The sequence below is a fragment of the Protopterus annectens genome, chromosome 3.part1, assembly GCF_019279795.1.
Source record: "Protopterus annectens isolate FY-2018-M chromosome 3.part1, PAN1.0, whole genome shotgun sequence".
Taxonomy (NCBI): domain Eukaryota; kingdom Metazoa; phylum Chordata; order Ceratodontiformes; family Protopteridae; genus Protopterus; species Protopterus annectens.
Genome location: NC_056732.1, coordinates 220,847,582 through 221,105,924, shown reverse-complemented (window position 1 = coordinate 221,105,924; position 258,343 = coordinate 220,847,582). Strand labels below are relative to the sequence as shown.

The 258,343-nt window shown below is 39.8% G+C and overlaps 1 protein-coding gene across 1 annotated transcript; it reads left to right on the top strand.

The window, feature by feature from the left end:
- The first annotated feature begins 15,037 nt into the window (after nt 1–15,037).
- Nucleotides 15,038–205,583, top strand: LOC122797652 (prostatic acid phosphatase-like). Its single transcript, XM_044066193.1, has 8 exons — nt 15,038–15,061; nt 58,621–58,719; nt 102,086–102,181; nt 104,089–104,221; nt 117,044–117,129; nt 179,900–180,003; nt 182,457–182,635; nt 201,851–205,583. The coding sequence occupies exons 1-8, from the start codon at nt 15,038–15,040 to the stop codon at nt 201,964–201,966; spliced, it is 837 nt and encodes a 278-aa protein (XP_043922128.1). The 3' UTR covers nt 201,967–205,583.
- Nucleotides 205,584–258,343: the final 52,760 nt, after the last annotated feature.

Below are 258,343 nucleotides of genomic sequence, written 5' to 3'. Positions count from 1 at the left end.
AAAATAAAAATTTATTTATTGACATTTGTTTACCAGAAAAGTCCACTTGGCCAAGAGAACCCATTTTCAATCGAGGCCCGGGGAGAAAAGCTCCACAATATAATGATACAAAACATAGAAACATTAAGTACAATATAAGGCAACGTCCAGATAAAATCAAGTAAAACAATGCATACATAATAATATACAATAAATGTAAGGGTGACGCACACAAGATATGTACCTGTGAGTATAGGTGAGCATAACAACTAGCATAAGTTGCAGAACTAGAGAGTAATTGAGTTAATAAACATAACTAAGTGGTATATACAATTTTTAGCGAAAACGCTAGTTAGCAGAAGAAGGATGGGAAGGGGGACAGTGAGAGGTATGTAGAAAAGATGGATAGAAGAGTAAAAGTTTAGCAAGAGTTGTTTTGGTAGTTAGTTAGGTGAGTTTGGAGAGGGGAGGGATGTGGGATAGTGTGTGAGTGAACTTAGTGTGTGTGGGCAGTCACGTTACAGAAGGATAAGAATAGGGGCATGTGTATTGTCAGAGGAAAGAGAGATGTCATTGCAATTCTTTTTTGAAGGAAGTGATTTTACTAGAGGTTCTGATCTGTGCTGATAAGGAGTTCCAAAGCTTGGCAACAGAGAAGGAATAAATCATTTCGCCAGCAGGGAGTTTAGGTTTGTGTACTTGTAATAGTAGCTGGTTTTCAGCTCTAAGTGGCCTGTTAGGATGGTAGTGGGTGAGGATGGAGGAGAGGGCTGGGCAGTCTGAGGGTTTGTAAATAATTCTGTGAGCTGTGATTAGCTGTAGGTAGGTGAGATGATGGGGGAAGTTCAAGTCAGTTAACTGATTTTAAGGAAATACATTGATGGGAAGAATATTTTGCGTTGGTTGCAAATTTGGCAACCTTGTTATAACAAGTCTCAGGCTTGTTTTTAGGGTGCAGTGGATGTTGGTTAGAAGAGGAGCACCATAGAGTAGTGAGGGTAAGAGAAAAGTTTAGGCAAGAGTTCATTTGTTAGAGCAGTTGAGATAGTATTTTTGTCGGTAGAGGGAGCCTAGCTTATAGTTTGTTTTTTAATATTATTGTGGATATAGAGGTCAATTGACAGATTTTCATCTATGATAATCCCTAGTAATTTAGTGTGGAACCAACTTCTGTAAATTCTGTATTTGGATTGAGAATGAATGGTGAAGTCTGTTTTTTGACAGAGAGATTTTTCTTGGGAGTGAAAAGTAGCAGTTTTGTTTTATTTGGGTTTACAGCTAGATGATTATTAGCCATCCACAATTCAGTAGTGGTGAAGGCATATTAGCAGTCATGCAAAGTTCTGTTAATAGATTTAGCAGAGCAAATAATGGTTGAATTAAGTCACATATTATTTTAACAGATGCATTTGTAAAAGTGGGTAGGGAAGTAATTATAAAATATATTTGAATAATAGGGGACCTAATAGGAACCTTAGGGGACTCCTGTGGTAGGTTAAGGAGAATGGGGAGAAGAGGTTGTGCCATCTAGTGGATTGTTGTCTATCTTCTTCTTCTCCTTTTGGCTCTTAGATTGAAAATTAAGCCACAGCAGATCAACTGTTCCATTTCTTCCTGTCTCTGCATCTTGCTCTATCTTTTTTTTATAACCACCTGCATGTCCTCTCACCACATCCATAAACCATCTTAGGCCTCCCTCTTTTTCCTGTTACCTGGCAAAACTTCATCCTTAATCTTTTTTCCCAATATACTCTGCATCCCTCTCAGCACATCCAAACCAAGCGTAATCTTGCTCTCTGGCTTTGTCTCCAAACCTTCAACCTAGGCTGAGCCTCTAATATACTTATTCCTAATCCTGTCATCCTCGTCACCGCAGTGCAGAAATCTTAACATCTTCAACTCTGCGATCAAGCTCGGCTCCTGTCTTTGTCAGTGCCACTGTCTCAACCCTTATAACATAGCTGTTCACTACCCTCTTGTAGACCTTCCCTTTCCACTCTTACTAATTGCTAAGTCTGTCACAAATCATTCCTGACACTCTTCTCACCACTCCATCCTGCCTGTAATCTTCTTCTCTCTTCTACACTCACCATGTTGATCACGTACTTAAACTCATCACCTTCACCACCTCTGCTCCCTACATCCTCACCATTCCTCCATCCTCCCTCTCATTCACATATATTCTTATTCCTACTTGACCATGTTCCCTCTTTCTCTCTAGAACATCTTAACCCCACTCTCAGGGTCTCATACATTTCCCCACCTGCTCTCTACAGATGCAATGTCATCACTGCAAACATCACCAGTCCGCAGGGACTCCTGTCACAATCTAGATCTGTCAGCCTATCCATCCTGCAACTTAAATAGGAAAGGGCTCAGAGCTGATCCTTGATGTAATCCACCTCCACCTTAAGCGCATCCGTCCTCCCCGTGAACCCTCACGCTGTCACACTGCCTACGTACACGCCATCTGTACCACTCTTACATACTTCTCTGACACTCCCGACTTCCTCATACAATACACACAACTCCTCTAGAGCACCCTGTCCTTATACTTTTCTCTAAATCACAAAAGACACAATGCAACTCCTTCTGACCTTCTCTATCAACATTCTCAGGCGACACTCGCTTCTGTAGTACTCTTTCCTGGCATAAACCATACTGCTGATCCTCATTCATCCTCCCTTCTTAACCTTGCTTCCTACTCTCCCATAACTTCATGCTGCTTGTGACTGATCGGATTTAATCCCTCTGTAGTTACTACAGCTCTGCACATCACCCTTATTCTTAAAAATGGGTACAGAAACACTTTCTCCCATTCCCTCAGGCATCATCTCACTTTCCAAAGATTTCACTAAACAATCTGGTTAAAAACTCCCTGCCATTCACCTAAACACCTCCATGCTTCTACAGGTATGTAATCTGGACCAGCAACCTTTCGTTCTTCATCCTCTTCACGAATATCACTGCTTCCTCCTTGCTAATCCACTTTCCACTTCATGATTCACTATCTGCGCATCATCCAACCTTCTCTCCCTCTCATTCTCTTCATTTCATGAACCCCTCAAGTACTCTTTCATCTGCTCCAACACACTCTCCCCTCGCTTGTGGTATGTTTCCCTTATTTATCCTTATATTTGCCCTTACCTGCTGCACATCTTTACTAGCTCAGTCCCTCTGTCTAGCCAATTGGTAAAGTCCTTTTCTCCTCTGGTGTCCAACCTTTTTGTACAACTCTCCATCTTGTACTATCCTTGGCCTTCGCCACCTCTCACTGCCACGCCTCATCTCCTTATACTCTTGTCTACTTTCTTCACCTCTTTGACATCCCACTTTCTTCATAACCTCTTTCTCATATACTCTCCTGTACTTCTTCCATTCCACCTGGGTCTCCTTGTCCTCCTTCCTCTTTCCAGATGTCACAAGCACCTTTCTAGCCATCCTCTCTTACAATGCTATAACCAGTTACCCAGCTGTTGGTAACTCTTCACTGCCAGTGCCTGTCTTAACTCTTCCCTGAACATCACCTCCTGATACCCCTTTTCAATTTCCACCATTTGATCCTTGGTGCTGCCCTCTTGCTCCATCCTCCTCTTCTTGATCACCAATGTCATCCTGAAACCACCATCTATATATTTTCCCCTGCCACCACTTTACAGTCTTCAATCTCCTTCAGACTGGCCTTTAGATAAGATAAATCCACCTGTGTGCATCTTCCTCCACTCTTGTATGTCACCCTATATCCCTCCTCTTGTTAAAATATGTATTCATCACAAAGCATATCCACATCCTTTCTCAAAATCCACACCATCTGACCTTCTGCATTCCTTTGTAACTTTCCTTACCTACTTATCACTTCTTCGCATCCCTCTGTTCCCTTCGCAACATACTTACAAATCTGCTCCAATCACCAGTCTCTCACCATGCTTAGGTACAAGTCATCACCTTCATCCAACTCACTCCAAAATGTTTCTTTCTTGTCCGCCAGCACCTTAACTTATTGGGCATATACTAACAACATTCATCATTACACCATCAATTTCCAACTTCATAAACATCCACTCTACCAACCTCCACTCTTGGCATACTGTTCCTTCAGGATAATGCCTCATATTCTCCTTACCATCACACCATGATAAAACAATTTGAAACCACCTCCGATACACTAGCCTTGCTGCCTTCCATCTGGTCTCTTGCACACACAATACTACCAACCTTCATCCGGCTCCATCATATCAGCTAGCTCTGCCTATACCAGTCATACTGTCAACATTCAAAATTCCGACCTCACTATCACAGTCCCTAGCCGCGCCACGCCTTGGGCATGCCCCCCTCTTCTCTCCTCACTTTGGCAATAGTAGCTTTAATTTCCGCCAGCACCCTGTTGGCCAACAATGCAGGTAATAAATCGTTAACCAGGCCTTGAAGCCGATCAGGTATGTATTTTCTGTACTGTTGTCTGCTGTGATTTGGCAAAATTTTATGCGAATACCCTTCCTGATGCAACCTCCCATTGATCCGACTGGGACGGCACAAAAATACTGGCTTTGTGCATCCCAGGCAGCTGGATTGTTGTCTATCACTCAGGTAATTTGTGAACCAGTTTAGAGTTGTTGGAGAGATCCCTAAGGTGGAGAGTTTATTGGGAAGTAGGGGTGGGAGACCTTATCAAAGGCTTTTGATAGGTCGAGAAAGAGGGAGGATACAAATTTACCATTGTTTCTGGCTTGATTCCAGTGGTGTCCGTAAAGGAAATGGGGCAGTAGTGAATTGCTATGACCAGGTCTGAAGCCATGCTGAGTTTGGAGAGAGGAGATTGTTTAGTTATAGGTGGTTTAAAAGTTGATAATACATTTCTCGAGGATTTTAGAGAAAAGGGAAAGAATTGCAATGGGGCCAAAATTAGAGGTATCTATGTTGTTACCTCCTTTGTGGACTGGAAGAACATATGCCTTTTTCCATATTGTGGGAACGTAAAAATCTTGGAGAGATCTATTGAGAAATGTACTAATAGGATAGGCAATAGGTTTTGCTGCCATCTGGAGATATTCTGGCGGTAAATTGGGGGCACAGCAGCTAGGTTTCAGTTTAAGGAGAAGTTTTGCAATGGTGGTGATGGGGATGGGGGAGAAAGAAAAGGTAGAAAGGATTCCAGGGGGTGCTACCTGAAGAGAAGAGATGAAGGAAGATGGTTGATTTAGTATGTCAATGTGAGGAAAGTGGATTTGAGTTTAACTATTGTGTTGAGACATTGGTTTGCATATTGATGACCCGAATCATTATTGTGAATATCTCATGTCAGAACCTGACAACTGATGAATTAACTTATTGTGTAAAGGGACTTTCGTTCATACCATCACAAAAATTTCGAGGAGTAACGAACAATATAATTGACATTAAAATGTTTTCTAGAAATGTACAACTTAAATTGTTTTAGTAATGAATACACTGCTGTTAATACTAAAGGATTAAAGAAAAGCCAACACGTTTGTTTCCACCCCAATAGTGGATGTGTTCAATTGTGAGAGATTGGACGTAACTAAGGACACAAAAAATGGAATGGAACAATTTGAACAAAGGGGAATATAAAGCCTTACAAGCCCTACAAAAAGATGATTCTGTAGTAATTAAAGGGGCTGATTAGGGTGGTCCTATAGTAGTAATGGACAAAATATTTTATGACAAACAAATGAAAATACTGCTATGGGATGAAAATGTATAAAGGGTCATAGTGTTGCTGTTGATAATATGAAAGAAAAGTTGAATAAATTATTCTATGACTGTCTGATGGATGATTGGATAACAATTTTACAGTATAACTATTTCTTGGTACCCCATCCAATAATGCAGTTCAAGAATTCCAGTTCGCATAAGAATCCAGCAACCCACCTGGGACTATTGTCTCCAGGAGATGGTTGACTGAACCATATCTGTGTATATATAGAAAAGTTACTGAGACCCTAATTAACGGAATCCAGGTGAATTCTAAGTGACACTAAACAATTTTTAATAGATTTATTTAAACATGTACAAGATAATAACTACAATGAAGACTCTGTATTGATGGTATTTATAGATGTGAATTCTTTCCATACCCAACAATGTGGGTCTGGAGATGTTGAGAGAATATTTAGTGAAAGATGGAGTATACACTGGAGCTGTATAGAGCTGATATGTAATCATGAACAAGTCTTGACAAATAATATAGCAATGCTATTTGGCCGTGTCATGTACTGTCCAAAATGAGGAGGGGCCATGGTACATCTACTTGTACGAACAGTTACGCCAATATAATGCATGGCCAATTGGGAGTAAACATGTGATTGAGAGCAGAGTGGCAACAGATTACCTTTACAGATGTTTTGTGGATGACCTCTCTTCCTGCGCCGGAAGGGATCTCAACAGGAGTTATTTGGCTTTCCATGAAGGTTAAATAAAAGCACTTCATTTTTGTTTGAATTAAAGTTTCAAGAGAAACTATTGACTTCCTTGATTAGGGTGTATAGAGATTCAAAGATAGTTCATGAATGTTTAAAAGCGCCATAGGAACATTTGTGTAAACAGCATGCACCCTCAACACATATTCAAAATGTAGTGAAAGGTCAGACTTTAAGGGTCTCCAGACTAACAGCAGGGAAGATAGGTTCCATGAAATAAATGAACTCTATACAGGTTTAAAAATAGAGGTTATAAGGACAATGACATTAGGGTACAGTTGGCAGAGATGAACTCTTGAACAACTATAGGTAAACCTTACCTCTCAGATAGAGGAGAGGTGCAACCAACACTGAATGTATTCACAGAATAAATTGAAATTTTACTAACTATAGCAATGTGAATGTAATGAAGGATGTAGTAAGGAAAATGACCAGTAATAGACACACAACCCCCATATTAAGAATAGGGGACAGACCTAAATTCTTATTTAAAGCAAATTATTAAAAGATTGCTTTGCTGAGCTAGATGAATGAAACCATGAGGAATATCAAGGGAACTTCCATCCTGTAGAAACTGCAATCAATGTGAGTGGATAAATGTTACAAACAAATTTAAACACCCAGATACAGTAAGGGGATATAATTTAAGATTACTGCCACCTGTTGCATAAAAATGTTATATATTTAGCAGTCTGTGAACTTGTGTTCAAGGATAATACCTTGGAAAAACTAACAGAGAATTTTAAATATAGAATAAGGAACACCACAGGTATAAGAATAAAGACTAAAACTAATGCCTAACCAGACATATACTTGAGAAGGACCAACATTTATTTATTTAGGAATAATAATAAAGAGTTGAAATAATAACAAAACAGGCATACTAACGCTCCTTGTTCAACGAGAGGGACACAGCTTGGGTTCCATTAAGCCCTTCTTGAAACTATTCTCCTGTAATACTGACTTCATGTACACTGAATCTACCATATTTTCCCCTTCCTTCATTTAGACTCATGACTTTTATGGTAAAATATCCACTTTATAGGTCTTCATTATCCTTTATTACCCTTAACCCTGCTGCACATCTTTACTAGGCCCGGGTCCCTCTGTCTGGGGCCAGGTAATTGTACAGGTCCCTTTCTCCTTCCTTAGTGTCCAACCTTTTGTACAACTCTTCATATGCCTTATCCTTAGCCTTCGCCACCTCTCTCTTTGCCATGCACCTCATCTCCTTATACTCTTGTCTACTTTCTTCACCTCTTTGACAATCCCACTTTTTCTTCGCGAACCTCTTTCTCTGTATACTCTCCTGTACTTCTGTTTCCAATCCACCACCAGGTCTCCTTGTCCTCCTTCCTCTTTCCAGATGTCACACCAAGCACCTTTCTAGCCATCTCTCTTACAAGCGCTGCTGTAGTTACCCAGCTGTTCGGTAACTCTTCACTGCCACCCAGTGCCTGTCTTAACTCTTCCCTGAACATCACCTCACAATTACCCTTTTTCAATTTCCACCATTTGATCCTTGGTGCTGCCCTCACACTCATCCTCCTCTTCTTGATCACCAATGTCATCCTACAAACCACCATCCTATGCTGTTTTCCCTGCCACCACTTTACAGTCTTCAATCTCCTTCAGACTGGCCCTTCTACATAAGATATAATCCACCTGTGTGCATCTTCCTCCACTCTTGTATGTCACCCAATGCTCCTCCCTCTTGTTAAAATATGTATTCATCAAAGCCATGTCCATCCTTTTCTCAAAATCCACTACCATCTGACCTTCTGAATTCCTTTGCTTAACACCATACCTACCCATCACTTCTTCATCCCCTCTGTTCCCTTCACCAACATGCCCATTGAAATCTGCTCCAATCACCAGTCTCTCTCACCCTTAGATTACAGTCATCCCACCACTTCATCCAACTCACTCTAAAAATGCCTTTCTTTCTTATCCACAGCACACCCAACCAGCAAGGACATATGCACTAACAACATTCATCATTACACCATCAATTTCCAGCTTCATAAACATCACTCTATCCAACACTCCACTCTTGGCATACTGTTCCTTCAGGATAATGCCTACGCCATTTCTGATATATATATATATATATATATATATATATATATAAAATCTTATGAGTTGCAACCTTCTCTTAGATGACCCCATGGACAGTCACCACTATCCTCAGAGTTTATAAGGCAAAGGGGTATGAACAGAAGTAGGTTGGTAGGTCTTTTTTCTGTATCACATGTGCACACACACCTGTGGACAATTTAGAGTCCCTGATCCACTTACTGTATGTCTTTGGAAGGTGGAATTAAACCTGACCACCGAGAGAAAACCCACATGATCACAAGGAGGGCATGCAGACTTCTCCCAGAAGTCACACCAGCTGAGAAATGAACCAGAGAACATCTTGCTTTGAGGTGGAATTGCTATCTGTAATGCCTTAAAATGGTTGACTCTGGACTGTTTAAAACAATGGATTACAGAATGTCACCAAGAGCATTATCATTTTTCTTAAAGCTTTGATTGGTGGCAGTGGTGAGTATATTAGTACTCTTAGCAGTAGACCCAAGTTCATTTCTCGGCCATTTATCGTTTGACCAAGTCACTGTGACATGCATTAGTAAGAGGCCACTAATTTTAGAGGGATGGAGGGTGTAGCTGTTAGAGATGCTGCCTTACAGTGCTAGCTTTTCCAGTTTTATACCAAGTTGGAGTGCATTGTATGCAGTTTATGTATTCTCCCTTTGTCTATGTGGGCTTTTCCCAAGGCCTGTAATTTCCTCCTACATCCCAAAGACATGTTGGTATGTGGGCTGGAGGTGGTCTTCATTATACCTATGTGTGTGTGTGTGTGTGTGTGTGTGTGTGTGTGTGTGTGTGTGTGTGTGTGTCTGTCTGTCTTTGTATCTTACAAAGGGCTGGTGTTCTCTTCAGTATCAGCTTCCTGCTTTATACCAAAATGGAGAATGAAAATAAATGTGTGAATGATGTGTCTGGAGCCAATTCTTTTATAGTATTGCACCCTAGAATCTGGTTCTATATGGTGTGCAGATGTAATGCATGAAATAAGCCTATACATACCAGATCCATGAAGAAAGAACCAGCCTTGTAAAAATACAAGGCCATTCAATGTAGTCGCTATGCTGTTGGTGGACCTTTATGGATCAGAATGTTTTAATATGAGCACATGATATTGTAGAGGTCATACTTCATCTCATTTCAAGCAGATTAACTCTGAGCATATATAAAGCAGCTCCAAAAAGCAATTAGATTATTTAATATCTTACCATGCTTATTGCATCAGTTATATATTCCTGTACTCAGTTTTACTGATAAAATCATTCTGGAAACAAACCTGAATATGTACTACTGTAAGAAGCTGGATTAATTATACACTTGTCTGAACTCTGAATTTGTACTCTGTTTACAGCCAGGCTGAACCACATACAAATTATTTGCTAGTTTCAGTGTATGTGGTCTATCAGATGGTTCAATATTGTTTCATGCCCATCAAAACCAGATCTTCTGTCCTAGGGATGATCCTCAGGCATCTTACAACTGGGGCTAAACAGAGCAGCATAAGCATAGACTCTTACCCTATGCCATTATATTCCATTAGAAAAAAGAAGCAAGGCAAAATGAGAGGAGACCAAAAAGAAAGACTGCCAAGGTCTAGTGCACTGACCATGGTATCTTATGCCATTCACTTTAGGATTGACAGGTGGCGCACACTGGCTCTGTGGCACTGAAGGATGGCATGTTGTCTGTGATCCATGTGACCAGAGGTTAGTTTAGTGGACTTGAAACTGGAAGACACAGTCAGGGAGTGAGGGAAGGAGAGGAGTGAAGGAGAATGACCCACTCACCTCTCCTGCGGGAAGGTGGGGTTTGTGTGCACTCTGAAGCATATAGCAAGGTGCTGTCTCCCTGGTGAAGTCCAGAGAGACCACCACTCATGCTGCTGGAGGGAGGGACAGAGCTATTTGAAGGGAATGACCCTTGCAGAAGGGAGAGATGCCTCCTCCACCAATCCATTGGATATCTGCTCCCCCCATGCCTCACTGAGTGTGTTCATTGCTAGAAATGGATAAAAATGGAAAAAATCTCAAACCGCCTCTGATATAGGTTCATAGGTTAATACTATGCTATCGGCCCTAGGGCCTATACAAGCCTAGCTGTAACAATTCCCTGGATATTTCTTCCCACAATATTTACTTCCCTGGACCCCTGTCTAGCAGGGTGACTGATGTGATCCCCGGGGTGAATTTCCTATCTCCCATCCAATCGTTAAGGTTCGTTTTGAAGAGGGTGAAGGAGGCGCTCTGCTTGACATGTATGGGCAGTCTATTCCAGAGTATAGGGAGTCTCTGAGTCAGGAACCTATCCCTCCAGCATGTTTTGTTCATTGTGATGACAAGGGTTAAGGTCCCTGGAACATGTGGCTCTGATGGATTGGAATTTCTGGATTGGAATTTCTTTAAGTGTAACATGTCCAACAGCTCTGGGTTTGACATTGCCTTGTATGTTAAGCAGAGATCACCTCTGAGTAGACGATATGCCACAGAGTATAGCTGGAGTTTTTTTTTAGACGGTCAGCATAGGGCATCTGCTTTAGGCCTGTGATTCTTTTAGTGAGGTATTTCTGTGGCCTTTCCAGCTGTTGCAGACGTCTTGTGAGATACATACCAAACGGGGCGTTGTACTCTATAATGGGTCTAATGAGGTATGAGTACAGTGGGACAATGACCTCCTTTTCTCTGGATGAAAAGCCCTGGATGTTGACCCGTGTCAGTCAGCTCTCACCTGTTGAAGGGAACACATAGGCTGATAGACCAAGAGGGAATCTGATGTTTGGCAGACACAGGGGGAAAAATATAAACAAGTGGCTTTTACCATATTACGTTAGGGAAGTGGTCCCTATCTTATGTACAATGTCCTGAAGTATAACAACTTTTGAAGGGTCTGGATAAGTGCCAACCAATCACTGTAGTCTGAAATTTCTGAGGGGCTTGGACGGAGTGTGCCACCTACCTACCCACACACACACACACACACACACACACACACACACACACACACACACACACACACACACACATATGCTTACATTGGGTCTCAAAAATGACAAAGTATATGAAAAATGTGACTTTTTTTGTCACTGTACTGAAAATTTTAAGACTATCAACCACTTTATATGAATGACACGTACTGTAAGTGAACATAAGAGAGAGAAGATTGTGTCAGTAACTTTAGAAGAGAACTCACTGTATAAATAAACTGAGATATCATTTACAAAGACTGGCAGTGGTTGAGGGTTTGAGTCGTTCCACACAGGCACTTGTTTCACATATGGAGGTGAAGAGTACAAAGTTTTGAGTACAGTGAATGCACTGATAAAAAGTTATGTTGTAATTTGTAATGGTTGTTAGTCATTTGTGCCCTAAGTTTTGTACTGCCACTGCTAAAAAGTGAAAATGTACGTTTTCCTCATGCCACTATGTACAATCCAGTAAAATTAGTTGCTATAACATATTTCAACAATAACAATTACTTCAGTCCCAGTGTTGTACCAGAATAGGTAGCCTGTCTATTCAGAGGGTGAAAAGGTTAGTAGTATATTTAAATGTGGTGGTCTGTAATTGGGCTCATTGCTGAATGAGCCCAGGGAACAAATGCGCAGTAATTCAGTCAACAAAAGTTCAAAACATATCAATGTTTTGCAGTTTAATCCTCATAAAAATACACAGCTGTCATAGAAGTTAATTCTACATTAGGTTAGGAAGTACTGTACCTTTTAGCTGTATCAGTACTATCTTCCACATACAGATTTTAAGTAAATTAGCCCGGTATATTTGAAATAAGTATCAGTGTTTTCCTTGAGCACTGCTTCCCTCCCCCATTGTGGTTTTCTCTTGAGACATGCTCTTATTGTATTGACATTTATTGACATAAGTTTCTAAATGGTGATATGCAGAACAAATATTACTAAATAAATAGTCATGATGAGCTAAGCAAATTAAAAATGTCCTGTTATGTTTCTGCATTGAACTGTTTTCATTCCCAGGGTAGTGAAATGCAAAGCTAGTAATTATGATTTCCTTGAGCTTTGCAAAGGTAGGACGAGTTTGCTCTGAAGTGCTGTGAAGTGTGTTATTTACTATAAAACAGACTGAACTTTACTCCTACATGGTCATTTATTCATTGAATTGCTAGAACATGGCTGTCCCTGAAATCCAAACAGTTGTCAGCATTAAAACCCACTTATAGTATGTATATATATATATATATATATATATATGTATATATTTATTTCCAACAATCAAACTATTTTCCATGTGCATATATATATTTGTATAACCAGCAAATATGTAGCATATTTATTTATAAAAGAAACAAACTATTTCTAATATATTATAATCGTAGACCACCAGCAACACTGTTCAGATAACAATAAGGCTACGGTAAAATGATTAAGCTGTGAACCATCTGTCTAGTAGGAAGTGCCTACGGAAGAAAAAATTACATTTTTAATAGTCGGTATACCAAGATATAAGTGCAGTAACACAGAGGGATGAAGCCATTACTGTGGCACAGATGACCCAAGTTTGGCTTGCAGCTGAGGTACAGAAAGAGCTGGGAAGAGTGATAGTGAGTGGCTCATGCTGACTCACCCATGATGGGGTGGGGGGGGGGGGGTTGGCCCCAGTTTGCCAAATTGCAAGAAGAAGATTGCTCAACTAAAGGGCCGTAGGACTTGGGGTCATGGGCTTGGTATTCTAGGATTGTAGCCCAGTAAGCATGCGGGTGGAAACATCTACATGCCAGGTGAAGGCGTACAATTCTCCCATGGTGACATGGCTACTTATATCAGTCATCATGGAGTGGGATTAATGGCTTAACAAGAGAACTCCAGATAAGTGGCTCCCAAGGAAGAGAGAGATGATTATCAGAAGGAAAGGGGAGAAATAGCATTAAAAAATAAAATATAAATACAGTTATGATTATTTCAGCAATTGAAAACCATCTCAGACTTTTAAAACCTAGCTGCATAACTGCCAGTTGCAACATCATTGCTTGCTATGTCAAAAGAGTACTGCAGTAGTATATTCAAAGGTACTGATTTATATCAAATAAAGGACATTTGTTTTTCTTTATTTTTCTTTACTAAAAATCTTAAAAGAACTAAGATGTGTCAATATATATGTATTTTTATATGTATGCTGAATTTCTGAGTATTTATTTATAGACCCTCATCAGTTTACCGTTAGCTAGGTACATTGTACAGCAGGCAAGTAAGCTGAATCTTTATGATATGTCAAAAAGACTGCTCACCGCCTCTCCCTCTTTTGTATTTATTTTAGTTTATTTTCATGTTTTTCATTCCTGTCTCTCCCTATTAAGACAGTAATGGACCTAGAGGCGTTTCCTACTATGTGACACTGAATAAGGAAATTTCCATCACATTTCTGTACATATATCATGACTTAGATTTACCTATATTTTTACTGTATAACAATTCAATATAGATGTTTCATCTCCGTTGCTATTTTTGCCATTAATTTATTCATTCATTCATTTCTTCTTCTTCTCTCGGCTTTTCCCGGTTAGGGGTCACCACAGCGGATCACCTGTCCACTCATGATTGGCAGTGGAGTTTTACGGTGTCAAGTTGGCCAGCCCAGTGCCCAGCCTTCCACGGAAGGCACACACATGCACGCACTCATGCCTAGGGCCAGTTTAGAGTATCCAGTCCACCTACTGCAAGTCTTTGGGATGTGGGAGGAAACCGGAGCACCTGGAGAAAACCACGTGACCACAGGGAGGACATGCAGACTCTGCACAGAAGGCACCCCAGCCGAGGATCGAACCGAAGATCCTCTTGCTGTGAGGTGGCAATGCTAACCGCTGCACCACTGCGGCCACCCAAAGGCCTAGTCTGAGGGCCATTTTCAACCATGATGTGAACCAAAAGCAGGAAAATATGTAAATATTATCAAATAAACTGACCATGTATGATCAGAATCAAAATAAATCAGAATTAATAACAAAGACAAAAAGATACATAAAATAATTGCACAACTTAAAAAAAAAAATCAAAGTAAGGGTCTCATGGTGAATCAGAATGAAAAGATGTCTTCTCTAGTCATTCCTAGTAAAATTGGAAAATATTGTATATAGCATATATTTTACTTTCTTGAAAAATGAGAAGAAGTATATTAAGTAGTAATTAAATATCCTTCCTTGACAAGTGTGCTGTCTGCCAAAAAGTGGAAAACTGCATCAGGTAAATAATGAAAAGTCTGAAATTCCAGAAGTGCTAGCAGACAACATGGTACTGAAGGTGACTCATGGAAATGAAGTTGAGAAGTGTTAAGATACAGCTCCTTTTGGCACAACTCTATAGCCTTCACTGGATACAATTTACTCAGGGTTTCATAAAGTTATGGCTAAATTGTGTGTGCATTTTTTTTTTCTGTCAAACTTGATCACTAGGAAGGAGAATATGTCCATGCATTGTATGCATAGGCTGCCACCATTTTCCTTGTAGCAAAAGAAGGAAGTAGTGAGGAAGCCATTTCTGGAGTTCCTTGGCAACAGCTGGATATAAGATGGCTGAACTAGAAGAAAAGACTGTAAAAAAGAATATGTGAATGATAGGAATCCCAGAAAGAGGAGAAAGATTAAATTACATTAAATGCATGAAACATAAACCAGCATAGTGAATTTTCAATGAAAAAGCGTTTGTTTTTAGAAAACCTTTGCACTTCCTTGGCTAAAGGGAAGATTATAGTTTGTAAACTGGCTTTATTTTAGCTTCAGATGCCAGGCAAAGGTTATATGCAGATTGTAAAAAGGTAATTGTTTACCATGACATTTCAGGACAAAGAATCCAACAATGATCTCAGTTTTTGACATCTTGAGACAGAATGTCATCTGAAAAAGTTAAAATATAAAATGAGGCAGCTTGATCTTTTCAAGTTTTTTTTTCAGCTAGTGGATTGAGATTCTTTGTAGACCCATTACAATCCCTGGATAAAGTTCACAACTTTCAAGCTGAGAATGTAGTTGAAAAACATGCCCCAGGATTTACTAATCTTCCATGTAAGACTAGATTAGTCTTACACGGAAGCGCCAGTCTAAGAGTATGATGGCAGCGCACCATGCATATTAATGAGGGCACACTGCCTCAACTCTAAAGCTTACACGGAGCGTGGACAAGTGTAGGGGGCGTGTCAGACTGCCGAGCAGTCCAAAAATCCACGCCCCTGAATGACTAAACTCGAGAAATGTCGAGTTACATGAGCGAGTCTGCTCACATGTGTACATTGTAACACTACACTCCCCCATATGTTAAACCTTGTACAAATTTAAAAATTAAAAGAAATTTTTTTTGTTTTAGTTCCGATATAGCTGCCCGTATTTGCGCATTTCTGCAGGCTTGCCCATTGCATTGTTACAGTTAGCAGTTTAGACACTGAAGATAATAAGAAAAATATATGCAAATTAAACAAAATAGCGATAGAGTAGTGGTTAGAGCCTTCGCACAAAGAGGAGGCATTCCCGGTTTGAGTCCCACCACTGCACGTTTCATTTTCTGTTGGAAATCTGTATACAGAAATATTTCCTGACATTTATCATGTATAAGTTTTGTAAAAAGCATTCAAATGTTATATGCAGTAGTGAACAAATTTTATATGTATATATATATATATATATATATATATGTGAAATGGTTATGCAGTCTGAGGCAAAGTTGAGCAAAGTTGGCTAAACACGGCCACACCTCCTTTACTGTACCTTAACCATTCAGGTCTGGCCAGTAGGAAAATAAAAAGCAGTGACAGGGCTTGAACTCAGGATACTGTGCACTATAGTTACAATACCAGCAAGTCACAGCCGCTCCCGTAGTGCCAGTTCCAGCCCCAGCAAGGAGGTTGTCCATAGACCATCCTAGAAGACCACATGCACGTGGCTCTGGCCAGTTCCAGCAGGGACCTGGATCCAGTGGACATATGTCAACCTCTTTGGATAGTTCGCAGTCTGGATTAGTACCTGATACTGTCTGTAGCACACCTGCCAGGCACAGGATCCATATCCGTGGCCAGAGATGGTGATCTGTAAAGCCTGCCAGTTACAGTCTGTAGCTGTTTCACAAATCCCCATATATGGCAGCCACATGATGGAACTGTGTGCATGCAGACACACACACATAAACCAGAAACCTAGGGCAAACACATACCCCCACACATTACATCAACATTGGCCCATAACAGTACTCACGGCCCTCACATACACACACATGTTGATTGTATGGCTCAGTGTAGGCCTCTGGCAAACCAACAAGACACCCTGTGCATATGATGAAACCTGTGCCACCTCCTGTCATCATTGATGTAGGAACAAGCTAACGTGGTGTTGATGCACAGGGTGACTTTAATAAAGTATAGCAATGGTTGAATGTGTAGCATGTTGTCAGCAGTAAAGTGTAATGATATCCTTGAAGGTGTAGCTGAGCAGGCATGATGCATTAAAGCTGTAATTAGCAATGTTGTATTGTTTCCACCAGTGTTTATTCCAATTATGTTTTGTTTGCCCATGTGCCACTTGGCTGATGTGTGTAGTTGTGTCAGCATGTGTTATACAGTGGACAGTAAGTGTGGGGTGTGTGCAGCACAGGTTTGCAGGTGTACCTTTGTGAACATGGTGGAGGTGCACTGTCTGCATGTACGTGCATATTGGACACATGGGCAGGGTGACATGCCCTGTATTGGCCAGTGTTAACACTCCATAGTTTCTGTTGGTGGCCAGTATGCATTGTACTACACACATTTTGGAACTTGAGTACACGTGTGTGTATGACACAGGTTGACACTGTGCTGTGGGTGATGCTGTTGTCGTTATCTGTCATTGGTTTGCATTACTAAGGTTAACACTGTCCCAGCTGCATAATCCTTTATTAATGCACACTGTTCACCTACAGGGTTGCATGGAACGTGCTATCACAAACACAAGAAATTCTCACTTATACAGTAAACGTGCATTAGTCTCATGGACCCCTGCCATAAACTAAATATATAATAGAAGGTGTGAAGTTGTACCAAAAAAGAGTTACATACCAAGAAGGGATAACCTTTCTGGTCAGTATCATTGGGAAAATACAATCCCTCAATAAACATACAAGTCAAGCTTCAGAATACAAAATGGCAAGGATTCCAAAGACAACACTAAAGCTTTATTTAGTGTTGTTCATAATATACAGGGGAAATTTCAGATCAGGTCACAGTTAATGTAAATGGTCACAAAGTACACTTATCTGACTGACATTACCAATTCCTTGTCAGACAGTTTGAATGCGAATTTCACCGCCCTGTCATTACACAAGCGCCACATTTCCAGACCTGAAGAATGTAAAACCTGATGATTCACAGACACTCTAGTTAAAACATCTCTTTAACAAAGTACACACCACAGTGGCAATGGTACTGGACAGTGTCATACACAAGCTGACATATGAAGTCACCACTCACCTAAACGCTCTGTCCAGATGCAGCCTCTATACAGGTTACATACTTGTGGAATGACGCATGGTCATGGTGTTCACAGTCCACAAGGGTTGAGCTACAACATCTTCTTCTTCTTCTCCTTTCGGGTGCTCCCATTAGGGGTCGCCACAGTACATCATCTGTTTCCATTTCTTCCTGCCCTCTGCATCTTGCGCTGTCACACCATCCACCTGCATGTCCTCTCTCACCACAGCCATAAACCTCATCTTAGGCATTCCTCTTTTCCTGTTACCTGGCGGCTTCATCCTTAGCATCTATTTCACAATATACTCTGCATCCCTCCTCAGCACATGTACAAACCAACTTAATCCTGCCTATATGGCTTGGTCTACGAACCTTCAAACCTGGCCTGACCCTCTAATATACTTATTCTTAAACCTGTCCACCCTTGTCACACCCAGTGCAAATGTTAACATAAATTGATTAAGGGTAGAACTACAACAGGTCCTGGAAACTCTCACCCTATAAGCCAGACAAATGTTATCTGGAAGGCTATGGAGCACAGTATTATGGAACTCATTAACAGAGACATTATGAACCTGCAAACACTGCACCATACCCACTCAGGTCCTCTAAAGGCCAGATCATGGCTCCTACACTTAGTAGACTTCAAGCCAGTCAACAAGGCTATAGGTGAGGGAGGGGAGGTTAACACAGCCAAGCTGTAGCTCACCAGCAATTCATACCCATCCCACATACTGGTATTATACATAACCTCAACAGACTGACCATAAATGATTGTTAGATGATGGCTTGACAACTGATGCACAGATGTAGGACACACAGTAACATTTGCAGCCTCCATGTACTATTCTATGCCAGTAACAAGTGGTATTCACCTGCACTCAGTCCTGGGGCCATTCCTGTTTGGCATATAGCTTTCTTAGGTGCAAGCAAACACAGTAGGGCTATGTCTGCCCACGTTTGATTACAATGTATACTGTGGGCTATACTTTATTCTCCAGATGACACACACATCCTCCAAAAGGGTATCATACAGACAGATACCTGGTGTCAAACTCATGCTGTAAAGCTATAAGCCAAAGAAAGCATAGTTATCCACTTTTAGAAAACAAAGTATTCCCAGAGTACCACATAGGTAGCAGCCCCCAAAATGTGGAACAGGTACTAATGTATACATAGAGCCATGTATTAAGTCATCTCTCCTTTGATAATCACATTACCAAAGGGTTTTGGAAATCCCTCTGTGGAGCACATAAGCAATAAAGGGTTTGCATGCAGATCCACAGAGGTTGTTGCACACCTATAATGATTAGTCATCTTTGCCAGGCTTTGGAACAGGTTTCAAATATACCTCAAGCATAAACCCTCACTCACACTCTTCAGTAGAAACCATGATGAGTGGATGTGAAACGGAAGACGTAGCCCAGGGATCACTGCAGTGGCTAAGCTTGTCACAAGCATACAGAAGTGACCTAAGGTCTGGAAAGTGCCAGCACGCTCTGGCAAAGATAACAGATGCGTTCATGGAGAAAGCAGAGTACCCACCTATGAAATAATTGAGGTCACATGTATGTATATGGATTTGCCCCACAGCTACCTTACATGTGTAATGCACATACAGTTGTCATTGTGATGTGTCATACACTAGAAAAATCAAAACCCACTCCACATTGACCAACGGTGTCACACACCTGGAGCACACACACACACACACACACACACAGTCAGCAAGTGTGAGATTCAAACTCCTTCCTAACTACATTATGATAGTAGAGCAGTATGCATTTACACGACGCGCTATACATATTACTGGGATTTCACCTTTTGACAGGTATATTTGTAGGATGGTGACATCATCAGATTTGTCAAAGATGAGTATATCACTTTTAAGGTGTGTGATTAGTCTCCAAAAAGGTTGCTCCTCCCCAGGGAGAGACACACACTCACACATTTGGCAAATTCAGGATTCAAACCCCTACCTAACTACATTATGATACTACAGCAGTATGAATTTATACGACGCGCTATACACATTACTGGGATTTCACCTTTCCAAAGATATATTTGTAGGATGGTGACATCATGAGACTTGACAAAGATGAGTATACCACTTTTAAGGTATGTGAGTAGTCTCCATAAAGGTTGCTCCTTCCCAGGGAGACACACACACACACACACACACACACACACACACACACACACACAGTTGGCAAGTTCAGGATTCAAACACCTATCCAACTACATTATGATACTACAGCAGTACGCATTTACATGACGCGCTGCACACATTACTGGGATTTCTCCTTTCAACAGGTATATTTGTAGGATGGTGACATCATGAGACTTGACAAAGATGAGTATACCACTTTTCAGGGGTGTGAGTAGTCTCCAAAAAAGTTGCTATCTCCCCAGGGAGAGACAGACACACACACACACAGTTGGCAAGTGCGGTGTTCTTAATCCAAACTAACTACGTCTTTACACTTCAGCAAGCAATATGGAGTTACAGGGTGCAATACAGACATTACTTGCTGACAGTTTGCCCAAAGTTTTTTTCACATTTGCTAACCTCAGCAGGCTTATCATACTAGGTGTATTGTGAGTGTATTGCATGCATAGGCCATGACTATATCATATATGGGTTGATGCACCACATGTTGGCACACACAGAGTCAAACCTGTGGCTAAGCTCTGTCAACCCAATACTGGACAATACAGTCAGGAGGAGTAGGGTCATACAACCACAACACCAACTGTCTCACATAGACCTACAATATAAGCACCAGCAAAACACACACATAAATACACATTACCATACTCCAAGAATACAAGTATTAATCTGAAAAAGAGATAGTGTCCTCCTAAGCAGACAAGCAAGCAACATGCACCTCCAAGTACATGCCAGTAAACACATAATACACCAAAGTAGTGTGCCTCAAAACAGGCCCTAAGGCAAAACAACATACCCAACACACTAGTAATAGGTGACTCCATAGTCAGGCACACAGATGTGCCACTCACTCGGCTGGACAAGGGGAAGGTTACTGTAAGTTGTCTGTCAGGTGCTATGATCCGCCACATAACACAAGCGGTTACATCACTCCAGAACAGGTACATATATGACGTGTTCTTTGTACATGTCAGTGTGAATGATCTGAGACATGCCTCCCAGGACAACATGACAAGAGATATATATTAGCTCTATGATCATTTAGCCCAGGCACATCACTCCAGAACAGGTACATATATGATGTGTTCTTTGTACATGTCATGTGAATGATCTGAGACATACCTCCCAGGACAACATGACAGGACATATATATTAGCTCTATGATCATGTAGCCAAGGCTGGTATGACCCTGACCTTGAGTAGCATCTTACCTTCACCTACATGATACTGCAATATAACAGAAAGACGATAAACTTCAACAATTGACTGAGCTTCTGGTGTCATTCAAAGGGGATACAGTCTCTTTCTGCCTGTGATGACATGATAGACAAGCCTTGTTGCTTCGCTACAGATGGTTTGCACCTGTCGCCCCTATGCTTCTGAATACTGGCCAAGGCTCTTGCTGTCCCCATATTACCTTTTTAGGCAATGCTCAAAGGTTCATAGGTAGGTACTAGGCTGTCTGCCCAAGGGCATTTATAAGCCTAGCCATAATGTGTTGGCTTTTGCCTCCCTTTTAAATTAGTTTCCTGGGCCTCTGTCTAGCATCCACTCGTCAAGATTCCTCTTGAAGAGAGTCAGCGAGGGGCTCTGCCTAACATCAACTGTGATTCTATTCCAGAGCGAGGGAAGTCTCTGGGACAGGAATCTATCCCTCCAGTATGTCCTGTTTATTGCTGTGCTGAGGTTTAATTCACTGGAGCGTGTGGCTCTAAGAGATTTGGTTTTCTTGAGGTGGAGCATGTCCATTAATTCCAGGTTGGACATGGCCTTATACGTCAGGCATAGATCACCTCTGAGCAGGCAGTAAGCAACCAAGTAGAGCTGGAGTTTCTTTAGTCAAGCTGCATAGGGCATCTCTTTGAGGCCCATGATCCTCTTGGTGAGGTACTTCTGTGGTCTTAACAGCTGTTGCATGTGCCGATTAAGGTACATACCAAATGGGGCATTGTACTCTATTATGGGCCTAATGAGTGATGAGTAGAGGGGCACAATGACCTCTCTTGATCTAGAGGTGAACCCTTTTGTGATTAAGTGGGCTACATAGAAGGAATTTCTAAACACTTTAGCAATGTGATTATCAAAGGAGAGTCTATTGTCCACCTGTGCCCCAAGGTTTCTTATCACACTTTCAGTGTTAAGTATACTACCGTCTATGTTGTAGTTCATGGGTACAGAGTTTTTACCAAAGGGGATGGCAATGCACTTTTTGGCATTGAGCTTGAGGCCATGGCTTTGACTCCAGGCATCTGTCTCAGTGAGGCCCTTTTGTAGGATGTCCACATCATTAGTTTCAATTGTGGCTCGTAGTTTGCAGTCATCTGGGAACTTCATTAGCCAAAGACCTTCTGTGTTAGCCTATACTTCAGGGAAGTAGATACCAAACAGGACAGGACACAGGACTGAACCCTGTAGTATTCCACTTGTCTCTGGTCTGAAGTCGGACTTGGAGTCTGCTACTTTCACAGTGTGGGTTCTGTCAGTGAGCCAGTTGGCAACCCATCTTGTGACATAGGTTCATAGGTTCATACTAGGCTATCTGCCCAAGGGCATTTGTAAGCCTAGCCCATAGTTATGTGGCTTTCGCCACCCCTTTAGTTTGAAGAAAACTATGCCTATTATTTTGCTGTGCCTCTGTCAAGCAGTGACACTGAAGTAATCCCTGGGGTATATCTGCGATCTCCCATCCATTGGTCAAGATTCCTCTTGAACAAGGCCAGCGAGGTGCTCTGCCTCACATGTACCGGGATTTTGTTCCCCAGCATAGGGAGTCTCTGGGTGATGAATCTGTCCCTCCAGCACGTTCTATTAATAACCGTGTCAAGGTTTAAGTCTCCCGCCCTTGTGGTTCTGAGGGATCTAGATTTTTGAGGTGAAGCATATTCATCAAAACTGAGTTTGACATGGCCTTATATGTCAGGCACAGGTCACCTCTGAGCAAGCGGTATGAGACTGAATAGAGCTGGAGTTCTTTCAGTCGGGCAGCATAAGACATATTTTTGAGACCCTTTATCCTTTTGGTGAGGAACTTTTGGGGCCTTTCCAGCTGCTGCAGGTGTCAGGTCAGATACATTCCAAATGGGGCATTGTACTCAATCATAGGTCTAATGAGTGATGAGTACAGGGGGACGATGACCTCCCTAGATCTAGATGTGAATCCCTTCATGATCAGGTGGCAATGTAGAAGGTTTTCCTAACTACTTTGGCAACATGAGTGTCAAACGAAAGGTTACTGTCAACCTGGGTCCCCAGATCCCTGATGACTTCTTCTGTGCTCAGTGGATTGCCACCTATATGGTAGCTAGGGTAACCTTGTTTTTCCCGAAGGGTATGACTATGCATTTCTTGGCATTTAACTTTAGGCCATGGCTCTGGCACCAGTTATCCGTTTCTGTGAGGCCCTTCTGAAGGATATCTGTGTCAGATGTGTTTTCGACTATGGCCAGTTTGCAGTCATCTGCAAACTTTGTCAGCCATAACCCTCCTGTGTTTGCTTGTACTTCAGAAAAGTAGATGCGAACAAGAGTGGTCCCAGGACTGAGCCCTGTGGGACACCACTTGTGACAGGCTTTGAGTCTGACATGGCGCCAGCAACTCTGACCCTGTGGGTTCTGTCACTTAGCCAGTTTGCAACCCATCTTATGATGTATGGGTTTACATTCAAGCTGATGAGTTTTTCGATGATACCTGAGTGGGGTATTGTGTCGAAGGCCTTTGCCAGGTCGAGGTAGGCTGTATGGACTGCCTTGCCCTCATCAATGGCCTTGGTGACTGTTTCGAAAAAGTCAACCAAGTTTAAAAGGCATGATCTGCCTTTGACAAAGCCAAACTGGGATGGATCCAAAGTCTGCAAGTTCCCTATGTCTTTATTTGAGTTCCATTATGATCCTCTCCATGGCTTTGCAGATAAGGCTTGTCAAGCTAATGGGATGGTAATTTCCAGGGTCAGTGGAGGCACCGCCCTTGTGAAGTGGGACCACAGTCGCCGTGCGCCACTCCTTGGGTACGTATCCTGAGGTGAGGCTAAGATTAAACAGCTGTCCTAACTGCGGGTTTAATTCCTCATTGAGTTCGTAGAGCACACAACCAGGGACACCATCCGGTCCCATGGATGCTGTGTTTTTTGCCTTGGAGAGAGCAGTTCTCACCTGGGCGTTGGAGATGTTTGGGGGGCTACAATCCTCTGGTATAGATATCTCTCCTTTTGGGGGGGGGAGAAGTTTGAACTGAACCTGTCAGCCAGTATGTTGGCAATGTGTGTAGGTTCAGTAATCTTCACATCATTTTGAACTAATTCTGAGCATATCTGGGAGTTTCTTCTTAGGTTTCTAACATAGCTAAAGAAGGCCTTATGATTGTCTTTTGAGTCCTTGGCGATTTTTCTCTCAAAATTTGCCTTGGATGATTTTATGAGGGCTCTTAGTTTTTTACTTATAATGATCAAAAGTGTCTTACCCTTCAAGGATTTTGCTCTATCTTGTAATAGCTTCCTCCTTTTGTTGTAGAGCTTGTTTATGGCTGGGGTCCATCAGACTGGACGCTTGCCTTTGGTACAAAGAGTCTTAGTTTTGTTTGGGATTGCCTGATCCATGCAGTCCTGTAGGTGCTGGTAGAAGGCATTTGTAAGTGATTCAGCGGTTTGCGTAATGTTTACCACTAGCTCAGGGGCCTTAAAGGAGACCACACTAGTTTTTAGAAGTGTGAAGTCGGCTTTTGAGAAGTTTTTCACTGTGTTTTTTTTTATTTCAGGTGGGGGCGGGATGAGGACCTCCAGCAAGATTAGTTTATGATCTGATCTCACCAGTGAGGGGTATACTTCAGGTGTTGAACATTGTGATCCCATGTTCATGATGATGAGATCAAGTATGTTTTCTCCTCTTGTGGGGATGGTGACTAGTTGTTCCATGGCATTTGAGTTTATGAACTCCAGGAACCTTTGGGCTAGAGTGTTTGGGCTTGAGTAGTGTTCCCAGTCTATATTAGGGTAGTTGAAATCACCTAGTATGATGGTATTTGGAGATACATTTATCCCCTCCAGTGTTTTCAGGAAGGCCATGTGAGGTTCCTGAGTTTGAGAGGGTGGCCTGTAACATGCTACAAATTGCAGAGCAGTCTTGCCTATGGTTAATTGCACCTGGATGGTCTCCGATGCATCGTCGCGTTGCCACCAACCTTGAGGTGTGTGTGTCCTTTATGAATATGGACACCCCCTCCTTTCTTGGTGTTGTCCGGATTTTGGGGCGGAACGCATGATATGAGGTGAAACCTGATAGTGCTGGGGTGCTCTCAGGAGCCTTGAACCAGGTTTCTGTCACAGCACAGACATCGATGTTCTCCATACTGAGAAGGGCCTCGGTGCGTGCATCTTGAGATTGAGACTTCTGGCATTGAGCAGCATTACCCTTAGTTTTTCCTTTTGTGTTCTAGGGTGGTAGGTTTAGAATTTGAGCCTTGCCTAAAAAGGCACTATGGGGTGGCAAGAGCCTTTGCCAACATCCGGAAGCCCAGGGTGACAGGTGCAAGCCGTCCCTTGCGAAGCAGCGTGGCTTGTCCAGCATGTCATCCCAGGCAGATAGATATTGGATCCCTTTTGAATGACACCAAAATTTAAGCCAATTATTAAAGCTGATCATCTTATCACTGTATTGTGGCATCATTCTAGGTGAAGGTAGGATACTGCTCAAGGTCAGGGTCATACCTGCCTGGGCTACATAATCAGAGAGCTCCTCAATGTCTCTTTTCATGTAGTCCAAGGAGGTACGTCTCAGGTCGTTGACACCAGCATGGACAATGACTGAGTCGTACTTGTACTTGCTGTTGAGAGACCTGAGTGCTTGCATTATGTGGCGGATTCTAGCGCCCGACAGGCAGCTTACTGTGACCTTCTCCTTACTCAGTCTGGTGAGCGGGACGTCAGTGTGCCTGACTATGGAGTCACTAATGACAAGTGTGTCTGGCATTGTGTTTGGCCTTAAGGGCTGTGACTGTTTGACACTCTGACTGTGTGGTCTATGTGATGCATGTGTTGGGTCCTGAGGTGGTAGTTGTTTGGGTGTCTGCTTTGGAGGCCTCTGCTGTTTTGGTAGATTTTTGGTCAGAGCCTCCGAGTATGTCTTTGTGTGATTATGTGTATGATTTGAAGTTGTGATGGTACTATGTGTGACTGGGTATGTAGTGTGTGTGGTTACCTTCTCCTCCTGTCTGGTCTTGCCAGTCCTATGTTGAGAGAGCTCAGCCTCCAGTTTGGCCGTATAGTTGCATCTCTCGCATGTATTTGTGTTTTGTGGGAGAAGGAGAGGATTGTCTGTGTACATGAGGCAATTGTAACATTGCCTCAATATTCCCAGGTTCACCAGTTGAGCAGGAGAGGACACTAGCAACTGATCCCTCGACATGCTAGAGGTAATAGATAAAACTTACAAAAGACTCCGGGGGATGTGGGTTCTAGGCTGGTGGGGTACTATCTATAATAATAGTGCTTTATCGAGGTGCAAGTACTGCAGGAGCAAGTGCTAGGCTTTACAGATAGAGAATAGTCTACTTGGGAATCAAGTAGAGATGAAGTTTTTAGTTATAGGATACGCTGGTTAGATCGGCAGTACAGTTCGAGGAAGGTAGATTTAAGGAAAATTTGAAGAGTGGAATTTAGGTAGCCGAATAGTTTAACCTTGTTAAACCGCCACTGCTCTTGTGTGCAACAGTGGCAACTCAGCTAAATCAGCTAAAGCGGCATTCGCAGCTTTATAGCAGGGGCTGGAAAAACAGGAAATGACCCAAAATGGCCAACGAATTACTAGTTGCTGTCTCTAACCACTCCTCTGAGGACAAACAAGCAGCTCAGTACTCCCCACTCCCACTGGTGAGTAAAGAAACTACCTCTGGCCACACAGGAAAATGGAGGAACACAGGAACCAAATACAAAGCCCAGGGATCAGCAAAATCTGATCACTGGAACAACTAGCTAGGAAAGTTTAGGAAAGGAGTATTTTTTTGTTTTTTTTTAGTTTTTTTGCAAACAGACAGAAAAAATACAGTAAATGCTTTGGTATTCGACTAAATTGCTATCAAAGGCTGGTACACTTGAGTGTATTAGCCTGTTTGTTACTTTTAAGCAAAACTTTAGCCAACAAGTGCAATCAACAATTTAAGCACAGAAAAACAGGAAAATCAGGTAATAAAACAGTAATTTAGGCACAAACAGAAGTCGAAAAGCTCAAAAGATCGAAAAATGCAAAAAAAATGTTTAAAAAATACTTATAATCAAGAAAGTTGCTTTTTCTGCTCTCTGCTGGCTTAGGAACTCTGCAGCGGACCACGAGGAGCTATGCCAAGTTCTCTAATGCCTGAAAAAGCCCACCAAAGCTTTATAGCAGGGCTGGAACAAACAGGAAATGACCCAAAATGGCCAACGAATTACTAGTTGCTGTCTCTAACCACTCCTCTGAGGACAAACAAGCAGCTCAGTACTCCCCACTCCCACTGGTGAGTAAAGAAACTACCTCTGGCCACACAAGAAAATGGAGGAACACAGGAACCAAATACAAAGCCCAGGGATCAGCAAAATCTGATCACTGGAACAACTAGCTAGGAAAGTTTAGGAAAGGAGAAGTATTTTTTGTTTTTTAGTTTTTTGCAAACAGACAGAAAAAATACAGTAAATGCTTTGGTATTCGACTAAATTGCTATCAAAGGCTGGTACACTTGAGTGTATAGGGATTTATACCTAGTTTAGTGAGTTTATCTATAATTCCAGAGTGGGAGATGTTGTCGAAAGCCTTGGCAAGATCTAGATAGGCTGTGTGAACCACCTTACCATTGTCTACGGCTTTGGTGACTGCTTCAAAGAAGTCTGTCAGGTTTAGAAGACATGATCTGCCTTTTACAAACCCAAAATGGTTGTGGTCCAGAGTTTGGAGATTACCAATGTCTTTGTTTATAAGTTCCATGATACATTCCATGGCCTTGCAGACCAGGCTCATCAGGCTAATGGGGGCGCTAGTTCCCAAGGTCTGTGGTGGCTCCCCCCTTGTGTAGTGGGATAACCGTCGCTGTGCACCATTCAGCAGGCACAAAGCCTGAGGTGAGGCTATGATTAAACATGGTACGTAGGTGTGGTGTCAGTTCATTCTGTAGTTCGTGTAGAACGCAGCCTGGGATGTTATCTGGTCCCATGGATGCTGTGTTCCTGGCTTTGGAGAGTGGTTTTTACTTGTGCAGCCATGATGACAGCAACTTTGCATTCTTCCGGTATAGAGATGGGCACTTTCATGGGTGAGAGGGGAGTAAAGTTAGCACTGATCCTATCTGCCAGGATGTTGGCTATATCAGTTGGGTCTGTATATTTAGTGCCATTGGGCTGTAACTCAGAGCAGATCTGAGTGTTGCTGTTGAGATTCTTGACATAGCTATAGAATGCTTTGTGGTTGTCTTTAGAATCAGTGGCAATTTTGTTTTTGTAACTAGCTTTGGAGGATTTGATCAGGGATCGCCGCTTCTTACTGAGGCTGACCAGGGAGCTCCTCCACTCATGGGATTTTAACCTCTTTTGCAATAGTTTCTTCCTTCTGTTGTGCAGTTTGTTTATGACAGGGGACCACCAGATTGGCTTCCTTTGCTTGGAGGATAGTGTCTTGGTTCTGTTTGCTATAGCACGATGCATGCACTCACATAAGTGCTTATAAAGTGAAATTGTGAAGGATTCAGTAGCCGTAACTGTATTGTCCATCTGCATGGGTGTCCTGAAGTTCACCATTTCTGTATTATGAAGCATGAAGTTGGCTTTGGAGAAATATTTTAACATGGTTTCCTTAATGGGGGGGTGGGGCCAGAATGTGGATATGTAGGGTAATTAGCTTATGGTCAGATGGGACCAATGAGGCATTGACTTCAGGTGTGGAACACCGGTCACTCAAGACAAACCAAACCCCATAACCAACACAAATGACCACAAAGTGAGCTAAATGCTGCTCATTGCCAGAAGTTTCAGCCTCCAGATGCACACACTCGAGGCACTTCTCAGTATGGAGAATGTTGATATCTGTGCAGTAACAGAAACCTAGTTCAAGGCTCCAGAGAGCACACCAGCACTACCAGGATACTACTCATTCCATGCCTTCCAGCATCAGAACCTGGATCATAGCACATAGGGTGGGGATGTATCCATATTCATCAAGTATACCTACACCTCTCTCTACATCCTCTCTACAGAATATGTACCCATAGAATGTTGCACAGCAACGTTCTTCCCACTCCACAGTGGTGGGTCCACAAAAGACCCTTGGCATTCATGCTCTATGAGCCTGACTACTCTGATCTGCAAGGCAATGGAGCCAGTCATAATGGAAGTCAACAATAAAGACAATGGGAACCTTCACACAGTTGAGCACACCCACGTTGGCTTCGTCAAATGCAGATCACGCCTCCTGAACTGGGTGTATTTCTTTGAGACAGTTACCCAGGCTACAGATGATCGAAATGAGCCCCACACAGCCTACCTATACCTTGTTAAGGCCTTTGACACCATTCCCCAGTCAGGTATCATAGATGAACTCACCAACCTGGGTATGAATCCATACATCACAAGATGGATTGCAAACTGGCTCACAGATAGATCCCACAAATTAAGAGTTGCTGGCTACATGTCAGACTCTACACCGGTAACAACTGGTGTCTCCCAGGGTTCAGTCCTGGGGACCCTCCTGTTTGGTATAGACTTCTCAAAAGTACATGCCAACACAGGAGGGTTGTGTTTGACTAAGTTTACTGGGAACTGTAAAGTGTTTGCCATAATAGATTCCCCAGATGACACAAATATTGTCCAGAAGGGACTCTGTGAGACAGATGTGTGGTGTCAGAATCATGGCCTCAAGCTCAATGTGAAAGAATGCATAGTAATCCCCTTTGGTGAAAGCAAAGTACCCACAAACAACCACATAGGTGTTACCCCCTAAAAACTGACAAGGTAATAAGGGATCTGGGGACACAAGTAGATAGTCATCTTTCCTTTGATGACCATGTTGCCAAAGTGATTAGGAAATCCTATGTGGCCCACCTACTCAACAAAGGGTTTGCATCAGGATCAAAAGAGGTAGTGGTGGCCCTCTACTCTTAAGTCATCAGACCCATCATTGAGTACAATGCACCATTTTAGATGTACTCGACTAAGCATATCCAGCAGCTGTAGAGACCACATATGTACCTCACCAAGAGGATTACTGCCTCAAACAGTTGTGTTATGCATCACAACTGGTAAAACTAAATCTGTTCTCCATTGCATACCGCCTACTCAGAGGCACACTCTGCCTAACATACAGAGCCATGTCCAGCACATAACTGTTGAACATGCTCCATCTACAGATAACAAAATTGAGTCGCACTACACACTCCAGGGATATGAACCTCATCACAACAATGAATACAACATGCTGGTGGGATAGAGTACCATCCCAGACACTTGCCTTACTGTGGAACAGAGTCCCAATGTACATCAGACAGGGCCCCTCACTGACACTCTTCAATAGGAACCTTGATGAGTGGATGGGAAACAGACAATTCACGCCAGGCATCACATCAGCAGCCCCACTAGAAAGGGGCTTAGGGTACTAACTGTTAGAACTAGGGCTTAGGAGACTACCCAATGGGGTGGTGAAAGCTGCACAACTTGCCTAGGCTAATATATGCCTTCATGAAGATAGTCTACTACATACCTATGAACCTATGTGACAGGTACATGTCTACAGATAGTAGATGTATACTTCATTGTACAGTCATGTTGTACAGTAGGCACATGGACCACATACACTGTAATGCTTACAGATACTGGTGGCTATGTATAGTGGGTGAGATGTGCACCTCATGTCTTTTGTGCCATTGGGATGTGTGCTGGGTGGGACAGTCCTGGATGGCTCCCTGTCATGGTCACCCTCTTACACACATCTCTGCCCATCCATCTTTGGCTTATTATACTGTATTCCCCCTACGTATATATAGGTACATAGGTAGGTAATAGCCTGAAGGCATCTATTAGTATGGTCAGAGTGTGCAGCTATCACCACACATGAGGAACTATCCCTAGGCCTCTGTGTAGTAGAGCTGATGAAGTGATCCATGGTGTGACAGTTCAGTTTCACATACACTCATCAAGGCTCCTCTGGAAGAGTGTCAGTAAGGGACTCAACTTAATGTAGGTTGGGAGCCTGTTCCAAAGCAAGGGAAGTCTGTGAGTTAGTAATGTATCCCTCCAACATGTTCTATTTATTGTTGTGATGATTATATCCCTAGAGCATGTGGCACAGTGAGCTTGGGTTTACTTCAGATAGAGCATGTACATCAGTTCTGCATTGGACATGGACCTGTCTGTTGGGCAGAGATCGCCTGAGTAGACAGTATGCAACAGAGCACAGATTGAGTTAACTTGAGTCTTGTTGCATGGGACAACTGTTTGAGGCCAGTAATCCTCTTGTTGATGTACTTCAGTGGTCTTTCCAGCTGCTGAAGCTGCCTAGTCAGATTCATCGCAAGTGTGCTGTGATACTCTCTGATGGGTCTGATGACTAATGAGTAGAGGGAACCTCCTTTGACCAACATGCAAAGACCTTGGCAATTTGTGGGAACACATAGCATGATTTTCTAACCACTTTGTGAATGTGTTTCTGGAAGTAGAGATGACTATCCACATGTGTCAATAGATCCATTATTATTACCTCCATATTTAGGGTGTTAGCACCTATGTGGTATTTGTATGACTGTAGCTCGAAGCCATAATTTTGACACCATATCTGTCTGACTGAGACCCTTTGTAAGGATGTCTCTGTTGTCCCAAACATCAATTATGACAACCTTTTTGCAGTCATCCACAAACTTTGTTAACCATAGCCCTCATGTGTTTGATTGTATTTCTGAAAAGTATACACCAGACAGGAGGGGTCCCAGGACTGAGCCATAGGGGACAGCAGTTGTTACCAACTTACAGTCCAACAGGGAGACCACAATTCTTACCTTGTTGGATCTATCTGTGCCCCAGTTGGCAATCCATCAGATGACATATGTGTTTATGCACAGGTTGTTGATTTTGTTTTTATGACATGTGTGTGGGATGTTGGAAAAGGGCTTTTCAAGGTCTATGTAGGCCGTGTGTAACTCATTTCATTGATGTATGTCTTGGGTAACTGCCTTGAAAACTGTCTAGCAGGTTTAGGAACCATGATCTGCCCCTGACCAAACCAAAATGGGTAGGGTTGGGTGTTTGTAGGCTCCCAATAGCTCTGTTTATGAGTTCCATAATGATGGACTCCATGGCCTTGCAGATCAGGCTTATTAGGCTTATAAGACAATAGTTCCCATGGCCTGTTGTGCACCAACATTATGGAGTGTGCCAAACCTAGCTGAAACCCATTCAACAGTTTCATATCCTGTACAGAGGTTGAGTCTCAACAGACTGTTTAGGTGCAGGGTCTGTTTGTTCTGGAGTTCACATATGACACAGTCAGGGAATCCATGTCATCCTATAGACGTCATGTTTTAAGGTTTGGATAGAGCTGTTTAACCATTGTATATGTGATTTCTGGGTTTTCACAATCTCCAGGTATGGTAATGAGCCCTTTTGTCAGTGAGAGGGGGATAAGTATGTATGAACCTGTCTGACAAGATGTTGGCAATGTCAGTCATGTACATGTATTCATTTACACTTCGCACTGACTCAGAACATATATGAGTTTACATTGATATTTATGACACAGCGAAAGAAAGCTTCATGGTTCTCTATGGACTCTTTGGCAATAATTTTGCCAGAACATGGCTTGGATAATGTTAGGAGTGCTCATTGTTTCTTGATTATACTGATCGGAGATTTATTGATCTTCTTTGGATTTTCACTTTCTTTGAACAACTTAAGTACTTGTAGTGCATAGCTTGATTATGACAGGGGTCCATTATATTATATGGGTCTGTTTTCATATCACTGTGTGTGCAAGGCAGGATTGGTGAATAGTGACAAGTGTCTGGAGTAAGAACTGCAACTGCCAGATATGTGTGACCCACTGCTGTACTCAGACATGGCCTAAGTGTGTGAGCATGCCCAGTATGACCTTTCAGTATGTTGCTGACTGAAATTTGCTACATTTGTTTAAGTGTGTGAGCATGCCCACTATGGGCATATATACTATATGTGTGTGAAAAATCAAGTTGGTTTTTACTTCAGGGCTCACCTTTGTGTTGTACATCGACAGGAAGCACGCTGTGCCTGCAGGGCTTCCATGAGTCAATTTGCATAGACTTATCAACATTTCTACAGACAGGGGGGACAACTTTTATTTGTACATTTCTACCCCGGGGGGGCACACCTGATTGTTACTGTGGGTGTACATATGATGAGGGGTACACCTGACATGTATACACATTTGCTAGGCCTGCACTGCTATGTCAGGTACTCCATTTCAGTCTGTACTGTTGCCTATCGTACTGGCTTGAGGCATACCACTGTACTACAGACCTAAGGTTCCAATTATACGCATATTAGTTTGAGACTTCATAGCCTACCCAACCCACATCACACTGCCTGGCCTGGGGGGAGGTTACTCATATGCCTTTTCAGAGGGCATGATACAGCATTTGTTTGTGTTTGCGTTTGTCTACAATTGTCCTGCTGGCTGTGACTGTTGGGTATGTGACCCCCCCCCCCCCAACTGGTATGTGTGAGTGACTTAAGTTGTGTCTGTGCCAGTGAAATGCTGTCATGGCTTAGTGGTTCAGTACTGTGACTATAGTACACAGTATCCTGAGTTCAAGCCCTGCCACTGGTTTTTATTTTCCTGCTGAGCAGACCTGACTGGTTAAGGAACAGTAAAGCAGGTGTGAGCGTGTTTACCCAACTTTGCTCGACTTTGCCCAACATTGCCTGACATTGCCCTGGCTAGAGCGGTGCGCAGCTACGCACAATTGTATTTAAATATGCTCAATACTGGTAAAATGTGCTTAGCAGTGCTTCATATTGCTTAAAATAGGGACTCATGCCTCAGGTGGTGCTGCAGGGCTGCCTATGTCTGATGCACATATTACACTCCGTATGCATGTTTGAAAACAGGTAGTGTCAAGTTAGGCATCCCTTTTACTGTATGTGCAAGTCAGAGAGCGGTGTCATTTCCAGGGTTCCTACTGAGTCAGTGTATGTGCTATGCATTGCCTTTTTGCCAAGGCCAGGGCATGCTAGGCACACCTCCTTCTGCCTACTGGGGCAGGCTCAGGTTGTTCCTCCTCTGAGTCATGCTGTGCCTCTGCAGGCCTTGGCAATGGTGGGGGGCTGTTTGGTCCTGCCCCATGTTGTTCCTGCTGCAGCTGTTTCCACAGGATCATCTTGTGTAGCATGGCACATACCATGACAATTTGGGTACATGTAGTTGGTGAGTATTGCAAGGCTCCAGATGGTGTCCAGGCACCGGAACTGTGACTTGAGCATCCCAAACACATGCTCAATTATGTTTCTTGTTTGTGCGTATGCTTCATTATGGAATTCTTGTTCGGGTGTGTGTGCATTTCTGATGGGTATCATCAGCCATGGTTCCAGTGCGTATCCAGCAACCCCCACTAGGTGACCATCAGGGATGTCCCCCATTAGCAAATCTCTGGTACAGCTGCATTAGATGCCAGTTGTGGGAATCGTGATAGCTTCCAAGGCAGCCAGCACACACATTCATTATTATGCCCTGGGTATGCTACATGACCTGGCAGTTGATGGAGGGGAAGCCTTTGCGGTTGATGTAGACCCTACCCCGCTCACCGGGTGGTGCTTTGATGTGTATGTGCATGCAGTCTATTGCACCCATTACCTCAGGGTATTCTGCTATTTGGTGGAAAAGACGCATATTGCTGGCCAGTGTCTCACAGGTATTGGGGAAATATACGTGCTCACCGACATTTGCTGACATGGCATCCTGGAACTGGTGCAGTACCCTGGATGCTGATGCCTGTGAAATCCCCATCATATCACCAGTTGGTCTCTGGAAGGTACCTGTAGCTATTATTCTCAGGCCAACACATACCTTGGTATCCACTGGGATGGGTTCCCCTCTGTTGGTTCTCTGTGTGAGGCATGGCCAGCACAGCTCAACAATTTGCTGCAGGAGGTCTCTGTCCACCCTATAGCGCTCCACTATCTCCAGCTCATGTAGCCCCTGGTAGGTTACACTGAGTCTGTACACTCTTCTCCCTCTCCTCACTGTGGGTTGCTCAGCAGCATTCACAACATCACCACCCTCAGCACCTTGCACATGTTGGTTTATGATAGCAAGAGCAGCCCCTAACATTTTGTCTGACTTTAAAGTTTTTAAGCTTTCCCTCTTTGTATACTGCAGTGTTGCAGAATTCTTGGGAAAAAACAGGGAAGAATGCTGTTTGCAGAGTTTAAAGTGCTGGGCTGGGATGTGCTAGTCTGCTGCCTGTGTCATTGGCTGATTCTGATATATTTCACATGGCAGCTGTGCTAGTTCTCCTTGGTTAACTTCCTACTACTTTTCCTTCCTTTTCCTTTTTTGTTTCCGCCCGGGGCAGTGCCGCGCAAACACGTGCGCACACACTGTGTGCACATTTGCAAGAAATTTCAAATATGTGCACCTTTGGTTTCTGGTTTTCAAAAAGGACAACTGTAGACACGCCTCTTGCAATCCTGAACAACTCGGGGCACACGCAAGACACTGTGCTCCAATTAGCTTACAGCCTTTCTGGCACACCCCCTCATGATGTTACCTATATTCTACTCTACTACTCACCTACTCCTACACTTACACTCTTGGGACATGGCTCACATGCTGGGGAAAATTGGGATTCACTATCCTTATCCTCATTTGCATGGGATTGCCTACTAATGCATGGTTTCATCTCTCACACTGAGCTTTCCCCCCTTAGCAACCAGTACTCAGTGGCCATGTTGTCTTCAGCCTGCCATTCACCTGCATGGCAGGATAAGCTTTTTATTGAAAATTGCTATTTTTGGCTATTTTTAAATTATTTTCTGTTTTTTAAAGCGCCACATGTTTGCACGGTGCTGCACTACGTTTAAACATCGGAGATAAGGGGAAAAATGTTAGATTTTAATCATTTTAAACATTTATAAATGTCAGTGGCCTTATATTTGGCCATTGGCATGCTTCCTCAACTGTATGCATCCTTTATTTGGAGCTGTCATAGCTCCATTTAGCTATTTGCAGAATGGTACTCCGTTACCAACGGAGTACATTTCTGCAGATAACACTAATCTTCCGCAGACGGGTTAGTGTTTCCTGGATTGCAAATTTACCTCATTTGCATAACTTTCAGCAGCAAATGAGGTAATTTGCATACCATGACGCTGTCTGTACAAGAGTAGCTTTAGCAGCTCTCGTGCACGCCCCTGCCGGCTGTTCCTGGATCACACGTCAGACATATTGCCTGTTTGACGCCTTACTCTACTATACAAATCCATGCAAGCTTTCATAAATCCGACCCATGGAGTTAGACAACATTGTGTCTACTGTCTAAAGAGTGTAGGCTAATAGCTTTAGTATTGGTCCCCACCCTTCCTCCCTGTTGGTGTGTTGTTGTTATATTTGGTGTCTTTGCAGTTGCCCACCCCTACTGTAAATTTGATGTGGGACATTACTCCAAGTCTAGTGTCATCAGCACATTCTACCTAATACAGAGAGAACATCTGAGAAGACCTTCTGTTCCTCCTTTCTCCCTTTCAAAAAAAAAAATTGCCTGAATCTCCTTGTGTTCTGACTGTGCTTCTTAAACATTTTATATTTTAGAGCATTTTTTATAACTGTATTTGCATTAATATTGCTACAACTCAAGTGCTGTAGATTGCACTGCATATGAATTGTTTGTGTGTTTTAGCTGCTTTTCTGTGTATATAGACGTCTCTGTATATGTAGACTAGCTACTTATTCTGCTGTATTACTGCCTCTTATTTCGTTTTTCAGTTGTGCATTTGCCTTGCTTCATTTAAAAAGTTTTAAATTGCTAATTTTGTAGAGTTTTAATTGCATTTACTGTTTAGGACTACACACTTAAGTGTGTTAGCTTTTACTGTGTTTATTTACTGTATTATTGCATTGTTTAGCCTGTTTTAACAAAAAAAAAAATACTATCTTGTTTGCTCGTTTTCCACCTTTCCTAGCCAGTCCAGATCCCAGGCTTTGCTTGTCTCAGGACTTTATTTTCTGTGTTCAGAGCTATCCAGACCTTGCTGTGGTAGAGGGAAGTCCTACTGCTTATCAGTGGGAGTGGTGAGCATTGTACTGTCTCTCTAACACTACAGGAGTGGTTTTTATTAGCCTTTTGGGCTGATTTCTATCCCTTTCAACTTTCTGGCATAAAAACAAGTGTGTTTGCACATTTTTCGCATTGTGAAGCTACAGTTAAACTATTCCAGGTGCCAGAAAGTTTGCTCTTCAAATTTTTCCTTAGAACTAGCTGGTTTCTCAGTAGTAGCACTAAAATCTGAACCCGTGTGACTAGCACTTGCTCTAGAACCTGCTGAAAAGCACTAGGAAGCCTGAAACTGATACAAGGACTCAACTCTCCTTGTCAATAATGAGAAATTAATTGTAGGGATTAAACGGCCTATAATTGCAAAGTACCTTGCAAAGGTAAGAGAAAACAGCTCTTATACTTTACAAAAAAAGCACCTAAACAGGCATGTCCAAGGGTTAGCTTTTGGTGATTTCTCCTGTCCACCTGGTGAATCTGGGCATACTGGGGCAATGCGGCAACTGCCTCATGTACACAGACAACCCTCTCCTCCTACCACCCAACACTATAACCTGCGAGAGATGCACTTACATAGCCAAACTGGAAGCAAAGCTTTCTCTGGCCAAGATTGCACTAGACAGTCAAGAGGAGAAGGTTAACACCTGCACTACACCTCAAGCAACCCGTAGCCCTTCAAAACCCACACCATCAACACCCACACATAGCAACACTAAACCCACATATCACAAAACCGAAAACCGCTGACTGGCTGAAAAATTTTTTACTTCAGAAAATAAAATACAAACAAATAAAATACAAACGAAATATACAAAAGTAACATTCAAAATCAAGTAAGCGCTTTCATTTGGCGTTTGCCAAACTTTTTCAAACTAGTAAAACATCACTTCCTGTTGAATAAATAGTGTATATTAGTGATGTAATAAGCTAAAGCTTTGAATCCTTAAAGAAACAGCACATACTAAACCAACGTAGTATATAAAAGACTATGTATCAAACAAATAACTAAGTAAAATGAAACATAGTAGCGTGCAACGTTCAAACCTACAAAATCAACAAGCCATAAGAAATACATGTATAACTAAATAGTGTCGACCACTCCCTTTTGTGAAAGCAATACATTGCATAACTTTGACTTCTTTTACAACAAACGCAAATGTACATGCACGAAGGTGCTCAAATAAAGAAAAATATAGCAATGTACACTTTAAACCTATCATATAAAATACTTATTATTCATTACTAAATCAAGTACATATATGTATTTCATCCCCTATGTAAAGAACCAATATAAAGCACATTAAATCGCAAAACATAAACTTAAAACTAATGGTATGTACTATGATTAATAAATAGTCTATTAACCGACCAAATCCATATCAAATAAAACCTATTGAAACTTTAATATATAGAACAATATTGTATTATGTGTTTGTTGTGGCTTGTTGATTTTGTAGGTTTGAACGTTGCACGCTACTATGTTTCATTTTACTTAGTTATTTGTTTGATACATAGTCTTTTATATACTACGTTGATTTAGTACGTGCTGTTTCTTTAAGGATTCAAAGGTTTAACTTATTACATCACTAATATACACTATTTATTCAACAGGAAGTGATGTTTTACTAGTTTGAAAAAGTTTGGCAAACGCCAAACGAAAGCTCTTACTTGATTACTTGATTTTGAATGTTACTTCTGTATATTTCGTTTGTATTTTATTCGTTTGTATTTTATTTTCTGAAGTAAAACGTTTTTCAGCCAGTCCGCGGTTTTTGGTTTTCTGTCTTTTTAGTTTCGTTGGGGCTCTTATTGTCTTGACTAAACCCACATATGCGGAGGCCCTTAACATTAACCTGCCCAAGCAACAAGGACCTCCGAAGCTGGAAAGCAAACACCAGTCACAACCAAAGTGACACACAGCTCACAACACCAGTGTGCCACCCAACAACAGCCCCTAAGGCAAGACAATGTACCCAACACTTTAGTCATAGGTGACACTATAGTCAGGCACATTGATGTCCCACTCACCAGGCTGAACAAGGAGAAAATTACAGTCAGCTGCCTGTCGGGTGCCAGGATCCACCACATAACACATGCACTCAAGTCACTCCACAATAAGTACAAATACGACTCTGTCATTGTCCATGCTGGAGTGAAAAAAATTGAGACGTACCTCCCTGGATTACATGAAGAGACATGGAAGAGCTCTCAGATCATGTGGCCCAGGCAGGTATGACCCTAGCTATGAGTAGTATCCTGCCTTCACCCAGAATGATACCACAGTATGAGGACAAAATGATTGACTTCAACAATTGGCTAAGCTTCTGATGTCATTCAAAGGGGATCCAGTATCTGTCTGCCTGGGAAGACATGATCGACAAACCATGATGCTTTGCCAGAGATGGTCTACACCTGTCACCCCTGGGATTCAGGTTACTGGTTAAAGCTCTTGCCACCCCTATAGTGCCTTTTGTAGGCAAGGTTCAAAGGACAAAACCACCACCGTAACAGATATAAACATGCAAAATCTGAAGGTAATGCTACTCAATGCTAGAAGTCTAATCTCAAAATGCACTCTCTCGAGGCACTCCAAAAAATGGAGAACAGCGATATCTGTGCAGTAACTGAGACCTGGTTCAAGGCTCCAGAGAGCACCCCTGCAATACCAGGCTACAACTCTTACCACACTTTTCAGCCACAAAACCAAGACAGAAACACTAAAGGTGGAGGAGTGTCCATATTCACCAAGGATATTCACACCTCCAGGCTAGTTGCCCAACACAATGCATCTGAAATTCTCCAGGTGCAGCTAACACTAGGTAAGACTGCAATCCAAATTGTAGCTTGCTACAGATCCCCCACCATGCCCCAAGATTCTCACTACACCTTTCTAAACATACTGGAAAATATTAAGATACAACCAAACACCCTAATACTGGGTGATTTCAACTACCCTGCCATTAACTGGGAAAACTACTCAGGTACAAACTCCTTTTCCCAACGGTTCTTGGAATTCATAAATTCCAATGCTGTGGATCAACTAATCCATTGTCCCACCAGGGGCTCCAATATCCTAGACTTGGTCATTACTAACATGGAAGATAGATGCTCCACACCAGTGGTCACTCCCTCATTGGTCAGGTCTGACCATAAGCAAATCACCGTTGACATCCACATCCCACCTCCACCCCCCAGTAAGGAAATCTCCTTAAAAAACTTCTCCAAAACCAACTTCATGCTACTGAAGTCAGAAGTGACAAACTTCATGACACCCATGCAGACTGGATGAAAGTTCGACTGCAGAATCCTACACTAAGGCACTGCATGAGCACATCCATTCGTGCATGAGTCATGCCATCCCAAATAGAACCAAGATGCTCTCCTCCAAAAAAAGGAAGACAATCTGGTGGTCCCCTGCTATAAACAAACTATACAACAGAAGGAAGAAACTGTTGCAGAAAAGAGGAAAATCCCAGGATGCAAAAAACTCCCTCATCAGCCTCAGTAAGAACCTGAGATCCTTCATAAAATCCTCAAAAGCTAGTTGCAAAAATAAAATTGCCAAAGATTCCATAGACAACCACAAGGCATTCTATAGTTATGTCAAGAATCTAAATGGCAATGTTCAGATCTGCTCTGAGCTTCAACAGAATGGCATTAAATATACTGATCCCAAGGATATTGCCAATATCCTGGCAGATGCATTTAGTGCCAACTTCACCCCCCTCTCACCCCCTAAAAGGCCCATCTCAATACCAAAAGATTGCCAAATTCCGGTAATCATGGCCACACAGGTAGAAACCACACTCTCCAAAGCTAAGAATACAGCATGCATGGGACCAGATGACATCCCAGGCTGTGTACTACATGAACTACAAAATGAACTGGCACCTCACCTAAGTGTCATGTTTAATCATAGCCTCACCTCAGGCTTCGTGCCTACTGAGTGGCGCACAGCTACAGTTATCCCACTCCACAAGGGGGGATCCACCTTGGATCCCGGGAACTACCGTCCCATCAGTCTGATGAGCCTAATCTGCAAGGGCATGGAACGCATTATCATGGAACTTATAAACAAAGACATTGGCAACCTTCAAACTCTGGACCCCGCCCAGTTTGGGTTTGTGAAGGGCCGATCTTGTCTCCTGAACCTGATTTACTTCTTCAAATTAGTCTCCAGAGCTGTGGACGAGGGTAAGGCGGTCCACACAGCCTATCTGGACCTTGCCAAGGCCTTCAACACCATCCCCCACTCTGGAATCATAGATAAACTTACTAAGCTGGACATAAATCCCTATGTCACTCGATGGGTTGCCAACTGGCTTACTGACAGAACCCAGACTGTAAAAGTAGCCGACTCCAAATCCAGCTCCAGACAAGTGGAGTACCTCAGGGTTCAGTCCTGGGACCACTCATGTTTGGCATCTACTTCTCTGAAGTACAGGCCAACACTAAGGGACTCTGGCTAACAAAGTTCGCAGATGACTGCAAACTGGGAGCCATTATTGAATCCCCAAATTATGTGGATATTCTACAAAAGGGCTTTACAGAAACAGATGCCTGGTGCCAGAGCCATGGGCTCAAGCTTAATGCCAAAAAATGTATAGTTATCCCCTTTGGAAAAAACATGTACCCATGAATTACCACATAGGTGGCAGTACACTAAACATCGAAAGTGTGATGAGAGACTTAGGGACATAGGTGGACAGTGATCTCGCATTCGATAACCACATCACCACAACAGTCAGGAAAACCTTCTATGTGGCACACCTCATCACTAAGGGCTTTTCATCCAGAAAAAAGGAGGTCATTGTCCCAGTGTATTCATCCCTCATTAGACCCATTATAGAGTATAATGCCCCATTTGGTATGTACCTCACAAGACATCTGCAACAGCTGGAAAGGCCACGGAAATACCTCACTAAAAGAATCACAGGCCTAAAGCAGATGCCATATGTTGACCGTCTAAAAAAAACTCCAGCTATACTCTGTGGCATATCGTCTACTCAGAGATGATCTCTGCTTAACATACAAGGCCATGTCAGACCTGAGCTGTTGGACATGCTCCACTTAAAGAAATCCCAATCTCTCAGAGCCACACGCTCCAGAGATCTAAACCTTGTCATCACAATGAACAAATCCTGCTGGAGGGATAGGTTCCTGACCCAGAGACTCCCCATACTCTGGAATAGACTGCCCATACATGTCAAGCAGAGTGCCTCCTTGGCCCTCTTCAAAAGGAACCATGATGATTGGATGGGAGATAGGAAATTCACCCCGGGGATCATGTCAGTCGCCCTGCTAGACAGGGGTCCAGAGAAGTAAATATTGTGGGAAGAAATATCCAGGGAATTGTTATGGCTAGGCTTGTATAGGCCCTAGGGCCGATAGCCTAGTACCAACCTATGAACCTATGGAAGAGACTGAAACCCACTTAATATAACAATTATTAGACCTTAGTGGATTATGATCAGTAAACTGAATACTTGCAGCATACAGCGGATGCCCAAGAACATATTTTTATATTTGGATAGATGCAATGGCTGCGAATTGAGTAATTATACTTAGAGCTGGTCTCTGTGCTGTGACTGTTCAGTTTGTCCTGAATGTGTAATTATATTCTCATTTAACTCTCATTTTAAGTCAGCTAAATCTTTTATACATGACATGAGCAGCAGACCGACCATTCATAGTACAGGAAGGAGAGCAAGAACATATTTTTGTCACATATGAAATGAAAGTGCGGTATTAGATAATTGCTACAAGTTTGATAGCTGTTTTATTATAACATTTCCTGAATAAGCCACGTGAGAGTTACTATGCTGGGGCAGATAAACTATACGTACTTGATCATATAGACAGATATAGATAGATATATAGTATATTTCAGCATTATTTGCAGGCGTGACTGTTTCACTGCTTCCAAGATTATATCAAGAAAAGCACCACTTGCCAGCAGAGTGAGTTTATTTTTTGTTGGCAAGTGGAATTTTTCTTCTTTTTGTTGCCTTTTTACACCGGTTCTGGAATTGTGTTTTTGGTTATTACTTCCAACATTAGTACAATATCTCATGCAAGAAAATATTATACAGTGTCCTTTATTTTGGTATAATATTGTTATGTATGTATGTAAAATGAAGAGTGTTTCATTTTTCCATGATTGTTGTACACAGGTTGCTGAATAAACATATATATATATATATATATATATATATATATATATATATATATATATACACACACACAGTCAATTGGGACCTGAAAACCATGTTTGATTATTGGTTTTTCTGGGACTTTAGGAGGAATTACAGAACGGGATTACATTAGAATATTGTTTTATAACGTTTGAGCTTGATTACAAATATTGTATAAAGCATACTTTTTACATATCTCATTGATGGAATGGGAAGGAAGCTACTGCATTATGATAAGGTTTATGTGACAAAGTTCTAAACATCTAAACTGAAGCCTGAGGTTTTTTATTCATACTGGTATTTTGTTCTTTAAATCAATAAGAATGAAACAATGTAGTCTTTTCTCCCTTTCTAGAAACAGATGGGTATTAATATACTGTATCTAACACTAATAACTTATTAACTGCTGGCACTGGGCTCATGTTAGTCTTAAAGCTCAAGTAAATGTAACCGTATACTTAAGCCAGCAAGAATATCACATAACCGATGAGTGGGGAATTGGTGAAGTGCTTATAACAGAGCTAACTAATCAAGTGAAATTTTGAGTTGTGACTCCATTCTTCCTTTTTCAGAAGACACAGGGCTTCCAGGATTGTTTTAAACTATCTGGATACTAGTTACATCTAGTATATTTAAGTGGTATTGTTTCCCATTTTTGAAAGCTGTATCCTGTAAACAGCAGTGGAATGATATGGCACTTATCCTGAAAATTGAATTAATGCAGACATAAAGTCTAATGTAATGGCTAGTACACTGTGTGGATGTTTTGGAGATGAGATTTGAAGTGCAGTAAACTGGTTAGGGCAGTAAAAGAAGTAATCAGCCCTAGAGGTGGCACTATAGGCCAAATTAATGAAAGAAATAAAATGAAAGTTTAGTGCAATAGAAGGCTTCCAGTGCAGCCAGAAAGGGGCATGACTGAAATGATGATCAATTTTTGTTGATTTATTTTTCTCCCACTCTTGGTCATAGCCAAATATATCAGTAGTTTGGTATGTCAGGACCAGTTAAGGGCATATACTAATGTCTCTGTACAATCTATATGGGGACATCACCAAGATGCAATTGAGATGTATTATCTAGAAGGTTATATATTCAAAGAGCCTTAAGAGTTTGGTATTTTCCTTTAAGAGTAGGATCCATTGTAGAAGGTGGATCTCTAATCAGTTCACTTTGAGTTATTGAAGGGTAGCCCCAAGTGTACATAGGAGGAGAGGTGGATACAACAATGGAAAGGTTAATTAAAGTGGGTTTACAGGGCTCTGATTTCGACTGAGTAGCATCTCTGTTTTGCTGTTGATGCAGTAGTAGTAAGATATTCTCATTAAGAAGGGAGAATCTGTGTTTTTGTGGCAATGTTGAAAACGTATTGTAAATGTACTTTTTAGAGATGGTTTTATGATTTGGATGGAAGCATCACCATGTAGTATTTAAAGTTAGCAAATGCAGACCTGTGGGGCATTTGTGCTTCTGTTGAATAGTTAGTCTACATATGCAATATGGCTGGTAATATAACCCAAAAAAGAACAAGTAAATTATCAAGATTTTGCATTCTTAAAGTTCTACTTACTAAATGATCTTACAGTTAATTACCAAGAAGTGAGGTGCTGCGGTAGCGTTGTCGCCTCACAGCAAGACGTTGTCCCGTTCGATTCTCAGCTAGAGCATCTTCTGTGGAGACATGCGTGAATGGGTGTACCTTCGTTGAAGGTTGTGCGTTAGGGCCAGTAACTCAGCACGTAACAATCAACTGCCAATCATTAGTGGACTGGAGTTCTGCTGTGGTGACCCCTAACCGGGAAAAGCCGAAACAACAACCAAGAAGTGAGGTCAAAAACAAAGGATTGGCTAGGAAATTGAGATGGGTGTCCCGTATTTCTGATATCACTATATAACATTGCAGGCAAAATTATGTATATTAGATGGGCATCAGTGAATAGTATGAATTATAACTGCCATATTTTTTTTTCTTTTAAAGATAAGTATATATATTTTACATTGGTTTACACTGGTACCAGCATTCTGCAAATTTTAATTCTTGTGTGGTGATTTACATGTTGCCACCTTAACAAGTCTACATTAAGCTGTAATTTCAGTTGTGATGATGATGTAATATTTTTTCTGGAGTAACTGTCTGATGAAAATCTGAATAATAGTTTGGAAAATTGTTATGCTTTTATAAACTCTTTTTTCTATTATATAATAGCTGTACCATATATGTAAACTTAGGGCATGTTTACTAAAGCAACCTTGAATAAATGTAATTTTTTTGGTTTATGCTTTGTTGATTTAACAAGTAAAGGGGAAAGCAGTGCTGCAGTTGTCTTGAGGGTGTACTAGTAATAATTATGGTTGTTATCCTTATTGTTTTGTTTGCTCCTCTATATGAATATAAGACTGAATTTCTGGATTGCATGTCCATATTTTTTGCCTTATAATGGTGATCTGAATAAAGTGGTGAGTTTAAAATAAATTCACAATAGTGACATGAGGAATACGCAAACAAACTGTAATGCTAAGTGGGTAGCATTGTCAGCTCACAGCAAGATGCTGTCCAGTTTTGTTCTCAGCTGGGGTGCCTTTTGTGTGCAGCATAGATGGCTTCCCTATGCTTGCATGGGTTTTCGCTGGGTGTTCCAGCGTCCGTCCATTTCATTGTGAGGTAGTGACTAACTGAAGACTTCAGATGGATAGTGACACTGATGTGTGGTGGGAGAGGTTAAAGAAAAGGCTGCTGAAGATATTAGCAGTGATATGATGGTGATTACAGCTGACCCCGATTATGATCATATCAGTTGGGAGAAGGTATCTCAGGCACAGAGTATTTAGAATACTTTAAAGTTCAAGATTTATGATAGCTGATTTCAGCTAGTAAGCCATGCATGTTATTAAGACTATAACTCGGTATAATGTGATTTAGTATTGGATTCAAGAATTTATCTGATTAAAGGAGCAATGAGAGTCTTGAAATCTTAAAATAAGAGTAGAGGGTAACAGCAGCACCTTAGGAGCATCACACATTTCATGTATCTAGTAAGCAACTCTACTGTGAATGAGCATGTAGTCATTATTTAAGTGTTTGTAACAGATAAAATGGTTGATGAATGATGAAGCTACATAAATGTGTTGTGGAACAGTAAGTGAGTTGAAATTACATCTGGCAGGATATGGAATATTATTATTGTTGGGTTCCTAAATACAATGATCAAATCAAGTACAGGGGCAAGAGAAACACAGAGAAAGGTTCTGATAGTTTTGGTGGCTAGGTGAAATAGATGAAATTATTTGAGAAACGGATCATGGAATGAATTCTGAGGTCGTAAAGACTGAAGGTTTGATTACTCCTCAATATTTTATATAAGGAACATGACAGATGGTAACAAATTCAGAGATTATAAAAACAGTAAACGTTTTTTGGGGGGGGAATAGAGTAAGTGTAATGATTTTTAAGTCAGAGTATGTGGGGAATGATACACAAACTCCCTTTATCTTCCAAATGGCCTTCTACTCTTCATCTTCTTCAGTGATATCTCTGCTTACCTTCCTCCATGATCTTTCCTCACCTTCACTTCTCACAAGTCTCTTTCACTAGTATCAGTACCTGTGATATGTATGTTTTCTTGGAATGTCACAGTTTCCCATTTTGAATTTTTGATTTGTTAATGTGCATATCGCCCAAAGAAATCTATAGTGAAAAATTCCCAGTATGTGGTATATGTCAGCAATGAAGGATATAGATTGCTGGGTATGTAGGAATATGGGGCTATAGAGGACAATGAGTGCACAGTAATGACAGGCAAAACATAAGCAAAATCATTTTTTTAATTTCATTGGCAAGGCACTGATGGTATAAACATCTCCAGAGCCAATTCACTGTTAAATAACTATACTGCATCAAAGAAAGTTTACTGAAAATCCCTCGTCAAAACTTGTCATAGTAAATTGCCAAATGCCAACTTTCCCACCTCTTATAGACTACCTTAAAGGCAGTTAACACTGTTTCACATTTAATGGGGCTATGGACTCCTTTCTAGATGTAGAACAGTCTTTCAGTAAACTAGCTGATACCCCTAAGTATTCTGCTCTTATTTGTGTTATACATTTACAGTCAAAACAACTGTTATGTCTGACCCCCATAAATCAATTTTTAGTTAAATATAATTAAACCGGTGTATATCAGATAAACAAACTTTTGAAACTTCGACTCTCATATGGTCGACACCATATGATCGAACTTGCAAAAGTTTGAATATCTAATAAAAAAAAAATAAACAACACAAAACACCTACCTGAACATTTTAAGCAGGGGGGCAAGCCCCCCTGCACCCCCCACACCCACCAATCTTTAAATATGCCAACTCTGAGATCACACTACAGTGCAGTAAAGGGAAATCTTCCCATTCCACGCTGTACAGAGATCTCCGTTACAACGACCATATGACACTATGACACTTGGAATTTTGAATGTTCAAACATTCAATATAGACTCTAATTAAACAGATATTCACAATAAAAACTATCTTCTATGTAATTTAGGTGTAACATCCGTAATTTATATTCATAACGTCTGCTTTTTTGTTTCTATCATGGTTCTAGACAGCATGTTCTGTACACTTTCAATCCTGTTGAATAGATATCTCTTACACTGAATCCAGACTGATGTTTCATAATTTAAGGATTCTGTATATCTTGTTATACAATGCAGCATTATACTGGCAACCATGCTGTCCAACATACGGTCAGATTAAATAAATAAAAAGAGAACTTTTATTGATGCAATATGAGCACTTTTGTGACCGTCACTTCATCAGACCATTAAAATTACATCAGTGTATGAATTCAATACCGTGTTTGAAATAATTAACCAATCATTTATAATGTCACATAAACAAACCAATCACAATATGACTTAAAGTGCTCCATTGCAATAAATACGATAGGGTACAGAAACAGACCAATAACATGCAGAATTGAACATACATTCACCTATCAAAATTAAAATGTGTCAACCTATTAAAACATCACAGGAAGAAGGCTCATCCTATCTAAATACATATGTAGTACATCTCCCAAATCAGGATGACATTTTTTCTTTGAATCAATCCTGATGAAAACTACCTATCCTTACTTGAAAATCTACCCTATTAAATATGTATAAAAGCTGCCCTATCTGTGTATGTAAAAAAAAAATGTAAGAATCAGTCAAACGGCTGCAAATTAATGCTATCCAGCTAATATTAAAACAGGAAACTTGGATGCAAACTTTCATAACAGTAAAAATATCCAAATAAAAACTTTATCAAATAAAACCCCCTTTTAAAAAAAAACACATGTGAAGATCATAAAGATGCAAAAATGCTTTTTTTCTCATTTATGGATTTTGTCTCAGTTATGGAGTTTATATATTTCTATATCTTTTCATTTAATGTTTGTTCCCAGTGATTGCTATTATACCTCTTTCTTGTTCCCTGTATACATTTTTGCATCTCAGTTATGGATTTTATCTCAGTTATGCAGTTTATATATTTCTATATATTTTAATTTTATTTTTGTTCCCAGTAATTGCTATTGTCCCACTTTTTTGTTCCCTATGTACAGTAAATTTTTTTGTAGACAGGATGAGCCTTCTTCTTGGAATGTTTTAATAGGTTGACACGTTTTTAATTTTGATAGGTGAATGTATGTTCATTTCTGTATGTTATTAGCCTGTTTCTGTGCCCTATTATCATATTTATTTCAATGGAGTACTTTGTCATATTGTATTTTTTTTGTTTATTTGACATTATGAATGGTTAATTATTTCAAGCACTGTATTTAATTCATGAATTGATGTTTTTACTATTTTTATGGTCTGATGAAGCAACATCAGTCGTGGAAGTGCTCACCTTGCATCAATAAAAATTCTCTTTTTACTTATTTAACCTGGCCGTGTGTCAGACTACCTACTGTTTTATAGTATTGTTGATAGTTTATTTTATAGTAAGCTGTCCATTACTTTTAGCTATTGTTTTTTTTACTTTTGGTTTTGTTGTTCTTACTATTTTTATTGTGTTTTAAAAACATTAAGCAAAAAAATAAAATAAAGGGTACCACACCACATTATTGTTTTAAAACACCTCTTTAATAATACTTCCAGTGAGGGTAACCAACCAGTGAGCTCAGTTTTTTGCAGGTTGGTTACCCAAAGCAGTGTTTCTGTGGTGTACCCTTTATTTTTTTATTTTTGTGCCAGTGAGGTATTAAAGCAGTGTTTCAGCTTGCTTATCAGTGTAGTGTACCCTTTTTTTTTTATTTTTGTGCTTTGGTGTTTTATTGGTTGTCTTTACCCATTGTGTGGTGAAGTTCAGATTCTTTTTCAAATGCAAACCTGGTCCAAGTTGCTTTGAAAGATTCATGAGTCTGAGTAATTGCTGTTAATTTAATCTCAGCTGTTTATTTGGGGTCTATATTATATATTCGAAGTTTCAAAACTTCGAATCCCATATGTTCGACAACATATAGTCGAAGTTTGAAACTTCGAATATATAATATAACATCAAAATAAAAAATAAAAATTACCTTAATGCTCCAAGCAGGGGGGCAAGCCCCCCCTGCACCCCCCGCACACACCCCTACTTAAATATTCTAACTCCAAGATCGCACTTCATTGCAGAAAAGGGAAATTCTCCCATTCTGCACCATATGGTGCCATTACATTTAACCTTCGAACTTTTCAAAGTTCGATCATATGGTGTCAACCATATGACTTCGAACTTTGAAAAGTTCGTTCATGTAATAGGAACCCTTTATTTAAAATACAAAACATTTATATTGTTCTGTGTCTACTGGAAGTCAGCAGCAAAATCTTGTGTGTGCCTCCTAGTCTTAGGAAAAAATTAACTAAATGAGGGGTTTTTTTCTGGTTTTCAGGGACATTTATTTTTTGCAGTTAAGGACAAATGTGAACATGTGACGTGGAAACAATGAGCATCAGTGAGTTATGTCTAAGGGCATCATATATCAATGTATAGTCTTCATATTTTTCGTTAAAAGTCAGTTAGGAAAGCTTTGTTTATTTTATAGACCTATAGAACAGTACAGAAAGCCACCACTGGTATTACTATTACTTAACAGAGGGACTATTTTCCCCATGCCTCTCTTGTTTCCATGTTCACATCTTGTACCACTTCTTAAGCTGTCTCTCTCTTTCTAGTATTTTTAGCAGTCCATAACTTGCTTCCTATATGTATTCCCTTTCTTCTTATTTTCCTTTGCTGACTCAACTCTTCCAACAACCTTTCTGCATGAGTTTTACAACCATCTACACACACCATCCCCTTGTAAGAGCTATCATCATCATCATTTATCATTTCCTCCCCATAATTTATTTCTGTTCCACAGCTCAGTGTCTTGATCTAGCTTCCACTCCACCTCTAGCCTATCCATTCCTTCAAATCTCTTCTCCATTATTCTCCACAAATCTGTACTGGGGAATAATATACAAATTCTGAGTCTCTGCTCTGGAACTCATATCTTCCATACCAAATAGTGTCATGTTATGTTATTATATTTTCCCTTCTGGGTCCTCTTAGTACATTCTTACTATTGCCAATAAGGTTCCAGACTCCATCCATGCATAATAGCATCTTGTGAAAGAGTATTATGTCTCACAAAATTCTTCTAAGCTCCATAATAGTAGTTTTAGATGGACTATAATTTCTTCCTCACACACCAGTAATCACGTACTACTGCAAATCTACTATTATTGTTTTTCCCTCTTTTTCACATTTTGGTTCAATAAATATTATCTTCCTCTTTTATCCATTATACTTTACTGAATGTCCAACCTGAAATACGTTTGTGTCAAATTTACATGCCCATTTTTATCTAAATGCATTTCTATAACATTGCTGCTTACAAGCTGCACTTCTAAAGATAGTTCAACACTCCTTGCTTTTTGATTATACATGTAAGCCCATTTATATTCCATGTAAATATTGAAAAAGCAGTTATTTTGATAAAAAGCTAATATACCTACAATACACAATGTTATAGAAATGCATTTAGATAAAAATGGGCATGTAAATTTGACACAAACGTATTTCAGGTTGGACATTCAGTAAAGTATAATGGATAAAAGAGGAAGATAATATTTATTGGAATAGGACCTCCAAATGTGATAAAAGAGGGGAAAAAACAATAATAGTAGATTTGCAGTAGTAAGTGATTACTGGGGAGTGAGGAAGAGGAAGAAATATGGTGGCACACAATTATAGTCCATCTAAAACTACTATTATGGAGCTTAGAAGAATTTTGTGATGACCTATAAGCTATAATTGCTTTAGGTAATCTGCTCAATGATTATTTTATTTTTGTATATGTTTTTCATACTAGAACTGTCAAAATCCCTGCTAAAGTAGTTGTGTTTAGGCATTTTGAGAAAATATCCAAACTGTAGCATCTAAGGCATTTCAGAAAGTTAACTACATGTGCAAATTTGGCAATGCTGAACTATGTAACATATATTTTATGAGGATGAATAGGTATGTGCTATTTTTTATTAAAAAAAAGTTTTAGAAATCCTTGGCTGACCACTGATGTGTATATGGGATGAGGAAAGAAAATGGATAAAGCAGAAAAATGTGTTCCTTAGAAATGTAGCTGCATTTTAAAATAAAATGAGACATTTTATCTTTAATCATGAAGTAGAATTATTTAAAGTGGATTGGATTCTCTATGAATGCAGGCAATTTTAAGACATTTTGGAAACTGCAAAAAATCTGGGGATGATAGAATACATAAAAACCTGCATCTTTGAGTTGGAGTATGAGTACTAAGTCTAATTCCCATGTGGTTGCTTATCAATTTAATTAATAGTTTTATTTTTGTTACAGTCTAACAAACATAAGTGAATTTTTAAAAGCTCCTGAAATTTTTTTAATTTTCACTTTGTTCCAGTGAAACTCCTTACAAATGTTTTATTATTTAAGGCAGTCAAGTAGTCTTGATGGATTCTGTATTCAAATAGTAAGCTAAGGATTCTTTAATACATTTTTCAAATTATTTGCAGTAAATCTCATGTTATTTTCATGTTGGGGAAGCATTTGTTGTGGCATACGTAAGTTAAGGTAATAGGAATTACAGGGGATAGCCTATTTCCCCATCTCGGTCATTCCTTTAAAAAAATCTAAATTTTGGGGAACTAGGTCTTGTAATACTTGAAAGGATATTTTAAAAATATTGGATTATTAAATCAAAATCAGTACAGCTTTAGAGACACTCAAACAACAAATGTGTTCCTGGTTGGCTTAGGATGCTCATAACTGATTTCCTTTAGAACTGATACTAAGGGAAATCTTCCTGTGAGGGTATTGTTTAACCTCTTATTTTTTGTCTAGGCTTTAGAAGGTTAATAATGATGTTTTGTCTTTGCAGCATCATTTTAACTGTTATGCATATTTTGCAACGTATGCAGTCACTTGTTCTTGAATATTGTTTTACACTGGTAATTCTATTATTGCTCTGTGACTCAAAGTTACAGAGCATTTTAGGGATTGCATGGATCACAATTTTGAAAATAGTGTGACACATCATTTTATGAGGTTCATTAAGGAGATTTGTTTTCCTTTCAGATTTTTTTTGTAAGTGAGAACTATTAGTTTATCCAGTAAATTCATACAGGAAAAAGGTGTATACTTCTGAAGAAGCTGGTTGCTATATATGCAGTTAAGTTAGCATCCTTTGAATAAAACAGACACTTTCCTTGGCAAGCTTAGTCTTTGTATATATATTAAAAGATTTCCCTGTTAGAATACATGTTGCTTTGTTCCTTTTTTATTGCTATTTTTTGTTTCTTATTTTTTTTTATATCAAAGATTTTATTCCATCATGATCCTACTTGATCTGTAAGCTGTGTTTTGCAGTTTTAAACCATGGACTGTCCACCAAAGTACTTGACTACTTTTTCTTAATCTTTTGGTTCATCCCAGGGGATTACCTCTTGGTTTAATTCCCTAGGTAGTTCTCCACTGGAGTGTCAAGTACTATGTGGCTCCATTTGGCAGTGTTATTGTTCAGATTTTATACTGCCATATTACAAGACAAAGTGATCCATTATCACAAATATGCAGATAATTGTACCTGTCTGTTTCTCAGGATCACATACTTAGCTTCATTAGAGTGAAAGACTATGTGGATTCCATCCTTATCTGGTTGAGTATTAGCCATTTAAGCTCTCTCCTCTGAGAACAGATTGCGTCCACTTGTTTACCATTTTCTAGCCTTCACAAGCTCCTTGTCTACCTCCTCCCACATGTGTATATTGTCTTGGTGTAGTACTTGAAAATGTATAGACAGTTAAGAGCTAGATGTCAGTAGTTGTCAGGATGTTTGATTTCCATCTGTAGAGTATCACCAGGGTCAAACACCTTACTTCATCTACAGGATCAGAAACAGATGGTCATGCATTACTACTGTCTTAGTTTGCTACTGTAATAATCTATACCAGAGTTTCTTGGACATAGAACTTTCCCAGCTGCATTGTCCATACTTCTGCAACAATGGCTTGGCTGGAATTTCTAGGTATTGTTATATTATCCATCTGCTGCAGGATTAGAGCTGACTTCCATTGGTGATCTAATCTGAATATATATATATGTAGATAGATAGCTTTCACCTGTGAAGCCCTAAAATAACTTTTGGTATTGTATTTCTTACTCTGCTAGCTGTAAACATTGTGTTGGGGCAGCTAGCTGTTCTCAGAATCACTTTGGAAACTTTGGGCAGATACTGTTTTGCCTGTCTTGCCCCAGTTATGAGGAATCAATTACCTTCTCTGAGGCCTTTTTTAGGAGCTACCTTAAGAACCACCTTTTTCAAAGTGTGTTACTGAATCCCATGAAGAATCTAAAATGTTTTTCCCATTAATAATTTTGGAATTCTGTTTAATGTTGCAGCTGTTATCAAGTGGTCTTTCCTTGTTGCCACTTGTACGTCATATTTATTGCATATTGTTAGTTTGCTCTTAAGCTGTATAGTATTTAAGATTTAATCTGTTAAATTAAAATAAAGAGAAATTACAACAAGGAAATTAGCTGCACGAAGCATTCAGACCATACTGCTGAAAAAGTAAGGTTGCCAGATGTACATTTAACAAATTAAATGTTTACACAGCATTTTTTGCTTTATCCATGTCTGGCAAAATGCAGTCCCTGACTGACACAGTGTTTATGTTAATCCCAAGTAATTATAAACATTGATACTTAGAAATGCTTCCTGCTGTACTCCCCACACAATCAGTTATTGGTGTTTTTATTTACATGCTTATATCTAGGCACAATACAATACATAAATAAATAACTATAAAACATAACTCATACAGTTAAAAGTCCAGCAAAGGATCTACCAAACATCCAAAAATACTATACATTATAATACCCATAGTTACTTTAAAAAAAAAACTAAAAGGGATCCCAAGATGTATTGCAAAATAGGTGTGACATAAAACAACAACCACATTAGGCAATCAATTATAATACCCATATTTAAATTTAAAATCTAAAAGGGATCCAAAATGTGTTGTAAAACAAATCAGACTTAAAATACCTCCAAATTGAAATGTATTTAATATTTGAGCTTGTTTCCTGTATCCCCCCTCAGCACATCTAAGGTAATATCCTGACTATATTGTTAATCCTTATTGTTTAAAGATCTCTTAACATACAAGTAGAGGACACTTCTGGTGGAACATGTCATGGCATAGATACTGTTCCATATTAATGTTTAGAATGGTATTAAAATTGAAAATATCCTCAATATCCCCATGATGGCAACATGGGCATACACATTTGCAGGAGTATGCATGAAGACTGACTGTGAAGCATCCGTTAGGTTCATGTTATCAGCTAGAAACACAGTAAGCTGTACAGCTTAAAATGTAAAGCATTAGTAAAAAATGTTTTAGCCCTAGATAGGCTTAGATAGGAACATTGTATACGGGACTGCAGATCTCAGGTAAAATTTGCTTTGAAACATATTAAATTCAGCTAAATGTATGGTTTGTGAGTTAGTGTTGCCAGTATTTCGAGTAAACAATCCAGGGTAATTAGGAGAGGAAACATCTTACAAAAGAGTACTTTAGCTCATGTCGATAGCAAAGTATAGAGGCATCACTGTTTTATTTTTAAACCTGGAGACAAATTAATTATTTTTCAAACTGGGTTGTTACACATTCCTAAAAAACAATCATACATAAATCCATAGCCACTTTCAAGGGCTTTATTTGTTGTTAAGGTAGGTTTACATATGATAGATATGATATTTTATTTTGGGACATGAAGCAGGATCATGTTATTTTCCTTACCATCATTGGTTTGTGCCTTTGGGTGATGTTATGTGATACAAATTTTACATTTAAACAGTTTGTGTTTTAAAGTGACATATTGTGTTTTGCTAATATCTTTTTTATACTTTATCAAATCATCAAAAATTATTTACTGCTGTCTATATTTTGCAATTTTAATGAGCTTTTTTCAGGGTTATCCATTAGCCAGCGTAAGATTCAATTGCATTGTTTTGAATGTACCTTGGTGGATATTTTCTGTTTTCATTCTCTTGCCGAAGAGGTTGGAAACTACCAAATATCAGGATGATTATGTTAGTGAATCCTATGAGTGACTGCAACTAAAATCTAAAAAGCTCGGAATCAGAAGGTAAATAAGATGATAAACAATGATAAAATGCTTTATTATACAATGTCTGACTTGTAGCTGTTACAATTTTCCCACGTTTTCCAAACATTCCAAATTGTACCAGTCCTCCAGAATGTTTGCCTAGATAGAAAATCAAGTCAGTTATATTTTTATGGAGTCCATGAACACAGGATGCATTCTGTGGTGATATTCTACAAAAGGTGTCAAGGGCATTTCACCTTTCATTGCTTTCAGTCACATTTTCAAGTGGGTGCTATACTGGTTGTTATGGAATTAGTTTGCAGTTGTTATGATGCACCATGTAAATATTCTGAACTACTCATGCTGTTTCTGGAAAGGAAAAATAACTGTTTATAGTTTATTTTTGATTTACAGCAATGGCTAATAACCGATGACTTTGAGAATATTTATCTATATAGCTATCTGTCTATGTATCCATCTTTGGTTACTGGGAAAGTCCAACAGTGGTTAATCCCATTTTCAGCAGATGCCTGGGTAGAAAAACTCCACAGTTATTACAGATAATTTACAGTATTTACTCTTATTACAGATACAAATTACAGAGAACAGTAAATATACGTAAAAAAGTAAAACAGTAGTCATTTTAATTGGTATAAGGAGAAAAGCTGTTCTATTTTTACACATATAAAATATGGAAGATATTCATTTTTCATACATAAATTAAAACATTGTGGAATTTTATTCGTATTTAGTTACTGAAAACATCTGCTCTTGAAGGATGGCTGATTTTCCTGCTGTAAAAAAATACAATAATGCCAGATTTCCAAAACTGCCACTCAAAAGATGAATTCTAAAATTTGCACTAAGCCAGGACATTTTATTAGGGACAGTTATCTAACAAAAGTATAGTAAAAACATGAGTCATTTGAGGCTTTATTTAATTATTTATCCCAGCATTTTGCTTCTAGTATTTATAGTCTAGGCTACATGTATTTTCCAAATAACTACCAGTAGATATCCACCTGCTTTTTCTGTAATGGACATAGTGTGTTTAGTTTAAACATTTAAATTCCCCCTTGCTATCAACATGGGGAGATACTGAAATCATACTAAAGTGAAGTAACCCCTAGTACCAAAAATATGGTAACACTGTGAGTGAGTAGCATGTTGTTTTTGAGTCACTGAATACCTCATTCCAAAAGGACATGGACAACAGGAAAGGATTAATACCTACATTTACTAATTTTAAACAGGGCATGGCCCTGTATAACCGGGGGGTTTACTTCAGATTTTCATTGGAGTCACGAGGTCTTGTCTTTCATGGTTAAGAAATGAGATGGCCATTATTTATGGAGACTTATTTAAGGGCTGAAATATAGAGTATCATTTTATCATTCTCCTGTCTTCTTTTATGTGTTCTGCTCTGGACATCTCACCTTGCACAAGCAAGTGTAAGAACAGTGTTAATTTTTTGTGTGCTTGAATGTTCAGCCAAAAAAGGCTTCAATTTGCTGGTCATACTGAAGACCGTCTTTTACTCTTCATAACTAGATAATAAGCCTATGTGTTGCCTTACAGGTTTGTGTACATAACTGAATTGATGTTTATTCAGTAGGGCCATGTTTATGAAGCCCTTCTGTAATATACTATCATGTATGATAATATATATCCTGAGTCTTAAACTCAATGTGCATTTTTTATTATGGTTAAATTCTTATAATTCATGGTGTTGTAACTGTCTTCACTTATTGTGTATTGATGTTATCCCTGGTGCCTTTTTGTCCCCCTCCCTTTCCCACCTTATTTGCTTACTAATCATAATATGTGAATATTTCTTTTCAAAAACATTTAAAGCAATAGACAGTCCCTAGCTCCCTCCCCAGCTCAGCTCCTAAAGTAATTCATTTTTAGAGAGTAATAAAACTAATGTGATTTAGTAAATCTCACGTAACACAGAAAGTGATGCAGAGAAAGAGCTGCTGACATATAAAACATATAATGGTGCACCTTGCAGCACATTTTGGAACCATGACAAAATCATCAGTGCTCTGTTTTCAAAAAGAATGAAACAAAAGAAATTGCCAAATGTATTATTTGAGGAGATGCTGATTGTGTATTGTTATTTACATGTTTTTTAAGAGTCTGATATTTATTGGTGTTTGAATTGTACTTAAGATGTGATCAAATAATTTATAGGGTTAAATGTCCAACATGCTGTGACATGTAAATAATTAAATAAGCTGCTTTTCATGTATTTCCTGTAATGAAAAGACATATTGTCTTTAATAGCCATACATTATTTGAAAAAGGACATTTGAACTTTAGTTGCATTTGCTTATATTTTAGTGCGGTTAAAGCTGTTTTTAGTAAATATTTATAGAACTTTGAATACTATATGTTTATTTTTAGCTACTGAGGTTTCCACTTCCAAACTGTCCTGCTTATGAGAAACTCCTAAAAGAAACATGGGAATCTACAGAGTATAAGAAAAGGTTTGCTGCATATAAGGTAAGAAGAAAGTGATAATGCTATAGGCTTTACATTGTACTATTCTCTCCCAGTATAGCCTATACATGACCTCAGACGCCTGGAGGTATTTTGTTGAACACTATAATGGCACATGACAGTTTATCCAAAAAAGCTGAAAAAATGATTGTGATCTAAAAAGTCAGCCTGTGATGTAAAAATGGAATGGTACTTCAGTTGATAAAAGCCAAAAGTGTAATATAATCGCATTCATTTAAATATCACCATTAAATCAGTTCTAGTCTGCATACATCAGGAAAGCTTGCCCAGTTATAGGTACTGTATTACATAAACATTTATCAAGAAATTTCTAAGCTACATTAAAATGAAAAATAGTTGAAAAGGCCATTACAGTAATATTTGGTTAGACAATTTTGGATTTAGTCACTTTTAGTCATGGGGGGGGGTTTGAAAGACCGAACTCTCCAGCCTGATACTGTAACCTTCAATGTGGAGTAGTGTCTCTCGCTATCTTTTCTGGCAAAACATATTTAAGTAGACTATCCATGGTGGTGGTGCTGCGGTAGCGTTGTCGCCTCACAGTAAGACGCTGTCCGGTTCGATTCTCAGCTAGAGCGTCTTCTGCGTGGAGACATGCATGAATGGGCGTACCTTCATTGAAGGTTGTGCATCAGGGCTGGTAACTTGGCACGTAAAAATCAACTACCAATCAGCAGGGGACCGGAGTTCCGCTGTGGCGACCCCTAACCGGGAAAAGCCGAAAGACGGAAACATGTGATTCCAGGTTTTCCTACTAATGGATGGCTGTATAAGGTGAAATCTCAATAAACTAAAGGTGATGAATGTATTTTGAGTCTAATTTAGCAAAGTTGTGGTTTTATTATAGAGGTCTGGAGTGCATCTAAACTGAAATCCAAGGCTTTTACTTGAAAAAAAAAAAACAGAAAAATAAGTATATATTAAGCCAGCACTGGACTTTAACTGTATTTAATTGAATTGCTGCTTCATTTTTGCTGTTTGTGACTAAGTCCAGTTAGCCATTTCCCTCCCAAATATCACATTCAGAAAACTCCTGCCACAATGGATGGGCAGTTTCCCATCATTTCTCCTATCAGTTTGATTGATATGGGCAGCTTTATGCAATGTAGCAGTTGCTTTATGTATACTGACAAACATTTTTCCTAAAGCAAGCTAACACCCTATATGAGAGATGTAAATGCACTGTGGAATTGGCGTCAATTCTGTCACATAAAAACAAACTAAACATCAGACAGGTTGTCAGCACACATGCTTCACCTCTCACCAAACCTCACCTCTCAGATGAAATAAGGTCAGGACAGATAAACCCACATATGTGGAGGTACTCACTAAAAGCCTACCAAATGAAAAGAGACCTCCCAAACGCACACCACCCAGACTCACCACTGAGCATAAAGAAACCACCACAATTTCAACACACACATCACAAATGTGTTCGTCATAGGCGACTCCGTAGTGAGACACACAGATGTCCCTCTCACCAGACTGGAAAAGGAGAAGTTCATGGTTAGCTGGCTATCTGGTGCTAGGATCCGACAAATCATGCATGCACTCAAGTCACCCAACAACGAATACCATTATTACTCTGTCATAGTCCATGTTGGAGTGAATGACTTGAGACATACCTCTCTGGACTTTATGAAGACAGACATGATGGAACTCTCTGATTCTGTGTCTCAGACAGGTATGTCCCTAGCCCGAAGCAGTATCCTACCCTCACCCAGAATTATGTCACAATATAAACACAAAATGATTGACTTCAACAATTGGCTCAGCTTCTGGTATCAGGCCAGGGGGATTCAGTATCTGTTAGCCTGGGAGGATATGGTAGACATACCTCGCTGCTTTTCTAGAGATGGTCTACACCTGTCCCCCCTAGGCTTTCAGATACTGGCAAAGGCCCTTGCCTCCCCCATAGTGCCTTTTTTTAGATAAAACAAATTTTCCAACATAACAAAATCTAATCAAGACAAACTCAGGGCCATGCTGCTTAATGCTGGGAGTTTAAACACGGAACTGCACTCTCCGGAAGCACTCCTCACCTTGGATGATACTGACATCTGTGCAGTTACGAGACATGGTTCAAGGCTGCTGAGAGCACCCCGGTTGTGTAAGGCTACAATGCCTTCTGCATGTTCGGACCTCAAAGTGAGCATGAAGGAACCAAAGGTGGAGGTGTATCCATCTTGATTAAAACCAAATACACTTTGAAAATGGGCAAACAGTATGACTCTCTTGAACTACTCTGCGTCCAATTAACTACTGGGAAACTACCATACCACATCATTGCTAGCTATAGATCTCCCACCATGAACCAGGATAAGCACACCAACTACCTTGATTTACTGAAATCCCTCACCATACAGCCCAACACCTTAGTCATGGGAGATTTTAATTATCCTTCCTTAGACTGGGGGACATACACAAGTAAAAACAATCTTGCCCAGAGATTTCTGGACTTTGTTAACACAAATGCTCTGGAAGAGATAGTCTGCACCCCCTCTAGGGGCTGTAATGTTATTTATTTATTTATTTATTTGCAGTTGGTTTACCAGGATAGTCCATTAATGGAGTCCTGGGGAGAAAAAGCTCCAAAACAGACACACAAAATAAAGCAAACCAGAGGGCAGGAATAAACAATAGATAGCTTAGATACTTAAACAAATGTAAAATAGGATGTTCTCAACATAATATTCACCAACATGGGGGGGTCACTGTATTTCCCATGTGTGATCCCCTCCCTGGTTAGGTCAGACCACAAATAAGTCTCATTTGAAGTAACTACCAGAACTGACACCCTCACAGGAACAAAACCTATATAAAACGTCACCAAAGCTAACTACAGCATACTAAGTGATGGTGTAAAAAGCTTCATACCACCACAATCGCAGACACTAATGATCACTACCCAGAAATATATGCAGATGCTCTGTACAAACACTTAAGTGACTGCATAAACTTTACTTTGCCTGACCAGATCAAAACCAGATCTTCCCATAAAAACAAGTTACAGTGGCTGACTTCAAGTATAAACAGATTATATAACAAGAGGAAAAAACTGCTCAAATGCAAGAGGGATATCACTCTTCAGAGGAAGAGTTCCATCCTAAGCCTAAACAGGAAAATCAGAAATCTTGTAAAGTCTTCTAAAGCAAATTACGAAACTAAAATCGTATCCCTAGCCAAGGATAATCATAACGCATTCTTTAACTACATCTGACATCTAAAAGGGAATACCCAACTATATATCTAAGTGGTTGTAGATAGGGATCACTCATACTACACTAGAAGATATCGCCAATCTGCTAGCTGACAGATTGCAAACTTCACCCCCTATCCCCACCAACCATATCCCAAAGCATACCTGACACCAGTCCTCTGCCTAGTATCTCTAGAGAAGAAGTCATCTCTGCACTCCCCAAGGCCAAACAATGTGGCCTCAATGGGACCAGATAATATACCAAGTTGTTTACTAAACAATGCAAAACAAGACCTAGTGGGCCTACTTGGCATTCCCTTTAATCATAGCTTGAGAACTGGCTATGTTTCTGCAGAATGAAGAATAGCAACAGGAATCCCCCTGCACAAAGGGGGACCATCAACTGACCCTGGGAACTGCAGACCCATAAGTCTAACCAGCTTCATCTGCAAGTACATAGAAAGCATTATCATGGACCTTATCAACAAGGACATAGGCGACCTCCAAGCATGGGACCCAGCCGAGTTTGGCTTCATTAAGGGTAGCTCATGCTTATTAAACCTGGTAGACTTCTTTGAGAATGTCACCAAAACCATGGATGATGGTAAAACAGTGCACACAGCTTATCTCAAACTTGCCAAGGCTTTTGACACAATTGCTGACTCTGGCTCATTGAGAAACTCTCCTAGATAGGAGTTAACCCTTACGTTACTGGATGGTTAGCCAACTGGCTCACCGACAGAACACACACTGTCAAAATTGTTGACTCCACCTCCATTAATAGATCCATCACTAGTGAAGTACCACAGGAGTCTGTGCTGGGCCCCTTACTGTTTGGCATCTATTTCTCAGAAGTCCAGGCCAAAGTAGACGGCCTTTGGCTCACGAAGTTCACTGATGATCGCAAACTGGGAACATTCACTGAGTCCCCCAACGATATCAACATATTACAATAAGTGCTTACACAAACAAATGATTGATGCCAAAGCAATGGTCTAAAACTAAATGTAGAAAAATGCATTATTATTATTCCATTTGGCAAAATGGGATTCCCTACAAATTACAATATTGACAGCACCCCCCGGAGTTCCAACCCAGTGGTGTGAGACTTGGGAACACAGGTTGATAGCAATCTGAACTTTGACCACTAAGTTTCCAATTGTGCATCTCATAAGCAAGGGCATAGCACACAGGTCAAGGGATGTTATAACTCCACTGTACCCAACCCTCATCAAACCACTAGTAGAGTATAATGCACCCTCTTGCATGTACCTCACCAGACTCCTGCACCAGTTGGAGAGACCTCAGAGATTTCTCACTAGGAATATACAGGGACTCCAAACCATGACCTACCTGAACAGGCCGAAAGCCCTGTTACTTTCCTCTGTATCTTATAGACTGCTAAAAGGTGACTTGCGCCTGGCCTGTACGGCAATCTCCAACTCTGCCCTAATGGAAATCTTGCACATCCGCAAGTCAGATTCCTCAAGAGTCACTCACTTTAGGGATCTCAACCTAGCTTGTGACATTAACAGATAACGCCGGAGAGACAGATATGCCTCCCGGAGACTGCCACTTCTCTAGAATAGACTCCCTATTCATATAAAACAGAGCCCTCACTGACCCTATTCAAACATAACCTAGATAATTGGATGGGAGACCACAGATTCACCCCTGGGGTGGCACCCATGTCCATTATGGACAGGGGTAGCCGATGTTGATCACAGACCTGTTGTCTTCATAAATTCATTCTATGAACTACCCAAAAAGAACAAATGGGGATACTTGGGATTAACATGGCTAGGCCTGTGAAGGCTCTAGAGCCCCTAGCCTAGTAACCTCCTATGAACCTTTGAGTCTGTGACTGACGTGCACACGGAGTACATATTAAAACCATCTCCGCTGATTTGTAGCTGTGACAGAGCTGGATGAGGAATGAAATTTACCTTATATACTGGTGTTATTTTACAAAATGTAAAACATTTATTTTTAAAATAATGTTGTATTATAGCATTACACTTCAACAGGGTCATATATAATTCATATATTTACCTGCAGTGAATAGGTACTAGTTTGGTCATGAGGTCATAGCTGGACTGATCAAATAATACTTTGCATGATATAAACTGCCTTCTGCATGCCACAGCAATTAAACAGTAGTGTTTACTTAAACAGTGTCATCAAAAGTCTACAAAGACTTAAACATTTTAAGGTGAAGGACTGAATGCAGGCATCTACATAGGTTCATAGGTTGATATCTGTAAAAATGTAAGTAAATTGATCAATCCAATACTGAGATATTGTAAACCCAGTTAAGAATTTAGAAGTCATTCTGCTCATACTTATACCAGTAATTAGGCACCAATTAAAATGTGATGGTGACAACATCAGCCAATCTGAGTCAGCCTTAAATAAGGGTAACAGAAGACCACTTGGAAGTAACTTTAGAACTGATATGGTAAATACGTGGTGTAAGGTGAACTGTTTGGGTGGTGTCTTAGCTATAAGTGATGCAATGATTAGGAAAAAGTATTAGACCACTTGTTAGTATTGATAGAGAGAATGTGACAGTTTCTAGTTTAGGGGGGTATAAATGCCAAGATATTTACATGGCTTTGTCAAATTGATAGATAAAAGATCTACTTAAAACTCGGTAATTAAACAAGCAGGTGTAAATGCTCTATCAATGGTCTCTCGGTCTTTCACATGTATAGGATGGTTCAGAGTATTTCAGAGGTTTGTTTAGAAACCAAAAATCAATGTTTGCTTTTCAGAAATTTTATTCTCATTAGCCTTATCAGATTACCAATTCACAAAAGCAACACTGTTCAATAAATGGTTAAATAACTGGTGTATTAAAAAATACATTGATTTTATTAATTTCTGGGATGATTCTGTGAATAACAGAACTGTATTTGGGGATGGTAGGTATCATTTGAATTATTTAAGTGGTAAATTGTTAAATTCAAAATTGGTTGATATCATGAACCTTTTCTGGATTTTACCCAGGAATTAAAGGTAGTTAAAACCATGTTAGACACCTAGGTTACTAAAAGTGTATCATGTTAATGCTCAAAGCTTGACTAATAAAATAAACTGTATGTAGTCTTTTTAGTAAATAATTATGACTTGGTTGTAATTACTAAATCGTGGAATAGTGAAGGGATACAGCTTCTTGAATACCAATCATTTAGCTGCTTGAGAAATAATAGGAAAGAAGAAGGAGTGGTTATTTCTGCAGCAGGCTTAATGTTACGGTGTTAAAATTTGATTACAATACAGAATTGATTTTTGGGGAAGCATTAGTTGCTGATTCTGGTCTCCCACTACACTTGTTAGTTTGTTATAAAAGCACTGCGTTATCAATCACTAATCAACTCTGGTATATTGATTGCTTGGTCAAGTTTATAACTCATGATAACCTTACAGTATTTAATGACTTTAACTTTCAGGGATCAGTTGATCTGATGGCACAACATAGACAATGTTGGAGGATACATTTTATGATTTATGTATGCTACACAATTTAATTCAGCTGATTGATTTTCCTACCAGATCAAATAATATCTTCGCTCTCTTATTTACAAATATTCCATGTAAATTTCTGAGCTGAACCGTTTCCATTAGGCAAGTCAGATCACTTAGCTTTTGAATTTAATATAATAATTAAAGCTTTTCGTATGGATCAAAAAAAGAGAATTTTTGACAGGTCTAAGCTGTTTGACCTGAATATTACTAATCAAATAAATTCTATGGACTTGAATTCCTCCAAGGTAAATAATGTGAATAAATGGCAGGACTTTGAAAACATTTGTGAAGTTTTTTTATCTCGATGTAAGAAAACAATAACTAACAGTATACTCCAGACTACACCTCCGTCGTAGAATACTGATCATAGTAAACGTCTAAGAAAAAAAGAGAAAGAAATTTAGGTTCTGGAAGAGGTTCAAGAGAAATTATTTAAAATAAGCCTAAAACAGAAGGTTAAATGCCTCTTTGAGATTAGCAAAAAGTGCATTTGAAGATAATTTAGTTAGTAGCTCTGGTTCTAAGAAATGTTATTCTTATGTTAGACGCATCAGTTTGTTTGTTTGTATCTTTCGGCTTTTCCCGGTTAGGGGTCGCCACAGCAGAACTCCAGTCCGCTAATGATTGGTAGTGGATTTTTACGTACCGGGTTACCAGCCCCGATGCACAACCTTCAACGATGGCACACCCCATTCACGTATGCCTCCACACAGAAGACGCTCTAGCTGAGAATCAAACGGGACAACGTCTTGCTATGAGGCGACAACGCTACCGCAGCACCACCACCGCAGTATGTTAGATACATCAGTAATAAGGTTAAATCTTTCTGATGAGTTTCTGTTTGAGGGGGAAGTGCTGAACACTGAACAATTATTGGTGAACTTGTTCAATGACCACTTCTTGGCAGATGATGCTACACTGTTTGAAGATATTTCTGATGTTAGAATTTTAATATAAGATGATTATATGTGGCCAGTTTTCAATTTGACCTTTGTATGGGTATCTTTGAGCTATATTAAACAGGGTAGTGGTATGGGACCTGATAATATTCCAGGCATTTTATGGGTATATATTTTGGCTACTGTTACTTGATGTTTTAATAACTTGCGTATTCTGTCATTGTTCCTGCTAGTTAGAAACTTGTGGACATAATTCCAGTTCATAAGGGAGAGGCCCAATAGATAATATAAGTAATTATAGACCTAGCAGTCTTACTTTACTGGTGTGGAAGAGTTCTGAGAGGTGTCTACCTTGCTTTCTTATTCAAGACTTTCAGGGATGTTTAATGGACTAAACGCAACATGGTTTCACAAAACAAGTTCTATGTTCACTAATTTAATTGAATTTTATGACCCAGTGGCAAATGCTTTAAATATTGGCATGTCTGTAGTAGTGGTCTATTTGGATTTTCCTAAGGCTTTTGACGGTGTCCCTCATTGATGCCTTGCTCAAACACAAAGTTAATCCATACATTGTTTGCTGGGCAGCTAACGGGCTTCACTGTAGACTGCAGAAAGTAAGAATAGGAAATTTCACATCCATCTGGCTTGAAGTGAACAAAGGGATCTCCCAGTCCTCGTTCTAGGTCCAGTATCGTTCAACCTGGTGTTTTCATTTATTCCTAAGATATCTAATATTTGGATGCCCAAGTATGTGGACAATATTAAACTAAGTTATATTATTACATCAACAGCAGATATGGACCACTTCAATACTGACATGTGTTAGGTGGTTGAATGGTTAGATTTAACTGGGCTAAAAGTTAATAGGGATAAATGCACTACTTTGCATTTTGGAAAACCAGTGGTTGAATATCAGATAAACTTAGTTCCTCACAAGTTACAGAAGCAGACAGAATATAAGGATTTAAGTGTATGTATACACACACACATATATATATATATATATATATATATATATATATATATATATAATATGTATATATACACACATTTTATATATATATATATATATATAAATATATATATATATATATATATATATATATACATATATATATACACACATTATATATATATATATATATATATATATATATATATATATATATATGTATATATATATATATATATATATATATATATATATATATATATATATATATATATATATATATATATATATAGTAATATTAAGTATAGGACTAATGCCTTCTAGGTTAAAGCTAAGGCATTAAAAGTTATTGGCTTAATTTTTCAGAATTTTAAACTAAGATATAATGACTGTATTTTGAGGGTGTTCTTAACATGTTTGACCTATCACTGAGCACGGTCTGTAGTTTTCCTCCTACAGGAAAGATGGTGATCTGGTTTTACAAGGCATTTAATGAAAATTTATAAAATGTATCATTACATGTAGAGTTAAATCATACCCTTTTAGACTGGAAAGTCTAGGCTTCTTTTCAATAAGTTATAAATATCTGAGGGATAAACTTTGTTTAGCCTACAGGGGGCTCTGGGGTGAAGAATATTGATCTGGACTAAGTACTAAATTGTTGAATACAAGCATATTAACCAGAGGTGCAATATTTTCTTACAGAACTGAAGAGTCAAGGACAGTCTTAAGAGCAAACTGTTTAACTCAATCATTAGTTTAACTTTGGAGCAGGGTTCCTTTACATATTCAACAGTCTCCTTCTTGGCAGTTATTCAGTAAACATGGGTCCCAGTTTATATACATTCATTGAAGAGTCTGCATTCTGAATGACCTTTGGCCTTTACGCAGGAATTAACAAATACCTGGACAAGTGAACAATGTGACAGCATTCAAGTCACATTTTTCCATAAAAGGCTTTGGAAACTGCTATTAATTGTCTGATTCGGAACATAATAGCCAATTGATGGCAGAATAATTGAATCCCAATTGTGTGCATGTAGTTTGCTGAAAACTGCTTTCAGTGAACCAGAGGTTGCTCTTATTCATGTACACATGATATCCCCTAAATTTATTGAAACTGGATTTCAGCAAACTGCATTCATATTGTTGGGAGTCAGTGATATAGTATTTAAAGAGTTGTCATGAATCCTCTGAATTTAAGAATTTAATTTCAAATGTCAGTAGAAAAAAAACACAGAAACTAAGCTAATGTCTGTAAAGGAAGTTGGAGATTCAGTAGTGAGACACACGGATGTCCCACTCACCAGGTTGGACAAGGAGAAAGTCATGGTCAGCTGCCTGTCCGGTGCCAGGATTTGCCAAATCACACATGCACTCAGGTCTCTCAGCAACAAGTACCGTGATGATTCTGCCATAGCCCATGTTGGCATGAATGACCTGAGACGTACCTCAATGGACTATATGAAGAGAGACATGTTTGAGCTGTCTAAGTGTGTGTCCCAAGCTGGTATGTCTCCAGCCCTGAGCAGCATACTACCCTTACCTAGAATGATGCCACAATAGAAACAAAAATGATTGATTTCAACAACTGGCTTAGTTTTTGGTGTCATTTAAAGGGGATCCATTTCCTGTCTGCCTGGGAAACCATGGTCAACAAACCTTGCTGCTTTGCCAGAGATGGTTGAACCTGGCACCCCTAGGCTTTCGGCTGCTAGCAAAGGCCCTTGCCTCCCCTATAGAGTCTTTTTTTTAGGCAAGGTCTCAAAAACAACATTACTGATGTGAAATTAACTAATCAGAACAAAATAAGGGTCACGCTGCTAAATGCTAGGAGCTTAAACCAAAAACTGCACTTCATGGAAGCAGTTATATGAATGGAAGACACAGATGTCTGTGCAATCACAGAAACCTACTTTAAGGCCACAGAGAGTATCCCGGACCAACAAGGCTACAATGCCTTCCATACTTTTAGACTGAAATTAAAATCTGAAAACCAAAGGAGGAGGTGTTTCAATCTAAATTGGAGATAAGTTCACCTCATGTCTAGTTAGACTGGACAGCTCCATGGAGTTGCTCCACGTCCAGGTTGTGGTAGGGAAGACCCCCATTCAAGTCCTAGCCAGTTATAGATCCCCCTCCATGGGTCATGACACCCAAGAAGCCTACTTAGCCAAACTGAAGGCAATGCAAATTTTACTGAACACAGTGGTTATGAGGGATTTCATTTATCCCACCATCAACTGGAAAACCTATTCTTGACCAAACTTGCTAGCACAAAAGTTCCTTGACTTTGTGAATTCAAATGCTGTAGAACAAATTGTCCATACCCCAGAAGAGCAGGTCCTCAAAGCCTTGTTCAAGGCAAAGAACACGGCCTCTATGGGGCCAGATGACATCGCAGGCTGTCTTCTAAACAAGCTAAAACATGAACTAGCATCACCATTAAGTACCCTTTTCAATCATAGCATAACCACAGGCTTTGTTCCTGCAGAATGGAAAAGAGGTACAGTTATTCCCTTCCACAAAGGTGGCCTAGCAACAGACCCAGGGAATTACAGACCCATAAGCCTGACCAGCCTCATCTATAAAGCCATAGAATGTATCATTATGGACCTCAGAAATAAAAACATATATGACCTCCCAACTGTGGATCCTACCAATTTGGCTTTGTGAAAGGAAAATACTGCCTGTTAAATCCGGCAGATTTCTTTGAAAGTGTGACCAAGGCCATTGATGAGGGCAAATCTGTTCACACAGCATACCTCGACTTGGCAAAGTCTTTCAACACAATCCCACATTCAGGCATTACTGATAAACTTAGCAAACTGAATATAAACCCCGTTTTTGTTAAATGGGTTGCCAACTGGCTCACAAACCGGACACACACTATCAAAGTGCATGACTTAGGTTCATAGGTTTATACTAGGCTATATAAGGCATACTTCACATCAACCAGCAGATTGGTTACCACGGGGTACCACAGGGGTCAGTGATAGGCCCTCTACTGTTTCGTATATACTTCTCAGAAGTTCAGGTCATAACCATAGGGCTGTGGTTGACCAAGTTTGCAGACGACTGCAAACTAGGTGCAATCATTGAATCCCCAAATTATGTCAGTATACTCCAGGATGGTCTCACCAGACCAACGACTGGTGTATTAGTCACAGTCTCATACTAAATGCAAAGAAAGGCATCATCATTCTCTTTGGCACAAACAGTGTCCTTTCACACTTTCAAATAAATAACAATACCCTAAGTACCCATGAAGTGGTAAGGGACCTGGGATCACAGGTTGACCCGCGACCTTAACTTCAACCACCACTTGTCTACTATTGTAAGAAAAACTTTTCACATAGCTCACTTGATTAGTAAACCCCTCGTACTCAGCGCTTCTCCGGCCCATAATTGAGTATAATGCCCCATTCAGTATGTACCATACTAAGCACCTACAGCAAGTAGAGAGACCTCAGAGGTTTCTAACAAAGAAGATCAAGGCCCTCCAGCATGTGCCTTACACAGACTGACTAAAATCCCTGTAAGTATACTCCGTATCATGTAGACATCTTAGGGGAGACTTATGCCTGGCCTACAGAGCAATCCAAGACCCAAACCTAATGAACTTACTGTATACCCATAAATATAGGGTTACCCATTCTAGGGATTTAAATATGGCCTGGAACTTAAATAGGACATGCTGGAGGGACAGATCTATCTCCCAGTGACTGTCACATCTTTTGAACAGGCTACCCTACCAATTCATGTGAAACAGATCACCTCTATGACACTGTTCAAGAGGAACCTGGATGAGTGAATGGGGCACCATAAAGTCTTACCAGCGATAGTGCCCACAAGCCTCCTGGACATGGGCAGTCATCACTAAATGCAATCTTGGTTATTGACTAGTTGTAAGTTGAACACCCCCCACAGAACTGAAGAAAGGCCTCCAGGGATGCTCTGTAAGACTTCTTATTGCTCTAAAACAAGGAATGCAAAACCTACTGTAATATCTTTCCTGAAATGGAGGACGAACTGGCTGTCCGGGGGAGGAAAGCCAGTGACCATGAAAATCCATCCGGGTTACCCTGCTCTATCTGTAAACAGATGCAATTCTTGGGAAGAGCCCCAATCACTTTGCTAATAAGTAAATGGTTAGAATGAATGACTAGATATGGAGGTTATCTTTCACTCAGTGTGTGCCTCATAACCTGTGATACTTCAGCCTACTATGCTTAAGCATATTAGCCAATGTTCAGGTAAAGGACCTACCTGGGACTATTGCTCTATATGCAGAATTAAGCAGTCTCAGAAAATGCATGACTTGCTGGACCCTAACCTTCTTCACTCTCAAAACGTTGTCTATGTACTCCTGTAATCTGTCCACTTTAGTAGCTTACAATTTAAAAGTGGAAGTGGTAATGTCAACCTCAAGCCCCAGAAACACTAAAATTTTAATGGCCCCTTCTCCTGTCTTTTTGACGAAGAAACCCCTAACTCATGACATAATTGTGAAAGAAGTGACAATTCTTTATGACTGCCTTCAGTGCCATTACTCACAAAAAAGTTGTCCAAATAATGGACGTCTAACTGGAGTGGGGTGCACTGTTGCCATGCCCATTGAAGAGCTGAGCTAAACTTTTCAACAACAACCCATTGAATACCCCATGGACATTGCTGAATCAAAGTAAAATATCCCCTTGACACACACATACCCAGAAATAGCCAGTTTTCTACCTGAACAGGAAGTAACTGAAAGACCGACTGTATGTCAGGCTTACTAATAATGTCATTCACCAAAGATCCTGCTGGGAAAGGAAGATGATGAATGACCATGTATTGCCCTGATATCTTCTTGGTACCATCCCTAATGGGGACACCTGGAAAGGTATGAAGGGGAAAAAAGGGGATTGTCCTGATACCCTGCCAGCTGTAACTTCATTGTTAATTGTTCCTTAAGAACTTCTACTTTGTCACTGAACTAAAATCAGAACACTGTAGAAACTTTGGAATCAAATAGTATTTTATGGGAAAAAACAGTTATCAATTCCTGTCGAAACTGAGAGTTGGGGTAGTCTCTTAAGATGGTGTTGTGCACCTCCAGTTTTATTGGAAATGTCAATGACTTATCTGTAGTGTGGAGCTCAAAAAATGTGCCCCCATTGAGTGTGAAAGGAAACACCTCAGTCTGTCCAGCCCTCAGTTTATATCCAGATTCACTCAAAGGGAAGATCTTGCCTGATGAATATGCTTCCTTAGCCCAGCACTTCACAGTAAGTTGTGCCTTGCCAAAGTGAGAACACACACATGCATAAAACGTATGATGGTCATGTGTATACCCCATTGTTGTAGGTTCAACAAGCCTTAAATCTGTTACAACCTTCTTCTGTACTTATTCATCGTATTGACCTGGGCTTATTGACCATCACTCCTAGCCACATGTCCCTCATCCCACCTCAAAGAAATGTGTCTGTAGCTTTTAATTTTCTAAATTTCTGGTCATACCACAATCATAATTGGTCTCCTCTAAAACATTAAACTTCCTTAAAGGTACTTAAGTGAGTAATGGAAACATCTGGTACGGCTCTTTCTCTAGTATAATGGCCATAAACCTGAAATCCAGTTATCCCAGTTCCAAACATAAGCTTTGATAAAGTACTTCTTCCCAAAAATGGTTAATGCCAGCATGAGGTCCTGGTTACCCAAAGCCTTAGAATCCATTACTTATTGTTCACCTTCACTGTCCACTAAATTAAAAAATATACACATATTCCCCTCTAAGGACCCTGTCTTTAATTGTCAACACCATATCGGATGTGATGGCCATGCTAGGAGTGATGGGCCCTGAGCCCATATTCTTAGTCGCATTACTGATTTGGCTAATTTAGGGGAAATGAAAAAAAAATGTCTGGAAAGCCTGTGGGGTTAAAGTGTGGGATTCTGGAAATCCCCTGGGTAACTGATGCTGCACTAAATGAAAATATTTTTCCATGAACCAGTCAAACAACTTACATCAGCTTACCTCCAAAAAGTAATGTATATAGTTCTCTGGTGCCTACCGTGAAGCTTCATCTTCCCCTATTTATCGGTAGTCACTGACATTACCTGCAGAACCGGACAGTTTCTTCACCATAGCCAGTATCACATCACAGTACTTGGGTTGGTTCATCCACATTTCTATGTCCCTTATGTCTGGCTTGCCTTTTGGATGGAGGTACTTCTGAAATCTAGTTTTTAACTTGTTCTGAACTGGTTCTCTTGCCACAACCTGTCTAAGAGCATCCTCAGGGCTGCTGAGTGGCTGCTGCAAAGTTCTCAAAGCCTTGGTCTGAGATGCACTGGCTTCCAACCTGTCTTGAAAGTCCTCCATCACAAACTTAATAAAACTGCACATGCACACACAAAAAAAAAATATAAGGTTTATTACACAAGTGTCTGACAAACAATACCTAGCAAAACCCTTGCCCCAAATCTGAGGCATGGTCAAAATTAATATGTCTGCGGTATTACCCAGAATGACAGGTGGATTAACACAAGGAATACTACCTAGAATATTCCTAAGAAGATTTTGATATAATTACTATGTACATTTGCAGACTGAGAAAACTACTAAATTACTTTGAGAGGCGTAGCTATGTTCAAAACTCATTTCCTGTAATAATGCTTTAATAAGCTGTGATAAGTTAATCTATGTATTCTCAACAGTTATGATGCATGATAGAAAAATACCATATAATGAAGGAAGCTAAATGTATCCCTTACAGTACATACTGTTGTAAAGGTTTGAAGTATTCACATAGGACACTGCATTATAAAGCAGGAGCCCTAAAAATAGAAAAATATAAACTAAAAACTTACCAGTAGCCTAACTAGAATAAGTTTCATATTTGAGAACCTCACTAACATGCTCTGCTTAAATATCTTGTAATACCGGGAATTGAAACAAAACATAACAGACAGATACCTGGCTTTTGTGCATTATAAAACAAAACATATTAGATGGCACAGACACACTGATCTGTACTAAAACTTAAATCTGCAGTGACGAGACATTGTAAATAATAATAGGTCCACAAATACTGAAGCGACCAGATGGCTTAGTGGTTAAGGTCTTCGCCTCCAATGCACAAGGTACAAGGTTTGCATGTTCTCTCTGTGGGGTTTCTCCCATGTCCGAAAAACATGCTGAGTGTTTCCATCTCAAACTCACCAATGAATGGAGCTGTGGGCAGCAGCGCATACTCTACATGGTGCCCAATGGGGGGAAGAGTTGTAAAAAAAAAAAAAAAAAAAGACCAACCGCTTTGGGCATCTATTGTGGTGCGCAGTATCCTCAAGATAGGAGAACACGGATCACAAACTGTGCACCGTTCTGCTGTGGCGACCCCTAACCGGGAAAAGTCGAAAGACACAACACCATTACCCCAAGTCAAACTAGAACCCAGGATCTTTGCCTTCTCAAGCTGCTAATGCAACCACAACATCAGCAGGTGATGTCTTCTTATATTTCACACTGTCAGGTAAATGGCAGTTATCGCCGCCTTGATGATCTTGTAAGTCACTGAGTGTGAGTGGCTGATACCTCAAGAGTTGAGTATGAAGGGAAGAACAAGCCATTCTGCCAAATTCTGAACAACCAGTCTCAGCTGTGAATATTTAAAGCTGCAGTTTACAACCCTTCTCATCCTGCAATCTCAAAATACAACTCCCTCTGCAAGTAGAAAGGGTATTTAGGAATAGGGAAGTTCCAGACAGCGAAAAATATATGCAGTAATTTGAAAGGTGATAAAGTTTTTCTGTTTTTAGGTCAGCCCAACTAAACCTGTTTACAAGTCATTGCAGATGTGATTTTTGAAGAAAGGCCTAGTAGGTTCTGCCTTGCATGTTATCACATACCAAAGGATTTTTGCTACTAACATGTTTCGAAAGGGAAAGAGTAAAAGATAAAACTACAGACATAATGAGCAATGTGAATGACAGGACACAAATAATTTTAGTTCACACCATCACTTTGGCATTAGGAAAGATAAAACAGTTTAGTACAAGGATGATGCCACATGCCTGCAAATGTTTATTTTATTTAGTTATTTACTTATTTTTCTTTCTTAACTAGGGTAGAACTCTGATCCCCACAGCCTTCTCCTTGCACAGAGAGTTAAGACAAAAGTGGCCCAGAATGTGATGCTTGATATTCTACAGCCATATACACACTGTTAAATAACATATAATGAGAGAATTTTACAAGTTTTTCAGGTCTAAGTAAATTATATGGGAATTCTACTGTGCCAGACTGCAAAGTGCTATGTGTGTTATTGAACGTTGTCACACATCACATATACACATATGTATAAATCCATACACGTATGTATGTATGCAGACACACACATCTACTTATAGGTGTGTATGCAGGCACACACATGCACACACACATCTACTTTCTAACACATTTCTAATTAGATTGCAGACACACACATGCGCACATACATCTACTTTCTAACACATTTCTAATAGTTAGATTGCAAACACACATACACACACACACACACACACACACACACACACACACACACACACACACACACACACACACACACACCTTCCTACAGTTATCCTGCTGAAAATATTTTGAAGTATTGATGATGCATTTTGAGAAGAAAGTATGTCACGAGGCAGCAACAATCCATCTGTCTTACCCACCTCAAATCCCATCCTTTAATATGATGGGGGTTGTAAGCCCATACAGTATGCAAAGTTAATAGCCACAGCTGCAGTCACAAAGTATAACAGGAATTAAATCAATGTTGTTGAAATATTACAAACTATACAAGTAGTTAACTGGCAGTGACAACTGAACAGAAAAGATTTTTAAAAAATTCCTAATAGCAGTTTTTCTTTTTTTAAGCCTATTCCTGCAGTGAAAGTATACTTCCCGTTTTGATTCTCAGGCTGCCTCAGGTACCACGTACCCAATGCAGTCTGAGCAAGTGGAAAATAGTTTTTTTGCTTCATCTAGCAGCATAAGTAGCCCTCTTGAACCACCATTTAAACCCGCTAAAATGGCAGCAGGACCTCTAATAAGGCATAGTCACCTTAATGTCTATTGGGTTTTTGTTTAAATGTTGGGCTGTTTTGAAAAAAACCCAGCTAAGTAAGTAAGCCAACTTTTTAAACATAAAATGCAACTGTGCATACGTGCTAATGTACTTGTATAAAGCTTCAGATTGCAAAACAGTAAACTCAACTATTTTTTATTTGAAACTATAGCAAAATTAAAACAAAATAAAGGCACAGTTTAAACAGCTTTACTTTCTGCTGTGGCTGCAGGCCATGAGCCTAGTGCCATAAGCCACCCATGCCCAAAGTATTCCATTAGTCATTTTTCGTATTCCTGGCACTGTCATCACAACCCTTTATGGCCTATCATTCACACATACAATAATCAGACTCTTTGTGAATGTTACCTGTCATACATCAAGTATTCCTGGCTTTTGGATCAGTTTCTGCTTATAAAGTAAAAACATGTAAATTGACAAAAATTATAAACTTTCTGCTAACAACTAGTTTTTAAGAGTATGAACCCATTCCAATGGCGCCATCAGGCTCTTGGTATTGGAGTATCCCAAAGTGCATCATACAAAGAGATGAGCAAGTTAAATCATTCTGTCCTTAGATATGGAAGATGTGAACAAGTGATTAATGATGCCTGTTCCATATGAGCAAATGTTACCAATAATCAAGGTGGTGATGGTAGTACCCAAAGTCATATACCCCTCTGCACACTGTCTCAGTTTCTTCAGATCCACAGGTTCTTTCCAAATGAGACGAGTACCGAAGCAGTTTATTTAAATTGCCAAATCGTCAGCTGCCAAATCAATTGTAGGAAATGTTTAATAAAAAACCATTAAAAGCATCCACAGTTAAGCGCTTTCGTCTTTTTTTACCAAGACATCATCAGAACTCTGAATGCAACTGAAAATAGCTCCATTCAACTTATCAAATTGCTCCAGGCACTCTGTGTCTTCTGACATCAAACAGGAAGCCCTTATGTATTGACTCTTGACCACACCCTTCTTCTGATGGAGGGGGTGGCAGCTGGTAAAGAAAATAAATGTATTGCAATAAGTTGTCTTCCTGTAGATACTAGATGAAAACTCTTTGTTGGCACCTTTTCTGATGTTGACATCAAGATAATTCTGTCAAGCTTGCATAGATAGTTTACCATCAGAAAAGGTGCCAAAGAAGAGTGGTCAAGAGCCAATACATAAGGGTTTCCCGTTTGATGTCAGAAGACACAGAGTGCCTGGAGCAATTGAAGAAGTTGCGATCCATGTTTTTGGACCATGGATACCCCCCTCTCCTCTTAGATTCCATAAGAGATGAAATATGGGCTGAGAAGAAACACAAATATGCCCCAGTTATCAGGAGTGGGTTACGTCAAGTAGTAGAAAGGGCATTTTGATGGTGAGGGTCATTGCAACATGGTCCTGGCACTATACATCGGATGTCAAGGACATTGAGAAGATTTTATGTAAGAATTGGTCCTTGTTTCAGAGTGATGAAAGCACCAAAACATTTTCGCTACATTACCATCTCTTACATACAAAATAAACGGAACATAAAATCCCTTTTGTAGAAGCCAGTTGACCACCATGCTGGACCCACTAAAAAATGTAGGCATTGCCATCAATACCCCTACATTAATACACTCTGCAGTGACCCTTTACTATGGTAATTTGATATGGGTGGGCATGGTAGAAAGTTCAATTGTTCTCCCCATAGAGTTATTTACATGACTACAAGTGCTTCGTACCCCACATTACATGAGTAAAACTAAAAACAATTTAAACAAGTGCATTTACCATCATCTTTACAGTATTTAACATAAAGATGGTAAATGTGCCTTAGCCAGGCATGCAATGGTTTGTACTGGTTTCATGAAGTTTCTTGGTTTTAGCACAAGTAAACATTTATCCTTTTGTAGATGATTGGCAGAACAAGCTACTTCACCAGGAAATGTACTGGCAATTCAGGCTGGATGCTACAAGCTTTCCTAGTTTAAATGAGAGTATTTCAATCAGTAGTGCTCTTAAAAGAAGAGCAAGTAGATTATGTTGAGGTGCCTTAATTTTAGCACATTGTTGTTATTTCAGTGTCATTTATTCATAATGTATTGTAGATGTTTTTTTCAAAGAATTTTGTTAGCATTTTTCAGTGGGGCTAACATTAAGAAAACGTTTTTTCTTTGTGTGCATGGGATACTTACAACTCAACTGAGTCTCTGTTCACTTTAATAATTTTTTCTTTTTTTTTTAACTGATTACATCACTTATTTGTGATGATTGGTTTGTTTTAGAGGTGTGTCTATTTGCAACATTTTAAAATGGAGCTAGTTTGAGTTGCATTCAGAGTTCTGTTGATGGCTTGATGACAAAAAGATGAAAGCACTTAACTGTGGATGCTTTTAATGTTTTTCTGTTAAACATTTCCTATGATTGTTTTGGCGGCTGACAATTTGGTGGTTTTTGCTGTTCTTAGTTTTGTGTTCTTACCAACACCTGAATTCACCTTTGATGCCCTTCTGTTCTCATGTTGTAGTATTCTCACAGAGGGATCCTCTGCCTCAGATGACAACAATGCCTGGCTTCTGTGTAAAAGCTTAAGCCTGGTTGCTGTCAGGTGCATGGGATGTCACATGCAGAGCCATAAACTCTGGGCCTTAAATGTGAAGTCTGCATGCACAGACCTCAAAACTTCCCTGCCACAGTCAAACATCAGAGCGATCACTTCTCTCCGCGCTTCAGAAGACATCTTCAGAGAATTATCTCTTTGGGGAATTTATTTCTTTTGCTTGAGCTTTGGTTGCTGTTGCTGCCTTTTTAGATAGCAGATGTCAGCTAGAAAGGGGAAATTTAAGTGTAGCCGCCAGATTCTGCACAAGGACTCACATGAACTTTATTTGTTCTACTTAGGCCAATTCCACGACAGGTCTATATCACATCAGTGAATGCTAAAAATAGCAAATGCTGATATATCGAACTTCAAAGTCTGAAAGCTGAAAGCAGCGAAGGAATGGATCAGTGAATTTTTTCCCAGAGAAAAAAATTTTGGGGCCATTCTCCGGGATTTGCTGTTTTCTCCACTATGGTGCGATCTCGGAGTTGGTATATTGAAGTTGGGGGGGTGTGCCCCCCACATGGAGGGGATGTGGGTGGTGAAGCCCCCCACTTAATTTTGACTGTATACTTTTTTTTTTTTTTTTGGATCAGCAAATTTTTTTTCCCCTGGGAAAAATTCACTGATATGTTCCTTCGCATTTTTCAGCTTTCGGACTTTGAAGTTCAATATATCAGCATTCGCTATTTTTAGCATTTACTGATGTGATATAGACCCTCCCATGACCATACGACCTGCAGCATTTGCCATTCGTTCGTACCTAAAACTCTTTGCAGTCGTATGGCAGCCCTAAAACTTAAACTGTACCTCAAAAACCAACGCCTAAAGCATTTAGCCCTAGGCATGGAACCCGAGCCAGCCATTGTGGTGGAGCCACCTAAAAAGAAGGCCAAGGTTGTAAGGCCTACTGCTTCTGCCCCTCCCAACATCATACGTTCCACCAGCTACTGATCTAAGGGCTGAGGGCTGTCCGGAAGAACTGGTGATTTCAGTGGGTATCTTTGTGGAAGCTGCCTTAGAATCCCCAGTTGGCACGTCTTCAGAGGTCGCTCCGACGTTAGCTTCAGCTGATGTTGAGGGGGAACCAGGCTTCGACGGACACCTGCCCATGGTTCTGGAAACAGAATCTCCTCATACTAGGACTATCTCTCCTCAAACTACCAGTAAGACTACTCCTCTTAAGAGGAAGCAAAAAAACTGAACATTTGTCTACTCCTACTGAAGGCCAACCACACTGGCAAACATTTTCACAGTCCTAGGTTCAGGCTTTTATGGCTTTTTGGCCCACACCCTCTACTGCTGCTACTTTGCCTGCTCTCAGCCCTAGGCCATCCTCACCATATTCCACCCCCCCCCCCACCCAAACTCAGGAGGAAGACTTCTCTTCTTCTTCCTCAGATGAATCTCTGACTTACACATACCAGTTAGCTTCCCCTCTGGACTACTACTCCCCAGATGAGGAATCCTTGGAGGGAGGCATCCCCACTGAGATATTTATTTTGGGGAAACAATTTCCAAAACAATGGAGTTTTTTCAAGTGGGATGCCACACAGAAGACTGAGGTTCAAAAGAGGTACTTTGAATTACTTCAGTTAGAGTCTCCCTCCCCTCTGCTATTCCCCCTGTGAGTTCAGCTTACCTGGATGCATTTGCATCAGCCTCCAAGACCCCTGAATCACACCTCCCAGCTCCCAAAAGACCTGACTGGTTGTACAAGGTCCCTGATGAGTACAAGTACCTCATTAAGCCACCTATGGCAGATCCTGCAGTCATTGCAGTGGCCCCAGATAAACAATCCAGACAAATACCTTCCTCTTCCCTCCTGCTATCAGACAAGACAGCAAAGTCATGGACAGACTGGGGAAAAAGATGTACACATCTTTCACGCTGGCTTTCAGGGCAATCGGTTATCAAACCCACATGGTCTGAAGTTCCCTAGACTTGGTTTCTCAGGCAAATTCCTTGCTTTCCTCCATGCCTGACTCTTCTAACAAATCTTAGGTAGCATCTAAGCTGTCTTTAGCATCAGAGGTTGCCAGACACTCTATAAAATGCAGCTATGATGTGGCTGAGGCTTCTGCTAGGTCTGCAGCTTCAGCCTCTGTGCTGCGCAGGTACCCCTAGCTCAGGCTTCAGCCCCTCCCTGAGGATTTAAAAGCAAAATCTTGTATGCACCGCTGGACAACAAATTTCTGTTTGGCAAAAGGTCTGTTGAATTGTTTAAAAGGCTCAAGGAAAAAAGCAAAGAACTTCAGGACCTCAAACATTTATTGGTCTCACCCATCCCCAAGTTTGACAGAAACTACACTGCCAGTGCAACCTTTGTCAGGAGGGCTGCAGCCCCGTCCTCCTCCTCCTTCTCTAGGCACAGGAAAGTATCTAGAAAGGCACACCTTCCCCAAGGGAAGCCACTCCTCAAACTACCCCCAGGCAACCCTTTCCAGATAGAAACAACAATGTGTGACTGCCTAACTCACCATCCTCATTCCTCCTGCCTCTCTCACTGTCAACCCATCTGGAAAAAAGTCACCTTGGACCGCTGGTTATTAGCAGTAGTTGAAAAAGGGTACTTTATGACAGCTAGGAGAAGCCCCTACCACAAGGCATCCCCTTCCAGCCCAAACACCAGCTACATCAAATTCCCCAGAACATACAAGACCTACTCACACAAGGGACCAAAGAAAGGGTCCCCTCAGGCCAAGAAGGGCGGGGGTTCTACTCCAGACTCTTTCTAGTACCAAAAAAGATGGCCTTTGGAAGCCCATCCTGGATTTGTCCTCAATAAACTCCTTTCTGAAGGTCCCTTCATTCAAAATGTTATCCCTTCTTCCACCATTGCCAACCAGGGCATACATGGCCACTTTGGACTTGAAAAGGCATACCTCCACACACCCATTCATCAAAACTACAGAAGGTTTACTGCCTTGCCCTTTGCAAAGACACTTGGTGCAGTATATAAACCAAAGTGTCTAGCCCCAGCAGTAGCCTACTGCAGAACAAAAGGCATACAAATTTACCCCTACCTGGACAACCTCCTCATTCTAGCAGAAGAGGAAATTATTCTCAGGAACCGCTTACTATTCACTATGTCCCTACTTCGGAACTTGGGGTTCACCCTCAACCTGACAAAATCCTCCCTCGCCCCAGCCCAAGACAAAACTTTTCTGAGATGCAGGATAAGAACAGACTTGATGAAGGTTTTCCTTCCTCGGGACAAAGTCTACTCCCTAGTCAACTACCTCCACGAGCTACTGCTAATCATCCACATTTTGTCCAGGCAGTTCCTTTGTCTTCTAGGCCTCATGGCTTTTACACTCCCTATGCTACCCCTAGCCAGGCTGTGCATCAGGAAGTTCCAGTGGTACCTGAAAAAAGTCTGGTCACAACATAAACACCTCCTGGACTTTCAGGTACCTTTCCTACACTGCCTGAAGACAGAATTGAGGTGGTGTATCCAACAAGTAAACCAGAATCCAGGCCTACCTCTGCAACCCACCAAACCAATGCCATGCATGTATACAGATGATTCAGGTCTGGGGTGGGGAGCCACTATGAATGGCCTCAAGGTGCAGGCTCAATGGGAGTCCTCCCTCCAGAAAAAACATATCAGTGTAAGGGAGATGACTGCTCTCCTTTTAGCCCTACAGACCTTCCTTCCTCTAATGCAGGCAGGCCCCCTCCAAATCTTCACAGACAATACAACTGTGATGTGGTACATCAACAAACAGGGGGACCAGGCAGGTCCTACTTACTCTGCAGGCTATCAAGGCAGGCATGGGAGCTAGCCTCTGAACACATCTCACTGCAGGCAGTCTACATTCCATCCCAGGTCAACCATCAGGCAGATGCCCTCAGCAGATCATTCACTTCAGCATCATGAGTGGATGTTGCACAGGGATGTGTTCTTAGATATTGTCCAGCAGTGGGGAACACCACAGAAAGATCTGTTTACCTCCTCCCAGAACAGACAATTGCAGCTATTCTGCTCCAGGGACCCCTCCCCACTAGCCTGGAGAGTGGATGCCTTCTCGATTTCATGGAAGGGACTATTCTTTTATGCCTTCCCTCCCTTCCCACTCATTCATAAAATCCTTCTAGAAATCCAGAAGGACAAGCCGAAAATCTTGCTGGTGACTACCTGTTGGCCAAGGCAGCATGGGTTCCCCCTTCTTCTATCTCTTGCCAAGGACAATCACCACAAGTTGCCTCACAAGGTGGACCTGCTCACACAACAGAAGGAATCTGTCATTCACCCACACCTGGAAATGATCTGCTTAACCCATTGGGTGATAAGCTCCTGATCCCCTTCAGACACCGGTACTTAGAGGATGTGCAATCCATCCTGCAGGAGGACAGGAAACCCACTGCCAGGAGATCCTATGTTTCGAAATGGAAAAGGTTCTCCAGTTGGTGTCTCCAAAGGCAGGGGGACCCCTTCCAAGTGGATGTTCCACTAGTCCTAGCCTATGTGTGTGAGCTCCTAAAATTAGAACTTTCATACTCTTCAGTGAAAGTCTACTTATCTGCCATTTCAGCTTGCTTACCTCTGGATCCACCTCTTCCTTCCAGCCTGAAAGTCAAACTATTCCTGAAAGGAGTTCTCCACGTCAGATCACCAAGGAAACATATCCACCCCTTGGGACTTGAACTATGTACCGGAGAAACTCACCATTGCCCCCTATGAACCAGCAAGTTCAGCTTTTCTGCAGATGTGCATTTGGAAGACTGTCCTATTAGTAGCCCTTACTTAGCTAGAAGGGTGTCTGAACTACAAGTCCTCATGTCATTCCCATCCTACACAATCTTCCACAAAGATAGGATGACCATTCATACCAGTCCCTCCTTCATGCTCTAAGTGGTCAATGAGCTGTCCCTCAATTAGTCTGTTAACTTACCCACCTTCTTCTCCTCTCCCCAAAATGACAGAGAGTACTCCACTTCCTTGATGTCCACAGACAATTAAGATTCTACCTAGACAAGACCAAAGCCATTAGAAGGTCCAATCAGCTCATTGTGTCCTTCCACCCCAGGGCCCTGGGAAAGGCTGTATCCAAACAAACTATATCTTCCTGGATATGAAGAACTATTTCATTCTGCTACTCTTACCATGGCAAAGACTTACCCTACAATGTTGAGGCGCATTCTGCAAGAGTGGTGGGTCTCTTCATGAGCCTTCCTCAAAGGCCTGGATACAGCCACCATTCTAGAGGAAGCCACATGGTCCTCTATGCATACCTTTACCAAACATTACAAATTGGACCAGAGCCAGGGCAGGATTTGCAAGGGCAATCCTCCACAGTTTCCTGGAAACTGCAATTTCTTCCTTCACCCTTTCCTCATCTTGAGCTGTGGCACTCTCCCACAGTGAGAATACTGCAACATGAGAATAAAAGGACATAGATTAGTTGTGTAGTATCTTACCATAGCCATAGATGTCCTTTCTTCCATGTTGCAGTATTCCTTCCCCCCACCTAACCCCCTTTATCACATTTCCCCTGTCTAGATGACATCATTCTTGGATTCCTCAGGCTGTTGTCCAACTGGGCAGTTGGTTCTTAAATCTGTGTGTGCAGATGTCACATTTAAGGCGCAGGGTTTATGGCCCTGTGTGTGATGTCCCACACACCTGACAGCAACCAGGCTTAAGCTTTTGCATAGGATCCAGCCGTTTGGGTCACCTGAGGTGGAGGATTCCTCAGTGAGAATACTTCAACATGGTTATGGTAAGATTTTACACAGCTAAAATTTTTTGGTTGATCAGTTTATTTAAATGTTATATAGATGCCATGCATAAAATTGGATTAGATTACTCTGTGTACCTCAAATAATTTTAATATCTTTCATATTCAGGAACCAGAAAGTACTTTTAAACTACAGTGCAAGTCATCAAAAATCATATGTTTGGGTCTCTAGTAAAAGGGTCATCCTTTTGGGAATTGATATCATTGGTGAGTCACCAACTACCAGTGCAAATTCAGTTGCTGGTTTCAGTTAGGAGTGTGTGTCAAGCTACTCACAACTTGCAGCGGAGCTTTCTTAGGTTCATAGGTTGGTACTAGGCTATCAGCACTAGGGCCTATACAAGCCTAGCCATAACAATTCCCAGGCTATTTCTTCCCACACTATTTACTTCCCTGGACCCCTGTCTAGCAGGGCGACTGACGTGATCCCCGGGGTGAATTTCCTTTCTCCCATTCAATCGTCATGGTTCCTTTTGAAGAGGGCCAAAGAGGCACTCTGCTTGACATGTATGGGCAATCTATTCCAGAGTGTAGGGAGTCTCTGGGTCAGGAACCTATCCCTCCAGCATGTTTTGTTTATTGTGATGACAAGGTTTAGATCCCTGGAGCGTGTGGCTCTGAGGGATTGGGATTTCTTTAAGTGTAGCATGTCCAACAGCTCTGGGTTTGACATGGCCTTGTATGTTAACAAGAGATTGCCTCTGAGTAGACGATATGCGACAAAGTATAGCTGGAGTTTAAGGCGGTCAGCGTAGGGCATTTGCTTTAGGCCTGTGATTCTTTTAGTGAAGTATTTCTGCGGCCTTTCCAGTTGTTGCAGATGTCTTGAGAGGTACATACCAAACAGGGCGTTGTATTCTATAATGGGTCTAATGAGGGATGAGTACAGTGGGACAATGACCTCCTTTTTTCTGGATGAAAAGCCCTTAGTGATGAGGTGTGCCACATAGAAGGATTTCCTGACTGTTGTGGCGATGTGGTTATTGAAGGTGAGACCACTGTCCACCTGTGTCCCTAAGTCTCTTATCACACTTTCGGTGTTTAATGTACTGCCACCTATATGGTAATTCACGGGTACATGTTTTTTCCCAAAGGGGATAACTATACATTTCTTGGCATTGAGCTTGAGCCCATGGCTCTGGCACCAAGCATCTGTTTCTGTAAGGCCCTTTTGTAGAGTATCCAGATCATTTGGGGATTCAATAATGGCTCCCAGTTTGCAGTCATCTGCGAACTTTGTTATCCAGAGTCCCTTAGTGTTGGCCTGTACTTCAGAGAAGTAGATGCCAAACAAGAGCGGTCCCAGGACTGAACCCTGAGGTACTCCAGTTGTCACTTGTCTGGAGCTGGATTTGGAGTTGGCTACTTTTATAGTGTGGGTTCTATCAGTAAGCCAGTTAGCAACCCATTGGGTGACGTAGGGATTAATGCCCAGCTTAGTAAGTTTATCTATGATTCCAGAGTGGGGGGATGGTGTCAAAGGCCTTGGCAAGGTCTAGATAGGCTGTGTGGACCACCTTACCCTTGTCCATGGCTCTGGAGACTGATTCGAAGAAGTCAGTCAGGTTCAGGAGACAAGATCGACCCTTCACGAACCGAAACTGGGTGGGGTCCAGTTTTTGAAAGTTGCCAATGTCTTTGTTTATAAGTTCCATGATAATACGCTCCATGGCCTTGCAGATAAGGCTTGTCAGACTGATGGGACGGTAGTTTCCGGGATCCAAGGTGGATCCCCCCTTGTGGAGTGGGTTAACTGTAGCTCTGCGCCACTCAGTGGGCACGAAACCTGAGGTGAGGCTATGATTAAACATGACACTTAGGTGAGGTGCCAGTTCATATTGTAGTTCATGTAGTACACAGCCCGGGATGTCATCTAGTCCCATGGATGCTGTATTCTTAGCTTTGGAGAGTGCGTTTTTTTACCTGTTTGGCTGTTATTACCGGAATTTGGCAATCTTCCGGTATTGAGATGGGCCATTTAGGGGGTGAGAGGGGGGTGAAGTTGGCACTGAATCGATCTGCCAGGATATTGGCAATATTTTTGGGATCAGTATATTTAATGCCATTCTGTTTTAGCTCAGAGCAGATCTGAGCATTGCCATTTAGATTCTTGACATAGTTATAGAATGCCTTGTGGTTGTCTTTGGAATCTTTGGCAATTTTATTTTCGTAACTAGCTTTGGAGGATTTTATGAGGGATCTCACTTTCTTACTGAGGCTGGTAAGGAAGTTTTTTGCATCCTGAGATTTTCCTCTTTTCTGCAACAGTTTCTTCCTTTTGTTGTAAAGTTTGTTTATGGCAGGGGACCACCAGATTGGCTTCCTTTTTTTGGATGAGAGCATCTTGTTTCTATTTGGGATGGCACGATTCATGCATGAGTGGATGTGCTCGTACAGTGCCTTAGTGTAGGATTCAGCAGATGAACTTTCAGTTCCCGTCTGCATGGGTGTCATGAAGTTTGTCACTTCTGACTTGAGTAGCATGAAGTTGGCTTTGGAGAAGTTTTTTATGGAGGTTTCCTTACTGGGGGTGGGGGTGGGATGTGGATGTTAAGGGTGATTAGCTTATGGTCAGACCTGACTAACGAGGGGGTGACCATAGTTGTGGAGCATTTATTTCCCATGTTGGTAATGACCAGGTCTAGGATATTGGAGCCCCTGGTGGGACTATGGATTAGTTGATCCAGGGCATTGGAATTTATGAATTCCAAGAACCGTTGGGCAAAGGTGTTGGTACATGAGTTGTTTTCCCAGTTAATGGCAGGGTAGTTAAAATCACCCAGTATTAGGGTGTTTGGTTCTATCTTAATATTTTCCAGTATGTTTAGAAAGGTGTAGTGAGAATCTTGGGGTATGGTGGGGGATCTGTAGCAAGCTACAATTTGTATTGCAGTCTTACCTAGTGTTAGTTGCACCTGGAGAATTTCAGACGCATTGTGTTGGGCAACTAGCCTGGTGGTGTGAATATCCTTGGTGAATATTGGCACTCCTCCACCTTTAGTGTTTCGGTCGTGCTTTGGTGGCCGAAAAGTGTGGTAAGAGTTGTAGCCTGGTATTGCAGGGGTGCTCTCTGGAGCCTTGAACCAGGTCTCAGTTACTGCACAGATATCGATGTTCTCCATTTTTAGGAGTGCCTCGAGAGGTTGCATTTTGAGGTTTAGACTTCTAGTATTGAGTAGCATTACCTTCAGATTTTGCATGCTTGTACCTGTTACGGTGGTGGTTTTGTCCTTTGAACTTTGCCTAAAAAGGCACTATAGGGGTGGCAAGAGCCTTAGCCAGTAACCTGAATCCCAGGGCGACAGGTGCAGACCATTTCTGGCAAAGCATCATGGTCTGTCAATCATGTTGTCCCAGGCAGACAGATACTGGATCCCCTTTGAATGACACCAGAAGCTTAGCCAATTGTTGAAGTCAATCATTTTGTCCTTATATTGTGGTATCATTCTGGGCGAAGGCAGGATGCTACTCAGGGCTAGGGTCATACCTGCCTGGGCCACATGATCCGAGAGCTCTTCCATGTCTCTTTTCATGTAGTCCAGGGAGGTACGTCTCAAGTCATTCACTCCAACATGGACAATGACAGAGTCATATTTGTACTTGTTGTGGAGTGACTTGAGTGCATGTGTTATGTGGCGGATCCTGGCACCTGACAGGCAGCTGACTGTAATTTTCTCCTTGTTCAACCTGGTGAGAGGGACATCAGTGTGCCGGACTATAGAGTCACCTATGACTAAAGTGTTAGGTACATTGTCTTGTCTTAGGGGCTGTTGCTGGGTGGCACACTGGTGTTGTAAACTATGTGACACTATGGTTGTGATTGGTGTTTGTTTGCGTTTCAGCTTCAGAGGTCCTTGTTGCTTGGGCAGGTTACAGTTAAGGGCCTCTGCATATGTGGATTTAGTGTTGCTGTATGTCGGTGTTGGTGGTGTAGGTTTAGAAGGACTATGTGTTGCTTGAGGTGTAGTGTGGGTGTTAACCTTCTCCTCTTGACTGTCTAGCACAATCTTGGGTGGAGAGAGCTTTGCTTCCATTTTGGCTATGTAAGTGCATCTCTCACAGGTTGTAGTGTTGGGTGGTAGGAGGAGAGGGTTGTCTGTGTACATGAGGCAATTGCTGCATTGCCCCAGTATGCCCAGATTCACCAGGTGGACAGGAGAAATCACTGGAAGCTGACCCTTGGACATGCCTGGTTTAGTGTTTTTTTTTTTTTGTACAGGAGCTGTTTTCCCTTACCTTAGCAAGGTACTTTGCAATTATAGGCTGTTTAGTGCCTACTATTAATTTCTCCTTATTAACAAGGAGAGTTGAGTGCTTGTATCAGTTTAAGGCTTTCTAGTGCTTTCCAGCAGGTATTAGAGAAAGTGCTAGTCACAGGGATGCTTAAAGGTAAGATGAAAAAAAATGCACACTGCAGTGTGCACTAGAGAAGTTAGATGTGAAAGTAGGTAACTTAAGTTTTACCTGTTTAAAAAGTTAAGGTTTAGTGGAGAGTTACTATTTCTAAAACAGCAAGATGGGTTGAAAGGGGTGGTCACTTTTGTATTCTGGTACTATGGAATACAGTAGGATGGCCAATAAATTTAAATAGTTGAAGGGGAGGGATTTTTGATTTTGTGATCACTCCCACAAGCCAGTGAAAGTAGAGAGGAAATTAGATATATGGTCAGATTAACATAAGAGGCAGGCAACTAGAAAGACAGTGGTATTTAAAAAGACAACTGTAACTGGGTGGGTGAGCGGGAAACAAATTCTGAGACTCAGAAGAGAGAGAGACTCAGAAGAGAGAGAGAGCTGTGGTCTCTTTTGAAGTTTTAATATGCTGTTAAAGCAGAATGCAAGTAAAACACAAGGTAAAGAAAACAAACTACAGTATTTAAAATATACAAAATACAAAAAATAAAAGCAAACTAACCTTTCCTTCACAGCAAAGTGTAGCAGAGTTTGGATGAGCCTTTTCTGTTGGACCCCATCAGGTTAGTAATTAATTTCCCACTGGGTGAGACAGGTACACATTTATCAGGTAGCACAAGGTGAGACTGGTATGTTATTTTCAGCCAATGAGGTAGGGCTCAATTATCTCTTTTGTCAGAACTGAGTACATTATTCTATCTTATAATTGCATTTAGTCATTTTCTACCTGAAAAGACATTTTTTTGTTTTTCACCGGATCATGTGGAGGTATGAGCCGATTGTGAACACGAATATAATTGTAATGTGGCAGAAAGTATTAACTATGCCTTTTGTCTCTCTTGCACAAGTTCTTTTAAGGACAAATGGTTTGTAATATGCCCACTAGTTTGACGGAGACAATCTATGGAAAGTTGAGTTACAGGTATGAAACAGATGATCAAGAGATGATTTACAGTGTTATATCATATACATCTTCATCTGTAAGTTGATGTATCTAGGAGGGTGGCACATATGTTGTTTTATATTCTCAAGAGGATATAAGATGATCAGACAGCCTTCATTTTATGATGGCACTCTTCTACACGAAGGGTAGGACTTTGGGCTCATTTTCTGCACCATGCCCTGTTTTTCATCAGTTTTAGGGTCATGTCCAACAATTTTTGTAGCTGTTATGATGGAAATTTTCATACAGAAAGTTTCTTAAAATTAATTAAAGTCCAAGTTTCCAATGGTTGTAGAGTTACTTTGCCTATCCCTTGCAGTTGTGAAGAAATGGAAATCACCTACCCCTCCCTCTTTTAAAGATGGTTGCTAATCATGCAGAGGATCTAGCAGACCATAGCATCCTTAGCATTGACAAGAAACTAAGCTGATGTTTCAGCTAATAAATGGAGCTGTCTTCCTCGGTGGCTGGAAGTAATTGAAGCTGCACTGTAAGAATGAATGCCTGGAGTGTGAAAATGCAGTTGGTGATGAAATTATGATTCACAGACGTGTATGTAACTGTGTTCCTGTATGCTTGTGTGAAAGGATCCTGCTACAGTAATAGGAATAGATGTGATGTATCAGTTAAGCTATGTCCATATCACTTACTTTAGCACTGCTATGAAACAGCATCCTCTGTACGTGAATTCAACAGACTTTTTGTCAGTGCCCTGTGTTGGTGTTACTTCTTGTTGCTGTTGGTTAAATATTGTATTGTCTCCTGCTTCTGTGTGCCTATATATTACAGCAAAGATCATTACCCACTGAAAATTGTTAGTGATAGGTTTCTTATTATTACATAAAAAGATCACTTCTGCCATGGCACTAATAGACATATTAACAGTTTCTTCAAAGCATTGTAGTCATAAATATAAAGACAAGAGAAGAATGTTCTGTTATCTCAATCCACAAGCTGCATCACAGTTAGTGAGAAAGGCAACAAACCGACTGAAAAATTATAAAATATAAATGGAAAACATAAAAAATTCAGAATTCTGTGCTGGGGATTATTTATCAAAAATTCTTTTGTAATGTACCTTATTACCTTATAGGGAAATGAAACATAATAGATTCATTCTGCTTTCACGTTTTAGCAAACTCATAATGAAGGGTATGACGAAAACTGGCTGACAGCATATATCAGGTAGTAAAATGTGTGGTTCACTGCACAGTTAGTGCAAGGAGAAGGCAGCGAGACTACCCATTATGCAGTGGATACTGTAGATCAGTGTGTATATTGAACCTAGTCAGCCAGGAGCAGCCTTAGGTCAACTGACACCCTAGGCAAAAGGGCTCCACGGCGCCCTCCACCACACTACCCGGTGCCCCCATCCTGGTCTACCTACACCAAATATATACTGGAAAAGCGTCCCTGCTAGAGTGGCGCCCTAGGCGACCGCCTAGTTGGCCTATGCCTAAGTCCGGCTATGTAGTCAGCACATGCATATAAGTTACTGAGCATGTGCAAGATCAGTGCCATTTTGTGTAGTCAGTCAGTGTGAATGTAAGCTTGAAAAGAGATGCACATATGTTTGTGTGTTAGAAGCAACAGGTCAGTCATTAAGAATATGAAGTATGAAGTATATGTACAAGTTACAGCCCCTGATGTGTGTGTATGTATAATAAACAACTTGAACGTATATCCAGCCTCAGTGTCTCATTTGAATACACTAGACATGCACTATGCAGGGGTGACCTTTGCTCAACTGGTGCAATAGGCAAAACGGCTGCACAGTGCCCCCCCACTCCACCCAACGCTTCCCTTCCGGTCTACCTACACCATCCAGATTACTTTTTCCTTCCTTTTTCTCATGGTTTGTCTTACTGTGTAGTTTTTTCCTGAATTCATTCAACATATTTTAAAGAAACCATTTGTTTACTACAAAAAAATAAACAAATAAATACTGGAAAAGTGCCCCTGCCAGAGCGGTGCCCTAAGCACCCGCCTAGTTGACCTATACCTAAGGCCGGCTATGGTGACATGGTGTCAGAATGGGATCCGAAGTTGAAGTAGCTCACAAACCATGAGTCACATAGTAAGAAGTGGAGTAATATCCAGGGGTGAACTCGCAAACAGGTCAACGGTTATTCAAAGTTACGTAAATTTGTTTCAAATTATTTTCAGTCTTCAAACATGTCACATAGCATCCAAAGGATTCAAAATCATTTCTGAGATGTTCAAAATGTCCTAGACAGTGGCATAATGTCTAAAATGTTTGAAATAACCTCCAAAGTGCCTAAAATGTTTGAAAAGGCTAAAATGTCTGAATTTTTTCACAGTGCCCGACTTTTTCACAGTAACTAAGACTTTCCAAAGTGTCCAAAGTGTGTGGATTATTTGAGGTATTTGCAGTGTTAAAGTAAAGCATTTTTGGAGAGACTGTTGTGCACTTGAGCAAAATTACAAATACCAGGCGTATATTTATGTTTAAAAGAACTTTGTTGTTATGGCAGACGGATTTCGCTGACCTGAACCGCTGGTGTTTGATAACAATTTTGCTGAGAACTGGCGAGTGTTTGAGCAAGAATATGATATATTCATACAGGCTGCATTTGCTAATATAGAAACATGTTACAAGAGCATTAATACTTCTCCGGCTCAGATACCATTGAGTGGAAATGCTCATTTGTGTATGTACCTGCTGTGTTTGCAGGGGAGGGGGAGAACCATCATACTGTGATACAGGCTGAAACGCCAGAAGACCCTGACTTTTTAAAATGTAAATTTAGATAAATGTGTAACCTTCAAATGATTATTACAATGGAACGGAACAAATTTTACACAAGAAATCAAAAACCTGGTGAAACTGTTGCAGCATATATTGCCATCTTAAGAAGTAAAGCAAAAACATGCAGATTTGGTGATCTGTGAGATGAGTTGATAAAAGATCGTCTTGTGTCTGGTGTTAATAATGATGCAGTGAGAAAGATTTTGCTTGGAGATAGTGAATTAACTTTGAGCAAAGCTATTGAGATTTGTCAAGTACATGAGATTACAGAAAAGCATACAAATGTCCATGTTTGCAGTATCTGCTACTATGAATGTTGATAGTGTGCATCAGAAAGTTAAGATGAAAAAGAAATATAAACCAAGAGGCAGTGCCACACTCAACCTCATTGTTAACTGTCATAATTGTGAAGGCAGTTATGAACCTAAACAGAAAAAAGTGTTTTAGCTTTTGGTCAACCATGTCACAAATGTAAAAAGTGGAATAATTTCAAAAGGCTTTGCAAGTCTAAAGTGTCGCAACATTATATTAAAAATAAGTATCCGAAGAAGCAAGTGGATCATATAGAGACTGTAGCAAACTCCAAGAGCTGTGAACAAACTTTCTGTGTTGTTGGTGTTTCTGCGATCAATGAAACAGTTTAGACAGTAGATTATCAGTTGTTAGCAAAGAGTGAAATATTTTTTGCTATAGAAATTAATGGGAAACCTGTAGAGCTTAAAGTAGACACTGCTTCTAAGTGGAATGTGTTATATCAGCATAAATGTTTGCTAAAGTAAAAGATAGTAAGAAACTTGATTCAGCAATGTGTGCAAAACTAGTTGCTTATGGTGGTGCAGAGATTCAAATTGATGGCTTGTAGTTCTTTCATGCCATTCTGCCGGAAACAGCTATGACATGCAATTTTGCATAGTCAAAAGACTTGTGCAGTCACTGTTAGGCCCCAAAGACAGTCTGAGAATGGTACTGATTTCATTTAATAAAGAGGTTCACCATATAAGTGACATGTAAAGGACGATGCAGTGGTGCAGCAGTTACGTTGTCATCTCACAGCAAGAGGTTCTCCTGTTCGATTCTCGGCTGGGTGCTTTCTGTATAGAGTCTGCATGTCCTCCCTGCGATCGTGCGAGTTTCCTCCCACGTTAAAAAGACATGCACCTGGATCATTTCTCCCCAGGCCTCTGCTGAAAATTGTCTTCATTCCAAGTCAGACTTTCCTGGTAAACAAATGTTAAATAAATATAAGTCTGAATAATAATGATAGTTTTACACAGAATATTTTTAGTGAATATGCTGATATTTTCAAAGACGAGCTTGGTAAACTTCCAGTCACATATTCCATTAAGTTAAACCAAGAAGTAAGCCCAGTTGTCAGACCAGCATGGAAGATTCCAGTAGCAATGCAGAGTAAAGTAAAAGCAAAACTAGACAAAATAGGACCCACTGAATGGGTATCCTCCATGGTAGTAGCTCACAAAAAAAAGCTCAGATGTTATTTCAAGAGACTTAAAGTACTTAAGTGTCTCATCCAATGCAGGCAGTAGAAGAGGTAGTCACTCTCATGCCAAATGTCACTGTTTTTTTTTTAGTCTTAAATGCAAAAAGCTCCTTTTGACAAATTTTACTGGATCACAAATCTGCATTGTTTACCATATTCGGTATACCATTTGGTAGATACAGATTTTTAAGAATGAAATTTGGAATGAATTCTGCCAGTGAGGTATTTCAACGTGCTATGGAACTATTTTTTTTTGGTTATCCGTGTGCTATTTTAGTAGTTGGCATTACTATCGGAGGCAGTGGTGAAGACGAACACCATAGAAATCTCAGGAAAGTTCTAGACTGTGCACGTGAAGTAAATCTCAAACTGATTCCTCAGAAATGTAAATTCAAACTAAAATAAGTTATTTATGTGGGACATTTGTTTACAAGTTCTGGCTTACAACCAGATCCGTCTAAGCAAACAGCAATTGTTGAAATGCCAGTTCCAGAGAATGTCGCATTTTTACAACATTTTCTAGGTATGGTCAACTATTTAGGAAAGTTCAGCCAAGACTTGAGTGAGCTTTCTGCACCATTACATGAGTTGACATGCAAAAATGTAAACTGGTCCTGGCTGGAACAACAAAGTGCATTTGACATTCTGAAGAAGAAAATTCCCAGTCCACCCACACTGAGATATTATGATGTTCACAAACTTGTAACTGTTTCTTGTGATGCTTCAAGGTTTGGCCTTGGCACTGCTTGCCTTCAAGAAGGCATACCAGTAGCCTATGCGTCAAGAGCTTTAACTCAAACAGAGATGCATTATGCACAAATAGAAAAAGAACGTTTGGCAGTAGTGTTAGAATGTTCGAAGTTGATTTATTGTATTTATGGCAGACCTATTCAACTAGAGATTGATCACCAACCATTAGTGACAGTTTTGAAAAAGCCAAAACATACAGCCACACCTCGACTGGAATGCATGATGTTAAAATTGCAAAAGTACAATTTCAGTATTGTTTACAGAAAGGGCAAACACTTGTACCTTGTTGATGCTTTGTCTCACACACACCCAGACAAATGACACAGCAGCATGAAAATGAAACAGCAGACTTTGAAGTAATGGAAGTCAGAAATTTTTCATCATCATGGCTTGATAAACTAAGAAATTACATATCTTCAGACCCAATTTTCAAGAAGCTGAAAAACATTATCAGTCAAGGACAGCCAACACAACAAACCAGTTTACCACTTGACATTCAGCAGTATTTTCCTTACAGAGATGAGCTCATGATGGAAGATGGAATCATCATGAAAGGTCCAAAAGTGGTAATTCCTAAAGCATTGCAACAGGAATATATCAAACTTTGCATCGTGGTCACCCGGGTACTGATTCAACCAAAAGAAGGGCAAAAGGCTTTGTATTTTGGCCTTCTATGTCTAAATGTATAGAGAAGGAAACTCTAGCATGTTCAATTTACAACAGCACCAAACTGCATCAACAAAAGGAACTGCTTCAGCTACACCAAATTTCTGAATTACCATGGTTGACGGTTGCTGTAGATATTTTTGAATGGAATGGTCAACTTGGTGTTAGTAGACTCTTACTCAAATTGGTTTAAAATCAACCTACTTCCCAATTTCACATCCAGCACAGTCATTACAAAATTGAAGAGACATTTTTCTCTCCATGGTAGTCTGCACAAAGTTATGTCTGACAATGATGCACATTTTACTAGTCAGCAGTTCAAGAAATTTGCTGAGTCTTGGGACTTTGTTCATATCACCATTAGTCCTGAGTATCCACAAGCCAGTGGTTTAGCTGCACATGCAGTTCATAGTGCAAAGTATTAGAAATCCAAAAAAGATAGTACTGATGTTTTCCTCAACTTACTCAGCTCAGAAACACTCCTTGAGACAACTTGCTTGGTTCCCCTGCCAAAGGCTGATGTCCAGACAAACATGAACAACTCTTCCGATCAGCAAACAATTTAGCACCAAATGCAAAGAACAATAGAGTGGTCAAGGCTCAACTTTTGAGAAAAGATCAGTCACAAAAGTTGTACCAGTAATTCCCTTTGACCATTGTTACAAGGAGAAGTTGTGAGAATGCAAACATCCAAAGGTTATGATCGTGTCGGAATCGTGAAGGACATTCGTGAGGAACCAAGATCTTACATCATACAGTCTGAAGGAATGGATTACAGAAGGAATCGTAGGCATGTGGTGTTACCCGTCTCAGAACTAGTGCCACAGCAGATAGCCTGTTCTAGTAACTCTAATTTCCAGAGTGACTCATTAACTGTTCCAATTCAAAAGGACAGTGTGGGTTAATATGTAGCCACATTTTCTATACACAGTTTGGGTTAATATGTAGAAAGGTTTGAGATACTTCATAATTAATTAATTAACCAATAGAATTTTATAATTGTTGATTGCTAGTATTATTTAAATGTGTGAAATTTATGCTATGGTATTCTGATGAAGTTCCCTGTGCAGAATGAAAGTGCTTAATCTGGTGTATACAAAGTTGTATTTTATTTATTAAATTTTATTTCTGTTACCTTTGGTGTGACATTTAGCCTTTATTGAGACCAGTGTGCTGGACTGGGTGCTTCTTGCAGATTATTAGTGGTTTGGGTTACTGCACTTGGTTCTTTCCCACCTTTTCGGTTCAAAAGGACAGTGTGCTTTCTTCAAACAATTTTGATGAAAACCCAGATGTTCCAGTATTGAATGAATCCCCAGATACTGCCCCTTTTGCTAAACCCAGTCAGAATTTTTATGTAACTAGATCAGGTAGAATTTGCAAACCCAATCCTAAATACATGCAAATTGGATTTGAAATCAGTTATGTTTTGTTGAAATGTTGAAATAATGTCTAGCTCTTTTAATATGCCTTTTTTCTTGTATTTTGAGATATAGAACAAAGTTAAAGAGAGAGGATGTAGATCAGTGTGTATATTGAACCTATTCAGCCACTGTAGCTAGACAGCACATGCATATAAATTACTAAGCACAGTGCAATCAGTGCCATTTTGTGTAGTCAGTGTGAATTTAAGCTTGAATTTAGATGCACGTGTGTGTGTTAGAAGTAATAAGTCAGTCAGTAAGCATATGAAGTACATGTACAAGTTACAGCTCCTGATGTGTGTGTGTATAATAAATGACTTGAACTCATACCCAGCCTCAGTATCTCATTTGAATACACAAGACGTGACAGATACTGTTTCCAGATATGCATCAAAATATATCACTGTATCTAGGCAAGCATGTGCTAAAGGGAAATCATTTCTTTGCTGTTTTTCAGGTAAACAAAAACTACTCCTGTTAAAATTACTAATTAGGAAAGCTCCTAGACTAGGTACATTATATTGTATTGTTCTGATAATCACAGAAAAAGGACAAGCAGTATATATTACAAGTACAAAAACATTTTAAAGGTTGTCCAGTTGAAGGAGGCACACTAAATATGCCAGTATAATGCATGTAGTTCTATTTCCGTGAAGCAGACATTTGTTTGTCACCTCAAATTTCAAGGAAACTGTTCAACTGAAGAAATGCATTCTAGTGGCAGGATCTACAAAGGTATGGTTTAATTTACTAGAGAGAGAATGAGTCACTTAATAATACTGTGGCAAAATCTACTCTTATGCATTAAGGATGATACTCTTTTATCACACCATTGTTTAAGGATGCCAATTCCCTTATCCTGTCTGTAAGTGTAATAGCTTAACATGTCTGGTAGTTGAACACAAGAGTTAAAGCTATGAGTTGTTAATGAGCTTCATTCTGTAGTCCTGGGTTTGATTCTCTTAATTTCCACTTCCAAACTGTGAGACTCTGAGCAAGTCCTTTAACCAGACAGTATTCTTCTTTAAAAAGGGCTACTTTTCTCCATTAGGCTTATCGAGTCAACAAACAAAAAAAAATAAGTCCCACAGTAGGTTGCTGGTTGTTTTCAGATTGCCATTTTCAGTAAAGTTTTCAAGATACCTTTTTGAGTTCAAACAAAAGTTTGCACCTCGAGCAGAAGGTGACTACCAACACATGGACTTATCTAGCCAAACTGGAGGTAAAGCTCTCTCCAACCAAGACTGAACTTGACAGTCAAGAGGAGAAGGTAAACATTTGCACCACACCACACTCATCACATAGTCTCACTAAATCTACACCACCAAAATCCACACATAGTAACACAAAAACATTCACGGAGGCTCTCAATAGTAATCTGTCTAAGCAACAGAGACCTCCAAAGCAGAAACGCAAGCAACCTCCATCCCCTAACACAACCCAAATGACACATAGCCCACAGACTCAGTGTGCCACTCAACCACAGCCAATAAGGCAAAACAATGTACCCAACACACTAGTCATAGGTGACTCTATAGTCAGGCACACTGATGTCCCACTCACCAGACTAAACAAGGAGAAGGTTACTGTCAGCTGCCTGTCAGGTGCCAGGATCCACCACATAACCCACAAACTCAGGTCACTCCACAACAAGTACAAATATGAATCTGTCATTGTCCATGTTGGTGTGAATGACCTGAAACGTACCTCCCTGGACTACATGAAAAGAGACATGGAAGAGCTCTCCGATCTTGTAGCCCAGACAGTTATGACCCTAGCCCTGAGTGGCATTCTGCCATTGCCCAGATTGATGCCACAGTACAAGGACAAAATGATTGACTTCATAAACTTGCTAAGCTTCTGGTGTCATTCTAAGGGGATCCAGTGTCTCTCTGCTTGAGATGACATGGTCAACAGACCATGATACTTTGCCACAGATGGCCTGCACCTGTCACCCCTGGGATTCCGGATACTGGCTAAGGCTCTTGCCGCCCCTATAGTGCCTTTTTTAGGCAAGGTTCAAATGACAAATTCACCACCGTAACAGGAACAGGCATGCAAAAACTGAGGGTAATGCTACTCAATGCTAGAAGTCCAAATCTCACAATGCACTCACTCGAGGCAGTCCTTAAAATGGAGAACATCGATATCTGTGTAGTGACTGAGACCTGGTTCAAGGCTCCAGAGAGCACCCCTGCACTACCAGGTTATAACTCATACCACACTTTTCGGCCATGTAACCTGGACCGAAACACCAAAGGCGGAGGTGTGTCCATATTCATTAAGGATATCCACACCTCCTGGCTAGTTGCTCAGCATAATGCATCCAAGGTTTTCCAAGTGCAACTAACTGTGGGCAAAACTGCAATCCAAATTGTAGCTTGCTACCGATCCCCCACCATGCCCCAGGATTACCACTAAAATATTAGGGTTCAACCAAACACCCTAATAATGGGCGACTTCAACTACCCCATCATTAACTGGGAAAACTACTTGTGTACCAACTCCTTAGCTCAACGCTTTCTGGAATTCATATAGTCCAGTGCAGGACAGTCATTTACCAGCAAAATGTTAACAGCGTATTTAAAGAATCCTATGTATTAGTTTATGTGCTTATTTATCTATTTTAATGCTAAGATATCCATTGTTTCTGAGTATAAATTTCTTGGGTAAAAACAAATCTTGCTATCACTTCTGAGACTACTTCATAGTTATTTTTATTGCTATGAATAGCAGTATCACATTGCATTTTTAACAATACATATTTTATAGTTATTTTGTTCTGTAGTAGCATTTCTGAAATGAGGATGTGCCTTCTTTTAATAAGGGGGATTATGCTCTAACTATGGCCAAGACGACCTGAGTTTGATTAGCAGCTCAGGAGTTTAATGGAGCTGGCCAGGAAGGATGGGGGGAGTAGTTTTGACTCACCTTTTGGGTGACACTTAATGGGGATAATAGGTGTTGCACTCATGGAGCTCGTTTGTGAACATGTTGCCATTGTGTTCCCTATGGTAAGGCAACAGTAACAGAGCTCAAAAAAAGCTGCCACAATGGATGGAGGGGGTGTTCTGCAGGGAATCAAAGGTGGCTCCACATAATCAACAAGCTGGACCACTCTTACTGTGGGAAAACAAATGGGCCAGTTGGTCTACCCAGGCAGGTCCAAGCTAACCGTAGTACTCTCGTCTAACCCAGAGATGCTTGGTTCTTACACACAGACGCACACACACACACACACACAGAGAACAAATTGGTGAATTGCATGCAGTTAGAGGAGTTATCGAGCTGATCCTGAGTATTGTTAAAAAAAAAGAAAGAAAGAAATGGTGATTAATTAATCTGCAACATTTGTTTTCTAAACTGATTGTGGGTGGATTTCTTAAAACCTAATGTTTTTACATGTACTTAGTTTGGTACTAATTTGTGCATGTGTGTGTGTGTGTGTGTGTGTGTCTGTGTGTGTCTGTGTGTGTGTGTGTGTGTGTATGTATGTGTGTTTCCTTCAGTGGTTTGATGCTTTTCTTTAGAGTTTTTCTTACTATTCATATGTTTGTGATTAGTTTAGTTTGACAAAAGTAAAACATTCTAAATATTTTGTATGGAGGAAATGATCTATGATTGGTCTTTTTCATTTATGCTGAAAAAGTGCTATCACTGTTTGTTTTTTTGCATTGCACTGTTTTGTTTTGTAAGGTGTCCAATCAAATTTTTGGTTTTATATTTTTCATTTCACAAAATACCTTAAACTATAACCTGCCCAGTCCTTTGCATTAACACACATTCAGAAGAAGGCTAGTGGTTCAGTAGATCTTTTCGCCTGGCTTAGTAAAACAGTAAAGTTAGAATCCATTTCTTTCTGATAAAAGAAGTGTCCATCGTAGCTGCTTAGCTATATTTTAACCGTGGTTGACAAGTTTTTTTTTCTTTTGTTAATAATCATCAATTCATTCTAGTTAGAATGCAAATAGACTTTAATTATCTCAGGAAAGCGGTATTATAGATTATGCTGTCACCAACTATAGTAATTATTTCAGAGTTATTTTAATCATTTTAACATCACACAAGTCCTGTGCGTTGCATCATGTTCAGCAAAATACAGTGTTTCGGAAATTTCCACTTTCATTATAAGTATCCAATTGTCTGTAAAGAATTTCATTTTGTTTGCTAAAATGACCATGTTATCCGCAATAATCACCATATTGCCTTCCCGGCTTATATGCCTCCAAAGCACAACATATATGGCCCTGGCATCTCTGAGTGAGCCTCTGTATAGCGTTGTATGAAGAGGTAATGCCCCCATTCAGGCTAAAAGCATTTATCTCAACACAAAATTACAGGTTCCCATCTGCTCATGAAGCAGGGAGTAAGTGAAGTGTGAAAGTTAAAAAAAAAATAAATAAAAAAAACATTTGTGTCCTTTGTGTCTCATTGGTTGGGTCTACAAATCAGTGGAAATGTGACCTTTCAGTACTTAACTAGAGTTACCAAAGTGCTACTAGTTAATTGGTAGTTTACAACATGGCTGATAATCTTGCTTTTCTTGGAAGTTAGCAGCCTAATACTCAGCTGTGCTTCTTAACCAACCACCAGTAGCATCAACATGTCTTTGAACTAAGGTTACTGACATGAAAGCATTAAGAGGACACAACCTTAAAACATTTTGGAGATCATTCTAACCATAAGTACTTCTTTTGTGACCACTAATTCGTCATTCCAGGTGTTTGGGATCCTGCTATGTCATAAACTGCATTTTCAGGGGATGCTTGCCAAGCCCTTATCATAATGCCTAGTTTAGACAGAATACTTCAGTAGGGCTGTCTCACTACAGTTAGTTACAATGAGAAAGATTTTTAAAGGTTTATATTAAGTGAAAATTTTAACTTCCGTAGGACTTTATAGATCAGATTCAACCCAAAACTGGCTTCAAACCTGAAGAAATGACACTTCGACAACTTGCAAAACTACAGGATACCCTTTTCTGTGAGGTAAGAACAAAGAAGTGTTATGCATTGTTTCACAGTATAAGTTTACAATTTTCCTTAGGTGCTATATTCTTGCATGAAATCTGCTTGTATTTAGGCAATGAAGTCTTCACTCTGTGGTTAATGAATCGATCTGATTGTAGCTTAGTCTGAGAGTTTGTTTCTTTAATTTATGTTTGTATTTTTTTTCTATGAAGACAGCTGTAATGAAAAGTGAACAAGTTGTAGCTTATTATTCAGTGCCATGTAATACCTAAAATATCTAAGTTATGAATCCAAAATAAAAATGGTTGGCATGTGCTAAGCATGAAAAAAAAAATTGTAAAACAAATGGAACTGATAATCCATGCATCTCTACATGGATTCATTAAAGTTTGTTTCACGTACACATATTTCCCTCTCATCTATAGAAATCGAAAATGTTTATTTCTGAATCAAAGTAGTTTGTAATAGGTTCAGCCTGCAATAAATGGTAGAAGAAAGAAAGAGGGAAATATGTCACCTTAAATTCTTATGAATATTAAATAGTAGTGCAGCTTAAAAACAAACATCTAGCATCACTGGATGTCATTTGAGTAGAGATAGAAAAAAATAAGAGTGGAGAATCTTTGCTGTTTGCCATCCACAGTGACTTAAAAATAACAAAACAATATAAAATGCATTAAGGAAAACAATAAGGACTGTTGGAGTTCATTGACTTTCACAGAAAGAGGCAGAACCATACTCCTTTATACAGACAAGTTTATAAGACTGCTTTGACAAGGACATAGAACATATGCAGTTTATGGGTGCACAGTGGTGCAGCAGTTAGCATTGTTGACTCACAGCAAGAGGTTCTCCTGTTCGATTTTTGGCTGGGGTGCCTTCTGTGTGGAGTCTACATGTCCTCCCTGTGTTCGAGTGTGTTTCCTCTGGCTGCTCCGGTTTTCTCCCACATTCCCAAGGCATACTGCAGGTGGATTGGACATTCTAAATTGGCCCTATTGAGTGTTTGTGTGCCTCCTGAGGAAGGTTGGGCACCAGGCTGGCAACTCAACAATGTAAAACTCTAGTGCCACTCATTCTGCGGACTAATGATCCACTGTGGCAACCCTAACAGGAGCTGCTGAAATGAGAAGAAGATAGAGCAGAGGCAGTTTAGCAGAAAATGCATTAAGAGAGTAATGGGTTTACATCAGAAGCCATATAAAAAATACTAAAAGGAGATGTAACAGAAACTTTGAGTGTCTCAAGGAAATCATCAGAGGGTTAAAGGGAAGCATCTTAGAATGAAAAAGAAGATACAATCTTGAATTCAAACATGGCTACCTCGTGTTATGTGAGAAAGCATTTAGTTTTGTTCACTAAGAGGATGGTGCATGCAGATTATGACAGAATTTAAGAACACATTGGAGACGTGCAGGGAAGTTCTTATAAGAAATTTGAACCATTATATGTTTATTAAGAAGGAACTCACATTTAAGCAATGGGTAAGGGGAAGTGATAGGTTATAGGGGGTCAATAATCCTACTCTGCAGCCAGAGTTAATGTTTCTGTTATGGCAGTTGCATTCATTTATTTTCACACACTGGAGGAAATGAGAACTCTTCTTTTGCTGTAGTGTGCTTCTAAACAGTTACAGCCAGGAAGGTTTTGAGTCTTGGTGCAGGAGACTCCTTCTCCCTGTTTTAACCCAGAGATTGAAAACAGCAAGTTTACTGCAGTCTGAGCTGATCATAGTATAGACAGCACTGACACTCCCTCTGTCTTCTTTTTAAGCTTCACTGAGCACAGTAAGACTGTTTTGCACAGCATATCTATGCTTTAAAAGCTAAGTGAATGCAGAAAAAAGACAAGCCCTCGTTGTACAGATTCAAAAAGAGCAGATCATATAGATTAAAACAATCTCTGCTTTATATATTGTTGTTTAGGAAATTCACAAGTTTCCGTTGCCTGAATGGGTGAACACAGATGTCAAAAGTAAACTAGAAGAACTTTCACTGCTGAGTATGCAAGCACCTTTTAAGATCTACAAGCAAGAGGAAAAATCAAGACTTCAGGGAGGTCAGTTGTAGTAGGTAGTGTGTTTCAAGTGCTATGGATATACCTTTGTTTGCATAAAAATTAAATATTTTGGTCTGTGACTGAATGGAAACTGGCCACACAATACCACTAGACTGTCTGTTGACTGATCATAGAATGTGATGGAAATGAACATAGTATGATGCAGGCTCTTACATACAATGACACATTAAAACAAGGTTATTGCTTATAATTCAGTAGTAAGGTTATTCGGTAAGTCGGTCCAGGTAAGCTAGCAACTGCAAGCTAATAATAATGATCAAGCCAGAATTCTATAGTTGTCCTTCAATTACACGTCATCATAGTTCAAAGGTCATCAGAACCACAACATCATAAAAGGCACTGGTTCATATTTTCTGAATGAAGCATCTTCCTTTTCATTGGTGACAATGAATGTGGGATACTTGGGAAGAAATAGTTAGTTGATGTGCAGCTTATTGGTATTTGATGCACTAACATTCTGAGTGAAATTTGTAGAATTAGCACCTAAAGGGAAATAGGTCATGTGCTTACTTATATATTTTGTTTGTTTGTTATTTTTGTCGATTTATTTGTATTTTTGTCATATGGTCTGGTCATACTGGGCAGTGCCCTTTTTCACGTGGGTCATCTTCAAGTACAGGGAAAATAAAGCAAGATTTCAACTTGTGCATCTAACTCTATATGTTTTATCAACTGGAGTTAATTATTGGGTATTTCATTTTAACACAACTGCATACTTCCACAGCCTAACAGAGATGAAGAAAATATTTTAACTGCCCAAACTCTGGCAGTAAAGAAGGGAGGAGGTGCAGAAAAAAAATAGATGTAGACTGTGAAAAGGAAAGAGAAAATATATTTTTTCAAGTTATAACACATCTCTGGCACATGAAAGAATTTGAACTCAGACTTGAGAGATTTTTGGAGTCTTAACTGGCTGCGAATCTGCCTCATGTGTACGGTTATTCCATTGAGGTAAAACCCGTCATCACATTTGATTTTTTGTAGTTAGTAGGCTCTTTGTTGAAAGATTAATTTAATATAGCTGGTAGGCATTTTGCATTCTGAGGGAGAATGGCTGAGTGTGACTTGCTGATGAACTAACTGTTCTATTATTACATTCTTGCAACTTACTGTTGTCACTGCAAGGCAGTGCTAAATGCATGATTGAAGATGAGGAACAAAATGCAGTATTATATCATGTGGAGATTCATGTGTCTCTTACCTTACTCACCTTTCCATTCACCAGGGACTAAGGATTCATGTAATAGTTTTAGAAGCTAAATTGCAAGTTTGTGCGTGTGTGGAGTTCCTGGTGTTAGTTGTTACTTCACCTCTCTCACTGCGTCACATTTCTGACTCATGCTTTTCACTGCAATGTTGATATGCTCCTCAGATGTTCAGCTTCTTATTTATGACCATGCACATACACTTCCCAATAAACACCATACCATTTTAATATTCCCAGAAGAGACCATAATTCATTTTAAAGAGGGTGTGTTTTCTAATGCTTGTTACTAACAAAAACATATTATTTTATGCCACTTTCTTTTTGTAGGTGCATAGATTAGTATAAGACTAACTGTCCTTGTGGACCATTTTAAGCCTATTACCCCGTGTGAGAATCAGAACCTGTACCTTATGTCTCTAAGGTAAACACTTTAACCATTAAGCAAACCTCACAAATAAAGCACAATGAGATTTGAGCTCATTACTCTTAGTTTATGAGACCAGCACTCTAACCCCTGAGCTTCAAGGCCACAGAAGCAGAGTGAATACATTCATAGGTGATTACTAGGCTAATGATCCCAAGGTTCTTTTTAAGCCTAGGCATGCTTCCCAAAGGTGAGGATCAAACCCTGTACTTTGTCTTTAAGGTAAGCACTTTAACCATTGTATCAGACCTCAACCATAATTCATTTTAAAGAGGGTGTAGTTTCTTCTGCTTGTTGCTAACAAAGTCACATTACTCTTTTTTTTTTCTTTTCATGTAAGATTAACCGCCTGTGTTTTATCCACTAGGAGAAAGAATGAAAACCAGCTTGGAGGGAGTTAGTCAAGGAGTGACTGTTATGAAATGGAAGTAATTGTATGATACCATCTATATACTGCAGCAAATGAACAGTCCCCTGTATGCAGCTTCCTAGCTTTTGTAAATGGTGAAAAAATAGTAGCCCAGGGGTGGATCTTTGTGGTACACCTAGCTGAACTTGTATTTTACCAAGCAAAAGATTTAGTATGGCAGGTCAGGTAAATTTCCAGGTAGCCAATTCAAATGTCAGGACCCAGTCCTGAAACACAGAGACTGAATGGCCAAAAAAGGGACTTGCACATACCAAGTCCAAGATGGCCATTTCCCATAATATTCACTTTTTGAGGTATGGTGATCTCAGAGTTAGTATGCATAAGTTTGGGGGTGCAGGGAGCTTGCCTCCGTACAGAAAAGAAGCTTAAAGGAAAGGAGCAATCTTCAAGATTCACTCTTTTCTTGGGTTTTTGGTCTTTTTTTTGGTTTATCAACACTCAGCATTTCAAGTGCTGACATTGCAGTAGGGAGCCAAATTTCCACCCAACCCATGGCAATGCCACTGAAACCTAGTATACCAGATCTTTGTTTAAGCAGGATATGTTTAATGATATCAAAAGCTCTGCATACTTTAGAAAAAAGTACACCAACTTGTTGACCTTTAACCCTATGTGCTAATAATATCATCAACAAGTCTGAATATGGCAGTACTGATGCTCACGCCTTTCTCGAAGTCCATGTTGGTTCTGTGATAAAGTAATATTCAGTTAAAGAAATTAAGCAATAGTCAGTGCTGGGGAGAGGGCTGTTCAGTATTTAACCATGAGTGCTAAGGTTTGACTGTGCTTAACAATGTTGTAACAGAAGCGCAAGTAGGTAACAACTGTTCGACCAACACACTAAGCATTGATTGTTGGTATTATATCTTGGCATGTAACATCTAAACTAGTTATACTAAGTGTTAGCTGAGCATATTTTATGAAGTAGTACTGCTTTAAAAATAGTCCGACTGTTTAACATGAATTATGTATGTGCTTTTTATCATATATCCCAGGATTCACACACATAATGCACACCTGCATAAATGCAGCAAGCACTGCATATTTTATTTAATTTATTTATTTGACATTTGTTTACCGGGGTGGTCTGACTGGGTCTACAGAACTAATTTTCAGCAAAGGCCCGAGGAGAAAAGCTCCACATACAGTACAATAAAAACACAGTAAAATTCAATACAGTACAAATCACATCAGAAATACTATACAAAATAAGTTTAAAGAACAAACTATGTTAAAAGATGCTACAATATATACTACACATCTAGATGATTCTATAGAGTTAAAAACATTATAGACAATAGTCACTCTCACTATACATGATGTAGTGTTCAAAAAATAGTAAGTAGGAAGAGCAATGTGTGACATTGACTGCTATAGTACATGAAAGAAATAATAAATAAATAGAATGTTAGTTTCAGTCAGGAAAATAACACCCAGAAAGTTAGTGATGCAGAAAGATAGTGAGAGAGTTAAAAAGAACAGAAGCAATACAGCCTGAGCAGTAGCTTAAGGATATGGTATAGAAACAGAGAAGGAGTTAGAAGAGCCTTAGGATCTTGCAGACTGTGAAGGATTGAATGTGACAGGAGAGGAGGATGAGGCTAATGCGGAAGAAGAAGAAGTGCTGAGCATCAGGTAGGCTTAATGCAGGAGCAGAACCATGTCTTTTTGAGATGATTTTTTAAAGAGGCTTTGAAATAGGTTAGGCCAGGCATAGACCTGGTAGCTAGAGGTGGTGAATTCCTAAGTATAGAGTCAGAGTATGAACACAGAGAGTAACCTGGTTTTCTTGTGAGTTTTGCGATAGCTAAGAGATTTTTGGCTTCTGATCATAGGGATCGATTTGGTGTGCAAGGTGTGACTAGATTGGCTAGTGCAGGGCAGGCAGTAGGCTTGAAAATAAGGTTGAGCAAGATGAATAGCTGAATAAGGGCATGTTGGTTGAGGAGTTCAAGCCAGTTTAATTCTAGGAGTGGTTTACAGTGGTGTGTGTGATATTTAGAGTTTGTGGCAAACTTTGCAACTTTGTTGTAGCACTGTTCCATCTTGTTTATGGTAGAAGTTCATAAGTTAGGATAGGGCACTATAAAGAAGGGAGGGAAGTAAAAATGTTTTTGCAAGGGTAACTTTGGTTGCTGCAATAAAGAAATGTTTGTTTCTATATAAGAGTCCCATTTTTTGATGAGTTTTTTTTTATATTTTGCTGTATATGGGGGTCGAGTGAAAGTTTATTGTCAATGGTAACTTCTAGAAGTTTTGTTTCCTGCACTATTTCTATGACAGTGTTGTCAGATGCAAGGATATTAAAACGATCAGTGACAGGGGAGGTGTTCTTGGGATGAAAGAGTACTAGTTTTGTCTTCTTTGGATTACAAAAGAGTTGGGCATTTCTTAGTCAGGATTCAACTGCAGTAAAGGACTGTTGAGTTTTTGAAAGTAGTTCTGGTAGTGATTGAGCAGTACAGGCTATGGTTGTATCATCAGTGTACTGAATGAGAGTTCCTGGGTGAGAGGCAGTGTGAAGGATGGTTGTGAAAATGTTGAAGAGTAGGGGTCCTAGGATGGAGCCTTGAGGGACTCCAGTAGGGTTGTTGAAATAGGGTGAACCATTTCACTGCTTGTTTATGATCCTTGAGGTAGCTCTGAAACCATTTTACTGTGTTATGTGAGAAGCCTCAGTTAGACGGTGTGTTTAATAGTAAGGGGTGAGACACTGTGTCAAAGGCCTTGGCGAGATCACGGAATACTGAGGCTTCTCTAGCCTTGTTTATGGTGTCTGTAGAAGATAATAGGGCTGTAGCTGTGCTGTGGCTAGGTCGGAAGCCATGTTAGGTTTTGTTAAAAGATTGTTTTGCAATAGGTATTGCATTACCTGCTGGTGGATACCCCTCTTGAGAATTTTGGATATAGGTGACAAGATGGATATAGGATTGAAATTGGATAGATCAAAGCAGTTTCCTCCTTTTTGGGTGGGGGTGGTGTGAGATTGTTTCTATATGGTAGGTACTTCTGATTCAAATAAAGACCTATTTATAAGGATACTAATTGGGTAGGCAGTTGAATTAGCAGCACATATAATCCACCATGCTCTCATTATCGTGTACTATAAATATGGATCACAGAAACAGCAAGGAGACATATCATCACATCTATGAACTGTGCACTTGTGCACACAGTGTGCTGTGGCAGTAGGCCAGTGGCAGAGCACATCTGTTCCCTGTTCTGCAGTCATGGCAGGGAAGGATTTATAAAGCTCACTCATCATTGCCATGACTAGAAGGCAAGGCATGTTTTAGCATATGCTGATGTTGGAATCCAGTCAAGTGAGTGTTCCCACTAGATGGATCAATATTGGCTTACTGCTGGGGGTTGGGGACAATTGTGGTAGTGAGTCTGCCTGCGCCACAGAAACAACATTACTGGAAAAGTTTTTCTGACCAAAAATAGTGGTCTTTTGATATTTCTTTAAACATATACACTGCTGAATACATCAGCAGAGAAGAGGGATCCATCCAGTCATATGCATTACACCAAACACTGGTACATGGTTCAGGTCCTGTGATTTATATAGATGGGGTCAACCAGTATGCATGTGTTATAGTGTCTTTGAATCAGAGGCAAACCTGGGTGGGTCCTTTGCAAACAAAATCCACGCAAGGAGTACTGTGGCTAGATGGAGGATGGTTAAGTTGACATAAAGATACTGTATATAGCTGTGTGTACAAATGCAAATGGATGTGGAATGAGTGAGTAATGCATAACATACAGTTAGTAATAAGGCCTAAACAAATAGCTGCTGTGAATTACAGCAAACAATTCTGTAGGATTAGCTACCTTAATCTAACAAAGAGCATTGTCAAAATGTAGACTCACACCATGATGTATGTCACGGTAACTGAAAGACTTTCTTGCAGTCCCACATGAGGGTTAGTAATGTAGATTACCCAGTGATGGCATCATGTTAATGATTTACACTACAGTTTTTACTTACAAACAAATGCATATTCTGGCTAATGACACTACAGCTTCATGTCAGCTAGCAGAAGCTTTAGCAGAAATGCTGAGTAGGTCACATTCTTCCTTCTCAGGTGACCTGTCTCTTCTCTAGCAGAATTTATCTGTTTGAAAATTTTAGGATCCACTGTCTGCAATATCAATGTCACAAATATCTTGGTTCTGTGGCTACCTGTAAATAGATTCTAAGCAGTGAAATGTAACACTTGACATTTCCTCCTCTCTCCCTGACCCAATTGGTGTACCCCAAGGATGCAACTTGGGACCAATCCTGTTTAGCATCTTTATCAAAGACCTAAATAAGGCAAATAAAAGTGCCTTCCTAGTACAATACACTGGTGATTCCACCATTATCTGCTCAGCAAAAAAACAACAGCCTACAAAAACTAACCCAGGAATCATTCTCCTCAGTAGAAACATGATTGGGAACAGCCCATCTATTCATAAACCCAAATAAATCAGAATTAATCCCTTTGTACATGAAAACATCTTGCAACCAATAAAGTCTCATTCTACATTACCTCTCCCAACAATAGAAAAACTGAACTTGTCCCAGATTTCAGAGTACTAGGTATCCACATTGACATAAAATTTGATTTCCACAGCCAACTTACAGTGAAAAACACACCAAAAATTAAACTCTTCATATAAAGCTAAACATTGTCCGACACTGCAAGAAAATGCATTGCCTCCCCCATCTGCTCTTGTACACTGTGCACCCATCTTCAATAATATTCAAGTAACCATGCTAAATAAACTTGATCAGCGTTACAACAAAGTAGCACAATTTGTCACAAATCTTCCTCATAAGACCCATCTTTATATAGCTTTCAGGGAATTTAGTCTGGCAGATGGCTTAAAAGATGAAGTATCTGTTAACAAGATGTTTTCTGTAGTCCAGTGGCACAAGGTTTGATTCCCTTGGATTCCATTGCCTAATTGACTCTGGGTAGGTCACTTAATCAGACAGAGCTCCTGGGCTGAGTCTGAAAAACTCGCCACCACGAAAAATGGTACAAGGAACTTTAATACGATCCACTGACCAAGTTAAAAGCACATGAACGCCTTAATACATAAAGACACCCTGCGTTTTCGTCAACTTCCTTGACTTCATCAGAACGACCAGCACATCAATAAAACCACCTTTTATACATTCTCATTCATCAATTAATTATCCATTTAATTAAAAATTTAAAATTTAAAAATACATGTTGCATCGATGCCCTAAGACAGATATCACTGTATAATGCATCACTGAATCACGTAATGAAACTCAATAATTACCATTACTTTAAATATTTTAAAATCTGCCACTATCCTTTGTGTAATTACATATATGTTGCTTTAAAATGTATGTTTTTTTTAAAAAAATACTTAAGAAATAAATACTTAAAATTTTATTGAATGTTGCTTTACCTTTAAATTGATTGAAATGTGGAAATGTTGAAGTATCAATTAAATAACATAATAAGCCATCAAACATTTGAAATGTACATTAACATAATATAGGATCTTAAAGCACAAATACTATGAATTTCATAGATTTAAATTTCATTCTATACATATTGCCATAAACCTAAATCTAATAATCGTGGGGACCTCTAGTGGCCACAAAAGGGTGTGGCAAGTTCCTTCCTACAGCTTAGCTGCTCTTAATTTTAGCAAAGGCAATATAGATATATTATCATTAAGCCCCGGGTATTTTCCTGCATTTAGAGCCACTTGCTACCATAATTCCCTATACTCGATTCTGGTCTCCCATGGCCCCCCTCGAATATCTTGTTGAATATGTTCTATTACCAAAAACTTAAATTTGTATTCCCTACATATTTTGCTGTGCTTATACAGCGCATTACTTTCTTGGTGGATATATCGTAGGTATGCTCATAGATCCTTTTTCTTAAAGCTCTTTCTGACTTACCAACATAAAAGGAACCACACTTTTCACAAAAAATAAGGTATACTATCCCTTTAGTATTACAATTGAAATAATCCTGACTACTTATCATTTTATTCCTACTTACTATATAATATCCTTCCCCATTTATTACATAGCAACATTGACTACAGTGTCCACATTTGTAGGTACCCTTTCTATTTGTCTTTCGGTTACTTTGGACCTCCTTACTCTCCAGAATATTACCCATATTCCTGGAATGCCTATAAATCACTTTCTTAGGGATGCTGGATATACCTTCTATATCCGTGAAGGAACCTATCCCATTCTTTAAAAAATATTTTACTGATTCCACTATTTATTCCATTATACTCTAGAACTAATGCCTGGGAAAAGTCCTCAGAGCCATTATTGTTTCTATTTACCAAACCGGTCACGCTAGTATGATCTATGGATTCACTAACTTTGTGACCCTTGTAAATAGGTGCAAATCTGCCCTTCCTTCCTTCTTCCACTTCTTTCCTTATTTGTTGGACAAAATCACCAGGGTAGCCCCTCTCCTTGAACATTTTTTCCAGGAGTTCACACTCATTTTGAAAATCCTGGTCTAAACTCGTCATTCGGCTACCCCTAACAAATTGCCCCTTGACAATGTTCTTTTTACAATGCTTGGGGTGTGCACTTTGAAAATGTAAAAAGGAATTGCAGTACGTAGGCTTTCTATAAACTCTAGTTTCATACTGTCTTTCCCCTTTGTATAATTCCATATCCAGGTATACCAATTTGCACTCAGAAATATTGTGTGTGAATTTCAAAAAACTAGTAGTATGGTTTATATAAGATAAAAACTCACTCAATCTTTCTCTTCCAGCCGTCCAAAGAATCACTATATCATCCAGGAACCTCCTGTATAATATCCAGCAGTTTTTATATTGGGATTCTACAACATATTTTTCTTCCCAATATGCTAAGACAAGGTTAGCATAGGTGGGGGCACAAGTGGCCCCCATAGCTACTCCCTTAATCTGCTGGAAAAACTCTCCTTTAAAATGTATGTAATTATTTTTCAAAACCAAGTCAATAAGCCATAAACTGGCCAGTTTGTCATTCCCTCATATGCAAAGACTATGTCTTCCAAAATAACCTTGCCTTCTTCATAGGGAATGGAGGAAAACAAATCAATGACATCAATGGTTAGAAATAACACGTCATTCTGCCAGTTACAATGGTTGAGGTCATTCAATAAATCCCATGAGTCTTTCAAAATATTCGGTCTTCCTGTCCATCAAGGCTTTAATTTAAGATCTACATACTTAGCCAGAGTCTGGGTTTTGGAACCCTCGGCAGAGACTATAGGTCGAAGTGGGGGATCCTCCTTGTCCTTATGGATTTTCGGTATACCGAAAATCGTAGGGATCTTGGGTTGGTCCACTTTTAAAAATCTATAACTACTGTGACTTATTAGGCCTTCCTGTAACATGTCATACAGGGCTGTATCAATTTTGTGATAGGCTATATTGATCTCATTTTTTGAAACAATGCCGTATTTATCTTCATCCCATAATAATGTATACATCTTACTATCATAGAGAATATAGTCCATAAACACCTTTGTCAGGCTTCATTACTCTCACATCTTGATTATTCCTGATGTCATATAACAAATCTTTTTCTTTAGCAGTCATGTTGCCATGCCTTATGCTCGCACAAATGTGCTTCCTAATTTCACTCTCTAACACTTTCTCAAGATTCTTTATCTGGGGGTGTAAAGGAGGGTTGTATATACTTTTCTTCCTTAATACTTCTCCATCACCCCCCTTCCTGTTGGGCCAAATAACATTAAAATTCACTTTTCTCAAAAATAGTTTGATGTCCAACAAGCTCTTGGCAATATCACCCTTATGATCCGGTATAAATGTTAAACCTTTAGAGAAAAGGGCAAAATGTTCTTTCTCCACCTTTAAATTACTAAAATTATATATACTGAAATTATTCCAAGTATAACATTGTTTGTCCACTATAATACTATGATATTCCTCAGGGAGGTCCGGGCAGGAGTCTCTTAAATTCTCCCTCTCCCCCTTCTTCCTCCCCTCCACTGAAAATTTCCATTTTGCTGCCCTTGCTTATACACCTCATCATAATCCCTTTCACTTCCTCTGTAAGGTTCATTATCTGTTTCATGCCCAACTATTTCAGGCTCCTCATTAATTTCACCTAATCCATTGTAGACACTCCCATAATGATTATTTAGTCTCCGCGGCTTGGGATAACTAATATGCAAGTTATAGTCATGGATATCCCTTTCTAACTTTTTGATCTTCCTTCGAATAAGATCATTACATTTTTGATAAATATTCTTTCTTAAATCATAATACTTCAATTTCTCTTCCTGTATACCAAATATTAAATCATTTTTGATGTACTGGTCTAGAATCTCTATGTCTTTCTGAATACCTTCTTGGATTTTTATATTTTCTTTAATAATGAGTTTAAGAACTTCTAATCCACATTTATTAAAAATATCTACCAATTCCTTATAATAAATCGATTCATATGTAACATTATTAGGGAATTTAAAAACACGTAGGCCCTTGGGCACAATTTCCTTGCTTATACATTCCTTCAAATACTCATTTTCAATGGCTAAAGATCTATATTTAAACATCAAGTTATTTAAATTATGTAACTTATGCTTATATGTCCCATCAAACACATTTTGTGTATTGCTTCTATTGCCATTGAAATCCACATTAGGCTTGGAGCGTAACCAGTCTATAGTCTCTTGGACTGCAATAGGCGCCCCAGCATCAAAAACAGTATTTGATCAAAAACCAAATAACTGCCCATCTCTCACTGGCCTCATACAATATACAAGCCTTCCATGCTGTTATGCTCCTGTGATAGATTCTTACTCCATGTATCAAAACCCAATAACTCTGCTGGCAAGTCCCTTTTCTGTCACCACATCTCTAAAACTGGAATGTTATCCTTATCACACTAAAGCAACAGCACTCCTTAATACCTTTAAAATACAATTAAAGCCATCCTTACTCATCCCCTAGCTCAGTAAATGTGCTGCACCTAATAGTACTCCTTAATATCCTTTAGAATACAATTAAAGCCCTCCTTACTCATCCCCTGGCTCTGTAAATGTGCTGCACCTAACAGCACTCCTTAATATCCTTTAAAATACAGTTAAAGCAACTCATTCCCTGGCTCTGTAAATGTGCTGCACCTAACAGCACTCCTTAATATCCTTTAAAATACAATTAAAGTCATCCTTACTCATCCCCTGGCTCCGTAAATGTGCTGCACCTAACAGCACTCCTTAATATCCTTTAAAATACAGTTAAAGCAACTCATCCCCTGGCTCTGTAAATGTGCTGCACCTAACAGCACTCCTTAATATCCTTTAAAATACAGTTAAAGCAACTCATTCCCTGGCTCTGTAAATGTGCTGCACCTAACAGCACTCCTTAATGTCCTTTAAAATACAATTAAAGTCATCCTTACTCATCCCCTGGTTCTGTAAATGTACTGTACCTGCATAATGAGTAGCACATCTTCTCCAGACTCCTCCAAAACCGTCATCAAATCCTTACTTCTGTCTGTACTTCATTCAACCCCCATCCTATCCATGTTATGCCATCCTTTATCTTCTATTATTTTTCTCTCATAAATATGTGTACTTATTGATTGCTCCCACATGTAAATACATACCTAATTCATCAGAATTTGAACTTCATAATCTTCTCTGGTTACCTCCTATCGCTGTACTCTTTGCTTATAAAATTTGAAATGTCTTACTTCACTAAGGAAAGTTTTGATGCTAATATGCTGTATTGCTGTCAATGTGTTTTCTCTTTTTTGTATGCACACACATTTTGTATCTTTTAGTGTCTAAATAAACTTGTATAACAGAGCATTTGTCTCTTTTCATGTCTCCTCAGAAAATGGCACCTGTGCCCAGTCAGACTTTCCCAGTAATCAAAAGTAATAAATAAATGTATAAATATGGCCACAGAAAGATGTTAATTGATTCTATAAGTGATTTCAGCAATTTTCCTTAACTGTTCAGAAGTACGTTTGCTACAAAGTTCATTGCATCTCTACAGGGTTAGACATCTTGTCCCATCAGCATACCTCTCAATCTCTTTACACAAGAAATCTAGACAAGTCCAAAAATAGAGACAAATTTTAAATACCGCTTTTATAAATGTAGAAAGTTGCTAGAATAAAAGTTTTTGTTTAATTACCATTATTTTTTTTTAAATATATGAAATCTAAAACTCAAATTTATCCAGTTATTTAGTAAATTCAGTCCTCACTGCTTTTCCAGAAAAAAATGAAATTTTACAAGAAATAGACCAAAAATATGAGGGAAAAATCTGGACATTTGACAAAGGTCCAAAAATAGGGGCAAATTTTAAATATTGCTCTTATAAATGTAGAAAGTTGCTAGAATAAAAGTTTTTGTTTGATTACCATTAATTTTTTTTAAATGTATGAACTCTAAAACTCAAATGTATTCAGTCTTCCCTGCTTTGCCAGAAAAAAACAGAAATTTTAGAAGAAATAGACCAAAAATATGAGGCAAAAATCTGGACATTTGAAATGTGTGTCCATCAGTCAGTCCACAGTTGGCTGCAGAGTAGTAAAAAGTCCATTTCTGTCTGAGAAAACTGCTAAGTGGAAACCATTAATAAAATCATTATTTGTTTCATTTTAACCCTGGTAACATTACCAGTACCATATGAGATAATCTCCATTGCACAACAAATAAAAAATGTAACATACTATTGTTTTACTCTCACTTTCTGTTATAGGTGTTCTTGTAAACGCCATCTTGAAAAACATATCTCAAAATGCACAGCATATTTCTAAACAACAAAAAATGATCATATATTCCGCAGTAAGTAAATATCGTTTTCTTTGTTATTATTGAAAGAAATAAAGAATTGTATAGTAGCAGTCACTATAGAAGTTTAATTGATCTAATGTAAGTGCATAGTTTACTCACTTAAATACAGTGGAAGTCACTGTCTAACCTTTTCCACATTGCTTTCACACAAATAAACACATGAAGATGCCATCAGTAAGTATAACCATCTTACATGGAAGATGTATTTAACCCAGTACCATCCTGTTAAATGGTTGTAAATCATGAAAACTGTTGTGTAGCGTTATGAACTACAGAGTTCAGTATAGTCATAACTGGTTGTAGAGTGTACCTCACAAGGGAACTGCTGTTTTAACCTTCACATAGTAAGCAAATCCTCAATTAAGTTCAGCTACATCCATTTGCTTCAGCGAACACATTCTGATTGGTCTTAGGGTGGAGACGAAATGAGAAACACATTTATTCCTGTTTCACACACATAGGTCTTAGAAGTCATTGCTATTCAGCTTGTGCCCAATGCAGCCATTCATTACACAGGTATTACCCATTATCCCTGACTTTCTTCCTATCACGTTTTTTTTTGTGTTGTTGTTTTTGTTTTGTTTTTTCAGGTGGCTTCACTGTTTAGACTGTGCATTTTCACTCAGTAAGGAATACTGACTTTCATCTTCAGTGGTAAAGGTAGATGTCTGTAATGGGTTACAAACACTGGGTATGCATACTGAACTGTTATTAATTCTGCAGTGGGTTCCACATGAATTTTCTTTGAATTGCCTTTAGTTTATTAAATATCCTATCAAAAATATACCTTATAAATGTGTACCTCTCAACTGTACAGATTTTCACAGAATGTCCAGATTTTTACCTCATATTTTTGGTGTGTTTCCTCCTAAAATCTGTACCTTTTTTGGCAAATAGCTGAGGAATTAAGTCATTAAATAATGACAAATATTTGAGTTTAAGAAAATTCATACTAATGCAAAACCTATTATTCTATCAACTTTCTAAGTTTGTAAGTGCAATATTTAAACTCTGTCCCTATTTGCCCCCCCCCCCCCCCCCATCATTTTAGCTTTGTCCAGGTTTTTGCTCTAAGAGGTTGAAAGGTATGTTAACAGTGGAACCAAATGAATTATTTATTTGCACCTACATAGGTACCATGGCATCCTGCTGTTTTAGGTTACAGTCTCCTCCACACACTAAGCTTGAATCACAAAAATTCAGAAAAAAGTAGCTTATATTGCATGAACCTGAGTATTTGCAATCTTGTATTTCAGGTGCTTAGGCCATGAACAATAAATATAATCAAGTGCAACATTTATAAAACATAATTGCCCACACCCCCTTTACTTTGTTACTCTCACACCAAGGTCACTGGACATCAGAGAAAGAGCAATCACTGACAGGCACTGTAAAGATGTCTCAGTCCCTCTCTGACAGGTTGTGAGATTGTACCCAAACAAGCACATGTAAGTCATAGACAAACATGAGTAATTAAATGTTCCAGCTTGTATCCCTGGACAGTTATGATAGATGGTATTTTATTTTTCATTATTTATTTTTGTTTATTTAAACTTCTTTCAGTTTCCAGTCTAGTTTATTGTAATACTACTCCTTTAATAGACCGCCCAGCTTATGTTAAAGCCTCTTACTAGAAATATTCACCTCTTATTAACACCTTCCACCTACTACTGTCAGATACTTCATACACCTCTAGATTCCTCCAGTGAAGTCATGTCTTAGAAATAAAACACATCCATCAGGCTCAATGTGTACTTCATAGTTATTTCTGTGTCTAACAGAATAGTAAAATAACATCTAGCTCCAGCCAGGCATTCCTACATTTTGTTTTGTTTTGCATCTGTACTACATACTAAATGCCTATTCACTGTCAAGTATGTGACAAACTCTCAAAGCTGTCATTGTTTCACATGTGAAGATTCTCCTGCATTCATCCAAGAAAACAGTGCCTGGAATCCCTTATACTCATGGTTCTGGACAGATAGGTTGAAGAATGGATTTACCTCACCAAACAACCAGACACTGAGGAATAGACTGAATATTGTATAAGTTCTACAGCTACTTTCCAAACAAGTGTCTAGCCTCATGAGGTGAGAATCAGTCATAGTCTTTCAGATCTCCAACAACAATTGAAGGCACAGTTCCACCAGGCTACTTTGATCAATCAAGAACAGATTTGTTTTTGGTTGCCCATTTCCTGGAAGGAAAAGTACACAAAATGGCCACTGAGAAAAATGGTGGAACAACAATTAATCATATCCTGAGTTAATTGCCACCATGCAAATAACATGCTGCAGCAGATGGAGATTCTGGAGTTATGTGACAGCACTGATGTGAGGGCAGGTGCAGGGGTAAAATACATTTTTAAAAAATTGGAATGACTGGGGACTGCTGCAGGAGAAGAAAGCCCCCAGAGTTAATATTTTGTAGAATTACTTTGTCCATTCAGTTCTTACCTCTGTTAATTTTATCAAAATAAATCTCCTTTTTTCACACACTAATAGGTGTCCTTTTCATGACTCCATCCTTGCTCTGGACCATTATCAGAAGAACTGCAAAAATAATCACCCCTCTGTCAGTTCTTCTCCTCTAATCCCATGCCTGACCCCCAGACAGTGTGACTGTGGTTTCCTCTGCCCCACTCCACCTGTCTCTAACATTTAGTTGTTCATTCCTGTGCTTCTCCTTCTCCAGTATGCTGATTTCTATAATCTCTACATGACGGTGACTGAAATGTTATGCATCTGATGAATGTATTCTTTTACTGGATGGGATCTTCTTGTAATGTACACATTTTTAACATTTGGCAAAACCATGGCTTTAAATAGTGTTTTCCCTACCTACTAGCCAGCATAGAATTTTTAGTTGGCTAGTAGTAAGTTTTAATTTATACCCACTAAAACTATGTCCCATGTACTCTTGGGATCAGCATTGTCCCCCCCAAAGGAGTGCAAATCAATAACCATTTACCATATTCTCACGAAAAAAAGACATTGACCTTCTGGTAACCTTCCTTAAGAATGGTCTTCCTAACTTTTATAACAGCTGTTTTTTTATTCCCCTGAGTAATGCTGTCCTCTCTATGTTTTATTTCAAGTAGATATTTTAAAGGTTCTTTTATTCCACCACCATCCCTCTCCCAAAAAAGAGCTTTCTTCGTTTCCCATTGTCACTACTGTAGAGACTTTGCTATTTTACTTACCATGTTCTGAACAGCTTTGGTATGATATCTCATTCCTGTTAATAACTGCTTGATATCCCAAGACTCATTAGTGCAAGTCCCAAAGTAGCGGGACTGAATGAACATAAATGCAGTCTTACATGTACCATGTCCAAGACTGTCACCCCTTGAAGTATTCCCTTTTCTCCAGTCTTAGAGTTAGTATATATATGTTTCAGGATATGGGGGAGGCTTGCTCTCCACATCAGGGCTGCATGGGGGCTCTCTTTTCAAAAAACAACTTTAGATGATAACAGCATTTGCTGTTACAAACATACACACACTCACAAATATTTTAGGCATGAGTAATAATGCTATTGTAGTCTGTCACTATACCAAAACAGTCATCCTCATAATGGGCCCAAGTTCTTCTTAAACACATTTAAACAAGTGCTTATTTTAGTATAATTTGGTACTCTGTTCCCGGCATCAACTACTCTCCCTTAGAACCAACTAGTGTCTGTCATTCCTACATATTCTCCAACAAAGTTTGTCCAGTGATTCTCTGCTACTCTTTGATAACTTCAGACACCCCCCAAGGTAGTTGTCTCTAAATGCCCTATATACCTGAATGAGATCTCCATTTAAATATCTGTATAAGACACTGTACAAGTTCAGATATTTTAATCTTTCATAATAACTGCACATGGTATATGCCCTCTGTACTCTTTGCAATTTACTCATGTCTGGCACTTGGCATAGAGGGGTAAGGCTGTGAGCTGAAGCTCCTATGGTACAGGGTATGATTTTCTTAGCCCTCATTTGCCTAATAGGTAACTTTGAGCAAGTCACATAAACAGACAGTGCTTAGGGACAAATGGGAATTTGGACTAGGGTCCTCAATTTTCCCCTGGACTGCAAGCCTAGTAACTAAAATTAAACCTTAGAAGGTTTCCATATTATTATTATTCCATACTGTAGATTCAGAATAATGTAACTTACAAAGAATCTGATCTCTTACCCTTCAGATTTTTATACAGCCTATAGTTTTATAACTATCATTAACCAGTTGGTTGATGTTGTTGTTGTTTTGTCTTTCAGCTTTTCCTGGTTAGGGGTCGCCACAGTGGAACTCTGGTCCGCTAATGACTGGCAGTAGATTTTTATGTGCCAAGTTGCTGGCCCTGGCGCACAACCTTCAACGAAGGTACACCCATTCACGCATGTCTCCACACAGAAGACGCTCTAGCTGAGAATCGAACAGGACAACGTCTTACTGTGAGGCGACAACGTTACCACAGCACCACCACATATATGATCAGAAAAACTAAAACTGGATCTACCATATACCCAGGTCCTTAAATGAATCCACAGTTTCAATCACTGTATGCTGTAATAATATTCATCCTTCAATCTATGTTTCTCAGTCTGCAATACTTAGTTTTAATGTATTTATCAGCATATTATTCTCCTATGCCCAAATGGTCATTTATTGCACTGTTGTGATTATTTTGCTGCTTGTGTATCTCTGCTACCTTTAAACTACAACAAAAAGAAAAAAAAAAATCTTGCTTTTTTCCCACTTTCTGAAAGTTAAGAAAGTTCAGTTACAGATTTGCTGTTTTGAACTGTTTGGAAGTTTCTAGAAGGCCAGTGCGTGCTTGGGCTAAAGGGAAGTCTCTGTGTTCACCAGTGGCAGTGGTTAATACTGAACAGCCTGCCTGTCCCTGGAGGAGTGGTTACTGCCTAGAAGCTGTAGTTTTATTGGCCATTTTGGGTCAATTCTAAACTCCTTGATCTCTCTCTCTTAAAACCCTACAACTCTCTTTTTGCACGGTTTTGCACACTGAGCAGCGCCACCTAAACAGGTTTAAACTATTCCAGGCTCCACAAAGTCTGCTCTTCACTTTTTCCTTTAGAACTGTTCAAACTCTCAAAGTAATCACTCTATTCTCTTTCTAAATACCTGCACTTGCTCAGCTCTTATAAGGAAACACTAACTAACTAAAGCACTACACCCTCCTTGACTTCTCATAAGTATTAGACTCCCGATTGGTCCTTCCTGATCAAGTGAAAAATCAGTTCCCTTCCCTAATCTGATCAGTAAAAAAAAAAAAAACAGTTCCCTATACTAATCTGGTATGTCCAAGGGTCAGTTTCAAGGTTACTCTCCAGTCCAGCTGGTGAATCTGGGAATTTTGAGGCAATGTTACAATTGCCTTATGTACACAGACAACTCTCTCCTCCTTCCAACAAACTCTAATACATGTGAGAGATGCAGTTACACAGCCAAACTGGAGGCAGAGCTCTCTCAACCCAAGACTGGCACAGTCAGTCAGGAGGAAAAGGTAACCACCCACACCACAAATCCAGTCTCACACAGACCTATTGCATCTGCATACCCAACACATAAACACACAAAACATACTCGGAGGCTCTAAATAAAAATCTGCCTAAACAGCAAAGACCTCCTAAGCAGATATCCAAGCAACAGCCACCCCTCAACAATACCCACAAATCACATATCTCACAAAATCAGTGTGCCTCACAGTCACAGCCCATAAGGCCAAACAACACACCAAATACACTTGTTATAGGGGACTCTATTGTCCAGCACACTGACATCCCACTCACCAGACTGAACAAGGAGAAGGTCACTGTAAGCTGCCTGTCGGGTGCCAGGATCCGCCACATAACAAGCACTCAGGTCACTCCAAAGCAAGTACAAGTATGACTCCGTCATTGTCCATGCTGGTGTGAATGACCTGAGAAGTACCTCCCTGGACTACATGAAAAGAGACATAGAGGAGCTCTCTGACCATGTAGCCCAGGCTGGTATGTCCCTGACCTTGAGTAGCATCTTGCCTTCACCAAGAATGATGCCACAGTATAACGACAAAATGATCAGTTTCAACAATTGGCTAAAGTATTGGTGTCATTCAAAGAGGATCCAGTGTCTGTCAGCCTGGGATGACATGCTCGACAAGCCACGTTGCTTTGCTAGGGATGGCTTGCACCTGTCACCCTTAGGCTTTCGTATACTGGCCAAGGCTCTTGCCACCCCCATAGTGCCTTTTTTAGGCAAGGCTCAAAGGACAAACCCACCTCCATAGACTACCCAAAGATAAAAAAACTAAAGGTAATGCTACTCCAGAAGTCTAAACCTCAAGATGCACGCACTCGAGACTCTCCTCAGTATGGAGAAAAGCGATGTCTGTGCAGTAACAGAAACCTGGTTCAAGGCTCCTGAGAGCACCCCAGCACTAACAGGTTATAACTCATACCATGCGTTTCGGCCCCAAAACTCGGACCGAAGCACAAAAGGAGGGGGAGTATCTATATTCATCAAAGATACCTACACCTCCAGGTTAGTGGCACTGCACGAAGCATCGGAAACCATCCATGTGCAACTAACAGTGGGCAAAACTGCCTTTCAGTTTGTAGCCTGCTACAGAACACCCTCCCTATTACAGGAACCCCACTTGGCATTCCTGAAAACACTGGAGAATATGAAGGTCTCTCCAAACACTATGTTATTGGGTGACTTCAACTACCCAAACATTGACTGGGAAAACTGCTCAAGCCCAAACACCCTCGCCCAATGGTTCCTTGAATTTATAAACTCTAACGCAATGGAACAATTGGTCACCACTCCCACAAGAGGGAACAACATATTGGACCTGGTCATCACCAACATGGGGACTCTATGTTCCACACCAGAGGTAAACCCCTCATTGGTAAGATCAGACCATAAACAAATTTCCCTGGACATCCATATCCCGTCCCCCCCGCAGCCAAGGAAATCACTGTAAAGAATTTCTCAAAAGCCAACTTTGTACCTCTCAAGACTGAGGTGGAATCCTTCAAAGCCCCTGGGCCAGAGGATAATACAGCCCAATCCGCAGAATCCATTACAAGTGCATTCTATGAGCACCTGCAGGAATGCATGGATCGTGCTATCCCAAATAAAACCAAGACTCACTCCTCCAAAAACAGGAGACCGGTCTGGTGGACCCCCGGCCATAAATAAGCTATACAACAGAAGGAGGAAGCTACTACATGACAGAGCAAAATCCCAAAAAGGGAAGGCATCTCTGATCAGTATTAGCAAGAAACTTTGATCCCTCATAAAATTATCAAAGGCCAGTTTCGAAAGAAAAATTGCCCTAGACACTAAAGATAATCACAAGGCCTTCTTTAGTTATATCAGGAACATGGGCGGAAACTCCCAGATATGCTCTGAATTGTTGCATAACGGAACAAAATATACTGAACCTACAGACATAGCCAACATCCTGGCAGACAGATTCAGCGCAAACTTCTCCCCCCCTTCCCCCCCAAAGGAGCAAATGCCTATCCCAACTGAATGTAACCTCCCTGACATCACAGATGCACAGGTGAAAGCTGCCCTCTCCAAAGCAAAAAACACAGCATCTATGGGACCGGACGGTGTCCCAGGCTGTGTCTTACACGAGCTCCAAGAAGAACTGAACCCTCACATTAAGTCACTGTTCAAACTTAGCCTTACTACAGGATATGTACCCAAAGAATGGCATATAGCTACAGTGGTCCCACTATCGCCCCATAAGCCTGACTAGTCTGGTCTGTAAAGCTATGGAGCGTATTATCATGAAACTCATAAACAAAGACATTGGGAGCCTCGAGACACTGGACCCTACCCAATTCGGATTTGTTAAGGGCAGATCTTGCCTCTTAAACCTAGTTGATTTCTTTGAAACAGTTACCAAAGCCATAGATGAGGGCAAGGTAGTCCACACAGCCTACCTGGACCTCGCAAAGCCTTTGACACAATACCCCACTGGCATCATAAATAAGCTTACCAGCTTAAATATCAACCCCTATATCACAAGATGGGTTGCAAACTGGCTCAGAGATGGAACCCACATGGTCAGAATCGCAGGTGCCATGTCCGAATCCAAACCAGTTACAAGTGGCGTCCCACAGTGCTCAGTTCTGGGACCTCTCTTGTTCGGTATATACTTCTCTGAGGTTCAGGCTAACACGGGGATTATGGCTGACAAAGTTCGCAGATGACTGCAAACTGGGGGCCATAATCGAATCTCCAGCTGACACAAGCATCCTCCAAAAGGGTCTCACAGAGACGGATGCTTGGTGCCAGAGCCACGGCCTCAAGCTAAATGCTAAAAAGTGCATAGTCATTCCCTTTGGGAAAAACAAGGTGCCCACAAATTACCACATAGGTGGTAATCCATTAAGTACGGAAGAAGTAATTAGAGATTTGGGGACCAATGTAGATAGTAATCTCTCCTTTGATAATCACGTTGCCAAAGTGGTTAGAAAGACCTTCTATATAGCCCACCTCATCACGAAAGGGTTCGCATCTAGATCAAGAGAGGTCATTGTGCCCCTCTACTTGTCACTCATCAGGCCCATAATTGAATACAATGCCCCTTTTGGGATGTACTTTACCCGACACCTGCAGCAACTGGAGAGACCCCAAAAGTACCTCACCAAGAGGATCATGGGCTACAAACAGATGTCCTATGCAGCTCGACTAAAGAAACTCCAGCTCTACTCAGTTGCTTACCGCCTACTCAGAGGCGATCTATGCCTGACGTACAAAGCCATGTCAAACCCAGAATTAATGGACATGCTCCACCTCAAAAAATCCAAGTCCAAGCTACACGCTCCAGGGACCTAAACCTCAGCACAAAAATAAATAGGACATGCTGGAGGGACAGATTCATTTCCCAGAGGCTCCCCTCACTCTGGAATAGAATCCCAATTCATGTTAGACATAGCCCCTCGTTGACCCTCTTCAAGCGAAATTTGGACGCGTGGATGGGAAATCGCAAATTCACCCCTGGGATCTCTCTTGTGTCCCTGCTAGACAGAGGCACAGTAAACTAATCTTAAAAGGGTACCTTCTGTGACCTACTTTACAGAGGCACAGTAGGCTAATCTAATAGGGAGGCGGAAGCCAAATACACTCTGGCTAGGTTTATAAATGCCCTAGGGCAGATAGCCTAGTATCTGCCTATGAACCTATTTATTCAAATTCTTGTGCAGACATGTCCTGTCTGTAACAGATGTGGTCAGTGTTCTCATTTTCAGGTCCTCTTGATTACAGATTGTAGAACATCACAGATGAAAAAGATAGATCTGAAAGATACAACCTAAACAAGTATGGGCCTAGGAAGGAAACCTGTGACTAAAAGAGAGAATTTCATTTTTTTAGTTATTACATGATACTTGCCTTGATGTGTTTGTAAGTCATGCAGCTATCCGTCTTATCAAGATTGCATTACTATCTAGTAGTTCTAATTTCTTGATCAGTGTTTATGTGTGATCCTAGCAAAGACTAAAGATAGGTCTGTGTAAACTACATCCCAGTAGAAGCATAGCTAGGCTGGGATGAAGGGTCTTCCTTGGGCACAAGGTGACATGATCAGCAGAAGCAGATCAGTCAGTAGTGCGTTAATTTCCAAACGCCCATATGGAAATGCTATTTTTGCAATCAGAAATAAAGCAGAGCTCTTGCTTCAGTGCTTTGTGTGTGATGTGCAAGTGTAAGAAGCAGTTTGCTGCAATTTTAAAACAAAAGACCTTTTGTATTTATTATTATTATTTTTTTTTTGCTCCTCAACTTAGAAAGAGTCGAGGAACACCAGTTCTAAGACTGGCATTGGGCACTAGATAAGCCAGCTACAGCTGTGCATCACAGCACACTTTTCATTTGTAAATGTTTCTAAATTATTCTAGAATGTCATGTTATAGATCAGTTTTCAACATATGCATGCTGATATATGGTTTCAAGTCCCAACCATTGTAATTCTGACAACAACCATTAACCAGATATTTTCCACAACATAAAAGTAGACTTATGGGTGTAGATAAAAATCAGGCAGCAACTGAATGTGCAAAAAAACAAAAGAAAGAATATAAGGTGAAGGATCAGATGAGAAGGCAAGAAATGTGGAAAATGCATAAATATAGTTGCAAGTATAGAAAACTTCTGGAAAAACCTCATGTTAATCAGGAATGAACTCAGGAATGGTTAAGGAGAGGCGAATTCAAACCAAGAGATGAAAGGTTAATATTGGCGGCCAAAGATAGTGGGTTGCGTACACGTCTGTTTACAAAGTCCAATGAACATGTGGGAGAAACAGACAAATGTAGGTTTTGTAAACCGAATTGGAAACAGTTGCACACCTGGTTGCTGGCTGCAAAATGCTAACGGCAGAAGGACTGTATACTGGAAGGTATAATAATGTGGCAAAACTGTTACACTTGGGATTGTGCAAACATTATGGTATCAAAGTGGCTGAAAAACACTGGAAATATGAGTCGCAAAGTATCATAGAAAATGAAGAAGTCTACATCACATGGAATCATCCATTACCAACAGTTCAAAAGACAGATGCTAGAAAAACAGATATAGTAGTCCAGGAAAAGAAGACAAAAGTAGCATCGATCATTGAAATCGCCACACCCATTGACTACAGTGTCCTGCCTACAGAGACACACAAGTTCATAAAATATCAGGATTTGCAGGCAGAAACGAGAGCAATGTGGAAGAAAGATACCCAGACAGTTCCAGTAGTAGTAGGAGCAACAGGTCTTATAAAGAAGAATCTACAATCGTATTTAGATATGCTACCAATACATGTAACTCCATACGAATTGCAGGAGTCATTACTGGGCACATTGTGGGTGCTGCAAAGAGCACTACTGGCTGACATCAAAGAGTGAAACAATACTAATTTCATGAACTTTAATCATACTTTGACTTAGGAATGGGGTCCATTCCCATCATGGTATTAGAAACCCAAAAGACTTAGAGAAATTAAATGAGTGTATATGACTCTGGGTTTGTCCTATTCCCCTTTCCTTAATGGTGGATTTAACAAGTACATGAATCCAATCTAAAGGATTTTTTTCATTCTTAAGTGACCTACTGAATACGACATGTAATGTGCTGTTGTTTTGTATTTTTGTACTTTTTTACATAATTCCAGTTTGTGTTTACAAGTCTTAGAATCACATTAGGGAGCCATGCTATCGGTTTTACAGAGATGTGCATTTTATTACCTCCAAAGTGGAGTATTACCATAAAGCAGTAAAAAGAAAAGGAAGACAGTTTCATTTTCCTGCTATAAATGCCTTCTTTTTACTTTAATGCCTACTGTTATTACTTGCATATCTTTAGTTCAGCTGATGTTAGTACAAGGTTATTTTCTATGTGTTCGTTTGATGGTATCTTACCTCATGCCTCACCCCACACTTCACCACCACTCTACACTTTTCACTGAATTTACTTCACAGAATTACTCTATATATCCTTGCACTGACTTTATCTACAATTCAAGACCAGACTGTTGGCAACAAACTGTGGACACACTGTGAAGGCAGAAGGACCTGAACTTGAAAACATCATCCTCATATGTGGCCTCCTAACATTTAGAGCACAAAAAGGCTGTAAGAACAGTAAGACATACTTGGCTGCACAACATACCTACTCTCAAATAAATTCAGCCAGGTGATTTGATATGCTAGTGATACTAGACAAACGGGGTCCTCTTTATTAGTCCAAGATCCATAGTTGCAAAGTTGCAGTGTCGGGCTTAGTATATACAAGTTCCCATTTTCATATATTCAGTCTCATTATTTATGTACTGTTAATTACGAATCTTGGTATTTAACATTATTAACAACAAGTAAGATGCATTGTTATATGAGATGTCAGTCTGTCATGCAGAATAATGAACATTTGGTCTAAGCCTATACTCGAGTAGGCCCAGACTTTGCCAACAGTACTCCAGTTGACAACTAAGTGTATGCATTGCACTCAGCTCATGATTTAAACCATGGCACCCTGCAGACAGTAGACCTAGAGCATACACAAACTGGAGATAGTGTATCCAGAACACCAGCAACAGCCCTATTTTAGATAGGCAGACAACAGCTCTTTCTTTCTTTTATTCTTTCTTTCTATTTATCTCTTGAATTATCTCCAAGTAATGATTCCATAATTTCTTCACAAATTAGATCAACTATCAGATGCACTGACTTTTGGCCTTTGTCCACTTATCCCACTATATTTATTGATTTATTTATTTAATTACCAAAAATGTGTCACACTGTGTGACAGGTAGGCAAAATGTATACCACAGCTTAAAACTTGAAGAAGTAAGTGCAAAGTATAATGATGTTAACTGCACTAACAGCTACACTATTTATGGACTATACAGAAAACTCTAAAGTGCAGCAGACTTACAAAGTATCATGGCTGAAAAGCATAACAATATATTGTCACAAATGTAAAAGTGAGTAATCAGTGGTTTCACAGCTGCTCAGAATTTTATTAGAAGACTAAATTGAATACATTAAGTATTTTTCTGATTACTCCCACCTTAAGGAAACATAGTAGGACCTTATTTATTTGTTTATTCATTTTATAAACCAACACATCTCATGGAACCAGAACTGATACCAAAAGAAGAGTCCAAAGCAAAATTCTTCCGTTTATTCACAGCCACAATATAAGTCAAACGCTTTCGTCCGCCACACTACAGGATTATCAAAACAGTTAACATCCAGTCACAAAGTGCTTTTATCCTTGAATTAGTTAACATCAGTTAAGTACTTAAGTAATTCAGTTATCCAATAATAGTATTCATGAGCTTTTAAAACATTCAAGTAGTGATTCTAAAATCACAATGTATTAGTTATTACCATTTTAAATGAAAATAATTATTAATATGAATACAAAACAAACATATGTATTATTCAAAAACTTTCTATAAAAACTTTCACAGTTCATAGTTTAGTTGCTCTTTAAGTATGGGTACAAGGGAAACGTGGTCGTTCAGACCTGGAGGGTGGGTGGCATTTAACAAAATCTGCCATCTATACTCACTTCTATATATGTTATTTGACCAATCCCCCCCTAATATGTTTCTTAATAATTATTTATAAAGTTCTTGTTTCTCCTCGGAGAATGCTTTTTTTCCTGTGTATTTGTTTATTTATTTATTTTTGCTCCTCAACTTATTGGGGATTGGTGTAATGGTTAAGGTGTTTACCTTACAAACACAAGGTACAGGGTTTGATTCTCACCTTTAAAAGGGAAATTGACTAGGCTTAAAATCACCCACAAGGGCAGCTAATACTTGTATATGAGCAAACCTAGGAAAAGGTTGATTCTTTGAATTAAACCGTATTTCCTACCTATTCAAACCAGACACTGATCATGATACTTAGCTTTTCTCTTCTTTTACAGTACATTAATTCAGTACCGGTTCCTATATACCTCTATTATCTGTCCACCTTCCTCCTCTCTTCTTCCTATTCATCTGTTAAGCTTTACTTGATTAAGTTCCTACTAAATGCATTTGTGACTTCTTCACCTTACCTGTTCTTTTTTTTTCAGTTCAGAACCTAACAAAATGTGTCCAAAACACACATTTTCTGATATTTATGTAAAGGACTTCATGAAACATCAGTTATTTAGGCTCTAGTGCATGTAATAAGGTGATATTAAACTTATTTGGACCACCATACTGCACAAACTAAAGTGTGTTTGTTTTATGTATGTATGTATCTATCTATCTGTCTGGTAACTTCAACAAATGAGCCTATCAAAAATGACTTTCACAGACAAATCCTGGTACACTAAGTACAGCAAAAAAGGATAATAGGTAGGTAAAGCAATGTATAAAGTAGAAATGTAAGCATATGAGATGAATAGTAATGTGATAAAATGAGTTCTTAAGTCATAATCCATTGATGGATTATACATCTTAAGTAAAAATATACATAGTTTCAAAACTCAGTTAGGTAAACATTAACATCTAACAATAACTATGTGAAATGTATTTTCACCTCCAGCCCGTCAATCAAACTACTGCCACGCTCCAATTTAAACCCCTCCCCCTCATTCCACCTTGCACTGAATCATCCAACCACCTCTACTATTACTTCATCCCACCCAAAACAATCCCTCCCCTACCAAAAACTAATTTTCTCTCTAATATCTATTGTACTATACTCTCCAATCTCAAATATACTATTACCCTCTCCATGCATAATATTTTCCTAACCTGCTAATGGCTAGTAGCTATATATTTTGAAATGTTAAACCTACAATTGAGTTCATAACAAAAATATTCACTTTATATAAATGTTGAAATTTCTATACTGAATTATGTATTTTCATTTTTGTAGCATTGTGACAAGAAATTGCAAATATCATGGAGCTTATCTGTAAATGTTTAATTAGCTGTATGAACTATGTCCTTTTGTAACATGTGAAATGTAACTTGCAATTATTGTGGAGCTTTTCTCACCAGGCCTCCACTGAAAATTGGCTCTTCTTGGCCCAGTGGACTTCCCCAGTCATCAAACTTAAATTAACAAAACACTTAAACATGTTATTAATCAATAATACTAGACTTAAACTAGTACAAAACATAAAACTCTTGGGCATAATAATTCACCACAGATTCATTCACTAGATCCAGTGACTTATAAACCTATGTATTAACTGGTAATCATTCCAATAGAGAACTGCAATCATTGGACCAGCACTTAGTGTTTACTAAAAATCTAAAAATCATAATGGCAACTACCTATACTCTGTGTATGTTGCAAAATTGTATATATAAATAAAATGATACATCATCCCAGCAAAACATCAGAAATATGTCATTTCATGAACTATTTGAAACCTCATTGAAAACAACTGTCTGTAAAATGGTCCTGCACTTGTAACACCACCATTACTAAGCTCCCTTCTTAGTCTAATCATTTCCAATCTATATTTTAAAATCCCAATGAAATCATACCAATCATCAAAACAACCCTGCCCATGTACCAGCAAAACTGCTAAGTCCATTCCTTTTGCATCATAAAATCCTCATACTTTTCTCACCTGTTTACATATCTCAAGTGAATAACTGTTTGGATAAAATATGCATACATCCTATATTCTGTCTGTATACTAATATGTCTGTGGTTTTAACTGTAAAGCAGTGCTGCATGTTCTTTAGGTATGTGTAACTTTAGTATGCTGTAAATACTCTATATTGTGCTTAACATGGAGATCAACTATTAAGTTATATGAAGATCCTAGCCTGTGAAAAAGTATGTAATGTAAAGCTTTTCTTCCAGGGCTTCAAATACAAAAAGGCTTTATCCAGCCAAACATTCCTGATAATAAAAGGCAGATAAATAATAAAAAAAAAAAAACAGTAGCCTAAGTAGTCAAGTCTAGCAAGACACACAGTAAAAGCCCTCCTCAGTGTATGTCCCTGCCGTATACAGACAGATCCTTGGAATTTACAGCCATGTTTGATTTGGACTCTCCTGTTTGTGACTCTTGGCTCCTCTCATGAGGGTATTCTCCATATTATTGTATTTAATCCAAAAAAAGCATTCCAGTAAATTCTTCCTTAACCATCTGCAAAGTAGGAACTGCCACAAGGAATATGTGTGCAACTCAAAAAAAGTTTATTCATTGCTTAAAAGTAAAAACAGGTTAAGTGCTTTCATCCATTACACTCATGGGCTTCATCGGAACCTCCTTTTTGTCATTCATTACATCTATTTAAAAATTCAAAGTCATGTGTAAAAGTAATTTGAACATCCAGTCACTATTCATTAATTTTCGTGCATCTGCATAACAGTTACTTTAAAAAATAATACTTTTAATACAATGTTAATACAATAAAATATTGTTCCTACTTTCCAGTTGGTAGAGCATGAATTTACTGGAGTGTCTTGTTTGTTTTTTGTTGCTTTCATGTTAGGACATGAATAAACAAATCTTAGTGGGTTCTGTTCAAGCAGCTTTATTATATACAAACACATTACTGTTGTTGACTATAGACTATAACTTAAGTAACTTTTATGCAATTAATGACTATGATCATACATGCTCACTTCCTAGCTGCTCCTTCAAAATGGCACTAAGGTCGTGCATGTGTGTGGGTTATATACGTGCATGTACAGCCTCACATGCTTCTTAAAGATACAAGTACACACACTTTACACATCCTCCCCCTTTGAGAAGTAGACCATACAATTGTTATGAGACTGTTTGGCATGCAGAAATCACAGGTAATCTGTAGACATGCATTATACAATATAAAACATAAATATACAGTCAAGTCCATGTTGCTGCGTATTTCACACTTGGTTTAGACACTCCTCCATATTGTGTGGCAAAAAACTGGCAATTAGATTTAGCAACTGGGACAGTTTCTGCAAAATGGTTGACCTGTGGAATGTTTTAATCCTTTTCTGGAATAGAATCACAATTTTGAACACATTCTGGTCTTGGAACAGTGTCCGACTTACTCTTCGGTTTAGAATTTGCATCACAGATGCAATGTTGTGATTGCAATGATGATGATGGTTCTGGTACAGGAAGGAGATGTCTGCAATTCCTCCTATACTCGACTCCTTTGGAATTTACCAAGTTAGATCTCAACTTGGCACAGATGCCTGTAATCTGTCCTATTCGATCAACCTTTTGTTGTCTGGATTCGTACAGTCTGTCCTTCCCTCAAAGGACGAAGTAATCTGCTCGATCTGTCATAACTAGATTTCTGGTTATTGCACTTAAACAATTGATCCTTGATGGTTTTATTGTTTTTAGATTTAGGCTGCAACACACTTGAAGAAATAGGTAGTAGTTCTAGTTTGCCTGGAAAGTAGTCTTTGTGCAGGTGAGCCAAGCATATCATCACGGGGTATGTTTCTGAGATTAAGCAAATTCAAGAGTACATTGGTATTGTCATGCTTTGACTTTCCAAGTAACTGCTTCACAGTCTGTACTGCTCGTTCAGCTAGACCACTGGATTGAGGATATTCAGGACTACTTGTGACATGTACAAAGTCCCATTCTTTTGCAAATTTCTGAAACAACTGGCTAGTAAATTGAGTACCATTGTCAGAAAAAAGTTTGCGTGGACTACCATGATCTGAGAAATTACATTTCAACTTAGTAATAACTGCAGTTGAGGTTAAGTTTGGTAGATCAATCGATCTCAAACCAATTTGAATAAGAGTCTACCAAAACTAAGTAATGTTGATTGTTCCACTCAAAGATATCAGTTGCTACAGTAGACCAAGGTAGTTCAAGAATTGGACTTAGCTAAAGCAGTTCTCTTTCCAAATGCGGTCTAGTACTATTGCAAACTCAACAAGAAGAAAGAACTCTCAATGTCTTTTGATAATAAAGACCAAAATACCAATTATCTTGCTCTTCTCTTAGTGGATGAGTATCCTGAGTGAACATGATGCAAAATCTGAATATATTCTTGTTGTAAGAAAGCAGGAACAACACTTTTAGGACCTTTGAAAATAATGCCATCTTCCTTCAACAATTCATCTCTGTAAGGAAAATATGCTTTCCTCTCAGGTGATACACTAGATTGCTTTACTGGCCATCCAGCATTAATATAATGATTGAACTTCTGTGAAATTGGATCAGTCTGAGTGATCTCTTAACTCATCAAGTCTAGTGGTGGAAATGTTATGCACTGACATCACATTAAAGTCAAAAGTCTCTGTATCAGGCTGTTCTGTTGTATGTCTAGGAGATCTGGATAAAGTATCAGCCAGATAGAACAATTTGCCTTTGGTGTATACCATTTTGAAATTGTACTTTTGCAATTTGAGCATCATTCTTTGTAATCTCACTGGAGCAGAATGCATAGGCTTCTTTAGAATAGTAACTAGAGGTTGATGATCAGTTTCAATCTGAATAGCTCGACTATAAATATAATCATAAAACTTGGAGCATGCAAATACTATAACCAAAAGCTCTTTCTCAATTTGAGCATACTGCATCTCAGTTTGGGTTAGTGTTCTAGATGCGTAGGCTTATGGTCTGCCCTCTTGAAGTATAACTGCATCTAGGCCAAACTTTGAAGCATCACAGGAAGAATAACTGGTTTGTTCTCATCACAGTATCTTAATTTAAGTGGGGTGGCAATTTTCTGCTTAAGGTCTTCCAACCATGACCACGCAACATTTTTGTGTGTTAGCTCTCTTAAAGATGCTGTTAACTCACTGAAGACTGGTATAAACTTGCCTAAATAGTTGACAGTGCCCAGAAAATCCTGTAAACTTTGTACATTGTCTGGAGCTGACATTTCTAAAATAGCTTCTTGCTTGGTCTGGTCAGGTCTCCAGCCTGTACTTGTTAATAAATTACCTACGTACATAACTTCTGGAAGGTTGAATTTGCACTTCAGAGGATTGAGCTTTAAGTTTACTTCACGTGCTCTGTCTAGAATTTTCTTGAGGGTTCTGTCATCCTCTGCTTCACCATTGCCTCCAAACAATAGATCATCTGCTATTATGGCATAAGGATAACCTGAAAAAAATTGTTCCATTGCACACTGAAAAACTTCAGTTGCAGAATTTATTCCAAATGGTATCCTTAGGAATCTGTATCAGCCAAACAGAGTGTTAAGACTGGTAGAGAATGGTGAATGCTGCCAGCCTAGCCAGATAGAATTTTATAGATAATTCTGTCATTTATAAATATGAATGTTGAATTATAGACTTGTTTTCCTAATTGAAAGAAAGGAATGTGAATCACAGGCTTGTTGTCTTAAATGAAAAAAATGCTGTTACAAAAATGTGACAACAGTGCTCTCTACTGACCCAGTAAAAGCATGTTGTGGCTCTTTGATCTAAAGTCGGCTCCAGTCAGTCTAGATGAAGACATTCTTTCTGTTGTTTTAACCAAGAGTTAAATTGCGAGATTTAAACATGGAAATGTATTTTTATTGCTCTGTTTCCTGACCAGCTGCAAGATACAAAAGGGAGATGTTAAGAATGTAAATGCAGTTAATGTGTAGCTTGGGAACTCCAGGAAAGTGTAAAAGAATGATGTAATGTTTATCAAGAACTGCAATTTCAATTTAAACAGAGATAACCAGAGATTATTAAGCATTTTTGTCTTGATCATCCAACACAGCACTGTGCCTGTTATCTTATGTAAGTTATCTTATACTTGTGTTTTCTTTTAGGAATAGCTAGGAACTAGAAAGATTAAACTAAGTGTTTTTCTGTGATGTCAGAACTGTACTACTGAATTATTTTAAGTATTTCTGTATGATCTCTAAACTCTTTTGACTAGCACTGTGTAGTAGAAAGTATTGTATTGTGGTTTTAATTATTTATTATTAAATATTTTAAAACCTTTTAACTGTGGCTGTTTTGTATAGAGATAAGTTGAGCTCTAAGAGTACATTGCATGTATATAAGGATCCTGTACCAAGTCACTCTAATAAGCCTTGAGACTGTTTAGTCGTACTACCAATTGGATAATAATATTGCACAGTAATATTTGGACACCCATTTAAGGGCCTTTGAGTAGCTGATAAATATTAGCTGGGTGGTGGCAAGTGGTATTACCATATAGTCTGGGTAAAAGGGGCACAGCTGGAGAACCTGTGCCAGCCTTCCCCAGAAGTGTCTGTGTGGTTATATAAACTCTTATCTCAAAGTGTGTGTGTATGTGTGTGTCAGCTACTTGGGCAGGGACATGCACTGGTTGGACAGAGAGGGTGCTGGAGATTTTAGCTGGCTGAGATCTGGACCTATAGCTGTGCCAGTGGGGAATCTTACTGGGACCTGGAGAGCAAGGGAGCGACCAGCCCCGGACTGACTGTGATCTCTGTGTGCACTTAAGGGAAATTGCACTTTACTGTGTGTATTTGTTATCCTTTCCTTCATATATGAGATACCCTCTCTGGTGTTAGGGGTGCGGACTGAGGTTCCTTGATTGCTGGGCCAGGGCACGGGTGTCACACAGAGTACCAAAAGTAATTAGAAATGAGGATTTGCAATCCAGCATCATTTTCCAAAATGAACTCTCTCTCTCTCTCTCACTCTCTCTCTCTTTTGTATCCAAAACAGAAAATACAGTGGCATTCGATATTAGAGCTGCAATTTCTTTAACTGTGCACATTGCATGATACGGTCTTTTCAATGACTTTTTCAATTCTCTTGGGTCAATGCATATTCTGATTTCATCTGAGCTGCTCCTTCAAAATGGCAGTAAGGTTGTGCATGTGTGCAGGTTATATATGTGCATGTACAACCTCACATGCTTGTTAAAGATAAAAGCACACACACTTTACACTCTGAACTACAGGTTATATGGCTTAGTTTGTTGCACAGTGACACATTTCTGTACTTTTCATTTTTGAAACATATTAAAGCATTGCATGACTGAATCATACTTGCGAACTGATGTTTTTTTTCCAGGCACATGTCCTTTTCATAGCTCACTTCCCGTCACATTAAAAACAAAATTAAACTGAATGGCTTCTTGGTGACATATCAAGAAGTACATCATAATTAAACCATTGAAAGACTTTTACTAATCTTATACGTTTCTTTATTCTTTGATTTACTAAAACTGCTGGTTCTACATTATAACAAAGTACCCTATTTGCCTTAGTTGAATATAAAACAGTTCATGTTCTGTTTGAGTTACAGGAAAAGACAATGGGCCAGATTCAGTAAAGCCTACACTAAATGTACACAATATGTATTCAATAAAATTCTTATCAAATTTTTTGTGCTTTCTAGTCACTCAGAAAGATTACACTAAGTGTACATGTAGTCTACAGTTTTTGCTAAGCTTTATGAATCCTTGTCAATATTTAAAGCTGCAAAAATATCAGTAGGAAAACTAAAATTAGGAGGAAGAAGGTATGTGTTATGTCTGTGTTGTCTGATGTTCATCGTGTTACCCTGCTGCAGTCATCACACTTGGGTTATCCTGTCGTCAGGCGGTCCTGCAGTCGGCCGGAATTCCAAAGTCTTGGTCTGGCATCGGTTGCTGTCGCTTCTTCCCTGACGTCAGTGCTCCAGGGGTATATATAATGCATCCAACGCCATTTTCTTCAGTCTTTCTTGCCGCGCGGTGCCCAAAGCAGAAGCAGTTCGCAAGTGCCAGTCGGCCGACTCCTGAGGTTTTCGAAGTCGAATTTCAGATCCGAAGTCTTCAATAAAGCTAAGTACCCTGTTGGGGAAACTTTTCTTGCCTCAGACCGATGTCAGAAAAAGTTAACAGTTGTATTTCTTGTGGGAAGCAAATACCTCATAAGGATTTTCATTATTACTGCATACCTTGTCTAGGCCCAGACCACAACATCACTGGTTGTCGTTTTTATGCTAGGTTTAATAAGCATACTATAAAAAGACGCTTTGATTTCGCACGATACTACTTCGGTAGAAAACTTAACTACACAATGCCGTCGGAGCAACCGACTACCGGCGTGCACAAACAACGCAAGGATAAGGACAGGCAGCCTAGGCCCAAGCCAGACTCCGGGGCCTCGGCTGATCCAGTCTCCGGTTCACCGGTCTTCAGTGAGGCTCCGACGCAGCCCCTGACTACTGCAGATCTGGAACCCGAGACCGCTTCGGAGCTTTTGGCGGAGAGTACTAGGCCGACGCAGCCATTTTGTTTAACCCCTACCGACGACACTGCTGAAAGAGATGTCGGTGCTGCAGAAACACCTTCGGTTTCTGAAGGCGTCTTCAGACTGACGACGCTCACCATAAAAACGTATCCTATGCTTAAGACTCCTATTAAACCTAAAAAGACTGCACTTCAATCTCCAGTTCAAGACCCCATGCCTAAGAAACAGATGCTCAAAATGGCTGAAGATTTGATCTCTTTAATCAGGGGTTCCCAACCCCACCCGACAAAAGGCCTAGACAAGAGGAAGATTATGCCTCCTCTGATCAAGTGTCTATTTCCTCAGGCTCCTCTGAGGACCAAGATTACTCCTTCTCCCCTTATGAAGATTCTGATGCTGAGGAATCTATTCCCTCAGCTTCTCCTCCTGAAGACTACTCCTTTGGGGAAACTTTACACACTATGAGAGAACATTTTCACTGGGAAGGTCAGGACTACTCTGACTCAAAGAAAAGGCTCAGAGAGTTTCTTTTACTCCACCAGCACAGACCACTTGCCATCCCCCCAGTTTTAGACATTGTGGATGATGTTTACTTAGAATCCAGTTTGAACCCAGATTCTCTGCCTCCTGCTCCAGCCAAACCTGACAGATACTATAGAGTGCCTGATTCCCACAAATTCCTTTATAAAAGCCCTGTTGCTGATGTGGAGACCATCTCCCAGGGTCCCAAAGGGGCTAAGGCTTCTATGGCAAAAAATCCTGTACCTTCTGAGAGGGACTCCAGAGCACTAGACAGGTGGGGGGAAAAGGTTTACACCTCAGCCACTGTAGCTGTGAGGGCACTAAATTGCCAATTTCACATGCTAAAATATCAGCAATTTCTAATGTCTCAGTTAAAACAAAAAATGAGCACACTCCTTCAACAGTCTGAATTGAAAGAAATGCAGGATCTGTTGCATGCAACTGAGCAGGTGGGCAAACATACTTTACAATGTGCATTTGATTCTTTGGAGGCTTCCTGCAGAGCAGCTGTCACTGGGTCTATTATACGTAGGCATGCTTGGTTAAAAGAACAAACTCTGTCTGATCATGTTAAAGCAAAGTTTCTAGATGCTCCCTTACAGCAGGATGCTCTTTTTGGAGTTAAAGCAGAAGAAGTCTTAAAGAAAATGGAGGATAAGGCAAATTCTATGCAGACAGCCAAATATTTTCTACAGGTACAATCCCCTCGCTTCAGCAGAAATTGGCCAACAAAAAATTGGTCCTTTCCAGCTACTAACATACCACAGAGAGGTAAATACAGATGTCCAAGAGGCAGAGGACAACCACAAGCCCAGTACAAACCTCAACAATAGGGCACTGCAACACAGAAGGGAGGAGAAGACAGGTCCCAAACTACCAGAAGGCAAACTCAATGACTTGCACCTCATCTGGCCAAGCAATACTCTCTTGGCAGCCCCCTTGGGAGGAAAACTCGCACTTTTTTCAGACAACTGGCACATTGTCACAAAGGACAAATGGGTCCTAGACATAATTTCACGAGGATACAGATTCCATTTTCACACCTTGCCAATGAAAAGAGGAATGCCAAACCTGCCACAAAATCAATGGGCAGAGGCACAAAAACAAATTACAGCTCTCATGGACATGAGAGCCATTCAACTGGTACCTACTCAAGAGCAAGGTCAAGGATTTTACTCAAGACTCTTTCTAGTGCCCAGAAAGGACAATGCCTGGAGACCTATTCTGGACCTTTCAATTTTAAACACATTCTTACAAGTACCCAAATTCAAGATGCTAACACTACAGCAGCTTCTTCCCATGTTGGGCAAGGAAGCATGGCTAGTAATGTTGGACCTCAAGGATGCATACCTGCATGTCCCTATCAGACAAAGTTGCAGAAGATACCTCCATTTCATTGCAGGTTCAACCCATTACCAATTCTCTGCACTGCCCTTTGGCTTATCTACTGCACCCAGGGTCTTCACAAAATGCTTGGCACCAGTAATTGCATACTGCACACAAAGAGGAATTCAAATATACCCATACCTGGACGACTGCCTCATCCAAGCAGAAAGCAAGGACATTCTCTTACAACATCTGGCTTTTGTAAAACATCTTCTAAGTTGCCTGGGGTACACAGTAAACAAAAATTAATCAAAACTAGTACCCTCACAAAATATGACATTTTTGGGTGCCAGCATGAATACAATGGCCCAGAAGGCTTATCTGATGCCAGACAAACAACTACAACTGACTCAATATTTCAAAACAATGGCAACAAAGACCCAACTACCTGCAAGAAAAATTCTGCAGGCCTTGGGCTTCATGGCATCTTGCATACTACTAATACCATTTGCAAAGCTGCATATGAGGAAATTACAGTGATACCTAAAAAGCGTATGGTCTCAACACAGCCACAGCTTGGACACAATGATATGTCTCATTCACTGCCTACAACAGGAGTTTCTATGGTGGTCACAGGCATGTCACCTCAACAAGGGTCAGCCTTTCACCTTGCCCCCAGCCAGGCAAACTATGACAACAGATGCATCGGACTACGCCTGGGGGGCACACATGGCAGGACAGTGCGTTCAAGGCATATGGACTGCAGATCAAAGGAATCTGCACATCAATCAAAAAGAGATGCTAGCTGTACAGAATGCTCTGACAGCCTTCAAGAATCTATTACATCCAGGACAACTTACAATAAGGACGGACAACACCACAGTAATGTGGTACATAAACAAACAAGGGGTACACACTCCTACCCTTTATGCAGGCAAGCAATGACCTTGTGGAACACAGCTCTGGCTTACCAAGTTCAGTTACAAGCTCAATTCCTGCCAGGAAAAAAGAACACATTGGCAGACGACCTCAGCAGAAACATCATGGATCCCCATGAGTGGAAACTGGATCCACAAGTATTTGCAATGATAACTCAAAAATGGGGCCTTCCAGACATAGACCTGTTTGCCAGTCCTCAAAACTATCAGCTAACAAAATTTTGTACAAAGAAACTTCACCATCAAGCTTGGAAAGTGGACGCACTCTCATTCAGTTGGAAAAACCCGACAGTATATGCCTTCCCTCCATTGCCTCTCCTCACAATGGTGCTTCTGAAAGTCAGAAAGGAGAGACCACAACTGATACTCATAGCCCCAGACTGGCCATGCCAGCACTGGTACCCACTATTGAGGAATATGGCCCAGGGCCCACCTTGGATTTTACCACAAATTGCCATTTGCTCACACAGCAAAACAATCAGATTCTTCACAGCCAGCTCAAAACCTTAAATCTGGCTGCATGGCAAATCACCTAAGCATCCAGCCAGCTCCTCTTTCCCAAGCAGTTATGGATGTTATTCTGGAAGCTAGGAGGACCAGCACCATGAAGGCCTATTTGGACAAATGGAAAAGGTTTTGCGCTTGGAACCAAGCTAAAGGCCAAAACACACTTCAGCCTCACATGCCTCAGATTCTACAGTATTTAACTGAGATGTTGCACAAAGGACTTTCTTTTTCTTCCATTAAAATCCATGCATCAGCTATTTCAGCCCACTACAACACAGATCCACCCTTATTTTCACATCCACTTCTACGGCAGTTCCTCAGAGGGGCAAAAAACATTAGGCCCCCCAGGAGAGCACCTACACCAACATGGGACCTCAATTTTGTTCTGAAAAAACTTACGCTACCTCCCTTTGAACCAGCTTTCTCTGCATATCTACAGTTTCTATCATAGAAGACTGCCCTGCTGCTAGCAATAACTTCAGCTAGAAGAGTCTCAGAGCTGCAGGCACTAATGGCAGTGGAACCTTTCCTCATTTTCCATCAAGACAGAGTTTCTCTACGAACTAATCCTTCCTTCATGCCTAAGGTGGTTTCCAGTGTGGCTTTAAATCAAACCATCCACTTACCCACCTTCTTCCCAAATCCACAGAACAAAGGAGAAAGACTCCTGCATTCCTTGGACATTCACAGGCAACTTCATTACTACTTGGATAAAACTAAGGTTTTCAGAAAATCTGACCAGCTCTTTGTATCCTATGTTACAGCTTCACAAGGGAAGGCTATATCAAAACAAACCATTTCCAAATGGATAGGACATTGCATTCGTTGTTGCTATACCCATCATGGAAAAACAGTTCCTGCTACCATTAGGCCCCACCAGGGCAACAGCTACATCTACAGCCTTCCTCAGGGGGGTTCTAACCAAGGAGATTTTGGAAGCTGCAACTTGGAGTTCAGTACACACCTTTACCAAACACTATCACTTACCACTTTACTCTAAGACTAGAGCAGGCTTCGCCACTGCAGTTCTGCAGGGCCTTCTAGCCTCCTCTAACCCTCTATAACTCCTCCACCCATCCTTAGCTTTGGGATTTTACCCAAGTGTGATGACTGCAGCAGGGTAACACGATGAACATAGTACAGTTTTGTACCTACCATAAATGTAGATGTTAGAGTGTACACCCTGCTGCAGTCCAGGTTACCCTCCCTCCATCCCCTCTGATCTAACTGGCTAAATCTCTACAATACCTTCCTGATGTATTTGCTTATAGCTGGAGGGATTTTGTGTTTGTGCAAAAATTACTTAATTTGGTACTAATTACTGACCACCTTTTGGGGGGCATCTGACATCTGGGGCAAGAAAAACTGAAGAAAATGGTGTCGGATGCATTATATGTACCCCTGGTGCACTGACGTCAGGGAAGAAGTGACAGCAACCGACACAGGACCAAGACTTTGGAATTCCGGCTGACTGCGGGACCGCCTGATGACAGGATAACCCAAGTGTGATGACTGCAGCAGGGTGTACACTCGGACATCTACATTTATGGTAGGTACAAAACTGTACTTTCACTCAGAACAGTGTACACTTAGTGTAGGCATTATTGAATCCCGGGGAGTAACTGTGTCCCATTTTGGCTGATGGTTGCCTGTTTAAACACTTTACTAATTATACTGAAATTTTTCTTGTTAGAGCAGTGTTTATTATAAATGTTGTGTAAGAAATCAATATATATGTGTAACACTTATAAATTTGTTGCAGCAGTTTTAGGTGCTATTCTTTAGCACTCACTCTATTTTATATGATCTTATATATAAATGTAACATTTATATTGCTCCTTTTTGGCTCTATATAATATTACTTGCCTAAAGCACTAGGTTTTCTCATTTGTTATGGACAACATTCCTAACTACAGAACTAAATACCTACTAATATGTATTATTTGCTTTAGTTGCCAAATTGAACCAGATTTTAAACAGACTTGTTCACAATTAAATACTACAAACAACAGATACTTTATTTTATTTTCAGATTGTTCTTAATTGCCTAGTGGGGTGTCAAACCTTTTGGCTTGCTAGGGCCGCATTGAGTGAACAGAAATGGTCTTAGGGCCGCATATAAAATATATCATATAGTTAACTCTTTCGTTGCTCCGGAAGACCACAGTCGACCTCCTGGCTGTACTGTAGGTGCATTTGAACAATGAATAAATATAATAAATGCCTAATATTTGCCTTAAAATTCTAATTCTCATTCTAATTCTCTAATCTAACAGTTAACTCTAACATCTTAGTTAATATATCTATCTATATATATATATATATTTTTTTTTTTTTTTTTTTACAAATAAACATATATTCACTACAGCACTAGCATTTCTCACTGGGAAAACCATTTCAGCAGTCCAACTACGTAAAATGTCAACATCAGCAGTCCTACAATACTATAATTCACAAAAATAACCCAACAAATTTGCAATAAAGTAAAGAATTCATATTACTGACTTAATAAAACAATTCTGAATAAGCTACAAGAGGGTCTCACCCAAACAAATAATTGGTGCTGGAAATATGGCCTCAAGCTAAATACCAAAAAAATGCATCATCATCCCCTTTGAGGAGAGTGATGTCCCCATAAATTATCACATTAATAACAACGTTGTAAGCACGCAATAAGTCGTATGGTACTTTGGCACCCAGGCTGATAGAAACCTGACTTTTGACCACCATGTTGTCTCCGTTGTAAAGAAAGCATTTTACATGGCCCACTTCATTAGTAAGGGTATCTCATCCAGGGACAAGGAGGTCCTAACATCCCTGTATTCTTCCTTTACAAGAGCCATTATTGAGTGCAATGCCCCTTTTGGCATGTGCCTCAGCAAAACACCATGCCAAAAGAAAGACTACAACCATTTCTGACAAAAAATTCAAAGGACTAAGTTCACGTAGTTATCCAAATAGACTAAAAAGCTTCTTGCTTTCCTCTGTCTCTCACTGGCCCCTATAAATTTCATCATTGGCTTGCTTTCCAGGCTAAGAAAGATCCTGCCTTAAGAGACTTCCTCTACCTCAGAAATACTGGTTATACTTAAAACGGTCACTACAAAGACCACAGCCTTCACTGCAACATAAACAAGCCACTCTCTCTCTTACACACACACACACACACACACACACACACACACACACACACACACACACACACAAAAGCCCGTACTTGTAAAATAGGCAACCTCAGTAATCACATGACACCCACTCACTGAATGAAATTGTCTGGAAGTCAAAATATCTGAAAAAAAAAAATCATAATAGAGATGGATTCATCCATGTAATTTCCCACCACCAAAAAGACCATCAGTAAATCAACAAACAACTGCTCGGCAAAAAGTAAATCAATAAGAAAACCATAAACTATAATGCTACATACTGGTGTAAACATATAACATGTGTCAATCCCCAGGTTAGTCCATACCAAAAGATTGTTTCAGAGCTTCAGCTATGTACAAACAGCTTTCTCCTAAAAACTTAACTCATTGATATTTGCCTTTCTGTAATTATAACTGTAAAAAAAAATGTTTTTAAGTTTATTCTGTACCTCAATGATTCTTACTGTTACGAGATATAATCTCTGCCATATTGTATGAGTAATACATCCATAATTTGCTGTCTCTCTCTCTCTCTCTCTCATGTATTGTATTATAGTTTTGTGTTATTTTTGGAGCTTTTCTCCCCCAGGCCTCTGCTGAAAATGGACCTGTGTCCAGTCAGACTTTCCCGGTAAACAAATGTAAAATAAAATAAAATAAATAAAAATAAACTTCCCTCCAATCTAAAGCCATTTGACATTCAGACATTTTAATTTGTGCAGAAGTTACTCACAGACTGACAGTTTACTGAGCTGTAATGCTGATCTTCGCTTTTCAAAAAAAAACAAATTCCCAGACTTGGTCAATAGCTCAAAGTGTAGAGAGGATCATTTATATATTATATATTTATTTATTTTTGGAAAACATCTTTAAAACTGTTAAATTTATTACACACCCAGAAACACAAAAAGTTATTGTGATTATGTAAACCACAGACTCCTGCAAGAAATCAAACTCACATTAGCAATCTATGCTTATGTCGGAGCAGATGAATCATACCTGTCAATTCCAAAAGAAGTAAAGTAGCTTAATAAGAAGGTTATTTGCAAGGTTACATGTTAGTTTATATTGGAAATAAGCAGAGATATTAAAAAGGCTCTGTTTTTCATAATTATGCCGAAAAGTCTTCCAAGGTAAATATAACTTTTGATTTAGTATGGAACCATACCTCTCAACCTTAGAGCAAGAAATCTGGACAAAGCGAAAAATAAAAGTGGGACACAGGCCCAAAAATAGTTATGCATTACAGACACCATTGAAACAACTGTAGCTACAAACATTGTACATCACTTATAATCTTTCCATCCCATTATTGTCAGTTAAACATTATATGGCTCATTCAGTCCTGCCTTCTTTTGCATCAAAGAAAACCATGCTTTGAAATGACAAATGCATTAAAAATAATAAATAAAACACATTGCATCAACATCCTGCAACTTCCTACCTGCAAGCAACCACAGAGCTTTCACTGAAACTCTGTTTGTTTCCCTAGAATGACAGCTCTCCCTAATTAAGTCTAATGGTATACAATCTACCAGTATCTGGACTACCTGAAATAAATTAAATTATGGTCTGTAAATTGAAAGTACACTTTGTTTAATTAAACTATATTTCTAAGCCCACTTACTATATTTTTTCAGTAACATCCTAATATCCATTTCCAGGTCACTTTACAAGACATTGGCAGTGGTAGACTTGGCATCCTTCAGAACCCCACAGGCCCACGCTAATACATTGTCCATTAAATGTAAGTATCCATCCACTGTAAATGGCAAGAAGCTATGTCTTAAAAAATCTACTTCTGGCATGCGTACCCAAGTATTAGGTTTTGAAACAAAGAAACATATTCTCCACAGTCCGTATGTCTCTGTCTTTAATAATCATCCACTGTTGCAGCACTCCCAACACATAAGCACACACATACACACTAAAATCCCCAACATTTAAAAAATGACATTGTGCCCACTTGATTTGCCAGTATTGATGATCCGCCAAAGCTATGATTACTGTTGTCCAATCTACCACTGCTTAGTACCCACCAATGAAAAAACAGTACTAGGTGCTTTTTTGTTTGTCTGAAAAAACAATACAACTTTATATACTACAGTCCCACATAGTCAGTGCACTACTGACCCATTAACCCTAGGCTGCTGTCTCATTCTTACTCCATGGAACTGCATTACCCAGGATGGCTACTTTTATTTCCTAAGCAAAAGACACAAATTGGAAGATGAGTCAAAAATACAGACATTATTTGAAAATCCATACAGTTAAGAGGTATGAGTTCATGTTCAATACAACACTCTCCCTGTCAGGAAAGCCGCAATTTAATGAAAGTATACTCTTAATGTATGATATATTTGTGAGCTAACTTGTTTGTGTTCAGTAGGTAGACTGATCATTGTTAGCCTCTTTGTGCATGCGTCTCTCTCTGTCATGCACACATATATACACACACACACACACACACACACACACACACACACACTCTCTTCTTCTACTTTCACACACAGAATTCTGCTTTCATGCATGCACTCACTCACTCCATACTTACCTATTAACACAGGTAATTGCTGTCCCTTTCAAAGGCAACAGCGGCAAATCCATACATGAGTCCCTCTTCAGCGAGAAGACATACACCAATTGTTCAGTGCAAAATAATGGCGTAAACACACCGACCCTTTTTTGGCTCAGAAACAAAACTAGAAGGGTGCTTTGGCGCATGCGCACACCGACATTAGCGTTACAGGTCACGGGAGTGAAAAACACAAACCAAAAAAAGTGTTTTGGGGCATGCATACATCGATGTTGCAGTTAGAGGTTGAGGGCCCCATGGAAGAGCTCTGAGGGCCGCAGGTTGGACATGTCTAGTGCCAATCCACTCTAGTAACATTTTGTTTTATGAAACCCCCAACTAAACTATAGTTTCATAACAATACTTCTAAAGTACCTGTATTATACAGTTGTGTTACTTAGCTTTACAATTTGTTATTCTTCTTTAACCAGCTACTTAACATCTCACCTACTTAAAATTTTACTAACACACTAGTCTCTATCTTTCAACTTTTATCTTGCACCTTACTCTCTGCAATAATTATAAATGTATCAGTTCATTGTTAATACTATTAGCTAATTCATTTTCATGTATGGTATATTATTATAAGAAACTAAACAATTCTTTCCCAGAAAAATTCAATTTAGGAGTAGTGTTGACACATAGAATGATGTCTGCCATAGTTTACCATACCATGTACATACATAGTGCCATATAGATTATTAATATTTTTTTTGGAATTTAACCATCATGTGATCCCTTTACCTTTACTATAGGATTGCTTTTAGTTCATCTCACTATCCACTTACATATTATAAAGCGTCCCTCTCACTTTTAATTAAGGTTATGGGATTAGGCATATATGGTTTCTATGAAAAGTATTTTGCTATGTGCCTATATTTGCTAAGTATACTTTTTTTTAATATCATCATAGAAAACACTCATACATACACCTCCCCACTTTTCTTTTCCCAGCCTCACTGTCATTTTCTATCCATCAGTTAAATATCTGTACCAGGGTCTACTTGATATGGCTGACATTTCAGAATGTCGAAAACCATATGGCCGAGACCATGTAATTGACATTCGAAATGTCAACCATACAAAAATAAAAAAAAATAAAAAAACTTACCTTCATGCTGCAAGCAGGGGACTATGCCCCCTGCCCCCCGGGGCTCCACCCCCCGGAACTTAAATATACCAACTCCGAGATCGCACTACAGTGCGGAAGATGGAAATCTTTCCATTCCGCACTGTTTGCAGATTCCAGTTCCCCATGGTCAACATTTCGAATGTTTATCATATGGTCTCTGACTTTCTGAAATGTCGACCATGTGAAGGGGACCCCTGTACCATCAACTCAGAAGACCATTATATAACCCATATTTTCCCTTTCAAGATTAATCAGTGATTAACACCAATATCCTTCTTACTGTTGTGCGCTATTGCATCATCAAGCATTAATGATTTTCGGCAATTAAGAAAAAAGAAACTTTTCTTACATTTACTTTATCAGTCCAAAACTACAATTAATTGTATACAAGAATCACATGTGTGTAACTAACAGTGGAATCAAATTAACAAAAACAATTACAATTTATTATAGCTGCTGGTGAGAACAATAGAAATTAGAGGGGTGGCTATACCAGTTAAATTATCATTTTGGGATACTGTCCTAGATAGCAATTTGGACCCCAATGGTCGATGGTGCTACTTTACAACAAAAAAATCTAAATACAAATACCCAGTACTATTTCTAAATATTTATGTTTCCTGTTTTAACCAACATGAATTCATATTGGAAATTTACAATTTATTAAACAAATAAAAAAATCTGTATATTATTGGAGGTGACTGGCTCACTGTAATTAATCTTTAACCAGATGTGACTTCTCGCTCTAAATCTTATAACTTAAACACTTTTTTAGCCATTATGGATTTAATCCCTGATTTTGACCTATTTGACCCCTCATAAACTAGGAGTAATATCATCCCCAACCCTAAAGGTACTTATCATTCGAAATGCCATAAAAAGCATTCCAGGACTGACTTCTTTTTCATCACTAATCTTTTTCTTAAAAATTATAATTTTTTTAAGACTGAGCCTAGAATCTTTTCTGACCACTCCAAGATAATACTAGACATTAACATCTCACAAGTTCCTAATAATAAATCACTTACCTACAACCAACTGGACCTTAAATCCTACTGCTTCAAAAACAAGTTATTAAAGATTAAATAAATTCCTTATCAAAATAGTTTGATAACTTTAACACATATTTGGATATCCCTACTGATATTCAAAGGGCAACATTAAAAGTCCACCTAAAAGGACTTCTTATAAATAAGGTATTCTTTTGTAAGAAGTCTTACAAAGAAAAGGAAACTACCGTAGTAAAAAAAAACCTTTCAAACTGGAAATGAAATGGTCTATGCAGCCTAAACACTGACTTAGGAAGGGAAACCTCTCATATAAAAAAGAACTTAACCTACTTTTTACTACCCAGATCTCAAGGTATGTGACAAAATGCTTAGCTGAATATGCTGAATGGGTCCAATACCCATCTAGATCCTTAGTAGAATAATTAAAATCAACAAGTCTCCTACATACATAACAACCTTAGGGATAAAGACTGAGTAATAAATAATACCCTAGATATAATTCAGGTTTTTACAGCCATTTATTCTCAGCTATATTGACATCATGTTAATTCCAGCATGGAAAAACTTTACTCCTAGGTTCATAGGTTCATAGGTTCATACTAGGCTATCTGCCCGAGGGCATTTATAAGCCTAGCCCATTGTTTTGTGGCTTATACCCCCCCTTAGTATCTATACCCATTATTTTGCTGTGCCTCTGTCGAGCAGTGACACTGAGGTAATTCCTGGGGTATATCTGCGATCTCCCATCCATTGGTCAAGATTTCTCTTGAACAAGGCCAGCGAGGTGCTCTGCCTCACATGTTAAACTATTTCCATGAGTGAGAACCAAACCTTGCACCTTGTGGTTGAAAGGCATATGCCTTAACCACTGTACCACTCAGTCTTTCACTAATTAAACTGCAGTTTCATAAACTTAGTACTACTCAAACTGACTTTTTATTAGCCTATTTCACTCTACAAGAAGAAAATAACAGCATTAATACCCCTAAACAAGACAAAGCCCCAGCTCAGGTGTGTTTGGTGTGGAGTTCTGTCATTTTATCCCAGATCTTAACAGTTCTATTAAAACAATGTAATGACATCAAAATACATGGAATTGATGATCTTAATATGAGTGGGTATAAAACCACCTTTATACTTAAACTAACCACAACTCTAATGATGCAGCAAGTTACAGATCAATATCACTTATTAATGTAGATCTAAAAATTTACACAGCTGTATCAACAAATAGATTAAAACTTGTATTTCCTTCAATCATATATTCTTACCAATTCAGTTTCTGAAATCCAAGCCTGTGACCACAGCCTTACATCAGAACTCTCACAATTCCTAACCAACTCCACCCCCAACACAACCCAAATGACACATAGCCCACAATCTCAATGTGCCACTCAACTACAGCCCATAAGGCATAACAACGTACCCAACACTCTAGTCATAGGTGATTCTATAGTCAGGCACACTGATGTTCCACTCACCAGGCTAAACAAGGAGAAAGTTACTGTCAGCTGCTTGTCGGGTGCCAGGATCCACCACATAATGCACGCACTCAGGTCACTCCACAGCAAGTACAAATATGACACTGTCATTGTCCATGTTGGTGTGAATGACCTGAGACGTACCTCCCTGGCCTACATGAAAAGAGACATGGAGGAGCTCTCCAATCTTGTAGCCCAGGCAGGTATGACCTAGCCCTCAGTAGCATCCTGCCATCACCCAGAATGATACCACAGTGCAAGGACAAAATGATTGACTTCAACCATTGGCTAAGCTTCTGGTGTCATTCTAAAGGGATCCAGTATTTGTCTGCCTGGGATGACATTGACAGACCACGATGCTTTGCCAGAGATGGCCCGCACCTGTCGCCCTTGGGATTCTGGATACTGGCTAAGGGTCTTGCCACCCCTATAGTGCCTTTTTTAGGCAAGGTTCAAATGCGAAATTCACCACCGTAACAGGTACAAGCAAGCAAAATGTGAGTGCAATGCTACTCAATGCTAGAAGTGTCAACCTCAAAATGCACTCACTCGAGGCATTCCTTAAAATGGAGAACATCGACATCTGTGCAGTGACAGAAACCTAGTTCAAAGCTCCAGAGAGCACCCTTGCATTACCAGGCTATAATTCATACAACATCTTTTGGCCACCTAACCTGGACCGAAGAGCTAAAGGCAGATGCATGTCCATATTCATTAAGGATATCCAAACCTCCAGGCTAGTTGCACAGCATAATGCATCCGAGATTATCCAAGTGTAACTAACTCTGGGCAAGACCACAATCCAAATTGTAGCTTGCTACAGACCCCCCACCATGCCCCAGGATTCCCACTCCTCATTTCTTGATACACTGGAAAATATTAGGGTACAACCCAACACGCTAATAATGGGCGATTTCAACTACCCCACCATTAACTGAAAAAACTACTCTTGTACCAACTCTTTTGCTCAGCATTTTCTGGAATTCATAAATTCCAATGCCTTGGATCAACTTATTCACACCCCCACCAGGGGCAGCAATATCCTAGACCTGGTCATTACCAACATGAGCGACCAGTGTTCCACACCAGAGGTCAATTCCTCGTTAGTCAGATCTGACTACAAGCTAATCACCCTAGACATCCACATCCCCCCCCCCACCCCCTATTAGGGAAACCACCATAAAAAACTTCTCCAAAGCCAACTTCACACTTCTCAAGACAAAAGTGGCAAACTTCATGACACCCATGCAGACGGAATGACACCCATGCAGATGGACAATAGAGGTATGACTGCTGAATCCTACACAAATGCACTTTATAAGCACCTACACGAGTGCATGGATCGTGCTATCCCTAACAGAACCAAGATGCTATCCTCCAAAAAAAGGAAGCCAAACTAGTGGTCCTCTGCCATAAACAAACTCTACAACAGAAGAAAGAAACTGTTGCAAAAAAGAGTAAAATCCCATGATTGGAGGAGCTTCCTGGTCAGCCTCAGTAAGAAGCTGAGTTCCCTCATAAAATCCTCCAACGCTAATTACGAAAACAAAATTGCCACTGACTCTAAAGACAAACACAAAGCATACTATAGCTGTCAAGAATCTCAATGGCAATACTCAGATCAGCTCTGAGTTATAGCACAATGGCACTAAATATACAGAACCAACTGATATTTCCAACATCCTGGCAGATAGGTTCAGTGCTAACTTTACCCCCCTCTCAACCCCTAGAGGGCCCATCTCTATACCGTAAGAATGCAAAGTTCCTGTAATCACAGCTGTACAGGTAAAGAAACACACTCTCCAAAGCCAAGAGCACAGCATCCATGGGACCTGACAATATCCCAGGCTGCGTTCTACACGAACTGCAGAATGAACTGGCACCCCACCTAAGTACCATGTTCAGTCATAGCCTCACCTCAGGCTTTGTGCCCACTGAATGGCACACCATGACAGTTATCCCACTCCACAAAGGGGGAACCATGATGGACCCCAGGAACTACCGCCCAATTAGCCTGATGAGCCTGGTCTGCAAGGCAGTGGAACGTATCATCATGGAACTCATAAACAAAGACATTGGTAATCTCCAAACTCTGGATCCCACCCAGTTCGGGTTTGTAAAAGGCAGATCATGTCTCTTAAACCTGATAGACTTCTTTGAAGCAGTCACCAAAGCCATAGATGAGGGTAAGGTGGTTCACACAGCCTATCTAGATCTTGTCAAGGCTTTCAATACCATCCCCCACTCTGGAATTGTAGATAAACTCACTAAACTAGGTATAAATCCCTATGTCACAAGATGGGTTGCCAACTGACTCACGGACAGAACTCACACTGTGAAAGTAGCAAACTCTAAATCCGACTTCAGACCAGTGACAAGTGGAGTACCACAGGATTCAGTCCTGGGTCTTCTCCTGTTTGGTATCTACTTCTCTGAAGCACAGGCTAAGACAGAAGGTCTTTGGCTAACGAAGTTTGCAGATGACTGCAAACTGGGAGCCATAATCGAAACACCTAACGATATGGACATCCTACAAAAGGGCCTCACTGAGACAGATGCCTGGTGTCAAAGCCATGGCCTGAAGCTCAGTGCCAAAAAGTGCATTGTCCCCTTTGGAAAAAACTCTGTACCCATGAACTACCACATAGGTGGTAGTCTACTCAACACCGAAAGTGTGATAAGAGACCTTGGGACACAGGTGGGCAGTAGTCTCTCCTTTCATAATCACATCACCACAGTGGTCAGGAATCCTTCTTTGTGGTACACCTCATTACAAAGGGTTTCTCATCCAGAAAAAAAGAGGTCATTGTTCCCCTCTACTCATCACTCATTAGACCCATTATAGAGTACAGCACCCCTTTTGGTATGTACCTCACAAGACATCTACAACAACTGGAAAAGCCACAGAAATACCTCACAAAGAGGATTACTGGCCTCAACCAGATGCCCTACGCAGACCATCTCAAAAAACTCCAGCTTTACTCCGTCGCATATCGCCTACTCAGAGGCGATCTCTGCCTAACATACAAAGCTATGTCAAACCCAGAGCTGTTGGAGATGCTCCACTTAAAGAAATCCCAACCCCTCCGAGCTACACGCTGTAGGGACCTAAACCTTGTCACCACAGTAAACAGAACATGCTGGAGGGATAGATTCGTGTCCCAGAGACTTCCCATACTCTGGAACAGACTACCTATCTATGTCAAACAGAGCTCCTCATTAGCACTCTTCAAGAAAAATCTTGATGATTGGATGGGAAATAGGAAATTCACCCCGGGGATCACTTCTGTGGGATTGCTCGACAGGAGCACAGGAAAATAATTTTTTTGGGCGGTGAAAGCCAAGGTACCTTTTTGGCTAGGCTTATGTAGGCCCTAGGGCCAATAGCCTAGTACCTACCTATGAACATGCTTTTATGTCAATATCTTCACTTTAGCAATTGATGCATACAAAGCCTGTGATTGGATAAATGTAACTTTCCTATTTATAGTGATGAAATAGTTTGACTTCCCACTCCTTTTATTAAGGTGAAACAGGTCCTTTACAGCATGGCATACACAAAACTTTCTATAAATAAAGTAACTTCAAACCCACCCCTAGTGTCAACAAAGTTAAGCAATTATATTTTCTATGTCCATATCTATTTAATTTGTATATTGAATCACTCTTCCTAATCCTTAAATACCCTATTGTGCCCAAAAATTCTCAATGTAATTTTACCATTCACTCAATTTGCAGATGATATTGTTATCTACTTTTCACTTTCTAACTCTGATATACCAAAAATTATTCATACGATTGATGATTTTTTCCAAGTTCTCTAATTACAGTTTAAATATTCATAAATCAGCAATGTTTTCTTAAAATTCTGATTTCATTTACTTAAGGAATTCACTGCTTCTTGAAATTAAAATATCTTCATCTTTAAAATATTTTGGTATTTATTTTGACCAAGATCAAACATGATGTTTAAGAGAAATGCCACAAGTATTGGGTCAAATATTCAAAATGATAGTGATAGATGGAGAACATTGAATTTCTCACTTCTATCAAAAGTAGCCATAATTAAAATGAATATTCTACCTAGATTGCTTTTCATTTTCAATTCATCTTTTTAATTCATATCTCTTAAATTCTTTCAAAATATAATTTATAAGCTAAGTAAATTTATACGGTCACCCAAATTGATACGCATTGCTTACAATAAGCTAATCTTATCCAAAAAAACAAGTCAGCTTATGCTTATCTGATCTTTACTTATATTACCTGATTATTAATGCAATCTGATTGAAAAAATATGAATAACTTTACCTTGCAACCCCGATGTGTGGCAGCCTGTCTTTGTCAAGGTCTGGTATATCTTATCTACTCCAGTTTCATCACAACTCCAAACACTACCATATGTAAAACAACAAAATATTAAAAAAATAAAGATAACCAGTTTTACATCCAAGAGACCAATCTTATTTCAAAAAATCATCATTCATGGAGGAGTGAACATGTGTATATGAGAGAAAAAGAAAAGTTTAATCAGGAATTACAAATGGAGTCCGAGGTAAAATGATATTACTGGTAAAATGCTTCAATAATAAGTTCAAACATGTCTGTCTAGGAATTAATGCCAAACACATCCCTCTTTAAAATTTATTTTATACTCAATTCCTGATCTTAAATAATGCTTATGCGGTCCCTTAAAAATTACATTCTTCTTCCCTAATACTTCACTTTCATGTAGTGCATCTGATTTTCATGACACTGATCTAATAGATATCATTTGGAGCTGCAAAACCTCTTGTCAAATTTGGTTTCAGTTAAAATCCAAGTTACAGTCCTTGGGTTATCATGAAGAGATTATTACTAATTTTATGACCCTTCTTATCTCTCATCCCAGTTTAACCTTGAAAGATTTATTCACACTAGTAGCTATCCTCATGTTAACTAAGTTATGTATCACCCAAAACAGGACTGATTTTAAAAATACATCTTGGTCCAGTTTCAATGTAATGGCTATCAAATACATTAATAATAGTTTATAAATTATATTACCATAAAAATACTTTCAAGATTATCTCAATTCCTAGACAGAAATGTTTGAACTTATTATTGAAGCATTTTACCAGTAATATCATTTTATCTCAGACTCCATTTGTAATTACTGATTAAATTTTTCTTTTTCTCTCATATATACATGTTCACTCCTCTACTTTAAATATTGTCTCTTCCTTTCTATGGGTATACTATTAGCTAAATATTGTTATCTGTAGTTTAAAAGGCACATACATTTTGTATGTAGTTGTCCATGGTTATTTGTAGGGTAGTTATATTTAGCATTGTTGTTTTGTATATGCTTTACCTTAGTACTAGGCTAACTGCCTTTGCGAGCCATTGTAAGCCTAGCCAATTATCCCTTGTGAGTCTCAAACCCTGCACCTTGTCTTTGTAAGGCAAACACCTTAACCACTAGGCCACCCTTATACAAAAGATTAAGTAAAAGAAACTTGGAAAAAAGTCCAAGACAACTGTTTTTCCTATTTCTGAAGAAAAAAAAAACATATAGGCCAGGATTCATAAACATTTAGCACAGTGCAAGTTAACAAAGGCAGTGGCAGTGTGCAAGATGGGCAGGATTTAGAGACATAGGGCATCCAATCAATATGAAAAATCATGCACGATACAGTGCATGCAAGTGGTCGCATAATGAGATCCATATGTGGTATCCCATACAAATGAAGCACATCTGTTATGCAAACAACTTTAAACGAGCTTGAATGATTTGGAAACATGTTTCTGAATACTAAATGTTATTAGTGTATGATTTGAATATCATAAGAGTAGGGCTACAACAGAGCAACAGACCAATGTCTTCCCCATCTGTACTACTGCAGAAGTACTGTCAGTGCCTTGCGTATCAATTCATTTTAATCATTTAATTTGTAATGACTGGAAAATCAAATGGCAGCAACAAGAAGTTTTTTGAAAAAGTTGGTGAGGGTGGCAAGTTTATGAATAAAATAAATGCAAACTTAAAAACAATTTTCGAGAAAGTAAAAAAAAGTTATACATTTAGGATTACAACATTGCTAAAGGTGCGTAAACATATGCACACACCAAATATTGTAGACTTGTGGCCAGCAGTCCACATGCAGTTGTTCCAAATTACACCAGAACTATTGGGTTTGAAAAGCATTTTGATTGTAATTCAAACAATGTGGTATACCTTGCAAAGTGTGAGACATAGCAAACATATAAGGTAAGTAAAATAACAAGGAATATTTAGTAAGTGTATATGAGCTTGAATATACAGTTCAACAAAGCAAAGTAAATTCTTTGTTCAAATATACTGTTTCTGTTAATTTTAAAATGTTTTGATTTTGCGTGTGTCCTGTGCTTTAAAACAGACAGCATCTAAGCTACGACATCATTATAACAGACATTTTGATATGTTTGTGCATGTGACTTGTATTTAGTATATTTAAAGGAGTGGTTTATTATATTGCTCAGTCTGAATAAGTATTTTCTTGAATAAAGATGAAAGTGCTAATTTTAAATAAGACGTCTTAAACATTCCTTCCAGTGTATTTCGTTTTGGACTTCTAACAAGCACTGTTTTTATAGATCTAACAATGTTTCACCATGTGGATCATAACCTCCTTCTTAACTCACTCACCTCCACTGGAATCAGTTCAAAAGCTCTTGTTTTTTTCTAAATACTTCTTTTCTCTTCAAACTTTCAGAATCAAAATTGGTTCATTTATCCCCCCTACATAAAGCCTAATAAAATAGGTTTTACAAAGATCATTTCTCCTGCTCACCCCTTCTTCTCCTATATCTTCATTAATAACCTTCTCATGGACCTGCCACGTCTCCCTCATTCCATAAAACAATGATGTCGCTATTTAGAGATCTCGCTCCTTTTCCTCCACTTTAAAGTCAGAATTAGAATACAGGCTCAAAATTGTCAACCTGAGGAAAGCAAAATCAGTAATCATTGGTACCAGACTTTACTGGCACATCCTAAACAAAACCTTCAGTCCAGCTCAGCACACAGAATACTTCCATTATCTAGGAATCTATCTCAGTCTTCAGATAAATGTTAAATGGCTTGTTAAACTCTTGAAAACAAAAAATCTGTAAAACAATTTTTCTTAGCAAGAAATAAATTCTCATATCCCATATCCATAATGGAGGAAAGCTTGAAAAAATTTATTTTTGAAGCACAATTATAATATGGCCTTCCTCCTAATTTAGCCACTTCAAAGAAAAACATATTCACTGTAAAATCTCCAATCTATTCTGTCAATTAATAACCCTCTCACCAAATGGGGAGCATCACTAATTTATAATGGCTTTCCATTGAACACAGAGCACAGTTACTACTAGGCTGTCTTCTGTCCAAACTGCTAAACCAAGATTCTGTTGGTTCCTTAGCTGAATGTCTTAGTCAAAGAGTTTCTATCTACTCCCTTAGATCTGTGCCTTCCAGCAAACCTGCCCTTCCCCCCAGCCCCTGTCCATAATAGACTGTACCACTACTCAGCCACACACTATGGGAATCCTTTCCTCCACACCTAAAAGCCAGTCAGTCAAATTCCATTTGCAACTTAGGAAGCCTCTAACTATCCTGACTAAAAATGCAGCAGCTTTATTTAATTTATAATAGAAAAGAACCTACCTTCTATATACTACTACTCTGCACACTTGTCTTTCAGACTACCTTCACTTTTACCTGACCTCCTATATATCATCCATGAGTCATTCAGCTCTCACATCTCTCCTTTTCCCCAGACCCTCCTTCCTTCTACCCCACCCTTCCACTCTTTCACTTCTCCTTCCTTTCCTGTGTCACCCCTCTCCTCCTTTCCTCATTGTAAACATTGTACATACTACACATATGCTATGTCTTTGTATGGTACTGTAAGTTGCACATAATCATGACTTATGTTAATATTTCTTGTTTTTTGCCTTTCTCCCCAGCAGGCCAAATAGTTCAGTAAGAGCAGTGCCATACTCTTTTTAACAAATTTTAAATAAAATATATGTTTGTTACACATATGCTGAATGAAAGGAACGGAATGTGAAATGTAATTTCATTTGTAGCTCATTGTTAACCATTAAAAATATATGGGGGGGCAGAAATCTAGCTGTAGATGTATATATTTATACATAGAGCAGATATTTTGAAACTATACATTTTTCGCACATTGATGTTTTTCAAAGCTTTAAAACTATGTTAACTGCATGCTACTCTGTCCCTAGGAATATGGAATTTTGAAATGAAATTTCCTCAGGAGTGATGGAGGGTAAGGGTAGAAACCTTTAAGACTGAGGGAATAGGGAACACATTCTGGAAAAAAACTTGATAAAGCATTTATTAGCAACTTTGAAATAAGTATTATACTTATTAAAATACATGTAAACTAGCACTTATTATGTTTGCATCTAACAGATGATGCAACAACTTCACACTTTCTTCTAATATAGCTTAAATGCTTAACATGAAAGTAAGGCTGAAATCAAATCACTTTAAAATGGTGAGATTTAACATCACAAACAATGAATAAGCAAGACATGCATTTATATATAAAAATATAAAATCAGATCAAATTCTTGTATTGCATAAAATATCCTAAATGTTTAATATAGTTATACATCAACTCCTGACAAATGAAATTGATTGAATAAGAGTATTCAGTTTACTTTGCATTTTTTCAATATTTATCTACACCTTCTATCAATAGCAGACTATATTCTTGTCTCTTGCTAGTGACCTTTGATTTCAGTATTTTAGTTCCTGTTCTCATATCAGTGAGACCCATTCTATCCATTCTGAGTTAGCTGAGGGATGACATGGTTCCAGTACTTAACAGGAGCCACTGTAAGTCTGATCTCTGTTTGGGACCTCTTCTGGAAGGCTAGATCAAAGCAGAGCAATCCACTGATTTAGGATTGTTCTATTGCCACTTTCTATAATTATTACTAGATGTTTCATAGACTAAATGATGTGCTTTCAGAAAACAATTTTATGAGAGGTATAACTCCAGCATTGCATCAATAATTAGTAATTAAATGTCAAGCAGTCAAGAAGTCTGTCAACATAAAAAGCCCTGGCTATGTCATAGGTGACCCAAGTTTGGCAGAGCTGCTCCAAGTTTGGGGTCAGTTTGGCGGAGCTGCTCTGAGTTTGGTGACTTGACCTGGAGTGAATCTGAACCAAATCCAAGGTGCCCTCTGTGATCAACAAAAATAAGTATATTCTAAGCATGTGTTGCACTTTTTTGACCTGCATTTTACTTAATTGCTGTTTCATTTTTGCTGTTGATACTGCTCTGCTTTTTTCTGCACTTTGAAATTCTAGTACTTCTGTAGTTCATAGCATAGACTAGATTCAGATTTGCTTAATCTAGACTGTTTGATATTAATTGAGCACTAAAACCAGCCATCCTATATTAAGAAGGCCCTCCTGCACCCTTATGGCAGAAGTGTGTAACCCAGGACCCATCTCAGTTGAGAATTGTTGGAATAAGGCTCAAGTTTTGGGATTTCCCATTGGTTAGTTTATGTTAAAACTGTTTAACTTTGCTTGTATTTAAGGAATGCATTTGCAAGTAGCTACGCACAGTGCAACGGGGTTTAGCTCTGCTATGTATAGACACAGACCCTTAGAAACAACAATTTCCCCTTGATTTCTGCTAGAAAGCCCTCCTTAGCTTCATTGCGCTACCCAGTGAGCAACTCAGCTGCCCATTCTGAGGCATTAACCCAGTCTTCCACCCTTAACCTTCCACAGAATAGTAGCCCTTGTTAGTCTCACAAACAAACCCTGCTCCATCTAGCCCATCCCCAGTAGTCACTACTACATATACCTGCTATAATGGACCGACAGTTCCCACAATTTCTCCAGCCAGTCTGATTGACATGGGCATCCTGAGGCAATGTAGCAATTGTCTCATGTATACTGACAACCACTTGCTCCTAAAGCAAACAAATACAGTATGTGAGAGATATAACTATACCATGAAATTAGAATCAGTCCTCTTACATAACAGCAAACAAGACATACAACAGGTTGTCAGCACACACACCTCCCCTCTCACACAAGTGAAGGTCAAGACACATAAACCCACATACACAGAGGTACTCACTAAGAGCCTACCAAAAGACCAGAGAACTCCTAAGCACAAACAACATACACATACTGGTACATGAACAGAATCCACCACCCCACATAACAGTATACATATCTGTGTCTAAACAATTGAGCCCCTAAGGCAAAACACCTCAAAACCTAATGTTTTGGTTATAGATGACTCAAAAGTGAGGCACACAGATGTCCCCATCACCAGGTTGAACAAGGAGAAGGTCACAGTTAGCTGTCTGTCAGGTGCCACGATCTGTCAAATCACACGCACTCAAGTTGCTCAGCAACAGTTATCATTATGACTCTGTCTTAATACATGCTGGTTTGAATTTCTTGAGCTGTACCTCTCTAGACTATATGAAGAGAGACATGACCGAACTCTCAGATTATGTGTCTCAGGCAGGTATGTCCCTAGCCTAAGCAGCATTTTACCTTCACCAAGGATGATGCCACAATACAGACAAAAAAAATGGTTTTCAATAATTGGTGTAGCTTTTGTCACTCCAGGGGATCCAGTATCTACCTGGGAAGACATGGTCCATGCTGCTTTGCCAGAGATGGCCTTCACCTGTCTCCTCAAGGCTTTCAGATACTTGCAAAGATGCTTGCCTCCCCCATAGTAACTTTTTTAGGCGATGTCCAAACAACAAAATTTCCGACATAAAGAAATCCACTAAAAACAAACTCAAGGTCATGCTGCTTAATGCTAGGAGCATAAACAGTAAACTGCACTCCCTGGAAGCACTCCTCACCGTGGAAGATGCTGATGTTTGTACAGTCACAGAGACTTGGTTCAAGGCCACTGAGAGTCCGTACAAGGCTACAATGCCTTTCACACGTTCAGACCCCAAAACGAGTGTGAAAGAACCAAAGCTGGAAGTGTATCAATCTTCATTAAATCCAAATACACCTCAAGACTGGTGAAACAGTACGATTCTCTTGAGCTACTCCATTTCCAATTAACTATAGGAAAAACACCCTTCCATATCACCGCTAGCTAAAGGTCCCCACTATGAACCAGGAAAAGCACACTGCCTACTGGACTTGCTAGAGTCACTCAGCATACAGCCAAACACCTTGGTCATGGGAGATTTTAACTTTCCTTCCATCGACTGGTGGACTGTAAATATAAATAAGTTATCAGTTTCTTTCTTTTTTTTGTATATCTAAGAACAGGAGGGAACTAACCCAACAGAAGAAGAAGAATACCATCCACAGTTTGAACAAGCAAATCAGATATCTTAAGTCCTCTAAGGCTAGCTATGAGTCTAAATTAGAATCCCTAGCTAAAGACAGTCATAAGGCATTCTTTAGCTATGTCTAAACCTACGAGGGGAAAGCCCAGCTGTGTGCCGAACTTATAGTGGATGGTACCACTCACACTGAACTAGAGAAAATTGCCAGCCTGCAAGCTGACAGATTTGGCAATAACTTCATCCCCCTGACCTCAGCTGACATATCCCAAAGTATTCCTGACACCAGTCTACTACCAAATATCTCCAAAGAAAAGGTCATACAAGCTCTCTGCAAAGCCAAAAACACAGCCTCTGTGGGACCAGATAACATCGCAGGCTGCTTACTAAGCAATCTAAAACAAGACCAATTGGAGCCAATCAGTACTCTCTTTAACCATAGTCTGAGAACTGGTTTTGTCCCGGCAGAGTGGAGAACAAAAATAGCAATCCCTTTGCACAAAGGGGGTCCATCAGCCAACCCTGGGAACTATCGACCCATAAGCCTAACCAGCCTTCATCTTTAAGGCCATGGAAAGAAAATCATGGATCTTGTCCACAAGGACATAGGTGACCTTCAAACTCTTGACCCAACCCAGTTTGGTTTCAAGGGTAGATCTGGCTTGTTAAACCTAGTGAACTTCTTTGAGAATGTCATTGAAGCCCTGAATGAGGGCAGAACAATACATACCGCCTATCTTGATTTAGTCAAGGCCTTTGACATAATCCCCCATTCAGATATCATAGAGAAACTTCCCAGCTGGGGATTAACCCATACATTACTGGATAGGTAGCCAACTGGCTCACCGACAGAATGTACAATGTCGAAGTTGGGGAGTCCACCTTTAACAGTGGACCAGTCACCAGTGGGGTACCTCAAGGATCTATGCCAGGCTCTCTACTGTTTGGAATCTATTTCTGTGAAGTCCAGCCGATGGTAGATAGCCTGTGGCTTAGCAAGTTTGCAGATTAATCTAAACTGGGAGCAATCATAGAGTCCTCTAATGATGTTAACATATTACAGAAAGGCCTGGTCCAGACAAGTAACTGGTGTAAAACTCACAAACTAAAACTAAAAAAAATGCCTTATTATCCTCTTGGCAAAGAAGTAGCACCTGCTAATTATGATACAGATAGCACCCCTCTAAGCTCAAACTCAGTGGTGCGAGACTTGGGAACACAGGTTGATAGCAATATAAACTTTGATCACCATGTGTTCATAGTAGTAAGAAAAGCATTTTGCATTGCACATGTCATAAATAAGGGCATCGCATCCAAGACCAGGGAAGTTATAGCTCCACTGTACTCGACCCTTTATCAGACAACTAATTGAGTACAGTGCTGCCTTCTGTATGTACATACCTCATCAGACACCTGCAGTAACTGGAGAGACCACAGAGGGTTCTTACCAAGAGAATCAAGGGCCTCCAAAACATGACATACATGGAAAGGCTAAAAGCCCTGTCACTGTACTCTGTATCATACAGGCTACTGAGAGGCAACCTGTGCCTGGCCTACAGAGCCGTCTTTGACCCTACCCTAAGGAAATGCTGCCCATCCACAAGTCAAGTAGGACAAGAATAACTCACTCTAGGGAAGTCAACCTAGCCTGTGACATTAACAGAACATGCTGGAGAGACAGATATATCTCCCAGAGATTGCTGCTGCACTTTAATAAGCTCCCCTTAAGTGAAGCAGACCTCCTCGGTGACACTGTTCAAGTGCAACCTTGTCAACTGGATGGGTGACTGTAAATTCTTCTGGGGGTGGCACATGTGTCCCTCATGGACAGAGGCAGTTGGTGCTGATCACAGACTCATTCTACTAACAACAATCCTATAACTATGGTCAGTAAGGTTACTCAGTTTTTTTTTACATGGCTAGGCTTGTAAAGGCCCTAGGACTATTAGCCTACTAACCTCCTGTGAACCTATGAATATGCAGCGCAAGTGTCTGCAGGAGCTGGCCGAGAAGGATGACAGGGAAGGGGCTGCTGCTGGCTCACCCATCCTTGTGGGATTGAGATAGCTTTGGTTTGGCACTCAGATGACACCTAGTGAGAGCACTATGTGTTTCTCAAGTGGAGATCAGTACCAGTAAAGATTGCTTTACCACAGTGTATTTACACTGTGTACAGGAGGGAAAACTAGAGTGCAAAGGCACACTTATCCTTAGAAGATCATGCTTTTAAGTTTAGGGTCCTACAGATCGTTAATATTAATAAGCGGGGGGGGGTAAAATTAATTATTTTGAATCTGTTGAATTGTGCTGGATTTTGAGGTTAAGAGCACATATTGAACCAGGACTCAATCAATATATTAGTATTAAATCTATTTTAGCAGCACATAGATAATCAAATGTTTGAATATGTCTTGAGATGTATTTTTATTTTTGATTATTTGATTATGTATATAAGTTTTTATTTATTATTTTTTATCCATGTTTTTGCTTCCTGGTTACTTATAAGACATATTTATAGTAATTGTGAATTTTGTTTTGTTTTAATATATAGCATGATGCTTTTAGTAATATTAGTTACTGTTTCAGAAGTGATTCAGTATTGTAATTTTATGGAGAATGTTCTGATTTTTAGGGGGCAGCTTTGAATCATTAAGCTACTCATTTGTTCTTATTAATCAATCAATTCAATCAACCTATTAACCTAAGAGGTTTAAGCTTGATACGTATATACCTATAGATATTTATTGTTACTAAAACCTGAGGAAGCGTGTTTTATTACACATGAAAGCGCTTGTTTTTACATTTCCATTAAATTTGGTTTATGTTTTATTTCGTAGTGGTCTTCTTCCTTTATTTTTGGATCCTTAGATGATACTGTTTCTGGACTTGGAGGAGCCACCAAGGGGACTTCCACCCTAAGGGGAGGGTAGGCCACTCCCTCCAGGCCATCCAGCTGGTCTGCTTGCTGCCACCAAGCTTTTGCCAAGGAATGGTGGGTTTATGGAAGTTCCTGGGCAGGGAGAAACAGGTTTTAAGTCTCTCACCTAGCTCAGGAATACGCCGTTTCCCTTTTGCCAAAACAAATTGGCCAATTAATGAATGTAGAAGAGCCTTCACACAAGGTTCTGGGGAGATCACAAAAAAAGAAAGAAAGAAATCTGATAAGTAAGCAATTTTGGCAAAATGGCCGTGAAGAATTTAGATAAAATCTTCAAGTCAGAGATGTACATTTGTATATGAAGATTCAACTTGCCCAAGCTAAGGTATTTTCAGTATCACCATATAGATGTTAAAGTTAGTGAAAAAACAAGACAGAAAGAAAAATGATACCTTTGAATTATGATATTATCAAGCAATACTGTTTTATAAAAATGAACTACCTTGAAAACAAATCAGATGACTAGACTTCAGTTTTTTTCATACTTTAGTTATAGCATAAAAGCAATAATGCTAAAAGACATCAGGTTTGTCAAGGTCAGAATGAAAGAGGAAGGCCAGCAGTGCAGCAGATTGGTACAATAATAACAGCAATGGATGTGCCTCTGTCAGTGAAGTGTCTGAATATAGACAGAACTCCGTTCAAGAAACTGTACATAGCATCTTCATGAGTCAACATCGATTCAACTATATTTAATAGCATAACATCATATTAGGGACATAGCTGGATATGTATAACTTACACATACTAAAAACTATAATGAAAAAACCTAGCAAAGCCAGAGTTTTCACTGTATGATACCTTAATCCTCCTATAACAGAGGTCTATGGGATATATGCAGATGACCCATTAAAGACATCAAGTGTTTCAGCTATATGGCTTCAGAATATCCATAAAATTTTCCTTTTTAAGTCTTCATGGACAGATTCAAGCCAATAAAGTCAAACATCACTAGCTGTAAACATGCACATTTCAGCCTTGTTATGACTCTGTCAGCACAGCATAAGTAGACTTTTTGTCTATACCTCAAGAAACACAGGATCTTTAAACCTATCTGTTGCTCATAGCTATTAAGGTGCCTGCAAAATATTCCAAATAACTAAACTAAAAAGTGGAAAGGTCACACAGACAAACCCATTAGTAACAACTACAAGAGAAAAAAAAAAACAGCAGAGGTAGAGTTTTCACTGTGTGATACCTTAAACTTCCTGTAATAGAGGCCCATGTGATATATGCAGATGACCCCATTAAGGCCATCAAGAGTTTCAGCTATATGGATTCTAAATGTCCATTACTTTTTCTTTTTTTTTCTTTTTAAGTCTTTATAGACATATTCAGGCCAACAAAGCCAAACTCCAATTTATTTCTTTCTTTATTTCTTTATTTATTTCAGTGTGTTAACCAGATAAATAGACTGATTGGCAGACTTTTCAGCCACTGAAAATTAAAAAAAAATGTAAGAATTGTAGACCATTTGTTAACCATGTTTTTAAATAAGTTGTCAAATATAACTTTTGAAGCCTTGACTGTCCCTGTTTACATGTTTCATTACATGTTTAAGCATATTTATTGTGTAGGCATTATTTAATGTGGGGTAATATTCTAGGTTGAAACATATAATAACATTACTGTAATAGTAAATCCCACAAGAAGCTGACAAATTCTCCAGGATTTTTTTTTAAATAATATATTATTATCTGAATAAAAAAAGTTTAATATATAGTTGGTTTTACTATGAATCTCCAACTTTCTGAAAGTTGAGCTGAAAGGATGAAAAAAAAATGCTTGAAACACAAAAAGGCAAAATGCACCCCCATGTGGGGGGGGGGTGATTATGCAAGGTAGTGCAAGCTATGCCAGAGAGAGTAGGGCAGTGCATATGTAATATATGCCAGCCAGCATAGCTAGCTGGAGTTTTGCAAAGAATTGTATGTCATTTGTATATCAAACTGATTTGTACAGATGATTTTGTAAAAAATGTATTTCTATAGCTGCTTATGTTAAAAAAGTATCAACAGTGGGTCCTGCTGAACAGAAAAAAAATATATACATTTATATCAGACTGTACTGTTGTAACTGAAGAAATGTATATGGATGATGGAGAGAAATTGTTAAAATCAGCTCAGCTTACCTTAAGAAAAATAGTTAGAAATTAAATGACTTGGTTTAGCCATAAAAATGTTATCTCACAGGCCTGAACGCAGCCAGAAATGCAATGTCTGGTCTGGGATCCTGCTCTTATTATCCCAAGTGGTGAACTAATTGCTATGCTGGTGTGCCAGGGAATGGGTTGTTAGTCTTTGCTGAAGGATGAAAGTACTGGAATTGTTTTACAGTCTCCAGATGCCTTAACAAAGCTCTAGGTGTGTACTGTGACACATCTGTGCTAGATTCTGGTTCAGCTTCTAGTCAGGGGGGTAGTGTAGGAACCACAGAGTCAGGTGACTGGATGTGATGTCATGCTATAGCCAGCACTGAAATTGCATTCAGATAATAGTAAGAGATGTGATAGTGACACTCAGCACTCAGCACTCTGTCTTGGACATGGCAACAAGACCATTCACCCACTTCAACCTACCTTTCTTTAGTAAGTAACCAGGAACTGCAATTCTTAGTGAGATTAGCTAAAAGTACTGTTTTTGTGTATCTGTCTGAATCTTTCCAGCTATGTTGTTTTTATATTTCCAGTGAATTGAAACACTGGTGTTTATTGTAAATAGATATTCGGTATTTTCATGTTTTCTGTTTTATTTATTATTAAATATATCTAAATCTTTCTTTGTGGCTGGTCTTTTTGAAAATAGTTTAACCTTGGAGAGTAACTGCATTTATTTGATGGCACTGTGAGCTTCATGCTCCTGAAAGCCTTGCTGCTTGGTTAACATTACCATTTGTATAGTATTAATTTTACTAAGAGTAATTGGGTACCCTGGTAAGAGCCTTAAAGTAGCTGGCTGATGGCAGTGAATCCACCTTATAGTCTGGGCAGAGAGGGCATAGCTGGTAAATCTGTGCCAGCCTTTTCCGTGTGTGTGTGTGTGTGTGTGTGTGTGTGTGTGTGTGTGTGTGTGTGTGTGTGTGTGTGTGTGTGTGTGTTTGAAAATCAAATGTCAAAGAGAGTGTGTGCCAGCTACTTGGAACAGGACACAGAGCACTGGTTTGTGCAGAGAGAAAGGTGAAGGCTTAGAGGAGGAAGTCCCAACATATGACATTACTGTGTGTATCCATTTTTGTTCTAAGTGAATGTCTCCCATTGATGTTAGTGGTGATGATTAAGACTCCTTGATTAATGGCCCAGAGGAGGGACATCACATATTGATGAACAGTGGTGTGGATATTAATTGAACTTCTGTAGCCTGTAAGCAGTTTTCACTATGAGTGTGTGTACTCTTAGCAGCCACAAGGTAGGCATACAGAGTTTCATTTTCACAACAGTTTTATTTATTTTTGTTAGTTTAGTTTAGTAGGGCAGGCAGGCAAAGATGTCAGCAGAGGATTATGGTAAGCTGACAATGAACCAGTTGGCTAAGGTGTGCATATCAAAAGGACTGGTGCATGCCAGCCTGACTAAAGAGCAAACAATTTCAGCCTTAATCAGAGCTGCAGCACAGTCTAGCAACCAGGAAGACAACCAGTCTGGTGATGGGGATGTGCAGCCCTCAGATATAGGACAGTTCACCTTTTCCTCTGAAGATTTAAAACCTGTCTGGAGTTAGAGACTTGAACTGGAAGCCAAACATTTGGAATTAGAATCAGCAGAGATACTGCAGTGTTTGGAGGCCAAAGAAAATGAGAAACTGTGAAGTTTGGAGGCTGTAGAAAATGAGAGAATGCAGCATTCGGAGACAGAAGAAAATGAGAAGCAACATCAACATATGAGGGACATGTTGACTCTTCGACAGGAACATGGAGATAATGGGGAAGGGAATAACCGAGTCCCAGAAGAACAAAGGTCAGTAAATTTCTCCCACAGTATAAAGAAGGTGATCATTTTGATAGTTTTATTCATATATTTGAAAGAGTATGTAGACAATATGATGTTGACCAAGGGCTCTGGGTACGGTTCCTGACCCCCCTTACTCCATGGTAAATCTGTAACTACTGCTTCTAAATTGTCTGATATTGATTGTTTAAATTATGACAAGGTTAAACAATGTTTATTGGAATGTTTTAAGTTAACACCTGAAACTTACAGAAAAAAAAAAATTTGTGAGCATAGATGTAAGGCAGATGAAAATGTATGTGATTATATTGCTGAGCTAAGCACTTATTTTCATAGGTGGGTGAGGGGGTGTTAGGTCACCACTTTTGAAAGGCTGGCAAACCATTTGGTGAGGGAACAAGCCCTTAGTACTTTGCCTGAGGACATGAGAATCTGGTTGGCAGACCAGGTGTGTAACTCTGCAGATGAGCTGGGGAGAAAGGGGTATCTCTACTTGGCAAGCAGGGCACCACAGCACAAGAAAGGGATACTTAGTGCTGCACATGGATATAAGGGAACCCATAGTGGGGAGCTTAAACCACCCCAGCAGAGTCCACCAGTAACAGGGGGAAGCCACTAGTGCAGGTACACAGCCAGCATCAAGATTTAGGTGTTTTAAATGTAACCAGAGGGGCCATGTAGCATACAAATGTCCACTGAAACAAGATGGGGAACAAAACTTGGGGGAGCTAGCAAGTGGGAATAACAGTATGCCAGTGGTAAATTGTCTGGAGACAATAGGGATACAAGACTATCACCAGAGTTTATATCCCATCTTAGTGGATGGAGGAGGGCTACTGCAGAGAGAGAGACAGCCTTTGACATAACCATTGTGAAGCCTGCAATGGTTAAAGTGGAGCAGTAATTGCTTAGGCAGTTCACTCCAGTCAGACCATTAGGAGGGACTCCATTCTAAATGCCTTTGTCCAGAGTTCACCTTGGCTGTGAAGGTGGAAAAGGAAGCAAGCAAGTAGGTGTGTTTGAGGATATTCCTGCAGATGCATTGATAGGGAATGATTTTGATAATGCAGTAACTTGTGTGCATGCAGTTACATGCAGTAAGGCTTGGAGACAGGCATGTGGGTCTGGTAGCCTGGGGGAGACCCAGACAGACCCCACACCTGAAGCCAGACCTGGTGATGTGGATATTTCAAGGAGGGGACAACACTGTAGCAGTGAACCTGAAGGTGAGCCAGAGCTGCTGGTAGGTACTGATGTTCCCTTGGACAGAGTGACTGCAAGGGAAGAGATGAGTGGTAGTACTCAGGCTGACAGTGAGGCACTGCTGTCAGAGGATACCAAACTTCCTGTGGAAGGGGAGCTGAGAAGGGTCACAAAGGTAGAGTTGAGATAGGCTCAGCTCTCGGACACTACATTACAAGACCAGAGCGAGGTAGCTAAGGAGGCACCTGATTCTCAAGAAAAAGGGGAGTCTGTATATTGGAACAAAGGGTTACTATATAGAGAGTGGACCCCTGAGCAAGGACTAGAGGGTGAGGTAAAACAGCAGTTGGTAGTACCTAGAGCCTACCACTTCACACTTCTAGCCGTAGCACATGACATTCCTTTTGCAGATCATATTGGCAAAAAGCATACCAAGAGACATATTGTGCAGAACTTTTATTCACCTGGGATTGCAAGGGATGTAACAGGGTACTGCAGGACCTGTGAGCAGTGCCAAAAAGTAGGCAAGGCAGGAGACAATGTCAAAGCTCCTTTGATGCCTTTGCCTTTGATTGAGGAACCATTTCAGAGAGTAGCTATGAATGTTGTGGGACCTCTGAATACCCAAGTTCCACAGGGAAGAAATATATCCTAGTCATAGTAGACTGTGCTATTAGATACACTGAAGCAGTGGCTCTGTCCTTCATTGAGGCAAAGAAGGTGGCAAATGCTTTGTTAGATATTTTCAGCAGGGTAGGTTTCCCAAGAGAAATACTGACTGACAGAGGTGCCAATTTCATGTCAGACATGCTGACTTGTCTGTGGGAGTGCTGTGGGGTGAAGCACCTAAAGACCACCCCTACCACCCCCAGACTAATGGTCTTGTGGAGAGGTTAAACTCTACATTAAAGACTATGCTAAGGGCATGTTCAGACCAGTTTAAGAGAGAGAGTGAGACAAATATTCACCCCATCTGCTGTTTGCATACCGAGAGGTACCCCAGGAATCCACAGGTTTTTCACCCTTTGAGTTACTGAATGGGCATAGGGTGAGGGGGCCCTTGGATTTTATTCATGATGAGTGGGAGGGTGAGTGTGAATCCCAAACTCAGGACAGGCCTGAGGGAACTCATGGGCTTGGCCCAGGAGAAGCTGGCAGGAGCACAATATAGGAAAAAATGTCTGATATGACAGGAATGCTCAAGACCGAGAGTATGCTGTGGGACAGCAGGTTATGGTGCTCATTCCTGTCAGACACAATAAGCTGCAGGTAGCTTGAGAAGGACCCTTCAAAGTGGTAAGGAAGGTCAGTGATGTTAACTACGTGATAGAACTGCTAGGCAGGAGGCAGGGTCACAAACTGTACCATGTTAATATGATGAAGCCTTACCATGATAGGGATGCCCTTCTGCTGAGCATTTGCAGTGGGTGGCAGGAGGACTCTGAGAGGGATCTGGTGAGTGATCTCTTCAGCGAGGCTTAGACTGACACCTCAGTGGAAGGGGTAGCAGTGTCCCAGAGGCTATCCCCTATCCAGGTTCGAGAAATATGAGCAGTGTTACAGGAGTTTGAGGACATGTTTATTGGGAAACCTGGAGGCACCCATTTGGTGCAGCACTGTAGTGAGGTCAGCAATGCCAGTGCAGATGAGATCTCAAGACAGGGTATGGGTTAATGTATTCCCAGACAGGCTCATTTCTCATAACCAACATTTCTCCAGGTTCACTCGAAATACTAGGTTGAGTCTTCAAAGGGGGGAGAGATGTGACAATATGAGGTAGTGCCAACTATGCCAGAGAGAGTAGGGCAGTGCATATGTAACATATGCCAGCATAGGTAGCTAGAGTTTTGAAAATAATTTTATTGTCATTTGTATATCATACTGATTTGTACAGATGTTTGTGTTAAAAATTTATTTGTAAAGCTGCTTGTGTTAAATGTATCAACAGTGGGTCCTGCTGGACAGAAAAGAAATATACATTTATATCAGACTGTACTGTTGTAACTGAGGAAATGTATATATGTTAAAAGAGGATGCTGGAAGGGAAGGGGCTAAGCTCAGCGTACCTTAAGAAAAATTGTCAAAAACTAGATCATAAAGATTTTATATCACAGGCCTAAATGCAACCAGAGACACAATGTCTGCTCTGGGATCCTGCTCTTATTGTTCTTAGTGGTAAGCTAATTGCTACCCTGGGGTGCCAAAGAATAGCTTGTTAGTCTCTGCAGAAGGATGAAAGTATGGGAATGGTCTTACAGTCTCCAAATGCCTTAGCCAAGCTTTAGGTGTATGTTGTGACACATCTGTACTAGATTTTGGTTCAGCTTCTAGTCAGGAGGGTAGTGTGCGAATCACAGAGTTAGGTGACCAGATGTGATGTCATTCTATAACCAGCACTGACATTGTATTTAGATATGTTGTGAGAGATGTGATAGTAACACTCAGCATCTGTCTTGGGCCTGACAACAAGACCACTCACATACTTCATCTTGCCTTGCTTTAATAAGTAACCACGGAATTGTAGTTCTTCAGTGAGTCAGGAAAATAGTGAGATTATCTAAAAGTATTGTTTTCTGTATCTGTCTGAATCTTTCCAGCTGTGTTGTTTTTATATTTCCTATGAATTGAAACTCTGGTGTTTATTGTAAATAGATATTGAGTATTTTCATGTTTTCTATTTTATTACTTATTATTAAATATATCTAAACCTTTCACTATGACTGGTCTTTTAGAAAATAGTTTAACCTTGAAGAGTAACTGCATTTATTTGATGGCACTGTTGGCTTCATACTCCTGAAAATCATGCTGTTTGCTTAACATTACCATTTGTATAGTATTCATTTTACTAAGAATAATTGGGTACCCTGGTAAGAGCCTTAAATTAGCTAGATGGTGGTAGTGAATTTACTTTATAGTTTCAGCAGAGGGGCCATAGCTGGTAAATATGTACCAGCCTTTCCCAAGTGTGTGTGTGTGTGTGTGTGTGGTGTATGTGCAAGTGTGTATGCATATATGTGAAAATCAAATCTCAAATATGTGTGTGTCATCTACTTGGAACAGGGACACAGAGCACTGTTTTCTGCAGAGAAAGGTGAAGTCTTGTTTGGTGCCTGGAGGAGGAAGTCCAGCCCCAGGACTGGGTGTGCTCTCTGTGTGCTCTTAAGGGAAATTGTGCTTGGTGCAGAGAGCTGCATCTGAACTTAGTGTGTGCATCTATTTTTGTTCTAAGTGAATGCCCCCATCAGTGTCAGTAAGGATTGAGGCTCCTTGATTACTGACTCAGAAGAGGGATGTAACAGGTAACAGGAGGCAGGCCTCTTAAACTTGTATATACCAACTACACAGTCACACCAACTCAAAGAAAGGAGAAAAATCTCTGAAAACAACTGATTAATTGCCAGTGCACACTTAGAAACTGCACCGTCAATGATTTCCTATGTCTTTCAGATTTTTTTTTTTAGTTCGAGCAATTTCACCTTGAGCAACTGTATGGGAGCCTATATAATCACAGAAATGGGGAGATCAGGAATTCCTCTTTTGTTTGTTTTCTGATTATTTGTACTAATTGTTCAAGGACTAGGGTAGATAATGGAAAAAAGATGATCTTGCCTAGTGCATCTGTGAAGATATGATGTGAGTGAACTATGCAATCCTCTTTTAACATATGTAAGGGAATACATTAATCTATTGACAGGATTTGTATGAATACTTATTCAAAAGCTATCTGTTTCAATACAGAAAAGATGAACTAACAGAACAACTTGTCAGAAGAATTTTCCACATCAAGACTCAAAAATACATAAACATAACTCTGTCTTATGCAGAGTGGGACAATCCAGCTAGGAGACACTGATACCAAGAGACAGCCTCTTCCAAAGTACTGTTTTTCCTTTACCTGTTTAATAAATACAGTCTTTAGGCTGAGCTGGCACAGTTTGAATAACCTTTCACATTTCAGCTGGCCCAGATGTGACCTCTCTAAATATTCATCTCAGTAGCAGAATGTTTGCAATGTCCTGTACATGCCCCATACCTCTCAAACTCTTAGAGCAAGAAATCTGAACAAAGCTATAAATATAAGTGGGACAGAGACGCAAAATAGGGACAATTTTTATATATTGCTCTTACAAACTTAGAAAGTTGAAAGAATAACATGTTTTGCATTAGCACAAATTTTCTGAAGGGTATGAAGTCTGAAGCTCAAATGTCTGTCATTATTTTCTAACTTTAGTTTTTATGATTTGCCACTAATTTGCCAGAAAACTACAATTTTATGAAGAATGGACCAAAAATATGAGGCAAAAATCTGCACATTCTGCGAAAATCTCTATAGTTAAGAGGTATGAGTCATGCTCTAAGGAATTTATATCAGCTTAACGGTCAACAGACCACAAGACTAATTTTATGTGTCTTACTTGAGAAACTCCTGTCTCTTACTGTAAAGATCAGATTAGTAAAGTTAGAGAATTCGGCAGGAATGAGGTATGTGAAGTATGAAGATAGTATGTTAAAAAAGTCTTGTGCATTCTGACAAATCCTTCAAAGTATATACTGTTTTGTTACATGTATTGTATTGTTTAATATGTACTTAAACACATTTTGTCAACAAAAAATTGATATCATCATAGAACAGAAGTATAGCCAGAATTTTCTGTAGTTGCATTTGCATTTTGAAGAGATGGTGTCTCATTATGTTATCCACAATGTGTCAACCTTAAATAAAACTAGACTGATCTGTCTGTGTGTATTATTGTAAGCAGTATGTGTTTTAATCTGTTTTGCATATAACATAATAAAAATGTCACAACCACAACTTGTTAAGGATATGAGTCATTACAATGACTAAGTATTTTTAGTCTTATAAGGCTTATGAATACTTAATGACCTTCTAAAAGGACAAGGATATGCTGCATAGCATGTAAAGATGATTTTATTGTAAAAACATTTAGAAATAATCGGTTGAGAATATTTTTCCCATTGTTTCATTTATTTTAAGCTGTCTTCCTTACTTCTGCTCCTTCAATGTTACTCAGCATGGATCCCTAGAAACCCCATTGCCTAATAATGGTGTCTGTTAATATACTTTTATACAGTTTTAGTGCTTCCATTTTATGCACTTTTATTTTCACTTAATATCTCAACCATTCATCAACCCAATTATTTGGTTTCAGATGCAGGACTATCATAATTAATAAGCTAATATGTTTACCATGTGCCTTATGAAAAATCTTACTAAGTTCATTAAAATGTATCCTGTGCTATTTTATATTACAATTTGCAGCTGGCTACATCAACAAAATAGATTTGTGAATTACAGAACCATTGATTGCATCTTGAGGAAATCTTTGCTTTCCTTTAATCAGTCACTGGGGTACCATGTTGGACATACCCCCCCCCCCCCAGTTTCCTCTAAACAAATGCATACATACATGCACACACAAACATGCACATGGACATACACATGCACTCATACATTTATTTACCCCTCCTATCTCAACACCATGCCATCAGAGTGTTAAAAATGCTCCACAACATTGCAATAAATAATGCCCTTCATTTCTAGCAGAGATCTAAAAGTGCATGTTGAGTGTGCACATTGCAGGCTGAACATGTTTTGAACAATTATTCAGTACAATATCTTCAACATTTGAATCCACACTTAAGAATTGCCTTTTCAAAACTCTACATAGAAAAAAGAACAATAAGAAATTGTTTCTGCCATAAAAAATGACTTGGTCATTCAGACTTGGCTATTGCTGTAGAATGTTGACTTAATAGATCCTAAAATTGAGGTTGCTATTCAACTTTGCTGATACCCTTGGTTCAATATTATGAAGTATCTGTTATGAAGGTGCAATCTCTTTTCTTCTAGTTAAGTGTTTCCCTATCCTTAGAATACATATACTCTATGTAACAGTTGCAACACATATAGTAAACAAACTAAATCAACCCTAGACTGGATACTTGTCACACACCCTCACAAATATGCCCATACAGGAACCCTCCCCAATATCTCAAGTGACAACTTACCTGCCTTCACCCATACAACCCATACACAAACTACAAAATCCCATTTGTACAGAACTTCTAGAAATCTTACCCATTTTAGTCAAAGGACTCTTATAAATACTTTAAAAGCCCACCATTGGTACCCTATTAAAACTCTTCCTCTGGATGACGCTGTAAATTACTTCAACAATGTCTTTCTTACTACCCCTAACAGCCTCGCTCCTATGCAAACTAAAAGAATTAAGCGTAACCATGCCCCATGGCTTACAAAACATACTAAACAGACTCTCATTGCTAGGGATAAAGCCTAGAATGAATGGCACAAAAATAGAACCCTACAAAGTTAAAGTACAAACCACTTCATAACAATGCCAAAAAACTAGTCCTTACTGACAAGAAAAATTAATTCTCCACTCAACTAGACTCTAAAAATAGCAACCCCAAAAACTTCTGGAAATCTGTTTCCTAATTCCTCAATCCAGGTATTCAGCAAAATCTAACACCAGCTCCTGAAAAAGACCCACAAGAAACTGCCCAAGCCTTTAACACTCACTTCATTGAAACCATTCAAAAACTCGTCAGGGATTTCTCTACTCAAACAAACTTTAACTCTAATAGTTGAGAAAGCAACACAAATCTTTCATCTCTTAAAGCTAACTCACTACTCCCTCCTGTAAATGACATTACAAACTGCAGTCCACCCTCCCCCCCTGTAAATGACACCACAATGTGTAGTCCACCCACACCAACATTTATAGTACAACCTGTGCCTACCTCCTTGGTACATAAATTGCTAACTAAACTCAAACCATGTTCCCTCTCCGCACATAGACTTCCTGCAGAATACCTAAAAACTTGCTGCAGATGCTATTGCATATCCTGTCAGCATTCTCATCAACTGTTCCGTCTCCGAATCATGGGTCCCTCAACTTTGGAAAAACTCCATTATAACACCATTACATAAAGGTGGCAACACCAGTTGTTTGTGTCTTTCGGCTTTTCCCGGTTAGGGGTCGCCACAGCGGAACTCCAGTCCGCTAATGATTGGTAGTTGACTTTTACATGCCTCGTTACCAGCCCTGATGCACAACGTTCAATGAAGGTACGCCCATTCACGCATGTCTCCACGCAGAAGACGCTCTAGCTGAGAATCGAACCAGACAGAGTCTTACTGTGAGGTGACAACACTACCACAGCACCACCACCATGGTAAAGGTGGCAACACCAATGATTTTTCTAATTACCAACCCATTTATATACTCTCTCCTTTATCTAAAATACTAGAGAAGTGTACATATACTCAGTCATTAAAGTATATCACCAACAATACCCTACTTGCCCCCCGCCCAGCATGGCTTTCGCCCTGCCCACATTACAGCCATAGCTGTATTGTCTTTCACCAATACTGTAAACAAAGCTTTAGATGCTAGTCTATTAACTTCAGTTGTTTTACTAGACCTACGGCTTTTGATACAGTATCATACCCTAAACTACTACTACAACTCAGATCCCTAAATTGCTCTCCACACACACTGACTTGGTTTTCTGACTACCTCTCTGACAGGAAACAGTCTGTCATATGGCAAAACAAGCAATCCAAGTATCTCATAACCAGAATTGGAGTTCTCCAAGGGTCCTTTCTTGGCCTATTACTATTTAACATATTCATTAATAACCTTCATAAAGCATCCCATCTGTGTACTCTCATTCAATACGCAGACAAATCAACAATAATCACCTCTGCCAACAACATATCAGATCTCCACCTTCTAACACAAAAACCCTTTACTTCTGTTGAATCCAGGCTAAACAATGCCCAGCTTCTATTCGATCCAAAAAAAATCTAAACTCTTAATATTTTCATCACAACCTATGACTCAAGACTTCAAAATCTTTTCCCAAACAAATACTGAAATTGAGATAGTAAAATCATCAAAACTTCTGGGTATTATAACTGATGACAAACTCTCCTTGGAAAATCATATTCATAATACAATCAAGAAAACCCATTTCAAACTTGGTAATCTGTAAAGGCACAAGCTCTTTACTGATACGCCCACCAAGATAAAACTGGCTAATAGTCTACTCCTCCCTCCTCTTCTCTATGGTACCGCCATTTTCAGTAACCTACACACTACTCTCAAGGCAAATTACAGTTCTGCTACTACAAAATAGCAAAATTTGCCACCGGTATGCCAACCAGAACACACCACTGCCAAGCCTTAGAATGTTTAAACTGGCTCGAATTTTCCCATTATCTACAATACTCCCAACTAACACTCGCCCCAAACTACTAAATAACCCTGACTATTGCCCATCTCTTCAAACCATGTTACAAACAGACACCCCAACTAGACATCTCAGGTCTTCTAATAAACAGCTCCTAAGCATATCAAAACCCAACAAACGTGCAAGACAAAGCCTTTATTCCTTCTCGATTGCCAAACTTTGGAATTCTATATACCCTCTTCTATCACTCAAACAAATTCCATCAAAGCTTTCAAAACTGTGCCATTACCTTGATAATCAAACATGTTCCTGCAACAACCGGCCTAAAACACCATGACTACAACAAAATCAGTAGAAACCACCTAATAATGTTCCTTAATTATTCATCCACCAATTTGCACTCTTCCCATTTTATAGCTTGGTCCTAGACTTACTCTGCTTTAAGCTACTTGGACTACCTTAACAGCTTAGTAGATTAACCCTATCCATTGATTGTCTATCTAAATGACAAAAAAAAAAAAAACACTGACTATATTCTGTACATACCTTTGTAATTGATGCTTATGCTAAATAGCAGATGATAGAATGTCTCTCTATTCTTTGCAACTGTATTGTGAGCTGATACAATTATTATGTTTTGTCTCATTGCAACTGTTCTTTAGCTTTTTTATATAATGTATATACTTGCTGATACAATGATATGCCATTTTTTGTAACTTGTATTTGGAGCTTTTCTCCCCGGGCCATCACTGAAATTGGATCACTGAACCAGTGGACTTTCCCAGTTACCAAATGTCAATAAATAATGTGCAGTATTAACGTGTGTTTAAGAAAGTGCATGTTTAGTGCTAATTCTGGTTTTATATGATTGCAGCATGATACAACTGTTGCAGCTCTGCAGATAGCCCTGAATGTCTTCAATGATAAGACACCCCCTTACAGTGCCTGCCACATTTTCGAGTTATATGAAGATAATGGGTAAGTGGCGCTATGCATTTACAATTTTAAAAACATAAACTATTTAAAGCTTTGCTGAAGTTATGCAGTGGTAGTGTCAACCAAAGACTGAAGGCCAAAGCAAAGAAAACTTTTTTTGGAGGGAGTGGGGGAGGTGAATTGGAGGACAAGATGACTTCTTTATTAAACATTCAGTGATACAGTGGGAATAGATGTCCTGTATTCATGCAAGTGGCATGAGCAACTGAATAGCTAGACACACTCAGTCCTACACTGATGTCCTGCCAAAATTCTTCATATATCCTTTCTAAAGGAGGCCTTCTGTACTGTGTAAGGCTCTTTCTGCCTCTTGCATATATGTAGTCAGTGATCTAAAGCACAAAGTTCCTTTTTGATCAGAAATGGAGTATGATGCCACAAATCTGGAAGGGAATAAAACCTATTACCTCCAGTCTTTTGAATGACTCTGGGGGTTTTACAACATTTATTTAGCATTATATCTACAGATACAGACAGACAGACACTTACACATACACACACACATACACACACACACACACACATGTAGGCCTATGGGTATAGGGGTTAGACGTCATTTGTGCATGTTAGCTCATGACTAGATAAGCTAGGGGGAAGATATATGAATACAAGTTCCCTGCAATGTAAATAAAAGCCATATAACCATCCACTCCTTGTCCGTATAATTTTTTTTCCCCATTTGCAGAAAAGTACGTGTTATATGTATAAAACAGAACTTATTTTATAAAACAACTGAATGCAGTGTGAGTTTGTACTTAGATCATAGTGTCATTTCAGTTTCAATCCTCTACAATGGAACTGTTGTTAAATATTGGAAGATGTGGTTTTGCTTGCTCATGTATGCTGTTAGTCATGATATATTGATGTAGCAAATTCTATTATTTCAATGAAATAAACGATAGCAAGTTTGAAATAATGCCTGAATAAAAAGTAAAATAAACCAATTCTTATTGATTGTTAATAAAATGAATGGGATTCCACTGATATTCTGAAATAACACTGATGCACACATCACAGCAGCACATACAGAGAGTACCATGGACCGGAATTTTGGAGAAAAACTAAATGTCTGCTGTTGCAAGACAGTACAACACTGCATCAGATTTCAAACAATGCACAATACAGAAGCAATGTATTTTACAGGAGGCAAGCCATCCTGTACCCCACAATTTTTCCCCTCACCTACATTAGCAATGTATTTTACAGGAGACAAGCCATCCTGTGCCACCCCTCAATTGATTCCCTCACCTACATTAGCAATGTCTTTTACAGGACACAAGCCATCCTGCATCCCCCATTGTTCCCCACACCTACATTAGCTATGTATTTTATAGGATACAGGCCATCCTGTACCCCCATTGTTCCTCACACCTACATTGGCAATATATTTTACAGGAGGCAAGCTGTCCTGTACCCCCCATTGTTTCACACAGCTACATTAGCAATGTATTTTACAGGAGGCAAGCCATCCTGTACCCCCCATTGTTCCTCACACCTACATTAGCAATGTTTTTTACAGGAGACAAGCCATCCTATACCCCCATTGTTACCCACACCTACATTAGCAATGTATTTTACAGGAAGTCAACCTATCCTGTACCCCCACCATTCTCCACAGCTACATTAGCAATGTATTTTACAGGAGGCATGCTATCCTGTACTTGCCCATTGTCCCCATACCTACATTAGCAATGTATTTTACAGGAGGCAGGCCATCTTGTACCCCTCCCCCATTGTCCCCACACCTACATTAGCAATATAGTTTAGAAGAGGTAATCCATCCTGTACCCCCATTGTTCCCAACACCTACAGTATTTTAATATTCCCACTCAGAGATCAGAACAACTCAGGTATTACCTGAGTCCAATTATTATACATATCCTCAAAGCTGTACAACCTCAGAGTAAGAATATTAAAGTAGAAGGGGAGTGGAAGTGTGCCACCCCCAAAATAAGAGGTGCATTGAGCTTTGTCACCTGCATTACCAGGCAGGTTGGCATTTAGCATTCTGAAATTGGCAATACTCATGATTTCAGCTCAAAAGATATATATCTGAGCTGCTCTTTAAACAGCAGTGCTTCAAAAGAGAGTGTGACTCAGAAAATCAACTGGCATGCACATCAGTCTATGATTTCTTACATGTTTTAAAAATTTGTAGTAAACAATTTATATATTAGTATAGTAAAATAAGTGTCACTTTCATAGAAAACATGTTTTTTTCTTATAGTACCTGTAAGCCCATTTAGCTATGAAAACTAACATGGGTATTTATCTCTGTAAACAATGTGATATGCATTCCTCAGCAAAAATAAGTAAATTCAGTTTTAGAAAAAAAAGTCAATTATATCTGTTAGAAATTATCAGCTAAACAGACAAAAAGTAACCTAAATAAAAGCAATTTATTAACAACTGCTCTATGTCTCTGTGTTGAACAGAACATATCAGATCGGTATGTTTTATCGGAATGATTCTGCTGCAGAGCCCTACGAAATCACGCTGCCAGACTGCACTGCCCCTTGTCCCCTTGAAAGATTTATTCAGCTAACGTCAAACATTATTTCAAATGACTGGGAAAAAGAATGCAAGATTAATAACAGTCCAGACAAGCACAAAGGTAAGTATGTGCTGTCTACAATATGACAGGAGAATCGCAAGTGGTAATATAGTCCATATTAATGTATATTACATATTGTTGCCATATAAGATGTAATGTTATGTATTCCTGTCTCGCCTCCATTATTACATGTGGGTTCGGAGCCGATCCTCGGCTCCGACTTGGCCACTTAGATAGCCTGAAAACATCTGATTGGCTCATGGCTAATAGGTATCCCATGATGCATGCGCACATTCCCCAGATCTCATTTGCTGCGTCTTCAGTCGGAAGCTTCTTTTGGTTGGCCGTGGCTACGTGATTTAGTTCTTTATTATTCTGATTGTTAGAAGTTTTTTTTAACTTCTTGTGAAGTGCTTTTCTTATTGCTGTTAGCGTTATTGTGATAACCGATTGTGTCAATTTAACCGGACTTGACTTTTTACTGGATTTGTCTTTTCTGATATAAATTTTGGGCCTGTTGGCCTTTTTTGTTTGTGTTCCCATGAGTGTGGGCTTTTGACTAAACCATTTTACTTAGAGGTATTAGTCTGTTCCCTTTTCCTTTACACTAGGTTTGTTTAAGTTAGAAAACCTAGTAAAACTTCCCTTGGTTGTTTGATGTAAGAAATAGAGCTAGATCTGTTTAAGTTAGAGGATCTAGTTCCTCTCTTGTTGAGTGAGTATGTTGTTTTTTCTCTTCAATTGCCTATATTGAAACTGCCATTATGTCTAAAAAACATAAAGAGCATAAATAGTCAGGATTTAAAAAGTGTACTAAATGCTCTCAAAAAATGTCCATCACTGATGGACATAACGTCTCTGTGTGTACTGTTTAGGGGCCATACATCTTCAAGAGACTTGTCTCTTTTGCCATTCCTTTAGTCCTAGAGTGCTCCAGGAATGGAGGTATAAGTTGATTCTAAAAGGCTTGTTAAAACCTTCTTTCGAGGAAGACCTAGCCAGTTCTTCCTCCTCTGCTAGGTCGCATTCTTCCAGTAAAGATAAGGGCAAGACCTCCAAAAGGCCTTCTCCAGCCTCAACTTCTGTCTCTGAACCTCCACAGAAGTTACCTAAATTGGAGATGGCCTCTGTCTCTTCGGCTCCACTGTCCTCGGAGCCGATCGAGATACTGGACATGGACATTGCAGTATCGGCACCCAGTGCTTCGGTGCCGATCACTAGCAGTCCGCTTCAGAGCCGGTCTACAGACATTCCACCGGTCTCCCCTACTTTAAAATCACCTATATTACAGAGAGCGAGGTCTCCAGATCCTCCAGGAGCTTTTCTGAATAAGACATCGAGAGAGTGGTGCTCAGACTCCTTAAGTCATCGGCCTTGCCAACATCTTTATCGGCTCCGACCACTTCTGTCTCGGAGCTGACTCCTGTTACTGACCCTGCTCTTTTTCCTCCTCCAACCCAGATTGGGCCTTTGGAGCTGACTACAGTGGTGTCCTCTGTTCCAGCACCCCGGGTGGTTGTCTCGGAGCCAAGCCCCACTCCAACACTGTCGGCGCCGTCCGAAGTGTCTAGGGTCTGAAGCTCTTTGGTCGGGCCCGAGGGGGACACTTGGAACTGAACCTCTTTGGTGCCAAGTCTTCCTCTTGGTGCGTCGGCCCAAGTGAGCTCAGACCCTACATCATTCTCAGAGCCAATTCCTTTGGAGCCATCAGTGCCTATGCTCTCCTCAGAGCCGGGGTGTCGTTTGGAGCCAAAAGAATTGCTTTTCATGAAGATGAGGAGCATGTTGGATAGTTCATCCATACCACGTAGGAGTACCGATGCTATACTCCTTCAAGTGCCAACTACGGTCTCAGCATCCTCTCTCCCCCAGGATGGTAGAGACTCACAGCCTCAGAAACCCCATTTGGGTGGTCCCCAATCTTCCGAGACCTCCCCAGAAGACCTCACTGAGGAGCCCCCTCAGAAGAGATCATGTAAGAGGAAGCATGTAGACTCCCCTGATGAGTCTGTCACATCTGACACTGACCTCAATGAGTCAGAGGGGTCCCCTAAGTCGTCCTCTGAAGATGTCTCCTTTGCAGACATTTTGGAGATCCTCAGGCAGAGAGGCAGCTGACCCACTGTTACCCCTTCCAATGAGGAGTCAGTGTACCTGAAGGCTTTTGGGTCTCAACCCTCAGATTCATGGGTGTCTCCTCCATTTGATGAATTACTAGATCTCATGAGTCAGAAAGCATGGCAGACTCCCGATGCCGTGGAACCGGTCCCCAGGAGGCCGAATAAATTTCTCTCCACCCCTAAGGACAAAGAGTTTTTATCTAAGGGTTTACCTGCTGATACCATGGTGGTGGCAGCGGCCACTAAGAAGGAGCTAGCAGAGACGACTTCTTCTATCCATCCATCTAATAAGGAATCCCGAACGATGGATAGGTACGGGAAGTGTATCTTCTCTTCAGCGGCTTTTACACTCCAATCGCTGAACTATCACATTTTACGAGACTTCAGAGAGATCTCCTAAAGGAGTTAGGAGATGCTCTTCAGGGTACCTCGACTGAAGCAGTCCCATCTACAGTGTCGGCTCAGTTGGCTACCCTCACATCTATTGTTAACTCTTCCATGTGGCTGATCTCATATGCAGCTGTTGGTGCAAGTAGGGCGGCAGGTTCAGGAGTCTCATTAAGGAGACATTCCTGGATGCATCTATGCAACTTTGCTGAGCCTTTCAAGTCTACATTCACCAATGCTCCCTTGGATGGATCCTCTATTTTTGGACCCAAGATGAAAGATACCCTCTCCAGATGTGAGCAGGAAGGAAAGACTCTCTCTGCCATGGGAGTCCGTTGTACCATTCCTTCTAGACCTTACCCTAAAGGTCAGAAGAGTGGCAAAATGTGTTTCAAGAAATCACAGAGACCTTTCCAGGACACACAAAAGGATTCCTCCTTCAGAGGCAGGGGAGGAGGGAATAATGGTAGATGTCACCCTAGAGGCAGGGGAGGCCCACAAAATCAGGGAGGTTGTGATTCCTTTCGTGACCGTCCCTATCAGTGTTCCTGATGTGGCACCCGACTGTGCGTCTCTGGAGCCAGTCGGGGTCACCTGTCCTTGTACCCAGAAGCCTGGCTAAATTGCACTCAAGACAAGTGGGTACAAGACATTATTACCAGAGGTTACGCTCTACCCTTTTCCCATCCACCACACCCTCTCAAAAGGATCTCAGATGTACCACCCAATCACAGGGATCAAGCAGCTATAGAGATAGAAAAGCTGCTATTAAAAAGAGCCATCCAAAAGGTCCCAACAGACCAGACAGGATTTGGAACATACTCCAGGTTCTTTTTAGTTCCAAAAAGAACAGGGGACTGGAGACCCATCCTAGACCTCAGCAGGTTAAACAAGCATGCAAAGAAGTCCAAGTTCCGAATGGTCACTCTACAATCCATACTCCCTTTGTTGGGTAGAGACAGCTGGATGTGCTCATTAGATCTCCAGGATGCCTACTACCACATAATGATGGACAAAGCATCAAGGAGCTACCTACGCTTCTGGCTGGAAGCCAATCATTACCAGTTCCGGGCGCTGCCCTTTGGTCTCACCATAGCCCCCCGGGTATTTGCCAAGTGTATGGCAGTAGTCACAGCTCATTTGAGGTGTCAGGGAATCCAAGTTTTTCCATACCTGGACGATTGGCTCATGACCACCACCAGGCATCGCCTAATTCAATCAAGAGATTCCACAATCAAGCTCTGTTCCCAGTTGGGAATCTCAATAAACTGGAAAAATCCTCTATTTTGCCCACTCAGTCTATAACTTTTATAGGAGCAAACATAGACACGGTTGAGATGACAGCCAGACTACCTACAGACAGAACACAGAATCTTGTGCAACAAATTTATAGGATACTTCCCCTTCAGAGAGTCAAAGCGAAGGTGGTGTTGCAGCTTCTCGGAACTATGGTGTCAACCATAACCTTGGTACCTTTAGCAAGACTACATATGAGAATACTCCAATGGCTCCTGTCATCCCAGTGGTCATTTCAGCAGTTGCCTCTACATCATCAGATCCTGATTACAGATTCTTGCAAAAAAGACCTATGCTGGTGGATTCAACCAGGTCATCTTACCACAGGGACTCCCTTTGTACCGCACCAACCCGTTGCCACTGTGACCACGGAGGCCTCTCAGATGGGGGGGGGCATTATCTTGGCAGGACTGTCCAAGGCACATAGCAAGAGCAGGAGGCCCATCTGCATATCAGTGTCCTAGAGATGAGGGCAGTGCTTCTAGCATTGCAAGCACTTCACAACTTTCTCCCTCTAGGGAAGATAGCTATCCAGACCGACAGCATGTCTGTTGTCTGGTATCTAAACAAACAAGGGGGGGCCAGATCATACCCCTTATGTCGAGAGGCCATGTGAGTTTGGGATTGGGCGATTTCTTTGCAATGCTTTCTCATTGCAACGCACATCCCAGGGACTTCCAACGTAATAGCGGACAAGCTAAGCAGGGCAATAGTGTTACCTCATGAATGGCCCTTGAACCAGAAAATAGCCAGCATGATCTTTCACGTGGGGACAACCCTGCTGCGACCTCATTGCCAGTCCCATCAACACCAAATGCAGCACCTTTTTCTCTCTCATCCCCCCTCCGGGGGAGTCTCCAAGAGATGTACTAGTCCACGATTGGCCTCCAGGACTCCTTTTTGCTTTTCCTCCTTTTCCACTCATCCCCAAGGTCATACAGAAAGCAATGCTGTTGGGAAGCAAGATGATCCTCATCACTCTTTACTGGCCTCATCAGATTTGGTTCCCATTTCTCGGGTCTCACCTGTTGGACTGCCCTTGGACTCTGGCCCCAGTGCCAGACCTCCTGGCACACATGTCAGGTTCTCTTCACCCCAGTCTCCACACTCTCAAACTGACAGCATGGCTGCTCCAGTTCCATCACTAGTCAGGCTTCATGATTTGTCTCCAGCTGTAACTCATATTATTACCTCTTCTCACAAGCCTTCGACCAGAAAATTGTATCATTGTAAATGGAAGAGATTTTCCATATGGGCACACAATAGTGAAGTTGATCCATTTACAGCTTCCATTACTATTGTTCTAGAGTTTCTTTCAGAACTCTTTCATCAAGGTTCAGCAGCTGCTGCACTCCGAGTTCAACTAGCAGCAATATCTAATTTCCATGTGGGGATTAATGATTCCAGTCTTATGTCTCACAAACTGTGCAAATCCTTTCTTAAGGGTTCCATGATGTTAAGACCTCCTGTGCAAGACCCCATTCCTCCTTGGGACCTGATTCTAGTTCTGTCTAGACTTACTCTGCCACCCTTTGACCCAGCCCATAGTTGTCAGTTGAAATTTCTGTCTTGGAAGACTCTTTTTCTGGTAGCAATAACCTCAGTCAGGCGAGTTTCTGAATTACAGACTCTGTCTGTTAAACCTCCATATTTAATTTTTCACAAAGATAGGGTCTCTCTCTGGACCAACCCTTCTTTTATTCCTAAAGTCTGTTCTCACTTTCACTTAAACCAAACAATTGAATTGCCAGTGTTCTTCCTTAATCACTCCAGTAAAGCAGAGTATACATTCCACCAATTGGATGTACACAGGCAACTACGTTTCTATATCCACCGGACCAAAGAATTTAGAAAGTCAGAACAGCTGTTTATTTCCTTTGCTGAGCCAATAATGGGCTTGCCAGTTTCCAAGGTTACACTTTCAAACTGGATCTCTAGTTGTATTTCCTTTATTTACAGTTCTCAGGGAAAGGAGTTACCCTTTAAAGTCAAAGCGCATTCCACCAGGTCCTTCTCTACTTCTGCTGCTTTCCAAGCCAGGACACCTATTGATAGTATTTGTGCAGCAGCAACATGGGCTACCCCTCATACCTTCATTTCCCATTATAAATTGGATTTAACTTCCAGAGGTAGAGCTTCGTTTGGTTCCATGGTACTCAGGAGTATCTTCCAGTGAGCCACCCATTCAAGATGCTAGGGACGCTGTCCCACATGTAATAATGGAGGCGATATAGGACTACATAACATAAAGAAGTTATATACTCACCATAACGTTCCATGTATGTAGTCCATCTTGCGAACATTATTACAAACCCACCCACCCCCAGCCCCCTTCCTGGAGGATCTGGATACAGTTTTTCCTTTTCTACAGTGGTTTTTGCCACAAGGGCTCCTTTTATTACAGTTTATTCTTCCGGACCTTTCTTCTTTTTCCTGTCTTATTCTGGTAGACTAGTAGCAAACAAGATCTGGGGAATGTGCGCATGCATCATGGGATACCTATTAGCCACAAGCCAATCAGAAGTTTTCAGGCTTTCTAAGCGGCCGAGTAGGAGCCGAGGATCGGCTCCGAACCCACATGTAATAATGTTCGGCGAGATGGACTACATACATGGAACGTTATGGTGAGTATATAACTTCTTTTTTAATTACAGTTTTTGTTTTTTAAGTTTGTTTATTGAGGTACTGCATTAGTTCTAAGTTGACTTTTTTGTGGTGTAACCTGAAAATAAGAAAAGGCATGAATAACAATAATGACATGAGATAATTGGAGGATTTAAGTCAATCTAAATGAAAGTCTTGGCAGAAAGTGAGTCATTGCAGCAGACAAGGCTCATTCAAGCACTCAGATTTTCTAATACTTCAAAAGATTATAAGATTATAAACACATCATTTAAATCATCAAAGTATACAAGTTGTACCTTTTAATCATGCACTACAATTTTTTCTTTAGGAATTATTAGCCATTTAAGATGAGGCCAGCTACAGAATATTTGCCATTGGTTCACTCTTTTGTAAAGATGTGGACAGTCTCACTTTCTCTTCAGAAACATTTTCACATGCTCTCAGTGGAAGCTTTCCTGAACTTTAACACCTTTTAGTTACTATTTTTCCTGAATTTACTAAGTAGTGTTTCTACTTTTTTCGTTTTATGACTAGAAGTACAACAGTGTCATTTATCCATGTTTTTGCTGCTTCTGCTGCTAGAGAAAAAAAGGACTGTTACTAGTAGCAAACATTCTACATCATTTTTGGACCTTAAAATAACATTAGACATTGAAAACTTCATCCAGACTTCAGTTAGCACTACTGCGGTGTCATAAAGAGCACCAATTAAAAGTTGTCAATGAATTAGTAGTCAGCCTTTACATTAACCAATTTCAGGCCTATTTCCACATTGTCTCCTTTGTTAAAACTTCTGCAGAAGTGCATTCACAAACAACTACTCTCACACATCCTTCAGGAAAAGCTCCTGACTCTCACACATCATGGTTTTAGACCCACCCATAGCACTATCATAGCCTTATTAGCCTTCACTGATACTATTAACAAAGCCAGGACAAAGGCAAACTCATTTTCTTTGTATTCCTTGATCTCTCTAAAGCTTTTGATCTAGTCTTGCACCAAAAACCCCTCTGTCAACTGTCTTGTCTAGAACATCACAATCCAAATTATCATGGTTTAACAACTACTTAACTAGCAGAGATCAGTCTGTTAAATGGCTCTCCACCTTTTCTCTCTTCCTTCTTGTCAATACTGGCATGTGGCAGGGTTCCATTCTTGGCTCTCTACTCTTCAATATATACACTAACAATCTACATAAATCCTGTCAGCAAGCTTACTTCATCCAATATGTTGACAATTCTTCTCTAATATGTACTTCAGATATCCTTGTACATCTTCAAAGAGTTACACGAGAAATCTTTGTCTATTGAATGTTGACTACAGGATAATCACCTGCTACTAAATCCCAAAAAACTAAATCACTTCTCTTTTTTTACAAAATCCTATTTCCATGCAAAAACAACTTTAAATTTTTTCCCTAAATAATGCTATGATTGAAGTTACTTCACATAAAAAAACTACTTGGCATGACAGTCAGTTATGATCTTAAATTTGATTCACATATCCACATCAGCATCAAGAAAACCCATCAAAAACTGGGTACCCTTCACAAAACAAAGAAATTACAGACTCTGCCAAAGTAACTTTAGCTACCAATTAACCTCTTACTCTTTGTTTTATATGTAGCCCCTGTAATGACCAACCTACAAGCCTCACTTAGTTCTAAACTTGAACAGTGCTCAACAAAGTTGTTGGATTTGCTTGCAAAAAACCTTACCAGACCCACCACAGTTTAATACTAAAAACACAACTGACTCGAACTTCCTCACCACCTATCTTATACCCAGCTCATCTTAACCCACAAAATTGTCTATAGCCCATTTTCCTGGCCAGCAGTTAGCCCCATACTCCAGTTCTGTATATCAAACTGTCTTTGTCAGTCAAAGGATAAACAGCTGCTTATCATCTACAAACCACAGAGGTCTGCTGGGGTCAGTCTCTGTTCAAGTAATATAGCTAGGACTCGGAGTAAAATTCCTGTATCAATCAGGTCTATCTCACACATTCATCTTTTCAAACCATTACTAAAAGACTTCCTCTCTCCCTCCTGGCTTTCTCCCTGCCCCCTCACCTGGGATATAGCTTCTCTTAAGATCCTTCATCACCTTCTTATACCTCCCTTTAAAGCACTAAGTCACTTAACCTTCTTATCCCTTTCTAATAGTACATTTTATTGTAGTACTTAAACTACTATACCTACTTCTAACTTAGCATGACCAGATTTTAATTTTATTGCTACTTCTGTAGTAACACTTAAACTTATTTATCCCATTTCCTCTAATACCACACGCTAATGTAGTTCTTAAATTACTCCTGCCTGTCTTATACACCACCCTTCTATCTGTAAAGTCTCAATACAATGCTATATATTAATGTTTATGAATATCATTGCAAATGTTAGTATACTGACTAGTATACTATGTATACAGTCAAATTGCATTGTAAAATGTGTAATTGCAAATATTGATTGCATTAAATTAGTTATGTTGGAGCTCTTCTCCATGGACCTCCATTGAAAAAGGGCACCTGTGCCCAGTCAGACTTTCCCAGTAAACAAATAATTGGGATAAGCCCTGGCTTGCTGTCTGCTCCTCTCTCAGCTTCTAACCCATGTGTTACCTGCTCATCTTGCGCCTCCAGCACTAGTCTATAGGAAACTAAAGGACCTCATCTTGCGCTTCCAGCACTAGTCTATAGGAAACTAAAGGACCCTCTCCAAATATCGGCGGTTCACCTCACTGAATAACTACCCTACAGTCCCTCTCTCAAGGACACCAGTAAATTACCTGCTCATCTTGTGCTTCCAGCACTAGTCTATAGGAAACTAAATGACCCTCTCCAAATGTCGGTGGTTCACCTCACTGAATACCCCACAATCCCTCTCTCAAGGACACCTGTAAATTACCTGCTCATCTTGTGCTTCCAGCACTAGTCTATAGGAAACTAAAGGAACCTCTCCAAATATCAGGAGTTCACCTCACTGAATAACTACCCTACAATCCCTCTCTCAAGGACACCAGTAAATTACCTGCTCATCTTGTGCTTCCAGCACTAGTCTATAGGAAACTGAAGGACCCTCTCCAAATATTGGTGGTTCACCTCACTGAATAACTACCCTACAATCCCTCTCTCAAGGACACCAGTAAATTACCTGCTCATCTTGTGCTTCCAGCACTAGTCTATAGGAAATTAAAGGAACCTCTCCAAATATTGGCGGTTCACCTCACTGAATAACTACCCTACAATCCCTCTCTCAAGGACACCAGTAAAGTATGTCGGTTGAATAATTTCTGCCAGAAAGACTTTCTACTATTGTACCTCTACTACAAGGTTAAGCAAGTCCTGAGCTAAGACAGCCAGCAGCCTCTACCACCCCCCTTCTGTACCTTCACACACTCTCTTCCCCCATCCTCTTTAGAAACCCCTTTTGTCTAGCACCCACTTTACTTGTTGTACTCTAACTCCCTGTCAGATCAGCCTGCAATATTAGACCTGTCCACTAGGTGGCACCCTTATCCCAGCCATAATCTTGTTCGTATCTCTTATGCCCAGATACTTACTTTAATTTCTCCTGTTGTCCCTTAATTGCTATTCGGTCCTCTCACTTTACCATCTACTTCTATTGTCTACATCCACCTTTTCTAGGCTCAGTTCTCACTATCCTTTTCCCACATTCTGACTTTTCCAACTTACCTTCTGGAGTCAGTCTTGCTGATTGTTTTTTATAACTGCATCAGTATCTGTCTCCTGCTCTAGTCCTCATTTCCTTCTCACCTCTCCATTGCCTGTCACTCTCCCTGTCCTCTATTTTTCTCAGTCCATACTATTCCTACCCCTCTGTTTTACTTCACCTTTACCATGTATTGCAAGATGTCCCATTGTCTTCTCTGAAGTTGTCTGTCTCTTGCCCCTCCCACCTGTACCTACTCTTTCCCCATACTGCCCTCCCCTCTCCACCTTTATCCTCTGAACTCTCATAAATACCCTGGGTTTAATGGGATGCCATCTTTAGGAATTGGGATAAGCCCTGGCTGCTGGCTGCTCCTCTCCCAGCTTCTAACCCATGCGGTATGTAATTATGGCAATTGTTGCTGCTCATACCAAATGTTTGTCTTGATTTTTGTGCCAAATAACCTTTTTTGTACCAGTTGCTGCTAAGATTTTACATAGTAGGCGTGTATTTTTAAACTTGGTTGTATTAATGTGTGGTGTGCTTGTGCATTAATACTGTTAAGGCATCCTTTCATGCCTTTTTTGATTAGCCCTTATAGTATGCTTGTGAAGGCTTGATGTAAGCGTACTCATATTTTGCAGGCAATAGTAAGCTGAGAGCGGTGGATTAGTAGGCAATTACCCTTGCTAAACTATAGCTAAGCGTGCTGTTTGGTATTGTTTGTTTTAAATCCCGGACACGGCTCTTTGAACTCCGCCACCCTCGTGGAGTTTACAAAAGGGTATTAAAGCTACCTGTCTAGTTCAGCTGTGCTTGCTTGCATAGTGGGTTTGCATAGTTCACAATTCTGCCTTTGGTGAATTAGAAAGCTGATATTAGCTAATTTGCTAAACTCCCACTCATACGGACCTTTCTCTGAGTGTGCCTGCTCATTTATGGATATCCGAAGCCGGTAAGAGGCTTTTTGAGCAGCACTACCTAAATAATTACCCTGATGCCTAAATCCTCTCCACAGACCAATCTTGTACTGCGTATGTGTTCAATCACAGGTGTTTTTAGCCTATAAACAGCTTTTGAAAGGATGCACTCATGCGGACAATTCTTTGAGCGTGCTTAAACATTTATGGATATCCGAAGCCGGTAAAAGGCTTTTTGAGCAGCGCTACCTAAATACTTACCCTGACGCCTAAATTCTTTTCACATAACAGCCTTGTACCACATATGTGTTCAATCACAGGAGTTTTTAGCCTGTAAGCAGCTTTTGAAAGGACGACATCCTTGTGGAGACTCTCAACGGGCTGTGAGTAATCTCCTGCCTAGCTGTCTTCAGTTGTCTCTGCCTATAGTATATTGTATACCAATATCGGCTTAAATGCCATGCAAGAAACTCATACTGACCCTTCTCTGAGTATGGCTGCACACTTTTGCATTGTCTGAAACCTGTAATCGGTCTTCTAAAATGCGCCACCTAAATGTCTGCCCTGAAGCCTAAATCCTCTCTGCAGTCTTACCTTCTACAGCATATTATTTTACTTTTGAAACCCTGCTATTTAAGTCAGTAAACTGTTTTTGATGCCTAAATCATCTCCACAGACCTACCTTCTACAGCATATTATTTTACTTTTCAAACCCTGCTGTTATAAACCAGTAAACGGCTTTTGAAAGTACGCCATCCATGTGGAGAATCATAAAGGGCTTGGCTAAAAATGTACCTCACTCCAGCAGTGTTTAATGCTGATAACTTACTGAATTGTTGTACACAAGCTGTATTGCTGATATGAGCACCTTTGGATAGCAATCCCTTAGGGATGCCGCATAGAACTGCTAAAGCTAATTGCAGTAGCTGTGTAATGAACTATATAACACTTTATCTGTGTGTTGCACTGTGATACATTACCTCACATTTAAAGTGTAGCCCTATTGTGCCTCACACAGTGTCCTGTTCTAGCACAGTACTTGAAGAAACTGTTTAACATGATTGAATAATGCTGCAGTTAAGTAAGTAGAAATGTTTTAATTGCTACATTTAATTTTACTGCTACCACAAATGGGCACATAACTATTGCTCTATAGAGTTTTACATTGCTGCTAACAAAGATTTGGAAATGTTTGACTGCTGTCTATGGATATTGTCTCTGTGAATGATTAGCCTATTTTGTAATGTTTTTGTTTTTGGAAATGTAAACTTGCTATCTATATATTTGTGTCTGAATGATTAGTGTAGTTTTTGAACAATCATACCTTGTTATGAGATCATTCTGGTTCTCATCTCTACCTTTTCTCTCTTGCCTCCTTAAGTTACCTGCTCATTTTGTGCTTCCAGCACTAGTCTATAGGAAACTAAAGGACCCTCTCCAAATATTGGCGGTTCACCTCACTGAATAACTACCCTACAATCCCTCTCTCAAGGACACCAGTAAAGTATGTCAGTTGAATAATTCCTGCCAGAAAGACTTTCTACTATTGTACCTCTACTACAGGGTTAAGCAAGTCCTGAGCTAGGACATCCAGCGGCCTCTACCACCTCCCCTTCTGTACCTTCACACACACTCTCCCCATCCTCTTTAGAAACCCCTTTTGTCTAGCACCCACTTTCCTTGTAGTACTCTAACTCCCTCTCAGATCAGCCTGCAATAGTAGACCTGTTCAGTAGGTGGCACCCTTATCCCAGCCATAATCTCTTTCATATCTCTTATGCCCAGACACTTACTTTAATTTCTCCTGTTGTCCCTTAATTGCTATTCATTCCTCTTACTTTACCCTCTACTTCTGTCTACATCCACCTTTTATAGGCTCAATTCTCACTATCCTTTTCCCACATTCTGATTTTTCCAACTTACCTTCTGGAGTCAGTCCTACTGATTGTTTTTTATAACTGCATCAGTATCTGTCTCTACCCGCTCCATTCATCCTGCGGGCTCACTCCGCTCCCATCCCTACCCCCAATTCTCACCCACCCCCAGGGGTCCTACTCTTATACTTACTAACCAAACCTCTTCCTCTTCCCATTACTCTTACACTTACTAACCACACCTCTTTCTCTTCCCATTACTCTCTGTACACTATACCATTGTTCATCTTCTCTCATATCTACCTTCTCTTACCACTCCCTTCAATCTTACCACACCTTTCACAATTCCCCATCCTCACCCTTTATACTTCTATATTCTATCTACACACATCCAATAGTAAATTCTTCCAATGTATAAACCACCCACCCCATTATATCTCCTACTTTTATTCACACTTTTACTACTACCTCCTTTAACCTTTGCCTACTTACTCACCTCCTATGAATACCCACTATATCCACACCCTCACTACCCTAATAAGGAAACCAATGCTCTATCCCTACCACTCCTTTATATCCATGCTAATATAACATCTTCACCCAATTACCTACTTGCAAAGTTTCATAGAATACTACATATTAAATATTACACTCCAAATCTCAGGACAGGTCTAATTCTATACAGAAAATTCCCTAACCCAGGCCCAACAACAACTCCTATCACTCTCCATAGCCATAACCACTCACCTATTGATTCCCTTAGTAAAGCATCTAACTCCCTCCGAGTAGCTCAACTTAATATACATAGCATTAACAACAAAGTATCTCAACTCCAAGCTCTAGTAGAAGTCTATTCCTTTGATATCCTCTGCTTAACTGAAACATGGTTATAACCTGTAACCAAAGACAATGAAATCTTTCCACCTGGATATAACATGCTGAGACTCGACTGTGTAGCCAAGAAGGGTAGTGGGGTAGCTGTTCTATTTAAATCTGGCTTACAGTTAACCATTTACGACTGTAAACTACATCCTGATTCCAATGCAGAAATTCTCATCTCCAAACTTCATCTTAACAATGCCAAATCCATCTATATTATGTGTATGTATCTACCTCCTGGTAATAACATTGCCACCATAGAAAATATCCTTTGCTGGCTATCCCAACACCTGTCCCAATAAACCATAATCCTAGGTGATATAAACATTGATTGGAACTGCTGTTGTAGCAATCTCCCTACCACCCACATTAACCTATATGGGTTCTCACAAACCATTACCTCCCCCACCAGGATAAATAAAGCTAACAAGAAAGCAAGCATATTAGACTGGATTCTCATAAACCATCACCCTCACAATTATGATTCTGGAACCCTCCCTGATTATATAAGTGACCACTCACTTACCTATATCATCAGGCATAAAGCCCATACTCCTATTCCAACATCTGTTAGAAATATCAGATCCAAAAAGAACTTTAAGCCTGACCTATTCAAAAAGGAACTAAGAGCTTGCAATTGGTCTCCCTTAAGACACCTCCTTTTAGAAGAAGCCATTACATACTTTAACTCTAACTTTCTTGCCATTCTTAACCACCATGGTCCAACCAGATTAATTAGAATTAAAACCAAGTCTGCCCCATGGCTTTCAAAAGAAATCAAACACAAAATGCATCTTAGAAATAAATATTGGGCCAAATGGAGAATGACTAAAAATATGTAGACCAACAAACCTTTAGACAGTTAAGAAATGACACTAAGAAAGCTATACTCTGATAAAAGAAATTACTACCTAGAATTTCAACAAACTAACCAAAACAACCCACAAAAATTCTGGACTAGCATTAACCAATTACTCCATCCAGTTCAATCCACCACACCTAACCCTCAAAATAATGACCACAATAATCCTATGCATACAGCCGATACCTTCAATACCTTTTTTACTAATGCTATCCAAACACTAGCTAGTCAGCTATCCCCTAATAGCTTCACTTTACCTTCCTATAACTCAACCTCACCCCCTCCTTTTCATTTTCAACCTGTCCCAACAACATATATTCTAACCCTTATACAAAAACTAAAACCATGTTCTCCCTCAGCAGACCAGCTACCTGCTGAATTTCTATAGCTATCAGCCAAAGCTATTGCATATCCCATTTCCATTCAGATCAATAGAACTATTACAGAAGGTCACATCCCTAACTTATGGAAAGTCTCTCATATTATCCCCCTCCATAAAGGTGGACACTCCATTGAACTCTCTAACTACTGCCCCATTGCCCTTTTTTCTCCTTTGGTAAAGATCATGGAGAAATGCATCCACAGGCAATTACTAGACTACTTAACCCAAAATAACTTACTTTCCAGCTGTCAACATGGTTTCAGACCTTCACACAGCACTACCACTGCCCTCCTTTCCTTTACTGATTGCATAAACGAAAACCGCAACTTCAATAATCTTTCCTCTGCACTATTTATTTACCTGTCTAAAGCATTTGACATGGTAAATCACCAGATTCTCATCAACATACTCAAATCCCTGTCATTGGATGCACCTTCCATAAAATGGTTCCAGTCCTACCTAGATAAAAGACAACAGGCTGTACTTTGGCACAAGACTCTATCTACCCTCCAACCCATTACCGTAGGTGTCCCTCAAGGGTCAAGGGTCAAGACTCAAGGGTCCATACTAGGACCTCTCCTCTTCTCCATATTTATTAATGACCTTCATCTAGCCATCCCCCAAGCCACATGCATACAATATGCTGATGACTCCACACTTATATGCTCAGCCAAATCCACTCCTGAACTTCGCTCTCTTACCCAAAAGGTATTTAACACAGTTGAACAATGGTTCACACAGCGTTGCCTTCTTTTGAACCCCCAATAAAAGTAAACTCCTCCTCTTCAATCCTGCTCACAAGTCCTCTCCTTTTGATTTCTCAGTTACATCCACCAGTGGTACCACTATATCACTAGACCCAGCCACCAAACTACTGGGTATCACCATTGACAACAATCTGAACTTTGACATCCATATCAACAATACTATAAAAACTGTCAACAAAAAACTTGGCTCTCTCTATAGGATTAAACCATTCCTTTCACCTACAGCCAAAACAACTATAGCTCACACTCATCTAATCTCTAACTCCTCTATGCCTCACCCATTTTTACTAAGCTATCTAAAAATAACCTTAGCAAATTGGAAATGTCCTACAATAACATTGCCAGATTTGTACAGGCAACCCTTTTAGAACCCACCATTGCATTAATATAAAGCAGCTAGGATGGCTTGAACTACAAAACCTGATTAAATTCCACCAACTAACTATTGCCCATAAAACTCTTTATAAACCTTCCAGTACTCCTATTCAATCTACTCTCATCACCCCATATACAAATCTGAAGTCCTTACGGTCTTCACATAAACTTCTTGTACATACCTCTAAACCTAACAACAAGGCTCTGGATTCTCTCTTCTCCAATGCTGTCGGAAAAACCTGGAATCTTCTCCCCAGTGACCTTTCCTCACTTCCCTCTTTATCACTCTTCAAAAACAGACTGAAACTTTTCATCAGAACACACTGGTTATGCCCCTGCACTAAACCTGACTAGGTATCTATCTATCTGTTCAAACTTAGCTCTGCCTATCCCATACTACTCGTGAACTGTTATACATTCCTTATTGACTATAAATACCTCCTCCCTCTAAAGTTACACTATATCCAACCTCTGTGGATACTTTTTATTGAGGGATTTCTTTATTTTAATACAAATAACATGTCGTCTTTGTTTTTATTGCTTCTTTTTTATGTATTGTACCTGTGTGTTGTATTGTACATGCATTTTTGCACTGTTTGGATTTTTCTGTCCTTGCTGAATTTTCTGTTTTAACCTTGAATATGCATTGTATATAAGACTGTTGCTGCTATTCATTTTTTTTGTTGTTTTATCGTTCTTTCTTGGAGCTTATCTCCCCGGGCCTCTACTGAAAATGGACATATATCCAGTTAGACTAGCTCGGTCAACAAATGTAAAATAAAATAAAATAATAAATATATTACTCTGCTTCATTTTGGATGATGTGTGTGGTAATTAAGGTCATCCTTTGTCAAATCTAAAGGTCTCTACAATTGTAGGCTCTTTTAGCTAAAGCAATACATCAAGTAGGTGCTGCGTTGTGCTTAAGAAAATATATGCAAATTCTGCTGGCAAGCAAAGGTAACAAACTGTTGTATATTTCACACACGACTAAATACTGTGAGAGGTGTATGGGAAAAAAAAGCAGCCCAGCTAGAACCAGGGACCACAACAATATTTGTAGTCTGCTTAGGTTACTTGAAAAAATACATTGTTAAGACAGCACTGGTGGAGTACAGCTCTGTTGTCATAGTATCTTAGCTGTCTGTGCACAACCAGTATGTATAGAAAATGTTACTCTTTGTTTTTAATAGTTTGGATAAAACACTGGGAAACAGAACTGACAAAGCTAGACTAGCGAGATCCCCTTAAGCATGAAGGAGTGATTAATATTCAGATGTGTCTTTTCATCTGAGATCCTGCTACTTACTGAAGTTACAATGAATTAAAAAGATTGTTTTTCCAGAAATGTCCTTTATGGCAGCTGTTTAAAATGGAGCTAAACATAGCTTTCCAAAATGAAATTCAGATTCCAGGTTGGATATACGTCTTCTATGAGGACTTAAATGCAGAACACCTTTTGGAAAGGCCTTAGCAGGTAGGTTAACTGCTATCATTCGAAAAGCTTTTAGACTTTGTTTGTAGAATGAATCACTATTACAAATTACAATTTTACCTTCCAGATTAAACTATCTTTTTTTAGAATGTGTTGCAGTACTTTGACCTGTTGCTTAGTTAGTAAGGGCTTGCATACAGGCCAGGATCATGGAGAAAGAGCTGTTAGTTTTATCATACTAGAGAGAATCATCATTGTCTTGGCAAAACAGAAGCTCTGAGACTAAGATGGCCTCTATCTTGTTTCACTTTTATTGGTTCTTTTGAACGCATAGAGGAAGGAGAAAGGAAATAGAAAAACAAATACTGTCCAGAGAGACAGACTGGAAAGGAAGTAGTGATTAAGATGTCCGAAGCTGATTGCTGAAGACCAAGGTAAATAATAATACTTTTTTGTAATGTCACACATTTTTGTAATGCCCTGAAAAAATCTTTGGACACAGTTTACTTTCGTGAACCAGAGTTATCTGCTTGCCAACACACTCTTCCAATTAGTTCCATAAGCCTAGGAGAAGTGTTAATGAAAGTTGCTTGTTATATAGAATGGTATAATACAAGATCAAATGCTGAAAAGATCTTGTTCCCTGTTTGTGGGTGAGCCATATTATGGGGCATTTTTCCTGTACTGATCTGAAGGTGACCCAGAAGGAAGATGTGCCAAAAACATATCAAGATTCTGAATACTCATCTCTTTCAGATCTTTGTGAAAATGCCTCTCTTGTTGAGACCATTCCCTCTGTACAGAAACATTGTTGGAAAATGGGCTCCTCACACATAATCCAAAGAGTCTGTTATGAACTGCTGAGTTAATGTCAGAGGTAAGAATGGTATCCCTTTGGACAGGCTGTGTGGATCCATCCATCATAGAAAAATTTTGCAGACTGGGAAAAGGATTTAATCTTTTTAGTGAATCTGAAGTTTGGTTCCAGATTTTTCTGAAAGTTCACATATTTCCTCTCATGTGAAGTCTGGGAGAAGTGGTATCAGCTCACCAAGTAACCTCAAAATAGAATAGTTAGTTGTTTATAATCAGCTCCCATTTTAATCAAGCTATTGTCATTGAAACCAATGAGATCAAGAAGTGTGGGGTAAAAAGGTTTTGCCTTAATCTGAAGGTTGTGTGCTCTAAATGTTAGTAAATTTAGAGTTGCTGGAGTGGGAGCTGAAGGGGGCTCACCTCCTGCAATGTTTGTGTTTTTCCTAAAGCTGACAGTGTGTATGGCTGACTTAACAGATTCATTATTCTGAGTTGTTATCAAACTTAATTCTCTATTTAAGTATAAAAATAAAGGAATGGTTATGTATGATTTACACAGCTGTTATGTGCTGTAATCCAGGAATGCCGTATGTAGCACACTTCATGTGTCACATCAGCCTGACAAAAGATCATTTAATACCTTGCCTTGTCTTGCTTAGCCTCACCATCTGCAAAACCAGATTATAACTAGTTTTTCTTTTTTTTTTCCAGGTGTGATTAGTGGACTTGCCATCATATAACTAGTTTTTCTTTTTTTTTCCAGGTGTGATTACTGGACTGGCCATCATATAACTAGTTTTTCTTTTTTTTTTCCAGGTGTGATTACTGGACTGGCCATCATATAACTAGTTTTTCTTTTTTTTCCAGGTGTGATTACTGGACTTGCCATCACAATCTGTGTACTATTCCTTATTATCTTTGGGCTGTTATATTTCCTCTGCAAAAGAATTTCAATCCGCCTCAACAACTTTGAAAGAATATAACTTGCTTCAAAGACCTGTGATGCACTGAGGTGACAGACAACTCTTTTCTGTTGGACAGTTTTATGAAATATTTCTAAAGCTGTCTGAAGTACACTGTAAAAACTGATTTGAAGATGCATCTCATTGTTTTGAAGATGTACAATTATGCTATTCCTTTCCAAGGACCTCAATTACAGCTAAAAAGACACATAAAAGACTAGAACTCTGGAATGTGGAAGAGTCCTGTTTTATATTCAAAGTGTTATTACAACTGATTGTATGCCTGCTGCACCAACAATATATATCTCTAAATGTAGTTAAAATTGTAGATCTCAACTCTCCAAAAGGGAAATAAATGTTGCAGGACAGTGATGTTAAGGGTGACATTAGATGGGTTGAATGGTTTTCCTGACAGAGATACAAGTCTAATTATTAACTTAAGACTGTTTGCAGAATGTAGTTTATGTCCTGTTCTTTGCTTCTTCCTGAACATTGATTGACTTTACTTACTCATAGGCTCATAGGCATGTACTAGGCTAGCTGCCCTTGTGGGCCATTTTAAGCCAAACCAGTTTCCCTCAAAGGTGAGACTCAAACCCTGTACCTTGTGCCTGTGAGGTAAACACCTTAACCATTATACCAACACCTAACCCCCCTAGTATCTAGTTTTCCTACTGTTGTTTGGAAATGGTTTATTGTAATGAAGAGTGCCTAATAGTCAGTTGGCAGGCCTCAGGAGATCTGTATGGTCTGTGGTAATCTACTTTAAGAAGTATTTAACTTAGTCCATTTTTCAAAGTTTCATTATAGCAATTCGTTACTATGGCATAAATATTAATAATAAGATTTTGTCTTCACATAGCATCATAGGTTTTCCTTTCTCCTGCAGCAAATGTCGGAAAACATACAGACGTAGAATTTAAAATACTGCATTCAAGAATGTTATTCACAGTACTAGTTTCTGTTTATGCATAGTGTTAATCTGCAAAGAGCAGCACTACGACATTATGCAGATAAGGTCACCAGAGGTCATTAACGCTGACTAAAGAAATATGGATGTCTTTTGATAAACGTGCCTTCCTATGGCAAAAGCATAAGGGGAAAGCTATTTTATGGATAAAGTGCCTTATTTCTTAGCGTATTACTACGATTCATAGAGATAAATGAAGGGACTCATTTGCATAAAACACTTGTAAAGGACTCTGAACTTATATTAACAGCATCGTATTAACTTCGGATAACTGGAGTTATACAGCAAATTATATTTAGGTAACCGTGGACTTTGTAAAGTTAAGAAAAATTAAGAATGAGGTAAGAGTGTTGAGCTCACTTAGATAAATGTTTGTTTTATTTGTATTATGGGCATATTACAATGGCTTCGGTGAATAAGTTGCCATTTGTAAATCGGAAATCATTACAGCAGCAGCAGTGGAAATGATTAGTGATCACTATGAAAAATGTACTTTGGTATGTTTTAGTGATTGTGCATACATGGTAGAAATGCAGTGATTTTAACCTGGAGTACTGAAGTGGCAAGTATGTTTTGTGTCTTTACTGGGCAATTCCTGAGTGTTACTGACAGTATTTTCATTATAGGAATGCGGCTGCCACTAATGAAAGGACAGATATGTTTTCTGTACTATTGTGAATATATTATATAGCACAATTTTACTTGGCTGGACTCTGCATGTGTATCTCATTATGGGGGTTGTGTTGCATAACTTTTTTTCCAAGGATGGCATGTGTTGCTTGAGTGATGATCGTGTTTTTGTGTATGACTGTGGCATTGGAGCAGAGAAAGGACAACTTAAATTATTTTTACAAGATCAGCAAGCATCTACCCAGATTGCAAAATAGATGTAATATGTGCAGCTATATTAAAACAACGAATGTGTGGATGGTGCAAAAAACTGACTGTGAATTGGAATTAGGCTTCATTAGCATAATTTCTCATGTACATCTCATTCAGTGGCAGCTGGTGACTTCAGATCAAAGCGTGGTTGCAGGAGACAGCTGAAAGGATGGGACCAATTAGAAAGGGGCAGGGCCAACTAGAAAGGGACAGAGATATGTTACAGTGGGATCAACCGTGACCATTCTTCCAGAACTAAAATAATAATAGATTTGTGTTACTTTACTTCTGCTGCACAGAGAGCAGTAACAACCTGTATGCTTAACCCCCCCCCCCATAAACAGTCTTACAAATCCAGAATTAACAACAGTAAAAGGCAGGGCCAGACACTTCATTTCATTGTCATGCTGACATATCCCCTTATCCCAACTGCCTACACAAAGTACCTGGTTTGAACCTAGAAAGTCAGAAAAATGAAAAAAAAAAAAAAAAAAGACAACAGTTACATTACTGCATTGCTTTTACATAAACAGTAGCCAAAGGTAAGCACTTGTACTCACTCCATCTCACTATAGCCAAATGCACAGCAGTCTTGTAAAGGCAGAATTATAATAGTAAATGTAGGACCACTCATTTCACTTACAAACAATTCACCCCGTACCCATTACCTCCCTAAAGTAGGTGATTTGGCATTGTCAGCATCAATGATAATGTTTTCATTATTGCATTGAATTGATGCATGCAAATAGTCAGAGCCTGCATTCTTTTTTCACCCAAGTACAAATTAGTCCTGCAAAGCCAGAATTAGTACACCAAAGCTACAGTGCCAGACATTTCATCCGCAAACACCCATCATATCAGTTGTTGACCTAAAATATCTGCTTTGACCCTGCCAGGGTTAAAACAAAAATAGCAATAATTGCATTAATTTACTCTGTTGCACAGAAACAGTAGTTACAAGCTTGTATGACAGCTGACTTTACCCAAATACACATTAATCTTGCAAAGCTACAATTACAACAGTAAACAGCAAGGCCAGTTAACTCATTTCATTCACAAACACTCCTCACCCATTGCCTGAGTAAAGTAGCTGCTTCTTACCCTGTCAGGATTAAAGTAAAAATAATAGTAACAGTCGGGTTGCATACTTGCATTACTTTCACTTTGTTGACAGAAACATTAGTCACAGCTTGTGTGTGCCAGTCAAATACACATTTCAGTTTTGTTTACCCAGGTTTCTGCAAATGGCTTTAGTAAAAAAAAAAAAATTCTCATCATATGACCCGGGATTAAAGCTACAATTTATTAGAAACATTTTAAATAAACATTCAGTATATACATGAACAGATACAGAAATTACATACATTAAAAATTAGTCATAAACTTGCTAATTATTTTACATTTATCTTAAAGTACAGACAGAAAAGTATTACAGTTTTGCAAAGCTGGAATTCCAACAACAGTAAATGGCAGGGCCAGTTGTTTCATTCACACATAGCTCCAATCTCCACTGCCTAGTCCACCCACAGTATCTGATTTGATCTTGCAAGGTTAAAAACAAAAACAGCAACAAAAAAAGACAATACTGTCATTAAGGTAATTATTTTTTTTCTCACATAAACAATACTCAAAGTTCAGAGCTTGTGGTCAATCTTACTTCACTGAAATGCACATTTCTCTTGCAAAGCAAGCCAGAACTGCAGTCATTCCAGTCACACATAGGCATTGCCCCCATCCCAACTGCCTAACCAGGAATCTGCTTTGAGCCTACAAGGTTTAAAATAATGAAAATAAAAGACCATGGTTACATTTCTTTCACATCACATAGCCATGAACTTGCACATGAGCTTACTTCAGTTCATCCAAACACATTTTACTCATGCGAGAGTAGAGTTTGTTTCAAAAACAAAACATTGATAAACCATCTTAATGTATCTTGACTAACATGCAAAAAAATAGTAGGTTAAGAAAAAAACACATGTCATCCACAAATGGACCACCCAAGAACACTGCATACCTAGTATCTCTTTGACACCTGCCAGGATATTACATTAAAAAAAAATCAACAGCTCTCAAAACACACAGACCATTAACATCTGGTTGATCCTTCCAGTGTATTATGTTAAAAAAAATAATATCAACAGTCCCCAAAACACACTGCCCCCCTATATCTGGTTAACCCTCCCAGGAAATCATATTAAAAAAAAAGAAAAAGAAAGTCATCAACAGCAACTAAAACACACAGACCACTAGTATCTGGCTGAACCTACCAGGAAAAAAATGTAGAACATATCTGGTTGGCCCTGCCAGGAAAAAAAAAAAAGAACTTACCTTAAACCCTAATCTGATCACTGTCCATGCTCTCGCACTCTCCCTTGCAACTAAAGTGTGGAAAGAGAATGTGAGAGTAATGACTAATCAGCAGCTGCGTCACGTACTCGATTATGTGATAGGCTGCTGATTTCACAGCCCCATCAGCTTGCCATTTCCTGCGGTTAAAAGTGCAATGACTTCTGGGCATCTTCATTGATGCCTGCAGTCTTCCAACCCAGACTGTTTTAAAAACAGTCCGACCGGAGACAAAAAAAGTTTTTTTTTTTACTTTTTTCTTAAAGCAGAACTCGAGCACATGTGCACTGCTCCAAGTTCCACATAGAATCGCAATGCGACTCTACACAGGGTCTATATTATATGTTCGAAGTTTGAAAACTTTGAACGTTAAATTCAATTTAAATGTTCAAAGTTTCAGACATCGAACATAAAGCAAATGGAATTTATCTGACTAGTGTAGGCAGGGGGGCAAGTCCCCCTGCACCCCCCACTCTTTAAATATACCAACTCCGAGACCACACTATAGTGCAGTAAAGGGAAGATTTCCCTTACTGCACTGTAGTGCTGTCTCTGAGTTGGTATATTTAAAGAGGGGGGTGTGGGGGTGCAGGGGTCTTCCCCATGCCTACAGATGTTAGTTTTGTTTTGTTTTTTTTACATATGTTCGAAGTTTTATAACTTCGAGCATTTAAATTTGATATTTTAACATTCAAAGGTATAAAACTTTAAACATATGATATAGACCGTCTACACACTTGCTTGCAGTTTGAACTGTTGCTAGTGTAAAATTGAATAATTAAACTTTTTTCTCTTTAAGAAAGTTGGGGGGGGCTGTAGCCCAGCAGTGATACCACAAGCCACCCCTGATCTCATTATAATTATTTTGCTTCCACTTATTTGTAGCCATTGCATGTTAATGTAAATGGCCTCTATGAATCAATATCTAGCTATGCTCAGTCACAGACATGGTGGATACCTGTAACATGCAACTGCAACAGCTGTGAACATCAGCCCAAATCTTTTACCTACAACACATACTTAACAAATATTAAAGTCAATTTATCTACCTTTCTGTAATATTGTTCATTATAAGCCAATGAGAATGAGGAATGGTACATACAAGTTCTTAAGGATTCCTGTGCTGACACGTTTCTTTGTTTTTCATATGCAGATGTGTGACTAATTGCACACATAGCTACTCACACATACATTTAATCTAAAGCTTTAAAACAATTTACAATGTATAATTAGTACACAGATGACAGTTTGGTGCTAGGCTAACAAGGCTTCATCATTTATCAGTTGCAGCCTTGTGTGTTCTAGGTGTCTTGAACTCTCATAGTAAATCAAGACTTTTTTTCTGTTTACATACTGCTATCTTGTATTCTGAAGAAGAGATTTCATCCTTTTATGACAGGCTGAAGTTGTGGTTGCACAATTGTTTATGGTCATGGAGCCTCTAGAGTTGCCTCTGTCAAATATTCCAAATGTTTGCGAATGGTGCTAACCTGAATTACTAAAATTATGTGGTTTTCACTGTGAAAAACATCTTAAAGAAGGACACTATGACATTACTATTACAGACACTATGACAGCTGGGAACATTTCATAAAAAAGGAAAAAAAAGAAAGAAGGGGTACCATATTCCAAGAAAATATAACCACATAAACGGAATATGTGTAACTACCTTGTTCTTTTAAATCTTACAAAAGAGGCATAAGCTTAACAAATGCACACCACAACTTAAGCACAAGGCTATGCTCAAACAATTATGAAAATGGTTGGTGTTTTGCAATGCCAACAAGACATGGTATAAATAACTGCTGGCTCAGAAATTCTGGCACATGCCACTTGTGAAAGGGCTCTGAACTCTGAAAAATATTAGTGAATAGTAAATAGAAAGATAAATGGGTCTAGCAATAAGACCACGACTGAACGGACAGAGTTGCAGGCAACCCACTGCTTCATTTTTGTAAGTTTGTTAGCCCTTTGGGATATCCCAAGTAAAACAGAGTGAAGTCCAAGTCATTTGTCCAGCTGGAAAATCTAATTCTAGGATGTATCAGCAGAGGATCTTAGAGAATGTAAGCCTGTTAAAAATGTTTTTTTTTGTATCAACAAAAACCATGGCAGCTGTCATTACTTAGTCAAAAACAGTTGTACCTACCCAATGGCTTTGTTACATAGATAAAAATGAAGCCCTGACTATCACATAGACAAGCTGAGTTTGACTAATGGTTTGGATGCTGGAACAGTCATATAAAGAAAGGTGGAGAAAAGAGGCTTATGCTGGTTCACCCATCCTAGGGTTGGGAAATTTTGGCCCTTATTGGCCCATTTGCTCCAGTGTAACTGAGTCTTGTGCACCAGCAATGGTTGTAGATTAGGGGCATGGGTTTAGTGCTCCAAACCAGTGACAGTATTACTTGTAGGTGTCAACAGAGGCCAACGAACACTCCTGTGGTGATGTGGGTGTTCGTCAGCCACCACAGTGGGATTAGAGACGTAACTACAAAATCCCTAATGGCTGCCTCTAGGATGGCTCCTCAAGATGAAGGGTAGGCACTGGGTTGAAAAACAATATTTCAAGAAATAAAAAAGAATAAGGAAGTGATGAATGTCATGCCAAAGCTACAGAAATCACCAAAACTCAGACTAGTATATTCCAGATTTCTTCATGAATGCTGCAAAGCACTAATCATGGGGTGACCATCATGTAAACAGACATGTAGCTGTACTGATCCCATCTCCTTTTCTTGATTGTTTCAGAAGAGAGATTTCCTGTTAGTCGTGATGGTGATGCTACTTTACATGGGATCTACAAGATCATCAAGTCTTGACCATCAGCCACCGGAGGAGCAACCAACCCCTAACATCAGCCACCTAGACACATGATGCCTATGTTTGCTGTCTTCTTGGATGGCATAGCATCTGGCTATATCAGAACTCTGCCCTATCCTCATCCAGTATTATTCCCTTCCTTATATATCATTCCTGATTCCTTGTTCATTGTCCATCCTTCCACAGCCCCACTTGTCCACCCTCTTTATGTCTGTATCCATCTAGTCTTCCCTATCTATCCCACCCCCATCTGTATGGATGTGAGTTTCATGTTTGTATGTCTAACCTTTGCTATCAGCTCTCTTCCTACTATCCCACCCACACCCTTCCTTCACCATGTATTCATATTTTCTATATATGGAAAAGGGTCGCTTTCCCATGAAAGAAGCACTACCTTTCCTTCCCTCCTCATACCCTGTGATTAACATTGTGTGTCTGTTTCTGTTTATTATTCTCTCATTTCCTGCTTTCCTAATATACTCCATTTACTCCCCTTTTAAATGATGAACAGGGTTGGCATTTTGGTGTGCAGCCCCACAGTGATCCATGTTACGGACACTATGCGGCCCTTCTTGTGCCAGATGAGTTGGAGATGCAGATTTATGGTGCTACCCTGCTTGAACATAAGCATGCATTGATTTGGCTGCACTAGCCTGCCTTCACTGTGATGTCCATCATTTCAGCCACGCACCCTTCTGTAGCACTCCTACAACTGTGATGCAGCCTAGTGTGGTTCTGCTGCACGTCTGTTTATTATGTGATCCTTAGAATGCCTCATATATGTCTGATTAGCTCTGTGGCTCATTGTGCAGCAAATGCTCTGCTTATTTGTCTATGAATCCAAGATATTTTGACAGAAATACAGGGATTATTGTTAAAACTCTTAAATAATAAATTGCAGACTGCACAGAAATAGAAATTAATTATTTGTTTGTACCAAAAAAAGAGAGAAAATAGTGAAACTTACTTAGAAAATGTTGAAAACAGGACTGCAAGAATTAGAGCAGAAGAGAAGCAAAAGCAATAGACCTTGCCTACTAAACATTGGCAGTAAATACTAATAGCCCTCACTCCCAAAAGGTATGCTTTGCCAAAACTAAACCTGTCAACAATACATGCCCATCTACAATCCCACAGAACCATTAAAGATATTGAAAATACTTTGCATTCAATGTACAAAACATTTATGCTCTCTTCCAAACTGAAAACCACCACCTTACAGGTTAGAATTTAAAAATAATATCACAAGCATATCCTGTCTCCAACCACCAGAGCACTCATGGAAGATCCTTTGCATTCTGACGTTAGGGGCTCTGCGGAACGTACTTCTTGTTTGTAGTATGGAAGGTAGTAGAACTGTAATAGCTTGGAGAAGTTGGTGAAAATTTTATTTGACTCAGCAGGACTGGAAGACAAATACATTTTAATTCAGAAACATCATGTTCAGAAATAATGGAAGGAGGAGCATAGCAGGATTTGGATGTGAAATAATGGAAGACCATAATATTAGAGGAGGGAATATAAAAGTGTTTGACCATAATGAAGGCAATGCACAGAAGAGGAGTATGTAAAAATATTACATACTTTAGTTTTTGGAGTGAATGAATGAGTATATTCAGAGTTATGAGAGTCTGGTTGCTGAATTTTTAGACAATAAGGCATTGAAAGTTTGGACTGGGGATGGAACAGGATGGAAAATAAAATGCTTTATCCATTTTGTCTACATTAGTTGATTTCTTTAAAGGAAACCAAACATAGTAAATGTTTATAAAATGGGGATACTGATCACAGGCAGGAAAAGGAATGAGAGATATGAAAAAAACAGTAAGGAATATCATGATAATCTGAAATCAAATGCTGTGAGCATGGATTAATGGAAGACAAAATAATTGTGAAAAAAAGGGCTTAAACAGCAGTTTTGTCAACAGATGTGCTGAGTAAAATGATAAGGTTGTTAAAATGTATAGAGAGATATAGAAATGAGAGAGGTCAGGTAAAGTGTAAGATGGAGAGGTAGAAAAATACTTGAAGAATAGTTTTTTTTTTTTTACACATGAGATATCACTACATGTAGAGAGAGAAGAAAAGGATATATAAGCTGTTTTTGTAGGGATTATTTTTTTCTGGATGCTTTTTTCCCCAGTGCCTGCCAACTATCAAGCCTCCCCTTATTGGATTGTGACCATTTATTCCCCTATAAACTATGGAATTATCCAATTGCATTGTGAGAGAAACAACCACCTGGGGGGCTATCCTATACACAGCCACAAGGCTGTGTTCTCCCTCGTATCCTGCAAAGGAGGGCATTTGTATGGCCTTACCCCACCTCCCCAGGGGCTCAAGCCGCTGCATAGTCCAACAGTGCCTTTCTCTGAGAGTGCATGCTCCTGTACACTTGCTAAGAAGGCTACTACCAGGCAGTGGTTTGGTAAGCCAAAGTGTGCACCAGTGGTTTTACAGGATATAGAGGCTCCCATTTCTTTGGAAGGACTGAGTAAAGTTTTGATACTGGAAAGGAAAACAGTACTCAGGGTGGAATGGTTCTGGGTTGAGATTTTATAAAACTTTAGAGGACTGTCAGAACATTGTACTAGTTCAGGTTTTAAGTAAATATTGAGAGTTGTGGAGGAAAGGAAAAGGAGGTGCGAAGGGCTTTTTGATAGTACTGTAAAAATGACATGGAAAAAAGAATAATAGAGTCAGGAAATTGTAGGCAAATTTCATTATTAAACACAGATTATAAGTTGCTGGTAAAGGTGCTGCAGTTATGGTTAAAAGACAGAGTAGTAGAGTGATGGGGAAGAGGTGGGAGGTAGAAGAAAATCTAGGTGGTGATTAGAGAACATGTCGATACCATGCAGGGAGGGAAGAAAATGGGATACATGGTGAAATAGGATTGCTGTGAAGGGTTTTAATAATGCAAGCCATAACAGGGCAGATGAAAGGACCAGAACTCATGATTTTGGTTCACATGTACTAAGATGGATAACATATATTTATCTGCAGTCAACAATATTGTCCACAGTAAAAGTTTGCATGAGAAAATGAGTAGCTATGGATAAGGGGATTAGCCAGTGATTTCTGCTATGTGTTTAGCTGTTTGACTTGTCTTTGAATTTATTTCTATGAAATGTGAAGGAAATGGAGCAGAATAAGAGGAGTTTGATAAAGTATGCTGGAGTCCTGGTATTGTTATCCAGTGAAGATAGTTCGGTGTTGTACTTTAAGTATAATAGGAACCTGGTAGAAGCAGTTTCTCTGGTAAGGAAAGGGCTAAGTAAATTAGGTTTAAATATTAGTCAGTCTAACAATAGAAGATTTGGGAGAAAAAAAATGTAGTACCACAGGGTCAGACAAGAGCATAGTCTTTTTAGGAATCAGTCTAAGGAACAAGAGGTAGTCCCTCAAAACTAGAAGGTACTTATAGTTAGACTTTAGGAGGATAGCGATCATATTGGAGAGCAGCGCACTCTCATGTTTTGCAAGAAGTACATTTAGCTCACATCTTTATTGGCTGTGTTAGTGGCATATGTAGCTGACATTTATATCTTTCTAGACTTTTTGGAGAATGAGCTGATGGGATTTGTCTTCAGTAATTTGGGGTATATCATTAACCTTAGTAAGAAAAAGGATTTTATACAGATCAGAAAAATAAGTCTGGGCATTGTGCAACCAATGGTTTTCCTTTCCTTTTCTTTTCTTTCTTTTTTTAAGAAGCTTATGAGTGAAACATAGTAAACTCTGAGAAAATAATTTGGGGGTATAGGTCACTTAAAAACTATGAAAGATTGTGATAATCCTGGTAAAAGAGGAAATTTAAGTCTCTGAAAATAGGTATTTTGTGAAATGATTTTTTTTTTTGAAAAAAGTAAACAAAAAAAATTGCCAGTGGTACTTTTAGGACATATCCAGATCTAAAATTCAATTTACAATGGCAATAGTTTTATTTTCCCCTGGATTACAAGGTTTACCCGTACAGGGCTGGTGTGCTGTTCAGGAAAGAAGAAAAGGATGAAGAAAATGAGGAATGAAAGCTGTCCGCAATGCTTTACTAAAAATAGGACATATGGAGAAGGAAGTGTCTTGGTAGAAGATACGTGGTGCCATTATTTTGTGTGTATAAGAATACTGAAGGCTTCTTGAGATAAGAAACAGATGGCTGTACTGTGGTTGTATAGGGTCAAAGCAGCGTTAACCTGTGGAGAGTTTAAGCAAGGTTTAGGTGAATTGGAAAAGAAGAGAGAACTGGCGACCCTCAGGATAGCTTGGAAGGTAGTGATTGCAAGGTGTTGAGCTGTGTTGTACAAAATAATTTTAAAGACTGATCAGTTTGTGAAGGAGGTGAGCGATTGTTAATGAGACTGAAATGTGCAATATTTTGGAAGAACTGATGTAGGGTTTATTGACAAAAATAAAACATATGCTTATATAAATTAAATTAAAATGAGACCCATAAGAAGCAATTTATTGAAATAAATAAATAAAAATGTTTTTATGTGCTAAGCTTTGTTATGTGAGTTTTCTTTTTGTAGTAAATCCATCCTCCTATACTGATTGAGTCTATGAGATCTTCACCATTGTCATCATCTGCCACTAATTGAGGCACATAGGACTTCAGGTTAATATTTCATCTGAAGAATGGCTTCTTCGGACTGTAACCTCCATTATACTGTACTGTAGTGGCAGTACTGAAAGAGGAATCCAAACACCCCTCTGAAGACAGATCCCATAGTCTTCTGATTCCTGACATTGAAGATAAATGTGCTACCTGCTAAGTCAGCAACATTAAAATCTGACTCATAGTGCTCAGATGCTCTTGTTCGACACTCCATTGAAGTGCTGATATGAATGGCAAATAGGTGGTATAATCTGCACTACCTTTGTGGTGCTGCTGTGTCATGGGATATTTGAAATATGGCCGTTCTGCATCTAGGGCTCTACAATGACATCTTAAAAATAAAAGAATGTTTTTATTCCTAAGGTGTTTGAATTTGTCATTATCTCTGCAGAGCAAAAGGCTTAGTATGAAGACATGCTGAAAGTGGACAGATTGTGTCTAGATTGTTCTACCTTTTGCTTAATGATGCTGAGAATTCAAACTGTTAGTGTTCGCCTGTACGAGTTAAAGTGGTTCTGTTAAAATTTCAGGAGTATTATAGTAAAACTTTTTTCTTTCAGCTTGTTATTGCTGGTTGTATTTATATTAACTGTCAGTCTCCAGTTAGTGTAAAATGTAGCACAGCCAAAAAAAAAAAATATATATATATATATATATATATATATAGAGAGAGAGAGAGAGAGATAGGTGGCCACGGTGGTGCAGCGGTTAGCGTTGCCGCCTCACAGAAAGCGGTTATTTGGTTCGATTCTCGGCTGGGGTGCCTTCTGTGCGGAGTCTGCATGTCCTCCCTGTGGTCATGTGGGTTTCCACCGGGTGCTCCGGTTTCATCCCAAAGACATGCAGTAGGTGGATTGGACACACTAAACTGGCCCTAGGTGTGAGTTGGTGCGTGTGTGTGCCTTCTGTGGAAGGTTGGGCACAGTGCTGGCAACTCGACACTGTAAAACTCCACTGCCAATCATGAGCAGACAGATGATCCGCTGTGGCAACCCCTAACTGGGAAAAGCTGAAAGAAGAAGATATATATATATATATATATATATATATATATATATATATATATATATATATATATACGTAGTAAAAAAGAGAAAAAAACTGCACTCTGACCAAGAGTTTTGTTGGCACCTGTCTGTTCCCTGCCCCCTTTCTGCACAGAGAAAAAAGACTGCATATCCTTTTTTTGTATATGGTATGCTCCTAAGGCATGTTCTTGAGGAAATGGATGCATCAAGCAGGAACGTCCTCTTTCCACATCTGTCAGGACTTAATTCTAATGCAAGAGTGCATGCATGATCAAATTCTTACAGTCTAAGTACCACATTGTATCTCCCATGAAGTAAACCATACTGACTTTTGTATTTATCCCTGATCTGTTTATAGTTAAACAAGAGCTGTAATCTCAGTTCTGAGACCTCTGCTGATTTAATAAGTAGTCTGAAGGTGCAGATGTATGACTAACTCTTGGTTATTGCTATTTCCAAGGGCTAGCTCTCCTAAGCACAGAGTTTAGATTGTGGGACTCACTAAAGCTTCTGAAGTTCTGACTGGGTGATTCCAGATAGCTAATCATTACATTCTGGTGAGTCTTTTGGGTGCAGTTACAGAATGATGATGATTATTAATAATAACAATAATATAGTATGTTACATTATTAGAATCACTATATTAAGCCTTTTGACAGGAGCATTGCTGGTTGCAAGTGTTCCTGTCTGATTCTAAAGAGGAATGTTAAAATAATTTTGAATGTGGACTCTGTGATCTTTATGAGTTGATCTCTGATGTGTCAGCAACAAAATAAATTCATTTTTTTGTTTTGTAACACAGAGAACATTTTGTTTATTATAAATTAATAAATGTCTCTCTTTAGTGATAATTACAGTAATATTAACTTCCAGTAAACTACATGTTTACTGCAAACAATCTCTTCACATATATGGATGTGTCACCTGCCAGAAACTAGTCAGCTCACTTTAGTCAAAGTTACTTCTACAGCCTACAAAAAAATATACATTTTTGGTGGTGAAAATAAATCTTAACTGAAAATCTTCAGCTACAGTTTTGCTGCTTGAACTGAATTCCAGTGTGCCCACGTTGCTTTCTTATTTTCAGTCAGTGAAGCTGTTGCTCCAAACAAGGTGCTAATGGAAACAAAACCTGCAGATCACAAAATTTCTCCAGGTAAGACACGGTTTTCAAAAACATTACAATGCTGGAAAAAGGTTCATGCTATTGTTTTCAAAGAAAGGGTAAAGACTGAAGACAATCTAAAGCCATATCAGAGAAACCAGGGACTGAAATATAAAGTCTATAGTTGATTATAATTTGCAAAATTGATGTCTGTTTCTGCAAAAAAAAAAAAATGTGCACATATCCCAGCAAATGGAGATGAAAGAAGGGAAGTGAGTGAAGAGGGGGCAAGCGTCTGCTACTCTGTGGAGGAGTACCAGCACCTCCTTAACTATATAACCTACTCTGAGTCTGCATGACCTCATGCTAAGTTATAAAATGATATTTTCTGAACCTGTTCACTGAAAACTGTTTGCTGAACTAGGTTGTGCTTAAAATCCTCATGAGTTTCATAAACAAAAAACATGTAGGTAATGTTAACAGAGACACATTTCACAAAAGTATTACAAAGTTGCAGAACTAAAGAAATATCTTTAACTAGCTTACTTATCTATTTAATTATTTCACTTATTTATTAAGTTTGTTGAGCACCATAGTAGACTGATCCTAATGGGCCCTTTTTAGCCACTACTCAGAAGGCATTATGATTTGCACAGCTGAAAAAAATACAATTTTGCAATTTGAACAAAGTAGTAAGTACAATACAATCATAAAAAACAGCAGAAATAATACAAAGTATAGAACCATTGTTTTGATTAAGTTGCAAAGGAAAACCATGAGTAGCAGGGGTACATCACTGTTAAACATTTACACACAAATAAGTGCAATATTTTAGTCACTGCACTGTGAGTTCTACCAGAGAGCAAAGTTGTATAGTTAGAGTATTATTAAACATTGTCAAGGAAAGGAAAATAAAAGTGGCAAATTTTGTTAGAAATTATTTGCAATTCAGAAAGGTCCTTTCTGGAAATATACACGAGAAGTGGGAGGTCATATTCTAATTGTGTGTTTACCTACAGTGGCTCTAACTTCAGGGATTTGGAAGTGGGGGATTTTCCTACTGCTAAAAAAGTGTTATGTTTATATTTGCCTTTATGTTATTTTAATCACTAGTCATATGTCAGTAGCCTAAGACATAGTACAAAATATATTACTTCTGTTATGGACAAAGCAGATCACTAGATTTGACAACTGGATCAACAGTCTAAATATTACTACAGATTTTATGATGTTACAGGAAAGGCAGTTTTGCTACACTTGCAAGGAAAAAATGGTTACTGACTGCACTGAAGATTGGAAACCCTGAACTGTATTTGCCAAAAGCAGTTTCTAAATGTTTTGGGGGTGCAAGTCCTCCTGCACCACCTGACATGGTGGGCAAGCCCCCCAAACTTATATATGCCAATTTCATGGACACACCAACTTGATACAGGGAAATTCCCCCCAAAAGGGAATCACTTCTGGCACAACTCCCCAACACTGATTTCCTATGGAGGACCTCCAGTTGTCTGCAAGTTGAGCCTCGGGAAACTGGAGCTCAAAAGTTCAATCTTCATCCACCAGTACAGTAATAAAACATGCACAGTATTTCCAACACTATGTTGTGCCCTGAAGGCATACATACACCCAGATGTTAAAACAAAAATAAATCGTTTTGAACCCAAATAAAATGAACAATATGAAATCAAGTAATTCAAAAAGTCTAAACAAATCCTTAAATATACACTAGATATTCTATATCAAACTAAAAATTGTGTCTACAAACTGTGATTTCAATAATGTAGGAGCAGAAAATTATAGCATAAATAATTTAGAGCGCCTTGTCAGGAATGCTAAGAATAAAATTAATAATGAATTTAAGGATGAATTCAGGACACTACCCAATTCTTGGATATTATTTCTGACATGCAATTGGAGCCCCATTTGCTGTTATATACCTTGGATGTAACCTCTCTCTACACAAACATTCCACATTGGGCAGGTTTGCAGGCTTTGGATTTTTGGTTGGGAAGATCTGGTTTATACCAGCCAAGCTTTAATACATTTTTAGTATGCCTGGCTGAATATGTTCTCACCAGTAACGTATTCTACTTCTGGGACCAATGTTTTTGGCAGGTCAAAGGCACAGCAATGGGTGCTTCCTTTGCACCCATTTATGCGGATCTTTCCTTGGCTTATATTGAGGAGGTTATCATTTATGACTCTAGTCATAATTTATACATTGATGAATTAGATATCTGGAGGTGATATCTGGATGATTGTTGAGTGGTGTGGTAGTCGGATGAAATCTATCTACAGGAATTTATTGGCTATCTCAATGACAATGTATGGGGAATTGAGTTCAAACTAAATTTCCATAAATTGAAGATTGTTTTTCTTGATGTTGAAGTCAGCAGGAATCCTGATGATGCCCTAGCCACTCGGGTTTTCAGGAAATTCCCTGAATATAACTCACTTTTACATGCTACAAGCTTTCACCCCCGACATATCATCCAGAATATCCCCAAATCACAATTCCTCAGAGTCAAAAGGATCTGCTGTAGCCAACAAACATTTGAGAAAACCAGGGATGATTTAATATACAGGTTTCGTGAGAGGGGTTACCCCTCTGGTACTGTCAGCACTGCTTGTCATTGGGCTTCCAATCAGAATAGAACTGACTTATTTCAATACAAGGACAAACAAAAAGATTAATCTAATTCTCTGGTTTGTCTGGTGACCACATACGGATGCAATACACGTGGGTTTATGACTATCATTAATAGGCACTAGAACATTCTTATAGCTGAGGAGAGATTACACCCTTTTTTGGGTGACAGATGCTCTTTTTCTTTTAGAAGAGGACGGACATTGGGATCCCTTTTTAGCCATTATAAGAAGGTGGGTCCTAGTTCCATTGTCCCCACTCAACATACACTGAGAGGTGGCCCAGTGTTGGGTTGCATACCATGTGGCCACTGTACTTATTGTAACAAGGTCCAACATACGAGAATTTAGTAGTCATAATACATCAGAAGTTTTCAACATCAACTTCTGGGCTAACTGTAGTACAGAGTGGGTCATCTATCTAGTCACATGTTCTTGCTCCTCATTCTATGTGGGACAAACTTCCAGGCCTTTTCACCTCAGGATTGGGGAACATCTTAGTGACATTAGGAATAAGCATCCTAATAATGCTCTGTTTAAACATATCTGTAAACATACCTCTGCATTTTTCATTTTACTGTTATTGATTGTATTGCAGGTAAATGTAGGGATAAATCAGGATGGCATGATTTACTAAACTTTAAGGAACGTAAATGGATTATTAAATTAGGGGCTTTGTTCCCACCTGGGCTTGATGACCAATTTTAATGCACCAATGAACTGTGTTTGTGGTATTATATATATATATATATATATATATATATATATACTTATATGAATGGTTACTATTGGTTTTTGTTAACTCACTGAAGAAGGCTATTATAGTCGAAACTGGTTTGAGACAGGTAGTTGGGCTTACTACCCTCTACCTAGCTATGTTTTTTTGACATTAAATCTTTTGAATTCCACCTTTTCTGCTGGTTATTTTTGTACTTTTAAGTATGTGTAAACCCTTGATGGAATAATGTATGTATGCACAGACATGTTATTAAATATTTTAGTTTGCAATTACACAGTTTTAAAATGTATTATTAAATCCTGCTTTACTACGCTTAGCTAAGCACCGCTAAGCACAGTTAAGCCTTGCCAAGCACGGCTTAAACAAGGACCGTTTTAGCTGTGATTAGCTGATTTGTGCATTTGCACTGCTAAGCAATCCCTGTTTAAGCATTGGTTAGCTTGGCTAAGCTTGTTTGTGCACCACTAAGCATTGCTAAACATTGCCAGTTTAAGCAATGCTTGGCTTAGCTCTGTGGGTTTGCATGGTGCTACGTGAAGTGCTACATTTTTAAAAATGGCCCAGTGGCGGTAAAGGGTGGGAAAACTGGCTTAATTAAGTGCAACAGGTGGGAATACAGCCATAACCTGCTGGAGTTTGATATTGGCAGACTATGGCAGGAGTTGGAGAGGGTGCACCCTTTCGGTGCAGTGGTGGGACATTCTTGAGTCCAGGGTCATGGTTGGACTCCTTGTAAAATACAATGATATCTGGCTGCTGCAGGGCCAGTACCATGGGTCAGAATACAAATTGGAGGCCTGGGAATGGCTGGCACACAATCTTACCTGTGTAACTGGTACTCCCCACATAGGTGAGGAGGTGCATCATCATTATGATGACCTGAAGTGTCATAAGGGGGAGCCCTTGGCCACCTGGGTCCAAGATGCTGGAGATGGGAATGTCCCACCAGTTTGTAATTTTTATCATTGTTTTACCAAATTCTACTCTGAATGTATGATAGACAGGTACCCATAATGGTGTGTTTCTCTCCCCACAGCTGCAGAGGAGAGAGCTCGCATCCTGGAGGCCAATGCAGGGTGCCTGGCCAGGTTGTGCCATGAGTGTGGTGATTACAGATGTATCTTGCAATCTATAGTCATATAAACAAGAAAAAGTAAATTAGTAACTGCCAGTAGGTATATTCAGTTTTGATTGTACTGCAATGAATGTGGTCATAGACCTGGACTGATATAATTGAGTAATGCCAGGTACAGTTCAATAAAGATGAAAGTATGAAACCTGATAATGTTAAGGAAATAAAGTTACTACTACATTAATAATGTTAAGAAAATAAAGTTTATACTGCATTAATTGTGGAATTATAGCTGTATTGCAACACCTGCATTATATAAACTGTTCATCATAAAAGACTGTAGACATATAACAATCACTGCATGAAGTCATTCCTAATAAAGCTGTGTTGTGCAGTATGTGTGTATTTTGGGCTGTTGGTCATGAAATAGAGTATTACATCTGCTATGAAGTAAAAACAAGAATAACACCACTAAGTGACTGAAGGTTTGCTAATAAAGAGTGTTTTGCTAAACTGTAGATGTGGAGCTGTACTACAAGATATAATGCATAATGATATTTGTTCTGCACTAAGATCTGAACCAATAATAGGAATGCCCAAGGTATATTGTGTATCTCAGGACTGTCTTGTGTTAACCATTGTATTTCAGCTATATGCATTCCTGCTGTTAGGTATGCTGCTGCAGGTAAGTATGAAACTGTAATAGCTGTAGAGTGCAAATATACCATCTGCAACTGTATATGGGTCAGTTAGCCAACCCAGTACTCAATATGGTCTGTACACATCATATATATTTCCACCCACTAGGGGTTGTCTACACCTGCATTCCATGTATTAATCCACAATTCACCTACTATTTCTGTCATGCATGAATCTCATGAATGTGTGTTCAAGTGTCACTGTAGTTTTGTATAACACTCTACCTCTATTACCAGGTCATATTTGGTACCAGGTGAGCTCTAGGCACATATCAGTCAGTCAATATTTAGCAGTGGCTCAGTAGCTCAGTTTGATACATTCTAGGTATGATGTACATTTTGTCACACGCAGACCAGGGTTTGACTCCAGGGACAAGTACTACTACTAAATATTTATAGAAACAGTTATGTATTGTTAACAGATGTTCTCCCCACAAGAATGACAGGTAAATAAATGGCTGTATTAGCTGTTTGAATGGGTTAATAATTTCTGTGTTCAGATGTACCAGAGTGTTAACAACATTGCTCAGCAAGATGATAAGACATCAGTAAATAAAGTCAACAAGTACAATAGTCATAAAAGTGAATAACATAAATAAAACTGTTTAGCCTTGGTATGGCTGTATGCCTGGTGTGTTTGTGAATGTCTGCTGATAGTCTAATCCCATCACATGCCTGCCAGGGATGGCACGATAGGTGAACTCTCTGTACTGTGCACAATACATGTCTGTCAAGTGTCATGCTGTCATGGACTGTAATCACTGCTGCCAAATCCCTTGGACATGGATTTACCATCCACTTAATTTTTGTCAATAGCACAGTCACACTACATCAGTCCACAGTACACATTGGTAGTCGTATATGTCCCCCTGACATGTAATAGTCCCCTGTAGTTGTGTACCTGTAGGTATTACAGCTTGGCCAATACTTTCCCATGTGGATAGCTTGAGAGGTATGTAGGTGCTACAGAAGCTATAGGTCTCTTGTATACATAAATTATGGGTAAACCTGTAGAGTATATAAGAGTACTGTTGCAAACAATATAGCTTATACTGGTAGTAACGGAATGTATTTCTCTCCCCCCACCCCTTATCTGCATCATAATTTCTTATTGTTATACATTGGGTATGGTTTACTTTTAAGATATGTTTTCAAAACATTATGTTGGGCCTTGTGTTTTATTATTATGTATTGCAATGACTGCATACTAACATACCTCATTGAATTACCTATGTTGTTGGCCTTATGCCATAACTGTTACTGGCATGCTGTTACTATACTGACTGTTATCTCACTTATTGTTGTGTTCCATATGCTATGCAGTGTTATGTTACTGGATTCATTGTAACATTCTGGCATCCTATCATAACTAACTAAATGTTCTGTTCATTACTAACCTATACACTTTGAAATACCTTAACATCATAGCTCGACTGGGTAGGCCAGTTCCTGGTGATCCGCATACCCTACCTCAGCCAGCCATGACACCATGTCCCAGCATGTCTGGGACCCAATCTGGTGCTGGCCCCCTCTGCTGGTCCCACACCACCTATGGGTGGAACCGCTTCAGGGGATGAGACCCATCCTCCCCTGGGAGTGGACATGGAGAGGGAGTCGTCACCCAGCAATAGCTATCAGGGATGGTGTGTAAGATCACCTGCACTGGATTTAGTGCAGACTGGCCAACTTGGAGGTGCAAGGTGGTCCCAGTGCCCAGCCCACAGCACAGCCACCTTCAGGGCAATGAAGGAGCAGTGTTGACTGCCCATGGGTGGGGAGCTCAGTCTCACTGCTGTTATCTGGGGGAACATGGCTCTCCGATTCCACAACACCCTCCCTGTCCAAGGTGTTTACCCCCTCATGTGTCATACACTGCCCATGTATGCTGTCTTGTCTGTTTGAAAATGCGTCCTCTCCTAGCCAACTTTCCTCCCCATATGTACCTATATCCCTTCCCCAACATCCAAGCCTCTCCTTAAAATAAAAATGGCCAGCTGTCCCACAAAAAAATATCACCTCATACATAGCTCTCCATTTCACACCCATGTCCACTGGACACACTTTAATCATCATGAATCAATCAACAAATTTATGTTGCCCTCAGAGGCTCCAAATTCCAAATTATCTACAACTTGCTCAGCTGTTGCTGTACTAGAAATAGAGAGCTATGGTCCTTTCCTACACCCATCCTGCAAATCCCTACCTGCTTTTTACAGTGTTTTTTCCCCCTATTTGCCCCCATTTCACCACTTTCCTATCACCTCTTTTTTCTTTTCTGTATTTTTTTTTGGAATTACTGCGGGTTTAAGAGAGGCTAAGTGGGGCGATGCACCAAGCAAACCAGCTAAAAACGGCTTAAAACTGCCTTAATCACCTTCTGTGTTTCTAACACTGTTAGCCACATCTGCAAAATAATTACCCCTGCCAAATCATGAACCTGGGACCCTGTCAACTACAGCACAGAGCATTACCCCACTAGCTCACTCAGCTCTGAAACAAAGCAGATGTTTCCATAAACATATCCTGATTGCCAATGACACACTGCTTGTACATATAATGGGAAAATTTACAGTGTACTTGGGACTGTGATGAAGACACCAAACCAGTACACAGCCAAATAAATAATGATGGCTGTACATGAGGCCTAGGATATTAGGTATAGCTGACAACTGCAAAGACTGTTGCAGAATGTCCACAGTTGTGTCACCTACTGTTAGCACAGCTGTCACAAAACCTATTTTGTGTTTTGAATTACTGGCAAGTCAGTACAGATTGAGGTTACAAAATCATGACAGAGTTCAGTGTTACATGTCATACCCATCTGAACACACATGCTAATGCCAATCCTATGTAACAGACTGTATGCATGCACCTATATCTTGCAAATACACCTGCTGCAGTATTGACTCAGTAGCTCAGTCTGTTAAATTCCTAGCATGTTGTACATTTTGCCACCCACAGTCCTGGGTTCAAATCCAGAGTGTTGCACTTCAATTATATGCTTGTGAATACAACAAACAATGACTGAGTCCTGCAATTTTAACTGAAACAGGTTGCTGCTACTGCATTCACTGCTACCCATCTTAGCATGTCAAAGGCCTGTGCGTAGGGACAAACTGCTCAAATATGTATAGGCTACCTATATGTCACCTACCACTCTCTGATTGGCACTGTTACATAACATATGTACCTTAAGAATATGCCTCACCTGGACCGTTATGAGTACCCTCACCCTGGCTATGCTGTAACAACAGAACTGACACTGGTCCCTCACTGACACATACAGCTTGCTGTCTTCCAATGTGTTCACACTCCCCAGTATGACTCCTGTGCAAAATGCAGCAGCTGCAGCCTGCAACATATGCGGCAGTATGTCTGGCTACTAGCTGCAGAATTACCATACCTCACAACCACCTAGAACAAGGGATCCACATAACATCCATACATAAAAAAATGGGGGGGGCAAAGGTCAAGTGACAGGGACATGTGTCACAGTCTTCCCCTACAAACATACACAGCTGATAGACCAGCAGCTACTGCAGTAGCATGCATATTCTGATGCTTATAAAATATGACACATCTGTCTTCCCCCTTTCTGACCTTAACCCACATTGTTTAACATTAAACTGCAACATAATCAGAAAGTCTGTTCACAATGGCCAGACATAGCATGCAAAACAATGGACATACCACATAAATCCCAACAGTGGACAGTATTTCTACTTATCCTCTGTGATGCTGTAGTCTCCATACTTCCATAATGTCTATCCCACAGACTAGGAAAGGGGGCAAGGCCTACATGAAAGCCTTAAATATAGAACTGTTGTGCCATGCCATTGGCTAATGAAAGTGCAACCCAGCTGTTCTGGATGCAATTAGCAAGTTTGAGCCACAGATTGGTGCACAGGCAATCACCTGTTCATAAGCATTACCTACAAAGGGCAAGCAGCTGCCTATGGTAAACAGGTCTGTGACTTTCTGTACAAAACAGACTGCAGTATCACAAACATTATTCTTCAGGATTTCTGTACAAAAATGAGTACAGCACTCTACCAGGTATGTAAAAGAAGTCTCCATGTAATGGGATGCAGATGGAAGGATGCAGTTATAGGGAACAGGGATTACAACAGTAGGCCTGTAGTACATATTTTGGAATGACATATTGCTGATAGCTGTCCAGCAACTACATGTTTCCCTGTCAACTCTGCCTGCTGTGATGTACATCACAGCTCTGGCCTTCTGAGTCCCTCCTACAATGGCCGGCTCCTGTATGAATGCTACTGGATTGTGTGTTAGACAACAGTTACAGTAAGTAATGGTGCACACAGCTAGCATATCATATGATGTACTGTCATTCAGCTCCTCTCAGTCTGTGAATGTCACACAAGAATAGTTCAAACATTGTATTGGTGTTCCTGACTGTCCCTGATGTACTCTGGCTAGGTCACTGTGTACTTAACATCCATATATCATTGTTTGAGAGCTATGGCTAGCATACCTGGTGACCCCCTACAGCAGGACTTTAGGTAATAGCCAGTAGTAGTGGGGGGACACAGGCCCAACCTCAGTGACAGAGTGTACATATTGAACTTACAAAGTAAGAGAATGAATACAGTAACAGATATTATGTACCACAACTGTTTTCTGAGGGTTCTGGCATGTGACAGCCAGATTCCTCACAGTCTGAGAACCACCATTACATATTGTCCAACTGTTTGTCAGACATCCACATTTTTCTGGCATAGGGTCCACATATATCAGGCACATGTACACATTCCGCAAATGTCTGTGTACTGCAGAAGTTGGACACCTACAGGGAAGCTATCCTACAGCACATTTGCAATACTGTCTGTCATTGCGTTACATGGATGTTGCTGAACTGTCCCCATATACTTGTAATAATGCTCACCTATTTGTCAGATGGTGGCTGTATGACATGGTACAGGGGCATCACCCATAGAGGACTCACCACAGTAGATGGCATTGATGGGAGTGGAGACATAGCAACATACTGCATCACAGCACACAGGCCATAACCAGTATTCATAGTTTCATAGGATCATAGGAGGTTAATAGCCTATTAGCCCTGAGGCTCTTATAAGCCTAGCTAAGAGTTTAGCCCATGTTTATACAAGTCAGCACCCAATGCCCCATTCCAACAGGAACATGGGTGGAATCCCAAGGGTGTATTTCCTGTTTCCCATCCAGTTATCTAGGTTGCACTTGGAAAGGGGTAAAGAGGTACTCTACTTGACATGGAGAGGGAATCTATTCCACAGATGGGGGAGTCTCTGGGATACAAATCTGTCCCGCCAACATGTCCTGTTGATGTCACAGGCCAGGTTGAGGGCATGCATGTGGATTATTTGAGTGGAGCTTGACTTGCAGATATGCAGCAGTCCCATCACGGTGGGGTCTATGATCACCTTGTATGCCAGACAGAGGTCACCTCTGAGGAGTCTGTATGAAACTGAGGAGGGCTTTTAGCCTATATGTGTATGGTAGATGTTTGAGGCCCTGGATTTTCCTGTTGAGGAGCCTCTGTGGTCTCTCCAGCTGCTGCATGTGCTTTGCGAGGTACATGCCGAAAGAGGCATTGTACTCAATAATGGGCCTTACACGGGGAGAATACAGGGATGTTATGACCTCCTTGTCCCTGGATGAAATACTCTTACTGATGAGGTAGGACATGTAGAAGTCTTCCTGTACAACAGAAGCAACATGGTGGTCAAAAGTCAGGTTGCTATCAACTTGTGTGCCCAAATCCGTCACGACTAATTGCATGCTTAGGACATTGTTATTAATGTGATCATTTGTGGGGACATCACTCTCCCCAAAGGGGATGATGATGCATTTTGTGGTATTCAGCTTGAGGTCATGCTTCTGGCACCAGTCATTTATCTGAGTGAGACCTCTTGGAGGATGTCCACATCACTAGGGGATTTGGTGACAGCACCCAGCATTCAGTCATTGGCAAACTTGGTCAGCCATAGCCCACTAGTTTTGCCCTGCATCTCAGAAAAGTATATCCCAAATAACAGATGCCCCAAGACAGAACCCAGGGGTACACCACTTGCTACACCTCTACTGCTTGAGGTGGCTTCCCCTATTTTGACTAGGTGGGTTCTATCAGTGTGCCAGTTTTCTACCCATTGGGTAACATATGGATTGCTGCCTAGTTGAGAGAGTTTATCTATTATGGCTGAGTGGGAATAGTGTCGAAGGTTTTGGCCAGGTCAAAGTAGGCAGTGCGCACTGTCCTCCCCTCATCCATGGCTTTGGTGACTGTCTCAAAGAAGTAGACCAAGTTTAACAGACATGATTTTCCCTTGACAAAGCCAGACTGTGTGGGATAGAGTGTTTGAAGGTTGCCAATGTCCTTGCTAATGAGGTCCGTGATAATCCGTTCCATGGCCTTCCAGATCAGGCTAGTTAGGCTGATGGGGCTATAATTTCCCAGATCAGTGGATGCTCCACCTTTGTGGAAAGGGATGACAGTGGCTGTCAACTCAACTTGGACAAAGCCAGTAGTCAGCCTTTGGTTGAATAGGGTGCCTAATGGTGCTGCAAGTTCCTGCCTGTGTTCATGTAGGATGCAGCCTGGGATGTTATCGGGTCCCATGGAGGCTGTATTTTTTTTTATTTGAGAGAGCAGTGATGACCTGTTCCCTACATTTAAGAGGAAGGGGGCAGGTACTGGGGATGTCCTGATCTACTGATGGGGGGACAGTGGAGTGAAGTTCTCACTGAATGTCAGCCATCAAGTTTGCTATATTTACGGCATTTGTATATGTGCTGTCCTTGACCACCACTTCTGAACAGAACTGGGTGCTTCCTTTGAGTTTGCAGACATATGTGAAGAAAGACTTATGATTTTCTGTAGTAGATATCGCCATTTTGGACTTGAAGATTGCTTTAGAGGATTTGCTTGTTCAGGCTAAGGGGACATTGCTTCCAATTGGGCATCTGCTCCTTCTTGGTCCTGGAGAGCGATTTATTTCCTCTTGTTATAGAGTTTATTTATTGCAGATGTCCACCAGTTAGGATTACTTATCCTTGTAGAGAATGATTTAGTCCTGTCAGGTATTCTTGATGCCATGCATCTATATAAATGCTTGTATAGTGCTTTGGTGTAGTTTTGGATATTGGTGCCAGTTCCTACAGAGGAGGGGAGGGGGCGGTAAAGCTGTTTATACCATCCCTCAGGAGGCTGTAATAAACTTTGGAGACATGTTTATGTCTGACCCTAACTAGATGAGTATTGTGGGAGATGGTGACTTTGAAAGTGACCACTTTATGATCAGATCTTACCAGGGAGGATGATACTGTAGGGATGCTGCAGTGGTTACTCATGTTGTTTAATACCATGTCCAAGATAATTTTACCTCTTGGGGGAGTATCATTTAGCTGTTCAAAGGTGTTTGCATTGACAACATTGATGAATCTCTGAGCATTTGTGTTCTGTCATGATTATTTTATTTTTATTTATTTTATTTTACATTTGTTAACTGGGATGGTCCGACTGGACGAGGTCCATTTACAGCGGAGACCTGGGGAGAAAAGCTCCACTTAATTAATATAACAGACAATGATAATAATACATAATGTAAAGTAAAGACTTTGTTATTGAGCAGTATTTTGTGAATAATAGAACAGTACGCAAAGAAAGATCATATCAGTAATATATACAAGTGAACATCATTAGTCATCAAAATATACAGACAGGGATCACATCATTTCCAAATGTCAAGGGATACCATTTGTTACTTCCATTTTTACCAAGGGTCTGATAATTGGAGAGAAGAGAGAAAGATGGTGGTAGCATACACTAGGATTAAGTAACACATGGACATAGCCAAGAGCTTATAAGATGAGTAGTTCTTCCAATCTATGTTTGGGTAGTTAAAGTCACCTAGGTTCAGGGTAAAGGGTTGAATTCTGATAGAGTCGAACAGGTCCATATAGGCGGAATGGGCATCTTGAGTCAGATTTGGGAGCCAGTAGCTAGCTATGATTTGAATAGGGGTCTTGTCAATGGTTTCTTGCACCTTGAGTGTCTCCTGTGCGTCATACTGTTTGACCCACCTGGAAGTGTGTATGTCGTTGATATATATTGAAATTCCACCTACTTTGGCTTTACTGCTCACATTTTGGGGTCTGAATGTATGATAGGATGGGTGACTAGGTAAGGCTGGGGTGCTGTCCACAGCTGTGAACCAGGTTTCTGTGACTGCACAGATGTCAGCATTTTCCAAGGTTAAGAATGCTCACAGTGAGTACAGTTTTATGTTTAGACTCCTAGTGTTTAGCAGCATGAACTTTAAGTTGTGTTTTGTTGACATTTTTATGTTGGTAGTTTTAACCTCATCAGTTTTCCTAAAAAGGCACTATGAGGGAGGCATGAACCTTTGCCAGAAGCCTAAAGCCCAGCTGAGACAGATGCAGGCCATCTCTGGCACATCATCGTGGTTTGTCAATCATATCTTCTCAGGCTGTCAGGTACTGGATCCCTCTGTAATGGCACCAGAAACTAAGCCAATTCCTAAACTCAATCATTTCCTGTTTGTATTGAGGCTTCATACTGGGCGACTTCAGAATGCTGCTTAAGGCTAGGGACATACCTGCCTGGAACACATAATCAGCAAGCTCAATCATGTCTCTCTTCATATAGTCCAGGGAGGTATGTCTCATTCATGCCAACATGGACTATGACAGAGTCATAACAGTACCTGTTGTTGGGAGATGTCAGTGCGTATGTGATATGGCAGATTCTGGCACCTGACTTTCTCCTTATCCAGCATGGTGAGAGGCACATCTGTGTGTCTCACAATGGAGTCTCCTATGACTAATATGTTGGGTTTATGGTGGAGCCTTAGTGGCTGTGAGACACAGGTGTGTGGACTATATGTGTTATGTGGTGTGGATGGCTGTGGAGATTGCATGTGTTTTTGCCTCTGAGGTCTCCTTTGGGTATGTTTATGTTGAGGACCTCTGCATATGTGGGTGCATGTTGTGTAGGTGTGGGTGGTATTTGAGGTGTAGTAATTGTGTTGACAACCTTTTAGGTGCCAGATATACTGGCTTGAGAGGGAGAGAGCATGGACTCTAGGTTTCTAATGTACTTGCATCTCTCACAATTTGTGTTCCTGGGTGGTGGTAGTAGATGGTTGTCCAGGTACATGAGGCAGTTGCTACACTGTGTCAGGATGCCCATCTCAACAAGTCTGGCAAGAGAAACTGTAGGACATTGTCCATCCATATTTGTCAGAATGTGAAGGAGAAAAGCCAGGGAGACCTAAGGGGTGGGCCTAAAGCCCAAGTGCTTAAACCAAAAGTAAGAGGCTTACAATAACACTTACAATTTAGACAGGCTATAAACAAGCAGTAATAAATGCAACAGAAAAGATGCAGTTGAACACTTTAGAGAACAAACAGCAAGTAGCAGGAAAAAGCAAGATGAGAAGGAAAACGCAAGATGTATTGCCACTATGTTGCTGATAGCCACATACATACTGTGTTGATAGATGGTGGGGTATCATGTGGTAGTTAGTGGAGGATATTGCTGGCCAGTTTGGACGTGCAGGCTGTGTACATAGTGGAGAACAATGTACATGGTCCTGTGACATGTTCCTCTCTTCTAGTCTTTCAGAAACCATGTACAGATGGAGGCACCCACCTTTTACTGCTGTCAAAATCAACATGATCCTGGATGGCCTCAGACTGCATCGCAACATCCTGCTTTTCAGGAGTTGCCAGAATCAGGAACAATGTGGTGCACTGTGGACTGACCTCGCTGCATCAGTAAACCAAGTAGGGCTACAGGAAAGAAGCTACGAACAGGTCTGACACCAGGCGACCCATATGATAAATGCTGCATGGTAAAGGGCCACTGCTGTGGCCAGGGAGCATGCTGCCACTGGTGGAGGGCCTGCAGCAGAACAACCACTCTCAGCCACAGAGGAGTTCCTAGCAAACCTGGGATCAACCACCAGCTGCCAAGCATCCATCATCCCATACATTGTGAAGGTGGGTGGCACAGCTTCCACAGCAGAGGAGCATCCAGGTAAGCCTTCTGTGTTCATCACTGTAATACTGTAGCAGTCATTGTGGCAGCCTCTGCATATGAATAAATGGATGTCAGGTCAATCTGCATGTGGGGGGGTTGTTTGTATCACACACTTGTGCACACATACTCAGAATGTCAGCAATGTGGGCAGTATCAGAGTTCCTACTGTACATGTTGATATACGCACATATTATCCTGTAACAATGCCATATTTGTGTTTCCTGACAATACTTCTCCCTCACATTTCCATAGGTATATCTGGTATGGGCAGAGTCCAACATCCTCTAGCCAGTGAGTGTGAAACTGTTTAGGTATGGCTCACATATACCCTAAGAATGTTAAGGGCTGCCAGTTTGCCATAGACACAACTGTTATACTTAGCCAGAGTACAAAACTTGCATGTTCAGTTTGGGAGGGGTTCACTGCAGTGCATTGAATCAGTAATCACAGTAGTGTATTTTCAGGAACTGTAACATATTTGCGCTTATTTTTGTGAAGGTCTGTAAAGACGGATGCACTGTGTTTTAGGTGTAGGTCCATCACATACACTGACTATCGCTACTAGCAATATTAACTGGGCATAGCTGCAGTGCATGTTATTAATGGCCTGTCTTGTCTGTGTATGTCGTAGCCTGCTTGTGTGTTGTGCATGGGATCAGAAATTATATGTGGTATGTATAATGCAGTTGTGGCACCTCACCTGTATGTGTATGTGTGTGGATCAGCAGGCATAATAGTGCAGGTATTAATGTAGTTATGTTGCCTTCCTCCACACAGGTGACCATGGGGGTTGGAGTGTGTCCCCCTCACAAACTGATGTCAGTGTCTCATCGGACTCTGATGATGGTGGCCATAGTGAGGCACATGTGGGGTTGTTGGGGGCTGAATCTGTCCCTTGGGTTGACATACCACTTCCTCCCCAAATGTCCCCACACACAGTCAGTATGCCCACACATACCCACTCCCCTGCGGCCACAGATATTGGACAGTCAGAGTTTGGCATCATCGAACAGGAAAGTGTGGTGACTATCACGTTAGTGACTGTAGACATTAGCCATAGCCAAAGAGCTGGCGAAGTCCCACACAGGCAGATTGACAGGGATGCTCAAAGGAGGACAGCTGCCCATCCAGTACAGTCGCAGGTGTCTTATCATGAGTCACTTGCATGTTTCAGTCCATCATGAAGGCACAGGCACATTCCGAAATCAACACCAGATGGATCCTCAGGATCATGGATGCATCACTGTCTGACATCTGTGACTCCATCCACAACACTGATGACGCCATGTATCGCTTCACTGATATAGTGGACAGACGGTGGGGTAAGACATTGTCAGTCCTTGAAAACACATTGTCTGTGCTAGAACAAGTGGTGGGAGTAGGGCATCAGACACATGGTTGTAGCTCAGCAACAATATCTGCTGAGAGTCCACATAGTCATTCATACTTATGCTCCTTTTGTGGCAGTACCTCCAGCACTACAGAAGGGAGGGTGCTATCCACACCATGACATGGCAGGCCATGGGCACTTGGTCCTGGGTGGTCCTGTGAAGGACACGGGCCCAGCAGATACCAGTCACTGTCAGTGACTAGTACCAAATCTGACCCTGGGCATGGTGGTGCCAGTGCCACTCCTGGCAGAGCCAATTCCTGTGTTCATCGTCAGAGACGGTGAACTGCCCAGTTGCCATGTACAGTCTACTGCTGTCCAACAAACCCAAGTGTACGGCTAGCACATGGTTTGACTGTGTACACGCACAGATTCATGCATCAGTGTCACATGCAGGTCACCAACAGACACGCACAACATCTCTCCATGGCCCAGCTGACCACCACCCCTTCCTGACCCCCACACATGATGTCAACTGTTTGGCACAGCCTAGGCCTCTATCACCACCACACCCTGTGCATTTGATAATACCTGTGCCACATCCCTGCCATCTATAACATCAATGCAAGCACATGCAAATATGTGTCTGATGCATAAGGTGACTATAGTACATTACAAGACATTGTTTACTGTGGTTCTGTTATGCCTTGACAGGTGCTGTCTGCTGGCATGTGTCATGAGTATGCATTAACGTGTTTGTTCCTTTGTTTCATGATGTTAGATTGGCGGAGGTGTTGCAGACTGACAGGTGTCTCTCAGAACTTTGAATGACTGTGCTATGGAGACTTGGTGGCAATACAGCAGCTCAGAATGGCATAGCAAAGTAGAAATATGACATCAGCAAGGTAAGGCTTTATATATGCATGGTTACCTAGGTGCATCTGTGTAGAGCAGTGTTTCAGGGGCAACAGGGGGACAGTGTAATCCTGCATGCATACCCCATGACAGAGCATGCCACCCTTGATACGTGTCACCTGAGTGTTGTGTACCTACAAATGTAGGGGGTTGCAGATAGCATTTATGCCTAGGTAGATGTGGGCTATTTAGGGGCAGCAGGTACTCACAGGGCCTTAAAATGTCTAACCATCGCACACATATAGGCAAGACTGATACACTGCTGCAAGGGGGAATATTTACATACATACACACATACACAAACACACACACACACACACTCACAGAGTTGTCCTTTTTGTGAATAGAACCCCTACCTATCTAGTATTATATACAGTAGTACTACATACTAATTGCATGTGCCACAGAGCTTATGTGTTGTGAGAGTGTCTGCCAGCAATGTTAAAGGGGATGACATCAGCGGGGCTTGTAAAGGAGGCCAATGGGGGGTTAACACGGCCAGAAAATGTATAACCAATGCACACACATAGGCAAAACGGACACACTGCTGCAAGGGGTATATTTACACACACATAGAGATGGCCTTTTTGAGATTAGAATCTTACTCTATCTAGTTGTAGATACTATAGCACTATATACTAATTGCATGCGCCATGGATGTTATGTGTTGTGGAAGTGCCTGCCAGTGCTGTTAAGGTGGATGACATCAGCAGAGCCTGTAAAGGAGGCCAATGGAGAGGTTAACATGGCCTGAAAATGTATAACCATTGCATACAGATAGATAAGACAGACTCACTGCTGCAAGAGGATATGCTTACAAACACAAACACAAACAGACACACACTCACAGAATTGCCCTTACTGTGAGTAGGACCTGTACCTATCTGTTTATATACACTATAGCACTATATACTTATCACATGCACCATGCAGCTTATCTGTTTTGAGAGTGTCAGCCAGTGCCTTTAAGGTGAAATACATCAGCAGACCTTGTAAAGGAGACCAACTGGGAGGTCAACAGGTAAGCACAGGGACTTAAAATGTTAAACCATTGCACCCAGATGGGCAAGAGAGGCACACTGCTGCAGGGGATATATTTACACATACAGTCACACTGACAGGGTTGCCCTTACTGAGAGTAGAACCCCTACCTATCTAGTTATGTACACTAGAACACTAGGTACTTATCACATATGCCATGCAACCTATTTTGAGAGTGTCAGACAGTGCTGTTAAGGTAAATTACATCAGCAGGCATTGTAAAGGAGGCCAACTGGGTGGTTGACAGGTAGGCATATGGCCTTAAAATGTATGACAATTGCACAGAGATAGGTTAGACAGGCACACTGCTGCAAGGAGATATATTTATACACACACACACACACACACACACACACACACACAAAATTGCCTGTTGCAAGATTTGAAGCTGTACCTATCTACTAGTATACACTACAGCACTATGTACTTATCGCATGCACCATGGAGTTTATCTGTTATTAAAATGTCAGCCAGTGCTGTTAAGGTGGGTGACATCAGCAGGTGTTGACAGGGAGGATAGTGTGCAGGAATTCACTACTCACAGGGATATAAAATGATTCACCATGGCACAGACAAATGCCCGATGGCCATGTCTGTACCAGTGTTAGGAAAATATCTACATACACAAGGTGGCTAAAGTGAGATTAGAATCCCTGCCTACCTACTATTACACACTATAGCTTGCAGTACATATTGCATGCGGCACTGGTTAAATCTGTTGTACACATGGCTGCAGCCACAGTAGTTCTGGACTATGCAAAGTGGCTTTATATTACACATCATGTGTGGCCTGCAGAGTGAACATGCTTTATGCTGTTAGTGTATCTAGTGTCCTAACAGTGGGGTACATGTTAATACCCCTGCTATGTGTGTACAGGTACTAGTTCCATCATGTCTGCTTGGTTGCAGTTTGGCTTTTGACAATATGACCTGCCCAAGCCTACTTTGACGCCATTGCACATTACACCACCTGCTCACCGTTGTCTGTTTACAGGATGACATTCCACAGGCAGAGGGTTCTGTGTTTGGGTGGCTGTGACATTATGCAGCCTTGGTCTGTTACCATCAAACAACTGCTGTGTGTAGGTGCAGATAACCCCAGCATCCTATATGTATGTGTGGACATTTGTACATCCTATATACATATACACATGTATATGTATTAATATATATATATATATATATATATATATATATATATATATATATACATATATAGGTCTACTTCAAAACATTGAAATTCATAGCATTGAGACCATAACATCGAAAATTCAAAGCACTGAAAACCCAAAACAATGAAGCTTCAGAACATTGAAACTTAGCTTCAAAACTACATTGCCCATGTAAATAAGATCTCCTCCACCTATAACAACACCTAACTAACAAACACACTTTCTACTACATTTTTGTAGGGTTTAAGCCCCCCTGCACCCCCATGTGGGGGAGTCTGCCCCCCCTATTCCCCACGTAAATTAAATATACCAACTCCAAGATCGCACACGAGTGGAAAAGATTTAATTTCCTGACCTCAGTGTATGGTGATCACAATACAGTGAAGTTAGGAAATTAACTTTTTTCCAATGTCGTGCGAACTTGGAGTTGGTATATTTAATTTATGGGGGTGGGGGGGTGCAGATGGCTTGCCCCCCCCTGCAGAAATTAATTAGAAAGTGTGTTTGTTAGTTAGGTGTTGTTATAGGTTGAGGGGATGTTATTTATATGTGCATTGTAGTTTTCAGTGTTATGAAGCACACTTTAAGTGTTCTGAGTTTTCATTGCTTTGGGTTTTCAGTGTTTTGGGATTTTGATGTTTTGGTCTCAATGTCTTGAATTTCAATGTTATGAAATTTCAGTGTTTTGAAGTAGATCCATATATATATATATATATATATATATATATATATGCATCTCTCTCTCTATATATATATATATATATATATATATATATATATATATATATATATCTCAGGGGTGTAGCTGTGTGTGTGTGTGTGTGTGTGTGTTATGTGACTGTGTTGTATAGATATATGTGGAGGGTCTGAATCACTCTACACCTTTATGTCTCTCTCTCTCTATATATATATATATATGTATATATATATATATATATATATATATATATATATATATATATATACACACACACATGTATATATAATATTTATGCCACATACTGATACATTGGGTAATCATGTGTGAGAGGGATAGGGGAGAGACAGATATGTATACATAGCTGCCTATATGCACACACATATTTTCATATATCAGTTCCTCAGCAAATGAGGCACCAGACATGGGCTCAAGTTAGCTAAGTGTAGGAGCATGCCCAGTGTGACTGTCAGTACTTGCAAGACGACTCCAGGCCAGACTTACCTGTATTCCAGTCCGGGAGTTTGTGTGCTGCAGCCAATTGGCTGCTGCACCTGATTCAACAGTCACCTCTCTGATATTTGTCCAAGGCATTCCCTGGCTGTGTGCTGAACGTAATATATGTCTCATTCCTATCAATGTGACGATTGTAATAAAATGTATGGAGTTCTGCATATGAATGTTTTGTTGTACATAGCATTGTGAATTTCTGGTAAATTACTGAAAAAATTATTATAGGTTGACATTAGGACATGCTGACAGACATTTGAGTTACTGACTCCGTACACATCAGCAAACCCATGTTAATGCATGGCCTGTTATTCCCTGCACGTTATACATTTGGCTGGCCAGTTGTTAATCCTTCCCCTTGTATTTAGGACTTTGTCCCACCACTGTTCATGGCTTTGTACAGATTTCCAGCTGTAAGTGGTTGTGGGTATGATGTAACTGGGGTGCATGCTGTAACAGCAAACACAGGGTGACAGTCTACATACCTCTTACTGTACATGTTTCTGCAGGATGTCCAGAATTACACTCCATATGTCTGCTCTGTTCCTCATAATATACTAATACATGGAGCCCACCGAAAAGTACTGACACAGTTAAGTGATGGCCTTTACATTCTGCTGCTAATCTGACCTGTTGCAACCTGCTGTTATACTAGCCACTTACTAAGTTACTCAGAGCATATATAATGTCTGTTTGTTTGGCCCTCTGCCACCCATTGTCTCCACCTTTGTCCACCTTTCTGGCATGAACAGATTGAGGCATATTGACAATCTCTAGAACTCCGACTATACGAGTACCTCACATGCAAAAGTTGTAGGTGCAGCCAGCTTCGAACTGTCATCACCATTAACCATGTTAATGTACATAGCCCAGCAAGCTACCAGAAAGTGAGGTTTAATTCCACACACTATCAACAGCAGACAGACAGATATAAACTGTGTGAGCCCTGCTGTGACCCCTGTGCTTTGTGTAAAATAGGACATTTGGGCAGGCTCTTTGTGACAGCCTTGGGATTGTGTGGTCTGCAGATATATCCTTGCAAACATATTGTTATTACAGTTGTATGGGAACACTGGTGTGTTGGGGGTAGTGGATTCTGGCATTGACAGTGTTGAATCTGTCCTATGACCCCACTATTTGGCATTCCCCTTGTATACTGCAGTGGATTTTCCAGCCTTGTGACCTAATGCATATTATGGGGCACCCAGTATTGGATAGAGTTGTCCCAAGTAGCTGTTAGTTTTCAGCAAGTAGCTCAGCAACCCATTCTATTCCCTTATATACATGCAGCAGGTCCATACATATGCTACCATAGTCTAGTACCCCGTAAATTTGTAGTAAAAGAGAGTGACTTTACCTTGTGGATGCAGCAGTTGAGAGACATGTGTTTCAAGGCTGACTCTGTCTGATGCACAAATACATAGCCAATACATGGTAAGGTAGAGGTTGTATGGTGTGGCTGGCATCCTTTTTACTATGTATGCAAGTCGGAGTAAGGTGTCAGTCCCTAGGATGTCAGTGCATGTGCCATGTGTTGCCTCTTTGCCAAGGCAAGGCCATACTGGGCATGCCTATGTCTGCCTACAGGAACAGGCTTAGGGGATTCCTCCTCCAAGTCTCCCTGTGCCTGTAGCTCTGGGGACCAAGGCTCTGGTGGGGGGCTGTGTGTCCCTTCCCTGTGATGGTCCTACCACAGCTGTTTCCACAGGATCATGTTGTGTAGCATGGCACATACTCTGAACATCTATGCACATGTTGCTGGAGAGTAATGCAGGGCTCCACCTCATATATCAAGGCACCGGAACTGTGACTTGAGTAGCTCAAACACATGCTCTATGATGTTCCTAGTTTGTGTGTGTGCCTCATTAAGGTGTTGTTTGATAGGTGTGTGTGCATTTCTGATGGGTGTCATCATCCACAGTTCCAGTGTGTAGCCAGCATCCCTCAGTAGATGGCCGTACAAGATGCCCCCCCTGGCAAACGTCTGGTACAGCTGTGAGGCATGCCAGATATGGGAGCCATGATAGCTTCCAGGGCTGCTAGCACACACACTCATGATAATGCCCTGGGCATTGCACACAACTTGGCAATTGATGAAGTGATACCCCTTAAAGTTGACATAGACTCTACCCTCCTCACTTGGTGGTGTCTTGATGTGTACATGAGTGCAGTTTATGGCATCCAGCACCTTAGGGTAGTGTGCTACACATTGGAAGAGATGCATACTGCTGGTCCTCTCCTCAGGGGTATGGGGTAAATAAATCTGCTCACTGGCATGTGTTTGCATGGCATCCAGGAACTGGTGCATTACCCTGGATGCAGATGCCTCTGAGATCCCCATTATGTCCCCAGTTGGTCTTTGAAAAGTACCTGTAGCTAATATTCTAAGGGATATACATATCTTTGTTTCCACTGGGATGGGTTCCCCTCTGTTGGCTCTGGGTCTGAGTTGAGAGCAGTAAAACTTGGTGAGTTATTGTACTATGTCCCTGTCCACCCTGTAGCGCTCTACAATCTCCAGCTCATGTAGCCCCTGGAAGGTTACCCTGGGCCTGAAGAACCTTCTCCTTCTCAGTCTAGGCCTGTTATCAGCATCAGCACTGCCCTCAGCCTCTAGCACATACAGATGTAATAAACCTGCAGCAGCCCCCAGCATTATGTCAGTTAAAATTCCGAAGTATGTACTCCAATGGTGCAGAGTATGTAGGAAAAATCAGATTGTAGGGTGTATGCATACTTTATAGTGGTGTGCTGTAGATGCAGCCTGTGTGATTGACTAACTATGATGCATTCCACTTGCCACATATATCACTGAGGGGTTTGAATGGCCCATTGTCTGTGGAACAGGGCCTAACAGTAATTTATACATGATTGGCTTTCCCAGGGTATTACCTTTTTTTAAACTACCTCCCCTGCTAAGCACTGGACATGGCGCACAAACCCGCACCACTAGTATAAACACTTCTTAGCAGTCTGGACACACCTCCTTGAACAGGGACACTCAGCTCAGCAGCATGCTGTGCAAACATGCTCAAACCAGCTAAAACATGTGCTCCACAGCTAAACAAAGCTTAGCAGCAGTGGACACACCCCCTGCTTAGCTGAGCAGCACGTCATGCAAATGGGCGCTGCTGAGCTCCAATCCACTTAAAAACATTGTGACACACCCCCTTTTGATGTCAGCTACCTCTTCTGTGGACACCAACATGGTTCAGGGGCTACACCACTTTTATCTGTGGACACAGTAGCCCATTTTTGCTATTCAGTAACCCCAGCTCATTTGCATACTGATCCATGCACACAACCTGGATATTCACTATTCTAGGATCTGTCTGCTTAGCAACACCTGAAACTACCATTGTGTATACTGCTTGCAGGGCCCTTTAATGCATTATTCTCACATATGTGTTGTTTTTGGATTTTACAGTTTTTAATATACATATATATTTTTTGCATAACGGCATGTTTGCTTGCCACACAGTGGCACACAAACATGATATGGCTGTTAAAAAAAATTATCTTTTATTATTTTGCATTATTTTTGGGACATACAGGGCATAGTGTTGCACTTATCTGTACCTAATATGCAATCCCTGACCTTCTAAAGGAAAAGCCCCTGTTCAATTTTTGATTTCTTGTACACAGTAATTTTCTGTGTTCACTTTGGACACCAATACGGGGTCTACATGACTACTTATCTGCTTGCTGGATTGTCTAGCACCCTCATTTGACCTAATTTGCATGAATTTCACCTCCTTATGAGGTGATTTGCATTCCGTGGACACTTCCATGTCTGCATGCTTGTGCACACTCCTCTGCTCTATTTACTGGATCGCACGGTTGCCAGTTTCCATGTTGGGGCCATGTTACTATGCCTATATGGAAAATCACTCCATGTAGGCTTTATTGAATTCCCACCTCTGTCTATATTAGAGATAAATTCACCTCCCAACTAGTTAGACAGGACAACTCCATGGAGTTACTCCAAGTTCAGATTACTGAGGGTAAGACCCCCATTCAAGTCATAGCTAGTTATAAATCCCCCCTCCATGAATCATGATGTGCATGAGGCCTACTTGACCAAACTGGAGTCAGTCCAAATATTGCCAAACACTCTGGACATCAGAGATTTCAATTATTCCACCATCAACTGGGAAACCTACTCTAGCCCTAACTCACTAGCGCAAACTTTCTTTGACTTTGTTAACTCAAATGCCCTGGAACACATTTTTCAAACCCCGACAAGAGGAACAAACATACTACATCTGGTCTTCACTAACATGACAAACAGATGCACCACCGCAGCTGCTGGACCCTCATTAGTTAAATCTGACCACAAATCAGTCGCATTCAAATTGACACTAACACCTGAACTCACAAAGGGCGAAGTCAGAATAAAAAACTTCACCAAGGCAAATTATACCCTCCTAGGAGAAGGTATAAAAGCATTCCAAACCCCACCCTCAGCTGAAAGTGGTAACTACACCAAAGCTTACACTAAAGCCCTGTACAATGATTTGTATAAAGTGTATAGACTTGCCTGTTCCAGAGAAAATCAAAGCCAGAGCCCCAAGTAAAAACAAGCCACCCTGGTGGACACCCAGCATCAACAAACTTTACAACAAATGTAAAAATTTGCTGTCTAAAAAAACTAAGTCAAGGCTCCAATAATGAAAAAGCAACCTCCTCAGCCTCAACAGGCAAAAAAGTCTACATGCCAAATCCTCTGAGTAACTTTGAGAAAAACTTAGCAATCACAGCTAAGGATATCCATAACCTTGTAGATTTCTTAAAGATGTGACCAGGGCCATTGATGAGGGCAAATTTGTACTATCAGCATACCTCGACTTGGCCAAGATATTCAACACAGCCCCATATTCAGGCATTACCAATAAACCTAGCAAATTGAATGTAAATCCTTTGTTGTAAGATGGGTTGACAACTGTCTCACAAACCAGTCACACACTATCAAATTAGGTGACTCCACATCAACCAACAAACCTGTTACCAGTGGGGTGTCACAAGGGTCAGTGCTGGGTCCTCTACTATTTGGTATATACTTATCTGAAGTTCAAGCCAAACCTAAGGGGCTGTGTCTGACCAAGTCTGTGGACGACTGTAAACTGGGTGCAACTATCAAATCCCCAAATGATACGAGAATACTTCAGAAGGGTCTTATGCAAACCAAATACTGGCATCTTGGTCACGGTCTCAAACTAAATGCAAAAGAAATGCATCATTATTCACTTTGGTAAAAACAATGTCCCTTCACACTATCAAATTAACAACAATACCCTATGTACCTACAAAGAGGTAAGGGATCTAGGATTACAAGTAGACTGCTACCCTAACTTTGACCACCATGTGTCTGCTGTAGTAAGGAAGGCTTTCTATGTAGCACACTTGATTAGCAAAGGCAGTGCCTCTAGAGCAAAGGAGATTATAACCCCTCTATACTCATCACTAATCAGGCCCATAATTGAGTATAACGCCTCTTTTGGCATGTACCGTACAAAGCACCTGCAGCAACTGGAGAGACCTCAGAGGTTTCTAGCAAAGAAGATCAAGGGACTCCAGTACGTGCCTTACACAGACCAACTAAAGTCCCTATCACTATACTCAGTATTGTATAGACTTCTTAGGGGATACTGATGCCTGGCTTACAGAGCAATCTCCACACAAACCTAATGAATTTGCTGCACATCCGTAAATCAAATGGGACTAAAGCCACCCATTCCAGGGACCTAAATATGACCTGCAACTTGAATAGAATGTGCTGGAGGGATAGATCTGTCTCCCAGCGACTGCCACATCTTTGGAACAGACTGCCAATTCATGTGAAGCAGAGCACCTCTATGACATTGTTCAAAAGGAACCTGGACGAGTGGATGATCGTAAATTCTTACCGGAGATAGCGGCCACAACCCTCCTGGACATGGGTAGTCATTACTAAATACAATCCTGGGTATTGATTAGAGTATCATTGGTATTACAGTAGAATGAAACAGCTAGACTTTAAATAACATCTAGGTCAACAGCCTAGTGACTTCCTTTGATCCTGTGATCCTGATTGGTACTAAAAAGCTATCCTGCAACAAATTATTACAACCTGGGTCTGCCGCTGTGATTATTAGCTACAGGATCCAAGCTGAGAGGACCTAGCATCTTATTATCTGGCTTTTAGCTTAACTTTCTGTCTGGTGAAAATGGAGCCCACAATACAATAAGTTAAAACTAATAGAATTTAGATAAAGACTAATTATGGTTAGAATTGTTTGTTATGGACCACACTCTACCTTTAGAACAGAGAGTTTGGTTGCATAAGAGCAACTCAGAAGTGTCAAAGATTTATAAATAACTCACAAAATGCATTTCTCTTGTCACTTTCAGCATGAGAATCACAAATCTGCATATGTTATGCAAAACTTGCTCTCAATTAAAGCTCATCAAAATGGCTATTAACTTAGTGAATAGAAATGTATGACTGCAGGCAGGATGGACTTACAGAACAATATATTAAACCTACTGGAAATGGAAAACATCAGCTTAAAAATCAGACTGGACTAGGGTGTTACTTTGATCCACAAGCAGAACTAACATATAAAGCTACATGAATAACCAAGAGACAAATTTGCAAAACCCCATGATATGAACAGGGCAGATGAAAAAGCAATTTTAAAACAGCTGACTGGCAACTAAAAGCTACTGAATTGTTGAATGAAATAATGGACTTTACAAGAGATTAATATTGCAAGTAACTATAATGAGGGAGAGGAACCCTGAAAACGTGGAAGATTAATGATGAGAGTTTCATAACAGGCATACACAGCATGGTTGTAGTAATCATATAGGTACTATTAAGGGAAGCATGCATTCGCTGTTTGGCTGGGGGCATATGATACTCTATCGAGTAAGCATTATTTTTCTCTTTGCCTTGAAGAACAAGGCCATTATCACTGACCACCATATAAGAGCAAATATTCAACAGACAGCTTTGAGACAAAATGTTAAAGGAACTGCTTATTGCATTTTTTGATGCTAAAATGTCAATTGGCTTCTTGTTACTGTTTTAATGCAGTTGTTTGGTTTAATTAGGAGAACAAACGTAACAGTTGTTATTTACTTAAATAGGGAGGCAGACTATGTTTGAATGCAACTGGCAGTGATATCAGAAGCTATAAACCATGAGAAAACAGACAAGAGCATGCCAGGGAAATTAGGTAATTGATCAGATGACAGAAAATGGTGGGACACTGGTCCCACAAGACAGATAACATTAATGAAGTATAAGGACGGGTTAACTGAGGATTGTGAATTGGAATGTTAATGGTATGGTGGATCCAAAAATACAAAGCAGAGTCCTGATCTGTATCTAACAGAGCACAACAAATGTGCTCTTCCTACAGGAGACATACTTAGTGCAAATGGAACATCAAGCCATTGCAGAAAAGGGATTCAAAAAAGGATTTTCTGTGGAATTAGCAGAGACAGAAAGAGAGGAGTCTTGATATCAGTAACAAATGGCAACCCTTTAGTTGTCGAGAAGGAGTTAGTGAATGTCTTTTGGAAGATGTGTGGTGATAACGTGGGACTGGTTGGGAGGGAAGATATCATTAGGTTCTGTTTGTCTTCTGCCAAAAACTGAGAGGGGATCTTTGACACAACCTTTCCAACTAAGTATGCTGATCATGGGTGGAAACCACAACACAATTTGTAAAGTAGATACCATAGAGGAATAGAGAAGGCAAGCCCTTATGAGCAAGGGTAAATATTTACATGAATACCTAAAAATATTTGGAACATTGAATACAAGTGAGTCAGAGAAAAGTCAAATGAAGTACTCATAAAACTACATAAGGTACCATAACCGGTGATGTTTAGAATGATCGTACATGATGAGGAAACATCTATATTTAGTGAAGTAGGTTGTGACCCACCTGATAATTTTGTCAGATTTTATTTTATTATGTGTTTGTTTTTATTTTAATTTATTTTATATAGAATAAATTCAACTTTTATGTGTTTGGTTTTAACCTTATTATACTGTGTCCACTAGACGGTGCTAAAGGTTCATGAATTGCATAAGATTCCCATTTATTTATTTTATTTAATATATTTAATATATGCATTCCAGTGCTTTAATGTTATTATAACATGTCTTATTGAATTTAAGCACTTTATATAATTTAATATTTGCATGAAACCTATGTATTAGATTTTCTCCTTTCTTTCTTAAGCAGTTGTTTCATATATTTAATTTCTATTTGTTTCTGTAATGATATATATCTATACACGAATACACGTGTGCGTGTGTGTGTTTGTCTGTTTAGGTCAGTATCCTAGAGACTGCTAAGAGGTAACCTGTGTTTAGCATACAAGGCATCTTCCGACCACTGATGGAGTTTTTGTACATCAGCAAGTCCAATGGCATCATGGAACAGACTCCCCATCCACATAAAACAAAGTTCAGCCCTGTAACTGTCCATAGTCAAACACAACTTGGATTTACCGATGGGAAGTAGAAAATGTACTCTGAGTGCTACCTGAGTGGGTCCCCTCAAATTATTTATGGTATGATCCCAGTTATTTTCATGAAGGGTAATATATAATTATGAGCCACAGTCTCTCTCTCTCTCTGTCTATATCTACATACATATGTGATTGTGTATTAAAGGGGGTATCTGTTGCTGTTCTATGTTTTTTGGTAACTTGGGTTGATGGGTGCTGGTAAAGGAATCTAGCCTCTCTATAGATCTCTTGTTGCTCTGCATTGCCTGTTCCCTAATGTGAATTTTTACTTGAGTGTGCTTGTGTTATTTGCAAAAGTGATGCAGTTGATATGTCTCAACTTCCCAAACCCAGAAATAATTGAAAGAGTGCACATCCACTTGACAGACTCTGCTGACATTTTTCTAGTTAGAATGAATATTTATATTGAGCTTATTTCTACATCTCCAGACCAACTCCCTTTGTTTTAAACAAGCCTAACTTCAGTCTGACCTGCACTTACTTCAGCAATGGCTAATCCAGCACAGCTTACTTCTGAATGCTTCTAAAACCAAAAGTATGTTTTTGGAATGCCCTATAGTTTCTCTCTCTCTCTCTCTCTCTCTCTCTCTCTCTCTCTCTCTAACTGTTCAGCCATTCCATTTCCAGTCTTAACACTTCCATTATCAAAACCACACCTCCTTCAACTAACTGGGCTCCTGTTCAGATAAATCTCTTAACGTTTATTCCCACATAGAAAAAAATCAAAAATAAATGTCCTGCTTTTTCTGGTAAAAATCTGTCCTTTTCTTTCTCCCTCTGCCAGGCCAGCTGGTGATAAAGGTGTCCTATCCTAGCTTGAGTTTAGTCTTCCCATTACTGCTTCTGCCTCTAAACAAAACACCAAACCATTTTCTAATTCTATTTGTCAATTCATTACCAGTTCTCTTCCTCAAGAGCACCACTGCCTTGCTCTCGACAAAACAAAATGGTTCCCCATTAAACAGAGAGCTGACCTTCTACTAGGTACTCAGCTCTTCAGGTTACAACTTTGTTCTTCTTGCAGTTTATGTCCATAGTCTCAGACTGAGCCCTCCATATAATCCACCAGACATGCATTCTACATATTTGTGTGCCCTTTCATTCTCTGTCTGTCCCTTTTTTGTGTCTCTGGCAGTCCCTCCGTCTCCTCCTGAAAGAAAACTACAACTTACCCAACTTAAGCTGGCCAAAGGTCCTGTCTCTGAAAAGGGTACATCACCTAATTCTTTTGATCCTGATACAAGCACACACATACGCACACGCATGTGCTCACAATCACACATGCATACACAGAAACAGACACGCACACAAACTCTCTTATACCTGATCACCCAGACCAAACTATGGTTTTGCATCATGCACTTCTGTGAGTCTGTGGACCACCATTTTCAAAAGTGGGCCTAGGACCATAAAGGTTTGGGAACCACTGCTCTACACCAACTGCCAGACTTCTGAGAGAAAAGGGTTTGACTTTCAGTGCATTTTCACGGTATTAAGGGTTTCAGTGCATTTTCAAGGCATTATGAGTTTTAGTTCATTTTCATGGAATTGTGAGCTTCAGTGGAAGAAAGTTTACTGCTGCTCATGCTAAGTCTGTTTTCAGTGTAAAACTAATTGTTTTGTTTATCAAATGCACACTGTGTTGCAGAATTTGAAAGCAGTGTTAGTAGCATAATTGTCTTTGGTGCAGGAGGCTATGGATTCTACTCCCACATCATGTAGATGGAGTATTGATATTGTAGTGCCCATTTGATTGCTGATTATTTGATGCATTTTAAGGGGCAATAGGGGTTCTACACTCCTGAGTATGTCCTCCTTTGTATGAGATGCCTAGTAACTATGAACGTGTCAGGTTTAGCCATTTCCTATTGCAATATTAATGGTAATATAGGCAATTAATTCATCAAGAACAACAGACACTGAATTTGTAGATGAAACATTGAGATGTAAAGTTGTTTGCTGGAGACAACATCTTCATTAGTTATAAATCTCTTTAATGTGGAATTGTTCAGATGATTTTTCTTCTGCAGAGATTTGTGTAGTGAGTGATATTAGTGGATTGTAATGACAGAAGTCTGAGTGGCCATTTATGGTTGAAATTTTCTGAAATGTGTAGTTTTGTCATTATTGGTTTATACATTTAGTTTCATTGCTTATTAAAAGAATGTTTAAAACTACAAATTTAAAACGCATTCTACAAAGTGGTGCTATATTATATAAGGAATGTACAGGTGCCCAGTAGGAAGGTAGCTAGAATAAAGAAGCTGAACCACGACAAAGTAAAATCTTCTTTTTAAATACAAAATGGTGAGCGCTTTCACAGTGGTAACCGTTGCTTCATCAGACATAATTACCATTGCGAAAGCGCTCACCATTTTGTATTAAAAAAGAAGATTTTACTTTGTCGTGTTTCAGCTTCTCTATTCCAGCTACCTTCCTACTGGGCACCTGTGTTTCAACATTTTCAACTTCTGGGCAGGTTTGGACTTATTTGTTTGCTGCTTGTGTATATAAGGCATGTAATTTAATGCAATCAGGAAGGTGAATCAAAGGACAAATAAATGTATGCATGGCCCTAAAAATGTGTGCAAGGAATTTGTTTTAAAAACATTTCAAAAGTAAACTTAATTGCCCATAATTGACATTGACATAATAAAAACATCATCCAAAAATCTAAAGTATAGAGTCCAGTAGTTTACGTATGTACTAGATAACACATGTTCCTTTTCCCACATATACATGACTAAATTTGCAAATAAGGGGGCGCAACTACTCTCCATTGCCACCCCCTTAATTTGCCTATAATATTCTCCTTCAAATGTGAAGTAGTTGTTCATGAGAATGATTTCCATTAATAACATAATGAAATTAGTCATGGTGTTATTTAGGGTAGTCAATTCCCTCAGGACTAAGAAGAAATAATTTAACCCTTCATGGTGAGGTATAGAGGAAAATAAGTCTACCACATCTACCGTGAAAAAACACACTTCTTCACCATAAAAATGTTTTATCCTAGAGAGAAAATCCCAAGAATCTAAAATTATATGTTTTGTAGGTCTCAATGTTGACCTAACCATTCTGTCCACGAACACCACCAATGAGTATGTGGTACTATTTTGAGAAGTGATAATTAACCGGTATGGGGGATCCACAATGTTTTTATGGGTTTTAGGTATCCTGAACATAGCTGGTACTGCGGGGTGGTCATTCCTCAAAAATTCAAATGTTATTTCATTAATAACACCTTGCAGCAAGGAATCTTCTAATAACATTTGGATCTTCCTATGAGCTATATTTGTCTCATTTCTAGACACCATTTCATATTTGTCTTCATCCTGTAACATTAAACAGATGTTATTAATATAGTCTGTCTTTTCCACTATGACCATACCCCCTCCTTCGTCCAGTTTCATAAACCTCAAATTAGAATTCCCCCTAAACTGGTTCAATAAAACACTTTCCTCTTTAGTCAAGTTGTACTGTCTTACATTGTTCTTTTGTATTGTTTCATATATCTCTTGGGAACATAGTTGGTCATATATAGCTATAGTAGGGTGCATAGGTGGGTTAAAACAACTTTTCTTTTTAAAAACCTCCCTTTCCCTACTATCATAAATGTTATCTTTAAACAAATATTGCAAGTTTAGTTTTCTAGTATATAGTTTAAGTTCTGTGATTGTCTTAACCACATCCGGTTTCCTGCTAGGTACAAATTTCATTCCTTTTTTAAATAAGGAGAATACATTTTTATTCACATCAATATTAGCATAATTGAATATATTAAATCCCTGGTAGTTCAACAATATACCATCAAAGGAAGAAATAATTTCATTAGAGGCTACCGGGAGCTGTTGTTCCGCCACTGACGAAAATTGTTCAAACGTGTCTTCGCCCTTGCTCCTCCCTTTGGGTATAAAAAAACCCCCATTATTACGAAAATTAGTATTTTTATTTTGTAGCCTCTCTGATCTCCTTAAAGCTGGATACTCCTCCTCATACTCAGGGTACGGGTCATATTCCCTTAAACCAGCTGCATTTAACCATAACAGCAGATGTTCAAAATAATCTGATTTATTCTAAGATGCCTATCATTTTACTGTTTTATGTTTGTAAAGAAAGTATAGTTGTGTAAGTTGCACTTACCCATAACAGTAGATCCTCAAATTCCTCACTGCTGCAGTAGCCCTTAGGCTATATGGGCTGTTTCCTGCCTAAAATCCAACAGTTGTCCAACTTCAAAAAACGCTGACTCCCTCCACTCCTTCACTCTGAAGTCTGGATGTTGATTGGCTAGTCCCTAAGAGGGAAATCAGTAGTCAGATTGAAGCTTTCTTCAGGACTTTCTTGCCGATACAAGGAGACAACAGCCTAGCAATCCTGAAATAACAACCAGTAGTAACAGTAAAACACAGAAAGTAGAAACAACACAACCCTACTTTATATCCCAACTATGATTATATACTAGATTAAGGGGGGTGGAGGGTGTGTGTGGCTATGGCAGCAGTGAGGAATTTGAACATCTACTGTTATGGGTAAGTGCAACTTACACAACAATACTATGTCCGTTATTCCCACTGCTGCAGTAGCCCTTAGGCTATAAGGGTCGAATATCAAAGCCTATCCATCATGGGGGTGGAGGAGGAATATACTTCTAGGAGCCCCTGGAGAATGGCCCTAATAAAGCTAAAAAATCCAAAAAGCACAAACAAGGCCAAGAAGAACCAGAAATCCACTGCAAAAAGTTTAATTCACTAAGCACTTTCATCTGGAAAATACATTAGACTTTATCAGAGTAAAGAACAGTAACCATATACAGCCTTAAATACACCTTCCCCACCTAGTCACATGATACACTTCAATTAAACATTTAAAAATATATTACACAGAAAAAAAATTGTTTCACATTAAAAACTCTGTACAGTTGTATTGATTAAAGCCATGAAGGAATACTCCTAAAAATATGTTATACTTGGTAAGATTTTAATCTTAAAACACTCCCAATAGACATAAAAACATTCAGCCCTGGATGATGATTAGCATTTAACCTGAGTTGCCATAGAAGTTCACGTTGCTCCAAAATGTCCTCCCACCCCCACCCCACCCCCACTGATTTAGGAACAACATCCAGTCTGAAAAAAAGGAACTAGTGTCCACTGTTACAACTGATATGTTTAGCAAGAGAATTAGTAGTTTTGTTTTTCTAATATCCAGTGTATGCTCGTATATATGGTCTTTAAACTTACATTGGGCCTTTCCAACGCAGAACCCAGGACATGTTTGACATAAAGCTAAGTAAAAAACTCCAGGGGAGTTACAATTACAGTAAAAAGTTGCCTTAATTTTGTGTCCATTAACCAGAACATCGTCAGAAACCAATAAATGTTTGCATTGTGAACAAGCACCACACTTAACCGTGCCAGGTTTTTTCTGTGTTAAAGAATGGGAAGTTTCTCCTTTTTCCAAAACATTTTTTATAGTTTTCCCCTTCCTGTAAACAATCCTAGGCTTGTCACCAAACTTACCAGTCGTGCTGTTGAACAAAGAGAATATGAACCAATTCTTGTAGAGAATTCTTCTGATACTAGAATCCTTGTTATAGAATTCAGTAATAAATGATGTAGTGTAGTCTTTACCAGAGGCCCTATTTCCACTGACAAACCCATCCAATAATTGTGGGGAGTTGTTTATAAGGGGAATAATATCCCCTGAATTCCTTTTGTGGGTGATGTCAAGTCTCACTGAGTCTATAAGGGAGGGGGGGATAACCTCGTGTGAGAAACATGTCTCAACATTGTGCCTTCAGCTTCACAGGTATCATTATCTGAAATCATTCTTGCTAACCTGATATATTGTCCTTTAATGATTTTTCTTTTTTGAAATTCAGGGTGGTTGCTGTTGTAGTGCAAGAAACCATTACAATAAGTGGGTTTCCTGTAAATAGTCATAGTGAGGGAGTTTTGAATCAAATTTTTACTAACCCTGACATCCAAGTAATTCATAGAGGAACAATCAAAGGCATAAGTAAATCTGAAAAATGGGGTGGTCGAATTCAAGTAATCGACAAAGGTGTCAATCTCTTCCTGGCCCCTGTCCCAGGCAATAAATATGTTGTTCGGGTATCTGAGATAAAGCTGCCATGGGTTAGTGGGAAACTGATTAAATAAAAAGTGTTTTTCCCACTGAATAAGAATGATGTTAGAAAAAATTGGTGCACAAAAGGCCTCCATGGCCACCCCTTTCACCTGCTGGAAATATTGTCCCTCTAAATAAACAAAATTGTATTTGAGAACCAATTCCATAAATAAAGTGAGAATACTTATTTCACTGTGATCAAGAGCTGTAGATTCATGTAGAAATTTCTCAAACCAGGAAAGCCCAACATCGTGAGGTAAAATGTCGAAAAGTTCTACAACACCAATAGTGAAAAAAGTGGTGCTTTCCAAAAGTTTGAGGTTTCTAACTTTTAACAAAAAGTCCCATGAGTCTCAGCACAAGTGTGAAAAGGGTACCATGTATTTTTGTAGTTTGATATCAATATATTTTGCTAACAGGTGTGTTTTAGAACTACTGGCACTGACAATTGGTCTCATGTGGGGGGGGGGGGTCGGTGGTACTTTTGTGGCTCTTAGGGATCCTGAAAATTATAGGTACCACCGGAAACTTCACATGCAAAAAATCAAACAATCCAGGGTTAATTTGCCCCTGATCAAGGAGATCTTTAAGAAAATAGTCAATCTTTGTGTAGGTTACGTGAATGTAATTTAAATATACTTCCTCATAAAATTCACTATTTAAAACAAATGCATTAATTCAGTCAATGTAGTCAGATCTATTCATGACAACACCCCCCCACCCCTCGTCAGGTTTCATTACCCTCACTTTAGTGTTTTTGGCAAGCTCAGACAGCAACAGTTCTGATTTAGACATACAGGAAAAATAAACTTCACCAGTAGACCCAGCTCAAACGGCCCTCAAGTCAAATTTTACAAGTTTTTCAAAGAGAAGTAGCAGTAGGGCCAGAGGGGGAGTGAAAGTGCTGGACCTACGAAACATTTCACCCTCATTACAGCTATTATCAGTTTCAAAAATTAGTTTCAGATTTAACTTCCTTGAAAATAATTTAATGTCCAAAAGTATTTCATCAACTTTGAACTTGTTGGGGAGTACAAAGGAAAAACCTTTACTGAGTAATTCAGCAGTGTTGTCACGTACTCAAAAGTGCTGAAATTATAAAGTAAAAAGTCACCTTTGATGTTGTAGACTGTCCAAACCCCGGAATTAATGTTGTCCAAAGTCGCAGAGTCTGAAAGCTGCTCAGAATTGTGAATGGGTTGCTCGTCTGAATGAGGATAAATGTTAGAATTCCCAAAACCAAAACAAACACCCCATCATCCGGAGTTGGTGAGGAACTGAGCCTTCCATAAAGTTTCAGTTCTTTCCATGGTATTTGGTGCTGTTCGTTTGCCTGCCATTGTAGTTCCTGTTCCCTTGATAATGCCTCGGTGGGTAAGGCGGGCCTCCCTGCTGATTGATTTGGTTCCTTATTTGCTCAGACCTTCTTATTGGTCCTTGCCCTAAAGGGGCCTCACCTTGAGTATCAGACTCCATCTCTTCATTGATATCATCCCCCTGATGTCCAGATTTTGGGTCGCCATGGTCACCGGGAACCAAATGAGTGGCAGAAGGTCTAAGATAAGCCCGCCCCTCTTCATATTCAAGTTTGTGGTTTAACTTTTTTCTTTCCTTGCCCTAATGTCCTCTGTTACTATTTTATGTTTGTAAAGAAAGTATAGTTGTGTAAGTTGCACTTACCCATAACAGTAGATGCTCAAATTCCTCACTGCTGCAGTAGCCCTTAGGCTATATGGGATGTTTCGTGCCTGAAAACCAACAGCTGTCCAACATCAAAAAACTCTAGCTCCCTCAACTCCTTCACTCTGGATGCTGATTGGCTAATCCCCAGGAGGGAAATCAATGGTCAGATTGAAATTTTCTTCAGGACTTTCTTGCCCATACAAGGAGAGAACAGCCTAACAATCCTAAAATAACAGCCAGTAGTAATAGTAAAACACAAAAAGTAGAAACAACACAACCCTACTTTATTTCCCAACTATGGCTATATACTAGATTAAGGGGGATGGAGGGTGTGTGTGGCTATGGTAGCAGTGAGGAATTTGAACATCTACTGTTATGGGTAAGTGCAACTTACACAACAATACTATGTCCGTTATTCCCACTGCTGCAGTAGCCCTTAGGCTATAAGGGGTGAATATCAAAGCCTATCCATCATGAGGGAGAAGGACGAATATACATCCAGGAGCCCCTGGAGAATGGCCCTAGCAAAGCTAACTCTGAACCAAGGAAAATAATCCAGTTTGTAATGCTTTATAAAGGTATGTATGCAGGATCATGTAGCTACCTCTAGAATGCATCTAAAGTCCACCCCTTTTCATGCCACTGAGGAAGATGAGTCTCTAATAGAATGTGCCTTAATACTTCCTAGAATGATTTTGCCATGGAAGGAATAACAAAAAAGTAATAGCTGGTGACAATCACCTGGGAATTGTTTAGATACAGTTTGTCCCTTTTTATCCTTGATAATAAATAAGCAAATAATCAGCTTTTCTAAAGGGCTTATTTCTATCAGGATAGTACCTGAGCTACCTATGCATGTCCAGGGTATAAAAAATCTGTTTTTTAGGTTCTGGGTAGAAAACTGTGAGATTAATGGCTTGATTCAAAGTAAACTCTGAATCCACTTTGAGCATGAAAGAAGAGTTTCTTCTGAACAATACACTATCCCTGTGAAAAATGAGATAGAGTTCACCCACCATGAGAGCTTGCAATTCAGATACTCTTCTTGCAGATTTCACAGCAATGCTGGAGTACAGTTTTCCAAGTCAAGAACCTTAAATTAGCTTGACAGACAGGTTCATAATTTATTCATTCATTCATTCACATTTGGAAAGCCCACTGGGCCCAAATGACCCATTTTCAGTGGAGGCCCAGGGAGAAAAGCTCCATACAGTCACAGAAACATTCATATAAAATCAGTTTAAAAATTGACAGTCAAGATAAGTTTGTTACATAGTGCATATTAAAGTGGAAATACAAATACAGTATATTGAGGTATACAATACAACAAATTAAACTTGGAGAGTTAAAATTTGAGTAATTTTTGCTTGTATATTCTCAAGTAAGAAAAACAGTTTAAGTAGTTCTGTTTATTAGGTCACAGTAATAGAAAAAGAAAGAAAGAGAGATTGGATACAAAGACAGATAGTGTATATTGCAGCTGTATTAAGTTAGTAAAAGTATATGTTGAAAGTAGTGGCCCAAAAATACTTAAGGTGGTTTGATCATGTGACTACAAGAACAGGCATGGTTATTAAGACAGTGTTCTTTTAGTGCAAGTTTAAATCTAGTGAATGAGTCTAGTTGGGTAATAGAGAGAGGGAGTGTGTTCCAAAGTTTGGCAACAGCATGTGAAAAGAAACATTGTCCAGCTCCTTTGTTAGGTTTAGTTATGGTTAGGAGTTATTTGTTTGAGGACCTAAACTGGCGAGTAGGGGTGTGTGTTTGTATTAGAGCTTGAAGGGATGGGCAGTAGTTTGGAGTATATAATAGTTTGTGGGTCAGAGTAAGTTGGGAGTAATATAGGTAGTGAGGGAAATCAAACCAGTTTATAGATTTAATGGCCAGGCAATGATGTATGTGAGTTGGCATGTTGGAGACAAACTTAGCTATTTTGTAGTAGCATAAGTGTAGGTTGTTCATGAGAGATGTGTGTAGGTTAGCAAAAATGGGGCTGCCATAAAGGAAGGAGGGTAGAAGTAGACTGTTAGCTACTGTAAGCTTGGTAGACCTGCCCAAATAGAGTTTATGCCTGTAGAGTTTGCCTTGCTTAAAGTGGGTCTTTTTGATTGAGTTGAGTATGTGATTTTCAAAGGTTAGTTTGTCATCAATAGTGATGCTAAGTAGTTTAGCTGTTTTTACTATTTCAATTTCTGTATTGTTTTGAGAGAATAGAGGTTTAGTATTGAAGAGTAATAGCTTTGATATTTTGGGATTAAGTAGCAGTTGAGCCTTGGTAAGTCAGGATTCGATGGAAGTAAAAGCATTCTGTGTTAACTTTAGGAGATCTGAGACGTTGTTAAAGGATGTAATTATTGTTGAATCATCTGCATATTGAATGAGTGTACTTTGCAGGGATGTTTTATGGAGATTATTAATAGATATGTTAAAAAGCAAGGGTCCAAGAATAGACCCTTGGGGAATGCCTGTGCTGTTGACTAGGTAGTCGGATTGCTTACTTTGCCATCTAACAGATTGTTTTCTGTTCTGTAGATAGTTGTGGAACCAGGTTAGAGTGTATGGGGTGCAGCTTATGGTCTCCAGTTGGAAAAGTAATTTTGAGTGGGACACTGTATCAAAAGCTTTTGATAGGTCTAGTAGGATTACTGATGTTAGTAGGCCGGCATCAAGATCTTTGTATACAGTGTTGGTTAATGACAGTAAGGCTGTTGTTGTGCTGTGTGCTGGCCAAAACCATGTTGGGTGGGTACAAGTAGGTTATTGTCTGTGAGATGTTTTAGTAGTTGAGAATGAATACACTTCTCTAGGATTGATGATAAAGGTGAGAGTATGGAGATGGGTTGGTAGTTAGATAGATCACTGGTGTCACCACCTTTGTGAAGGGGCCTTATAATTGAGTTTTTCCTTAGTTGTGGGACATAAGATTTGGAGATCGATTGGTTAATAAGAATACTAACTGGAAGAGCTATAGAGTCTGCAGCAAGTTTTAGGTATTCAGCTGGGAGGCCATCGGAAGAGGGGGAGCATGGTTTAAGCTTTGAGAGCAGTTTGCTAACTAGAGAGGCGGGTACTGGTTGCAATGTAAATAGTGGCGTGGATGGGTTGTTGTTGGAATTAAAATTGTGTGAAGAGTGGGTTTGACAGTGTATTATTATTTATGTTGCAAGTTGTACTTTTGTTTGTTTATGCATAGAAATAATTAACAACTTTGTGGATAGTTTCAATAAAATAAGAGTTGAAAGCTTGGGCAATTTCTTGAGGGTCTTTGTCTGGAGCTGGGGAAGAGTTATGTTGGGTACCAGGATTTAGGAGAGATGAGACAGAGTTCCAGAACATTTGGGTTTTTTTGTTGGATAGTGAGTTTAGTGAAACATAGCTTTTTTATCATTAATGGCTTGCTTTTTGGCTTTGTTACAGAGTTGTTTATATTTGAGTTCAAGTTGTGGGCTTCTGTTTTTATACCATTCCTTCCAGGCTTTATTCCTGGAGGTAAGTAGCTATTTAGTTTGTTTAGTTAGCCATGGGGCATGGTTACGCTTTATTCTTTTGGTACGTGTGGGGGCAAGACTGTCTAGAATATCTAGAAAGACTTTATTGAAGTAGTTGATAGCTTCATCTAGTGGGAGAAATTTTGTAGGGGACCAGTTGTGGGTTTTTAGAGTCTCTAAGAATAGTTCTTCATTGAAGTGGGTAAGATTTCTAGTAGTTGTCAGAGTGTGCAGTTTGTCCATTTGAGTTTGGGTTCTATGGGTATATGCGGAAAGATAGTCACTAAAAGTATTGGGTAGGGTCCCTGCCTTGGTGAATTTTAGAGGGTGTGAGATGAGTATCCAGTCTATGGTTGATTCTGTTTGCTTTTTACCATACGAGTAGGGTCAGAGATGAGTTGAGTAAACCTGTGTATGTTAATACTATTTACTGGGTGTCAAAGATGAGAGTTTGCAGTTTATATTTGTGTCACCAAGAATGATGGTTTCATTTGATATATTGAGGGTGGACCAGGATAATAGATCTTCCAGAGTAGCTATGTTTTGTCCTGGGGGAATATAAAGTACAGCAATACATTTTTGTTTTCTGTTGTTGATGTGAAGGTTAGTTAATAATAATTCCATATTTCCAAATGTTGGTATAGGTTTGTTATGCGGGGTGATAGCTAAAGTGTCATGGTAGATTAAAGTGACACCTCCAATTTTTTCATGGACCCAGTCATTTCTATATATGTTATATCCCAGAGGGATTATTTTGGTGTTGGCAATATGTGGTTTTAGCCAGGTCTCTGTGAGTGCTACAATATCTGGGGAGTAGTGAGACAGCCAGGCATGGAATTCAGTGGTTTTATTACAAATACTTTGTATGTTAATTGTTGTAAAACAGGGGTTCTTGGCACTAGGAGAAAGGTTTTGGCCAGAATGGGTGTTAGGTCTGGTGTTAGGGTGAATGTTGCCATATAGAGAGAGGGCCTGGTAATGACAATGAAATTATGGAGGGAAGTAGAGTTATGAAGAGAGGTCTATGTTGGGGGTTGTAAGTTAATTTTAGTTTGATTATAATGACAAATGATTTAGTCTTTGTAAGGTGCCAAGTACTGAAATTGAATAGAGAGGGTGAGATGTCATGGAAGCTATTGGTATTATTTTGGGGTGCAATGGGTGATGTGGAAAATGTTGAAGTTGGGGAGTGGAATATAGTAAGTTGGGAGGTGGTGTAGGACAGTAAGAGCAGAATGGAGGTAACGATGATTAAGGTAAAGCCAAGCTGACTGACTTTAGTGTGGTCAAACACTGCATCACAGATTAGCAGCAGGCATCACCTCCCATATATCTGTTACCTTCTTAGTTACACTGCATTCCTTTTCCTCTATAATCTAGAGTGCACCGTTGCCTCTTCCTACCCATCCTGCATATATTCCAGCTCCCTGAATTAAACAACACATCTCTCATATACTATTTCGTTTGAATTTAGTCTGAGGTTACTTAACTGCCACATAACAACCTTCCACCCATATAGGATACATATTGCAGTAATATACTATCTTTCACATAACACTGATAGTCTCCCAAACCCTCCAGTGTCTTGGACTACTGGCTCTGCCCTACTCCATTCGCTATGCTCACTCCTCTCCCCATATCCTACCCCCATTCCTACCCACCCCATATCAATTACATTTATAGTTAGACACCACACCCTCTATCAGTTCCCTCCCACCCAATTAGAGTTTCACACCACAAATATCACTTACAAACCAACACCCTTCATCACACCCTTACTATCACTCATTATTAGTATATCAAACCCACTTACTTTAAGATACTACCCTTAAACACTCTTCACCAAACATGATGAACTATAAACAACAGTCCCACTTAATAAAAGCACTACTCTACCTATGTACT

What these genes read in the sequence shown, in the direction of transcription:
- LOC122797652 (XM_044066193.1), top strand. Translation starts at nt 15,038, where the DNA reads ATGGCTGAACTAGAAGAAAAGACT. An exon ending in AAATGATCATATATTCCGCA is followed by an intron (nt 117,130 to 179,899) that starts GTAAGTAAATAT and finishes ATATGATTGCAG; the next exon opens with CATGATACAACTGTTGCAGC. An exon ending in CAGTCCAGACAAGCACAAAG is followed by an intron (nt 182,636 to 201,850) that starts GTAAGTATGTGC and finishes TTTTTTTTCCAG; the next exon opens with GTGTGATTACTGGACTTGCC.